The sequence below is a fragment of the Schistocerca serialis genome, chromosome 2 (assembly GCF_023864345.2).
Source record: "Schistocerca serialis cubense isolate TAMUIC-IGC-003099 chromosome 2, iqSchSeri2.2, whole genome shotgun sequence".
Taxonomy (NCBI): Eukaryota; Metazoa; Arthropoda; class Insecta; order Orthoptera; family Acrididae; genus Schistocerca; species Schistocerca serialis.
Window position 1 is genome coordinate 916,412,404 of NC_064639.1, and position 264,351 is coordinate 916,676,754.

The 264,351-nt window shown below is 41.8% G+C and overlaps 1 protein-coding gene across 1 annotated transcript; it reads left to right on the forward strand.

Moving 5' to 3' along the window:
• Nucleotides 1-76,547: 76,547 nt before the first annotated feature.
• Nucleotides 76,548-240,083, forward strand: LOC126458282 (sterol O-acyltransferase 2-like). The gene is made up of 11 exons (XM_050095213.1): nt 76,548-76,716; nt 88,019-88,071; nt 140,943-141,088; nt 151,647-151,817; nt 202,655-202,803; nt 204,974-205,113; nt 208,260-208,423; nt 214,687-214,960; nt 222,023-222,257; nt 230,968-231,107; nt 237,805-240,083. The coding sequence occupies exons 1-11, from the start codon at nt 76,650-76,652 to the stop codon at nt 237,865-237,867; spliced, it is 1,602 nt and encodes a 533-aa protein (XP_049951170.1). The 5' UTR covers nt 76,548-76,649; the 3' UTR covers nt 237,868-240,083.
• The last annotated feature ends 24,268 nt before the right edge of the window (nt 240,084-264,351 follow it).

The window sequence follows — 264,351 nt, forward strand, 5'->3', positions numbered from 1 at the left end:
CGTCAAATCCAGTCTTCACAAATTCACCGCACATATTATTAGCCCTAGTTCCTAGAACCTAGTGACATGATAGCCTCCAACTGGAGAGTAACTAGTAGAAATTCTCACAGTGTAAAATTTTACAGCATGGGAATCTGCAGACAGGAGAAGGAGTACAGTGACTGAAATTATGTTCCTAACCTCTCTGCAGTGTCCTGTGTAATTAGGGACTTAGGCACATGCGTCTGTCAAATATGTAGATTGTTTCACTGATCATTCATCCAAAACGACAAACAGGGTTAGCCTAAACAAACTTGTATCGAAGCGTCCAAATACAAACAAGTGCCTGGCTTGTTTGTGTTTTCCATGATATAAGGAAATTAAACTACTTCCCAGTACAACTCAGTATCGCCTGACCCGGCTGAAATACAAATTCTTCAATAATTATTCCATATGGGGCCCTAAATAAAGTTTCATTAACACCAAGTGTCTCCAAAAGATTCTTCCAATTTCAAATAGCACTATCTTCCACGCGAATGATGATAGCAACTTGGGCTATGTATTAAGTTATGCATAGGATTGTATAGTATATTACTGCATTCACTGCTGTTGCTGTGTAACGTCACTCCTTACCCGAAGTTATAGGCGGGGGAGGTACATATAGGAGTCTTTCACAACCCTCAACAAAAAAATGTCACACATACCGTGAACTTCAGCGATCTTGGAGACCAACGCTGCAATATGACATCCATGCGATCCTTGCGGTCGATCCATTGTTCATACAGCTAATTGTTAAGAAGTGCTGTTAAATGCAGTGACAACTGTAGGGATGGCGGTTATCGCTGAAGCAATTCGTTTTCGGTTAGTTTAACCTGAGCTTTAAAATCGCTCGAAATAACCGGTTTCTGAAATAACCGACATTCGGATTTTTAGTGCTGATATTTCCAGCAAAAAACATAGATGTCGAACAAAGTATAATAAATCCTAAGAGTTCCTTAGACTCTTGCGTTCTACATTTCAAGATATACAGAACCATAGTATAAAATAAAATAGATAAATAACCGATAAATAACCGACATTCGGATTTTTAGTGCTGGTATTTCCAGCAAAAAACATAGATGTCGAACAAAGTATAATAAATCCTAAGAGTTCCTTAGACTCTTGCGTTCTACATTTCAAGATATACAGAACCATAGTATAAAATAAAATAGATAAATAAAAGAAAGTGTAGTCCGTCCATCCTTCGCCGCTTTTTTCGAAAAGTAATGAGGGGTGGAATACTAGAAAAAAATTCACCGGTATTCTCCTATTGACTGCAAGTTTTGAAATCTCCATTGAAAAATCATGTTGTAATCGAGGATCATACCACTGTTTGGCCATTACGAATAGTCAGTGATAATGGATGAAAACTGATGTTGGAGAATTCTATTTTTCTTTTTAAGTTGTCGGTTTCGCGGACTACAAGCAGATGCAGGCATATGCTCGTAATGTATACACAGGAAGTAGAATAGCTAATTTCTCTTTTGATTGTTAAGTATTAATGAATTGGTAAGTTTATAATTTGTTGTTATTGGCATAACTTCCTAGCTCTGTTATTTTTTTCATATAAATTACAGTCAAATGGTAAGCTTTTGTGTAAAATTTGTTGTTTTCTATTTCCTTAATTATTAAAAATGAAAACTCCATTTTTTCGGCAGTTATATCTTTTCCCTTTTTAATGGGAATTTTAATGCAATTGATTTTTTACTGACAAAATCAAAACTGCTCTTTCAAAGCATTCAACTGTAGATAGTAGCAAAATATAATATATACCAGGAACAACTACACGACGATAGTTAAAATTTCAGTAATGAATTAATCTATTGGCCAATATTTATTTTGCAGTCTGTCCATAAATACTAGTTTTATACGTGTTGATTTGTAAGTTGACTTCTTTTATCAGAGACATCATCATTCAAAGACGATTGAAATCTTTCAAAAGCCACACAGCCTCCTACCAATTCATTTTTAAAAGAAAATTCTGTTTCAGAGCCAAAAATTTTTAGCACCACTACTATAGCAAATTAATACATCTGTTTAAAAAAAATGGTTCAAATGGCTCTGAGCACTATGGGACTTAACATCTGAGGTCATCAGTCCCCTAGAACGTAGAACTACTTAAACCTAACTAACCTAAGGGCATCACACACATCCACGCCCGAGGCAGGATTCGAACCTGCGACCGTAGCGGTCGCGCGGCTCCGGACTGAAGCGCCTAGAATCGCTCGGCCACAGCGGCCGGCACATCTGTTTCCTATCTGGTTATCAGTAAACAATAAAAATACCTGTTATAACTCAGAGCAAACAAATACCGAAAAATTCTGGTTATTAAAAACTAAAATACTGGCATCGCTTTTATCCCGTTGGTTTTTCTCATTGCTAGGCCATTGACGTCGTGATCCGACATGCTGAATAATGACATTTTCAGTGTGTTCTCGAAGTTGTGGAATAACCCAGACTTCCAAAATATTCAGGTAAACGAATCTTGGAACAGTTTTTTTTCCACAAAAAAGGAAAAGGCCATGCAACTTTTGTCGCTCAACGGCGCAAATAAATGTAACCTTGAATGCTACCATATGCAGCTGCTCTGTTCGCCATATTCGTATACTGTGGCGGTTCACTTCGTTACTTAATTGGAAGTTAAGCCTCATCATTGAACGCTAAACGTTGAAAGGAAATTGTAATCATCGAACTCCACGCCAGAATGAATTCACATAAATCTACTCGTTGTTGTTCATCGCAGTCATGAAACGCTTATAGCAACTGAATCCAGCATGTTTTGAAAAACTAACGTTGCCACAAAACATAGCAGACATACACATGGCAAATGGGTAATGTTTAAGGAGATATGTGAAAGGAAACATTAGAAAACTCCTTTACGTTGTACTATTCAATGCATTTGGATAATACAGATTCCCGTTATAGGCATAATTATGCGATGGTCAGTTCTGTGATTTGCTGCGTAAACAAGGGGTTTCAAAAATATGTTGTTAATTGATACTTGATTAGACAGATGAACTTGAGTGCAAAAGTTGCAGTTATGCGCGGAAAAACATAAATGGAATACAAGTATACTCTAATTACTTTTATTCGTATAAAATCATTGCTATACGCCACACCTGATTTTTTTCCAATATGGTTACTCATCTCAGAACATTGCAATGCTACATAAAGTACTTTTGCAACATTTAAGAGCTTAAGATTTTTGCACAGTAATTTCATATAAATATTGCTGATTCTATTTATTTTGTTAGGGTCCGGTTTCAAAGGAGAATATTTTTAGCTTCGAGGAAGAGTCATATTTTGTGCGCCCTATGGCACTGTACTATTGGCGTCTTGCGCAAAATCAGTGCTCAGTTTTCTAATCTCACACAGAAGTGAACACAGTAGTCTTCAACGCACAATCTAACTATGAAGTCTCTGTGTCTCTTTTTCCCCTTTAACTTTAGCAAATATTGCGCAGGGTGTGCCGTTCCTCCAACGTTTCCACGTGCTGCCTGTCATAATATTGAAATCATTCTCACTTCTTCCTTGAATATAAAATATTCCTCTTAGAAAGTATCTTACAGCGATAACCCATTCAACTTAAGCCTTTCGCCAGTATCAACACCCATCAAAAATTAATGTCATGAAATTTATGACAGAACTTTTGTGTGCCACTTGCTGCACTGTGAGCGCCTGTTTGGTTCTGTATCTGATCTATATTTGCAACAACAAATGTCCGGTAGAGAAGTTCCTCTCACACTGTTCAGCAACATTTACTGTACAGAGCAATCATTATGTCAACACAAGCCACGTAGATCAGGAGTGTCCAACCTGAGGCCCGCGGGCCGCAAGCGGCCCACAGCAATGTGGTGCAGGTAAGCTGAAAGACTGGACGCCCCTGATGTAGACGATGTTTATTATACTCTGCCACTGGAAAGTGCGTGTCATGTTTTGGACATATGATGCGTTGCTGAAAGAATATAACAAATGACAGGACACAGAGCAGACCTGTTTCCGGCATGTGATACGTTATGGAAGATATATGGTACAGAGTGGTCAGAAACAGTCTGAAAATTTTGTAAGGGTGTTGCAGAGTAGGCTGTGCTGAAAAATGGTTGTTAAGGACAAAATTCGATACGTTGCGCCGTTTCCGAGTTAATTAGCGTTGACGTTAACCAATCAGGGCGCTGCGCGCGAAAATTTCCCGCCAGAGACGGTGTCGCGAAATATGTTCCTTTGGTTTCCTAAAACCAAACAAGAGAGTGCTACGAAAATTAGACATGGGGCGGTAGTAAAGGCTGCTTGAATATGTGAGCGAAACGGCCTGATTGACTAACTTCAATGCTAATTAACTCGGAAACGGAGAAACGTATCGAATTTTATTCTTAACAATTATTTCTCAGCACAAGCTACCCTGTAACACTCTTACCAGCGTTTCAGACTGTTTCTAACCTACCTGCAAAACAGTCTCCACAGACTTTTTTAGTTTCAGCTCTGTGCCCAGAGATTAAAAACGTTATTGATTTATGCAGCTTTGACCGAAGTCAGAGATAGCATGTTCTGTTTATGCAGGAACGTTTCTCCACTATGCAGACCTCTTCAGCGCAGTGAGACAGTTTACTCGGTAAAAATAATTATTGTCCTATCTTAAAAGGAGAGGCCACGACATTTGGAATGCAGATTTACTGCTAACTTCGTACACTCGTAGTACTCCATGAGGACAACAAAATGTGTAAGCAGTAGCGCGTACTTCTCAAGCGTTATTGAGAAAATCGCAAGATATGTACCTGTGCGTCGCCGTTATTATCACAAAGCGTTATTAACACGAAGCGGCGGCAGCTGAGTGGTTGCCGGCACGGTAGCTCAGCGCGTTCGGTCAGAGAGCTGGTTGGCCTCTGTAATAAAAAAAATTGAGTGGAAGGATCAACAAACGAGCTTCAACGGATGTCATTTGACGTCCACAACGATCCAAAAAAAAAAAAAAAAGGTTAGCGTCCAAGCCCCATAATCGTAGGTAGATGGTCGCTGGGTCGAGTCCCGTTCGTTACCTTTCTTTTTTTTTTTTTTTTTTTTTTTTTTTTTACAGCACAGTCATATTCTTTACTATTTATATTACAATTGATATAACGGGAAAAATACGTGTAATCAGATGAACTTTTATTAAATTTACAATGTTATTTGGCAGTCTACAAATTTTTACTGTCACAAATAATATAACATTCATAACTACCGACTAGTAAATGACAAAACGCATAAGTAGTAGTAGCATGGTATTCTGCCTTACGGTAGGTCTTGTCATGGGTTAAGCCTCTTCCACTTTTGTCTGTCCATAGCCAGTCTTTTCATTTCTGAATATTTGTCTCCTTTGATATTGCCCAGCATTTGATATTTTCTTCTTCCTCTTCCCCTTTTTCCCTCCACCATTCCTTCTATTCCTTCCTTCAATAAACAGTCCCTCCTCAAACAATGTCCAATCCAGTTCTGTTTTCTCTTTCTGATAACTTTCAGTATGTTTCTTTCTTCTCCAACCCTTCTTAATACTTCTTCATTCCTTACTCAGTCTTCCCATTTCACTTTTTCCAGTCTTCTCCATATCCACATCTCTGGTGCCTCCAATCTTCTTTCATCTTCCTTCCTTAATGTCCAGGTCTCCGCAACATATAAACCATATAAACGGATAAAGTGATACTGAAAATGTTTGCTTGTCCGTGATTTGAGAAATCCCTTATACCTGGAAGGAGCCCGAAACTACTTGTTACCTGCAAGTTTTGACTGCCACAGACAGCTTTCGAAAGATGTAAAACTAATCGTCACTTTCAACATTACGACTACAAGCTGCAGGATGGTATTTTTCGTAAAAACATGGAAAACATAATGTTAAACAGCACCAGCTACATTGAATAAACGCTATGTTTCCACATACGCAAGGTCTGTTGAGGTTTTCCATGGAAAAACAAACCTCGCTCTCTTTCATGCGATAATTTGGAAGCAAACCATGTATAACACAGCATTTCCTTAAATATCGGCGCCGATAATTGGTCATGTAGTATCGAGTGTATTTTAATAGCGTCTTCATGAGAAGCCATTTCGCGTTCCCTTTCGATTAAATAAGAACAATTATGAAGACGCTTAATGAAATGTTTAAGTTGCCTGTAAAAATAAACATCGCACGGTTGGCTAATTGGCGTGCGTTTCGGAGGTACGACTTTAATCGTACATGTTCCAAGTCCTTCGTCATCGGTGAAAATTTCGTCGTACAAACCAGGATTCGTCTGACCCCCCCCCCCCCCCCCCCGGAATCTATTATTAATAAGAATTTTTCTTTCTTCACGTAGGGAAGCATGACGCTAGATAAAAATGAACAATATACACTCCTGGAAACTGAAATAAGAACACTGTGAATTCATTGTCCCAGGAAGGGGAAACTTTATTGACACATTCCTGGGGTCAGATACATCACATGATCACACTGACAGAACCACAGGCACATAGACACAGGCAACAGAGCATGCACAATGTCGGCACTAGTACAGTGTATATCCACCTTTCGCAGCAATGCAGGCTGCTATTCTCCCATGGAGACGATCGTAGAGATGCTGGATGTAGTCCTGTGGAACGGCTTGCCATGCCATTTCCACCTGGCGCCTCAGTTGGACCAGCGTTCGTGCTGGACGTGCAGACCGCGTGAGACGACGCTTCATCCAGTCCCAAACATGCTCAATGGGGGACAGATCCGGAGATCTTGCTGGCCAGGGTAGTTGACTTACACCTTCTAGAGCACGTTGGGTGGCACGGGTTACATGCGGACGTGCATTGTCCTGTTGGAACAGCAAGTTCCCTCGCCGGTCTAGGAATGGTAGAACGATGGGTTCGATGACGGTTTGGATGTACCGTGCACTATTCAGTGTCCCCTCGACGATCACCAGTGGTGTACGGCCAGTGTAGGAGATCGCTCCCCACACCATGATGCCGGGTGTTGGCCCTGTGTGCCTCGGTCGTATGCAGTCCTGATTGTGGCGCTCACGTGCACGGCGCCAAACACGCATACGACCATCATTGGCACCAAGGCAGAAGCGACTCTCATCGCTGAAGACGACACGTCTCCATTCGTCCCTCCATTCACGCCTGTCGCGACACCACTGGAGGCGGGCTGCACGATGTTGGGGCGTGAGCGGAAGACGGCCTAACGGTGTGCGGGACCGTAGCCCAGCTTCATGGAGACGGTTGCGAATGGTCCTCGCCGATACCCCAGGAACAACAGTGTCCCTAATTTGCTGGGAAGTGGCGGTGCGGTCCCCTACGGCACTGCGTAGGATCCTACGGTCTTGGCGTGCATCCGTGCGTCGCTGCGGTCCGGTCCCAGGTCGACGGGCACGTGCACCTTCCGCCGACCACTGGCGACAACATCGATGTACTGTGGAGACCTGACGCCCCACGTGTTGAGCAATTCGGCGGTACGTCCACCCGGCCTCCCGCATGCCCACTATACGCCCTCGCTCAAAGTCCGTCAACTGCACTTACGGTTCACGTCCACGCTGTCGCGGCGTGCTACCAGTGTTAAAGACTGCGATGGAGCTCCGTATGCCACGGCAAACTGGCTGACACTGACGGCGGCGGTGCACAAATGCTGTGCAGCTAGCGCCATTCGACGGCCAACACCGCGGTTCCTGGTGTGTCCGCTGTGCCGTGCGTGTGATCATTGCTTGTACAGCCCTCTCGCAGTGTCCGGAGCAAGTATGGTGGGTCTGACACACCGGTGTCAATGTGTTCTTTTTTCCATTTCCAGGAGTGTAATTGCGTGGTAAGTTCCTCGGATTTCGAACTCGTTACGACGACATTCGGAAGATCTTTCATTAATTTGTCAACGGTGTTCTGAACCGTTGGTCCAAAGTTCCCCGTGGCTTCTCGCAAACAAAGAAACACGTGTGGCAATATTTCGCCACACAATATTATCGCCTTTGTGCCGTGTACGAGTGCGTCATCTTATTCATGTCGCGCCTTCTGACAAACACGGTCTTCGAATTTCTTTCGGCGAGAGTTCTGTTTTATGTGGACTGGTACTGGCAAACTGTCTGGTCTGTATTGATAACAACTTTTTTTTTCGAAATTCCCTATGACTGCCCTCGTCTGCAATTGATATTTTCTCGTGGCTTCCAGCGTTTCTTCCGCAGACACACATTCCCTCAAACTCACGTACTGCGTGATCTTCCTCTGCTGAATTCTGTGCCGTAGTTTGAATTTTTTTATCCATGAAAGCGATGCTTTGAAGATGAAGTCCTCCGACTGGAATTGGCCTGCAGCAGCCAAAGCCCACTGCTGTAGGTTTCTGGTTGTTACCTAAAAAGTAAAATCAAAGTTTCATTTTATTAATATAATTATTTCTTCGAATGAGGTTGTTGAAAATATAGAAAATTAGATGTAGAGTGATAAAAATGAACACTGACTTGCTGATAATTTTGGCGAGACTCCACGAAACGGTCATAGGTCCACGAATCAATTACCGAATATTTATCGATCGTTGATCCTCCAGATTTTATGTTTTCTTCCCATCTCTTCAGTTTGTCTTTTATTCTCCAACCTCTAGACCCTTTTATCTGGAGAGTTCGAAGACTCCATTTGGGGTATTCTTTCGCCAGTTTAACAACTTTTATTTTGGTCCCCAACGGAACATAATCGCCTTTTGACGCCTTTTCTGCTGGTTCATAATTTTCATCGTCGGACGAATTTTCTTCGACTTCACGGAATTGACCTTCTTTGTCTACTTCATCAAAATAAATAAGGTCCTCTTCAATGATGAGTATTTTTTCTCCTAACATTTCCATGGTAGCCCGATACAGTTCTCCAATCACGATTGCATCGGCAGAAATCGTTGCTGATGCTTCTGCATCAATGACGTCCGCTTCTTCAATATACGATCGCATCTTTCAAACGACGTTTCGCAACTGCACTACCGATTGAATATTCATGACATTCCTCGTCCGCAGTTCTCGACGAACCGGGAGTCACTTCCATTTTTCTAGTCACGATGTATGGTTTTATACTTCACGAACAATTCGCACGTACGTTATTTCTTCCTGCTACATAAGCAAGGTATCACCGCTGTGCGAGTTAACCGTCAAATTATCCCCATTCTACCCCGGTTCGAGCCTGCCCCTCCCCTAGTTTGTCGTTTACTAGTCGGTAGTTATGAATATTATATTATTTGTGATAATAAAACTTTGTAGACTGCCAAATAACATTGTAAATGTAATAAAAGTTTATCTGATTGCACGTATTTTTCCCGTTATATGAATTGTAATATAAATAGTTTTTTTTGTTGGTCTCTTTTTTGTTCGTTGTATTTGCTCGGTGCGGACGTTGCAAGACACCCGTTTCAGTTCGTCGTTGATCCATTAACTCAGTTTTTTTTTTATTACAGAGGGCATCTAACCCTCTAACCGAACACGCTGAGTTACCGTGCCGGCTGGGCTTGGACGCTAACAACTCAGCCGCCGCCTATTCGTAATAAAAACGGCCGCCGCTTTGTGATACTAACGGCCACGCACAGGTACATATTTGACTACCGAAATTATCTTGCGATTTTCTCAATAACGCTTGAGAAGTTCGCGCTACTGCTTACACATTTTGTTGCCCTCGTGGAGTACTACGAGTGTACGAATTTTGCCTCCCCTTGTTAGTATATCATATCTTTCAAGCATTGTTAAGCATGAATCATAAATGATTTTCTTAATGAAAACTGCACTAGTAACTGTTTTTTCATTCTCAACACACCGCGTTTCCAGAATTTATTCTCATTTGGAAGTGCAGTTGAATACGTAAATTATTTTTTACATTTGCGTCTGTGAGTTTCTGTCTCTTTCGCTATGTAGTTGTCTTTTTCAGGTTATACTGCTATCGGAAAATCGGACAAAATGAATCTTGGAGTGTTTTTATATGCTAATGTTGGAGACGATTTTTGTTTGTCTACTTCCAGGTATTGTGCCTCCTCCGTTTCACAGCAGAATATCACACACAAGCAGGTGATAACTTACACTATTTGTTTTTGTAGTCAAAATCGGCCAGCTACAGAGATATTATAATACTATGGTTTCACAAAGAGTTTGCAGTCAGAGATGCTACATTTGTGTGTATTACATTTCATATACGAGGGCGGTTCAGAAAGTAACCTCCGATTGGTCACAGTGCGGGTTGTGGGGGGAGTAGCGACGCCATCTGTGCGTTCACGCACTCAACAGGTCAGTCGGCATCAAGCCGTGGTCGAGTGAACGTCGTACCTGCGCTAGTTTAGTTTTTGTGGCAGTTTGAAATGTGTGCTGCAATAGAAAACCCCGCCAAATGTGAAGTGCGTGCTGTCATAAGGTTTTTTACAGCCAAAAGATATTCTGCAGCAGCTATTTATCTTGAGCTGTGTGCCGTGTACGGACCAAGAGTTATGAGTGAAGGAGTTGTCCGTGAATGGGTACGTTTATTTAAAAGTGGACGAGAAAACGTTCATGATGAAGAGAGGAGTGGTAGACCATCATTGGTGACTGACGAACTCGTTCAGACAGTTGATGCAAAAGTTCGTGAAAATCGACGTTTCTCAATGTCGGAGTTGTCTACTGGTTTTCCACAGATTTCTAAGACTCTCTTGTACGAGATAGTGACAGCAAGATTGGGTTACCGTAAGTTCTGTGCACGATGGGTGCCCAAAATTCTTACCGACCACCACAAAACTCAAAGAATGGCCTCTGCATTAGACTTTCTGTCACGTTATGAGGACGAAGGAGAACCATTGTTAAACAGAATCGTGACCGGTGACGAAACCTGGATTAAGTACGTGAACCCTGAGACAAAAGAACAATCAAAGATGTGGGCACATTCAAATTCGCCTACCAAACCAAGAAAAGCCTCGCAAGATTTTTCTGCCAGAAAACTGATGGCAACGGTGTTTTGGGATGCCAAAGGGGTGTTGTTGGTTGAATTCATGGAACGTGGTACGATCATTAATCAAGACGTGTACTGTGAAACAATAAAAAAGTTACGACGGGCTATACAGAACAAACGCCGTGGTATGCTGACTTCCGGTATCGTTTTTTTGCACGATAACGCCCGTCCTCACTCTGCTCGCAGAACAACGGCCCTTCTTGAGTCCTTCAAGTGGGACGTTATCAACCATCCACCTTACAGCCCAGACCTGGCGCCAAGTGATTATCACCTCTTCATGCATTTGAAGAAATGGCTCGGGTCACAGCGGTTTGATGACGACGAAGAGCTCAAAGATGCGGTCACAGGCTGGCTGCAGGCACAAGCGGATGATTTTTATGCAGAAGGAATTTCAAAGCTTGTGAAGAGATACGATAAGTGCCTCAATCGCTATGGAGACTATGTAGAAAAATAGTGCAAAGATGTAGTTGTAAAATGTATATATTAAAATATTTTTATTTAACTTGGTGTATTTTTTTAAATCAACCGGAGGTTACTTTCTGAACGGCCCTCGTATATATATATATATATATATATATATATATATATATATATATATATATATATATATATATATGTATATGTATATATATAGTGTCATTATTTTTTATATGTATAATGCAATCCACAAAAAATATAATATCTCTCAATATGTACAAACTCTTGATGAGCTATGTGTGTGTGATATTCTGCGCAATGGAGGAGGCACTACATCTGTAAATAGACAAACGTAAATGCAGTTTCTAATATTAGCATATAAAAAAATGTTTCAAGAATCATTTTGTCTGAGTTTCTGATTCCAGTATAATAAGACAACTACATTGCAACAGAGCAGAAAATCACACACGTGAAACGGCAAAAGATGAAGAAATTTTCAACAAATGTAGTTGGAAATAAGGATAAACTCTCGAAAGGCGTTGGGGCGAAGCATGCAAGAAGAAGTAACTGGCGCAGTTTTTCATTACACAGATCGTGAATGACACAATTGTAGGCTGTTCTAAAATACCGAGTAAGATGAATGAAATTAAATAAATCGGAAACTTTTTCAAAAACGTAGCTGCTGTAAGGAGCTAGTGCTCACACCGGGACTATATTTCAAGGTCGTCATCCAATGATGCATGTAAATTATCGTATATATGACACTTTAATTCAGTTACCACTGCGTGCATGTTGTAGGACAGGGTGGAACAGGAATGCTTATTTATTACAACAAATACGGTTCTGGGTTCCTACCGCTCCACGAGCCAGGCACCGACAGAAATCTCTGCGGGCGGACGAAGGTCATCATTACGGGCTAGGAACAATATCACTTCGGATGCTCTATGCCGCTGAGCCGCCACCCACAGAAAGCACATGCGGACCGTCGCCACATCTGTCTAACTCAGAGATCCGGTGTGGAGTGGCTCTCGGCATCGCACATGAATAAAAACATTAAGAGCCCCACCACGCGCCAGGAGCAGGTGTTCGAGCCGTCGTGACAGCCTGAGGCAGCTGTAAGCCTACGAGAAGTGATCTGTAGGGTATGTGGTCTTCTTTTAATCCCGACTTTCCCTTTATGATCAGCAGCATCTGTTCTATGAATACTCCCTGTCTTGCGCGAAACGCATTCTATTAGTTGGCCGTAGGCTGAGGCGAATTTTCTGCTCTCTCCAAGCTTAGAAACGAAGGGCTAAACCGAATAATAAGAGGAGCGGGGCGGGAGGGGGGGGGGGGGAGGGGGTGAAATCGAAGAACAAGGAGAGAGATGGTGGAGATGACCACAGCTCTCTCTGTCTTGGCGTACATAACTTGGAGCACGTAGGTGGAACGATCTTCCCCTCCGAATTCGTGGGAAAGTGTTTCCATTGGTTGCCGGAAATTAGCGGCAGAAGTTTCGAGGTCTTTCGAGAGAGTCTGTACGTTAAAACGGGTGAACAAGGAATCCATAGCGCGCACTTGCGACGCTAGTTGGGTCTTGGTATTGCGCCCGAAAGCAAGAGCTGCGAGTGGCCGGGTGGTGCACTGAAAAGAGTGTCCTCTCGCAGGTGTAGCGGAGCGATCGTGGGAGTTGAACACGGGACGGCCGGCCGCGGTGACCGAGCGGTTCTAGGCGGCCTCGGGAATGGATGTGTGTGATGTCCTTAGGTTAGTTAGGTTTAAGTAGTTCTAATTTCTAGGGGACTGATGACCTCAGACGTTAAGTCCCATAGTGCTCAGAACCATTTGAACCATTTGAAGTCGGGACGAGCTACAGGTTGGACGCGTTGGCCATGGTTTCGGCGGGTGACACTCTGTACAGCTGTGCCACGAGGCAGTGATGGTGAGACGTAAAGTAACTGCTTACTGGCGTACTCTTAGATACGTTGTGTCGAGAGCTAGTCAGTAGTCAAATTCTTTGTACCAAATTCTTCCCGAATTTCTGAAGTCTTTGTCACGTATGCTGTAAGCTAAATTCTTTACACCGCCCTGTTATGGATTGAACAGTGTGTTCGTTCTCTTGTTTCAGTGACGATAATTAGCATCAATTTCTTTTCTCTTGTCACGCACTTGTTCTGTGAAAATCGGTTAACGAAGTTTTAAGTTTATCAGCACCGCGAATTTCTGTGAAAGGTTTGTTCTTAGTCTTTAGCGAAGCTTATCCTTGATGCAGCATGTTGGATCACGCACAAGCTTATAAAATCCTTTCCCTTGTTCCCATAAATGTTTTCATGCTGTTCACTTAGTCTGCTAAGTTATTGCCGAGTCTGTATCTCGTAAGTGACAGCAGCAAATAAGAACATTATTTGGTTCACTTCCTCCAAGGCCGGCCGAAGTGGCCGTGCGGTTCAAGGCGCTGCAGTCTGGAACCGCAAGACCGCTACGGTCGCAGGTTCGAATCCTGCCTCGGGCATGGATGTTTGTGATGTCCTTAGGTTAGTTAGGTTTAACTAGTTCTAAGTTCTAGGGGACTAATGACCTCGGCAGTTGAGTCCCATAGTGCTCAGAGCCATTTGAACCATTTGAACTTCCTCCAAGTAAAAAAAAAACGAGTAACTGTATTGAAACCACAGGTTTAAATTTAGTCTTTTATTTCAAGCCTTCCAGGTCATTTTCAGATACATCAGGCTACGGATAAAGAAGTAACTGAGGCGCGGCTAAGCATTTGGTTCAGCTCCACTAGGCCATAATGTGCTGCTTGTTTCTGTTGCGTAAGGGTAAAGCAATTGTTTTACTTGTTTTCAGAGCAGAAATTCCTCCTACTTTAATTAAGCACAGTATGGCCATTGCACCTCTGGAGTACGACACCTTCATCAGTGGCTGCGATGAAAGGAGAATAGGATTTAGTAGTTTTGAGCATTTTTGGCCATAAACACTAGTTTGCCAACAGATCACTCTGTGCTGCCACACATATAAACACAGCAGGTTCCTTTGACTTCTATACTCTGCGTGAACGTAAAGACGATTGATGTTATGTCCAGACTTTGTTCAAACACAGCACACCCAATAACAGTTGCTGCAGAAACTTAAATATTACAATCACTGGACTGCATGGCGTCCGTCTCGCCTCATGTTTTTAGGAGAGAGACAATTTTTGTTCAGTTGCAATAGCACTACAATTTCTTATTTCCGTTTTCAGGTAGGTATAGTATATAACTCCAGCCACTTGGGCAGTGCGCATGCACAGACTTCCTGCCTTAGTAACAAAGAGTGCACTGTGTGACCTACAGTAGGCATGCTCTATCTGATCAAAAATATCTGGATACCTACAAGTGGATATTAAAATCGAGAAGTGTCTAGCAGTCGAAACACACACTGTATTTAAAAAGAAAATCATGACTGGCGATAAAAAAAGTTATTTTACAAACAAACTGATTAGTTACATTTCATTCTGAAGATAGAACAAACTCTCACAGGGTAACGAACTGCAGATTAGGGTCTCTAGGAACAGCTGAGATCTGATTAAAATATCATGTGGTTAGCTTAACATAGTTTCCTTCCGTTCCATGCTTAATAAAGCGGTTATCAGGTGACGCTATTGTCAATGCGAAGTCTGTACTGAAAATCAGATGTATAACACCAGCATGCCACTTCATAGCCCGTGGTGGAGAGTACTTCTCGTACATCCAACATTTACCCCCTGACTCTGTTCCATTCATGAATGTCGCATGGAAAGAATGATTGTCGGTAAACCTCCACATTAGCTCAAACTCCTCGGATTCTCGTGCTGTGGTCATTTCGCGGGACGTATGTGGGAGTAAGAAATATGTCACCCATTTTTTTCACAAACATACTCTCTCAGATTGTCAACAGTGAACCTCTCTCTTAAAATCTCCCTTCTATCGTTTGTTTAGCATAGCCGTAATGGGCTCGCACCAACTAATGGACTGCCTGCAAGCCCCTTTGTGATGGACCTTGTCTACCTCTTTTATTAATGTGACCTGCAATAGATACGACCAACTGTCAGAGTTGAGTGGAGAGGAGCCTCGTGTAGCTGTAGATGTAGGGAACTTGCAGCAGTCCTCAGCAATTAGGAGGCCTAGGTTAGTTGCAAAGTCTAGCAGAAAGAAGGTTCTGCTGCTAGGTAGTTTCCATGGTAAGGTGTGGGACAGCAATTGCAAAAGTGTTGGGGAGTGAGTACCAGGTCGCCAGCATTGTGGAGCCTAGTGCAGGGTTGGCTCAGGTGACTGAAAGCATAGGGGAGTTATGTACGAAATTTACCAAGGAGGCTCATGTAGTGATAGTGGGTGGAGCAGGGAACAGTCTCGATAGGGCCGGGGAATATGTCAGTGGTGACTTGGTTAAGATAGGAGCTCAAACTGGTGGCACAAATGGGCATTTCGTGCAACTGTTTCAGCGTCATGATCGGCCTCACCTTAATGCGGCTGTTAGGCGCGTTAATGTGGGGCTGGGGAAGGCACGGATGGCGGAGGGCATGGATCACATCTCAGTGGTGCCAGTTGGGTCTATCAGCAGACGGGGTTTCACTAGGCATGGCCTGCACCTCAATAGATATGGGAAGGGGAGGCTGGCTAAGCTTATAGGTGACAGTGTAGTGGGTGCTGGTGGTGGTAGTGGTATCACTCATGGAAAAATTCCTGAGTAATTGGTGTTATAGCTGCACCTTTTGTAGACTGAAGTCAGGTGATAGTTATACCTGCTTAAAGGAAGTGCCTCTAAGGGCTCACCTCCAGAGGATGTAATGTTTCCAAGTAGAGAAGGAATTAGCATATTTCATCAAAATATAAGAGGTATTAGAGATAAAGTTAGTGAACTGCTAATAGATGTTAACTCTGAAATTATTGGTATATCAGAGCACCACTTAAATAATTTGATAATTCAGAGGCTTCCTTTACCAGGCTACAGATTAGCTGGCTGTTTCTCAAGGAGTTCCTTGCGGGGTGGGGGAGTGGCTCTGTACGTAAAAAACGGTATTTCATTTGAGTACATAGACGTATCACGACACAACACTGAACAGATATTTGAAAGTTGTGCAGCATTAGTTGAATTTAGTGAAACTAAACTTCTAATTGTTGTTGTTTATAGGTCCCCTAACTCCAGCTTCAGAGCATTTTTGCTTAAGCTAGAGAGGGTTCTTGATTCACTTTGTAGGAAGTACCAGAAAGTAGTTATACGTGGTGACTTCAATATTAATTTTGTATATGATTGTGCAAGAAAAAGGATGTTGGTAGATCTCCTAAATTCATATGATCTGATGCAAAGTGTGTTTTTCCAACTAAGGTGCAGGGGAACAGTAGCACAGTCAAAGACAATATTTTTATTCATTCTTCATTACTAGATGGGCATTCTGTTAGTACAAGGGTGAATGGCCTTTCAGACCATGATGCACAAATTTTAACACTAAAAGGCTTTTGTACTCAAACCAGTGTCATATTTAATTACAAACTATGTAGGAAAGTTAATCCAACAGCAATAGAGAGTTTTTTAAAACTTGTCAAGGAACAAGAATGGCAAGATGTTTATAGTGTCGATAACATAGATGATAAATACAGTGCTTTCCATAACACATTTCTCATGCTCTTTGAGAGTTGCTTTCCATTAGAAAATTCTAAACGGAGTACTAGCAGTAATGGACACCCCAGCTGGCTGACTAGTGGGATAAGGATATCATGTAGAACTAAGTGGGAATTATATCAAAATGTTAGAAGTAGTCACAATCAAGCTACAGTAGCCCATTACAAACAGTTTTGTAAGGTGCTTAAAAATCTTATTAGCAAAGCAAAGAGTATGTGGTATGCATACAGAATAGCTAATTCACAGGATAAAATTAAAGCCATATGGTCAATTGTGAAGGAAGTGTCTGGTCAGCAGCACAAGGTCGATGATATAATGTCAGTTCGCAATAATAATATTTCTGTTACTGATAAATCAGATATATATACAGTATTTAACAATCATTTTCTGTGCATTGCTGGTGAATTAAATAAAAATTTAGTTTCTACAGGAAATCATATAAATTTCTTAGCAAATGCCTTTCCGAGATTGATGTCTGAAATACTCCTCTGTGATACAGACAAGAGGGAGATTGAGTCAATAATTAAATCACTGAAGACTAAGGACTGTCATGGTTATGATGGAGTGTCTAGCAGAATATTTAAAGTACTGTGCTGCACATGTTAGCCCTGTATTTAGCCATATTTGTAATTTTTCCTTTAGGAATGGTCAGTTTCCAAAGCGATTAAGTACTCAGTAGTAAAGCCGCTTTATAAAAAGGGAGAAAGGGATTATGCAGATAATTTTAGACCTATTTCTATGCCATCAGTATTTGCAAAAGTTATCGAAAAGTCTGTGTATGTAAGGTTAATTGATCATTTAATATCCCACGATTTGCTATCAAATATACAGTTCGGCTTTAGAAGTCGTTTAACAACTGAAAAAGCTATATTCTCTTTTCTCTGTGAGGTACTGGATGGGCTAAACAAAAAGTTTCGAACGCTTGGCGTTTTTTTTTTATTATTTAACTAAGGCATTTGACTGTTTTGATCTCACAATATTGCTCCAGAAGTTGGACCATTATGGAATAAGGGGAGTAGCTCACAATTGGTTCACCTCTTACTTTAACAACAGGCAGCAAAAAGTCATTATTCACAATGTTGATAACGGCTGTGATGTGGGAACTGAGTGGGATACTGTCAAGTGGGGAGTGCCCCACAGATCAGTGTTGGGGCCACTACTGTTCCTTATTTATATAAATAATATGTCCTCTAGTATTATGGGTAACTCTAAAATATTTCTGTTTGCTGATGACACTATCTTGGTAGTAAAGGATGTTGTGTGCAACATTGACTCGGTTTCAATTAGTGCGATACATGACCTCAGTTCATGGCTTGTAGAAAATAAACTAACATTAAATCACAGTAAGACTCAGTTTTTACAGTTTCTAACACACATGGACGATAAATAGTATGGACAAGAAGAGAATAGAAGCTTTCGAAATGTGGTGCTACAGAAGAATGCTGAAGATTAGATGGGTAGATCACATAACTAATGAGAGGAGGCATTGAATAGAATTGGAGAGAAGAGGAGTTTGTTGGAGAGAAGAGGAGTTTGTGGCACAACTTGACAAGAAGAAGGGATCGGTTGGTAGGACATGTTCTGAGGCATCAAGGGATCACAAATTTAGTATTGGAGGGCAGCGTGGAGGCTAAAAATCGTATAGGGACACCCAGAGACGAATACGCTAAACAGATCCAGTAGGATGTAGGTTACAGTAAATACTGGGAGATGAAGAAGCTTGCACAGGGTAGAGTAGCATGGAGAGCTGCATCAAACCATTCTCAGGACTGAAGACCACAACAACAACAACACACAATTCAACAAAACCTGACGTTTTAATCTCACAGAACGGGCATATGATTAGTGAAACTGAACAGTTCAAATTTCTAGGTGTTCAGATAGATAGTAAGCTGTCGTGGAAAGCCCACGTTCGAGATCTTGTTCAAAGACTTAATACTGCCATTTTTACTATTTGGACGGTATCAAAAGTGTGTGATACTTCGACACGTAAATTAGTCTACTTTGCTTATTTTCATTCACTTATGTCGTATGGTATTATGTTTTGGGGTAACTCTTCCCATTCTAGAAGGATATTTTTGGCTCATAAACGGGCGATTCGGGCAATAAGTGGTGTGAGTTCACGAACTTCTTGTCGACCTCTGTTCACGAGTGTGGGTGTTTTGACATTGGCCTCTCAATATGTATACTCCTTATTGTCGTTTCTTGTTACCAATATTAGTTTATGCTCAAGAATAAGCAGGTTTCACTCGGTTAATACTCGGCAGAAATCAAACCTCCATTTGGATCGGACTTCCTTAACTTTGTGCAAAAAGGTGTGCAGTATACTGCTGCATCCATTTTCAACAAGCTGCTACTCGAATTCAAAAATCTTAGCAGTACACCACGCGCTTTCAAATCGAAACTGAAGAGTTTCCTCGTGGGTCACTCCCTCTATTCTGTCGAGGAGTTCCCTGAAAACTTAGCAGATTCTTATTGTGTTGCTGATAGCGTTTACTTAAACTTATGTACAGACTTTTTTTCAGGTTCATGAACATTTACTTTTATTTGTTATTACTTTCATGTTGTAAGTTCACGTAGTGACCCGTTCCAGGACCTTGGAGATTTGCTCCTCAATTTGGTCCTACGGAACTTGACGTGTAAATAAATGAATGAATAAATAAAGAGTCCGAGACTGATGAGCAGTATTCAAAAACTGGTCGAAGAATTGTTTTGTAAGCCTCTTCGTTCGTAACGAATTGCAATTCCCTCAGATTATTCCCACGAATATGACTCTCTCATCTGCTTTCCCTTACATTATGTTTCGTGTGATTATTCCACTTTAGGTAGCCCCAATAGCTTATCCCATCATATTTTACGAGTGTTACTCTTTCTGGTGATTTTCCATCAAGAGCGTAATCGTACAGCACAGCATATTTTGGCCTATTTACGAGTACTGCGATTCATTTACCCACATTAAGTGTCAACGCCCAATCCCGCACTAATCATGGACCCACTGCAGGCCTTCCTGTAAGAACCAAGTCTAATTACAAAGTATTACATAAAGTGTCTCTCCAATACAGGAATCATCTGGCTGAGAAAGTGTCCCCTGGATGGTGCACGTAGTACAAGACGCGTGCTGTCTGGAGTTTTGGCTCAGAGATCGGTGTCCTGGACTACGTAGCACAGTAAAAAAAGTGCACTGTATAATGTTCTTCCGTTACAAGAATCTAAGTAATCTTTATTATTTATGGGCATTGCCAGTCTGCCCCTGAAGCCATTTTTTTTGTAAAGGCGGCAATGACTCCACTTTTTAAAAAAAGAAATAGGGTAATTCTGACTTACAGGTGCTCGAACCAAGATTTTACTACCAAAATGTATGAAAATTGCAGAACTGTCAGATAGCCGGTGACAGGTGTCAGCGGAAGTACTTGGACATAATGCCGGTGCTTGTCGGTGTTTAACAGTGTTTAACACATGTAGACAGTCTTGCACAGGGTTAAAAAAAAAAAAAACACCATCCTTCCGTATTTTTACTTCCTGCAGAGTAATATTGTTAAAGCAGTTACACTAGCTCTACACAGTTCAATATCATTGCATACCTTGCACTTTAAGATAGTCAAATAGGTCAGGGGGGATAGTGCCTCAGGAGTGTTTTGCCACAGACAGAATATATCAATTAACGGACCGTATGTAATGCGACATAAAATTCATGTGGGTTCAATTGGCTCTGAGCACTATGGGACTTAACTTCTGAGGTCATTAGTCCCCTAGAACTTAGAACTACTTAAACCTAACTAACCTAAGGACATCATACACATCCATGCCCGAGACAGAATTCGAATCTGCGACCGTAGCGGTCGCGCGGTTCCAGACTGAACCGCCTAGAACCGCTCGGCCATTCCGGCCAGCAATTCATGTGGGTGTCGCAGTGGATGACTGCATAGCTACATGTGAACAAGACCACATACATTCCGAATTTTATATGCACAATAGGCAATTATTTGATAAATATTGCCATGTGCAAATGGTTGTGATGAAAGAAGAGTAACCACGTATTAATACATTTGTGTGTATGACAGTAACAAAATTAATAATTTTTAAGAAGTTGTTACATTTGTATAGTATCCAGTCATACATATTACTATATTTCCTGTACTGGTTTTATGTCTGAGATGTAACTCCACATTATTGTTACAGTATGAGAAATGTGTAAAAGTTTTCTGACTTAAAGCATGAAGCCCCGAGAATAGCTGTATTCAGTGTTAACGCCAATGTATGGTACAAAGATCAAACTAAGCTCGTCGACAAGTGCTGCTTAACATGTAAGATACATCATTAGTGCCAATATGTGACCCATGTGCATTTTTTACAGCTATAAAACAATTAAGTTACAGAAATAGTGCTACATGTGTGTTTTATCCCTAAAATATTACATATTCTCCGATAAATAAGACAAATAATTTTTATTTTTGGGTACTTAATGTTCGTGATCAGAGATGTATAACCATACTTGCGTATTACAGCAAGAATCAGGGATGTGATTTCATATGGATAGCATTAATCTAGAAACCAAAATGTCTACATAGGAAGAAAATTTAGTAGTTTTCATTTATTAAAGTACCAACCTCAGTGTCTTTATAATGCAAGATGTCACACAAAAGTGCAGAAAGAAACCAAGGTAATTCCAACCAACTGATACGTCCAAAGTACCCTAGCATGGGGGGGGGGGGCACTATAATGTATTAATGACTCTGATATTGAAGAAATTACATATTATAATGCATGAAGAAGCTGTATCATTCATCTTTAATTGTACAACCAACTTTGGTCAGAGAACATTTTCCAATACAAATTTTTGGTAGTAGCAGGCGTTGCATGTATATCGTAAAACAAATGACAAAATGTGAGGTTAATAAGTATTACTTTGTCAAGCAAAGGTAAATGCAAGCTTTAAGGAGCATGGAATAGGAGAAATCTGTGTTAAGGATATCATACGATGGTTTAATCACATCTTGGTTGCATCCTTGAGGGCCTAATATGCAGTTGATTAACAAGCAAGAATTTATTCCATCCTCAGAAGGAAATGTATGTAATGAGTTTGTTTATAACATAATTTTGTTTCTATTGACAGTCACGGTTTTTTTTAAAATATGATGGTGGTAAGTTCCTATGGGACCAAACTGCTGAGGTCATTGGTCCCGAGGCTTATGCACTACTTAATCTAACTAACCTACTAACTTACGCTAAGGACAGCACACACACACCCTTGCCCAAGGGAGGAATCGAATCGCCAATGGGGGAAGCTGCAGGAACCACGGCAAGGTGCCTAGACCATGCAGCTACCCTACACAGCTTGAAATGTGGTGTACATTTGAACAGTTGGACACAAAAAATGGCTCCGAACACTATGCGACTTAACTTCTGAGATCATCAGTCGCCTAGAACGTAGAACTAATTAAACCTAACTAATCTAAGGACATCACACACATCCATGCCTGAGGCAGGATTCGAACCTGCGACTGTAGTGGTCGCTCGGTTCTAGACTGTAGCGCCCAGAACCGCACGGCCACTCCGGCCGGCAGTTGGACACATCCCCACATTAATGTCCAGTAGTATGTCTCCAGATACCTGTGCTCGGGTAATGTATGCATAATGTAGGGTACACAGCACAGTCCAAGCACCTAACAGAATTAGCAAGTTCCTGCATGCACACCCGAAGTGTTATCTACATGCTATCCCCAGCTGAAAACCAAAATAAAAAATCTGATCTTATCACAGTTTAAAAAAATCTGTTTCTGCTCTTGTACATAAATATAAGAGATGACAGTGATGCCATGATACTTCTATTTGTAACCACTAAATTTGCACAGCAACTCATGTACACTGTACACGTTTAAACAAAGTGTAGACATAGCATCTAACCTTTATATGAGCATGTAGCTACAACAAAACAACGTCACTCATAGAACATTGCAACATGCCATACAGTGGTCAGGCTGGACACTTCCTCAAGACTGGGGTCAAGATGGCCTGAAGACACTTACCCACTCCTTGGATGGTGTGGCAACGACCGGTCTACCTAATGGAAGGCCCTAACCACACATTTCCATTTTTACTTAATGTACTTATTCACATGCACTGCCAGGAGCTGCTGTGTGGGATACCCGTGTGATCTCAGGCACCTTGTCACAGTTTGCATGGCTCCCCTTTGTCAGAGGTACGAGTCCTCTCTAGGGCATGAGTGTTGTAAGGCATATGGATTTTGATGGACCTGACATGAACTTTATCCATAACGACAGTACGATACAGTATGAGATCCTCAGAAGATAATAATTACATTATACCACCAACAGGCAATTGCAGTTAATCTCATGTACCTGAAAATTAACAAAACAATCTCTACCAATATATGGACAGTGATGGACATTGGCTGAAACAAAAAAGTTAAAGCAAAACTAATTTTGGAGACGAACAGTTGGCTAATGATGAGAGGCACCCACATGCCTTACTCATACTGTGGCATCAAGCAGTCAGGCCTGCAAGATGAATGGACTGCCAAGCGAGTGGATTCATTCTTATTTATCGAGTAACATGAACTCTAGTACTCACACTTAAGTTACAAGTTATCCTCCTATATGATTAATACGCAACGGAAACACGCATCTGACTATCAGTAATTTACAGAACTCTGACTGTACACTACGCACTGGCAATACCACATTTTCTTTTTGTCTTTTATTTAACGGCTTTTGTCAACACGTGGCCACCGCACTGAATATGAATGGCACACACATTATAAATTCGGGACATTATGACAACATACAATTCGAAGGAAAAGTCCACCAATCTTTTTCTTTTCACTATCTTATTTATTCGGATAAATTCTATAATCTAAACACACAAACTCTATAACCTACAACAATAACACATGAGAAATTCCGCCCAGTGGGCATGGCTCACACTTCGACTCTCACAATCATCATCACGAAACTTTCCTCCAGACCGAGCGGTACCGAAGGAACAAGCGTAACTCACTAATCTTTTGAAACTACCTTGCTACTCTCCCATGCAAACCACACATACCCAAATTACATGACATACATCACACTGCAATAAGAAATATAAAAAAACTAAATAGTCACAACACTATCACTTTCAGCTTTCCCACTTCAATTAATATTTATCCCAGTTTCACACGACACTGCCCCACTTCGTAATTCTACTTTCCTACTACGACCTCTGGAGATATATGTACGTCTTCCTGTGCAATGCAAGCCAAGCGGCGTTGCTGGATAGACGGCCGACTCACCTTGCTTCTCTCTCAGAGTTTGAACCTAGCGTCACACGGAATTATATCACGCAAGGTAATATTAAGAACATATTCATCACACACGCGAGTCCTCAACTGATACCATGGACGAGTACTTCTCTTTATCTTTTGTCTCATACACAGTTTGAGACTCACACAGTACTCACCACGTGGAAGTACTCATCTCTAATTTCAAGTCCTGCACACGCTATTTCTTAAATATTTCAACTTATGGTACACACGCTATTTCTTAAATATTTCAACTTATTGTACACACACTAGTATTTCAGCTTAACTTAAGCACACGGAAGTATTTCAACTTATTGCTACACGTGGTTTCATTGTGACTGTTGGTCACTTCCGAAGATTACTACAATCCCATTAATATTACCTGCCTGACATTTAATTCTCCCCACAAAAGTTCCTGAAATAGAGAAATTAATATTTCAAACTACTCTTAAATATTCCACATGCACACCATGTCTCCACTCTTTCGTCATTACGGAGCACAACTAAAACAGGTCTTAACATCACAAGATCCAGCGGCAGAGTGCTGAAACATGGCCGTTCTCCAGGTCATCTCAAATCTCTGTCGAGGTGGGGGAAGCACCTTGCTATCGTATTGGTCAGCCACATTTCAGGAGCTCAAAGCTCAGGTAAATTTCATCTCTTTGGTCCCACCAAAGGTGGCCAAAGGATCGACTCAAAGATGATCATATATTCACATTCACTATCTGCGGTTAGCAGACGACCATACATTCATTCATTTCACAGATCTCACCAAACTGGATGTAGGGATTTACTTTGTGGGAATGCACATGTGATCTATTAAATAAATAAATTGTCATTCTTTCCCACACTGGTATCTGGCTTCGCTGTATTAATTGAAATTGAGTTATTTTACAAAAAAAATGTGTTCTGACAAAAATAATGAAGTATGTTGTACCTATTTTCAATGTCGGGCGGTACTGTACCCTTTCACCACCGGCTACCCATGCAGAAAAAAATGGCACGGTACTATTCTTGCAATGCGAGGGTAGTTGCGAACATTTTTTTAAGAAAGCTGTATTAGAACAAACGTAGCAAGTCATTAAAATAACCAGGAGGAGACCTTATCCCCTGGTGACCTCAAATAGACGACCAAATGCTGTTACTTTATCAAAGTATTGACACAGTTGTTCCATTATTGTACTCTCCACAATCCGGAGTAACGTACACATACAAGTTTGCAACAATCCACATGACAAATAAAACATTACATCACACAAATAAAAAATAATGTTGAGATAAATTTTGGCTTAGCTACCGGGATCTCTGTTATTTTTAGGAGTAATCCAAACTTCAATAATTCTAAAACAAAATAAAAAAATACTAATTGTACTCATGAAATTCTAAATAGCTCACCATCCAAACACAGAACAAGTAACCTGACATTCATAAATTGCGTTGTAATAATCTTTACACGGCAATGTCTAAATACAAAACAAAATCAACAAAAGGAAAAAAAAATTGCGTACACTAGTTACACGTAGAAGTCAGGCTCCATATCAATACACGCAGTAAATAGTTTAGCAATAAGTGCTTGAATCCACCAGTAGCTCTCGTATCTTACTCTACTGCTCATTTCTCTGTTGTCACACATTTAGACGACAAGAACTTGCATTTTGACTAGCCTTCGTTACACTTTAATGTGAAATATCACCACTGTGATAATGAAAATAAGTGGCTTCAGTCAACACACCAACAAGATCATTACTGTCCACGACATCAAAATGCATCAATCAATTCCGATATTTGTTGTGCAATGCAAACTCTTGTCCCCTGTGACAACCTTACTGACCAATGCAACAAGAGCCGCTACGTTAGTATTACGCCACCGGCTAATAATTAAAGCATAATTGTACCAAATATTCTAATAAACATGCTACGTGAACTTGATAACCCAGAACAAACAAAAAACAAACACGAACTATTCTAAACACAAATTTTAATGAAATACAACTACACTTGCTGTCCCTTCAGGAATAAAACATATAAAAAAAACATTTACACAATTACAAGTACAAATACATTATTCCCTATCTTGCGAGTCACACGGAAACATTTCATTCTGTGATTTTCTTGAGGTCAAAAAGTTGCTGATAGTTTTCCTAGAAACACTGTCTCGGTGTCTAAGCTCTCCCATGATTTCCCGGACGAAAGTCTTTAAGTCACTCAAATCGGCATTTTGAACACGCACTGAACAGTAAACTGTATCTCACATTAAACACGAATGCCATAGTCACTCTCAGCGTACCATCCACACGAATCTGGTCGTCCAGAAATGGTCCTACAACTACTATTACCCACGGTTCTGTCCTTTCAGTTCATGGTGTGATTAAAAGTCGTAAGTTCCAACAAACAGCACTTATTCCCGCACCAATTCAAGAAATGTCTCCTACTACAATTGCAAATGTCAATGTCCCACTTCAGTTTCTTGCGTTCATACAATAATTAGTCACCAAACGACAACTGTCCTCTTTAAGTATACCAAGCGTCCCACATGCAATTCACAAAGCACACTTAACCAGTCACTGCCAAAGGTTTATGGATCCCACCGTTCAGTGGTCAAGACAAAACAAAACAACAAAATCTTTTCCACCACTCACAACGTGGGAACACCAGTCTTTCACTTTCCACCTTATGGAGACATACGAGCAGTCATCTTGCTTCACGGCTCCACAGTCCAATACTAGTTAATAGTTGCTGGTAACAAATGCCCGGCGGGCTCTGCCGCGCGTCGTCCATTCTGCCGTGGCGCCGCTGCGCGCCCTGTTGAGCAGAAGAAACCACCCGCTGTTGCCTCCGCGGGATACTTTCCCCAGTCGTAAGGGTGGCGGAACTTATGAATGGCCAGTGGTACGTGCGTGTCGCCCCAGGCCGTTGACCTGCTGTAGTGGGCGCGTGGATTGTACCCTGACCGGAAGTGGAGTGGGGAGTGCCGCGGCTCTGTCGCCTGTCGCCATGGCGACGTCAGCTCGGCCTGCTAGCGGTATGGGCGTTACGACACCCAATCAGTCAGACCCTTCCGTGCATCTCGCAACATTACAGAGAAAAGGATATATTTACATACTCATTGATTACATGTATGATCTATTAGATACATTGGTAATAAAAGAATCTTTGTTTTAAAAAAACATAAAATCATACCCCCTAGTTTTCTACACATACAACATCAACATTTATCCCTTTTCTATATACAGCCCACACTTGTGCTATTGATTGTACCTGTCGTCCCTCATACAAAACATGAAAGTGTAAAAAAAAAAAAAGGAGTAATAAGCAATCTATAGAGCTCATAATTACAATATCAAATAGTAGGCTACTCTTACATCCTATCACAGTGAAAATATTAGAAACTGTTTATTCTAAAACTACAATATACAGTGAACCTTTGTGCTTGTGACAGACTGAAATTAATACCCCTTGAAAGTGTTCTAACAAAAAAATAAGAAATAATCTACACAGCTCACAATTACCTACCACATGTTATTAAATATTAAACTACTTTAACATCCTAACACAATAAACATTTTAGAAACTGATGGCTCTAAATCTACAACATACAATGCACCTTTGTGCTTGTGACAGACTGAAATTAGTATCTCTTTATGTATTTTACATTTTATTCTATATAACTACCTTTCTAGGACATGTATGAACCATCCACATGGTGTCAAATCCTGACCAGCCATCGAGGTTCATCCAAATCAAACAATATACAATAATGTTTTAGTTACAGATCGGTAGCATCCACTTTACAGGAGTGTGCGCATTGATCACACTACTCTACGACTCTCACTCACCAGACATCACATTTTCCTTCTCATTCAATCCATTAATACACTAACAGAATAGGTATAGAAGTCATCTAACCTTAACACCACCACACTCACGACAACATACCATACCTTTGCTCCATTATACTCAACCACATAACACATGAAGCTGTTTCGGAGATAGCTTTCCAGTCTCCGAATTCGTCCTTTCACTCTGGCACCTCTCCCCATCGGCTTACCTCTGCATTCACTTCACCGATTATTCCTCCTGCTAAATATCACTTAGAATTGCGACATTTCATCTAAGAACAAAAAATACACCAATTATTCATCCTGCAAAATAACTGTACACATTCTTGGTACCATTTTGATTAGTTATACTGGTTCCAGGCTTCAACAACAACAACAAAATTATTTTTGCCAAATTGCATATCTTATGGTAAGAATTAGATTTTACACTTATATTACATCCTACGTCAGTATTCCACAACGTTCACCATCTGGATCTCATACTCCCTTTATGTCCTTTCACACTGTGCAATTGTCCTCATCTCTTCATTCGTATTTCGGCTCTCCGTCCGTCCATTACTCCATCATTTCCTGGTCTTCCTTCGCCATTGGCATCAATCTCTATTGCAGCATACACAGGCCTCTCTGTAACATACATCTAAGACATCTCCACATTATTAATTCTACTCACCTTTATTTACCACTGTTTCATCATGTCGAATCTCTCTTTATTATTCACACTGCTTCACGTCGCTTCTCTCCTTAAATATCACCTTTATCCACTACTATTTATCACGTCGCTTCTCTATCTACCATCTTTATCCACTCATTAATGATCACGTCGTTTCTGCTTGACCCTTATTCATATGACAAAAAATACGTACATACACCACTCTGTCGACTCCTGTTCATGACTCATTCGACCAGTCTATTCCGTCATACTTCCTGACATCCCGCCTGAAAATTCTTATGTTCGATTTGACCCTGCACAACGTTACACACCACAAATAAATACACTGACTATCTACCATAACTTGCCTACTTTCGATCGATCCTTCACTTTTCCATAATTTGATGTTAGAAATGTGATGAAGCCCACGAGATTGTTTTCCCTTGATCGTCTCAATCAGTACAGCATTTTCATGGACAATTCGCCTCACTATGAATGGTCCACTATACACAGTAAAGAATTTGCTAGTTAGGAATCTAAGCTTACACGGAAATTAAATGTGTGCAGAGAATATACAAGCTGGGAGAAATGGGCAGCCCAAGTGTTAGTAACTTTGGTGCTAGTGGTCTCTTTCACTAACACCAGATTCCGAGCAACAATACGCAGCACCTCATTATAAATGTCACCACGACAATGACATCAGATGGCATCTAATTTAAAAAAACTTCGATCACATTACAGATGTTACCTGTAACAGCAGTATAAACGTACCCTATTCCATACAGATCACAATGTTTACTTTTTACATTACGTGTTAAGTACCTGTAATAGTCAAATCGCACTAATTAAACTGGACTCATTGGCATTATTACATAACATTTTAGCAACTGGTTTCTTTGAGGAAACAGTCCTTTTACTTTACTGTTCGAAATAAAAATTTGCAAATTTTGCCCCGAGAGACGAGCCTAACAGATTCCATTACTGGTGTTTTATTCTCTGATCCGAAGTATGGTATTTGCATTCCTACATATCAGTAGAGTATGTCTGCTACATAGACAATTTTCAGTGCCAGCTGCATGTGTTTTAAGGCAAGATGCTAAGGGCTGATATGTTGGATTAGTTTCTCCTATTCTTCAATCCATTATGACAAGAATGAAATGCCAGGATTCCATGCTCTCCTGTCATTCTGATAGTTTCTGCCGTTCCTATCGTCGACACTATCTGACCTATGAGTCGTGTCTCCGTTCACGATATTGTTCTCATTACCCAATTCTTGTAACAAGTGCTGAAATGACGCAGAATCGTCTACGCCTCTGCTTGCTATCGCTATATCTCTGCGCAATTTCACTGGCAACTTCGCTATACAGACCCTTATGAATTCCCCAGGTTCGCATGGCACATCCAAATACCTATTTAGTCTCAGCATTTCCTGATAGCACGACACTGGATCTCTTATACCACCTTCGTTACAATTTGGCATCATCAATATGCTTTGCGTAACCTGGTCCTGCTTACTTTTCGACCAGAATTCATTTAATTAGCTACTACAGTCTTTAATAACTTCCTGCATTTTCGCTCTAGCCTCGTCCCTCAAATGGTTACACACAAACTTCATTTTGAGGAGCGGTCCCCACGATGAAGGTAATGAATCGTGAAATTGAGACAGCCTTGGACTATACCCAGTTGGGTTTGCCACCTGCTTTATCCGACACAACCGTTCTTCTAACTCTCTGAGTTCGTCTTCCGCTTTCTGCCTATTTTCGTTTTTTGAATTTATCTCACTCTCCCTCTGCAGTCTACCTGGTGGTGTTTCACCTTCGCTTCTGCACGCTAATTGCAACTGTGCTAGTTCTTCCCTATGTTTCCTACTTATTTCTAATTACGCCTCTTTAAGTTGTAATAGTGATTGTATCTCCCCCTGGTTGGCATAAACCTCTCGCTGCGTACTGTCAGAGCCTGTCTCGCCTCTTATACTGAGCTTTTCTACATCTGCACTAATCGTATTCATTCTGACCACTACCTCTTTGATTCGCTCATCCGGCAACACGTCCCTACGCTCAGTAGTATCACTCTCTATTGCAAATACTTGTACCTCCAAATTATTAGCTTTTTCTTTCACGGCGTCACATACTTGCTTCAACGCACCCAGATTCTTCTCCCCCTCATCTAACCGATTATTAACTGCGGGCAGACGCTCATCGATAACTGTGTGTAGCTTCCTCATTGCGTCTTTATTTCCCTTATCCAATGCCTCCATACTTTCCTTACTACCTTTATCCATCGCTTCCCATCTTTCCTTATTATCTCTATCCATCGCGTCCAATATTTCCTTAAACTCCCTATCTCTCTCCTTATTCTCCCTATCCATCGCTTCCAATCTTTCCTTATAATCTTTATCCATCTTCTGTAAAAACTGCAGTATCACATTGTCATTTGCTACTTTCGACGCGCTCACCTCGTTCTCCTGTGAAACCGTAGCTTCCCTAAGGGTAGCTGCACTTTCACTGCATACCTGACCTAGTCCCTGTTCGCCCGTGTCGTCGGGAAAAGCCCCCGATTGTGAACAAAGCCCGCCGCTCAAAGGATCACCTTGCAGCGGTCCACTGAACAATTCAACCCCTTCTGAGTGCTTGCCGTCCCCGCTCATTAAGCCATGGTCAACAGCTACTTCCTGCTGCACTGCTACGTCCACCCCAGAATCGCTATTCTCCATGGTGGCTACACTTTTCGACTGCGACCTAGTTACTACGGACATTATGCAAAAAAAATTATGCAACGATCTTCCAGCCTTATGTGATATAGCAATTAATTACATAAAAAAATAAAAGATCCTCACCAATCCAGAAAGAAATTTTACTTCTTAGCGCTATTACAATATATTCCATCAAAAAATAAAAAAATCTTAACAGCAAACCCTAACAGCAAAATATCCTGGCAGAAAATATCCTGGCAAAAATATATCCTGGCCAAATTATCCTGGCAACAAAATATCCTGGCAGGGTCGAAATTATGAGAGGCACCCATATGCCTTACTCATACCATGGCATCAAGCAGTCAGGCCTGCAAGATGAGTGGACTGCCAAGCGAGTGGATTCATTCTTATTTATCGAGTAACATGAACTCTAGTACTCACACTTAAGTTACAAGTTATCCTCCTATATGATTAATGCGCAATGGAAACACGCATCTGACTATCAGTAATTTACAGAACTCTGACTGTACACTACGCACTGGCAATACCACATTTTCTTTTTGTCTTTTATTTAACGGCTTTTGTCAACACGCGGCCACCGCACTGAATATGAATGGCACACACATTATAAATTCGGGACATTATGACAACATACAATTCGAAGGAAAAGTCCACCAATCTTTTTCTTTTCACTATCTTATTTATTCGGATAAATTCTATAACCTAAACACACAAACTCTATAACCTACAACAATAACACATGAAAAATTCCGCCCAGTGGGCATGGATTTACATTGGTGAATCTCTATATTATGGTCTCGTAATTATTTAACGCTACAGTGCACTTTCTGGATAGGATGGTGGATCTTTTATTATACCTCACAATTCGACTCTCACAATCATCATCACGAAACTTTCCTCCAGACCGAGCGGTACCGAAGGAACAAGCGTAACTCACTAATCTTTTCAAACTACCTTGCTACTCTCCCATGCAAACCACACATACCCAAATTACATGACATACATCACACTGCAATAAGAAATATAAAAAAACTAAATAGTCACAACACTATCACTTTCAGCTTTCCCACTTCAATTAATATTTATCCCAGTTTCACACGACACTGCCCCACTTCGGAATTCTACTTTCCTACTATGACCTCTGGAGATATATGCACGTCTTCCTGTGCAATGCAAGCCAAGCGGCGTTGCTGGATAGACGGCCGACTCACCTTGCTTCTCTCTCAGAGTTTGAACCTAGCGTCACACGGAATTATATCACGCAAGGTAATATTAAGAACATATTCATCACACACGTGAGTCCTCAACTGATACCATGGACGAGTACTTCTCTTTATCTTTTGCCTCATACACAGTTTGAGACTCACACAGTACTCACCACGTGGAAGTACTCATCTCTAATTTCAAGTCCTGCACACGCTATTTCTTAAATATTTCAAATTATGGTACACACGCTATTTCTTAAATATTTCAACTTATTGTACACACACTAGTATTTCAGCTTAACTTAAGCACACGGAAGTATTTCAACTTATTGCTACATGTGGTTTCATTGTGACTGTTGGTCACTTCCGAAGATTACTACAATCCCATTAATATTACCTGCCTGACATTTAATTCTCCCCACAAAAGTTCCTGAAATAGAGAAATTAATATTTCAAACTACTCTTAAATATTCCACATGCACACCATGTCTCCACTCTTTCGTCATTACGGAGCACAACTAAAACAGGTCTTAACATCACAAGATCCAGCGGCAGAGTGCTGAAACATGGCCGTTCTCCAGGTCATCTCAAATCTCTGTCGAGGTGGGGGAAGCACCTTGCTATCGTATTGGTCAGCCACATTTCAGGCGCTCAAAGCTCAGGTAAATTTCATCTCTTTGGTCCCACCAAAGGTGGCCAAAGGATCGACTCAAAGATGATCATATATTCACATTCACTATCTGCGGTTAGCAGACGACCATACATTCATTCATTTCACAGATCTCACCAAACTGGATGTAGGGATTTACTTTGTGGGAGTGCACATGTGATCTATTAAATAAATAAATTGTCATTCTTTCCCACACTGGTATCTGGCTTCGCTGTATTAATTGAAATTGAGTTATTTTACAAAAAAAATGTGTTCTTCTGACAAAAATAATGAAGTATGTTGTACCTATTTTCAATGTCGGGCGGTACTGTACCCTTTCAATGACACTGTAGAACTCCTATTAGCAAGAGAATGACGAGCTTCAGTGCATAAAGGGATAAGGCCAGGACAATAAATTACTTCCTTTAGCGAAAAGAAGGCCAGGTCTGAGGGTAGGTGGCTGCACGTCATTAACAGGGCTAGGCCACGACCCAGAAAGAAAAATAAAAATGTTTATTTAACTCTAGCGAGACGGTGATTGGCTGAAGTCACACTTGGTGACACAGACATGACACAGTGTGGAGATCCCCATTATATAAAAGTATTTTGAGACCTAAAATTGAGGCTCTCTGTCTGTCTGTCTCTCTCTCTCTCTCTCATCTCATCTCACGGTGGACCGCACAAGTATGTGGAAATAAGCGAAGGTGTTGAGAGTTTGTTTTCTGCAAAGTGGGGACGATATGCATCACGTATTGCGGCGACAGATAACAAAGCAGTAGTTAAATATTCCTGCGGGAATTTTTGTGGGCAAAGAAATTGTACACATCGCTCCAACCCCCAGAGAGTGTGCAATAGCCATTGTTTCGACTAAGGAAAGATTAACATTCTACGGAACGCAGGGAAGTTGCAACTGAGTGAAATTAGGCAAGGCCAGAGTAGAGAATTAGTGTTTAAGATCCAGCACAGAGACAATGCTGTTGCAGATGCCACTTGGTAAAGTACCACTGCACATTAGGCCACAGTAAATGTTGAGTCTAGAGATTGGTCACTCCAACCTGCATACACTATGACCATTGAATATCAAATACTAGGAAACTAACCTGCCTCACATTAAGTACAAGAGAGTTTTTCATTGGTTCAAAAAATAAATTTATTCTCCACTAACTCAGTACATTGACCAGCTACAACAACGTAGATGTAAATGAGCTGATGAGGATTCTTAATATTCATTCTTTTCTGTGACAAAATATCTTCATGTGTAGAGATAACGATTTTAATAAGCGTCATTTCAGTGTGACCAAGAATTAAATATTTTGTTATTGGTTATCAAAAGTAATTCAACATGACTGTAGTTTATTACTTGACCCCTGAAAGCAACATTTGATAAATTATATGCAGAATAAAAAAGGGAATAACTGTTTTGTCTTTGTAGAATAGACCCCAAACTTTCACTTTTATTAATTCATCACTTGACCCCTGAAAGCAACATTTCACAAATTATATGTAGAATAAAAAAGGGAATAACTGTTTTGTCTTTGTAGAATAGACCCCAAACTTTCACTTTTATTAATTCATGCATTCTAGGTACTTGACAGCAGCATTTCCAACGATTTTTGTTACAATCCATACTGATATTGGCTGCCTCACAGGGCCAGGGTAATATTTATTTAGAATGTCTGTTTGACAATCTGGGCTTGAGACAACAGTTCAGAGGTTTTGTCCACTTGCATGCTAAATAGTAAGATAAGTTTGCACACATTAGTACACTCACTGTGCAGATACAAATGTCAGATGTACAACAAAATGGCGACTCTGCCAGGATGCCTAATTACAGTATTCTGATAGATTGAGGGTTTCCTTTTGATACATACAAAACACATAATCCTCCCAAACAATAAGCTGACGCAAATTGGAGCAAAAAATATGTAAACGTAAATGTGAATCAGCTGTGTAGTAAGTGTAGATAGAATTGTATTCAGGTATTTCTTCTTTGCTGGCGCACAGGAAGAACGTCACATGGTTGTACTGGGTTGTGTTAAGTTTTGACTCAACTCCAGTAACCAAAAGGCTATATAGAAGACGAGGAAACCGGTTCAGATATTGAATATAGGACTGTGGATGATATTTTGGGGTAGAATCAAGTCTTATGATCAGATGTTAATGCGTTGTCAGGCTCGGAAAATTTGCGACACAACGCGTAGTGGAATGCTCAGAAATGACAGAAAATAATCGATTACGACAAAGAGAAGTCATGGAAGATCTTGATAAGATCGAGATGGACACGCAACAGGTAGATCAGCGTGAACAACACGAGATAGAACAAGTAGAATTACCGAATGAGACCGAAAATGCAACACATGATGTTCACCATGGTCCAAAGAATGGACGTGAGAACGGCGTGGCTAATGAATCAGACATTGAGTCTGTAGATAGTGATTTTCAGTATATTGAACCAAACGTAAGCATACTGAATCAGTGGGGCTAGCAATCACACGAAAGAATGCTTGTTAGTGCTCGTACAATATGTGAATGAAAGAGTTCACAAAAAACGAGACAGGGAATGGTTGCATCGGATGGCAACTGGCGAGAATGGTGTAGATGAAAACGCCAACTTATTTGGAACGTTTCAGCGTTTATTACAACAATCTCAGGAATCGGAAAAGCGTATAGAGGGGCGCATAACACATCAAACAGCACAGTTTCAAGAATCAGAAAAGTGTATAGAACAACGCATAACACTGGGGATGAAAGAAATTGACAAGGAAATACAAAAAACGCGCGGTAATTCAAGGCCACTTAGATCAAATGCGAATTGAAGTTAAGGAACCGCAAATCACGCTTCAAATGCTCGTTACAAGCCACAAACAATTGAGAACAGACATTGACACTGTCCAAAGAGACATGGTTACATTGCGTGAAGATACGCAACAAATTGTCAAAAAGGTTAAACAACAGGTCAAAGCTTTTGCCATCAAAGCAACGACGAAGGCGAAACATGTTATTGGTGAGACGACATCTCACAAAAGAACGACAAAAGCAACATCAAAGAAATTCGATGCTCGTATTTTAAAAATACTGGAGAAAACCGAGCACCAGTTTCAACGGCTGAGATCGGAAGTCTTATGTCCGATGCAAAATCAGCAGTTGCCGATAATACGACAGAAAGGGTACGCGAAATTACGTGTGACCTACGACTGAAAGACACATGTGAATGTCAGTCCGAAACCGCAAACCGCGAACAGGAAATTAGTCCAAACCAGCGTATGCCAGAACATCACGGTAACCGTAGGGAACAGTTTGGACTGACCACTTGTTCAAGAAAGAATAACGGGTCAATCTGGAATATAAAAGCGTGTTTTGCAGCAAGGTTCAGTACGTCAAGCACGAAGCGTAACATACGCTGGTCAAACCATAGTGACGCATTACGCAGCGCCACAACCTGTAGGACGAATACCCACGGGTTACAGTACGGCGTCTAACGAGCCAGAACTGCTTACATGTCAAGATACAGAGCCGGCAGCGGGTGTTATGCACACATATAGCGCAGTGAGACCTGCAATTGATTCTACTCCGCAAATGTCACAGAATGAACCTAGTTACACACGTTTGCGTAGATTTGACGCAAACCAAGGACAGAATTCCTGTCTTCAAAACCCAGCAGGTACATCACAGAGAGAAGTGAGAGGCTTTCATGATAACCACTTTCTTATTGTGCGGAAATAAATGTTAATTTAAAAAAGGAAAGTACTTCTCCCCAAACTCTCGATGAAGACCATCAAATGTTAATAGAAAATGACGCAACTATGGATGCCCATAAACATCCAGTTGTGACAGAACAGACACTCATACATCGGTCAAATTACGAAGTAATTGAGGACATATTAATGGAGGAAGACGAAGACGAGAGTACTTCAGAGATAAGTCAGATACTTTGTGTAACAGTCAAGGATATTGTCGTTAACGCAATAGCCGATAGTAGGAGTGAGTTAACGCCGATATCAGAGCCGTTATTCAATCGTTGCAAGTGTGAAAATGACTAATTAGTGTTAAAAACACGAAAGGTCAAAGTACACGGACCAATTATGGGATGTTCGTCGAACTGCACAAGGCAGACAAGACTTGCATTTGACTGCCAGGGTCATATAATAGAAATGAATTTTGTGATAGTACCAAAGATGTCAGTCGATATGATTATCGGAGCTGACTTCCTCACTCAACATAAAGATGTGTTGGATATGGGCAGAGGAAGTGTCACTTTAGGAGAAATCACCTTGCAATTCCAGACAAACCTGAGACATTATACACAGATACAAATGCAAGTAGATGGAGATATTGCTTGTCAGAATAATCCGCGATATCTATGGACGAACGAACCAGTGCCTATGAATATGGGAATACTTAAAGACATTTACACAGAGAGCGAAAAAAATACGAAGCCTAGAGGGGTTAACAGATCAGCAAAGGTTGGAATTAGATGGAATATTACGCTAGAATGCGATTGTATTTGAAACGAAACCTGGAGCAATTAAAGATTTACAATACAGATTCGAGGTTAAGGACCATAAGCCTTTTAGAGTAGCTTCATATAACTTCCCATTGACTTACCGACGAGCTGTATTCTTGGAGTTAAATAAGATGGAACGAGATTGAGTCACTGAACAGGTGCCATCAACTTATAACAGCCCGGTGCCCGTTACGTGTTGTGGAAAAAAAGGATGTAACGATACGTTTGGTGTTAGATTCCAGACAAATTAACACAATCCTAGTTCCAGAAACAGATCAAACTATATATATATATATATATACATATATATATAATCAAACATGTATATATATATATATATATATAAAATGATAAAACGACATCATTTAGCATAAGATAGACAAGTAACTGGACAATGATTAAATTACTTGAAACCATAATTTTACACTACAGTGAGCAATGCCTCAACCATTGATCACAGCAGCACAAAATTAATTCAGGAAGGACGGCATGTGAAGGCATCCAGATTTTGATGGACTTCACATGAACTTTATCCGTAATGACAGTATGATACAGTATGAGATCCTCAGAAGATAATAATTACATTATATCAACAAAAGATAATTGCAGTTACTCTCATATACCCAAAAATTAACAAAACAATCTCTACCAATATATGGACAATGGCATGAAATGAACAATTTAATGCAAAACGTATTTGGGAGACGAACCGAGCATGTATCTAATGATACCATAAAACTCCCATTAGCAAGAGAAAGGTGAGCGTCAGTGCGGAAAGGTATAAAGCTAGAACAATACATTATTCCTTTTAGAGTAAAAAAAGGCTGGGACCAAGGGTAAGTGGCTGCACATCATCAACAGCGCTAGGCCGCAACCCAGAAAGAAAAATAAAAATGTTTATTCCCCTCTAATGAGGCAGTTATTGGCTGAAGCCATACTTCGCGATGCAGATGTGACACTGTGGGGAGATCCTCATTATACGAGTATAAAAGCATTTTAAGACCCAAAATGCGTCTCTCTCTCTCATCTCATAGTGGACCACACAAGTGTGTGGAAATAAGCGAAGGTGTTGAGAATTTGCTTTCTGCGAAGTGAGGACGATATGCTTCACGTATCGTGGCGACAGATAGCAAAGCGGTAGTTAAATATTCCTGAGGAAATTTATGTGGGCAAAGAAATTGTGCACATCACTACAAACCATAGCGAGTGTGCAAAAGCCATTGTTTCAGCTAGGGAAAGATTAACGTTCTACGGAATGCAGGAAAGTTGCGACTGAGTGAATTCAGGCAAGGACAGAGTAAGGAATTAGCATTTCAGATCCAGCATGGAGACAATGCCGTTGCAGATGCCACTTAGTAAAGTTCCATTGTGTCTTAGGCCACAGTAAATGTTGAGTCTAGATATTCCTCACTCCAACTTGCATACACTTTGAGCATTGAATATCAAATGTTAGGATACTAACCTACCCTCACATTGAATACACAAGAGTTTTTCATTGGTTCAAAAAATAAATTTATTCTCCACCAACTCAGTGCATTGGTCAGCTATGATAATGCAGATTTAAATGAGCTAATGAGGATTTTTAATATTCATTTTTCTTGAGATAAAATATTTTCATGTGTAGAGATAATGATTTTAATGAGCATCATTTCAATACATGCAAAATTAGTTATTGATTATCAAAAGTAATTGAACATGATTGTTGTTTATCACCTGACCACAGAAAGAAACAGTTCATAAATTATATGTAGAATAAAAAATTGAATAGCTGTTTTGTCTTTGTAGAATAGACCCCAAACTTTCACTTTTATTAATTCATGCAGTCTAGGCACTTGCCAGAAATATTGACCCTTAGACCATGTGTCTAATAGTATATTTTAAATATGTCAATCTGCTATCTTGGGCACTGTATGACGTTAAAACACTTGACAATGGCAACTTAAAGCCAAAATCATGATCATGTAAATGTAACACTGCAAATAAAAAACAATCTAATGGCAGTACTGATTTTAAAAAGAGCATTTATTGTTTTCGGAGGCCACAGATTTTTGGTCTCCAGAAATGTCATAATACATGAGCATGGAACATGTTCCAAAATCCTACAACAGGGATGTAGGCCAATAGCTTTAGGCATCTGTATTCACTTACAATTTTTTTGTCATCCGCTTTTTCCAGCAACCTTTTTTTTTCTTTTGAGTCGTGAGTCTCCTGACTGGTTTGATGCGACCCACTATGAATTCCTCTCCTGTGCCAACCTCTTCATCTCAGTGTGGCACTTACAACCTACGTCCTCCATTATTGACTAGAGATATTCCAATCTCTGCCTTTCTCTGCAGTTTCTGCCCTCTACAGCTCCGTCTGTTACCCTGGAAGTAATTCCATGATGTCTTAACAGATGTCCTGTCATCCAGTCCCTTCACCTTGTCACTGTTTTCTATTTTCCTTTCCTCTCAGATCCTGTGTAGAACCTCCTCTTTCCTTACCTTATCAGTCCACCTAATTTTCAACATTCGTCTGTAGCACCAACATCTTAAATGCTTCGATTCCTTTCTGTTCCGGTTTTCCCACAGTCGATCTTTTACTGGCGTACAAAGCTGTGGTCTAAACAGACGTACTCAGAAATTTCTTCCTCAAATTAAGGCCAATGTTTGATACTAGTAGACTTCTCTTGGCTAGAAATGCCTTTTTTGTCAATGTTAGTCTGATTTTGATGTCCTCCTTGCTCCGTCCATCCTTAACTCCATCTACTTCGTGATCATCAGTCCTGATGATAAGTTTCTCACTGTTCTCAATTCTGCTACTTCTCTTTACTTTCGTCTTTCTTCTATTCACTCTCAATCCATATTCTGTACTCATGAAACTGTTCATCCCATTCAGGGGATCATGTAATCTTCCTCACTTTCACTCAGGATAGCAATGTCATCAGCGAATCATATCATTGATATCCTTTCACCTGAATTTTAATACCACTCCTGAACTTTTCTTTTATTTCGTTCATTACGTCTTCGATGTACAGATTGAACACTAGGGGCGAAAGACTACATCGCTGTCTTACACCCTTTTCAATCCGGGCACTTCGTCCTTTTTCGTCGACTCTTATTATTCCCTCTTGGCTCTTGTACGTACTGTATATTACACATCTCTCCCTATAGCTTACCCCTATGTTTCTCAAAATTTCGAAGATCTTGCACCATTTGACATTGTCGAACGCTTTTACCAGGTCGACAAATCCTATGAACATGTCTCTATTTTTATTTAGTCTTGCTTCATTATCAACCGCAACGTCAGAATTGCCTCTCTGGTACCTTTACTTTTCCTAAAACCAGACTGATCGTTATCTAACACATCCTCAGTTTTCTTTTCCATTCTTCTGTATATTATTCTTGTAAGTGAGATAATTCTCGCACTTGTCAGCTACTGCAGTCTTCGGAATTGTGTAGGTGATATTTTCCGTAAGTCAGACGGTATGTCGCCACACTAATACATTCTAGACACCACCGTGAATAGTCGTTTTGTTACGACTTTTAGAATTTCTGATGGAATGTTATGTATCCCTTCTACTTTATATGATCTTAAGTCCTCCAAAGTTCTCTTAAATTCTGATTCTAATACTGGATCCCCTGTCTCTTTTATATCGACTCCTGTTTCTTCTTCTGTCACCCCAGACACATCTTCCCTCTCACAGAGGTCTTCAATGTATTCTTTCCATCTAGCCGCTCTGCGTTTAACACTGGCATTCCCGTTTCACTCTTAATGTTTGCTTTTAATTTCACCAAAGGTTGTTTTGACATTCCTATATGCTGAGTCAGTCCTTCAGACAATAATTTCTTTTTCCACTTCTTCCCACTTTTCATGTAGCCATTTCGTCTTAGCTTCCCTGCACTTCCTATTTATTTCATTCCTCAGCGACTTGTATTTCTGTATTCCTGCATTTCCCTGAACATCTTCAACTTTTGTAGTTCCGTCGTCCTCAGTTACCTCTAGTATTACGATGTGTTGATAATTTTTATTTTTGGACCGTCTAACAACAACTGAATGAAACAATTTTTATACCATACGCGTTTTGGCTTTATTCTGTGCAAAGCATCTTCAGTGGCCTGGTATGTGTACATATTTTTTACTATTTAGTTTACTTTTTGGGACCATGTGAATATACACTCCTGGAAATGGAAAAAAGAACACATTGACACCGGTGTGTCAGACCCACCATACTTGCTCCGGACACTGCGAGAAGGCTGTACAAGCAATGATCACACGCACGGCACAGCGGACACACCAGGAACCGCGGTGTTGGCCGTCGAATGGCGCTAGCTGCGCAGCATTTGTGCACCGCCGCCGTCAGTGTAAGCCAGTTTGCCGTGGAATACGGAGCTCCATCGCAGTCTTTAACACTGGTAGCATGCCGCGACAGCGTGGACGTAAACCGAATGTGCAGTTGACGGACTTTGAGCGAGGGCGTATAGTGGGCATGCGGGAGGCCGGGTGGACGTACCGCCGTATTGCTCAACACGTGGGGCGTGAGGTCTCCACAGTACATCGATGTTGTCGCCAGTGGTCGGCGGAAGGTGCACGTGCCCGTCGACCTGGGACCGGACCGCAGCGACGCACGGATGCACGCCAAGACCGTAGGATCCTACGCAGTGCCGTAGGGGACCGCACCGCCACTTCCCAGCAAATTAGGGACACTGTTGCTCCTGGGGTATCGGCGAGAACCATTCGCAACCGTCTCCATGAAGCTGGGCTACGGTCCCGCACACCGTTAGGCCGTCTTCCGCTCACGCCCCAACATCGTGCAGCCCGCCTCCAGTGGTGTCGCGACAGGCGTGAATGGAGGGACGAATGGAGACGTGTCGTCTTCAGCGATGAGAGTCGCTTCTGCCTTGATGCCAATGATGGTCGTATGCGTGTTTGGCGCCGTGCAGGTGAGCGCCACAATCAGGACTGCATACGACCGAGGCACACAGGGCCAACACCCGGCATCATGGTGTGGGGAGCGATCTCCTACGCTGGCCGCACACCACTGGTGATCGTCGAGGGGACACTGAATAGTGCACGGTACATCCAAACCGTCATCGAACCCATCGTTCTACCATTCCTAGACCGGCAAGGGAACTTGCTGTTCCAACAGGACAATGCACGTCCGCATGTATCCCGTGCCACCCAACGTGCTCTAGAAGGTGTAAGTCAACTACCCTGGCCAGCAAGATCTCCGGATCTGTCCCCCATTGAGCATGTTTGGGACTGGATGAAGCGTCGTCTCACGCGGTCTGCACGTTCAGCACGAACGCTGGTCCAACTGAGGCGCCAGGTGGAAATGGCATGGCAAGCCGTTCCACAGGACTACATCCAGCATCTCTACGATCGTCTCCATGGGAGAATAGCAGCCTACATTGCTGCGAAAGGTGGATATACACTATACTAGTGCCGACATTGTGCATGCTCTGTTGCCTGTGTCTATGTGCCTGTGGTTCTGTCAGTGTGATCATGTGATGTCTCTGACCCCAGGAATGTGTCAATAAAGTTTCCCCTTCCTGGGACAATGAATTCACGGTGTTCTTATTTCAATTTCCAGGAGTGTAGCTTATAAACAGTTCTAGTGGTTGGCTTTTCTATGGTGTAGTAATATTTTAAATTCTAATTACAGTTTCCATCGATGAAGCTGTACATATTTTGTGTGTTTTTTTGTTTGACGTTGTTCTTCATCTTATAATTGCCATTTGGGTTTTTGTTTTCCAAACTTTGCAGCACTAGAAACTGAACTATTGTTTTGATGCTATGTTTTGATTTGCGTTGCTGACTGTCGGATGTTATTGCCAACTTTCGATTGCATGTTTTGGGATATCTGTGATCTGTATATATATATATATATATATATATATATATATATATATATATATATATATATATATATATATATATAGGGTGAGTCACCTAACGTTACCGCTGGATATATTTCGTAAACCACATCAAATACTGACGAACCGATTCCAAAGACCGAACGTGAGGAGAGGGGCTACTGTAATTGTTTAATACAAACCATACAAAAATGCACGGAATTACGTTTTTTAACACAAACCTACGTTTTTTTAAATGGAATCACGTTAGTTTTGTTAGCACATCTGAACATATAAACAAATACGTAATCAGTGCCGTTTGTTGCATTGTAAAATGTTAATTACATCCGGAGATATTGTAACCTAAAGTTGACGCTTGAAACCTCCGACGTTCAGTTGGGTGTTGTAACAAACACGGGCCACGGTCGGCGGGCAGCATCTGCAGGAACATGTTTACGATGGCGACCGTGTTTACGAGTGTGACTGTAGTGCACTGTTGTGGTTTGCTCTAGCTGTCGCAGTGTCCGCATGTAGAGCTTGCTGCTATTGTTATTCTGCATTCGTCTCCGCACGCAGACCAACTGTAGTACATCGTGTTACCAGACGTCTGTGATAGTGTAGTGTTGTAGGAACTGTGACCATGATGTATTTGAACTCTGAAAAGGCGGAGATGATACTCATCTATGGCGAGTGTCGACGAAATGCAGCTGAAGCCTGCAGGGTGTATGCAGAACGGTACCCGGACAGAGAGCATCCAACGTGCCGCACATTGCAAAACATCTACCGCCAACTGTATGCAACAGGTATGGTCGTAGCACGCAAACGGGTCCGTAACTGGCCCGTCACAGGAGAAGCGGGTGCATTTGGTATGTTAGCTGCTGTTGCCATGAACCCACACATGAGTACACGGACATTGCGAGAGCCGGTGGACTGAGTCAAAGTAGTGTCATGCGCATACTGCATCGTCACCGCTTTCACCCGTTTCATGTGTCGCTACATCAGCAATTACATGGTGATGACTTTAATCATCGAGTGCAATTCTGTCAATGGGCATTAAGAGAGAATGCGTTGCAGTTCTACCTGTTTACCGATGAAGCGGGTTTCACAAACCACGGGGCAGTGAATCTACGGAACATGCATTACTGGTCCGTGGACAATCCTCGCTGGCTCAGACAGGTAGAGCGACAGCGACTGTGGACTGTAAATGTATGGTGCGGAATCATTGGCGACCACCTCATTGGTCCTCACTTCATTGCAGGGGCCCAAACAGCTGCAACATACATCGCGTTTCTACAGAATGATCTGCCAACGTTGATCGAAAATGTCCCACTGGAAACGCGTCGACGTATGTGGTATCAGCATGATGGTGCACCTGCACATTCCGCAATTAACACTAGGCTGACCCTTGAGAGGATGTTCGACGGGCGTTTCATAGGCCGTGGAGGACGCATAAATTGGCCAGCCCGTTCTCCTGATCTTACACCTCTGGGCTTCTTTCTGTGGGGTACGTTAAAGGAGAATGTGTACCGTGATGTGCCTACAACCCCAGAGGATATCAAACAACGTATTGTGGCAGCCTGCGGCGACATTACACCAGATGTACTGCGGCGTGTACGACATTCATTACGCCAGAGATTGCAATTGTGTGCAGCAAATGATGGCCATCACATTGAACATCTATTGGCCTGACATGTCGGGACACACTCTATTCCACTCCGTAATTGAAAACGGAAACCACGTGTGTACGTGTACCTCACCCCTCATGGTAATGTACATGTGCGTCAGTGAAAAAGACCAATAAAAAGGTGTTAGCATGTGGACGTAATGTGCTGCTCCAGTCTCTTCTGTACCTAAGGTCCATCACCGTTCCCTTTGGATCCCTACGTAATTCGGTGCTCTCCGATACACACGCTCGAACAGCGAGGAGTGGTACTCAAGCGTCAACTTTAAGTTACAATATCTCCGGATGTAATTAACATTTTACAATGCAACAAACGGCACTGATTACGTATTTGTTTATACGTTCAGATGTGCTAACAAAACTAACGGGGTTCCATTGAAAAAAACGTAGGTTTGTGTTAAAAAACATACTTCCGTGCATTTTTTTATGGTTTGTATTAACCAATTACACTAGCCCCTCTCCTCACGTTCGGTCTGTGGAATCGATTCGTCAGTATTTGATGTGGTTTACGAAATATATCCAGCGATGATGTTAGGTGACTCACCCTGTATATGTGTGTGTGTGTGTGTGTGTGTGTGTGTGTGTCTGTGTGATCAGAGCGCAGGAAGAGAGAGAGAGAGAGAGAGAGAGAGAGAGAGAGAGATAGAGAGAGAGGAAGGTAGGTATTTGTTTTAATCTCGCTGCATGGGGATGAGGGATGATTTTTTTATCATTTCTTTTATTAAGTGTCATAGGGTCCTCCACTGACTTGTGTTTGATTATTTCTCATATGTTTGCTTTCAGCAATGGCTTTCTGGATGTGAAAGTTTTCTTGCATTTCTATAAGGTATTTGTCATGGAGGTTATTCTGATTACCTTCATATCTTGTTCCATGTTTGTGGGATGGTAGTTAGGGTGTTGTAACGCTCTGCAAATGTGGAATGTTTCGTTTCCTGCTTCCAACACCTAACGTGTTCTTTGTACCGTGTTTTAAAATTCCTACATGTCATGCCTGTGAATATTGCATCACAACTTTGACATTCAAGTTTTACACTATTGGCTATTAAAATTGCTACACCACGTAGATGACGTGCTACAGACGCGAAATTTAGCCCACTGTGATATGCAAATGATTAGCTTTTCAGAGCATTCACCCAAGGTTGGCGCATGTGGCGACTCCTACAACGTCCTGACATGAGGGATGATTCCAACCGATTTCTCATACACAAACAGCAGTTGACCAGCGTAGCCTGGCGAAACGTTGTTGTGATGCCTCGAGTAAGGAGGAGAAAATGGTACCGTCACGTTTCCGACTTTGATAAAGGTTTTGGTACTAAAAAGGTTCGCGAGGGCGACATTCTGTTCTGCGGAGACTATGGTCCTCATTTTTCTTCACAGTCCTCTTCAACAACCCTCTTCAACAATCAGTCAACAAATACACTACTGGCCATTAAAATTGCTGCACCAAGAAGAAATGAAGATGATAAACGGGTATTCATTGGACAAATATATTATACTAGAACTGACATGTGATTACATTTTCGCGCAATTTGGGTGCATAGATCCTGAGAAACCAGCACCCGGAATAACCACCTCTGGCCCTAATAACGGCCTTGATACGCCTGGGCAATAAGTCAAACTGAGCTTGGATGGCGTGTACATGTACAGCTGCCCATGCAGCTTCAACACGATACCACAGTTCATCAAGAGTAGTGACTGGCGTATTGTGACGAGCCAGTTGCTCAGCCACCATTGACCAGACGTTTTCAATTAGTGACAGATCTGGAGAATGTGCTGGTCATAGCAGCAATCGAACCCAGAGAGGCCCGTACAGGACCTGCAACATGCGGTCGTGCATTATCCTGCTGAAATGTAGGGTTTCGCAGGGACCGAATGAAGGGTAGAGCCACGGGTCGTAAAACATTTTAAATGTAACGTCCACTGTTCAAAGTGCTGTCAATGCGAACAAGAGGTGACCGAGACGTGTAATCAATGGCATCCCATACCATCACGCCAGGTGATACGCCAGTATGGCGATGACGAATACACGCTTCCAATGTGCGTTCACCGCGATGTCGCCAAACACGGATACGACCATCATGAAGCTGTAAACAGAACCTGGATTCATCCGAAAAAATGACGTTCTGCCATTCGTGCACCCAGGTTCGTTGTTGAGTACACCATCGCAGGCGCTCCTGTCTGTGATACAGCGTCAAGGGTAACCACAGCCATGGTCTCCGAGCTGATGGTCCGTGCTGCTGCAAACGTCGTCGAACTGTTCGTGCAGATGGTTGTTATCTTGCAAACGTCCCCATCTGTTGATTCAGGGATCGAGACGTGGCTGCACGATCCGTTGCAACCATGCGGATAGCATCTCGACTGCTAGTGATATGAGGCCTTTGGGATACAGCAAGGCGTTCAGTATTACCCTCCTGAACCTACCGATTCCATATTCTGCTAACAGTCATTGGATCTCGACCAACGCGAGCAGGAATGTCGCGATACTATAAACCGCAATAGGCTACAATCCGACCTTTATCACAGTCGTGATGGTACGCATTTCTCCTCCTTACACGAGGCATCACAACAACGTTTCACCAGGCAACGCCGGTCAATTGCTATTTGTGTATGAGAAATCGGTTGGAAACTTTCCGGATGTCAGCACGTTGTAGGTGTCGCCACCGTCGCCAACCTTGTGTGAATGTTCTGAAAAGCTAATCATTTGCATATCACAGTATCTTCTTCCTGTCGGTTAAATTTCACGTCTGTAGCATGTCATCTTCGTGTAGCAATTTGAATGGCCAGTAGCGTACATATTGAGAGGCCAATGTCAAAATACCCAGACTCGTGAACAGAGGTCGACAAGAGGTTCGTGAACTCACACCACTTATTGCCCGAACCGCCCGTTTCTGAGCCAGAAATATCCTTTTAGAATGGGAAGAGTTACCCCAAAATATAACACCATACGACATAAGCGAATGAAAATAATCAAAGTAGACTAAATTTCATGTCGAACGATCACTCACTTCTGATACCGTTCGAATAGTAGAAATGGCAGTATTTAGTCTTTGAAAAGATCCTGACGTGGGCTTTCCGCGACAGCTTACTATCTATCTGAACGCCTAGGAATGTGAACTGTTTAGTTTCGCTAACCATACGCCCGTTCTGTGAAACTAAAACGTCAGGTTTTGTTGAATTGTATGTTAAAAACTGAGTCTTACTGGGGTTTAGCGTTAGTTTATTTTCTACAAGCCATGAACTCAGGTCATGTACTGCACTATTTGAAACCTAGCTAATGCTGCACACATCCTTTACTACCAAGCTAGTGTCATCAGCCAGCAGAAATAATTTAGAATTACCCTTAATACTGGAGGGCATATCATTTATATAAGTAAGGAAGGCGTCAAAGAAGTCTGGATACCGGAGAGTGACTCACTAAACTTCCATAAACTGTTTCTCCTCATCCCCGGCTCTCACAGCTTCCGACTTCCATCTGCTTGGGCCAGTCAAGGACGCACTCCACAGGAAACTGTACGTGGATGATGGGGAGGTTACTGATGCAGCAGGACGTTGTTAGCTCCGGCGCCAACCAGTGGAGTGGTACCATGGTTGCATACAGGCACCCGCACCAAAGTGACGTAAGGCTGTCTCATCTAACGGAAATTATGATGAAAAAAGTGGGAGTAGTTTGTTGTATTGGAATCCTGAAGCAAAACTAACCTGCTTTCGGAAAAAAGGTGTTGCATTACTTACAGGACGTCCCTCGTGTGTTGCATTTTTGGTTGTTCCGTATTCTTGTCCACCTCCTGTATATAGAGTGAACTATAACAAAAAAAAAAAAAAAATGCAGGGACGGGTTCCCGACTGGAAATGGAAGAGAAAAGGTCCTATGAACACTGTGCGGAAGTGTATCGTGGCTACGGAAAACAGCACTGATGAGAGGACAGTTCGTCTGAGCACGTGCCGTGTGTTCCTTGTGTGTTGCAAGCTGTGTGATTGGCGCAGCGTACTGCAAGCAGCAGAATGATCCGTAATTCATGTAGGGAACAAGCCGAAATCGTGTTTGTGTACAGCCAAGCAGATGGAAACGGTGGAGAAGCAGCATGGCTCTATCAAAAAAAATGGCTCTGAGCACTATGGGACTTAACTTCTGAGGTCATCAGTTCCCTAGAACTTAGAACTACTTAAATCTAACTAACCTAAGGACATCACACACATCCATGCCCGAGGCAGGATTCGAACCTGCGACCGTAGCGGTCGCGCGGTTCCGGACTGTAGCGCCTAGAACCGCTCGGCCACACTGGCCGGCGCTCTACCAAAGCAAGTACTCTTGAGACACCAACCGCATCACACAATATTTCAAGCCCTTTTTCGGTGTTTGTGAGATCATGGGTCCTTTCAGACAAAACAACGTGCAGGGAGGCTGCAGACCGTGCGCGCACCAGATCTGGAGAACCGGGTGCTACAGGATATTGAGACAACCCTAGTACAAGAACCAGGCAAGTGCCCCGCCAGCATGGTGTAAGCCAAAGTATGATCATGCGTATTCTGCATGACAAACGCTACTACTCCTGTCACTTGCAATCCGATGGAGGTCACTTTGAACGTCTGTTGTCACGTGGATGCGATGCAGCTCAGCACTGTGCTCTGGGACTGTTTGTTGTCGTTGCATGCACTCCATTCATTTCTGGACACATACTCATAGGACTTTCTTTCCCTAGTTCCAGTTAGAAATCCTCCCTGCAGTTTATCTGTTTTATTAATGTTCATCCTGCATATTACGGAAGAGAAAATCCGGCAGCAATAACGGCATTTCTAGAATCGGTACTGGTGTGTTTACGTTATCAACAAGAAGCGGTATTGGGAAATGAGTTTACGAAATCAGTATCAGGATAAGAAGACAATAGAAGCTTTTGAAATGTGGTGCTACAGAAGATTGCTGAGAATTAGATAGGAAGAACACGTAAGTAATGAGGAGTTACTGAACAGAATTGGGGAGAAGAGGGATTTGTGACACGACTAAAAGAAGTGATCGGTCGATAGGACAAGTTTTGAGGTATCAAGGGATCACCAATTTAGTACTGGAGGGAAGCGTGGGGGGTAAAAATCGTACAGGGTCATCAAGAGATGAATACAGTAAGCATATTCAGAAGGGTGTAGGTTGCAATAGTTACTCGGAGATAAAGAGGCTTGCACAGGATAGAGAAGCATGGAGAGGTCCATCATACCAGTCTTTGAACTGAAGACAACAAGCCGGCCGCTGTGGCCGAGCGGTTGTAGGCGCTTCAGTCCGGAACCGCGCTGCTGCTACGGATGTCCCGAGGTTAGTTAGGTTCAAGTAGTTCTAAGTCTACGGGAGTGACAGATGTTAAGACCCATAGTGCTCAGAGCCATTTGAACCATTTTTGAAGACAGCAACAAAACAACATCGGAAGCCCTACGTAAAGCCAGTGTATGTGTGTCACAACTGCACAGTGCGAGGAAACCTCGGGACGTGGCAGCGAGCCGCACCGGAGGTCGGGACACGTGGTGATGCGTGGGGCAGCGGTGAGCCGCGGCGTTCTCCGTAAAGCCGGCAGCGTGCGCGTGACGCAACAACAGGCAAGCGCTGAGTCAACGCAGCGAGAGCCAGCGTGGCACAACCGCCGCTATCGGGAAGCCGGTGTGCACGGAGGGAGTGCCCCGACCACAACGCGCCGGTGCAGACGCACTGAGCTGGGGGCGGCGCCTGCCGGGGCAGAAGGCGGCCAGCCGGTGCGTGCGCACCCAGGAAAGCCGCCGAGGACGCGTCCTTGCCGTCACGGGTGTCGTGAGGAGAGCGCGCCACGCCGTTGCGGGATTGCCAGATAAAGCTCCAGGAAAACGAGTCATTCAGCGTCCAAGACGAAAGGGTCCGTGGTACCATCTACTCGCCGTGGCACTAACTCTAGCACCCACTAATAATGTAAAACGAGCACGTAAACACTACTCACAGATTAGACCCTACGCCTCTTCAGACGGAGCTACTGCTACCTACAAGGCAGTACGAGTTGTGATCTACGACAGTGATGTTGAAAGTGGCTTATTTGTTTTTGTTGTATGGTAATCTGTAGGTATATTTACTGGTATTTTGTCTGTGTGGTAATGTGAAGTTGAACTCATGATTAGACGAACAGTTAAGTTCGTATTTAAGTCCGCAAGTAATCTCGCAATTAACGAGTTTGTTTGCGTGGCCATCCTCCACTTCAAGCACAGAAATATTTCTTTTGTAAATAAAAAATCGATGTATGCGTCCTCTCTCTCTCTCTCTCTCTCTCTCTCTCACACACACACACACACACACACACACACACACACATACACAGATACATTGAAGAACCAAAGAAACTGATACACCTAGCTAATATCTTGTAGGGCTCCCTCGAGCACGCAGAAGTGCCGCAAAATGATGTGGCATGGAATCAGCTAATATCTGAAGGAGTGGTGGAACGAACTGACACCATAAATCCTGTTCATAAATCCGTAAGAGTAGGGAGAGAGAGAGAGAGAAAGAGAGAGAGAGAGAGAGAGAAAGAGAGAGAGAGAGAGAGGAAGAGAGAGACAGAGACAGATGTTCTGAACAGCACGTTCCAAGGCATTCCAGATATACTCAATAATGTTCACGTCTTGGGAATTTGGTGGTCAGCGTGTTCCTGTGGGGTGTCGCATTGTCCAGCTGGAATTGACCAAGTCCGGCGGAATGCACAGTGGATCTGAAAGGATCCAGGTGATCAGACATGATAGTTACGTACGTGTCACCTGTCAAAATCGTTCCTAGACGTATCGGGGGTCCCATATCATCCAAATGCACACGCTTCACACCATTATAGAGCTTCAAAATGGTTCAAATGGCTCTGAGTACTACGGGACTTAACATCTGAGGTCATTAGTCCCCTAGAACTTAGAACTACTTAAACCTAAGTAACCTAAGGACGTCACACACATCGATGCCCGAGGCAGGATTCGAACCTGCGACCGTAGCAGTCACGCGGTTCCGGACAAGTTCCTAGAACCGCTCGGTCACAGCGGCCGGCCCATTATAGAGCCTCCACTAGCTAGAACAGTCTCCTGCCGACATGCAGGGTCCATGGATTCATGAGGTTGTCTCCATACCCATACACTTCCATCCGCTTAATACAATCTGAAACGAGACTAATCCGATCAGGCAATATGTTTCCAGTCATCGACAATCCAATGTCGGTATTGACGGCCCCAGGCGAGGCATAAAGCTTTGTGTCGTGCACTCATTAAGGGTACATGAGTGGGCCTTCGGCTCCGAAAGCCCATATCAAGGAAGTTTCGTTGAATGGTTCGCACACTGACACTTCTCGATGGCCCAGCATTGGAATCTGCAGTAATTTGCGGAAGGGTTGCACTTCTGTCACTTTGAACGATTCTCTTCAGTCGTCGTTAGTCTTGTTCTTGTAGGACTTTTTCCGGCCGCAACGATGTCAGAGATTTAATGGTTCACCAGATTGCTGATATGCACGGTACACTCGTGAAATGGTCGTGCGGTAAAATCTTCACTTCATTGCTACCTCGGAGATGCCGTGTCCCATCGCTCGTGCGCCGACTATAACACCACATGCCGGCCGGATTGACCGTGCGGTTCTAGGCGCTTCAGTCTGGAACCGCGTGGCCGCTACGGTCGCAGGTTCGAATCCTGCCTCGGGCATGGATGTGTGTGATGTCTTTAGGTTAGTTAGGTTTAAGTAGTTCTAAGTTCTAGGGGACTGATGACCACAGAAGTTCAGTCCCATAGTGCTCAGAGCCATTTTTTTACAACACCACATTCATACTCACTTAAATCCTGATGAACTGCCATTGTAGCAGTACTAACCGATCTAACAACTGCGCCAGAAACTTGTTGTCTTAGATAGGCGTTGCCGATCGCAGCGCCGTATTCTGCCTCTTTACATATCTCTGTATTAGAATACGCATGCGTATACCAGTTTCTTTGGCGCTTCAGTGTGTAAACATAACAGAAGTGAATAGACGTTAGCTTTCAGCAATACTTCGTTAGGTTGGCAACATGTATGTATATGTAAACAAGGTGAGATACTCGAAGTAGGTATGTCGATATTAGTATTATGTCTATAGCAGTGAACAGTTTCTCTGACCACTGTCGTGTCTCGCTTATGTTCAAAATGGCTCTGAGCACTATGGGACTCAACTGTTGAGGTCATTAGTCCCCTAGAACTTAGAACTAGTTAAACCTAACTAACCTAAGGACATCACAAACATCCATGCCCGAGGCAGGATTCGAACCTGCGACCGTAGCGGTCTGGCGGTTCCAGACTGCAGCGCCTTTAACCGCACGGCCACTTCGGCCGGCTCTCGCTTATGTGTTACAAGCTGCGTGATTGACGCAGCGTGCGTACCGTAAGCAGCAGAATGAGCCGACATTCATGTTGGGAACAAGCCGAGATGGTGTCTGTGTACGGCCATGCACATGTCAAACAAAATGAAAAGAGGGAAGAAAAAAGTTCGAAATAGAAAAACATGGCTAATCTTCGTAAATACAGCGGTAGTGCGACCTCCACGTGACCAGATGAGAGGGAACACCGATGCCAACTAAAAACATCAAGATCTGTAAGTAATCACTTATTTACATAAAACGCCAGAAGTGAACTATTTTGCAATTCACAAATAATACATATTAGAACAAAAGTGTATCATAACTGTATCATTATAGAGCCCACTGATGATGCCTTAAAGTGAAAAAAAGCGAAACGAGTCTGAGAAAAATAAAACACTTTGCAGCAAGAGAGGGCGTTTTTAATTTACATAACAAATAAATCTCATAAGTCTTGAAGAGTGATCAGCAATGCAAAAGTTAATCAGAAATGCAACATTAAACTGTGTACTGCAGCGCCTAGACCGCTCGGCTAATCCCGCACGGCATGCTGGTTAAAAAATAAAATTTCAAACTACTAGCAACGTGATGTGCAATGCGCGCTTTAAACTGCAGAGACATCTAAAAACTTTTGTGTCAATAAATCTCGTAACTGTTAGTCTGAACATTGTCAATAGAAGTTCTATTACTGACAAACACGGGGAAGCAAAATTATATATGTGAAATTTGAAATATAGAGACAAATGATGATTGACAGGAAAACAATAAAGTAAGTGTATTAACAAAACTTTACACCACTAACACAAAATATTTTAACACTTCAAATATTAAAAATTCACTTTACATTAATACTGGGAAAACCTGAACAAATTCTCTATACTTTCTTACAAACACGTATGCTACCCATCTTTGAAGATAAATCAGTAGATCACACATTGTTATCATAAAAATCTCCAATTCTATCCCTGACCAAATTAATTACTACACTTGAATGTCTCGGAAAATGTGCTGTTACAGTACGTTTTGAAGTCTTCTGAATGAATTTAAAAAATAATGTAAGAAAATTATTGCCAGCACATAGCACAGCCTAAACACATCTTTCTCCATTACAAGATGCAACTCGACACCTCTCTCTCAAGATGCAACTCGACACCTCTCTCAGACTCATTCCACCCCCAAACAAAGATTCCAACATTGTCTCCCAGCAACCTCTTTTGTATAAAACAAAACCCTTACAATGTGACCAGCACGTCACCAACCTCTCTCGCCATCAGAACGAATTCCAACTCCACAGCTCCAGAGGATATACTTATCTTTCACACGTAAGTTTGATGTGTAGCTTTGTAAATAATAAATAGAAACATCGAGCAAATTCTGCGTGTTATTGTTCTGTTCATAAGTGGACTTACCCCATGTTGCCTGCACCGAAACCGAGTTTATTGTGTGATGTCCGTCTTTGTCATTCTAGGAAAGAGAATCGGTGCACTTAAAGATTAGTGCCAGTCCCTTTACTAGATCTCTTTCTTTCTTTCACTGGTTCCTTCTCCCGCAGTTGCGCAGGGTTGGCACGGTTAGGAACGGATTTGGCAAGGTTAGTGATAAGGGGTGGCCGGACCGCTACGGTCGCAGGTTCGAATCCTGCCTCGGGCATGGATGTGTGTGATGTCCTTAGGTTAGTTAGGTTTAAGTAGTTCTAAGTTCTAGGGGACTGATGAACTCAGATGTTAAGTCCCACAGTGCTCAGAGCCATTTTGAAGTACTCCAAAAGAGGACGGACAAGAGTAGTGTAGGTGGTCTCTTTAGTAGATCTGTTGCAGTTCCTCTGTGTTCTACCTGTAAAACAGAGTCTTTGGTTTGTTTTTCTCTCATCTTCTGTTTTCTTTCCAATTTTACTTGTTCGTAATTGTACTTCGTAGGTATTTATTTCAATTTAGAGCCTTTAGATTTGGCTGATTCGGCGTGTAATCGAAGTTTAATGTATTCCTGTTAGCTCTCACGTGGATGACCTCATATTTTAAATAGAAACATAGAAAGGAGAACTGATCCATCAGATTGGAAGCAGAAGTTCAGGAAATGTAGGTGGAACAGTGGAAACCTTATATTTCTACGGCTGGTAAAGACAAGTTTAAATAAATTGCATCACAAGCGGTACGTGCAAGAACGTTGTATATAATTATAACGCAAAAAATCGTACCCTAGAATAATTTGTTTGGTCTGGCGGTTGGTTTTGGCACAACAACAACGGGACAATGATACTCTTTTACAACAGTACAGCGTAAGTTTATTATTTCGGGGCCTTGAGACCATATTTTTGCGTCAATCGGGAATAAAAGAAGAGTAATGGCTGCCATGGTTACCTATGAATGGAAGTGTGTAATGTCTGAAGTCTCCATTATAAAGGAAGTGAGGTAGAATGAGATTGTTGCTGTCAGTGTTCTTGAAAGAGTTGTGAAGCCTGACAAACTCAAACATTCCTCGTTGCATAGCGGAACATCAGCGCAGATGATACAAACAGACTACATCTTAACTTAGTCATGATGTCAGTCAACCCTGGGTACGTCATTCCCTACTAAAAACTGAAAATAAAAGAGAAACGTTCCTATACCTGTTTTAAGGTTTCCTTGGTTGTACAAACAGCTTCTTCCACTATCGGCAGAGAAAATGAGAAACTTGTTGGATATTCATAAATATCTTGCTGTACAATACGTGTGAGTGAAATTTCGCTTTATTTTTCCTCTGTTTAATTTTTTCTTCCCTATCTTTTTTGTCCTATATAGAATTAGTTGTTTTGAGTTTGGAGGTTAATTAAATACATTTTTCTCAGATAATATGCACTGTGGGTAACTCCCACTATTTTTGCCATTTTAACAGAAACTAATTCTTGGCCGCACAAGCAGTCTTGTTCAAGAAACTGGTTGCGAGGGGCTACCCCCTACCTCCGAGTGTAGCTGCTTTACTTCAATGTTTCGATAGACGTAAGTGTTATTTGCTCGCGAACTATTTAAAATATGCCGCTCTCCACCATTGACTTATAGGTTGTGTAGATCTTGTCTTCCCATGGCATCAGACCGGTTCGAAAACTGGGACGTTTATTTGTGTTTTACTTTGTATTAAGAACTTATCTTCGTAAGCGACGCCATTGTAGTTAGAAGTCCGGTAGAAGAGATGAGTTTCACAGTATCGAAGATGCTCTGAGGGTATGAGTTTTAATGTTCATTTTTGCTATACGTATTTTCTTGTTTTGATCCATATTATCACCTATGACAGTTGCCTGCCTTAGCATCTTAGCAACAACAGTACCAGTACATGTGTTCCGCTGTCAGAGATATCACAACGATTTTCGGTTATAACTTTCGACTCGGTCGTTTCCGCATCGCGGTCTCTGCTCTCAGATTGATACTTTTACTCTCCTCCATCATCCCTGAAAGTTTGTAAAGTCGTCACGGAACAATCCTGTGTATTGCTAATTTTACTGTCCCCTGGTACACTTTTTACGAATGGGTAAAGCTGGTTTCATCGTGTCAGATGACGTATCACATGAATTTATTGCCTTTATAGTTAAATACTTCGATAGTCAGAAAATGTTAGAAAACCAGCCGTCCAGCTGCCCCAATCAGGGTGACTCGGGTGTGTCTCAGAAGAGTTCAATCTCGTGCAATTACCTCCCCGTATCACGTAGGCAGCACTTACTGTTATCATGCTCTAAGCCCATCGTGTGCAGATATTCCCTGAAGCTCCCATGGCCAGTCATTACATCTACCTTAAGTTTAATCTGTCTCCAGTTCAAGTCCAGGATAGCCAAACTTCTCTTAAAATATGGCTTCGGTACAACGAGCGTGGCAACAACATGAGATCGTTATACTGAACTGCAGACGTATCTTACTGTGTCAGTTACTGCCTCAGTGTTAGCGACTTCACCCTATGCAAATACAGTACCTACGCACGTATGTCGTGATCTAAAACGCCTATCAAGAATCTCACCTAAACAGCCGTCTCAGAAGTGCCGCTGCAAAACAGACACCCCTTCAGCCGAGGCTGCTGGTTTTCTTCCACTGGCTAGTGACGTCATTCCCATGATCTGAATTACGACGTGTCTTACGACACAAATTAAGAATCATGAAAATTTTAGATTACGTTTCCAGAATGATAATGATGATGGCTACTAATACACATAGCCCAGTGCATCCAAAAGAGACTGGGAATCCATCACAAATTGGCGCTTCTGGTTACATGCAAATTGAGATCACAATGTTTTGATTCAACCGGGCTCGAAATCGTCATTGAGGACTACGATCATACAAAAACTGAAATCACTAAAAAATGAGAAAATACAAATGTAACAGAATGTTGTCGTGATGCACATCAAACGAATCTGTTTTATCACAGTATTACAAAACTGTAATTAGAATTACAAAAGTTCTGATATGTCTTTACCAATGCCTCAGTAACTAAACATCGTCTTTTAAGTGATGCTAGTTGCCAAAAGCGAGGTATTTTGGCCTCCTGCCTCGATTAAAATACGTAAGTTGATGGAAATGGCTTTTCTAAAGAAATGTCAAAACTACGATGAGCAGTGTTCTCATATTAGGCTATGCGGGATTAGTTGATAGAAGATCGCCCACAAAATGCATCACGACGCTGCGAGTAAAAGACGGTTCTGACTTCTAAAACAAGTTACCCCACGTCGGCGGACAATTAGGGATAACTCTTTGTTGTACATTGCTTTAAAATAAAATAAAATTTAAATACGGTTCTCGGGCGAGTAGATGTCTGTCAATTGCGCCGACGAAATATTGTGGAGTTTTCATAACGACATCAGACGTCTCACCCGAGAACCGTATCTACAACTAGTCCGTCGGGAAAGCCTCAAACTACACATAAAATAAAATGCATCACAACAAAAGATTGAATTCTGAAATTTCGTGTTTTTCCTTTAATTGTGCATGTTTAGTTATTTGATAGTGCATGAATGTATGCGTATTTTAAGATTTAATTGTGCATGGAATTGATTCAGCTATTATAGTGTTACAAGAGCATAAACAGATTTTGGACGGAATGAGGAGGGAGACACGCAGGGTGCCATCGGTCCGGACGAATTCAAGCAACCTTCTGAAAAAATCTTTTAGAAAAGAACGAATTATAGAATATGCTGTCATCACATATCCCTTCCGCTATCCACAAACCCCTCCTCCCTATCGTTTCGTATCAGAAATACTTCTTATAATTGACTATCGCCTGTGTGAGCAGACTGGTTGATGTTTTGCCATATGGACTACTAATGATAGAAAGGTGAGCAAATTTTTTACAGAAATGCAACCACCGCCATTTGGGCGATTTTTTGTTAATCAACGCTATTTTTGGGCGACACAAAGAAATTCATGTATATTTTAATGCACTGATTTTAATTTCATCTTATTTGTTATAATATTTACCGCTCTGCTGCCTCGTGAAATACTGAAATATTGCAACCCCAAAGTTCTACCAGCCGCCAAATAACAACTCCAGTGCTAACTTTCAGCTGCTACAGACAGGTAATCAGGCTATTATAGTAATGTGTACATATTTTTAACTTACCATAACGCTAGCGGACGAATGAAAAACGGATTTCCTCTTCTTTCTTGTAACAAACTTTTCCATAATTACGAACTATCACAGCAAAAAGCAGCACAAAAACAATAAACTGTAGCAATTCCGTTAAATTCAATTGAAAGTATGAACTAAACTGATTTCCGAAGCAACAAATGAGCTCAAGCAAAGCCGTCCACAGGTGTTGCCTAAAACAGGGGTGGGCAATATCCGATATTGCTGTGGATGTATAGATAGTTTAAATTTATAGTTGGCCTTGCTGACTATCGATAGTGCATATGAAGACATGCGCGGAGAAACGTGGTAACCCTCAAAGTAAAAGCTTAGAGATACGTGTTGCCATCTGCAGCTGGGTACGGGAACTATAAAAATTAACATTGGTCTTACCCCTAAGTGATATTTAGAGGTCAGACCCTTTTTCGTCCTGTCACTGAAAATCAAAAATATTTCAGTTACAGCCTGGGAACTAGGCTGTGTGTAATTTTAGATGATAGGCGGGGTCCGGACAACTAAACACACACAGCGTTTTGTGGTATTTGAATTCTTATTCGTTATACGCCCTACAGCAATCATAGCTGGTCTTACAGAACGCATATGCAGTTATGCAATACAGACACAAGAATCAGACAACAATAATATACTGTCACTGATAGTGTATCTGGCCGCTGTTACTCATTGTGGTATGTGACGTCAGAGTGTGTCAATTTTTGTTCACCCTGGGTATTTCTACACGACAAAGTTCTGTCGCTTCTCGTTCAGCTATGCCCGTTGACCTAAAATTTTATTAGAGGAAGCAGCAAAGGACACAAATGAAAAATTTGGAAAGGGAAATAAAGTTCAGAGCGAAGGAATAAAAATTTTGATATTAGCCGCTCACATTGTAATTATGACAGATATAAGAAAGGACTTGAAAGATTAATTCAACAGAATGAGGTGTCTTGGAAAGAGATTATAAGATGATTACCAAAAAAATTACACGGATAATGGAATCCAATCAGGCGTTGCTAAGAGAATTAGATTAAGAAATGAGACGGAGAAAGGTATAAATTGGTTGTTCTCGCAGGAAAATTGCTGACGATGGACGAAGTTGAGAGGATCTAAAATCCAGAGTGGCTGTAGCAAGAAAAGTGCTTCCACGAAAGACAAATCTGCTAACACTGAACGCAAATATCAAGCGTAAGGAAATTAATTCTGAAGGTATTTCTCTGGAGTGTTTCCTTCCACTGAAATGAAATATTTCACACAAAAAGGGAATAGAAGCTATCGAAACACGGTCCTAGAGAAGAATACTGTATAGTAGGTAAGTGTTATGAACAGCTAATAAAATACAGAATCAAACTAGGAAGAAAATAAATTTATGGCACAACTTGGCTGAAGGAAGGTATTGGTTGATAGCACACATGCTGAACCATCCAGTGCTGTTCACTCAGCTAGTGAAGGGAAGTTTAGGAACGAAAATTGCAGAGGCAGATCAAACTTGACTATACTCAGCAGGTTGAGATAGAAATAGGTTGCAGTTGTCAAGTACCGATGCAGAGACGAAGAGCTTCCACGTTATATAATAGCGTGGAGAGTAGCATCAAATCAGTCTTCGGAATGAAGACGATAACAACCACATAAAAATGGTGAAATATAGTCTGCTTGCGACTAATCCGAGCCGGCCGCGGTGGTCTCGCGGTTCTAGGCGCGCAGTCCGACTGCTACGGTCGCAGGTTCGAATCCTGCCTCGGGCATGAATGTGTGTGCTGTCGTTAGGTTAGTTAGGTTTAAGTAGTTCTAAGTTCTAGGGGACTGATGACCACAGCAGTTGAATCCCATAGTGCTCAGAGCCATTTGGACCATTTTTTGGACTAATCCGAAGTGTCCTTTAGAAGTCATCACCTGCAAGCCGCAAATTCGGACTGGTCAAGCACTGCCTCGCAAACATATTTGTCGTACATCTCTCTTTCTATGACTGAACTGCTTGACTTAGAAGTCTCGCTTTGCTCAGTGTGTCTTAGTCATGTTTTGATTGTAAGGCAGTGGTATTTGTCCTGTCCATTCATTTCGTCACTAGTTCAGTACGACATACCTTTTACACCTTTTCGATATCTGATGAATTATACTGCTAGTGTAGCACCAAGAATTTCACTTGACCTGAACCTTGGACTGAACTTCACTGCTTCTGTACGTGGCCTGAGTTCCGAGTACATTAGTACCCGGGTGCAAACGCACCGCAGTGTGTACAGGGCTGACTGTTGAACTGAAGCAAGGCGCGTTATCTGGAACTGCGAACGCTGATAAGGCACTCACCCGGAAACGTAGGGCGCTCTAGGGCATCCTACTTTCCGCTGCTGTATCCTTGACCCCAGACTGATGGTGGAATACAATTGGCCAGCTAAAAGTTAAGCTTCAACACATTCGCCCATTAGCAACAGAAATGTAAACTGGTATAAAATTAGAAGTACTAATGTTAATCCTGAAAGCCAATTTTTATTCGGATATGTATTACGTTTAATTATAGAGGAAGCTACATTTTATTTACGTTTTAGTTGCAGGCCTCAGCAGTAAGCCAGGTTTTGAATTGAGTATTTACGGTCCGCTGTAAGTAGTTGAGTGGATTAGATTCTTGAGCAAGTCGTATATTATACCCATTGTAATGGAACTGTTGATAGCGGACTGGTATGGAATAATGATGTATTTGGTTGTACTTACACCAGTTTACTTAAAGAAGATTCCACTACGTTGAGTAGTATCTAAACGTATTTTGTATGGTTTTTACTACTTGTTACTTTCATTCCTTATACAATTTTACGTTTCCCTAGTGACCGCTTGTAAATACAAGATGCGCGTTGTTTCAGTAGCGTTTGAAAAAGATTTAGGAACAATGTAAAAAGATATTTAAAAATTCGTATCAGCAGAAATCGACAGGGTGACGTATAATCCTTGTAAAAATGTTAGTGCTAACTTTGGAACTGGATTTATACGTAAGCTATCAGCACGAAAAAGGCATTGGCAAATTAACAAATCTTTATGAAATACATTTCGATATTTACAAAAGTTGTGCTTTCGAACATTAAGATTGTAATTAGGTCACGTAAAAGCACTGTGCAAAATTTGTAACACTAGATTCAGTTGTATTTTCATGTGTTAACAAAGCTGTATGGTTTCATACTATTAGAAGCTTTATACATAGCCCACACGCATTTAATGTTGGCGGAGTGCTTTGTCGGTATCAGCGCAGTGTTCCTTTGTGTAGTTCAGTGGCTGCTGCTATGAAGACCAGTTGTAATAAAAGTTTGAAATCGTAAGAAGCAGATACGTTTTCGTTTGCATCTTTTTTCATGCACCAATATCGCAAGACGGAACAATCATCCACTAACTGAGCTAAGGTAAGGACACAGCAGTTGCTTTGTGTTTATAATATGCCACTCTGCAAATAATTGTACGGAACTGCTCTAGCAGCAAAACGTGCTGAGATTTTAAAATTATTATTCTACAATATGCGCTTAGGGCAACATTATACCTTGCAGCCGCAAACGTTCCTTTTTTTCTTTTAACATCACTTTATTAGGTCAATTCCTAACGTGTCTGTCTATCTGTTCAGTACAATATTAAATGTAGCTCAGAACTGGATGAAAATGCAATATTAGCTTGTTTCCTTGTCATTCTATTTGGTGGGGTGGTGGTAGTGGTGGTGGTGGTGGTGGTGGTGGGGTGTGGGGGGGGGGGGGGGCAGTGAAAGATGTTGGTAATGCCTGACATCTCAGCTGGCCTGGAGGACTGGAATGTTGTGTGGGTAGTATTCAGTTGCATTCTAAGTGGTATGCCAGTGGATGGGTACAGCTGAGCAGATAGAGGTGGGAAGAGAAGATGGACAGGGAGAGGGGAAGGAGGAAATGTGTGGAATATATGTGACATATGCATACATGAGCGAATCTCAGGTAAAAAGCCAATATATATACAAATAATTACTCAAATAAAAAATATAATCTTATGAAAATTTTTAAAATCCATTGAGAAATTTCACAGACGCAGGACTAAAAAGCAGAAAGTAATTATTTAAATAAATTATTAATTTATCACATTTGCAGCAAGATTAAAAACCATTAAATACTTACATATTACTAACCCCATACAGGTAGTTCCGAAAATTTGTGCTTTTCAATAGTTATGACAATGCTCATAAGATCTACAAAACAAGACGTGGGGCTCATGCAACAGAAAATAGTTAAGAGGTGAACTATTCATGCATCAATGATATATTGCATGTGCTCCACGTTTCTCGTTATAAATATTACAGTATTGTCGGTACAACATACAGCAGCCTTAAGAAGGAAGCAATGGATCGCAGAAAATGGAGAGGCAAAGGACCTGCTAATATAGCAGATAACTGATGGTGATGATGATTGTCATAGATCTCAAAAGTTCGTGAACACAAATTTTCAGGACTATCTGCATGCCGTGAGGAATCTGTATGGGTCGAAAAGAAATTATTCAATACTTTTCACCGACTGAAAAACTCGTTTTATTAAAAAATTATTTGCATTTAAATAACTATATATAATTCAGGGTGTATCGCAATTTTCGGTGTAAGTGAACATTGTCTAATTGATTTCACTCACACTGGTGACGTTTATGACAGTTCAAAGAAAACGAGGATGCATCTGGGGGCCACCGTTTCCACTGTCGAACCTATTTTCTTAAATTACTTCATCACTCTGTTTACGGCGGTTTACTGATTAAAACAGTTGGACCAGTTTGAAACTGCCTTTGTGTTACAGTGCCCTTATTTCTTCAATACAGTCATACCAATCAGTTGTATAGAGCTCCACGATCACTAACACTATGTACAAGACCCTGGTTCACGAATAGGTGTGTTTTAAGAATTACTCACATGAAGGTTAACCATGGTTGTTCGGGACACGTACAAAACTGATAGAAAAGACAACCCCTGTTGTGAATGCGAAGACGTGGAGGTCATTAATCATGACACTCTGTCTTCTGTTCGTTAGAAACTCTTCAATCCAGTAACGCAGTTGCTCTGATATTCCATACGCTCCAATTTTTTCATTAAGCCTCGGTTCGGAACTATATCGAATGCCTTTCGGAAGTCAAGAAACACGGTATCTACCCGGGCGCCTGTATGTACTCCAGTCAACTTGTGTTCAAAACCTGTTCCATCGTGAAGTGCGTACTATTTTTACCAGTGTTCGTTTGGATGTTGGTGTCCCAGGCAATGTTTCTTGGGTACTACGAAGTCCAGATGAAGGGTCTTGAGCTATGGGAGGTCCAGGCAAAGCGTCAGTAACTGTGAATATCTTCTGTGGACAGTGAATTGTTGCTGTTCTTCAACTGAAAAAATTGTAATTGAATGATTAATTTTACGTTAGAGAAAAAATTATTAGTAAAGATGCACAATGCTGAAAAATATTATTTGAATAATACCTTTTGTCGCTTATGGCGCTTCAGATGTGGTAGTGCAAGGGCCTGTCCAGGCGATCTTCAAATGGCTCTAAGCACTATGGGACTTAACATCTGAGGTCTTCAGTCCCCTAGAACTTAGAACTACTTAAACCTAACTAAGGACATCAAACACATCCATGTCCGAGGCAGGATTCGAACCTGCGACCGTAGCAGTCGCGCGGTCCCGGACTGAAGCGCCTAGACCCGCTCGGACACCGTGGCCGGCAAGCGATCTTCGTTTTCTGTATCAAACTGTGACGTTGGATGATAAAAGTGCGACAGCAGTGTTCGATGGGTACTCGGACTGGCAGAAGACTGCGAAGTCCAAGGAGTGCTTGAAAAGGCAGACCAAACACAGTCCATAGACTTACAATTTAGCAGCAGCAACATAACGCTAACAGTTTCATAAGCAAATTTCCTATCTGATGCGAAAATGGTAAAATGAAATGAAAGTGGAATCGCCGCCTAGTAGGCAGCTGATGATGCAGACACACTGATAGTGCGGATGACAGAATCTCAGAGTTTCCCTCACAAGTTTGTCGCAAATGTGCGGGAATATGCTGTTGTTCTGGTTATAATGACTGCTTTCCAAAATCCCTCTTATGTATATTTTCTCAAGCCAGGCATAGGTACAGCCCCTCATCTCCTCTACTATCCGCAAAGGTCAGTGTAGAAGAGTTCTGCCAACCACTTGCTCTTCGTCCACGCAAGGAGTGGTTGGACTCTACGTCGGCGTCATTCAACCAACGTAAGGTTAAATTTCTCAACACCCTCTCCAAAAATCAGGATCTCAAATCATCCATTATTAAATTCACTGATTCTTGAGCCCATACAAAGGAAATAACACCTGCTGGTGAGGAATTACTGATTGACCTTTATGTTGGTAACCATCCAACCATGAGATATAAGCCGTACTTTACATCAGAACAAGGCTTTAGCAAACACGGCTTCCATACCTCTTATAAGCTGCAGCGCCACAATACACCTGCACAGTTTTCCATCAGATGCAGCAGGGGATCGGAAACTATTTTTATCCAGAGCAGTGGAGGTGGAAGTTGACAAAAAATGGTTTGTCTCCCATTACCTCATTGAAACCCCTCGCTTCAATGGAATTCTTTAACTTATTCCTTGGAAAACAAAGACAGATTGCCAAAGTCGGTGTGGATACGGATGAGCAGCACTGTTCTGCACGAAACTGTGCCAGAAATGTAAAGGGCCGCGCACCAACATCGATGACAATTTCGATATAGAAGACGAAGACGACCGTACAAGCCCCATCCAATACCACTTACGACACAGCTGAAGTGATAGAAGACATTATTCATGCAAAATTTTGCAGCATTATGCATCTTTACAATCAATTTTTCTCTACCATAACACTAATCATTCAACTGAATTTTTTTCAGTTGAAGAACAGTAACAAGTCCACTGGTCACAGTATATATTCCACAGCCACTGATCCTTTGCCTGGACCTTCCATAGCCCAAGACCCTTCACATGGACCTTCTAGTGCCCAAGAAACATTTCCCAGGCCTCCATTATCCAACATGACATTGGTACAGGTTCTGCTTGATACATTTATAATTCGCTAAACGAATTATCTGTCAATGTATCCATATTATATTACTAAATGCCTTCTTTATTTTCCAGATGGAGAATCACTTCGCAGTGATGACCCAGTCCTGGGCTCGACATTGACTCATTTCATTGTACGTGTACATTACTACATATAGATTTCATATTCATCTTTCTGTTCAGAGCTGAACTGTATATGTTGTGAACAAGATTTTTTTAATATTTTAATCAAACATGCTTTCCCACCAATTGTTTCAAAACTACATGTTATAAATAATCTTATAAGCGTAATACACCGAATGTATGCGTGGATGGGAGATAGACAGCAGAGGGGGGGGGGGGGGGAGGTAATCGTTTTGCTGTAGGGCATAGAAGGCAATTTTCGTAATTTTCGTTCTGCTTATGGGAGAATTGAATGTTACAGTCGTATCTTTTAGGAAACGTAATATATTGTCAGGTAGTGTTGGAGTCTTGTTGATAACACATATATTTTGAGTTGTAGCAGGAGGGGGTGAGTGTTTTTTACGTTTCTGCAAAACTGACAAAAAATCGCTGCATTTCACCATGCTCTAACACCGATACTGCTCGTCAGAAAATAAAAACTGCCAGGCGATTTTTGTGGGAAATTTTTCTCTATTTTAACTTTGTATAGAGTGGTTATCTTCGGAAACCGCATAGTTTTCGCGGTATAACCGAATAGTTTTCGAGGTGTAAGCGAAAAGCTGAAAAAAGTGTGAAAATTTAGAATTTCTTTGCGTGTTTTCATTGTGTAGCCGACCTCCTACAAGGCAGCAAACTTGAAATTTGGAGTCAACATGCCAAAAACCATATCAAACCGTTGAGAAAAGACTTCCACAATTTAGTTGCGGGATAACCACTGATGGGGTTAATGGACGAACAGACGAGCTGGGTTTCACACGGTCGTTGTTTTCGGAACCTATTTTGATTCCTACAGACGAGATTTTCGGCCTCTAGAAATGTCATCCTGCCGAATTGAAAATATCTGTTTTATACACGTAAACGACTTCTAACTGCAGAATAATACCATGTTATTCTCCGCTCTTATTCACAGGTGAAGTGTGGAAAGCGAAACTGCCTGTAACTTGGGGCATGAATATTCATTATTGTAATCCTATTGATCGCTGGATCTATCGGTGAGAGAAATTCAGCCAGGATGGGATGTTCGTATATTTCTAATTGGCAACTTCCTCTATAAATTTCTAAAAGATAAACTACAGAATTTCCCCATGTAGTTACAGTGTGCAGAATCAGTTTAATGGCGGGTCGCCACACAGCGTCTTCAGCTGGCAGAGACCGCAGTCAGATGCTGCTGTGCGAATGGACATTACTTGTAAGTGGAGGACAAAGTGCGCCTGGTTGCGGCAACTCTGCGCCTGCTTCTGAAAGGTCCGACCTTGAGTGCCGCTCTTGGCTATTGAGGAACTGAGACACTGGTGTGGAACGCTACGCGTTACCTCCAAGGAAGTGTGTAAGTGAAACTCCCATTTAAAACGTTATGGGCGATCGTAACTCCAGTTTCTCAAACCTGAGCAAGAAAACATCTCATAGAATGTCCGCACTCTCACTCGCACGCCTCTTCCCGCGAACGACGGGACCAGTAACATTATTTCTCTTTTATGCTCCAGTATCAAGTGCACTAGGCGAAAAACGTATGTCTTCCTACTCACCTGTCTTTCACACCGCTACTTCTAGACTTTAAGTGGAGAACTGTTGTAAACAACTGTAGTGCTTCACAGCCTAACTCGACTGGACTTATCTGAAAGTACGACAGTCATTTTTCTCGCGAAGAATATCGTCCTACTTTCAGCTTATTGCATAATAGGCCCTGATTACATATAATTTGTTGCCAGACTCGCAGTTTGGCCTCAAGAAAGGATTATCCGTAGAAAATGCTTTTTATTATTTTACACAAGGCACTAGCAGGGTTAAACAGTAGGCTGACGACAGTAGACATTTTCTTTGACTTAACAAAAGCAGTTTGTTGTGTGGATCGTACAATACTTTTATTTAAGCTGGAATACTATGGGATAAAAACCTCAGCTGCGGTACATTTCATATCTGGAAACTAGAAAGCAGAATGTTGTCCTCAAGCATCAATAAACAGCGAAGTGGTTTGAGTCTGATTGGGGGTTATGTAAAGTGAGGATGTGCCACAAGCTTCTGTTCTGGGTCCACTGCTGTTCTCGATGTATGCCAATGAGCTGCCACCAAACACTACAGATGTTTCAAAATTTTTCCCTTTGCAGATGAAACAAGTGTTACTGTGAAAGACGTGGAACGTAATATAAATGATGTAGCTAATAGGCTTGTCTGTGACATCAGCACGTCGATTTCAGAGAACAGATTAATGCTCAATGCATGCAGTATCTGACACAGAACTCTTGGTAAAACGAAATTTTGCTGTCCTTAGGTGATCAAACAGCCAGGGGAAAGATAGATGCTGCCTATAGGGAAAATAAAGAGCCATTTGGAGAAAAAAGAGAAGCAGTTGTGGCAAAGAGAGGAAACCCTAAAGATGGAAGGAATGTGTAGGAAACGGTTACAGAAACGCAATAGGAAGTAAATGAAGATGATACGGGACATACGATACTGCATACGAATCAGACTGAGCACTGAAAGACCTACGTCGAATCAGCGCCCTTGCAGTAGACTACAGGCCCTCAGAATTATCTACACTCGTGCTCATAAATTAGGGATAATGCTGATACACGGTGAAACAACACTCTGGTGGGCGGTTTGCGGGTTTAAATCACATCGGGGTATGACCATGCGGTGCATTTGACCTGCGGTCGTCGCACGGTGGCGCTGGCAGCAGTCCACGCAGAGGAGTGTTGGTGCATGTCAGAGTACAGTGCAGCGAGTAAGTGTGCAGACGTTTTCAGACGTGCTAATGGTCATTGTGTGTTGAAAATGCCTCAAAGAACACATATTGATGATGTTATGAGGGGTAGAATTCTAGGGCGACTGGAGGCTGGTCAAACACAGCATATCGTAGCACGGGCCCTCCGTGGTCCACAAAGTGTGATCTCAAGATTATGGCAACGATTACAGCAGATAGGAAACGTGTCCAGGCGCTACAGTGCGGGACGTCCACAGTGCACAACATCACAAGAAGACCGATATCTCACCATCAGTGCCCGCAGACGGCCACGGAATACTGCAGGTAGCCTTTCTCGGGACCTTACCGCAGCCACTGGAACAGTTGCCTCCAGACACACAGTCTACAGACGACTGAACAGATATGGTTTATTCGCCCGGAGACCTGCAAAGTGCATTCCACTGACCCTTGGTCACAGGAGAGCCCGTAAAGCCTGGTGTCAATAACACAGTACATGGTCATTGGAACAGTGGTCTCAGGTTATGTTCACGGACGAGTCCAGGTACAGTCTGAACAGTGATTCTGGCCGGGTTTTCATCTGGCGTGAACCAGGAACCAGGTACCGAACCCTTAATGTCCTTGAAAGGGACCTGTATGGAGGTCGTGGATTGAGGGTGTGGGATGGGATTATGATTAGTGCACGTACACCCCTACATGTCTTTGACAGAGGAACTGTAGCAGGTCAGGTGTACCGGGACGTCATTTTGTACTAGTATTTCCACCTTTTCAGGGGTTCAGTGGGTTCCACCTTTCTCCTGATGGATGATAACGCACCGCCCCACCGAGCTGCCATCGTGGAGGAATACCTTGAAACAGAAGATATCAGGCGAATGGAGTGACGTGCCTGTTCTCCAGACCTAAACCCCATCGAGCAAGTCTGGGATGCTCTCGGTCGACGTATCGCTGCACGTCTTCAAACACTTCAGGAGCTCCGACAGGCACTGGTGCAACAATGGGAGGCTATACCCCAGCACCTGCTCGACCATCTGATCCAGAGTATGCCAACCCGTTGTGTGGCCTAAGTACGTGTGAATTGTGATCATATCCCATATTGATGTCGGGGTACATGCGCAGGAAACAGTGGCGTTTTGTAGCACATGCGTTTGAGGACGGTTTTCTAAACTTATCACCGATACCGTGGACTTAAAGATCTGTGTCGTGTGTGTTCCCTATGTACCTATGCTATTACCGCAGTTTTGTGTAGTGCCACGATGTGTTTAAGAAATTATTGTTGTCGCTGTCTGCAGCATATTTTCTGTGCTTTTTCTGTTGCCTTTTTTCTCGGCATACATCATGTCATCTGAAACTGTGTGAGCGGCTGTTAGTAAACAAGTACTAAAACGTGAACTTACGTACGTCAGAGTTATACAATTGGGATTGTGATAGTGTTATGGATACAGTTTTGGTGTGTACTATGCTGTTACTTAGTTTGCCGTGTACTCACGTTCGCTGGACAGCTTGCAGCTAATTTTATACACAGAAAAGCAAAACTTTCGTACTTTGTTTAAGATCCAAAACATTACGCCAGGTTCACGTTTTAGTATTTGTTTACTAACAGCCGCTCAAACAGTTTCAGATGACATGTTGTATGCCGAGAAAAACGGCAACAGAAAAAGCACAGAAAATATGCCGCAAACAGCGACAACAATTCTTAGAAATATGCTATAGCTTACAATAAATAAGGTAGTATGAAAGTATCCACAGAAAACTATATTCAAACAGCAGACAGCACAAATGTAATAAATTGTTACAGTGTTTGTATAACTATGCTATTTTCTGCTTGTTTTAGATTTGAAGAACCCACTGATGACTGCGATATTTGTCGCTGAAAATAGTTTCGGGAATATGTAAAGGCATAAATAACAAAAAGTGTTCTGAATTGAGGCGGACTCACAATTCCCATATTGTTGTTTCTCTATGCAAACACGGACCAAATGGAAGAGTTCGAAGATAAAGTTACTAATTTAAATAGTTGTTGGATTGCCATTTCCCACCAGTGATTTTAGAAATTCCAAATGACTGTTATCAACGCTTTTAGTCTGATCTGATCGCGAGTGTTTCAGAGCTGTGTTAAACTCTAACACTAATACTGGACGCCCAATTTCTTCCTCATCGACTCACATTTCTTCTTCCGCTACGTCATCAGACCATTTCCTCCCCTCGAAGACGTCTCTGTGTATTGTTTTCACACATCCGCTCCGACATGTGCATTTTACAGTGGGATTGCCATTGCACTTCTAACGTTGACCCCTTTGCTTTTTCGTCGAAGGTTGCGTAGACTTTCTTATATACTGACTCAGTCCAGCCGACGACCATTTCTTTTTCCATTTCCTTCCTTTTGATATTTTTCCTAAGTGATTGATATTGCTGTTTTCCTGTTTTTCTCTGAATATTGTTGTGCTTCCCTCTTTCGTCGATCGATTGAAGTATTGCTGTTAGCCAAGGTTTCTTCACAGCTACCTTTGTTTTATCTATGTTTGTCCAGCTCGTATCATCCCCCTTTTTACATATGTCCATTCGACATCAACGTATGTGGTATTAATCATCGCAGTATCTACAGCGTTAGAGATGTTCAAACGCACCTAATCTTCCTTAGTGCTTCAGTATCCCACTTTTTTCCACATTGATTCTACTGGGCGTTTCTCTTGAGCTACAGTCTGCTCTTCACCATTACCCAGTTGTAATCGGGGTCTATATCTGATTTTGAGTACGCCTGACAGTCCCATATCTGATGTTCCTAGTAGTTCGAGAGTAATTTACTCGAACAAAAATTATTCCAAAACGCCACCTTTCATATCCTATGCCTTGTTATCGTACGCGATTTGTATGTGCACACATTTCCCAACTCGTGATGACTGGGTGTTGTGTGATGTCCTTAGGTTAGTTAGGTTTAAGTAGTTCTAAGTTCTAGGGGACTGATGACCATAGATGTTAAGTCCCATAGTGCTCAGAGCCATTTGAACCATTTGAACATTTCCCAACTAATCTGTCATCATTCATGCAAAGATGTACCCAAGAGAGGGCAGATGCCCTCCCTCTAGAAACGCCATCCCGACTTAATGCGTACTGGTATCCATCCGTCCGTGCAGATAGGAATACGTAGTTAACGATTTTTGTGCTTTCGCTGTAATCGTGTCTGTTTTAAGAATAGAAATGCGTTTATTTTTAGAATGATTAATATACAGGATGTCCCGGGAGGAATGCTCAATATTCAGGGATATGATAGGGAATATCATTCGAAGCAAAAAGTCTAGTGACATGAGCTCTAAAATGCGTAGCTTATGAGCTATGAGCACTTCCTCATCTTCGATACTGTGAAGCAAGCCTCTTTTCTACTTCAAGCTCTCTGTTTTCCGTGTTTTGAGAGATAGTGGCATGGATCAAAACAAGTAAAAGATGTTCAGTTAACATCGACTCTCAAGTGCATAACTTCAGTGTTAGTACCATTTGCTCGTTACAGTAAAACACATGTCTTCTGCTGAACAGGTGTTCATGGCTCTTAAGGCAACCTTTTAAGAGAACATCTTCACCAGACAATTTTTCTTGTTTTGAACCACACTGCCTCCTCATAAAAGCTGGAAAGCAAAGAACTTGCAGTAGAAGAGTTTTGTTTCACAATATTAAAGGTGAAGGAGATATACACTACTGTCCATTAAAATTGCTACACCAAGAAGAAATGCAGATGATAATCGGGTATTCATTGGACAAATATATTGTACTAGAACTGACATGTGATTACATTTTTACGCAATATGGGTGCATAGATCCTAAGAAATCAGTACCCAGAACAACCACCTCTGGCCGTAATAACGGCCCTGATACGCCTGGGCATTGAGTCAAACAGAGCTTGGATGGCGTGTACAGGTATGGCGTATTTTGACGAGCCAGTTGCTCGTCCACCATTGACCAGACGTTTTCAATTCGTGAGAGATCTGGAGAATGTGCTGGCCAGGGCAGCAGTCGAACATTTTCTGTATCCAGAAAGGCCTGCACAGGACCTGCAACATGCGGTCGTGCATTATCCTGCTGAAATGTAGGGTTTCGCGGGGATCGAATTAAGGGTAGAGCCACGGGTCGTAACACATCTGAAATGTAACGTCCACTGTTCAAAGTGCCGTCAATGCGAACAAGAGGTGGCCGAGACGTGTAACTAATGGCACCCCACACCATCACGCTGGGTGATACGCCAGTACGGCGATGACGAATACACGCTTCCAATGTGCGCGCGATGTCGCCAAACACGGATGCGACCATCATGATGCTGTAAACAGAACCTGGATTCATCCAAAAAAATGACGTTTTGCCATTCGTGCACCCAGGTTCTTCGTCGAGTACACCATCGCAGGCGCTCCTGTCTCTGATGCAGCGTCAAAGGTAACCGCAGCGATGGTCTCCGAGCTGATAGTCCATGCTGCTGCAAACGTCGAACTGTTTGTGCAGATGGTTGTTGTCTTGCAAACGTCCCCATCTGTTGACTCAAGGATCGAGACGTGGCTGCACGATCCGTTACAGCCATGCGGATAAGATGGCTGTCATCTCGACTGCTAGTGATACGAGGCCGTTGGGATGCAGCACGGCGTTCCTTATTACCCTCCTGAACCCACCGATTCCATATTCTGCTAACAGTCATTGGATCTCGACCAACGCGAGCAGCAATGTCGCGATACGTTAAACCGCAATTGCGATAGGGTACAATCCGACCTTTATCAAAGTCGGAAACGTGATTTTAAGCATTTCTCCTCCTTACATGAGGCATCAAAACAACGCTTCACTGGGCAACGCCGGTCAACTGCTGTTTGTGTATGAGAAATCGGTTGGAAACTTTCCTAATGTCAGCACGCTGTAGGTGTCGCCACCGGCGCCAACCTTGTGTGAATGCTCTGGAAATCTATTCATTTGCGTATCACAGCATCTGCTTCCTGTCGGTTAAATTTCGCGTCTGTAGCACGTCATCTCGACTGCTAGTGATACGAGGCCGTTGGGATGCAGCACGGCGTTCCTTATTACCCTCCTGAACCCACCGATTCCATATTCTGCTAACAGTCATTGGATCTCGACCAACGCGAGCAGCAATGTCGCGATACGTTAAACCGCAATTGCGATAGGGTACAATCCGACCTTTATCAAAGTCGGAAACGTGATTTTAAGCATTTCTCCTCCTTACATGAGGCATCAAAACAACGCTTCACTGGGCAACGCCGGTCAACTGCTGTTTGTGTATGAGAAACCTACGTTTCTAGCATTTGTAGACTTAGAGAAAGCTTTTGACAATGTTGACTGGAATACTCTCTTTCAAATTCTAAAGGTGGCAGGGGTAAAATACAGAGAGCGAAAGGCTATTTACAATTTGTACAGAAACCAGATGGCAGTTATAAGAGTCGAGGGACATGAAAGGGAAGCAGTGGTTGGGAAGGGAGTAAGACAGGGTTGTAGCCTCTCCCCGATGTTGTTCAATCTGTATATTGAGCAAGCAGTAAAGGAAACAAAAGAAAAATTCGGAGTAGGTATTAAAATTCATGGAGAAGAAATAAAAACTTTGAGGTTCGCCGATGACATTGTAATTCTGTCAGAGACAGCAAAGGACTTGGAAGAGCAGTTGAATGGAATGGACAGTGTCTTGAAAGGAGGATATAAGATGAACATCAACAAAAGCAAAACAAGGATAATGGAGTGTAGTCTAATTAAGTCGGGTGATGCTGACGGAATTAGATTAGGAAATGAGGCACTTAAAGTAGTAAAGGAGTTTTGCTATTTGGGGAGCAAAATAACTGATGATGGTCGAAGTAGAGAGGATATAAAATGTAGGCTGGCAATGGCAAGGAAAGCGTTTCTGAAGAAGAGAAATTTGTTAACATCCAGTATTGATTTAAGTGTCAGGAAGTCATTTCTGAAAGTATTCGTATGGAGTGTGGCCATGTATGGAAGTGAAACATGGACGATAAATAGTTTGGACAAGAAGAGAATAGAAGCTTTCGAAATGTGGTGCTACAGAAGAATGCTGAAGATTAGATGGGTAGATCACATAACTAATGAGGAAGTATTGAATAGGATTGGGGAGAAGAGAAGTTTGTGGCACAACTTGACCAGAAGAAGGGATCGGTTGGTAGGACATGTTCTGAGGCATCAAGGGATCACCAATTTAGTATTGGAGGGCAGCGTGGAGGGTAAAAATCGTAGGGGGAGACCAAGAGATGAATACACTAAGCAGATTCAGAAGGATGTAGGTTGCAGTAGGTACTGGGAGATGAAAAAGCTTGCACAGGATAGAGTAGCATGGAGAGCTGCATCAAACCAGTCTCAGGACTGAAGACCACAACAACAACAACAGCACGTCATCTTCGTGGTGTAGCAATTTTAATGGCCAGTAGTGTAGGTGTTCGTTCTTTTCGCGCCCTATACGAGATTGGAATAATAGAGAATCGTGAACGTGGTTCGATGACCCATCTGCCGGGCACTTAAATGTGATATGCAGAGCATCCATGTAGATGAAGATGTAGATGTAGAAGTTACTAGACTTTTTGTTTCAAATCATCGTCCCTGCCATATCCCTGAATACTGTCCATTCCTCCTGGGACATTCTGTATGACAGATTGTTGTAGATGGATAAATTACAATAAAAGCTTAAGAAGATGGCGGCATTTTATACTTAACTGTGTACTTTTACCCGAAGTAAATATTTAATATATTAATGTAATTACATTCTCTAAAGTTATTCTGTTCATATGCCAACAATGTTAAGCTGACTCTAGGTATTAAGACTCTGAAACTGGAGATAAAATGAGAAATTTGTGTTGACTATAAAAAAAAAGAAAATATCTGGCAGAGTTACTGTTGATCAACATTCCTCAGAGTGGAGACACATGAAATAAAGAAAAATTTCGTTTGGACAACTGTCACAATTTTGACATACAACACATTTTGTGTATACCCTTCAAATTTAATGTTGGGGTCACGAAACTTCTTCAGAACCACTGATACATTAACAATAATGAAGGGAGTCTTAGAAACTTGCCGCCTCTTGAATAAATTTCTGCAGACACTCTTGCTGAGTCATAGCTCGTTCGATGTTTACCTCCGCCAGCAGCGAGTGGAAGTCACAATATTGCACCACTTCCTCGCAAAGAGGAACGGAAGTTCGAAGAGACGGCGACGTCAGCTACCGCCGGTGCAGTTCGTCACAATCACGGGAGCCGCCAACGCTGGCGTTCGTGTGACATATTATTGGGCGGCGCGAAGCGGCGACGCGTCACGAGCTACCTCGCAGCGGCGCGAGAGGCGCTGTCGGCGGTGATAAGCGGTGTGGCAGAGGTCGCGCCGGCGGGTCGGACGGGCTTCATTGACCAGTCGGCTCGCAGATAGGGCCAGGGACGCTACGTCAAGGGGGAGTGTGCGCAGCGGAGCTGTACTGTCCGGTGTTGGCGTGTAGCCGCGAGTGATCGGTCCAGCCGGTAGCTGACCATGGAGGCTGAAGCGTCTCAGACCAGTGTTAGGGAAGTGACCGGCGATACCGTGTCAACGCCTCCAGGTAAGTCTGAAACACCGCTCCATCAACTGTCAATTATTTCCATCCCCACTGCACCCCCTTTCAGTGTTATTGTCATCCACATTGGCGTTACCTCTACCTTGTAAACTCGGTGCGTGTAGCTGGCAAGAAGTAAACAGCTGACGTCTGATTGTTGCTCTGCTTTGCATAAGAACTGTTTGCCAATACAACACTGGTATTCCTCTGATTGTCGCTGTTATGTGTTGCATCTTCTACATTCTATTTTTTCGTCCATATCTATTACTAACATTCCATTTGATGTTACTTCCAGATTCTAATCTCTTTTCGTCGCTGTCTTTACTGTCATTGAGAAACAACTACGATTTGGAAGTGTGGAACTTAATAAATAATAAATGTGGAACTTAATAAATAATAAATATGGAACTTAATAAATAACCATGTTCAGTCAGCTTTGATCATCCTGCCATTTCCGATTTTGGCACAGAACTATCTGTTTGTATAGTTTTGGATCCGTTCATTAACAACTACAACGCACTCCGCAAGCCACCTAATGATGTGTGGCGGAGGGTACTTTCGGTACTATTATCTGATCCCTCCAACCCTGTTGTACTCGCGCATGGTGCCTGGGAAGAATGCTTGTCGGTAAGCCCCTGTATTGGCTCTAATGTCTCGAATTTTCTCGTCATGGTCAGTACGCTAGATGTATGTCAGGGGGAGGGGGGGGGGGGGAAGTAATATGTTGTCCGACTTCTCCTGAAAAGGGCTGTCCCGAAATTTCAATAGTAAAACTCTCCGTGATGCACAACGCCTATCTTGTAACGTCTGCCAGGGGAGTTTGTTTACCATCTTCGTAACGCTAAACGTGACGAAACGCGCCGCTCTTCGTTGGATCTTCCCTATCTCCTCTGTTAGTCCTACCTGATAGGGATTCCAGATAGATTAACAGTACTCGAGAATCGGGCGAACAAGCGCCGGGTAAGCTATTTCTTTCGTGGATAAGTTACATTTCCTTAAGATTCTTCCGATGAATCTGGTATCTGCTTTTCCCACTATCTGTTTTATGTGGTCATTCCGCTTAACGTCGCTCTGGATAGTTACGCCTGGATATTTTACGGCAGACGCTGTCTCCAGTTGTTTGTCATCAATAGTGCAGCTGTACAGTAATAGATATCTTTTTCTATACATGCGCAATATGTTACATTTATTTACGTTCAGGGTCAGCTGCCAGAGAATGCACCATTCATCAATTCTCTGCAGGTCGTTCTGCAAATTCTTACTATCTTCTGTCATTGCTACTTTGGTATAGACAACTGCCTCATCTGGGAATAGCCTTAAAGAGCATCCGACGCTTTCTAGTAGATCATTTATGTGTATTGTAAAGAGCAACGGTCCTATCACAGTTTCCTGTGGTACTCCGGATATTGCCTTTACATCTGTCGAATTTGTCCCGTTAAGAGCGATGTGTTGAGTTCTGTCTGAAGGAGAGTCTTGAATGCAATCGCAAATCTGCTACGATACTCCGTAATCTGACGGTGTCAAATGCGCTACTGAAATCAAGGAACACACCATCAACATGAGTGCGTCTATGGCCCTTAAGTTCTGAGTAGACATTCTGTAGCCAAACTCGTGTGGTAAGAAAGATGTATAATGTCTACGATCATCTTACAGGGTCTGGACGAAAATATGGAAACACCGCAAGAAACGCACGCTTTAACCTAAATGCAGATACCAGCAGGTTGTGCTGTTGTATTTGACCACGAACGGCACCTGCGCAGTGTGCCCAATGCGTTGCAACTGTCAGTCGCGGTCAGAACAGTGTTCTGTGTAGTTGCGAGTCCGCTATGTGGGAGCTAAGTGAATGCGAACCTGGGGAAGTCTTTGGCGTTCCTGTGGTGGGTGCTGCCGTAACCAAGATAGCGGAAGTGTTTGGTGTTTTAAGAGGCACCGTATCGAAAATTTACACTGCATACAGGAAAAGTGGAGCAACAGCTTCCGTTAACTCACAACTCAGACTAAAGTGTGTGTGTTCACTGATCGTGACAGTCTGTCGTCTAAGAGGATAGTGACGAAAAATAATTGGATAAAGGCTGCAAAAGTTACTGCGCGACTGGATGTCACCCTCCCGAACCACATCAGCACGAAAACAATACGAAGGGAGCTCCATAAGAAGTGTATTGCAGGGTGAGCTGGACTTCTAAAACCACTGAACAGTGATGCAAATGCAGATAATAGAAAAGAGTGGCGCCGAAGCCATAAAACTCGGACAACGGAGCACTGTAAAAAAAAAAAAAAAAAAAAAAAAGTTGGATGAGTGTTGTTGCACACTGTTTCCAACTTGTGGCCGAGTTTACGGCCCAAGAGTGATACATGGAGGGGGTTCGGTGATTTGGGGAGCTACATTGGTATCCCATCGGCCCCATGACCACTTTGCAAGATCGCGTAACTGCCAAGTATTACTCAATCATTTTGGCTGATCGACCATTCAGTGGTACAATGTTTCTTCCCGAGTGGTGATACGGTGTTCTAAAACGACAGGGCCCCTATTGACACAGATCACAACGCCCAGTACTGTTTTTTTAATTTGTTTTAATAGGCCTTTAGCAGTATAACACTATTTAGCTGTGGACAGGTGCAAGAACTATGATACAAGACTATCTTCTGCACAGCAATTTAGTCAACACACACTTTCGAAAATACGCTTCACTTGTTATCAGTTCTATAGGAGAAATGGTAATAACACTGTTTTTATATATTGTTGGTCAAATTTTCATTCGATTCCTTAAAAATGAATCTTGCGAGACATCGAAACATTACACGGTTTGCTTTTTAGTAGGCTAACAATACATACAACAAAAAAAGTTTTACATCACCTCGGTTCCGAGAGTTCCGGAACCTGTACAAAAAATTGGATCAGAGATCAACATAAACATCATTTCGCCCCTTTTTATTGCTCATGAAAACCACACATTGCATGTTGCACCACCATACAGCGAGACCTTCAGAGGTAGTGGTCCAGATTGCTTTACACACCGGTACATCTAATACCCAGTAGCACGTCCTGTTGCATTGATCCGTGTCTGTATTCGTCGCAGCATACTATCCACAGGTTCGTGAAGGCAATGTTGGTCCAGATTGTCCCAGTCCTCAATGGCGATTCGGCGTAGATCCCTCAGAGTGGTTCCATGTCTGGAGAACATGCTGGTCACTGTAGTCGAGCGATGTCGTTATCCTGAAGGAAGACATTCACAAGATGTGCACGATTGGGGCGCGAATTGTCGTCCATGAAGACGAATGTCTCGGCAATATGCTGCCGATATGGTTAAAATATCGATTGGAGGAAAGCATTCACGTATCGTACAGTCGTTACGGCGCCATCCATGACCACCAGCGCCGTAAGTCGGCCCCACATATGCCATCCCAAAACAGCTGCACTCGCTGGACAGTGTGTCTAAGGCGTTCAGCCTGACCGGGTTGCCTCCAATCACGTGTCCGGCGGTTGTCTGGTTGAAGGCATACGCGACACTCATCGGTGAAGAGAACGTGATGCCAATCCTGAGCGGTCCATTCGGCATGTTGTTGGGCCCATCTGCACCGTGCTGCATGGTGTCGTGGTTGCAAACACGGACCTCGCCATGGACGTCGGGAGTGAAGTTTCGCATCATACAGCCCATTGCGCACAGTTTTAGTCCTAACAGGACGTCCTGTGGCTGCACGAAAAGCATTATTCAACATGATGGCGTTGCTGTCAGGGTTCCTCGGAGCCATAATCCGTAGGTAGCGGTCATCCACTGCGGTAGTAGCCCTTGGGCGGCCTGAGCGAGGGATGTCACCGACAGTTCCTGTCTCTCTGTATCTCCTCCATGTCCGAAAACATCGCTTTGGTTCACTCAGAGACGTCCGGACACTTCCCTTGTTGAGAGACCTTCCTGGCACGAAGTAACAGTACGGACGCACTCGAACCGCGGTATTGACCGTCTAGGCATGGTTGAACGACAGACGACACGAGCCGTGTACGTCTTTCCTGGTGGAATGACTGGAACTGATCGGCTGTCGGACCCCGTCCGTCTAATAGGCGCTGCTCATGCATAGTTGTTTACATCTTTGGGCGGGTTTAGTGACATCTCTCAACAGTCAGAGGAACTGTGTCTGTGATACAATATCCACAGACATCTATCTTCAGGAGTTCTGGGAACCGGGCTGATGAAAAACTTCTTTTGATGTGTGTATTTAAAGGGAGTGGAACCCTAAAATGCCCCAGCTACAGAGAGGAATGTTTCTCTATGTTGGTCATCAGATGGTTGACGTCCCCATATCTGAGTCCTTGTCCGAAGTCGTAAGACGAAGGCGAAATAAATGAGCAGGAAAGCTTCCATGATTGAATCTCATTCTTGTAATTGTAGAGATGGCTCTTCTGTGTACAGGCATATTGTGAACCCAAGGAAATCTTGGTAAGTGTGGTTGTTTCCATTTATAATATTTGCCTTCATGTGCAGGTGCTTGCCATTCCTCTTCACACTCGATTCAGATCCACATTTTTATGTGATGCAGTAGGTCTGAATAAGGTAACGGAATAATTAAGAAGGTTCCAGAGATTTCAGCTTCCTTGGCCAGCTGTTCCACAGATTCACTGTATAAAATACCTTTACGAGCTTTCATCTGCAGGAGAAAAATGTACTTGTTACGTCGAGAGCATACCGTTATTTCTCGGGCTATGTCTATGACCAGTTTACTTCTGTGCTTGTCCCAATTTTCCGTTCTCTGTGGCACCAAGAATGCTCTTTGCGTCCGAGATAATTAGCCCCCTTTTGCAATTCTGGGTTACCGGAACTTAATGGCCTCCTTGATTACTACCGCTTCCGCTGTATAAGAAACTGACGGGGAAGCTTGTCAGGACTGGTTTCCTGAGCACGAGGTTGAATTATCGCATCTCCCCTGGTCACCACAGTCGGCAGATCTGAATATTATTGAGTATTTGTGGTCTAATTTCGAGAGAATTGTGCGTGATCTCGTTCAACAATCTTCATCGTTACCTGAACTTGCCACTGTCTTGCAGGAAGAGTGGTGTAGGTTTCCCTTCAAAACCATACAAGACCAGTATTTATCTGTTCCGAGACGACTGCAAATTGTCTCGAAGTCCAACGGTTTCCTTCACCGTATTAGGCATGATAATGTGTTGTGGTTTTGACGGTTCCATATTTTGTTCGCCCCCTCTGACACCTTCCTTCGTGCCCGATAACGTACGCGTATGTGGTGCCGCTCAACTTGGGGGGTAAGGGGGTTCGAATCCTGATGGGTCAGAATTTTTCCCACCAGTATTTGGCCGACAAGGGAAAGAGAGTTGATGGCGTAAAGGTCATGACCATCAGTCTTTGCTCGATTGTCCTTCATTAAACTCCAAACTTCTGAGCAGTGTAGCATGAAGTGAGAGCATGTGATGCACTTCTCCACGGGATGGAGAAGTTAAGCCCGTCTGCCCCCTTGGTGCTATTCGCGAGGAGTATACTGTGTGTTGGCACCGGATTTCACCCTCTCCCTTCTCTCTCATTCATAACATAAACCCAACACTACAATGTACAAGCACTCACCAGTCATCCAAAGGACACACACACCTGGCGCTTCAGAACAGGTCTCAAGATAAAAAAGCTCAGAAATGTTTAGACTGTTACCAAATGCACAAATTAATTTTCGATGTGGATGTAAAATAACGCGTGCAACATCATTACGATCTATCGTGCAAAATTATACATGGAACATAAAACTAACCAATCACCTGCCCTAGGAGCTTGCCTAGAACGATGAAGTAGCATCCTGCATCTGCACTCCTATGCTTATTCCCTTAGGATGGGACTACTTTGACTTTGAAAATCATCTTAAAAGCGCTTTTTAAACAGTAGACAAACTATCTGCAACTTCGTAACACACTTATTGTCCGAAATTATCTTACGAGTAACAAATCCAACTTTAAAAATATAGTAATGTCCATAAATTCAATCTTAGCTGTCATGAACACAATCGTTAGCTATTAAAGATATTTGAAACCAGTTTTTGCAACTACTAAAAACAATTCGTAGGTTATGTATTATACTATAAACATTGTGCTCTGTTCGTTTAAAATATCGTCAGTTTTAGCATATTTGAATGATTTCAGCTTCCATCCAGAAGTGTCTTCTTGCGCACTTTTCAGGTTTTCCTGAGTTTGGTGTTGATGTTTTTATCCTGCTTTCACGTGTGTGCATGGGACTAGATATTTCTTGACGTAAAATTCTAGTGGTGAAATATTTTTGCGTTTTTTACCTCAAGTGATGTGAAATTAGGATAAAAATATTAGTGCTAAGCTCAGGAAAATCTAGAAAATGGGCAAGCAGACGACACTTCCCCATGTAAGCGGAAAATGGACGAAAATTGATAAGATTCGAAGATCCGAATGACCAGTTTCGGAGACTATTGCTCCATTATCAGGAAGGATCTACATATAATACGATTTTCCTTTGTCTGGCAGTTCCGGCACATCTTAATGTCACATATACGAGAGCTGTGCGTAATGCCTGTCTCACGCCAATGGCTTTATGACGTGAGGCACCCGATGATGGAGCACTAGTCTTCGAAACCAGTCGAGCTAATAAAATATCATTTACAACTGAAGCTGATTTCTAGATCTTATCAATGTGATCCTTAGTTGCTTCTGAACACCAAATAAGACTTCGTGGCTCAGATAAAAATGTTAACTCTGACAATGTTTTAAATGGATAAAACGAAACATTTATGGCAAAATAAACACGCATATGGTAAACTACTTACGTATGTGTAGTAACTGCAAATAAGTGTAAAGTAACTACTGACACAGTGGCCACATAAACCGCCGCCAGTCTTCACGAAAACTAACTTAAGGTTCAAAACGCTCTTTTTTCTTTTTCTTTTTTTTTTTTTTTTCTTTTGCACGGTCGCTCTTGGTCGCTTACCCATGAAATAGTGGTACTAACTTGCTGCAAGGATATCATCCTTTTATTTACTAATTTAAAAGCAGTCGTAGGTTGCAGAACGTTCCTTATTGACTTAAGAATGACGCGTTTCGCCCGGATAGGGCATCATCAGGTCATGTTAAAAATGTTAAAATATCAGAAATTTTCTGCCAAAAAACATCCGTCAAGTAGGCGTGATATCGCATAAAACGTACTAAAAGGCAACCTCACGGAGGCGGCGGCAGGCGTACCAGCACAGAACAGGACCACGCGCGAAAAGTGTGAACAAAAGTCACAATTCGTGCTAATAGACGGAAAGTCATAGAGTAAAACGGATGTGATTTCTGGCTTTCCCGAAGGTAATGTTATAAGCCCTTTGCTGTTCCTTATGCATGTAAACGATTTAGGGCACAAACTGAGCAGCAGTCTTAGGTTGTTAGCAGATGATACTGTCGTTTATGGTCTAGTAAAGTCAACAGAAGATAAAGATATCTCTATGGTGCAAAAATTGTCAATTGACCATGAATAACGAAAACTGGAGGTCATCCACATCAGTATTAAAAAGAAGCCGTTAAACGTCGGTTACACGATAAAGACATCAAATGTAAAGGCCGTAAATTCTACTAAATACCTAGGAATTACAATTACCAACAACTTAAACTGGAAGGAACACATAAAATATGTTGTGGGGAAGGCTAACGAAACACTGCGTTTTATTACCACCACACTTAGAAAATGTAACAGATCTACTAAAGAGACCGCCTACACTACGCTTGTCAATCCTCTTCTAGAATACTACTGCGCGGTGGAGGTTCCTTACCAGATAGGATTGACGGAGTACATTGAGAAAGTTAAAAGAAGGGCAGCACATTTTGTATTATCACGAAATAGGGGAGAGTGTGACACTGAAATGATACAGGACATCATTAAAACAAAGCCGTTTTTTGTTGCGGCAGAATCTTCTCCTGAAATTTCGATCACGAACTTCCTACGAATGCGAAAATATTTTGCTGTCACAAACTTACGTGGGAAGAAACGATCATCATAATAAAATAAGGGAATTCAGAGCTCGTACGGAAATATATAGGCGTTCGTTTTTCCACGCGCTGTTCGAGATTGGAATCATCTACATCTACGTGATTACTCTGCCATTCTCAATAAAGTGTCTGGCAGAGACCACCTTCAAGCTGTCTCTCTACCGTTCCACTCTCGAACGGCGGGCATGAAAAACGAGCCCTGATTTCTCTTATTTTATCGTGATGATCATTTCTCACTATGTAGGTGGGTGCCAACAGAATGTTTTCGCAATCGGAGAAGAAAACTGGTGATTGAAATTTCATGAGAAGATCCCGTCGCAACGAAAAACGCCTTTGTTTTAATTATTGCCACTCCTATTCACGTACCATATCTGTGGCACTATCTACTCTACTTCGCGATAATACAAAACGAGCCGCCCTTCTGTGTACTTTTTCGATGTCATCCGTCAGTCCCATCTGATGCGGGATTCCACACCGCACAGCAATACTCCAGAATAGGGCGGACAAGCGTGGTGTAAGCAGTCTCTTTAGTAGACCTGTTGCACTCTAAGTGTTCTGCCAATGAATCCCAGTCTTTGGCTGGCTCTACACACAACATTATCTATGTGATCGTTCCAATTTAGTATATTTGTAATTGTAATCCCTAAGTATTTAGTCGAATTTGCAGCCTTCAGATTTGTGTGACTTATCGCGTAATCGAAATTTAGCAGATTTCTTTTAGTACTCCTGTAAATAACTTCACACTTTTCTTTATTCAGGGTCAATTGCCACTTCTCACACCATACAGATATCTTATCTAAATCATTTTGCAGTTCGTTTTGGTCATCTGATGACTTAACAAGACGGTAAATGACAGCAACATGTGCAAACAATCTAAGACGGTTACTGATTTTGTCTCCTATGTCGTTATTACAGATAAGGAACGACAGAGAGCCTATAACATTTCCTTGGGGAACGCCGGATATTATTCCTGTTTTAGTCGATGACTTTCCGTCTATTACTACGAACTGTGACCTTTCTGACAGGAAATCACGAATCCAGCCGCACAACTGAGGCGATACTCCGTAGGCACGCAGTTTGGTTAGAAGACGCTTGTGAGGAACGGTGTCTAAAGCCTTCTGGAAATCTAAAAATACGGAATCAATTTGACATCCCCTGTCGATAGCAGTCATTACTTCGTGAGTATAAAGAGCTAGTTGTGTTCCGGAAACACGATATTTGCTGAATCCGTGCTGACTACGTGTCAATAAATCGTCTTCTTCGAGGTACTTCATAATGTTCGAATACAGTATATGTTCCAAAAACCTACTGCAAATCGACGTTAGTGATATGGGCCTCCTACTTCCATTTTTGGATATTGGTGTGACTTGAGCGATTTTCCAGTCTTTAGGTACGGATCTTTCTGTGAGCGAGCGGTTGTATATAATTGCTAAATATGGAGCTATTTTATCAGCATACTCTGAGAGGAACCTGGCTGGTATACAATCTGGACCGGAAGCCTTGCCTTTATTAAGTGATTTAAGCTGCTTTGCGACACCGAGGATATCTTTTTCTATGTTTCTCAAATTTTATATGGTTCAAATGGCCCTGAGCACTATGAGACTTAACTTCTGAGGTCATCAGTCCCCTAGAACTTAGAACTACTTAAACCTAACTAACCTAAGAACATCACACACATCCATGCCCGAAGCAGGATTCGAACCTGCGACCGTAGCGGTCGCGCGGTTCGAGACTGAAGCGCCTAGAACCGCTCGGCCACTCCGGCCGGCTATGTTTCTCATCTTGGCAGTTGTTCTTGAATGGAATTCAGGAATATTTCCTTCGTCTTCTTTGGTGAAGGAGTTTCGGAAAATCGTATTTAACAACTCTGTTTTAGTGGCATTTTCATCAATGATTTCACCGTTGTTATCGCCCAGTGAAGGTATTGATTGCGTCTTGCCACTGGCGTGCTTTATGTATAACCAGAATATCTTAGGTTTTTCTGCCATATTTCAAGACTGAGTTTCCTTGTGGAAATTATTGAATGCGTCTCGCTTGAAGTACGTGCTATATTTCGAATTTCTGCAAAACATTGCCAGTCTAGGGGATTTTGCGTTCTTTTAAATTTGGCATGCTTTTTCCGCTGTTTCTGCAACAGCGATCTGACCCGTTTTGTGTACCACGGGGGATCAGTACCATCACTTATTAATTTATGTGGTATATATCTCTCAACTGCTGTCGAGACTATTTCTTCGAAATCATTTCACAACTTTTCTACGCTTACATGATCAGATCGGAAGCAGTGCTGAATGTCTCTTAAAAAGGCGTTAAGAGCATTTTTATCAGCTTTTTTTTTAAATAGATATGCTTTGCGTTTCTTTTTGATGGTTGTAGGAGTTATGGTATTCAGCCTATCAGCTACTGCCTTGTGGTCGCTAATCCCTGTATTCGTCACGATACTGACTATTTGTCCAGGATTATTTGTTGCTAAGAGGTCAGCCATTTACGCTTTGAGTAGGCTCATGAACTAATTGTTCAAAATAATTTTCTGAAAAAGCATTCAGTACTATTTCGGATGACGATTTATGCCTGCCGCCGGCTTTAAACGTATAATTTTTCCAACATATCGAGGTTAGATTGAAGTCACGACTTACTACAATTGTATGAGCGAGGTACCTCTTTGAAGTGAGACTCAAGTTTTCTTTGAACTGTTCAGCAGCTATGTCTTCTGAGTCGGGGTCGGTAAAACGATCCAATTAATAGTTTAGTCTGATTGTCAAGTATAACCTCTACAAATACTATTTCGCAGGAACTACCTACTTCAATTTCACTACAAGGCAAACTACTACTGACATCAATAAATACTCTACCACCAGTTATATTTAATCTGTCATTTCTGAACACTGTTAGATCGTTAGAAAATATTTCTGCTGAGCTAATTTCCAGCTTTAGCCAGCTTTCTGTACATATAACTATTTGAGCTTCAGTGCTTTCTATTAGGGATTGGAGGTCTGGTTCTTTCCCAGCACAGCTACGACAATTTACAACTACAATACCGATCGTTTCTACAACTAACTTACTGTGTTTTACTTGTCCCGTTTTAGACGGACGCCCTTTCTGTGGTTCCCTGAGGCCGTCTAACCTAAAAAGAATTACTGTGAAGGTGGTTCGATGAGCACTCTGCCAGACACTTAAATGTGATTTGCAGAGTATCCCTGTAGATTTAGATGAAGCCGTACTCCACAAAGGTCCCAGAGGCCCGTCCGTATTCATATAGGAGGATACGTATGAATAAAATGTATTGTTTGAATGTCTGCCTGTTCGTGATGGTTTTCCTTTCTTTTCCAGATGAGAAGAAAAAGCCGCGACCTAATGTGCTCGAACTGAAGGAGCGAATACAGGTAAGGCACTGCTTATTTTCATTTTCCTCTTACACTACTACTTTCAACGTCTTTTAGCTGGCGTGTTAGCTATAGGAACAACGTTATTTACCCCATAAAGGGCTGTTGTAACCTTAAATTATCAGTTTCTTTATAAACGATCACATCGTGTGTGACAAATAATCTGAACAGTTGTTTCTCACATTTAGATACATGCGATGTGTTTCGAATAACATAGACGTCGCTGTCAGAAATTCTCTGGTGATAGTTTACGAATAACTATCGTTAGTGATGGTGTGCTGTACACTACTTAGGATAAATGACAGAAATGAACATCTTACAAACTTAGCAAGAGGTACTTTGTTTAGAAAGTAGTTGGTGACTGTAAAGGTGGATGCTACTTAACAGTTCCATGTGTACTGCCGCCTGCTTAACACTTGCATGAGTAAATTGATAACTGACAGACAATAAGTTCTTTACCTAATGTAAAGATGGAAGTTATTAATAAGGAACATAGTTACATGTAATGTTAAAATTGGAGATCTCCAGTAACTGAATAGGAATACTTAGGTACTTCATGGAAAACGTGGGTAATAATTAATGCTTCGTAGTGAATTTTAATTAGCTTAATTTGTCTGTAGGCGCTTTAAAAGGATTTTTTTACTGAAAAGTGGAACTCCACCCTGAGTGCTAAACAAGGATACTAAACCTAATCTGAAATTCTTTCTGTACTTGAATACATTTCACCAACAGCCGAATTTTGTTGTTAGTAACAAATGCCGCGAGAGAGTAAGTACAGAGCGAAATACAAAAGAAAATCGTGGGTCATTACGGAGACACACGAAGGATTACATACCTTATTTGATGCAGTACTCACATCATAAACATTTTCAAGATAAATGTTCATTGATTTAGGATGTATTGCAGCAACAGGTAATACCATAAGGCGCATTTACGTGTAAGTGTGTAGTATTTCTGCCAGTTCACAACAAAATGTCTCTGGCCCCGATCACGTCCCGACGTGATTATGGTTGCCAAGTTTACGGCTAAGCAGCACGATCAGCTCTGAAACTGTTAGAACCAGTCCATCACTGTGAAGTAAGACTAGATACTACACCTTACAGACAAGTCCTATAGACAGTCTCCTCCACCATCCGACAATTTCCTAATTGTTCAAGTTAACAAATTACGTCTGCAGGGGAGATCGACTCCCTGATACTTGCCCTCGGTTGGGATTACCAGTTGGAATTGCCTGAAGACCCATCTTGTGTCCCGGCAGAGGTCCTGTCACCGGCTTAGAACGAAGGTGTGACCTGGACAGCGCAATCATGACGTGAACGACGATGTGGACTGAGGTCTGTCAAGTTACCTTTAACGGTGTGTGAGGGACAAAGTTTTCCAGGATGCTTACCACAGGTGATTCTGGAATGGATAGGAGAAATTATTAGCTTCGTGCGAAGCGAATAAGATTGTAAGAACTTCAGGATTCAATTTAGGAGCAATGTATGTATTTCCTGATAGTTCAACTTTATTCGAAAAGGTGCCTTAAAGTGGCTTGATATCTTTGCACATCAACGATTACACCCTATCATTCTATATGTTAGCCCTTTCCAGCAACTTCCGATTCCGGTATTCTACCTTTTGTTTCGAAGACAAGTGCAAACTCATTACGATAGTACAAAGTCAGATATTTTAACGAAGATTGGAGACAAGCTCCGGACAGTACTTGTTTCTTCCTACATTCTGACACCCAGAAAGTATAGAATTACTTGTCGCGACTATAAGCAATCACTCACGATGGGAAACAAGTGCAAGACAATGCTGTAAATGTGAAAGCCTGCGTGGCTCCTTCCTCAGCAACCCACATTCTTCACCCTACTAGCAGCCGCTGTGGGAAGTGACGTCAAACTGACGTGTCAGTCGATGCGACAGACGCCATATTGATTTAATCTCGTTTTGCTATTTTGTATTATCACTTGCAGTATGCCGATTCAAGGCAACGGTCCATTGAAGATTTATCACAAACATGGCACCCTCTGTGCGAAATATTATAGTTAAATGTCAATTAATGACCCATTTGGAGTAAAAGTTTCAAGAGATCGTAAGATCAATAATGAGTCGGTTATTGCGTGGATTCATCTTGGCCGAGTGGTTAGAACCCGAAGGAAGTATGTTTAAATCCAGCTGTATGCTACTATTTTTTTGTTTTTCCTCTTCGCCTTTTGTAACAGATTCTTGGATAAACAATTACATTTCAATTCGTCCAGTGTGAAACTAACATGCCGTATATGTTTGTTTCCGTATTTACACCAGCTTATTACGAAAATACGCAGTTTTAGTGATACACTGCATTAAAGATCTCTCCAAACTGCATCATTTTTACTGAGGTTTGTTCTGCTAAAGTGTTCAGAAATGTATGTAAATCTGAAACGTGTGGAGTTAGTGCACTTAGCACTAAATTGCAGTTCCAGCTTAGCACTGATCATACGTAGGTTGACATTATTTGCTGGTTGTCATTGCAACTGAGGAGGAAATTTAAAACCAGAACATGAATTAGTGACGACCAACATATCCTGAAGAACGACTAGCACTAACACTCTTATTAATTATTGGTTTAACTGGAGACTTTTCCATTCGTGATGATTTTGGATTTCATTAGTTACTATACATACAAGGCAATCCCTGATGTCTGCCATAACATATGTGAAGCACTTCAAGGATTTCATTAAAATACATGTAAGGAAGATGTCAATAAAATATGATTAACCTTCAGGGTTTCACTTCAAAATGACACATATGATACCTGTACAATGTTTGGTTCTTATTGCACAAGAACCAAACAATCTACAGATATCATACATATGTCATTTTGAAGAGGAATATTGAAAGTTTTTTTTTTCATGTATACCGTCACAGCATAGTTTGTTAACTTGCGAATAGTCAGCGCTAGTAGCAAATATGGCGAGTTCAGGTGCGGAGCGAGCTTTCTGTGTGTTAGAGTTCGACAAACACAAGTGTGCTATAGCTGTTCAACGGGTGTTTAGAGCCAAGTACAGTAAGAAGCCACCAACAAGGAAGGCCACTTACCACTGGCACAACAAATTCGTTACGATGGGTTGCTTGTGACTGGCAAAGAGAAGCACACGTCCCAGCGTGAATGAAGTGAATGTGGAGCGCGTACGAAAGACATTCATAAAGGAGTCCAAAGAAATCGGTGCGTCGTGCATCCCATAACTCGAAATGGCTGCAGTGACAGTGTGGAAAGTCCTGCGACAGAAGCTGTGTACGAAACCATTCAAATTGGAGCTAGTGCAGAAGCTCAATGACGACGACAAAATATGCGTTTTGAGTTTTGTTGCAACAATTGAATGAGGAGTAATTTTTAGTGACGAGGCCACTTTTTACACTTATGGGAAAGCGAACAGGCATAATTGTCCAATCTGGCGTACAAAGCATCCACAGTAATGCACTGAATTTGATCATGATTCCCCAAAGATAAATGTTTTTTTGTGCCTTGTCACGTCGAAAATTGTACGGGCCATTCTTCTTCGCCGGGAGCATTGTCACTGGATATTCCTACTTGGACATGCTGCAGCAATGGCTGATGCCTCAAATGAAATCACTCTCCGTTCATGTCTCAGCAGGATGGGGCTCCACCCCATTTTCATCGTGACATTCATGGGTACCTGAACACGGAGCTGCCACATAGATGGATCGGCCGTGCTACAGAAGGGGACAGCTGTTTCATGAAAAGGCCTCCCCGATCACCAGATCTCACTCCGTGTGACTTTTTTGTGGGGATACATTAAAGATCTGGTGTATGCACCGCCTCTACCACATGATGTAACAGAGCTCCGGGAGAGAATACGGAAAGCAATTGCCACATCGACGATACCATACTGGGACAGGTATGGCAAGAATTCGATTCCTGTACTAACGTCTTCTGGGTCACTCATAGTTCGCATATCGAATATCTGAAAAAAAAAAACACCTTTAACAGTTTCTCTTCGAAATGCAATATGTATGACATCTGTACAATGTTTAGTCCTTCTGCAATAAATAATTGAAATTGTTCCCGGAGTGTATATACACCCTGTATATACACAACCTGTCACACATATCACTTGATAAAATCTGCTATATACTTTATTAGAGGGCAGATAGTGTGATCCTAGGAAACCCATTTTTATTTATCATTAAAAATCTCTAACATCAGCGATGTAATTACGGATTGCACGAACATAAGCGTCGAGAATGATAGGGGCTTTCGTATAATTTTAATCATCAGCTTAATAGGTATATAATCGTACTTGTTTACATTCTCAGAAACTTATCGTGCATTTCAAATGGTTCAAATGGCTCTGAGCGCTATGGGACTTAACATCTGAAGTCATAAGTCCCCTAGAACGTAGAACTACTTAAACCTAGCTAACCTAAGGACATCACACATATCCATGCCCGAGGCAGGATTCGAGCCTGCGACCATAGCGGTCGCGCGGTTCCAGACTGAAGCGCCTAGAACGGCTCGGCCTCTCCGGCCGGCTTCATCGTGCATTTCCTGTGTCATGTAAGCATGTGCTTTTATACTCCGTTTCCACGGTGCAAGTTTCTATAATGAAATTTTTTCGTCTTTCTCACGTCCCCAATTGGACCAAATTTCTGCGAGTGAAATAGTTAGTACTCAGTTTCAGAGGTACCTCTCACTCACGGGGCATAGTGGTGTCAGTATCACGCTCAGTTTACTTGAAATGTACTGCTGGACACGCACACGTCATTTTGACGTAAGTTCCGAGTCTACTCTCCAGAACTGCGCGGGCTTTAAGCTCATGTAGACGATATTTGTTCCCCTTTATATTAAAAACACACAGAAAATGCTAACTATTAACGGTTGCTAGTGCTAGGACAGACTCTACAGAGCTTGTTCCGCTTTAACAAGCAGGAAACTCGAGGGAAGAGCTGTCCCTTGAGACTTACCGAAAATTCAATTGTCCTTCGGATTTGCGTAGATCCAGCAGCATCAAACTTCTCCCAGCTGCTTCCTGGTAATCACTATCTTGAGAACTAGCCGTTTATACACAGGTTTTTTAGAGACTTCCGTGCAAGTTTTTCCCATAGAGGTGTTTTTCAAACCAAGGTTTTCCTAAAGATGCTTCAAGAACCTTTCTGAAGGTTGTCGAACATACTGGCCGTATATCAGCGTCTGCTGGTCCCATTAGTGCCAGAGGGTGTTGTCCTCGCCTAGGCATTACAGCACCGCCGCTTCCTCAGCAGGTTTTTAACAAATCTGACTTCATACGGAACGCTGGCCCACATTCTGATGTCCGCCCGTGACACCAAGCTTTGTGCATCGTTTACGCTGAAGTGATAGTCAAGGGACAGCGATATGCACGAATACAGGCACCAGCAGTATTCATGTACACAAGGTATAAAATGGCAGTACGTTGCCGGAGCTATCATTTGTACTCAGGTGAGTCATGTGACAAGATTTCTGATTAAAGCCGCATGATGGGGATTAAGACTTTGAATGCGGAATGGTAGTTGGAGCTAGATGCATGGGACATTCCATTTCGGAACTTGTTACGGAATTCAGTATTCCGAGAGCCATAATGTCAAGAGTGTGCCGAGAATGCCAAACTTCAGACATTACCTCTCACAACGGACAACGCAGTAGCCGACGGCCTTCACTTAACGGCAGAGAGCAGTGGTAGTTGCGTAGAGTTGCCAGTGCTAACAGACAAGCAACACTGCGTAAAGTAACGGCAGAAATCAATGTGGGACGTACGACGAACGTATCCATTAGGACAGTGCTGCGAATTTAGCATTAATCGGCTATGGCACCGGGCGACCGAAGCGAGTGCCTTTGCTAAGGTCACGAAGTTGCCTGCAACGCCTCTCCTGGGCATGTGGCCATATTGTTTGGAACATAGACGACAGAAAATCCGTGGCCCGGTCAGACGAGTCCAGATTTCAGTTGGTAAGAGCTGATGGTAGGGTTAGTGTGGTGCAGGCCCCAAGAAGCCATGGACCCAATCTGCCAACAAGGCATTGTTCAAGCTGATGGTGGCTCCACAGTGGTGTGGGCTGTGTTTACAAGTAATGAATTGGGTCTTCTCATCCAACTGAACCGATCTTTGACTGGGAATGACTACGTTCGGCTACTCTGAAGCCGTTTGCAGCCCTTCATGTACTTTGTTTTCAAACAGTGATGGAATTTTTGTGCATGACAGTGTACCATGTCAGTGGGCCACAATTGTTAGCGAATGGTTTGAAAAACGTTCTGGACAACTCAAGCGAATGATTTGGCCTTCCAGGTCGAACATCGAACATTTATGGGAGATAATCGAGAGGTCAGTTCGTTCACAAAATCCTGCACCGGCAACAGTTTCGCACTTATGGATGGCTTTAGAGGTGGCGTGGCTCAGTATTTCTGCATGGGACTTCGAAAGACTTTGAGTCCATGCCACATAAGGTTGCTGCACTAAACCGGCAAGAAGCTGGTCTGACACCCTATTACGAGATATCCCATGACTTTTGACACCTCTGTGTAATGTGTTACTCTATATAGTTTCTAATTTCCTGGCAGTCATGCCGCTTCCTACACCTAAGGTTTCAGACACACCCATGAATTTTTGGCGACTGTTCCTATCGGTTTTTCAGGAGTCTGTGCGCTAACATCATATTCATTGATGGCACTAAAATCATGGATACGACCGGATATGTAACTCTGCAGGCTTTTGGTGGCCGATGTCAATAAAGGTAAAATCCTCTAGTTTAAGCCGCAACTGTTTTAGCTTCTACACGATCGGCGTTTCAACCCCTCGACTGGTATCGTCTTCAGGATCTACTGCAGAGTGGCAAGGACCCGTGTGCGACTACTTATAAAAGGGTGTTTTTCTCTTTATGCTGAATTAGTGTGGTTATTTGGTAATATTCCTCGCGGGTGCTGTAGGTGAGCTACCGTGATTTGATACAAACCGAAGCAGGCAGAGCAGGAGACGGGAGGAGTTTATCACAATAATAGGTAGGTGCATAAGTTTGTGACGTTTTGTTTTGCGTGTTGGTATACCGGTCTCCGTGGGTTTATTTATCGATTGCCTTTTTTTCTTTGTAATTCACTTTTGCTGTTTGTGTTTACATAATGTCATTTTGTCATTTGGAGATAGTGAGTGGAGGTATGGACGCTAGAAAACGGAGTGTCAAGTGGAGAAATCGGAACATTTCCGACTTACTTTTCTGTTTGAGTTCAATAGAACGGTTACAGCAGCAGAAGTAGCCAGAAAGATTTGGGCCCTGTGTAGGGATAATGCCATTGGATAGAGAACGGCAAAAAAATAATTTTCTCGTTTTAAGGAGGATCGTTTCGACATTACTGACTCTCCACGTTTAGGAAGAAATTCGGGGTTTGATGGAGACCGTTTAAATACATTAATCCACCATGATCCACGTCAGTGTACCAGAGAACTTCGTTTTGTCCACCACCACGCGACGTTTGTATGCAATGGGGAAGGTTCAAAAATCGGGTGAATGGGTATTGCATGTTCCAAGTCAAAATCAGCGGGTGGAATCTCTCAACTGACGACGAGAAACGGTGTCTTCATGCTAACATAGAACAGCAACTCCCTGTACAAAGACCTGCACGCATCCACAAAATATAATGTTATGCATCTGGTGCGTACTACGAATTGCTTCCCCTAGGGGTAGCCATCACTGCTGACATTATTGTCAGTAACTGAAAAGTGCTGCATAGGCAGTGCAAGAACGAAGACCAGCAAGACTGCGTGAAGCGATGCTATTCCACGATAACGCCCGCCCGCGTTCTACTAGACTGACAGAAGACTGTACTGGAGTTGGTTTGGGGAGTCATTCCGAAACCACTTTATTCACCTGATCTAGCGCCCGCAGACTTTCACCTTTCCCGTTCTCTGTCGAAAAGCCTTCGGGGAACTCTCATTCCGGATGATAACGCACTCCGAACATGGCTTGACGAGTTCTTCGCCTCAAAACCGCGTGATTTCTACAGTCGCAGAATCGAAAAGTTACACTGGCGTTAGCAGATTGTTGTAAATAACGAAGCAGATTATATTGATGCTGACGAAGTCTCTGTTATGGGTATCTGCCTCGTTTAATCAACTCACGGAAAAACGCTACGAACTTAGGCATCAACGCAATACTGTGTGTCGTGGTCGTTGTTTGTATTCCTCCAGCACAGTGGCTACCTATTTACTTCCGTGAAGGCGTGGAAGCCACGAAGGTCGCAGCCTATATCAGTATTATCTATTGAAGTTAAGTTTGTTCTTGGAAATCTCAATCACTTCCCTGACTTTCCTACTGTATATATTGGTTTCCTTGGTCAGCACACGTGCGTTGTTGAAATCACTGTGTTTGCTGCAGTTCTTCTGATGTTCCGCTACGGCAGATTTCATACTTTGTTTTAATCGCGTGTGACGTTGTTTTACCATCCTTCGCACTCCGCCTACATTCACGCTGTCACCGCCACACGTCACTTCATAGACTTCCGCAGTGTGGATGTAATCAGGTGCGACCGTTTTGTGTCGGTAATGGTCTTTTAGTTTGTTCTAATTGAAAAATGTGGTTTTTATACCATTTCTCCTTAGAATTCTGACGTGGTCAGTAACTCAAGAAACTAATGGTAATTTAACAGAGTGAGAAGGCACTTCCTCGTCCCTATCATTAGGATAATCATTACTATTTCGTCTGAACGCCATGGCTATGGCCTTCATTGTCTTCTTTAAGAAACCCAACTCAGATTTCCAGCTGTTATTGCCATTTGTGCGGAAGGCACGTGAAGACAATGTTGAGCACTACTTGCTTTCGGTGTGTGTGGTGGTGCGAGGTGGCACCTAAGTACATCTACATCTACACTTATACTCCGCAAGCCACCCAACGGTGTGTAGCGGAGGGCACTTTACGTGCCACTGTTACTGCCTCCCTTCCCTGTTTCAGTCGCGTATGGTTGTCGGGAAGAATGACTGCCGGAAAGCCTCCGTGCTCGCTCGAATGTCTCTAATTTTACATTCGTGATCTTCTCGGGAGGTATAAGTAGGGGGAAGCAATAGATTCGATATCTCATCCAGAAACGCACCCTCTCGAAACCTGGACAGCAAGCTACACCGCGATGCAGAGCGCCTCTCTTGCAGAGTCTGCCACTTGATTTTGATAAACATCTCCGTAACGCTACCACGCTTACCAAATAACCCTGTGACGAAACGCGCCGCTCTTCTTTGGATCTCTGTCAACCCGACCTGGTATGGATCCCACACTGATGAGGAATACTCAAGTAGAGGTCGAACGAGTGTTTTGTAAGCCACCTCCTTTGTTGATGGACTACATTTTCTAAGGACTCTCCCAATGAATCTCAACCTGGTACCCGCCTTACCAACAATTAATGTTATATGATCATTCCCCTTCAAATCGTTCCGTACGCATATTCCCAGATATTTTACAGAAGTAACTGCTACCAGTGTTTGTTCCGCTATCATATAATCATACAATAAAGGATCCTTCTTTCTATGTATTCGCAATATAATACATTTATCTATGTTAAGGGTCAGCTGCCACTCCATGCACCAAGTGCCTATCCGCTGCAGATCTTCCTGCATTTCGCTGCTATTTTCTAATACTGCAACTTCTCTGTATACTACAGCATCATCCGCGAAAATCCGCATGGAACTTCCGACACTATCTACTAGGTCATTTATATATATTGTGAAAAGCAATGGTCCCATAACACTGCCCTGTGGCACGCCAGAGGTTACTTTAACGTCTGTAGACGTCTCTCCACTGAGAACAACATGCTGTGTTGTGTTTGCTGAAAACTCTTCAATCCAGCCACACAGCTGGTCCGATATTACGTACGCTCTTACTTTATCAGGCGACAGTGTGGAACTGTATCGAACGCCTTCCGGAAGTCAAGGAAAATAGCATCTACCTGGAAGATGCCACATGACGAGCAAGTCATGGACTTTATGCATCGAGTTTGACTGGTATAAGCACAAACGAAACGGACGACTAGAGGAGAATGAAAGAAGCAAATAATCATATTAAACATAGATCAGGAAGCTAATGATTTTCCCGATACAACTTATTACATTAACGCCTTACAACATTTTCTGAGGATCCACTCTGCAGATACGCACTTGAGGACACACACATTACAAAAAAATGCTCCACACGGGCACCGTTCGCCTGAACGCAGACTCCAGCACGTCTCCTCATAGAGCCACACAAGTTCAAAAATCCCAGGCGTTTTCCGAATGCGTTGGAAACCATCCACAATGGGTTCCCAGAGTTATACTCTATCGACAGGGTTGCAATGCAGTAACGCTTTTAAATATCCACACAAAAAAATTCCAACTGGTTGAAGTCGGGGACCTGGGAGGCATGGTGCTGGCGAACAACCGATAGAGTTGTTGTCGATGAGTGGTGCTACAACCACATGAAAGTGTACCAGTCCACTATCACTCATGTACCACGTACGAATTCTTTCACCATAATGGAATCTCATCCGGAACGTAGTCTGACATTAACATGTTGTAACACTCGCATGATTGCACTTTCGCATACATCGCGTCAGTCGTTGGAGGCGACCTGAAAGTTTATATTATTCTTGAAGAATCAAGTGCTCCAAGACCGCTGCTAGTAATTTCTTTTATTACTGTTATCGGTTTCGACAGATCTATGTTGCCATTATAAGATATTGTAACATTATTATATGTATAAGCTTTTTACAACACAAAAAGTCACGTAGCGATGTGTCAAATTGTAATAAAACGTGGCGAGGAACATCAGCATGTCACAAGTAAAAAACCATACAATTAAAACAAACAACATGTTGAGCTGCTGTCCCAGCATACACTAATCACTAAGTAAAACTACTACGGAAACTGAATCTGTAATAACAATAAGCAAGGCTCAAGGTCAGACGGAGCGTGAGTAAGAGGTGGAAATAGGGAGGGGGCAGGAGGATACATATTTAGCAACTGAAAATCATTGCCAGGTTTGCTAGTAATATATATTTTGCATCTTTCTGTAGAGTTTTAGTATTTTTCTGAAAAATCCTAACATTTTGCATCATTTACAACGTCGAGTGCTTTTGCAAGGGCAACAAATCCTATGAGCATGTTTTGACTTTTCTTGTCCTGCTTCCATTATCAATCGCAACGTCAGAACTGTCTCTCTGACGCCTTTAACTTTACCGAAAAGTTCCCAGTTTTCTTTTCTACCTTCTGTACGTTACGAAAAAAAAAATGTTAACGTCACTACCATAGTTGAAATACTTCACATATCGCTTCATGGACTCAGCAGCACGCCACCTTTCCTCGACTACAACCAACCGTGATTTACACTTGCTTGGGGGAGGGGTGAGTGAGCATCACAGAACCACAGTCAATTTAGTCGACATGCTAGCTGTACAAATTAAAACGTAGCACGAAAGACCGATACTTTTTACTTGTATACAGGGTTAATCAGAATGATCTAAACACTTTAACATGATTACCTGTATGGAAACAGCACCTCAAGTTTTTTTGTGCGATGCTCGCAAACCCTCAGTGTGTGAATCGTTAGTCACACGGCACACGTCCAGTCTGTGGTCAAATCGGCCCATACTCGTTCTAAGGTGCCCGCATCGATCTCAGCCACAACTACCCTGATGTGTACTCGTAAGTCAGCGATGTTGTGAGGAGGTGGTGTGAAAAAGTGCTTTAATGTAACCTACCGGTAAAAATCACTCGGTGTCAGATCTGGGGAAATAACGGGCAAGTGGGGAGGGGAGGGAGGGTAGGCTGGAGATTTCCAGTTGACGGACAACCGATCCATCGTCGTAGCAACTCAGGATCCAGAACTCGCGAACGTCGTTGCGAAAGTGCAGTGGAGCACAAGTCTGTTGACACCATCCTCTTGCAGTCGTAACGTGAACTATGCAAAATGCCTTCTCCGTCGGTCTGGCAGTCATTTAGCTTGCTATCAGAGTATCAGAAGAAAACTTCTTGAGTTACTGTTTCCATACATATAGGATGAGTTAAGAAGGGCTTTACAACTTTGGAACCATAATAACAATTTGAGATAAGTTACAGAATCGGTAGATATAGCAAACAACCTTAAGTCTGAGTCAAGTCGTACATTAGTACTCCAGTGTGACACCAGTAGCGTCAGCGTAGTGCAAAGATAAAATGGCTGCTTCCACTGGTACGGAGCGTGCGTGTTGTGTTTTGGTTTCATGAAACGAACTCTGTAACAACTGTTCGTATGTTCCTCCCCTGCCAAACAATTTAACCGACCTGAAAAATAGAATCTTTGCTGCCTGATTTGCTGCAACGAGCGTGGGAGAAATTGATTACCAGTGGGATGTTTGCCGCATCACAAATGGTAGTCACATCGAAGACACTTGACACTTTTATGTGCACCTTGAGGTTGGTTGCTACGAAATGACACACATACCAATTTCGTAAGTTACCTCAATAAATTTCTATAGCATTCCAAAGTTGAAAAGTCCTTTTTGATTCATCCTATATAATACCTTACAACGAAACAAACATGTTTTATAAGCACTTGAAAGTGTATAGATCATTCTGAATAACTCTGTTATTATGACAGTATTTTCGTTCTGGCTTGGGTAAACCATGACATACTTTTTATACGAACATCAACATGTACACACTATAAGCCTCCGTACGGTTCGTGGCGGAGGGTGCTTGCTACCAATCTTGGCGAATTTCCGGCCAAAATGATTCGCGTGTTGCGCGAGGGAAAAATGGCTCTCTATAATCCATAGTACAGGCCATATCTCTCTCTTTTTACTCTCATTATCTCTACTGCACTTACACAAGACACAACTGGGCCATTTGTCCATCGAATGCTGGTTCTCTAAATTTACCCAACAGGGTTTCTCGAATTCAAATCTTTTTTCTTCAAAAAATTGCCTCTTAAACTCCCTGAGCATATGTTACACTTCCGTATCGGCTATATCGACCTGCTCATACTGCCAACGGGTCTCAGAGTTCGATCGACGTCCGCTGTCACGTTTACTTGATAAGGGCTGCAAACCCTGTAGCAGTACTCACACTGGCGTATTCTGTTAGATTTACTTCGCAGATGCATATTACTTTCCCAGGGCCCTTCCAGCAAGTCCACAAGTTCTATTCAAACTCCTTACGACACACTGTGCGTGTTGGATCTCATATGGTTTCCTAGTGTTACTGCGAAGAAACTTTCGATAACTGAAGAAATACTTTATTTCATCGACGAAAGTACTAGTACAAAACTGTTCCCGGAAATTCAGGAGTAAAGGAATATTTCACTTAGAAATGCAATAAATAGGAACTGGAGGGAAGCTAAGGTGAAATGGCCACAGGAAAAATGCGAAGAAATCGAAAAAGAAATGGTCGTCTGAAGTGCTGACTTAGCGCTCAGAAAAGTCGAAGCAACTGTTAGGTAAATTTAAAGTAGGGGCGTCAGCATTGAGTGCAATTGGAATTCTACTGTAAAGGGCAGAGGAAAGAGCTGACACGTGGAAAGAGTACATCGAAGGCCTCTACGAGGTGGAGGACTTCTCTGGTGACCTGAAAATGGTAGTCGGTATAGAAGATGTAGGGGATTCAGTAACAGAGTTTAATAGAGCTTTGGAAGACTTGTGGTCGAATAAGGCAGAGCCGATAGATAGTATTACTTCATAATTTCTGATATTATTGGGGAACGTGGCAACGAACCTACTATTAAAGTTGATGGGTAGGATCTGTGTATCTCGAAACGTACAATTAGATTTTCGATTGTCATCCACGTAATTCTGAAGATAACGCCAAGTAATTGTGAGAGCTATCGCACAATCAGCTTAACAGCTTCCTGTACGTCCAAACTGCTCAGAAGAATAATAGACAGAACAATGGATATGAAATTTGACCATCTCCTAGATGACAATCAGTTCGGCTTTCAGCAAGATAAAGGCATCAGGGAGGCATTTCTGACTTGAGATTGATAACGGGAGCAAGACGCAAGAAAATTATTATTAATCGTGTGGCAGTTAGACGTAACTTTAAACAAACTAGTTCATTGATCCCTAGACAGACGTGATGTCGTAGCACAACACATCAATATGGCTCGCGCGCGTGTGTGCTAGTGCGTGCATGTGTGTTTAGGGCATTAAATAGGTTTCCAATTCATGAAGCATACACCCAGTTAGTTGCTGATTTTTATTAATTTTTTAAATTTGAGCCAGATTTCAGTGCAGCTAAGAACATACTCTTCTGAAGAACGAGGAGTTACCTCCAAGAACCTTGCTCCAAATTATCGATTTAAAATTATTTCAATTTCTAAATGGAAAATAAAACTATTATTTGTATTACGTTGTGTAAAACATGTTACATCGATCACGAGCTTTGGTGTTAGTCTCATACAGACATGATGGAAATCCATTAAATCTCAGATTAATAACAGGTACGGCTATCGATCAGACGAACGCCAAACTAAGCACGTAGCGATTGGCTGCAGCGATTGTGTAGTCTAGCATAGAGCGCACCACATGTACCGGCTGATCCTGTAATTTACACTCAGCGACATACCGCCGTAACATACAAAATAGTAATCTAAATTGCTACCAAAATCAGTGCAACAATGGAATGAAATCAGATAAAAGTAACAAGAGTAAAATCCATAATCTCAAATTGGACAATCTCCCGCACATTTTCACAGTATAAAACAAGAAGGAAAAACTGTATAACATGAAGGCACAAGTAGCCTATTTCTCTAGTGAAAAATATACAAATTTTTAAGCTTTCAAAATGGCGTTACAGAAAGTAATTCCCTGTCCACTTGTGATAAAGTAGCTCATCAAAGACGCAAGGCCATCTCGTGAAAATAAAAGAAAGTAATAAGAGACGTACGTGAGGAAAACAGTTCCGAAGAGAAAATGATGTTCATAAACAAAGTACCTCGACAAATGGTCGAGAGCAGCGGCTTGAGACAGTTAAGAAAAGCATCTATTTCTCGATTGCAGCCGTTCAAGAGGATGCCATCATCCTTACCACGTGTCTAAAAATCTCTCATTGTTAGAATATATCCAGCTATCACCCTTCCTTCGTGTGGAATCTCGATTTCCTCTAGTCCTTCCGGATTATGACCTCACGTTAAAGAGTATTCGGTGAACGTAGAATTCTGGATATTGATACATTTAGTACCAAACAGGTGTTCTTCATATCTAACACTGAAAGCCCTCCCCGTTTGTCGGATATAAAGTATTGAACATACTTCTCATGTAATTAGTAGACAACTGAACTTCATAAGGAACCGTTCGTGGTTTTAATATCATGGATTAAGTTTATCTGTAGACAGTCGTTAGTAGAGAATGCTACTTTGCAGGCATTTTTTTAACCAGCAAACGTCTAATTCTGTATGACATATCGTCTATGAACGGTACTAAAATATACCTTTCAATTTCTTCCGTTTTTACAGTAGCCTAAAGTCATAAATTTATTTCTTGATTTTTTCTCAAAGATTTTTTGTTCTGTAGATGGCCGTATCCATTATTGCAAGTCGCAGTTTTAAATATATTTATCTCCTTAATTTTTTTCCGGAAATAAAGATATCTCGACTTCAGGCTCAGTGAAAGACGTCTTGTGGTATAATTTGATCCGTACTAAATGGTTTGTGAAAAATATCGAAACCAATTCTGTCACCAGTTAGCGCGGTTGAGATCTAAAAAATTTAGTTCGCGATTTTCATTTTGCAACTCACAAGCGAATTTAATTTTTTCATGAAGGTACTGAACATTCCAAAGAGCTGATCAGTTTCATCTTCCGCCCCAATATATGCCATTAAAATACAATCACCATAGCTCGAATAACCCTTGATCTCCCAGTAAGTTACGAAACAGCGCACACACTGCTGCGGAGTGCAAGATTCGTTCCGGACAAGGTTATTTTGCTAAATGGGGACAAACGGGAGGAAACTATGCCTGACAGGACAAGGAGCTCAAATGGTTCAAATGGCTCTGAGCACTATGGGACTTAACATCTGAGGTCATCAGTCCCCTAGAACTTAGAACCACTTAAACCTAACTAACCTAAGGACATCACACACATCCATGCCCGAGGCAGGATTCGAACCTGCGCCCGTAGCGGTCGCGCGGTTCCAGACTGAAGCGCTCAGAACCGCTCGGCCACACTGGCCGGCGAACAAGGAGCAAAACAGGTCGTATAGACATATGCCGGAAGTGCATGATGTCTGTGCTATAGGATATTTAAATCGTTCAAGTCCCCGACCCCCCAGGCCCCTCCTCCAATCCCACCACGCCCTGCAGTTTACGCTATTGTGAGAGATCGGTCGAATTCTTCTTCAGTACTTCCGAACTGTCACCAATTCCTTTCCCACCTTTTGGTATTTAGCTAGTTGTTATGATTCTCTCTGCTGTAAAATTCTGTAACATCCTTATACGAAAGGTAAGTGGGGAACATTCAGTGAGATACGAAGTATGAGTGGGATAATGTGATCGGGTACATGGATTTTCAAGACGGATGGAGGGAGGCGGGGAGGGAGGGAGGGACGGACGGACTGATCGATTTAAACGCTCGTCGATGACGAGATCATTAGAGACGGAGTGCATCTTTGATTGGTGAAAGAAATCAGCCGTGCCATTTCAAAGAAATCATACCTGTAATGTCCACAGTGGTTTAAGGGAAATGCAAGAAAATTCAGATGGCCGGATGTGGATTTGAACCGCACTTCGCTTGAATGAAAGTCTAGTGCCTTACAACTACACCACGTTGCTCGGTAGCAACAGTGGACACATAGCCGCGAACATCAGCATTATGATGCACGTGTACTTAATTGGTGTTCGTGCGACAGCATGTGTACCTAATATGTTCCAAAATGTCGGGCATAATAACGAGATTTTCTGGTTCTATTGACGATAAAATGGTAGGGTCAAGTGTTTTGGATAGCCCTTGGGCTAGAGACCATTTGTGTAACCAACAGCAGTTTCATCTTAGTGTCACTATCCTAAAGTACACGGTCAAAGTATGTTACACTCTTTCTCCTGCTTAGGCAAATGGAGAAAATCGATTGATCGTTCTCCATTTGTCGTGGTGTACAATGAGCTTGATGAGACTTATGGAGGCATAATTAGTTCGTAGAAAGTTCATCGGAAATTACAAAGAAAGGGTTTTTTTACTGTATTTTTACTGTCATCAGCGGACCAGACCAGCCGAGGATTTAGACGGCTATGCACAGCAAATGGCTGAAATTTTTACGACGTATTTCTAAGATCACATTCTCGATCAGCTTTGAAAATTATCTTCATATCATTATCCGTTTCCGAGATACAGAGGTTCACGTAAAATACGCACGTAATATCTGGTGGAGGGTGGAAACGTAGTTAATGAAGTGGCATAGCACGGATAAATGTGCTGTAAAGTGTATCTGTCATCATATGGGAACCCCATGTCGTAGCACTGAAACACATTCAAAACGTTTTTGGCCGTAAAATCCGGCCTGAAGTGTAAACTTAGTTTTGCGTTATTTCAATTTCACGTAAGTATCTAAACTGTACTGGCCAATACATTTCTTTTCATGTGACTTACATGTTATGACGCAGCAGGGAAACCAAGGGAACCAGTGGAAAAAATGCAGATATTTTGATATTTATTCAAAAGGCCATGAAAAGTGGGATACCAGCTGCCACTGTTCCAGCTTCTCAGCACCTTTAAGAATTTGCCAAAAATTTACGCATGCGAATATATATTCTCTTTTTTATGCTGAGACTGGATAATACAATGGCAGTGGCAAAGAGACAGAAAGTAGTGCGTAATGGCAGTGTTTGTGTTGTAGAAAGAGCAAGGGAGGCAATGGCAGTGCGAGAGAGAGGGACACAGTGGAACATAGTTGACAGTGACGGAACAGTGCTAGGAAAAGAGTGAAGGAGTCAGTGCCAGGGAAGGGGATAAAGAGAAAGTGGAAGTGGGTGACAGCCAGCATTAACGAGACAGAGTATACTCAATGACAACAAAGAACACAGAGATAGTGTCAGTTAGAAGAGACAGTAGCAGCGACAGCAGCAGCAGCAGCAGCAGCAGCAATAGGAAGGAAGGAAGAAAGGAAAGAAGGAATGAGATTACCAGTAAGAGAGAGTGACAGGACACTGTAGTAGTGGGACAGAACGAAGGTGACTGTGGCAGTCACACAGGAGACAGTGACAGAGAATCACAAAAAGATGACAATGAGTTGGACTGAAGGAGTGAGTGAGAAAAGAGCAACTGGAAGTGGAGGTAGTGGAACAAAGCAGGAGCAGCCCCACTCTCTATTGTTGCCAACTTTATTCAAGATGGCGGCGATGACATAATCCAAGATGGCGACATGTAGACTTGGCAACTGTGCATGGTGTCCTTCAAGATGGTGGCCGTGACGTCAGCTGATGACGCAAGTACCATTATCCAAGATGACGACTTTTGGCGGGAAAGTGCCGCCCCCCTGGCAGGAAGTTTGAATTTTGTCGGGAAATTGAACCATGTGCTTCTATGGGTCATCCGGCAGTCCCCACCCCCCTTTCTGACTTTTTGCATGATGGCACGTCATTCTCTTGGAAGATGGGTGGGAAAATTTGAATTTTGGAAGGAATTTTGCTCTAAGATCTTACTCCTGCAGCTGAGGGAAGTTATTATGGTGTTCCCCCCACTAGAGACTGCTCATGAAGTCATTCAGTTCGAATATAATTTGTTTAAATTTGTATACATTTGTTTTATATTTGTATAAATTTGTTTAAATTTGTTATCTACCTACAGCAGTAGCAGCTTTGAGTGGTGTTACCAACATGAGAGGTTGAGATATCAGTGCTTGGTGAGCTGTTGGTGTGGAAGGAGCATGTATTCAATTAGCGAGATGTTGGTGCCAGGAGGACTTTTAATAGTTATATTACATGCACTCATTCAGCTGAGGAGTGCATCCACAGCTTACTACATGAAGAATGGAAGCGAACATTAATGCCTAAACATATGAAGAGGAAGAATACTGACCTGCAAATAAATGCTTTGCATCGAGATGCATTAAAGATGCATTACACAATGCATAGAAGCATCTGTCTGCTGGAACTGTGTTTCGTTTCTAAAATCTACATATAAGTTCCCACTCCACAAGAGACAACTGCCTCCGATCCAGCAGGCCAAAGAACTGAGATAGTTCGTCATTCCACCACCGGAGGGCGCCGCGATAGGTCGCGTGATCGTGCAGTTCAGTCAATAGGAGAGGAGCATAGCATCATGATGGCAACAAGGGTTTTTCTCAGCTGCATGTGTGCCCCAGCCTCCTCATCTCCCCCAGGGGTCTGTAGGGGAAAAATGGCGGGAAAAGGACTCAGCCTCTTCTGTGCTGTTGGAGAGAGGAAGGAGTGTACTTTATTTATTTTTGGAACATTTTATTTAGGGACAGATTTCTTGTAGTTTATTTATTACACTGATACAAAACACTCACCCTGACATGCTTGGGGTCACAAAATACAGTTTACAGACCTGTAAACTACTCTTAAATAATGCCGTATACTGATGTGCAGAAACGCAAACAACTAGTAAATTACGGAAATAATCCAGTACACAGCATACAGACGTGCAAACTAATCGTAGATCACCGAAATAATGCATGTGTAACACTATCCAAACACACTCACAACGCTTAAACACCCGAAAATAATGCAGAGCACAAACACTCAGTGCATGTAAAAAACGCAATGTATCAGCGACTCAAAGCCTGATTCTACTGGATGGAAAGCCTGAGTGCACCCCCTAACCAATGGAAACTGTCCAGATGTGGGAGAGGAAGGTTGGGTTAGTGTACTTTATTCATTTTGGTCCGGAAACCGACGCAAATATCGATCCTAATTACTTAATTAATCACAAAGATCGGCCTAATTACACAACTATATGCATAGCGCTGCACAAGGAAGGCACAAAATCGCAATATAGTGCAAAAACTGACGATACCATACAACTGGTGTAATCCTGCTGGGAAAAAATGCGTGCGTTCACCTCCATGTACAATCACAAACTGCCGAAAATCGAGGGCCTCTCTCCACCTACGGGATGGAAGGACTGAGGGAGCTATTCCACCAGCAGCCTCGCGAAATGTGCTGGCCACTGTCCGTCTTGATATACTGGTCCTTCGCCAACACAGAAGCAAGTATAGTTAACTGTACAATAGGAGATAAAAGGACGGCTTTCCCAAATGCATCTTGGTCGTCCAAAGTATGGTGATGCAGCCGTTCCTAATGGTTAGGGGGCGCAGCTGTGGCGACGAGCTGTCAGACTAGACAGGTCCTTAACGCCTCCAATAGGCCTCTCGTTCTGGGATGGAAAACACTTTCGTTTAATGTCACATAGGACGCTCCAGCTGGGACCCGCGGTCTCGTAGAGAAGTCGCCCACCGTTCTGCGCCGGATTATTTAACATCAACTCGACTCCTATAATAAAGCAACTATTAAAAAAAAACGAAAAAAACATTTGCGACGATAGTAAATGTCCTATTTCCACGAAAATAGACCAAGTCCATTTTCATTTAGTTTTATGAGCAAAATCGGTATAGCTTTTTATGTTCGACTGCACATTTTATGAGCAAAATCGGTATAGCTTTTTATGTTCGACTGCACTCGCATCTCGTTATTTTGTGGCGTCCAGCGAAGTGTACCACCACCGATCACAAATGATCAGCAAAGACATACCCACCCTGCGTAAAATCAGGAAAAAAACAATCGACTATTTTGATGCGAAAACTACCGATCACCACAGAATGTCCTCGTTATTCCGAAATTAAATTGATCAAGAGAGTCATTTTGCATGGCGAGTAACCTTTGTTTATTCTGTAGTCGGATTACATTCACCAGGTGGGTCAAATGGGAATCCATGGAGGGAACTCGATGTTCCTTTCGAGGAATACTATTGAGAAATGACATCTAAAGCTGACCACAGAGGGATTCTACAGCCCACAAGATACATTTTGCTCAAGAACCATGCTATTAAAAACACGATCGTCGCAACTACATTACCGTCATAATGCATAAAAAGTGGTCATGAGTCTACAGGTACACACATGAGCCGCTGATAGTGTTACACTTACTGGTAGAAAGAATTTGGAATCAAGTCTATCCATTCAACCGCTTACTTGCATTGGATTAATGATTACAGCCACTGGTGAATCATATTCGTGGCACTCTTATACTAAAAATGAGTCACATGTTTTGAACCTATCTCCTAAGGATCGCATACGACAGAAACTCCGGCGCTGTTTTTTTAGACAGCCCCTCTGCATCTTGTAACTGCTCTTAAGTCTCTGCCCACGACCGCAGGTCAAATGCACCACATGGTCATACCCCGAGGTGATTTAAACCCGCAGACCGCCCACCAGAGCGTTGTTTCACCATGTATCTGCATTATCCTTAATTCACGAGCTTGAGTGTATATTAACGGCATAGGAGACAATCTGAGTAGCACTCTTAGATTATTTGCAGATGATGATTTCATTTACCATCTTCTAAAGTCATCAGATAACCAAAACAAATTGGAAAATGATTTAGATAAGACATCTGTGTGGTGCGAAAAGTGGCAATTGACCCTTAATAAAGAAAAGTGTGAAGTTATTCACATGAGTACAAAAGAAATCCGCTGAATTTCGATTACGCGATAAGTCACACAAATCTGAACGCTGTAAATTCAACTCAATACTAAGGGATTACAATTACAAATAACCTAAATTGGAACGATCACATAATTAATGTTGTGTGTAGAGAAAACCAAAGACTGCGATTCATTGGCAGAACACTTAGAAAGTGCAACAGATCTACTAAAGAGACTGCTTACACTACACTTGTCCGCCATATTCTGGAGTATTGCTGTGCGGTGTGGGATCCGCATCAGGTGGGACTGACGGATGATACTGAAAAAGTTCAAAGGAGGGTGCTCGTTTTGTACTATCGCGAAGTAGGGCAGATAGTGCCACAGACATGATACGTGAAGTGAAGTGGCAATCATTAAAACAGAAGCGTTTTTCGTTGCGACGGGACCTTCTCATGAAATTTCAATCACCAGTTTTCTCCTCCGATTGTGAAAACATTCTGTTGGCACCCACCTACATAGGGAGAAATGATCATCACGATAAAAAAAGCAGTTTAGGGCGGGTCATGGCCCATCGAACATAGGCCAGTGTGAGGTGGAGCGTACACTATTAAGTTAAGTAGTGGTTTTGACTTTGTACATATGTACTGTTTGTGTTTTCCTTTTTCGTTTATAAATGTATAGCTATGGTGTTCTTTTAATCATTGACAAAGGTCTTCTTAGGCACTTGTGGGTTTTATTGTTCTGAAGAAGGTGTAGTTATCTACGCCGAAACCTGGGTTAACGCTAAGTGCTTTTTTCGCAATCGAGGCGGGTTTTTAGTTTTTTAATATGTTAACCAACGATTGCTGACGCGCTGCGATGTTGAAGGTTCTCAACGAGTAGTCATTGAATTCTTGACGGCAGGAGGAGTCACCCCAAAGGAGATTCATCAGAGAATGAAAGCAGTTTATGGTGATTGTGTTGATGTGGGTACTGTGCGTCTCGTAAAGCGAGAGGAGTTCCTGGCAAATTTCAAGTCTGTGCGCTTTCATTTCAGTAGTCAGCATTCAGGGTACCCATGGTACACAGATCTTCTGATAGCCAAGCAAAGCATTAATGTGACCCACACGTTCTTGTGAAATGCCAATTGTGCTTGCAATTTCTCTCTCAGTGATACGACGATCGCCCTGAATCAGTCAACATTTTGCTTGTGAAACTCGGTGGTTGCTGTCACAGGACGTCCAACCCTTTGTTTGTCACACAGGTCAGATGTTCCCACCTCAACATCTTTAAACTTAATCGCCCAACGACGCACAGGACTCACATCAACACAATCACCATAAACTGCTTTCATGCTTGGATGAATCTCCTTTGGGGTGACACATTCTGCTGTCAAGAATTCAGTGACTGCACGTTGCTTAAATTGCGTTGACCGACCGTCTGCGCAGGGTTCCATATTAAACAAAGGTGAAATCACGAGTGGGCGAAATATGTTGGACGTCCAGGCGCTATGAGAAAAAGATAATTACATAAGGCAACAAAATAAAAACTATATGAGATATAGTGAAGACAGAGACAGGTGGGGACAAAAAGGAAGAGGAACAGATAGCTCTAAAAATAAATGAGGCTTTGGTAATAAGTGCATGCAGTGTTGCAAACCTCTGAAACAAGTACTTCATTTCTGTTACTCACAGCTTGGGGTTATGAGGTTTAGTGAACAGTGCAACGGAGTATCTGAGACCAGTCTTTAAAAATAACTTTAGTAAAATGGAAATGATACTCACATCTCCCAAAGAAGTAGCACCAATTATAAAATCCTTAAAATCTAAGTATTCTACTGGGTATGATAACATGTCAACGAAGTTAATCAAAGAGTGCTCATGCGAGGTGAGTTCTATCTTAAGTTATTTATGTAATCAATCTCTTATCAGCGGAACATTTCCAGACTGGCTAAAATGTGCTGAAGTTAAGCCTCTTTACAAGAAGAGGGATAAAGAGATACCATCAAACTATCGAGCAATTTCACTTTTGCCAGCTTTCTCAAAAATATTTGAAAAGGTTGTGTTCAAGCGTCTCCTTAAGCTTCTGACGGCAAATAATATATTGTCCAAGTCACAATTTGGATTTCTTAATGGTTCTGATACAGAGGAAGCTATTTACACTTACAGTGAGAATGTACTTAATTCATTAGATAATAAACTAGAGGCTACTGGCATTTTCTGTGACCTGTCAAAAGCCTTTGACTGTGTGAACCACAGCATTCTCTAAAGTAAATTAGAATATTATGGCGTCACTGGCAATGCTGCGAAATGGTGAGAGTCTTATCTAACAGGAAACAAAGGGTGTCGTTGCGAAATACCTGTGCAGTAAGCAGTCAGTCTTCATCTGACTGGGAATTAATTACAAGTGGTGTTCCTTACGGTTCTATCTTGCGTCCATTGTTTTTTCTTGTGTACATTAATGACCTCTCATCTGTTACATTGCCAGATGTCAAGTTTGTTTTGTTTGCTAATGATACAAACATTGCAATAAGTAGTAAGTCAAGTACAGATTTAGAAATAGCTGCTACTTAAGTTTTCACTGACATTAATAAGTGGTTTAAAGCTAATTCGCTGTCATTAAACGCCGGCTGCTGTGACCGAGCGCTTCTAGGCGCTTCAGTCGGGAACCGCGCTGCTGCTACGGTCACAGGTTCGAATCCTGCATCGGGCATGGCTGTGTGTGATGTCCTTAGGTTAGTTAGGTTTAAGTAGTTCTAGGTCTAGGGGTCTGATGACCTCAGATGTTGAGTCCCATAGTGCTTAGAGCCATTTGGACAATTTTTTTGTCATCAAACTTTGAGAAGACCCGCTATAAGCGGTTCAGAAACTGTAAGAGATTTCCTTCCAGCATGTGCATAACATATGAAGACTTGCAGATCGAAGAGGTTGACAGTGTTAAATTTTTTGTTGTTGTGGTCTTCAGTCCTGAGACTGGTTTGATGCAGCTCTCCATGCTGCATGGGATTACAATTCGATAGTAAATTCAGTTGGGAAGGGCATACCACAGAATTGCTTAAGTGCCTAAACAAGTCTGTATTTGCAGTGAGAATGTCAGATGTAGGAGATATAAATATAAAAAAAACTTGCATACTTTGCTTACTTTCATTTTGTCATATGGGATTATATTCTGGGGCATCTCATCAAACCGAGCAAAAGTTTTTATGGTGCAAAAGCGTGTGATAAGAATCATTTGTGCTGTAAATTCAAGAACATCAAGTAGAAACCTGTTCAAGGAACTTTGTATTCTAACCACTGCTTCTCAATATATTTATTCCTTAATGAAATCTGTTGCAAGTAATACCTCTCTAATTTCAACCAATAGCTCAATACACAGTATCAATACTAGGAATAAGAACGATCTACATAAAGACCTAAAATCACTTACCTTGGTCCAGAAAGGGGTCCAATATATTCAGGAACACATATTTTCAACAAATTGCCAGCAACCATTAAATACTTGGTTTCAGATCAAACACAGTTTCAACAGAGTTTGAAAGACTTTTTGATAGGCAACTCCTTCTACTCTATAGATGAGTATCTTAACAGAGACGTTTAAGCCAGCTTAAGTGAAAATGTCTGTTAGATTTCAGTTTTGTCAGCACTTGGTCACAACAGTAAAGATTAGGTATTTTGTGTATGACAATTAATTAATAGTGCATGACAAAGTTTCATCCTAACAGCGCGTTAATTCTGTAAATATTAGCTGTTCCAATTTACCGCGTTGTACTCACCTATTTCGTCAATCTCCTGAAAAATGATCAGGGGAGTACGTATTATATTCAAATGTTTCTTGTTACTTAAGGTCGATGGCCGTTTCCAGATACAGTGTCGTCTAGGCGAACGGCTGCTCATAAAATGAGCCACGCCACGGACACCAACCGGTAGAGGCAGTTTTATGCTATAGGGGTTATTCACAAGGGCTTCCATAGCACCTGTGATGATCAAATTAGATTGGGAACACACATCGTGCCCCCTCCCGCCGGAGTTTCGAGTCCTTCCTCGGGCATGGGTGTGAGTATTGTCCTTAGCGTTAAGTTAGTTTAAGTAGTGTGTAAGTCTACGGGCCGATGACCTCAGCAGTTTGGTCCCTTAGGAATTCACACAAATCTGAACATTTGCACACATCGTGCCTGATGTCTTCCCCGACGCCGATGACGTCTTCCAGCAGGATAACTGGCGTGTAGACATGTGGTGCCACATACCTGAGAAACCCAGCAAGGACTTCTCGAAACCCTGTCACGCGAAACTACTGTCGTATTGTGTTCCTGAAGTAGATCAACAAACGACTAAGCAGGCCGTCGTAACGTTTTGTTTCGTCAGTTTATAGCCGACGACGTTCCATGGGTAACCACCTGTCGCCAGACGTTCACAATTCACATTGTCATCTCTAGTAATTACTTCAGCTGGACTCCTCGATATCATTTTTTTTCCTTACTTCAACCCAAATTTCTCCTTTTAAGATACACTACTGGCCATCAAAATTGCTACAACCCGAAGATGACGTGCTACAGACGCGAAATTCAAGCGATAGGAAGACGATGCTGTGCTAGGCGTTTCCAACCGATTTCTCATACACAAACAGCAGCTGACCGGCGTTGCCCGGTGAAACGTTGTTGTTATGTCTCGTGTAAGGAGGACAAATGCGTACCGTCACGTTTCCCACTTTGATAAAGGTCGGATTATAGCCTATCGCGATTGCGGTTTATCGTATCGCGACATTGCTCCTCGCGTTGGTCGAGAGCCAATGACTGTTAGCAGAATATGGAATCGGTGGGTTCAGGAGGGTAATACGGAACGCCGTGCTTGATCCCAACGGTCTCGTATCACTAGCAGTCGAGATGACAAGCATCTTATCGGCATGGTTGTAACGGATCGTGCAACGACGTCTCGATCCCTGAGTCAACAGATGGGGACGTTTGCAAGGCAATAGCCATCTGCACGAACAGTTCGACGACGTTTCCAGCAGCATGGGCTATCAACTCGAAGATCATGGCTGACGTTACCCTTGACGCTGCATCACAGACTGGAGCGCCTGCGATGATGTGCTCAACGACGAACCTGGGTGCACGAATGGCAAAACGTAATTTTTTCGGATGAATCCAGGTTCTGTTTACAGCATCATGATGATCGCATCCGTGTTTGGCGACATCGCGGTGAACGCACATTGGAAAAGTGTATCCGTCATCGCATACTGGTGTATCACCTGGCGTGATGGTATGGGGTGCCATTGGTTACACGTCTCGGTCACCTCTTGTTCGCGTTGACGGCACTTTGAACAGTGGACGTTACTTTTCAGATGAGTTACGACCCGTGGCTCTACCCTTAATTCGATCCCTGCGAAACCCTACATTTCAGTAGGATAATGCACGACCGCATGTTGCAGATCCTGCACAGGCCTTTCTGGATACAGAAAATGTTCGACTGCTGCCCTGGCCAGCACATTCTCCACATCTCTCACCAATTGAAGACGTATGGTCAATGGTGGCCGAGCAACCGGCTCGTCACAATACGCCAGTCACTACTCTCGATGAACTGTGGTACCGTGTTGAAGCTGGATGGGCAGCTGCACCCGTACACGCCATCCAAGCTCTGTTTGACTCAATGCCCAGGCGTATCAAGGCCGTTATTACGGCCAGAGGTGGATGTTCTGGGTACTGATTTCTCAGGATCTATGCACCCAAACTGCGTGAAAATGTAATCACAAGTCAGTTCTAGTATAATATATTTGTCCAATGAATACCCGTTTATCTTCTGCATTTCTTCTTGGTGTAGCAATTTTAATGGTCAGTAGAGTATTACAGTACAGCAGAGAGGTGTTATGTGAAATCGCACAGAATATTGTCTCGGCCGCACACACATGAATAATTAGGATTTTAACTTCCGCTTATGTCCATATAGAAGCAATTGATAATTTCTCATAATTTCCTAAGTCCATGTTATATTCCTTGATAACAGCTGGCGTCGTGGTTGCGTATTATTAGTAAATAGCCACGTCAAGAAACGTCATCTCATTTTTAAAAGCGTTGACAAAAGTTCATGGTCAGTACAGATTTTCCTTCACCTTTGACCATGACGTTCCGTTATCAGCCAGACAAGGCGTGCTTAACTGCATCGACCGTGGGACATTGACGTAATCAAAACAGTTGCTCCAGCTGTAAAGAAGTCTTCTTTTTCTTCTGATGCGGCCAGATGCATCTGCGAAACGTTTCCGTCTAGAGGCGAAGTTAAACGTTACAATAAGAAATTCTGAAATTTGTCGTCTAACGCTGGATTGAAAGGGAAATGAATAGGACATCAAACAGAAGCGTTTTTGTGTTCGTAGTAGATCATACTAGATAGATCGTAAACACGTAACTTTTGTTACACCAGTACCATACAGAGAAAGTAAGGTTGTGAGATGCCATCCGTTATGAAAAAAGCCGGAATATGTTTTAGAAATCTCCCCCTGCGCTTTTGGGGGTTAGAATAGATACGTAAGCCCTTCCCTGCCTGTCGTGAGGCGACTAATAGGAGTCTCCTAATTGGGTCAACCTTTTTTACCTTTGCCTTGACTGTTAACGGCGGGATGGATAAGTCTCTCACTATCCATTAAACAATCATTCCACCTACCTGGATAAGCTTCAGGTTGTCTGCCACTTCACCCTGCGATGGTAGATACTGGTTTAGCTGACAACAGCAACGTTGACAAAAATTCGACTAAATACCTACCACACAAGGCCACAAAACGCCAGTCCAGGGGCAGTAGCTGAATGTTAGTTAAACTATCGAGTGTTCGGGATTCTAGCACCATTCGTCTGATAAAACTGTCAAAAATTTCCTTTAAGTTGGTTTATTGTCTTTAAAACAAGGAAGACGGCTATAAATCACAAATCCCCGTATTACAGAACTACTTTCTCACACTTACATTTACATACTTTTAATAAAATATCACATTCTAGTTTTACGCATGTCCCCCATTCACACTCTCTTTCCAAAACACTCACACAAGCAAAACATAGTGAAATAATAATTTTCCAATATACTATTAATTACGTCAGAAATCTGTGGGAATGAAACTAATGAAAAATCCAGAAAATTAGATTTTATGAACCTATCGTCTTGGTTCTAGTTTATATTGATACTAGAGAGGAATACTGTACAGTCCCAAATTCGGTTACACAATGCCAGCACGGTTATTGCGTGTTTTAGGAAAAAATTCGTATCTCCGAAAGTAGTGAAGTTGCTGATTTGAAATTTCAGCAGTGTGGTGGTGGTATGCATAGAATTTGGTACTCTAAGTACGAAAAAGATCGATTAACACTTAACAGTACCTCTTCAGATTCATACAGAGTATGTTGTAATGTATTGCATGCAGCGTTAAGCAAGGACAAATGCTCGCTCGGCACAGCACCCGGAATCAGTTGTGCGAGCGTGAGAACCAATATCCATTCTCCTGCCGGCTCCGCAGCAAGCTAAGTTCTCAATGAAAGGGGACAACTCCTAATAATTTGCTACGTTACATGTTCTTCGGACTTTTGAAGGTTTTCGCTCTTTTCACTTTTTAACGTATTTTGGCCTCCCAATTCTAGTCCCCTTTTCGGGTTTGACCTCCACTTTCCAAATTTTACCGAACTGCGGGCCGTTAGGGGAAGGGCGCCTTACTGTCGTGCACTACCTCTCCACAGTGCAGTGTTACTTTCGCATCTTCCAATCAAGTGGATCTACCTCTGCACCCGAAGTCCAGTGCGGTAGTCAGCCTGTCATGATGGGGTTGTCATGTACCCTCTCTTTGGTAGCACCCTGACAGTAGAGATCCCACTGCCGATGCCTGAGCTATAACTTCCCCATGTCAGCTATGGAGTAGGTGCCTGTCCACTTCGGGGTAACGGGACTCCGGGCAACGGCTACTGTGCCAGGTGGGCTTTGCCTTGGTGGGTTGGCGGTCATGGGGAGAGCCTCTGATCGGAGAGGCATCGGGACTAATGATCCGCAGTGAAAAGGATCAAAATTAATGGTGGTTGTCTCACCAGTCAGGAACTGTGGTTTTAATCCTACGGAATTTCCATCATTGACCGTGCCTCAAGGCGAGAGCCAGGCAAGAAGAAATGGAAGTGGACAGTTTGCCGAGTTCTTGGTTTGTTCCTGCATTGGCGGCTGCTCTTTCGCTACAACGAAGCCAATGTTTTTCGTTGAAAATGTTGCTCGATTTGGGAAGGTTGCGCCGATAGAGGAGATATGAAATGGATCTTTGCCAATCAAAACATTGCACGCCAGCCAAACACAGGCACTTCAGATCTGTGTAAAGATACGAGATATACCAGTCACCATTTCTTCTAGTAACAAGCTCAACAGAATTCAAGGTGTTACCTTCCATCATGACCTAACGCTACAAACTGATGAGGAGCTGCGTACTTATCTGGCGTGGCGTGGAGTCCATTTTGTTTGCCATGTCCAGAAGCGACCCAAGGATAACAGTGGACACTGGAGCTTTTATCCTAGCCTTCGACAGCAACATTTTGCCTGAGAAGAACCGAGCGAGGTGGCGCAGTGGTTAGCACACTGGACTCGCGTTTGGGAGGACGATTGTTCACACCATGTCCGACCTCGCTGTTTGGTCCTCTCCCCCAAATCAACAAACAAACAAACCAGCCAACCAACCAACCAATCAACCAACCTAAGAAGGTTGAGATCATGGCTTATAGGTGCGATGCCAGGCCTTACTTTACTCCTCCGATAAGATGTTTCAAGTGCCAAAGGTTTGGACGCATATCCTCCTGCTGTTCTAATTGGCTTCTGCAGAAGATGCGGACAGGCTTCCAGCGATAGCAGCCCTCATGACCAGCCCCCCCCCCCCCCTCCCCACCAAATATGTCAAATGTCTAGATCCGCACCCTCCTCGTTCACAGCAATGCTCAGCGTTCAAAAGGGAGAAGAAAATTCAACAGTATAAGACGCTTGATCGCCTGTCTTATCAAGATGCAAGGAAAAAAGTTTCAAAGCCTTCATTGGACTAACATGATCTCCAATTTAGCGACTGCCATGCCACAGTCCTCACCTCATACAATGACAGTCTTGCACAACGGCCTGTCCTTCATTAGGGGGGCGTGGGGGAGAGCGTCAGCTCCTTTATCCCCTACGCCTATAGCACCGGTGGTCCCACACCATCGGTACAGCCAGAGATCCCTAGTCATCCTCTGGCATCAGGGATGAGGACACTTGTCAAGCCCACCCACCATCCCCCCACCACTCCCTCTCAAGATGAGGACCAGCAGCCAATGGCTGTGGGCTGAAGAAAAGTATGGGCCTCTTTGCTCCCAGAAAATAGGGAAATCTTAACAAAAATCTAAGCCTCAAAAGGATAAGGATAAGCAGAAAAGTAAACTGCTTTCTGAGGCTTCGGACTTTCTGCTCCCCGGCCCTGCAGCAGTCGAGCCTATGCACACTGACAATGATCACGCAATCAGGTAGACCATGACCTCCAATGTGGCCCAAAGACCGCTTTCCGCTGTTGATCCCGCAGTTTTCAGCCCGAGCATCTTACCCTGATTTAGTGGCGCGTCCATAGCGAACTTTGTGACGGCGGCCATTTTCCTGTTGTTTCTCCCTCTCCAGTGACAGACATCTAGTACATGCTCCATGTTGGTCGCTTCAGAAAGCTGATTGGCAGGTTTTCTCCTCTACATCCGCTTTTGCGGCCTGTCGTGTGACATATCGACAAACTAGTATAGGACACTATTGATGCTGTTACTCTTGGTGCAGCAACGACGATACTCTACTCCGCCGGCTCATTCGATGACCGCCGGTGCCATGGTGATCTGATGATACAGCCACAGCAATCGGGGAGCGCTGCAGGGCACTTCAACGGTACAAGCTCCATTCCTCTGTGCATAATTTAGTAGCATTCAAGAGATTCCGGGTGAAAGCGCAGGTCTTAATAACAAAAGGAAACAGGAGTATTGGGAGTAATATGTCTCAACTGTGCGATCTTACACCCCATCGTCCCGAGTATGGAGTAAATTCCACCTCATTCGCCGCCATCCACTATCCACCGCGTCTCCTGACATACTTGTTATTGCTAACATCTGCACTGATCTCATGGTACCTGCCGACTGTTTTGCGGCACACGTCGCTGAAGTGTCCGCTTGCAGTAATTCTCATTTCCTGACCCGGAAACACCTTACTGAGCGCCGCCCGCTATCTTTCCATAGACGGCTATCACAGAATGTCCCATTTAATGAATGGGACCTTCGCAGCGTGTCGAGATACGGCTCCTGGACCTGACAAAATCCACAAGCAAATGCTCAAACATATTCGTCTCGGCAGCATAAAATATATCCTCGGGCTTTTTAATCACATTTGGCGGGAGGGAGTATTTTCCTCCCAGTGGCGGGAAGGTGGTATTATTCCTATCCTGAAACTGGGACAGGACCCACATATTTTAACTAACTACCTGCCAACCTGTCTGACGAATGGGCTGTGTAAGCTAGTCGAACGAATGGTCGAGCACCACCTTTCTTAGTGCCTTGAAGCCGGAGGGCATATATCACGATTTCATAGCTGCTTTCAGGCTTTCCAGTCCACCATAGATCGCCAGCATCCGTTTGCTGTGATCTTTGACCTACAGAAGGCGTACGACACAACCTGGCGACATCACATCCTATTTATACTGCATGAGTCGGGTTTCCGGAGCAGTTTCCCCTTTTTTATCCAGGATTTCCTATCTCTCGGACTTTTCGCGTCTGGATACGCTCGACTCTCAGCAACCGGTATGTACAGGAAACTGGAGCACTTCGGGGATCGGATGAGAGCGTAACGCTGTTTGCTATAACCATCAATGGTATCGTAAATGTAGTGGGTCCCACAGTGTCAGCGTATGTGGACGACCCTTGCCTGTACTGTGCCTCTGCAATACTGCACACCGCTGTGCACCAGCTTCAGAAGGCTGTCTGAAGAGTCCATGACTGGGCTCTGAACCACAACTATCAATTTCCCCCTGCAAAATCACGGGTTGTGTATTTTTATCGACTCCGGCCTGTGAACCCACACCCAGAAATTTGTCTTGGTGGTTAATTATTTAATGTCGTTCAAACTTTTCAATTCTTAGGTATTTTGACAACAAGCTGCTGCATGTCTGCCAGTTCAAGGCATCTTGCATGAAGAAGCTGAATGCTCTCCGTTTTCTTAGTCACTTCTCGTGGGGTGTGGATCACACAGTTCTCAGATTTTACAAAGTGCTGATTTTATCCCACATGGACTGTGGAAGTTTTGCCCATGGGTCGGCAACACCGTCCTTACTGTGTTTGCTGGACCCTGTTCACCACACTGGCGTGTGGTTGGCAACAGGGGACTACCGTACGAGCATGTTGACTGCTTCCAGTGGAAGATGGTGTGCCACAGACGACAGCAGCTTCTGGCGCGTTACGCAGTCACAGTCTGTCAGATACCTACCCACCCATGTCACACAACTCTGTTCCCAACGAGCAGTTCAGGCTGATTCCGCATTTCCCAAAACTGGGAAGACTAGCTGGGAAGGACCTCCAACAGCCTCTGTTAGTCTGTGTTCCTAGAGCTCCCCCTAGACATCCCCCATGCTCTGTACCCTGTCCTGTGATATGGATGGACTTCTTTCTTGGGCCCAAGGAGGATACTGATCCTACACTCCTGTTTCGTTAGGTCCTCCACGATTATTCTAGTTCGGTATGCATCTACAGAGACGGATGGAAAGTCAATGATAGGGTCGGTTACTTTGCCGCACGCAAGGGGACACGAGAAACACACTCTGCCGAGTGCTTGCAGTGTATACACCGTAGAGTTGGTTGCCATATCTCAGTCTCTGCAGTACATCAAATCCCAGGCCATGGAGAACTTTCATCTGTAGCTATTCCATGAATTGTTTAAAAGACATCGCCCTGTGCTATCCCCTTGCTTTTGGTCGCCAACATCCAGGACCTATTAGTTGACCTCTACAGCTCTGGAAAGACAGTGATCTCATCTGGACTACGAGCCACATAGTCATTCCAGGAAATGCGCTCGCCCTTCTGTCTAGCTGAAGACGCGAATACAGGAGATCAACTTGACGCCAGGTCCAGACTTAAAATTACAACTTTGACACAGTATTTTGAGCCTCTGGGAATTGGAACGGCAGAGCGATTCAAGGGTCCATTATAGAGTAGAATACATCTTCCTAGGCCTCTCGAAAAGATGCCAATGTGTTGTGCCGACTACACATCGACCGCACGAGACTCACCCACGAACTCCTTCTGCGTCTGTAGGATCCCCCTCACTGCAGTTGCGGCAGTCTACTGATGATAGCGCATGTTCCTGTTGAGTGCGCCCTGCTGGCCGATCTGCAGAACGCTCTCAGCTTGCCTGCCTCACTACCTCTGGTGCTTGCAGATGACGCGACAGCCACTACCGAAGTGTTGGATTTCCCGAGGGAGAGCGGATTTTACGCTTAAGTACAGGGTGATTCAAAAAGAATACCACAACTTTAGGAATTTAAAACTCTGCAACGACAAAAGGCAGAGCTAAGCACTATCTGTCGGCGAATTAAGGGAGCTATAAAGTTTCATTTAGTTGTACATTTGTTCGCTTGAGGCGCTGTTGACTAGGCGTCAGCGTCAGTTGATGCTAAGATGGCGACCGCTCAAGAGAAAGCTTTTTGTGTTATTGAGTACGGCAGAAGTGAATCGACGACAGTTGGTCAGCGTGCATTTCGAACGAAGTATGGTGCTAAACCTCCTGATAGGTGGCACTTATCTGTCCGTAACTACCTGAACGTCAACTACCCGAGGCGATGGATCGGCCGCCAGGCAGCCCGTGACAGAGCACTTCATCACTGGCCTCCAAGAAGCCCTGATCTTACCCCCTGCGATTTTTTCTTATGGGGGTATGTTAAGGATATGGCGTTTCGGCCACCTCTCCCAGCCACCATTGATGATTTGAAACGAGAAATAACAGCAGCTATCCAAACTGTTACGCCTGATATGCTACAGAGAGTGTGGAACGAGTTGGAGTATCGGGTTGATATTGCTCGTGTGTCTGAAGGGGGCCATATTGAATATCTCTGAACTTGTTTTTGAGTGAAAAAAAACCTTTTTAAATACTCTTTGTAATGATGTATAACAGAAGGTTATATTATATTTCTTTCATTAAATACACATTTTTAAAGTTGTGGTACTCTTTTTGAATCACCCTGTATAATACTCCTCCACTTCCAGTGTAAGGGATGATTGTGGGAGGGGGGGCAAAGGGGGGGGGAGGTGGGCTGGGCGGCAGGGCCTTCCTCCGCAGCGAGTACCTCCCTATGTGACCGCAGGTTACTTTCTTTCCCGCTCATCTTGTTGTGCGTTTAGACCCTCTTGTGCAAGGTGCCTGGGTTCTCTATTTTCTTTTGCCTAACATGTTAAAACTAGTGTCACGCCTTTTTAAACTGACTCATACAGTTCGGCCAGCCAAGTCTCCCTTTTTACCTTTTTACGTGTTTCTCTCATAAGGAGAGACTGATGACCCAGTAGTTTAGTTTTCATAATTGAGGAACTAGCTGTTATACAAAGTGACTCGGTTGCCCCTACCATTGTGATTTTATGCAACCCACATTTTTATACCTCGCCTTCAAAATCCATGACAGAGATTCTCGCTCGCTACATGCAGTCTATTAGTCCTACAGAAATACTGAACAGGACCTTTTTGTAGGGAATGTAATTTAGTTAAATGTTTTGCTGGAGGACACGGTTCGGGCTATTCAAGAAAAATGTACAAAAGCAGCCTTCAAATGCATATCCACCCCCCACACTCATTCCTCACCAGTCATGATATCTAGTATGTTGCTCTTGGCACACTGTTCTACTGTACAAAAATTTCCGATTACACAAACCATTCCTAATACTCGCTCTCTATACATTGGGTTGTTACGCCACTAGCATAACTGGTTACGTCGTTAAAATAATTAAGTGCCAATTAGGGTAATGAAAAAAAAGCATTTCGTAAATATTATACTAAAACTTACTACGTTGACAGTTCGACCCAAATTGAACCCTTACAAACATACTTCTGTAGATGTAATTGTTTATTTGATGCTGATAAAATTCTCAAAATTGTTAGGTGAAATGCACACAAACGTCAATTTTACAGTTTATAACTGGTTGACTGAACTGGTGGCATAATAAGATCAGTCAATGAATACAAAAAAAGGCGAATATGGGAAGTAATTCGTGCAGTCGTAAAGTTTTTACAGTATTAGGAAAGAGTGCCACAAACATACTAGAAATTGAGAAGTGGGGGCTGGGTGTGGGAGTGCGTTTGAAGGACGCTTTTGTACGTTTTCCCTGAACAACTTGAAAACTGCGGCCTCCAGCGAATACGTATCCCAGTACAAAATGTAACTAAATTAAATTTCAAGCGAAAAAGTCTTGTTCATTTTTTTTCTGTAGGACCATCAGTTTTGCGCGCAGCTTGCGGGACAATACGAAAAATCTCGCGCATGGTTTTTGAAGGCCAGAGACAACATTGCGGGTTGCACAAAACGACTTCGGTAGGGCAGCTGAATCGCCCTGTAGAATCTATCACTGGTGAAATTAAAATTCCTTACGATTGCTCTTGACTAAATTCTGTGATTGGCTAGTTCTATGTTCTACAGATCATTTGTACAGTTAATAAAATGTAAATGTCTTGTGGATTATGTGCTGGGAAACTCTAAGGGTGGCTTCTACAGGCATGTCGGAAAGGGCGTACTTCCTGTGCATATAGTGGCCCCTTTCGTTGCGGGTATGCGAGAGTTCTCGTATGTGCTCCTGTAGAGTGTAGTTGACTGCAATGGGTGCGTGTACAGTGTGGTGCTATGTTTGTCTTGTACATGATGAGAAAAGGGAGAATGTAGAGTTCAGTTCCGTAACGTAACCTACTCCTCTCTCATAGCACAAAGGAGTCTTCGAACTCAACATCCCCATCCGAAGGACAGACAGTGTCACACGCCCTTACTTCATGACAGTGCGAAATTTAATCCCGGACATTGGCGCAGAGGTTGGTCATCAGGAGCCTTAGACCACCACCTTCCCTCCTCTTGTAGGCCAAAGTACTGGCAATGAAAATTTCATCCACCACCAGGATTCGCACCGGCTCACCTCTGAGGCGAGCACCACCGCACAGAAGTGCGTTAGCGACCTCAGCTATAGAGGGGACGGAGCTACATGCTAGGTGGGACAGAAAAGTAACGAGACTGATTTTTCATCTAACAAAGATTTCATTTTTTTCAAACATTGTTGTCCCTTCAAACTAGTTGCCTTCGGCAGCTATACGCCGGCGGAGTCGTCTTCCGTTTTGTCAGCAGCGATGAAAGGCTTCAACTAGTAGGTCCTTTAACATGTCGGCGACATCCTTTTGAATGCTCTTTAGAGTTTCGGGAAAAGAAAAAGCTCACAAGGACTCAGCTCAGGTGAATACGGGACCTATGGAACAAAGGAATGCCTTGTGAGGTGAAAAATTCCTTGACGGAAGTGACCATCTGATATGGGGCGCTGTCATGACGCAGCCTACACTTGTCTTCAATGTTCGGTCTGCTCAATTCACCTTCTCCCTGAGCCTTTCAAGAACACCTTTGTAAAACACATGATTGACAGTCCTGGAAGAACGAGTTCTTTATCCAGGCATGCATTCGATATTTTCTTTGGTCTTTGAAGATCTCCCTGAGTGGGGTTCATCTTCAATATGTTCTCGACCTTCCAAAACTGATTTGTGCTATCAAGAAAGTTGTGTTCTTGGCAAGGAATGTTCTCCGTAGGCCTTATGAACTTTCTGATGGTCACACTCACGGATTAACACACAACTTGATTGCTGTATATTCCGTTGTTCCATTTTCGTGACAAATACCTACAAAAACACAACTTCACTGATGGCGCTCTCAAAAGTCACATGATGGCTGCACGGAGCTGAAACTTGGACTGAACATCTGGGAGGGAAGAACACACCGGTTTACCCAAGTAGAGCAACAAAGTGTTTCCAGATCGTTCGCAGGGTTGTCAGTCTCATCATTTTTCTCACACACCTCGTAAATGGAAATTCTTTTATGAATACAGTGAGGTGCCAAGCAGAAATATTCTCAGTTGTTTTCAGATTTAACTTTGCTCTGGTATTTTATACCATCTGGTAAGTAATTAAATATTTTGGTGGAGTCATTGTGTACACGCTTGTGCTAAAGTGTAATGAAACAGGGAGATAGTGGGGCTGGACTGAGCTGTGATTGAATATTGTTCTTAGAAGTATTTCATTCCACACACAAATTCCATTTATCAAAAAAGGAACAGCAATGACTTTATGATTTTGTATTGAACTTTTATACGCGATAAATCTTTTAAACTATGATTTAATGTGTATCTCCACACCAATTTAAATAAACATTTCTAATCCCATGTCATTAGTTGACTGATATTTAATAAAACAGGATAGCGCTGTATTAATTTGACAAATCAGTGAGAACATGACTTGGAGTCAACAACAATGAAAATTACAGTTGTACAATAATGTAATCAATAAAGTTGTTACTCACTTACTCAAATAGGACTCCACCAGCCACAGTTTTAACACACAAATTAAAATATCATTGGAGAGACAAGTTAAAACGTTGCCAAAACTACAAATTAGAATGACAAAAATCGTAATCGAATAAAGTAATTGCATGCAACGATCTTTGGGTTAACCAACAGAGTTCATTTTTATTGGGTCGTTTATGAAAAACACAGACCATATAAGGCATCCAGATAATAGTGTAATCCGAAGAAACAAGTGATCAGCCCCGTTTAGGCCATCGTCACGTGTGTCCTTTGAACTATCGTCCTCATACAGGTGCAGCTTGACAATCCATCCAACAACTAGGCGCGGATCCAAAGAGCTCGTTTCCAGAGCACAACCCCCAGAGGCGCCGCCATGCGATGAAACTTAGCGACGTACTTTACTGTTGCCGGCTGCACGTCGCATTGGCATGGCAGCCCTTGCAGCACCGCTTCTCTTTCTGTACTGCTTGTCTCCTCTTCTCCTGTCCTCTTCTCCTCTCTTGGGGATATGTCTCTTGCCTCCATGGGCTCTTGAAGCTCATTTGCGTTGATTTGCTTGTAGGAATGATCTCTCTTGTACTGCCCTCTCCTTGTACTGCTTTTTCCCTATACTGCTCTTTCCTCGTTCTGCTCTTTCCTCGTTCTGCTGTTTCCTTGTTCTGCTCTTTCCTTGTTGTGCTCTTTTTTCCTCTGCTGTGGCATTTGAGGCCTTTCTTTCTATCTTCCTTTCATTTTTATTTTTTCTTCTCCTCCCTGTGTGTGCCTAACGGCCACCCACCCGTTTGACACGTAGGAGTCTGGGTAACGGGAAATTTCCAGCCCTGGGTTGGCATGTAGGGCCTGCACATACCACCTGGTACAGGCCAGACCCAGGAAGGGGTGATTACCTGATCTGTTACCTTCCTCCTCTGCCGATTGGTCCCTCCATCTGTCGTTCGGGAGGTGTTGACCTAAGGTGAGGACAATCACCGAATGTGGGGGGGGGGGGCTCCCCTTTTGAAGGCGCCTGGCTGGAAGGAGCACGCCATCGGAGACACTGGCAATCATGGGGGACTTCGTCTCAATGACTGATTTTCCCTCTATTTCTCCGAGTGTTTCACATAAAAGAAAGTGGAATGAGGCTCCTGCCTCAATGTCTTTTCCTGTTGCGCCTCGATATCTAGTAGTCTCACGCTTAGACGACAATCAGACTTTTGATACTGTTGACCCCTTTGTTATACAGAAAGGCATGGATGGCATTGCCGGCCCCGTGAAGTCATGCTCTCGTCTCCGCGATGGAACTCTGCTTTTGGGAATTGATAGTGCTCTCCAGGCCCAGAAACTACTCAAGGCCCAAATCTTCCACGAATATCCTATAAAAGTGGAGGCTCACAGGACACTTAATTCACCCACGGTGTTATCTACACCCGGTTGTTGGATGGTTTGATGGAGGGCGAAATAACTAATTATCTATCGGATCAGGGCTTTACTGCTGTTCATGGAGTTATGAAGAGGAGGCTGCCAATTTGGTGCCCACTTGCACGTTGTTCCTGACCTTCGATCGGTTAACGCTTCCTACCAAGATAAAAGTAGGCTATGAAGTCATGTCCATGTGCCCTAACATTCCCAATCCGTTGAGGTGTTATAAATGCCACCAGCTCAATCATACCAGCACGTCATGTATAAACGCAGCCAAATGTGTCACCTCCTTCTCCCCTCTGCGCCAATTGTAATGTAGAACATGCTGCTTCTTCTCGTTCTTGTCCCGTCTATCAGGACGAGCGGGCTGTTCAGGGGATAAGGTTGAAGGAAAAGGTACCTTTTCCTGTTGCCCGGAAACTGTTGGCGAGCTGTAAAGCAAATGTCCCTTCATCTGGAAGCTACAGCACCATGTTAGCCTCTCCCTATCCCACAAAAAACATGGCTACAAGAACTTGTGACTTACAGTTCAGTTCGATGGTGGCAAAGTCGCCTCACCTAAAGCTGACACTCCGTCTCCCGCTCCCCAGGCTGTAGATTCTGCTACCTGCTCTTCGCCCTAACCAGCGAAGACGGTTGCAACGCAGCCAGTGAACCGTCAATTCAAAAAGGATTATTCCCGGGAAGCTTTCTTGCATACCTCGAGTTTGCAGCTGCCTGGCTGGCTCTCTGACTCGTCGACCCTCTTCGACTCGTCGGTCCTTTTCAACTGACCAACACCGAGGAAGCTCCGTTGCTCCCACTGAGTTGATGGACGAAGATCCTCCACCTGTGGATTACAGTGGCCATCCCCCCCTCGACAGTTCGCCCTACGCAGCTGTCGAGGTGAGTGTTTCTTCTACGTTCTCCAGTGTTCCTAAGTGTTATGGCCCTTAAACAATGGAATATCCATGGCCTTTGGTCTAACAGGATGGACCTCCAGGTGCTCCTGCGATCGCAATGTCTCTTGTAGTCTGTCTCCAAGAAACCAAGCTACGTCCTCAAGACCATTTTGCTCTTTCTCATTTTACTTCGCTATGTATGGACCTTCCCCTTACGGTGGGGATTCCTGCTCATGGTGGGGTCATGCTGCTTCTATGAGATGATGATTGTCATCGTCCTATCCCCTTGCACACCCATATGAAAGCAGTTGATGCCCATGTTTTCCTTCCCGAATTTACCTTTTCCATATGCACCATTTATATCAGTTCGTCTTTTGCTGTCACCTGATGCAGCTTGTTGCTCAGCTTCCTCCACCCTTTCTGCTCCTCTGTGTCACCAATGCCCATCATCCTCTTTGGGGCTCGCCTATCGCCTGCCTGAGAGGTTCTCTTTTGGTGGATCTTCTGAATCACCTTAATCTTGTGTGCGTTAACACCAGCGAACACACGTTTCTCTATGATTCCACACACACTTATTCCCTCATAGACCTCTCGATCTGCTCTGCCCAGCTCGCTCGACGTCTCGAGTGGAGTGCTCTTTCCGATACTTACCTGAGTGACCACTTCCCTTGTGTGACACGCTTGTACAGTCATACCCCGCCCCGCAGCCCACTCATTGGAAATTCTCTCTTACTGACTGGAGACTCTATTGCTCCTTGGTAGTCTTTAACAAATGGCCGTTTCCCAGCTGTGATGATCAGGTCGAGCACCTCGTGGACGTTATTCTCTCGGCTGCCGAATCCTCTATCCCTCGTACTACTACTTCTCCCCGTCGGGTCCCGGTCCCTTGGTGGACTGTCGAGTGCGGCAAGGCAATTCGTGCCCGACGACATGCGCTTTGTGTCTTTCATTGTCATCCTACATTAACGAACTACATCCACTACAAGCAACTACGTGTGCAATGCCGTCGCGCTATCAAGGAAAGCAAGAAATCATGCTGGGTTTCCTTCACCAGCTCGTTCAACAGTTTTACTCCGTGGGGTGGCCTGCGCCAGCTTTCCTGGACTACCGCCCACTCCCCGATCCCTGGTCTGACTATGGCGGGAAACGTCATAGTCGATCCTGTAGATGTTTCCAACGCTTTGGGCCGGTACTTTGCGGAGGTTTCAAGCTTCACCCACTACTATCCTGCCTTCCTTCCTCGGAAACAGGCAGAGGAGGCTCGTGCAATCTCTTCCTGATACAATCCACGCCCTCATGCTGCAGAATCTTCCTCCTGCGGGAAAACGCTTTCTCCTCGATACCTACAACCGTATTTGGACTGACGGTGTATTTCCCACGCTTTGGCGTGAAGCTACTGTTGTTCCCCTACCTAAGCCTGGTAAAGATAAATTTCTTCCTTCCAGCTATCGCCAAATTTCCCTTACCAGCAGCGTTTGTGAGGTGATGGAATGCATGATCAGTGGGCGATTAGTGTGGTGGTTGGAGTCACATCTTCTCACTAATGCTCAGTGTGGGTTCCGAAATCGCCGCTCAGCAGTTAATTATTTCGTCACCGTGTCACGTTCATCATGAATAATTTTCTGCAGAAGCGTCAAACAGTGACCGTTTTCTTTGATTTGGAGAACGCCTATGATTCCTGTTGGTGGACAGACATTCTACGTACTATGCACACATGGGGTCTTCGCGGTCGTCTTCCCACTTTGATCCAGGAATTTTTAACAGACCGACTTTTCCAGGTACGTGTGGGTTCCTCCTTATCCCACACCTTTTCACAGGAGAATGGGGTGCCTCAGGGCTCCGTACTGAGTGTCATCCTCTTCGCCATAACCATCAACCCAATTATGGACTGCCTTCCAGCTGGCACTTCCAGCTCTCTTTTCGTTGACGACTTTGCTATTTATTGCAGCTCCCAGCGGACGTGTCTCCAGTAATGCTGTCTTCAACGTTGTCTGGACCGTCTCTATTCGTGGAGTGTCACAAATGGTTTCCGCTTTTCTGCTACCAAATCCGTTTGCGTCAACTTTTGGCAGTACAAGGCGTTTCTTCCGCCGTCCTTACGACTGGACCAAAATGCTATCCCGTTCGTGGATACAACGAAGTTCTTAGGGCTTACGTTCGATAGTAAACTCAAATGGTCTCCCCACGTGTCCCACCTGGCTGCACGCTGCACCCGGTCCCTCACCGTCCTTCGTGTATTGAGTGGTACCTCTTGGGGAGCTGACCAGACTGTCCTCCTCCACCTCTATCGATCTCTTGTGTGCTCCAAGTTGGATTATGGATGCATTGTCTACTCCTCTGCACAGCCGTCTATCTTATGCCATCTAAATACAGTACACAATTTGGGGATCCGTCTAACTACTGGTGCCTTCCGTACTCCCCAGTTGAGAGTCTGTACGCGGAAGCTGGTGAACTACCACTGTCATACCGGCGCGACATCCTACTCAGTAGGTATGCGTGTCGGCTTTCTTCCATGCCAGGCCACCAACCATTGACCCCTTTTTTATGACATTCTTGACCGCCAATACGAGATGTACGTTTCTTCTCTGCGGTCTCCTAGGGTCTGCCTTCACCACCTTGGCTTCAGGCACAGGTTTGTGTTCATTTTGACCTCAGCTCGCTCCCAAAGGATTCAACTCCAGAGCTGACCAATCACTGAAAATTTTTCGAACTTTGCTGACAACTTGCCTATAGCATATTTTTGTACACCGATGGTTCCAAGTCAGTCCACAGTGTTGGCTGTGCTTTTGTCGTCGGAGATAAGTTTCAATACCGCCTTCTCGACCAGTGAAGATGTAATGTTAGCTCGTTTGCAAATAGGGCACTGCCTCTATAGTCACAGCCACTTGTTGAGTGGCGACCCTGCACCCTGCTGTCCTTTATGTAGCCAGCCATTAACAGTCCGACATTTCCTGATCCTCTGCCCCAATTTTCGCCACTTACGTCTCAGGGTCGGGATGCCGCCCGCGTTGCCGGACGTTTTAGCGGATGACGTGCGAACTGTGGCTCGCGTTTTAAGTTTTTTATAAAGCAGTAATATGACAAAAGGGATTTGATTTCTACCTGGTGACTCCGCTGTCTTGTTGACGTCTTTTAGATACTCTTCCGTAACGTCTTGACATTCTAGGTTTGTTTTTTCTTCCTTTCTGTATTCCGGTGTCTTGTCGACATCTTTTAGATACTCTTCCGTAACGTCTTGACGTTTTAGGTTTGTTTTTTCTTCCTTTCTGTATTGGACCTCGAAACGATTTTTACCCTCGCGGTCCTAGCATTCTATGGTTCTATACTGGGCGCTTATTACCTTAGATGTTTTGCGCCCTAACTCTAATCTACGTTGAACTAAATCCTTGATGCTGAACTGCTTCAGGAGAAAGAGCTTATACCTTGCCTGCTCTAATTTCTCGTGATTGCTGTGGACAGCCACTTGTCCAGTTGTTAATGGTTGTCTCCTAAATGCGTATGTCAGCTTTGCTAAAACTAAGTAGTGATCAGACCCACCGTTGGCTCCCGGCATGACTCTACACTCTTGAACTACCATTTTTGGCCGTTTCTTGGTAATAATGTAATCAATTATTTCTGCCGTAATGATGGTCCCTCCCATATACATCTGTGGATATCTTTATGTGAATAGCGTGTGTTCAGATTTTTCAAGTCACTGGTTACAGAATTCTATAAGATTTTTTCTAGAACTATTGATGAAATTTTCTCCGTATCTTCCTACTACTGCATCATTTATTTGTGAGCCAAACCTCGCATTAAAATCTCCTGCTACTATTACTTCTTGGTGCTTTTTGACTTAGTAGAGTAGAGGGTCTATTTTCCGGTAGAAATGGCCTTTGGTTTGTTGTGCCGCATCGTCGTTTGGTGGATACACCCCTATGAAATGGTTCAAATGGCTCTGAGCACTATGGGACTTAACATCTATGGTCATCAGTCCCCTAGAACTTAAAACTACTTAAACCTAACTAACCTAAGGACAGCACACAACACCCAGCTATCACGAGGCAGAGAAAATCCCTGACCCCGCCGGGAATCGAACCCTGGAACCCGGGCGTGGGAAGCGAGAACGCTACCACACGACCACGAGATGCGGGCACACCCCTATGATAACTGTTTTAGTGTCATATAACTTGATAGTAATAGTGACAATTCTTTTCCATATAAATGCATAGTCTTGATGTAAGAGCTCAGAGCTTTGTGAATTAGAATGGAAAGACCTGCTTTTGCTCGTTTATGGTTATCAACTCCAGATCAAAAATGGATGAAATTACCAAATTTCTCATTCCCTTGTCCCTTCCTTTTTGTTTCTAACAGAATAATTATGTCCACCTTCAGTCGACTAATTTCATTCTTTATTTCGGTGTGTTTATTTGTCATGCTTTGAACGTTCCATGTACCAACTCTGAATGTCCTTTTCCTTGCCAATAATTGTCGTAAAGATTTTATAGCCGATTTCCGAGGCTCCTCTCTCAATTCTCGAGCTTGTAGAAGTTTTAGGGTTTACTCCCCTGGGGGGGGTTGGCTTCACCACGCCTATAGAGACTCCCCTTCCCTAGGTGGGACACATTTCGTCTGGCTCCTCCGTTGAGGCTACCGCGGGCATAACCTTCAACTTCGCTGGAGCACGCAAACCCTCCCGCCCGGCACTGACGGTACCTTCGATAAGGCAGTGTCCCCTGGGAGGGATTCAAATATTAATGGTAATATTAAAATAGTGATACATGTCACACAAAATATTCGTTTTGCTTAAACAAAAATTCCCTTCAAAACATCATTATCCAGGTCATGCTATTTACTGTTCCGACTGTACTGTAATAATTACACTCCTGGAAATGGAAAAAAGAACACATTGACACCGGTGTGTCAGACCCACCATACTTGCTCCGGACACTGCGAGAGGGCTGTACAAGCAATGATCACACGCACGGCACAGCGGACACACCAGGAACCGCGGTGTTGGCCGTCGAATGGCGCTGCGCAGCATTTGTGCACCGCCGCCGTCAGTGTCAGCCAGTTTGCCGTGGCATACGGAGCTCCATCGCAGTCTTCAACACTGGTAGCATGCCGCGACAGCGTGGACGTGAACCGTATGTGCAGTTGACGGACTTTGAGCGATGGCGTATAGTGGGCATGCGGGAGGCCGGGTGGACGTACCGCCGAATTGCTCAACACGTGAGGTCTCCACAGTACATCGATGTTGTCGCCAATGGTCGGTGGAAGGTGCACGTGCCCGTCGACCTGGGACCGGACCGCAGCGACGCACGGATGCACGCCAAGACCGTAGGATCCTACGCAGTGCCGTAGGGGACCGCACCGCCACTTCCCAGCAAATTAGGGACACTGTTGCTCCTGGGGTATCGGCGAGGACCATTCGCAACCGTCTCCATGAAGCTGGGCTACGGTCCCGCACACCGTTAGGCCGTCTTCCGCTCACGCCCCAACATCGTGCAGCCCGCCTCCAGTGGTGTCGCGACAGGCGTGAATGGAGGGACGAATGGAGACGTGTCCTCTTCAGCGATGAGAGTCGCTTCTGCCTTGGTGCCAATGATGGTCGTATGCGTGTTTGGCGCCATGCAGGTGAGCGCCACAATCAGGACTGCATACGACCGAGGCACACAGGGCCAACACCCGGCATCATGGTGTGGGGATCGATCTCCTACACAGGCCGTACACCACTGGTGATCGTCGAGGGGACACTGAATAGTGCACGGTATATCCAAACCGTCATCGAACCCATCGTTCTACCATTCCTAGACCGGCAAGGGAACTTGCTGTTACAACAGGACAATGCACGTCTGCATGTATCCCGTGCCACCCAACGTGCTCTAGAAGGTGTAAGTCAACTACCCTGGCCAGCAAGATCTCCGGATCTGTCCCCCATTGAGCATGTTTGGGACTGGATGAAGCGTCGTCTCACGCGGTCTGCACGTTCAGCACGAACGCTGGTCCAACTGAGGCGCCAGGTGGAAATGGCATGGCAAGCCGTTCCACAGGACTACATCCAGCATCTCTACGATCGTCTCCATGGGAGAATAGCAGCCTACATTGCTGCGAAAGGTGGATATACACTATACTAGTGCCGACATTGTGCATGCTCTGTTGCCTGTGTCTATGTGCCTGTGGTTCTGTCAGTGTGATCATGTGATGTATCTGACCCCAGGAATGTGTCAATAAAGTTTCCCCTTCCTGGGACAATGAATTCACGGTGTTCTTATTTCAATTTCCAGGAGTGTAGTTTCACTAGAAATGCAGTAATTCAAAAGTTAGTGTGATTATAAAATTTTGTACAGCCAGCTAGCCATAAAAACACTGAGCTAGTGTGTTAACTCTAAAGGAAGACCCCTATTAACTATAGAAATTAATTTATCGTGATTTCAGTGCTGTAATTATATTTTCCAAAACTTAGTTTATCAGAAAAGTTAAAGATTTCAACTAGCCCAAACTTTCGGAACGGATTATGACCGAAGTACTGTAATATTCCAGCATTTAGTCACATACTTTCGTTAACCTGAAGTTTCTACATCCAGTGATACCCGTATTATGTCAGAACCGTCACTAATCAAGAATTACGTAACTTTCGATAGCTAAATTTCATCATTCAGTATGGATAGCACACTTATACATAATTCAGTGAATGCTAATGCCAATGCGTATGCGTAATTTGGTTCTGTACATTTTAATAGCTACTGCTCATACCCCGCATCAGTTAAATCGAATTTGATAGTAGTTTCAACTACCAGTTATGACGAACATTTTAACTTAAGGGATTTTCAGATTATAACATAATAACAAAAACTACTTAATATTCTAGCGCGAGTGTTCATAAGGTGGACGATCGCGCCATTTCAGTTATTCTACGTTCAGTCTTAGCTCTGACTTCACTTCGATCAGTATGTGTTGAGACTCAGCTATGCTATCATAATTCTTAGCATTGCATCGATCGGGTCATTGGATTATGTTTGTTATTCTTTCGGCAATGTATCTCGTACTTGTGTTTACGTCTGCCTCGGAAAGCTTTGTATTGCAATATAATGTTGCATAAACAGTTCCGTGCGAACTCGTCTGCATGTTGTGAGCAGTATCAGTTAGAATGCGAATAGAGGTCTTTGAATATATGTACAGTTATTGCTACTGTATGTTATGAGGAGATTATTAACATTTCGTGTACCTATAATACAATTAAGAGACCGATGACTGTAGCAGTCTGGTCCCTTCAATCCCCAAACCAATACAATTAAGAACTACTTAGATCATTATTAATGAACCGCTATTGCCACTATTAGTAAGGATGTTTTATAGTTAATTGCGTAAAGACTAGCAGAGAACATGACATTCAACGTTATTTTGCGTGATTCGAAAATGTTCGTTTCCCTTACGTGTTAGAAACATATATACTGTGGGAGACCTGGTCATCATCTATAGGAAATCAGTATCATAATTACAAACAGGAGAAATTTTCTATGTGGAACTATATAGCAACTGTTTAACTTTTCATTTAGTTCGACATAGAATTCCATCAGATGTTTTCAGATGGTGAACGAACGTGCGTGCCCAGCTACCGATTGGAGACACTTCTACAGGTTGATGACAAAACGAGACAGCGAGACTGTAACTAAGCAGAAACATCATTAACGAGTCAGTTCTCAGTCCTCGGGTAACCGCCGTAATTGTCGTTCTTCATAATTACAGTGAAGACAATTTTGTGCTGGTATAGCAACCATGGCTTATTACACATGGTCGTGTAAACATTATACGACTGACGGTTCTAAATTCATCCAGTGGAAAGTTCAAATGCATATCCAATAATACACGATTTTTTTTCTTTCTTTGAAGCTGGTTGCTGCGGCCGGAATATAATAATCATAAATTTGTACAGATGGAGGCAAACTCGCATTTCTTCGAGTACCTGACGGCTGTATCGAGTCACTTCACTGCACTGCGTTACCAGAGAGCACAGGTCACTTACATCAAAACACTCAAAGTATACCTGAATGACCTCGACAATTTTGTCAGTGGAGTTTCGGTTCCATCACGTATACGTGCCAGGAAGAGGCAAAATGTGGTCAACTCAGCGGAAAAATTGATGATCAGTGAAACCTTGGCAACGGTGAAATCAATAGCGTATCACTGATGGCCTTACCTATCACTGTTCATCAAAAAGAAAAATGCACTACGCTGCGGCGAGTGTGTCGTTGTCGAACTTTCTGGCAAATTAAAACTGTGCGCCACAGTAAGAGTCTAGCTCGGACTTGGTCCCTTGAGGAGTGCTAAGAAAAGAGCGTTTGGTGGCTAGAAAATTTCTCTCGATTGTTTTCCAGTTCTAATCGCATAAGGTTGTAATCTAAAAGGACGTTCTTTTACTTTTCCAAAAACACGAGTAGTTCATAAAATGACAGCTGAATGCGAGACCTCTTTAGGCTTTTCTGAACTATGAGCAACTAAATACTTAAGTCGTTATTGAGAGAATTTTCTTTTTTCTCAGTCAATCCACCACAGTCCAATTACCGAATTCATAAACGCAGACGAAATTTTGATCATTTGAGGAGTATCGCGAGGAATTACATTCGAAAGAGCATCTTCATTAATAGATGGGCCCACATCCTTCAAGTAAAATTTTATTTATTGCAACAGCAATTTTGAGCATTACTGCTCATTTTTCAGGCAGATGTCTCAAATACAAGCATCCACACAGGGATAAATACAGCCGGCAGTCCAAATAGCGAGTTCGAATATTACAAAGCCCTAGACACACGAAAAATCACAAAACCCAATAAATACTATTAGTCACACTTGTCTTATCTTTGTACATGCCAGGCTGACAGTTCGTTAAGAAGTTTGTCGGTAAATTAGGCACGACAAGACAACGAACGAATTTAGAGGGACGCTACTAGGATCGTTAATGATCGGCATAGTCCACAATAAGGAGTAATAAATTTGGTAAGGGAACTTGAATGGGGTACTTGGATGGGGGACTTGGAAAATGGTTCAAATGGTTCTGAGCACTATGGGACTTAACATCTGAGGTCATCAGTCCCCTAGAACTTAGAACTACTTAAACCTAACTAACCTAAGGACATCACACACATCTATGCCCGGGGCAGGATTCTAACCTGCGACCGTAGCGGTTGCGCAGTTCCAGACTGAAGCGCCTAGAACCGCTCGGCCACACCGGCGATGCATTCGGTTCAGGTCGCCACTCTGGGCACACCAGTCCATTTCAGGAAGGTAATCTCCACAAAGCATTGGCTCACAGCGTATGGTTTATGAAAGGGTGCGTTTTCATGCTGATGCAAGCAACCATCATCACAGAACTGTTCCTCTACTGCACGCAGTACACAATACTGTGAAATTTGTTCATAACCCTCTGCATTTAACGGTTTCTTAGGCACAACAAGGGGACCACACTCTAACCACCAATAACGCCCCAATACTCTGATACCACGTCCTCCGTTCTTCACTATTGTCACTAGATACGACGGCAGAGAACGTTCTCCAGGCATTCGCCAAACATAAACCCCTTTCTCGGATACCATAGGGTATGCCATGATACATCACTCCAAATCACTCGTTTCCAGTCATCCACTGTCCAGTGCTGTTTACGCCATCTCAAGCATCGCTTAGCATTGACTGCAGAAATGTGTGGCTAATGATGAGATGCTCGACCTTGTACCCAATTCCGTTTACCTCCGTGCACACATTCATTGTGTTAGCTCGAAGGATGGTAGCACTCTGGAACTCAAGAGTCATTCCTCCCGCTAATTTCACGCTATTATTCTACAGCCACCCTCTGCAATGCTGGATGGTCGTTGTCCGTCAGTACGTGAGGTATACCTGGTCTTCCTTTAGCTGTATTTGTTCCTTAAAGTTCGATTCAAAGTATCAACACCAACAGTCGACTTGGGCAGCCTTAAAAAGAGTTGAAATGTCCCTGGTATAATCACTAGTCCAGGTTCTAAGTCAGAGGTCTCCTGAACAACCCATTATGCTCTTACTGCTTCCCTACTGACAATACCTTCCGCCTCCTTCTACATTGATGTGTTGCAGTACTCCCGTTACGGAAGGTGACTACACAATACCTTTCTTGTATTCTCATATGTTTGTCCAATTTCTGTTGGTGGCCTTTTAAGAGACGTCGAAACCTCTTCAACTGAACTGCCGAGTGTGACATTCACTATCGCAGTTGTCCCGTGTTCGATTCCCGCCGGTTGGGGGTTTTTCTGTCCGGGGACTGCGTGTTTGTGTTTTCCTCATCGTTTCATCATTCGTGATAGTCGCTAGATTCGACTGCGTAAAAAATTGGAGTGACAAAATTGGGACTTCGTACGGGCGCTGATGAGCGTGCAGTTGAGCGCCCCACAAACCGATCCTCATCGTCATCACTATCACAGTTCTTCATGATTTCTCATTACTTCACCGTCGCCGGCCGCGGTGGCCGAGCGGTTCTAGGCGCTTCAAACCGGAACCGCGCGACTGTTACGGTCGCAGGTTCGAATCCTACCTCGGGTATGGATGTGTGTGATGTCCTTAGGTTAGTTATGTTGCAGTAGTTCTAAGTTCTAGGGGACTGATGACCTCAGAAGTTAAGTCCCATAGTGCTCAGAGCCATTTGAACCATTTGAACTTCACCGGCCCCCTTCTTTCCACTTTGATTCTTCCCGGCGGTTCTCTTAAACTTCAGACTCTTATTGCTATGTTACGATCAGTGTATATTGGCTTCACAATTTGTCTTACTATACAATACCTGATCTCGGAATCTCTGTCGAACAGCGAAGTAATTCTGTAGATATCTTATCGTCTCTTCAGGCTTTTTCCAAGTGTACCTCTATCTCTCATGACATCTAGCGGTCAATTATGAATTCGAACAGCGTATTCACAAGTACTAGTTGAAATTCATTATGGAGCTCATTTGGTCTTTCTCTTCTCTCATTCCTTCTACAAAGCACATATTACACTACTGGCCATTAAAATTGCTACACCACGAAGATGACGTGCTACAGACGCGAAATTTAACCGACAGGAAGAACATGCTGTGATATGCAAGTGATTAGCTTTTCAGAGCATTCACACAAGGTTGGCGCCGGTGGTGACATCTATAACGTGCTGACATGAGGAAAGTTGCCAACCAATTTCTCACATAAACAGCAGTTGACCGCCGTTGCCTGGTGAAACGTTGTTGTGATGCCTCGTGTAAGGAGGAGAAATGCGTACCATCACATTGATAAAGGTCGGATTGTAGCCGATGGCGATTGCGGTTTATCGTATCGCGACATTGCTGCTCGCGTTGGTCGAGACCCAATGACTGTTAGCAGAATATGGGATCGTTGGGTTCAGGAGGGTAATACGGAACGCCGTGCTGGATCCCAACGGCCTCGTATCACTAGCAGTCGAGATGACAGGCATCTTATCCGCATGGCTGTAACGGATCGTGCAGCCACGTCTCCCTGAGTCAACAAATGGGGACGTTTGCAAGACAACAACCATCTGCACGAACAGTTCGACGTCGTTTGCAGCAGCATGGACTATCAGCTCGGAGACCATGGCAGCGGTTACCCTTGACGCTGCATCACAGACAGGAGCGCCTGCGATGGTGTACTCAACGACGAACCTGGGTGCACGAATGGCAAAACGTCATTTTTTCGGATGAATCCAGGTTCTGTTTATACCATCATGAACGGTCGCATCCGCGTTTGGCGACATCGCGGTGAACGCACATTGGAAGCGTGTATTCGTCATCGCCATACTGGCGTATCACCGGGCGTGATGGTATGGGATGCCATTGGTTACACGTCTCGGTCACCTCTTGTTAGCGTTGACGGCACTTTGGACAGTGGACGTTACATTTCAGATGTGTTACGGCCCGTGGCTCTACCCTTCATTCGATAACGGCGAAACCCTACATTTCAGCAGGATAATGCACGACCGTATGTTGCAGGTCCTGTACGGGCCTTTCTGGATACAGAAAATGTTCGACTGCTGCCCTGCCCAGCACATTCTCCAGATCTCTCACCAACTGAAAACGTCTGGTCAATGGTGGCCGAGCAACTGGCTCGCCACAATACGCCAGTCATTACTGTTGATGAACTGTGGTATCGTGTTGAAGCTGCATGGACAGCTGCACCTGTACACGCCATCCAAGCTCTGTTTGACTCAATGCCCAGGGGTATCAAGGCGGTTATTACGCCCAGAGGTTGTTGTTCTGGGTACTGATTTCTCAAGAACTATGCACCCAAATTGCTTGAAAATGTAATCACATGTCAGTTCTAGTATAATATATTTGTCCAATGAATACCCGTTTATCATCTGCATTTCTTCTTGGTGTAGCAATTTTAATGGCCAGTAGTGTAGTATTTACTGTAGTTTGTGTCGTAGTTTTGTAGTTGAGAGAGTAAGCCTTTGCTCGTGTTTGTGTTTCGGGAAGCGCAGCAGCTGCAGACGGAGGCGGTGGAGCAGCTGGAGCAGAAGCTGCAGCAGCTGGTGGAGGAGGCGCTGCGAGTGGCAGAGGCGCCGGCCACGCCGCCCTCGCCGTCCCACCACCTGCTCTACGACGACGCCAAGTATCGCAACAGGACGTGAGTGCAGACGGCGGCGCCGCTGCCCCCGCTACTCTTCATTTATGGATTGCTCTAAGTAAAGTTATCCGCAACCTCAAAGTTGCTCTGAACACGAGAGTGTTTTACTGAGAATGGTTATTTGCTTGTGGTATGTCTTGACTCCCTCCGACCTTCGAATAAACGTGCCCAGTCGACTGTAGGGAGAAATTGAGATATATCTGGCCTTCCTTTCTGGCCCTATCAGTTGTTTGTCAAACCCTCAACTCCCATGAATATAATTACAGGAGTTGGATAAAAATATGACACCGCGAGAAATGCATGCCTGACATAAAATGCAGTCTCTAGCCAAGCTTGCAGGTTGCGGTTCTGTATTTAACCATGAACGACCACCTGTGGAATGTCCTCAATACGTTTAAAGTGTCAGTGGTGATTAGAACACTGTTCTGTCTTGTTGCCACTGCGTATGTCGGGGATAAGTAAATTCTAACGTAGGAAAATTGATGGTGCCCGTATGGTGGGAGCTTCCGTAGCAAAGAGAGCCGAATTGTCTAGTGTTTCTTAATGGGCACCATATCGAAGATTTACTCCGCATACAGGGAAAGCGGATAAACGTGGTCCACCGTGGCACAATCGGACCGAAAGTGTGTGTTTAGCGAGAGTTAAAACGGTAATCGAGGAGGACAGAGAGTAAAAATAAGACGACGACAACTGCAAGAGTCGCTGCAGAGCTGAATGTCGCACTCTGGTAACCTGTCTGGACCAAACCAACACGAAGGGTGCTCCATAAACAGGGAACTGGAGGGCCAGCTGAAATTGCAAAATCGGCACATCAGTGATGCAAATGCGGTTAACAAGAGAACGTGCTGCCGAAGTCATAAAATCTGGACATGGAGCAAAGGAAGACACTCATATGATCGAATAAGTCTTGTTTCACACCGTTTCCACCTTCCGCTTCAGTCCGCATGCCAAGAGTGAAACACGGCGGGGGTTCGGTGATGTTCAAGGAAGTCAAATCGTGGTATTCCATGGTTACTCTGCCAGGTCTCATTATTGTCAAGGATTATGTTTCTAATTTGGCTGATCATATCCATCCCATGCTACTATGTTTGTTCAAAATGGTTCAAATGGCTCTGAGCACTATGGGACTTAACTTCTGAGGTCATCAGTCACCTAGAACTTAGAACTACTTAAACCTAACTAACCTAAGGACATTACACACATCCATGCCCGAGGCAGGATTTGAACCTGCGACCGTAGCGGTCGCACGGTTCCAGACTGTAGCGCCTAGAACCGCTCGGCCACTCCGGCCGGCTACTATGTTTGTTCCCCAATGGCGATCATGTGTATAAACACGACGCGACGTCCGTCCCCGGTAGCTGAATGTCAGCGTGACGGATTGCCAATTCTCTGGGCCCGGGTTCGATCTCCGGCTGGGTCGGGGAATTATCCCCGCCCATGGACTGGGTGTTGTGCTGTCATCATCATTCTATCATCCTCATCGATTGCAGGTCGCCGAAGTGGCGTCAAATTGAAAGACCAGCACCCGGTGAACGGTCTGCCCGACGGGAAGCCCTACCCAATCGATAAATAAAATAAACACGACACGGCCCTCTTTTACACAGCTCGCATCGCCACGATTGGTGTTGTGAGCGTGAGGATGAAGTGCCGTATCTCCCATGGCACCACCAGTCACCACATATCAGTAACATTGAGCCTTAGTGATCTGGTTTGGAGAGAAGGGTGCGTGACCCCTATACACTTCCACCTTCGTTACCTGAACGTGGCAGTACTTGGCGGGAAAGGTAGTATAAGAGTCCCTTGAAAACCATATAGAATCTGTATTTATCCATTCCGAGATGACTGGAACTGTTTTGAATGCTAACCTTTTTCCTGCAACTATTAGGCATGGTAAAGAGTTGTTTTTGATGTTTACGTATTTTTGACGATTACTGTATGTTAGTGTCGTAGTTTTGTCCAGTGTTTTAGGTCAGAACCCTCATCACGTGATGGCCAGAAAGGATTAAAAATAAGAGAATGGTAAGCATGTTGTGCTGATAGATGTGCAGCAGACCCAGTTTTCGAAATCCATTAGTATATACATACTGATGGTACCCCACTGTTCAGGTTAGTCCTTGCTCTATATATGATACCAAAGTTAGTGGACTCGTAGGTCAGAGCGGAAGGGAGGCGACAACGGTAGCGGCAGTGATTCACCTGTGAAAGCCCACCCCAATGTGAGGCAGGTGAAGACTACACAAAAACGCATACTTCACATAACTTGCATGGTACAGCTAGCAAGTCTGCAAATCGTCGCATCAACAGATTTGGTGAGAAGCAATAATTCGACAAATATAGACTTTCATAGTTTAACACTAGAGTAGCCTACCGAAAACAAATTGTCGTGTAAACAAAGGATCAAGCAAGCCGAGAGAGTCCCAACCACGTGCTGCCAGAAGAAAATCACATAAAACAAAAATGGTGTAAATATAGCGTAGCAGACAAGGTCTCTTACTGTGATGCTGACAATGTAAAACACATGTCGCGTGAAAATTGTGTGTTAGTCACTAGATAATCTGTTCACCAATCCCAAATTTTTTTTTCTCCTTCCCCAGGCATATGCTGAAGTAGTGAGGCGTCGAGAAGTAATGGTAGCTACTTATTTCATCTCCTCGTTTACTACTCGTATTGTGCGATAAGAAAAAACGGAGGAGTTCCTACAAACCCCTCAATCATACATTTTATCGAGATTTTTGCTTCGTTGGCCTCTTCCGACATACATTTAATATCACTGCACGCGACCACAGATTGCACATAGACTGCATTGTAATGCTTTGGAGTAAAGGCGCAGCAATAGATTGCAAAGAGGGAGCTGTGATTGCTAAGGTGCCACGCCACAAAAAACGTATTTCGTCTAGAAAAGATAAACCGATTTTAGTCACAGTTGTGCAAACTGTTGTAACTATTTTTTTTTACGCCAATCCAAGAAAACAGCAATAAACATTTGGTACTTCAAATTTGAGCAATGTTAATTACTGTGTCCGAATTATGACCCTATGTAGAGCTTGACCTCAGGTGTTCCGTCTCAAAATAAATTCAGTAAAGTACATTGCGAATTCAGGTGCTAATAGAACACAGACAAAAATTTCAACTAACGAAAGTTCTAAAATATTTGACTGGTAGTGTTTTCAGTTAGGAATAGTACTTGGCACCCAGTGAGTTTTAATTTGTTAAGACATGGTAAAAGCCTTTGAGACGTCTCTGGCTATAATTATACTCAATAAACGTGTGGGAGCAAATACAAATTTTTGTATAAACTGTCGCTGGTACGGACAATAACCCACCGTTCTCATCATTTTTGAATAAATAACAATAAAATGAGAAATTATTGAATATTAACGTCCTTATTTATGAAAACCTTCATCGTGAACTGTGAAATTTAGAGGTTGGAATGCCAATAGTTAGTGCACTTTAATGTATTGTCAGAATGGAATGTTAAAAACAGTAAACTAGTCAGTAATTAATACTGTTTCTACAATTGAATGTTATATCTCTCATACTTAGTCGTTTTCAAGCTTGGTAGGCCTACTAGCTTTTAGATTACCCAAGCACTGATGCCTACCAAATGAACTGTGAAATTTAGAGGTTGAAATGCCAATAGTTAGTGCACTTTAATATATTGTCAGAATGGAATGTTACAAACAAAAAAATGGCTCTGAGCACTATGGGACTCCACTGCTGAGGTCATTAGTCCCCTAGAACTTAGAACTAGTTAAACCTAACTAATCTAAGGACATCACAAATATCCATGCCCGAGGCAGGATTCGAACCTGCGACCGTAGCGGTCTTGCGGCTCCAGACTGCAGCGCCTTTAACCGCACGGCCACTTCGGCCGGCAATGTTACAAACAGTAAACTAGTCGGTAATTACTACTGTTTCTACAACTGAATGTTATATCTCTCATACTTAGTCGTTTTCAAGCTTGGTAGGCCTACTAGCTTTTAGATTACGCAAGCACTGATGCCTACCAAATGTAGGATATTATAAAAAAGTATGAACAGGCTATCTTCTTGCTCCAGCTTTCACTGAGAACTCTTTGGTCACCTGAACATCATCTGCTTCATACTTATTTTCATTGTAACATGTCACAATGTCGAGCTTTGACTTTGTGTCATTTCCAATTTGTGAGGAACTGTGAATTATTACGTTCTTTCTAAGCTTTACTTGACACTCTGAGGATCGTATCGCCATTTTTGAAAACTTAAGTCTTGTATAGGTCGTCGCGAGGTTCTTTCATGCAGTTAGGCACTTCCTTTCTAATTTTGTTTTTTGTATCAAGCAAGCTTGTTCGGTTTGTTTTCAAATGTCGTGCTAGTGAAAGTGAGGTGAAGAATCTGTCACACGTAACATTCCTTCCGTTATCTACGTCTAACATACAACTTTTTTCACTACAGTCACTAACACGTTCACATCTAGGATGAGTTTATATTTTTCGAATCTTTATCGACAGCCATTAATTATTTCTGCCCATATTTGTCAGATTTAGAAGCCACGAATTAACTGAACCGACATCTAGCACTAGACAGGCTCAACTACTCATCGACACAAATATATGGACTAAGAATATAAATGATTTGACAGTTTGCTATGAATCCATCCCATGCGTCCGACAAGAGAGCAAACTTGCCACCTTCTTAGTCGCTCCGATAGTGTTGAATTTTCAGCTGAACAAATTCATGGTTTACTCTTTACGTGATATCCATAACTGTTAAATTGTTTCATGATGAATCCATCAGTTGTACTTGACAAAATCTTTATTTGGATAAAATTGTACACACATCTTAGGTTTTGATTATGTAAATCCCGTCTTCAGGCGCTTAAAAAAAAAACACTAAGGGATTCATTATAAAATTAATAAACATTAAAAGGGCCCATACAAATGTGGACATAAGGTCATCCATTGATTGTGTACGAGAAAGTCGTACCAGTCTTCTAAAAAATTCAGCAAATTTATCTAATAGCGCGCGAGATGCTGTGCAGGTGAGACGTGAAAAGTTTCTGAGCCAACCAGTACCACACCAGGTAAAAGGGGCCTAACCAAAAAATCTTGACTGTAACAGAAAATAAGCACATATTGTACCTAAATGCGAACGAGCAGTCATGTGGCATGGGCTTAATAAATTAAAATGAAGGCATGAAAGCGGTAAAATGCCAATTTGTGAACCTGAAAAGTAGCTTATCATGTAAGTCACCAGCCGACTGCACGTACCGGTACGTCAGTGTGTGGCCGCCACCGAAGGAATCATAGCGAAAAAGCCGTTTCCTCCCAAACGTCAGCCGCCACTAATAGCACTAAAAACTCCTTATTTATGCGTGGCATTAGTTACACTGTCCGTCCCCGGTAGCTGAGTGTTCAGCGCGACAGAATGTCAATCCTAAGGGCCCAGGTTCGATTCCTGGCTGGGTCGGAGATTTTCTCCGCTCAGGGACTGGGTGTTGTGTTGTCCTTATCATCATCACATCCCCATCAACGCGCAAGTCGCCGAAGTGGCATCAAATTGAAAGACTTGCACCCGCTGAACGATCTACCCGACGGGAGGCCCTAGTCACATGACATTTTTATTAGCTACGATAAGCCTGCTGTATAGCAAACAACAAAAGCAAGCCAGGCAACATACAACGCAATTGTCAAGAAATAAAATTAGTAAAACCATAGCACAAATATAAAATAAATAAAACCACAACATAGAATGTAAAAGGGGCCAAACCGACAGACCACAAATTAAATACAATAGTGGAAGATATTTTAATATACAGAGGACGTCATATTAAGAATGCAAGGCTAAGAATGCAGATAGCGCAATACAACATATAGGGTAACCTACATAACAATGGCGCGTAAAATCTTCAGTAACGGAGAAGCCAGCGTGACTAGTAAACTTCAAAAAATACTAAAGGTTTTAACTTAGGAACAATATAGACTACCGGCCATTAAAATTGCTACACCACGAAGATGACGTGCTACAGACGCGAAATTTAACCGACAGGAAGAACATGCTGTGATATGCAAATGATTAGCTTTTCAGAGCATTCACACAAAGTTGGCGCCAGTGGCGACACCTACAACGTGGTGACATGAGGAAAGTTTCCAACCGATTTCTCATACACAAACAGCAGTTGACCGGCGCTGCCTGGTGAAACGTTGTTGTGATGCCTCGTGTAAGGAGGAGAAATGCGTACCATCACGTTTCCGACTTTGATAAAGGTCGGATTGTAGCCTATCGCGATTGCGGTTTATCGTATCGCGACATCCATGACTGTTAGCAGAATATGGAGTCGGTGGGTTCAGGAGGGTAATACGGAACGCCGTGCTGGATCCCAACGGCCTCGTATCACTAGCAGTAGAGATGACGGGCATCTTATCCGCATGGCTGTAACGGATCGTGCAGCCATCACTGAGTCAACAGATGGGGACGTTTGCAAGACAACAACCATCTACCAACTGAAAACGTCTGGTCAATGGTGATCGAGCAACTGGCTAGTCAGAATACGCCAGTCACTACTCTTGATGAACTGTGGTATCGTGTTGAGGCTGCATGGGCAGCTGTACCTGTACACCCCATCCAAGCTCTGTTTGACTCAATGCCCAGGCGTATCAAGGCCGTTATTACGGCCAGAGGTGGTTGTTCTGGGTACTGATTTCTCAGGATCTATGCACCCAAATTGCGTGAAAACGTAATCACATGTCAGTTCTAGTATAATATATTTGTCCAATGAATACCCGTTTATCATCTGCATTTCTTCTTGGTGCAGCAATTTTAATGGCCGGTAGTGTATTACGTAAACCCAGTAAAAGAAAAACTGAACTAGTTATGAAAAGATTACACGGCACCTCACAGTTGACATGACACGCAGCCTCTAAGATCATGGGACGAGACGTTACTGACACAACTTACGCGAAGATGAGCAAATACGACTACCTGTTGTAATGGAGACCGCTGTAGACACTACAAACATTGCAAATAGTTGCTGAGCATCCCTTTATGTTTCAGGTGTTTGAGATCTGTACTTATTGTCCGTACAGTAAAGATGGTATTTACGGTGTGAAATGCCCACAGTGTGATTGTACATCTATCGGGCAGGCGCGGAGAAGTTTTCAAACTAGGTTTAGAGAACATGCTGCCACTCGTAATCTCAAGTCAGGTTTAGCGTGGTATTAACCATGCAATATTTACAGCTTGCATCAACGATCTGGTCCGTAACATTTTGGAACAGTTATAAGTCATGAAGTATACCGGGTGCAAGTCTTTCGACTTGACGACTCTTCGGCGACTTGTGCGTCTATGGGGAGGAAATGATGATGATTAGGACAACATAACAGCCAGTCCCTGAGCGGAGAACATCTCCGACCCGGGAATCGAACTCTTACCCTTAGGATTGACATCCTGTCGCGCTGACCACTCAGCTACCGAAGGCGGACAGGGCCACGTTTGCGTAGTGGGAGAGTGATTGACTCAGAGACCCTTTTCGTGCCTTAACTGCACGACATCTCGCATGCTGTTTGATAAATTTGCTGGATTTTTTACCGACTTGGTACTACTTACTCACATGCAATCAAGGTATCATCTGATTTTCACATTTGTACGGACCCTTTGAATGTTAATTAATTTTATGAAGGATCTCTCTTAGTTTCCCTTGTTTCTTGTAACGCCTGAAGATGTCATTTACATCCTGAAGCCCAGGTTGTGTGTACTATTTGTACTTTACGTGTTTGTTGGCAAGCTAATCGGCTACATAGAACTGGCACAAGAGGAGCTGAATTTGTTGCATGTCTGAACGCTAGCACGCTCAGGTCTCAGGGCTACTAATAGGTTGTAGTTTCCCCTCGCTTTCAGTCGTTCGCAGTAGTACCAGAGCAAGGCCATGTTGCCCTATATTACAAAGCTACAAAGTCATCCAGACTGTTGCCCCAGCAACTACTGAAAGGCCTGCTGGCTCTTTCCAGGAACCACACGTTTGTCTGGCTTCACAACTGACACCCCTCCGTTGTCGCTGGCCTACGGAACGGCTATCTGTATCGTCGCGGAACGCAAGCATCCCCACCAACGCCAAAGTCCATGGTTCATGGTGGGGTAGTAAGGCCTTCTAATATCATAGTGCTGGTTATCTAGTAGTTCTTATTGTTGCAGTATATGCAATCGTAGTCGTAATTGTAATAGCGCTAATAATTAATACAAGGTGATAGAGATAATAGTCAAATAATAAGAGACTGAACAGAACGAAAACCTGTGAGAGCAAAAAAAAAAACCCGATGTAGGGTGAAAAGACATTCCAGAGGAAAACTGCATGGTACAGGGTGACAATTACTGAATTATATGAAAAAATATAAATTAGTTTTAAACTATGGGGTGTACACTTTTGTTCACCACGTAAACGACACTACAGATATTCGGATTTAGGTTATGACATGTTCGATGTATCTGCCATCATTGGCGGTGATCTGACGCAGACGAATAGTGAAATTCTGCATGACCCGCTGAAGTGTCGGAATATCGATGCTGTTGACGACCTCCTGAATGGCTTTTTTTCAGCTGAGCGATGGTTTTGAATTACTGCTGTATACCTTGTCTTTAATGTAGCCTTACAAAAAGGAGTCGCATGTGCTCAGGTCCGGAGAACATGGCGGCCAATCGAGGCCCATGGCAGTGGCCTCTGGATACCCCAGAGCCAGAATGCGGTCCCCAAAGTGCTCTTCCAGGACATCAAACACGCTCCTGCTTCGATGGGGTAGAGCCCCGTCTTTCATGAACATGTTCTTGACGAAATCAGGGTCATTTTGAACAACAGGGATGGGATCATGAAATCATGCACCGTTAAATAGTCACCGTGACATCAAGGACTATTGCATGACTGGACATTGCACACCACACACTCACCCGTTGGGGATGAAGGAGAATTCTCGATCGTGAAATGCAGAGTCCCAGTCGCCCAAATGCGCCAGTTTTGCTTATTGACGAACCCATCCAAATGAAAGTGGGCCTCGTCGCTAAACTAAGCCATACACCGTACTCTAATTCCCATCATGTCCCACGGCCAACCGTGGAGTTTGGACGTCCTAACGCAAACCGTCAGAAGTTGTGACGATTTTATTTCATGTAGTTCAATAATTGTCACCCTGTAGATTGACCTACAGGTAGTGATAATAATAGCAGAAATAAAGTCACAAAGAAATCGTAATATGATACTGTTAACTTAGTTCAAGATTCAGTACAGTGAAAGAAAGAATCTGCAGCGATTATCACGGTTTTTATATAAAAGTATCCAGAATGTTCACCCTGTAGCAGAGTCCACACTGAATTGAAACTTGCTGGCAGTTTAAAACCGTGTACCATTTCGGGACTCGAACCCCGGACCTTTGCCTTTAGCAGGTAAGTGCTCCACTGACTGAGCTTTCCAAGTGCGACTCACAGGTCTACGAGGTTTGTTCAGAAAGTAAGTTCCGATTGGTCTCGAAATGGAAACCACAGCGGAAATCACAAATGTTTCTTCCGCGAGAGTCAGCTTTACCTTCCAGCTGCTTCTCTGCAAGGACGCTGTCCGACCTAGACCTCTGTCGTATCGTTGTACTAATTTTCCAATACCCTTGTCATAGAAGGCAACCACATGAGTTTTTTGCCAATTCTCTAAGCTGGTCTGCAGCTCATTGTTTGTGTCAAAATGTCGTCTTCATAGCCAGCGGTTCATGTGGGCAGACATAAAAATCAGAGGGAGCAAAATGGCTCTGAGCACTATAGGACTTAACATCTGAGGTCATCAGTCCCCTAGAACTTAGAACTACTTAAACCTAACTAACCTAAGGACATCACACGCATCCATGCCCGAGGCAGGATTCGAACCTGCGACCGTGGCAGTCGCACGGTTCCGGACTGTAGCGCCTAGAACCGCTCGGCCACCGCGGCCGGTTCAGAGGGAGCCAAGTCCAGGCTATATGGTGGATGATCAAGCACTTCCCATCGGAAACTCTGCAGTAGCGTCTTCATCGCCCCAGCATTATGCTGCCACGTATTGCCATGAATAAGTAAATGCATGGCAGGTACGTTATGTGGGGTTGCGGGAAACAGTTTTCTAGGCATCTTTACGTACTCACTGTACGCTCACAATTGCAAAGAGCAACTTGACGCGATCGACGGGCATACGAGAGCCACTGTCCAACGCATCTGTGCAAAGCTTCATCGGATTTTCGCTGTGATTTCCATTTCGCGATAGATTGGAAATTATTTTCTGCATACCCCTCGTGTTTCTCTCTCCTCCCTTTCAAACTAGTGGAAGTGAAGCTGTGAGGGCCAGGGAAGGGGAGAAATGAGTAGCCCATGGATAGCTCAGAAAGTAAGAGCATTGCCCGCGAAACAAAAGGTCCCGGGCTCGAGTACCGGCCCAGTAAACATTTTTAATCTACTTACGAGTTTTATATTACATAATTTTACCTGTATGGTCCATTGCAGTTAGCATGATAGTGGATTAGGATGAATGAACCAATGAGTCCTTGGACAGGGTTTTGAAGTGCTGAATTTTTTCGCAGACACCAGCCCAGCTCGGGAGCCCTGCCGGAGAAGCAGTTCCTGGCGAGGGAGTCGCTGTTGACGGACCTGATGAAGATCAAGCACTTCCACACCGTCTACAACATCTTCGTGGCCATGTTGCTCATCCTGTTCCTGCACACCGCCGTCTACGACCTAGTCGCTGATGGCCAGTAAGTTGCGTATTGTTACTGCATCAGTAATAACAATGATAGCATGACGACGACGAATCGAATTAAAAACAGTAAATGCTGCAGTTCTCGATACACAACAAAATATATTCTTCTGAATATGTCATTAACATCAGATATAACTACACGCAAGTAGTTCGCTGCTATACACATATGTTCTTTTTTTTCGAAACGCTCGTTATTCCCCATGTAAAAAGGATTTTGAGAGACAGGGGAGTGAGACAGGGTTGTAGCCTATCCCCAATGTTATTCAATCTGTATATTGAGCAAGCAGTAAAGCACACAAAAGAAAACTTAGGAGGAGGAATTAAAATTCATGGTGAAGAAATAAAAACTTTGAGGTTTGTCGATGACGTAATTCTGTCAGAGACAGCAAGGGACCTGGAAGAGCAGTTGAACGGAATGGGCAGTGTCTTGAAGGGAGGATATAATATGAACACCAACAAAAGCAAAACGAGGATAATGGGATGTAGTCGAATTAAGTCGGGTGATGATGAGGGAATTAGATAAGGAAATGAGACAGTAGTAGTTTTGCTGTTTGGGGAACAAAATAACTGATAATGGTCGCAGTAGAGAGGATGTCAAATGTAGACTGGCAATGGCAAGGAAAGCGTTTCTGAAGAAGATAAATTTGTTAACATAGAGTATAGATCTTTCTTACTATTCCACTACCAATGTACAGTTTTGTTACATCACCGAGAGTGTTGTTGCTAAACTCCATGTTTTACTTGGCTCACATTTAAGTAGCTTACATTATTGACCAGTTTCATTCGTCACTTTATAGCGGTGGGTCTCTGGCAGATTTAACGTTTCCTTTTTACTCTGTGGATTTACAATCTGCATACACAGCTACTTCATAGTTTAGAGTGTTACGTGGAATGTCATTCACATAAATCAGAAACAGAAGAGGGCCCAATACCGAATCCCGTGGCACACCGTATTTAGTATTCGTAATTTTATGCTTGTGAACACCAATCGCAGTTCTAAGCAGTACATACTGCTTTCGGTTCCTCAGGTAGAAATTCAGTAGCTCGTAAGCAATACCTCTTATGGTTATGTTACATGTACTGTACTATGTAATAGGTGAGTGACAATCAATGTGGACACTGCTTCACTGTTTAAAACAGTTAGAAATACCTAAATAAAATTTCCGAAAAGGATTTCTACTGAAACGGAATATTATTTTTCTATATAGTTATCACTAGCAACCATTCTCCACCGTGAGACTGAAATAACCTCTCTAGGCTACAACTGAACAAAGCTCCGGGGCCCGATGAAATCCCCTATCAGATTATATACCTAATTTGCTGTTGCGTTATCCTCTCTTTTAAACTTAATCAACCGTAGATACCTCAAGCAAAAAAACTATGCTAAATAGTTGGAAGGAATCACAGGCCACACCCATCTACAAGAAGGGTGGTAGAAGTGATCATCAGAACTCCATCCAGTATCCTACACTTCCATTTGTTATTGAATCTTAGTACACCTTTTGAGTTCAAGGGTAATGAGGTATCTCGAAAATAACAACTCAATTCCAGTCAGTATGGATTCCGAAAAAATCGATCATGTGAAACACATGTCATATTTTCCTCATATGACAGCCTGAGAACCATGGATCAAGGCAATCAAGTACTTGATTCAGTACCACACCTATATCTCCAATCAAAAGTAAGTACGGTCGTATAGGGTATCAGCGGAATTAGTTAATGGGTTGAGGGTTACTTGGTAGGGAGGACGAAGCAATGTTATTTTGGACGGAGAGTCGCTGACGTAATTAATTCCAAGTGTACTCTAGGCAAGTGTTAATCACCTTGCAGACAATATTAATAGTAATCTTAGAATTTTCGTAGATGATGTAGCGATATATAATAAAGTACCATCTGAAAACAGCTAAACAGATATTCAGTCGGATCTTCATAAGATTTGGAAATGGTATAAAGATTGGCAACTTGATTTAAGTATTCAGAAATGTAAAATTGTGCACTTCACAGAACGAGGAAACATAGTATCCTAAGATGACAGTATCAGTGAGTCACAACTGGGTTCTTCCAACTCATACAAATACCTCGGTGTAAGACTTCGTAGCGACGTAAAATGAAACGACCACATAGGGTCAGTCGTAGATGAAGTAGGTGGCGGACTGCATTACATTGACACAACAGTTAGGAAATACAATGAGTATACAAAGGTGATTGCTTACAAATTAGCTGTGCAATCCATCGTAGAATATTGCTCAAGTGAGTGAGATATGGACTAAATTGCACTAACAATGGATATTGAACGTATACAGAGACGGGCAGCAGAAATGGTCACAGGTTTGACCCGTGAGAGAATAGCGGTGTTGCTAAAGCAACTGAACTAGCACACTCTTGAAGATAGCTTGCGTTTCTCTCTAGAAAGCCTGCTTACGAAGTTTCAAGAACCATCTGTAAAAGGCGAATATAGGAGTATACTAAATGTGCTTATGTATCGCTCCCTTAAAATAGTGAGGGCAATATTAGATTCATTACTGCACAGGAGGAGGTATTTAATCCATCTCTCTTCCCGCTCTCCAAATGTGAATGGAAGGGGAAGAAGCCTTGTAATTTGTACAATGGGACGTACCTTCTTCCGTGCAATTCAGTGGTTGGAAATGGATGAAGACGTAGACGTAGATGTAGATTTCTGAAGGGAAAGACATACTTCATTTATAAACATTTTAGTTGAGTATCTCTTACAGGTTAGGATTATTTCTTTCAGTAATACGTCCATCTGCAGCAACGGTATTTTGTTAACCTGTATTAGTCCAACTCAAAACAAGGCTGCAGCTCGGAAACAGGTTAATAAAATGTTGTGATTGACAATGGTGTATAACCAACAAAAATATTCCGAAGGTGCACTTTCTTTTAACGGCATTAAAGTGCTCTTGAAAGATAAGAACAACAGAATAATGCTTGTATGGGTTTGTAGTTAAATCTCCCACACAAGTACACTAAATATGAGACCTAAGCCTGCCGACAGACAACATTTACAACACAGCTGAGTGAAGTTTGCATTGCGATGAAAGTGGAAATGCACTTTGGTATTTTTTTTTTAACTTTAACTACATCGCTCGCTCAAATCTTTCTTCCAGACATAAGACTTTACATATACATACTTACATACGTACTCTCCCTTTTATATTTAAGGCCGTTAAAAAAGTTCTTTTTGCTGGTAAATAGAACAGAAGTTTGCTGCCTGCATGGGAGCGTAAACGGCAGTTTTGGTTACGTCAACTTGTCGGCTGAGTGGGTTGAACTTTAATGGTTCTTGTAGACATTTCAGAGCATGTTTACGGAGAGGATACCGATGAGAGTTTAGTAATATCTTTCGGAGGCTGATTGTACAGACCATCTCTAACAGATGTCTGAGAATCGATTGCATTGTAAACTGAACAATATAAAAAAAGAATTTTTATGAAACAATATATACTGCAATAGTCCCTTGTCAATAATATTTTAACCACAGAACGCGTTTCGGCAGCATGCTGCCATAATCAGGTGCATTTACAATTACTTTTACTGTGTAATTAGTACGAAGTGACGTTTGTTTCCTATGATTTGTGTGCAAGTGAGGTTGTGTGTCGAAGAAGACGCCTGTTATACTGTGTTAATTCAGTGATAGGTATGATTAACTCATTTTGTTAATACTTTTACTTAAATTTTTGTTGATTATTTCGTTGTCTGGCACACACAGACAGTAAAAAGTACACCACAACTTAACACATTCACAATCATTTGTTTACATCAGTCCAAAGAGTCGTCAAAGCTACGATAAACTCGTTTATATTGCTAAAACTTTAATATACTGTGAAGAGCAAACATTTACATCTAGATGTATTTACGTCATGGAAAATATTAGGTGAGGGGTTTGTAAAAACAATTTTTTCAATGAAATAGGCATTCGACATTTGAGAAGTTTTTTAAAGAACTTAATATTTATTTTCAAGTTTATAATTCAGTAACATGTCTCCATGTACTATGCCATTAATGAATATTTCCAATTCTTCCTATAAGTCCTTTTGGTGTCCCTTCTCCATTTCACTAATACAGCCTTCACAACACAGCAACAGACACAAGGACACAATGTTAACACACACACAGATAAACACTCACAGTAAGGCATTTATAAAGTAGTATGTAGTACCTGCAAAGCCCTATATGTATGCCAAACTGGGCGAGACTTGAAAAAAGATAGAATGAATATAGAAATGCCTACTACACTAACAACTACAAAAAACCAGCAATAGTCTCCCACATACAAAGTACAGACCATTTATTCCATGAGTTTGGACATGATTTTCATATGACATGAAACGGACAAGGGACGCCAAGTGACATCAGCAATTGGAAATCTCACTCATGGCGCAGTAAATGGAGATGTCACTAAACGATAAAGTTGAAAGTAATATTTCTAAGTTCTTTAAAAACTTCTCCAATGATGAATTCTTATTTCATTGAAAAAATTGTGTTTACAAACAGTAACCTAATATTTGCCATGAGATAAATACATCTAGATATAAATGTTTGCTCTTCACAGTATATTACACTTTTAGCAACAGGAACTAGAGTATCTCACCTTCTAAGACTCTTTGGATTGATGTAAGGAAATTATTATGAAAGTGTTAAGTTTCTTACTTGAATGAAATTTTTCACTCTACAGCGGAGTGTGCGCTGATATGAAACTTCTTGGCAGATTAAAACTGTGTGCCGGACCGAGAATCGAACTCAGGACCTTTGCCTTTCGCGGGCAAGTGCTCTCCCACTGAGCTACCCAAGCACGACTCACGCCCCGTCCTCACAGCTTTAATTCCGCCAATACCTCGTTTGCTACCTTCCAAACTTCACATAAGCTCTCCTGCGAACCTTGCAGAACTAGCACTCCTGGAAGAAAGGATTTGCGCAGACATGGCTTAGCCACAGCCTGGGGGATGTTTCTAGAATGAAATTTTTCACTCTACAGAGGCGTGTGCGCTGATATGAAGCTAGAAACATCCCCAGGTTGTGGCTAAGCCATGTCTCCGCAATATCCTTTCTTCCAGGAGTGTTAGTTCTGCAATGTTCGCAGGAGAGCTTCTGCGAAGTTTGGAAGATAGGAGACGAGGTAATGGCGGAATTAAAGCTGTGAGGACGGGGCGCGAGTCGTGTAGATTAGATTAGATTAATACTAGTTCCATGGATCATGAATACGATATTTCGTAATGATGTGGAACGAGTCGAATTTTCCAATACATGACATAATTAGGTTAATTTAACAACATACTTAAGTTAATATAACAACTTTATTTTTTTTGTTTTTCTTTATTTTTATTTTTATTTTTTTATTTTTTTAATATTTTTGTTTGGGTTTTTTTTTCTTTTTTTTCTTAATTTATATCTAAAAATTCCTCTATGGAGTAGAAGGAGTTGTCATTCAGAAATTTTTTTAATTTCTTCTTAAATACTTGTTGGTTATCTGTCAGACTTTTGATACTATTTGGTAAGTGACCAAAGACTTTAGTGCCATTATAATTCACCCCTTTCTGTGCCAAAGTTAGATTTAATCTTGAATAGTGAAGATCGTCCTTTCTCCTAGTATTGTAGTTATGCACACTGCTATTACTTTTGAATTGGGTTTGGTTGTTAATAACAAATTTCATAAGAGAGTATATATACTGAGAAGCTACTGTGAATATCCCTAGATCCTTAAATAAATGTCTGCAGGATGATCTTGGGTGGACTCCAGCTATTATTCTGATTACACGCTTTTGTGCAATAAATACTTTATTCCTCAGTGATGAATTACCCCAAAATATGATGCCATATGAAAGCAATGAGTGAAAATAGGCGTAGTAAGCTAATTTACTAAGATGTTTATCACCAAAATTTGCAATGACCCTTATTGCACAAGTAGCTGAACTCAAACGTTTCAGCAGATCATCAATGTGTTTCTTCCAATTTAATCTCTCATCAATGGACATACCTAAAAATTTGGAATATTCTACCTTAGCTATATGCTTCTGATTAAGGTCTATATTTATTAATGGCATCATTCCATTCACTGTATGGAACTGTATGTACTGTGTCTTATCAAAATTCAGTGAGAGTCCGTTTACAAGGAACCACTTAGTAATTTTCTGAAAGACAGTATTGACAATTTCATCAGTTAATTCTTGTTTCTCAGGTGTGATTACTATACTTGTATCATCAGCAAAGAGAACTAACTTTGCCTCTTCATAAATATAGAATGGCAAGTCATTAATATATAATAAGAACAACAAAGGACCCAAGACTGACCCTTGTGGAACCCCATTCTTGATAGTTCCCAGTTTGAGGAATGTGCTGATCTTTGCATGTTACGAGAACTACTTATTTCAACTTTCTGCGCTCTTCCAGTTAGGTACGAATTAAACCATTTGTGCACTGTCCCACTCATGCCACAATACTTGAGCTTGTCTAGCAGAATTTCATGATTTACACAATCAAAAGCCTTTGAGAGATCACAAAAAATCCCAATGGGTGGTGTTCGGTTATTCAGATCATTCAAAATTTGACTGGTGAAAGCATATATGGCATTTTCTGTTGAAAAACCTTTCTGGAAACCAAACTGACATTTTGTTAGTACTTCATTTTTACAGATATGTGAAGCTACTCTTGAATACATTACTTTCTCAAAAATTTTGGATAAAGCTGTTAGAAGGGAGATTGGACAGTAATTGTTGACATCAGATCTATCCCCCTTTTTATGCAAAGGTATAACAATAGCATATTTCAGTCTATCAGGGAAAATGCCCTGTTCCAGAGAGTTATTACACAGGTGGCTGAGAATCTTACTTATCTGTTGAGAACAAGCTTTTAGTATTTTGCTGGAAATGCCATCAATTCCATGTGTGTTTTTGCTATTAAGCAAGTTCATTATTTTCCTAATTTCAGAGGGAGAAGTGTGTGAGATTTCAATTGTATCAAATTGCATAGGTATGGCCTCTTCCATTAACAGCCTAGCATCTTCTAATGAACACCTGGATCCTACTATATCCACATTTAGAAAATGATTATTAAAAATATTTTCAACTCCTGTTTGGGTAGCTCAGTTGGTAGAGCACTTGCCCGCGAAAGGCAAAGGTCCCGAGTTCGAGTCTCGGTCCGGCACACAGGTTTAATCTGCCAGGAAGTTTCATGTGGCTTGCTTGTTACTGTGCTCAGTATGCCAGACAACGATATTACCAACAAAGATGTAAGAAATGCACTAACGAAATGATCTAACCATGCATTTCACTTAATGCACACACTATAACATATGTCTCTCTGAACAGGCGTCGTTTTGGACACAACCTCGCTGGCACAAAAAGCAAAGGAATTTAACGTCACTTCATGTTAAATACAATGTAAAAGTAACTATAAAAACACCAGACGATGGCAGCATGCAGTCAAACGCGTCTTGCTAATAAAATATTAGTGACTGTTACACTATGTATTACTTCATAAAAATGTCACAATATAGTCGCAGCCCTCAAATACCAATCATAAAAAGTGGATAAATTTAAGTAACAAAGAATATAGCTGAAAGAAAAGTCTAATTGAAACAGGGAGATCAGCTTCACCTAGTAAGATCCTAGCGTTGCAGACAGAAAAGTAAAGGTCCAAAGGACCGTTGATGCTGATCGACCGCCGTGTCATCCTTTGCCAGACGGCGTCATATGGATGCGTTATAGAAGATGCGCAGTGTCATGTATTTTAGAAATGGTTCAAGATATTAAAGGTGATTTGCTGTAATACACTCCTGGAAATTGAAATAAGAACACCGTGAATTCATTGTCCCAGGAAGGGGAAACTTTATTGACACATTCCTGGGGTCAGATACATCACATGATCACACTGACAGAACCACAGGCACATAGGCACGGGCAACAGAGCATGCACAATGTCGTCACTAGTACAGTGTATATCCAACTTTCGCAGCAATGCAGGCTGCTATTCTCCCATGGAGACGATCGTAGAGATGCTGGATGTAGTCCTGTGGAACGGCTTGCCATGCCATTTCCACCTGGCGCCTCAGTTGGACCAGCGTTCGTGCTGGACGTGCAGACCGCGTGAGACGACGCTTCATCCAGTCCCAAACATGCTCAATGGGGGACAGATCCGGAGATCTTGCTGGCCAGGGTAGTTGACTTACACCTTCTAGAGCACGTTGGGTGGCACGGGATACATGCGGACGTGCATTGTCCTGTTGGAACAGCAAGTTCCCTTGCCGGTCTAGGAATGCTAGAACGATGGGTTCGATGACGGTTTGGATGTACCGTGCACTATTCAGTGTCCCCTCGACGATCACCAGTGGTGTACGGCCAGTGTAGGAGATCGCTCCCCACACCATGATGCCGGGTGTTGGCCCTGTGTGCCTCGGTCGTATGCAGTCCTGATTGTGGCGCTCACCTGCACGGCGCCAAACACGCATACGACCATCATTGGCACCAAGGCAGAAGCGACTCTCATCGCTGAAGACGACACGTCTCCATTCGTCCCTCCATTCACGCCTGTCGCGACACCACTGGAGGTGGGCTGCACGATGTTGGGGCGTGAGCGGAAGACGGCCTAACGGTGTGCGGGACCGTAGCCCAGCTTCATGGAGACGGTTGCGAATGGTCCTCGCCGATACCCCAGGAGCAACAGTGTCCCTAATTTGCTGGGAAGTGGCAGTGCGGTCCCCTACGGCACTGCGTAGGATCCTACGGTCTTGGCGTGCATCCGTGCGTCGCTGCGGTCCGGTCCCAGGTCGACGGGCACGTGCACCTTCCGCCGACCACTGGCGACAACATCGATGTACTGTGGAGACCTCACGCCCCACGTGTTGAGCAATTCGGCGGTACGTCCACCCGGCCTCCCGCATGCCCACTATACGCCCTCGCTCAAAGTCCGTCAACTGCACATACGGTTCACGTCCACGCTGTCGCGGCATGCTACCAGTGTTAAAGACTGCGATGGAGCTCCGTATGCCACGGCAAACTGGCTGACACTGACGGTGGCGGTGCACAAATGCTGCGCAGCTAGCGCCATTCGACGGCCAACACCGCGGTTCCTGGTGTGTCCGCTGTGCCGTGCGTGTGATCATTGCTTGTGCAGCCCTCTCGCAGTGTCCGGAGCAAGTATGGTGGGTCTGACACACCGGTGTCAAGGTGTTCTTTTTTCCATTTCCAGGAGTGTATATAGGGCGAACCAGAACTCCACCACCAATCCTTTCAGCTGCAATAGTAAGAACCAAAACAAGAAAAAAGTCTAACTTTGTCTCTAAAATACATTAGGAATTACGAGCAATTCAGATACTCACAGGTACTTGTAGAATTTCTACAGAGACCTGGCAGTGAACAAAAGCACGGTGAGTCGTTGGGCGAAGTGTCTGTCATCGCAACAAGGTCGCGCAATCCTGTCCGACCTTTTTCCACGTCACTATTTTCAGCTGTCTTCTCTTCCGTCGATTGGGACTGACTTGTAGTCGTTTTTAACTCCCCTCTTTGTCTTCGTATTTTACAGTTTTGACACCGGCTCGTACGACAGTAGTTGTTTTTGCGCCCTAAAACAAAAAACAACAAATAAAATCATGTTATATCTCCCGCATGCCAGCCGACTGCACACGGCTGTGACTACTGGAACATGCGGACACACTGTTTCGAGTGACCGACGGATCACACACGCACACACACACACACACACACACACACACACACACACACACACACACACACACACACACCTCGCTGCCCAACAGGTAAGTGCCCGCTGGGTTTTTCGTCACGTAACGGAAGACCAGAAACACCATGGTGCGGAATTGCTTGCGCGTTACGAGGCTGATCCGACAATATTTTGTCTGACATCGTTACGGGCAATGAAACTCGGACTCATCATTTCGAACAAGACAGAAAACAGCAATCCATGGACTGCGTCACACTATCTCTCCTGCGAAGAAAAAGTTCACAGCTGTACAGTCAGCCGGTAAAGTCATGGCGACGTCCTCCTTCATGGTGGAACGATCTACTCTGAAGCGTATTTTGCTACCCTAAGGAAATTGAAGAAACAATTTCAGCGTGTTCGTCACCAAAAAAAATGCAAACGAACTTCTCCATGAGGACGCAAGGCCTCACATGAGTCTGCCGATCAAAGAGGACCTCACAAAACTTCGTTGGAATCTTCCTCATCCACCCGGCAGCCCGGATCTCGCACTCTCCTCAGTTTGGCCCAATGAAACACGCATTGCGCGAGAAGCAGTACATGGATGATGGGGAGGCGACTGGCTCAGCAAAACGTGGTCTCCGACAGTGGAGTGGTACATGCGGGCATATAGACTCTCCCAGTAATCTGATTTAAGTTCGTCGCACGAAAAGGAGGTTCTGTTGAAAAATTGCTTTGTATCCAATCGAATGGAGAATAATATGGTGTGCTGGAATCATGAATAAAACCAATCTGCCTTCAGGAAAAAATGTGTTGCATTACTTACTGAACGCCCTTCATTCATTCATGTAGAAGACGTACTCTTGTAAAACCAGATGACTGTCTACGCAACACATCTTATTATGGGTATTTAGCGTAGAGAGGGAACTCATAAAAGTGCACTGGTAGACATAACTTACGGCAATGAAAAAACTACTCCATGATGTGTCACTGACAATTAAAATATGCTCCACGAAACTTGGACCATATATAGAAAGGACTCCTACAGTGTAAAACGAGAGGTATGTGAATGAGATACCCACACTGAGACAGAAATGACACTTCAATTCGAAGACAATAAGTACACCAAAGTCATTTATGATGGTCCCCTGGACATTACAAAAAGCATGTTAGAGTCCAGCGTGCTCCATTCCTGGGCACAAGGCTGATAAAGAGTTCTTGTGGAAGGTGGGTGACAAGTGCTGTACGGTCGTTGGTGGTTGCAGACGTGCTGCAATGTCATCTCTACGCATCTCACACGTGTTCGGTGGGATTTAAGTCAGGGGAACGGGCAGGGCAGTTTATTCACCGTATGTCTTCTCGCTTCAAGAGTGCTGTACGATACGGTTGCCCATTTCCGTACATAGGAGTGAAGTCAGGGTTGAATACACCCCTGAAAAGACGCACATGGGGAAGGTGTACAGTGCCACCATAGCATTGAGCGGTGAGAGTACAGTGTGCAAAGATTTGGGGGTCAGTACTCCCATGAAAGATCAAGCCCCTCACACCATAATACCTGCATCACCAAAACGATGACGTTGGACAGTGTTCCTCAGCGCAGTACCGGTTCCAATCTCTCGACATATGACGATACGTAAGGCATCCCTGGAACATTTTAGAACATGGTGATCCAGGTGTTGCTGTGTCAGGCATAATTTTGCATGGGCGTACTCACTTTCAAATCTTTGAACACTTTACACTCACCGCTCAACGCTACTGTGACAATGTACTGCCGGCCGCGGTGGTCTAGCGGTTCTGGCGCTGCAGTCCGGAACCGCGGGACTGCTACGGTCGCAGGTTCGAATCCTGCCTCGGGCATGGGTGTGTGTGCTGTCCTTAGGTTAGTTAGGTTTAAGTAGTTCTAAGTTCTAGGGGACTTATGACCTAAGATGTTCAGTCCCATAGTGCTCAGAGCCATTTGAGCCATTTGACAATGTACTTCTTCACCATGTGCATCCTTTCAGGGCTGAATACAGCCCTGACTTCATTTTTATGGATGAGTATGGGCGACTGCATCAAATAGCGCTGTTGGAGCAGCTCTTGGAACGAGAGGATAATCGGCGAATGGACGGATCTGTCCATTACTCCAACTGAAATCCTATCCAAGACGTGCGAGTTGCGTTGGAGAGACGTATTACAGCATGTTCAACTGCACCAATGACCATCCAGCAGTTGCAAACTCGCTGACAGAGGAATGGAATTCGCTATCCCTAGAACTCCTTACTCAAATTGCGGCCAGCACGGAACCACCTTGCAGAGCATGCACTGCCGTCTGTGGGGATAACACAATCTATTTAGAAGCATGTTGCGCCATTTGTAATATCTAGGAGACCATCGTGAATCGCGGAAACTTCATGTTTTTATGGCCATTGGAACAAAAGTATCTTTTTTGTTCGTTCCACAGCGTATTTATTAAGTTACCTTCTATGCTACATTGCACCAGTTCTTTCTGTCTATGGTCAGTTTCAGCTACGTTACTTGGCAGTGACTAATCATGTGAAAGTTACTTCCAACATTGTATGTCGCGCACCAGTGTATGTCGCGCACCAGTGTATGTCGCGCACCAGTGTATGTCGCGCACCAGTGTATCTACATCTACATTTATTCTCCGCAAGCCACCCAACGGTGTGTGGCGGAGGGCACTTTACGTGCCACTGTCATTACCTCCCTTTCCTGTTTCAGTTGCGTATGGTTCGCGGGAAGAACGACTGTCTGAAAGCCTCCGTGCGCGCTCGAATCTCTCTAATTTTACATTCGTGATCTCCTCGGGAGGGGGAAGCAATATATTCGATACCTCATCCAGAAACGCACCCTCTCGAAACCTGGCGAGCAAGCTACACCGCGATGCAGAGCGCCTCTCTTGTAGAGTCTGCCAATTGAGTTTGTTAAACATCTCCGTAACGCTATCACGGTTACCAAATAACCCTGCGACGAAACGCGCCGCTCTTCTTTGGATCTTCTCTATCTCCTCCGTTAACCCGATCTGGTACGGATCCCACACTGATGAGCAATACTCAAGTATAGGTCGAACGAGTGTTTTGCAAGCCACCTCCTTTGTTGATGGACTACATTTTCTAAGGACTCTCCCAATGAATCTCAACCTGGTACCCGCCTTACCAACAATTAATTTTATATGATCATTCCACTTCAAATCGTTCCGCACGCATAGTCCCAGATATTTTACAGAAGTAACTGCTACCAGTGTTTGTTCCGCTATCATATAATCGTACAATAAAGGATCCTTCTTTCTATGTATTCGCAATACATTACATTTGTCTATGTTAAGGGTCAGTTGCCACTCCCTGCACCAAGTGCCTATCCGCTGCAGATCTTCCTGCATTTCGCTACAATTTTCTAATACTGCAACTTCTCTGTATACTACAGCATCATCCGCGAAAAGCCGCATGGGACTTCCAACACTATCTACTAGGTCATTTATATATATTGTGAAAAGCAATGGTCCCATAACACTCCCCTGTGGCACGCCAGAGGTTACTTTAACGTCTGTAGACGTCTCTCCATTGATAACAACATGCTGTGTTCTGTTTGCTAAAAACACTTCAATCCAGCCACACAGCTGGTCTGATATTCCGTAGGCTCTTACTTTGTTTATCAGGCGACAGTGCGGAACTGTATCGAACGCCTTCCGGAAGTCAAGAAAAATAGCATCTACCTGGGAGCCTGTATCTAATATTTTCTGGGTCTCATGAACAAATAAAGCGAGTTGGGTCTCACACGATTGCTGTTTTCGGAATCCATGTTGATTCCTACATAGTAGATTCCTACATGATACTCGAGCAAAAAACATGTTCTAAAATTCTACAACAGATGTTGCGCACCAGTGTATGTCGCGCACCAGCGTATGTCGCGCACCAGCGCATCACTCAACATTAGTTCAGCCATAGTGGTTTCTGTCTAGCATTCCAAATATTAAGGGATTTCGGTAAATAATAATTTTTTTCTGAAAGCAGTCTGGGTTTATTCAAGATTCCAATACACTGTTATTCCCTATTCGTTGAACTACGAAAGCCTTTTTTAAACAACCTTCGCTCAATGTGATGGCCTTACGCCCCCTCACTATGAGGGCTTGTATGCCCGCATGGTACCACTCCATTGTCCACGTCGGAGACAGTCTTGCTGCCTCAACAACCTGCTCATCATCCGCGCAATGCTTCGCGAGGAGTGCATCCTTCCATGGAGCAAGTAGATGTAAGCCGGAAGGTGCGACATCCGGGCCGTGGGATGCATGAGGAAGAACAGTCCAATGAAGTTTTGTGAGCTGCTCTCTGGTGCGCAGACTTACTTGTGGCCTTGCGTTGTAATGAAGTGCGTTTGCATTTTTGTTGTGACGAAAACATTGAAATTGTTTCTTCAGTTTCGTGAGGATAGCACAATGCAGTTGAGTTCACCGTTACACCATGAAGGATGGCATCAAACAGAACAACAGCTTCAGCGTCCCAGAAGACCCTCGTCATGGCCTTAGCAGCTGAGGTTGCGGCTTTGAACTTTTTCTTCGGAGGAACGGTGGTGTGGCTCCACTCCATGGATTGCCGTTTTGTTTCCGGTTTGAAGTGATGAACTCGTTCTTTATCGCTAGTGATGATGCTCTACAAAAAATTGTTACGATCAATCTCCTAACGCGCAAGCATCTCCGCACAGGTGACCCGTGATTGCTCTTTATGGTATTCTGTTAGGTGGCGAGGAACCCGGTGGTTCAAAATGGTTCAAATGGCTCTGAGCACTATGGGACTTAACATCTGAGGTCATCGGGCCCCTAGAACTTAGAACTACTTAAACCTAACTAACCTAAGGACATCACACACATCCATGCCCGAGGCAGGATTCGAACCTGCGACCGTAGCAGTCGCGCGGTTCCGGACTGAAGCGCCGAGAACCGCTCGGCCACCGCGGCGGGTGAACCTGGTGGTCACACACCTTTTGAGTACCAAAACTGGTAGAAAAGTGTGTCAACACTACGAACAGAGACGTTCAGTTGTGCAACGAGGTGTTTGTTTGTGAACCGTCGATCACGTTGAGTGAGTGTCCTCAAGTTCCAACATTGCAGGAGTCAGAGCTTTGTGCGGCCGGCCGGCATATGAAAGACTGGACAGGTTTGCCAGACCTTGTTGCGACGTGACAAATGCTCCGCCCAACGACTGACCGTGCTTTCGTTCGCTGCTAGCTCTCCGTAGAGATTCTGCAAGCACCTATAAATATCTTCAATGCTCTGGTTTTCAGCCAAAAGGAACTCAATGAAGGGTCTCTGCTTTCAAGTCATCTCCGCTAGAGCTGCCATTTTGAAGGATAAGTATAATGCCGCCACCAAACGGAACCTCATGAAACTGTACGGGCTGAAGCAGGACTATTCCTCGATGTCTCACAACAAAATCCGCATTTTTGTCTTTATTTTTTGTCATCAGTCTTCTTACTGGTTTGATGCGGCCCTCCACGAATTCCTTTCCTGTGCTGACATCTTCATCTCAGAATAGCACTTGCGACTTACGTCCTCAATTATTTGCTGGATGTATTCCAATCTCTGTCTTCCTCTACAGTTTTTGCCCTCTACAGCTCCCACTAGTACAATGTACGTCATTCCCTCATGTCTGAAGAAATGTTCTATCATCCTGTCCCTCCTCCTTATCAATGTTTTGAACATACTCCTTTCCTCTCCGATTCTTCGCAGAACCTCCTCATGCCTTACCTTATCAGTCCACCTAATTTTCAACATTTAAATGCTTCGATTCTCTTCTGTTCCGGTTTTCCCACAGTCCATGTTTCACAACCATACAATGCTGTGCTCCAAACGTATATTCTCAGAAATGTCTTCCTCAAATTAAGACCTGTGTTTGCGACTAGTAGACTTCTCCTGCCCTTCTTACCATTGCTAGTCTGCTTTTGATGTCCTCCTTGCTCCGTCCGTCATTGGGTATTTTACTATCTAGATAGCAGAATGCCTTAACCTCATCTACGAGGTGCATTCAAGTTCTAAGGCCTCCGATTTTTTTTCTAATTAACTACTAACCCGAAATCGATGAAACTGGCGTTACTTCTCGACGTAATTGCCCTGTAGACGTACACATTTTTCACAACGCTGACGTCATGATTCCATGGCAGCGGCGAAGGCTTCTTTAGGAGTCTGTTTTGACCACTGGAAAATCGCTGAGGCAATAGCAGCACGGCTGGTGAATGTGCGGCCACGGAGAGTGTCTTTCATTGTTGGAAAAAGCCAAAAGTCACTAGGAGCCAGGTCAGGTGAGTAGGGAGCATGAGGAATCACTTCAAAGTTGTTATCACGAAGAAACTGTTGCGTAACGTTAGCTCGATGTGCGGGTGCGTTGTCTTGGTGAAACAGCACACGCGCAGCCTTTCCCCGACGTTTTTGTTGCAGTGCAGGAAGGAATTTGTTCTTCAAAACATTTTCGTAGGATGCACCTGTTACCGTAGTGCCCTTCGGAACGCAATGGGTAAGGATTACGCCCCCGCTGTCCCAGAACATGGACACCATCATTTTTTCAGCACTGGCGGTTACCGAAATTTTTTTGGTGGCGGTGAATCTGTGTGCTTCCATTGAGCTGACTGGCGCTTTGTTTCTGGATTGAAAAATGGCATCCACGTCTCATCCATTATCACAACCGACGAAAAGAAAGTCCCATTCATGCTGTCGTGCGCGTCAACATTGCTTGGCTACATGCCACACGGGCAGCCATGTGGTCGTCCGTCAGCATTCGTGGCACCCACCTGGATGACAATTTTCGCATTTTCAGGTCGTCATGCAGGATTGTGTGCACAGAACCCACAGAAATGCCAACTGTGGAGGCGATCTGTTCAACAGTCATTCGGCGATGCCCCAAAACAATTCTCTCCACTTTCTCGATCATGTCGTCAGACCGGCTTGTGCGAGCCCGAGGTTGTTTCGGTTTGTTGTCACAAGATGTTCTGCCTTCATTAAACTGTCGCACCCACGAATGCACTTTCGACACATCCATAACTCCATCACCACATGTCTCCTTCAACTGTCGATGAGTTTCAATTGGTTTCACACCACGCAAATTCAGAAAACGAATGATTGCACGCTGTTCAAGTAAGGAAAACGTCGCCATTTTAAGTATTTAAAACAGTTCTCATTCTCGCTGCTGGCGGTAAAATTCCATCTGAAGTACGGTGCTGCCATCTCTGGGACGTATTGACAATGAACGCGGCCTCATTTTAAAACAATGCACATGTTTCTATCTCTTTCCAGTCCAGAGAAAAAAAAATCGGAGGCCTTAGAACTTGAATGCACCTCGTACTTCGTGACCATCAATCCTGATGTTAAGTTTCGCTCTGTTCTCATTTCTACTACTTCTCATTACCTTCGTCTTTCTTCGATTTTATCAACCGAAATTGGCCGAGAAAAATGTGTTGCACTACTTATCAAACGCCCCCAATAAATCATTTTCTCCAGCTGGATTATTGCCACTGTATGTGTTATAGTGCCTTCAGATTGAGTGCCAACTTCATCAGGTAATCGATCGCTAACATCATTGTCCGTAGGAGAAGAAACGGTGATAATTTCGTCACCTGGTATCACGATTTTTGAAGCAAAACTCCTCCTTGGTTTTTCTTCCTCTATGATCCGTACGAGTCCAGAAGCATTTATTTTTCCAGCAATTCTCGTTTATGTATTCTATGTACTGTATCTAACTTCTTGCCTATAAACATACCACATTTGATGTTATTTTCCAATCGCAATAAACCGAGGAATACAATACTGTAAAACTCAATCTTAATTTGTCAAATGACACTGCCAAGAGCTATGTATGACGATTGGATGAATTTAAATTTAATGATAGTCGTCGTAGACTGTTACGACTATTACTTCCGGAGTGTCATCTACTGTACAGTTACTGCACGTGAAAAGGAGATCCATAATAATGAGGCACGGATACGGGAAGTTCCACTGCACAGTCAAACTGAAAAGCCGGGTCAGTAAACTATCACTCACCGGTATCCGAGGGTATTACCGAATTCGTGTTGCGAGAAAGTACATTAAACAGATTTGTGAAAGAGATTTTGCTCCCGAATGTGTCATCCGCCTGCACTGTAAATTCTGAAGGTCGTTCAGCAGACACGGACTTATCAACTCGATATTTCACAGGAAAGAGGGGGAACCAATCAAGGACTGCATTTGTAACGAGTTGCCGACGTTCTGTGCAAGATGTACTAGCGTTCAGTATGAATAACGTTGACTCAGTGTTCGAGCAAACGGGTGTGCCACAACTCACAGCGTCTAGTGTCATTGTGAAGGCCGTAAGCCGCTAGTCACAAAGTAACATATCGTACGCCACTGCTGTGTTCCAGAATGCGGCTTAACTTCCGAATGGGAAGCGCTAGAGGAATATAGACGAGGTGGTCTAGTAGCGGGCACTGGCAGACGCTCAATACCTGTTGCTGACAGGTATGCACCTCAACTGCAGCGAACTCGGCAGGCACAAGCATGGTACAGTAGGCCGCAGTACAATTCTCGCATCGTGTACGTAGACCCACAATATACACTACCGGCCATTAAAATCGCTACACCACGAAGATGACGTGCTACTGACGCGAAATTTAACCGACAGGAAGAAGATGCTTTGATATGCAAATGATTAGCTTTTCAGAGCATTCGCACAAGGTTGGCCCGGTGGTGACACCTACAACGTGCTGACATGAGGAAAGTTTCCAACCGATTTCTCATACACAAACAGCAGTTGACCGGCGTTGCCTGGTGAAACGTTGTTGTGATACCTCGTGTAAGGAGGAGAAATGCATACCATCACGTTTCCGACTTTGATGAAGGTCGGATTGCGGTTGCGATTGCGGATTATCGTATCGCGACATTGCAGCTCGCGTTGGTTGAGATCCAATGACTGTTTGCAGAATATGGGTTCAGGAGGGTAACACGGAACGCCGTGCTGGATCCCAACGGCCTCGTATCACTAGCAGTCGAGATGACAGGCATCTTATCCGCACGGCTGTAACGGATCGTGCAGCCACGTCTCGATCCCTGAGTCAACAGATGGGGACGTTTGAAAGACAACAACCATCTGCACGACCAGTTCGACGACGTTTGCAGCAGCATGGACTATCAGCTCGGAGACCGTGGCTGCGGTTAGCCTTCACGCTGCATCACAGACAGGAGCGCCTGCGATGGTGACTCAACGACGAACCTGAGTGCACGAATGGCAAAACGTCATTTTTTCGGATGAATCCAAGTTCTGTTGACAGCATCATGATGGTCGCATGCATGTTTGGCGACATCGCGGTGAACGCACATTGGAAGCGTGTATTCGTCATCGCCATACTGGCGTATCATCCGGCGTGATGGTATGGGGTGCCGTTGGTTACACGTCTCGATCACCTCTTGTTTGCATTTACGGCACTTTGAACAGTGGACGTTACATTTCCGATGTGTTACGACCCGTGGCTCTATCCTTCCTTCGATCCCTGCGAAACCCTACATTTCAGCAGGATAATACACTACCGAATGTTGCAGATCCTGTACGTGCCTTTCTGGATAGAGAAAATGTTCGACTGCTGCCCTGGCCAGCACATTCTCCAGATCTCTCACCAACTGAAAACGTCTGGTCAATGGCGGCCGAGCAACGAGCTCGTCAGAATACACCAGTCACTACTGTTGATGAACTGTGGTATCGTGTTGAAGCTGCATGGGTAGCTGCACCTGTACACGCCATCCAAGCTCTGTTAGACTCGATGCCCAGGCGTATCAAGGCCGTTATTACGGCCAGAGGTGGTTGTTCTGGGTACTGATTTCTCAGGATCTATGCACCCAAATTGCGTGAAAATGTAATAACGCGTCAGTTCTAGTATAATATGTTTGTCCAATGAATACCAGTTTATCATCTGCATTTCTTGTTGGTGTAACAATTTTAATGGCCAGTAGTGTAATACAACTTTTTCTCGGTCAATTTCGGTTGAAAAAAGAAAAGAATTTGTTGTGGGATATCGTAGAATGTTCCCGCTTCAGCCTCTAGTTTTAGGAAGTTCCGATAGATAACGGCGCTACACTTACCCTTCAAAATGCATATGTAATGCAGGTGCGTTCCAATTAGAGAGCAGTGGTCGAGTTTCTTTCGGAGGAAAACCAGATCATCCCAGATACCCATAGGCACTTGCAGAATGGCTGCGGTGACCTAGCAGCGAACAAAAACACGATGAGTCGTTGGGCGAGACGCCTATCATCATCACAACAAGGTCGCACTTACCTGTCCGACCTCCCGCACACAGCTCTCTCCTGCAATGTTGGAACGTGCGGACACTCTCATTCGAGGCGATCGACGAAACACACACACACACACACCTCGCGGCACAGCTGGACTTCTAAGTTGGCAGCTCTCGTCCAGCAGTTGGAGTACTCAAAGGTTTGTACCCGTTGGGTTCCTCGCCTCCTAACAGACGAACGTAAAGAGCAACGAAGAGCTGTCTGTGTGGCATTGCTTGCGAGTTACGATGTTGTTCGTGGCGACTTTTCGTCGGACATCGTCGCAGACGATGAAACACGGGTTCATCACTTCGAACTGGAAAGTAAAAGGCAATCGATGGAATGGAGCTATATCACCTCTCCCGTGAAGAAAGCATTCAAAGCCGCACGCGCAGCCAGTAAAGTCATGCAAGGGTCTTCGGGGACTCTGAAGTGGTTATGTCGTTTGATGTCCTCTCTTGGTGCAACGATCAGCTCTGAAATATATTGCGCTACCCTCAGGAAACTGAAGAAACGACTTCAGCCTGTTGGTCGCCACAACAAAGCAAACGAACTTCTCCATGACAACTCAAGTCCTTACACAAGTCCCCGCACTCGCGAGAAGCTAAGAAAACTTCGTTGAACTGTTCTTCCTGATCCACCCTACAGCCCGGATCTCACATCTCACAACTTCCATCTGTTTGACCCAATGAAGGATGCGCTCCGAGGGAAGCAGTATGTGTAAGACGGAGGTTATTTGTACAGCAAGACGTTGGTTCTAACGTAGACCAGTAGATTGGTACTATGGGGGCATATAAGCCATCCCAGTAAGGCGGTGTAATGTCGTCGCATTGAAGATCATGTCGAAAAATAGCATTCTGTAGCCAAAAATGGGAAATAAAATGGTGTATTGGAATCCTTAATAATAATACATTTGTTTCAGAAAAAGTATTGCATTGCTTATTGAACGCCCCTCGTACTTTGTTGACCATCCTGACCCACGACTTAATCTGAGTCGTCATTCTTCCCTGTTTTTGATTTCTATTGCCTTTCTAGTCATTTTCGTATTGTGGCCATGGGTACATCCAAACAAGATAGCTTCTCTCTGACGTTATGTCACGTCGAGCCGTCCTACTGAGCTGATTCCAAACAAGCGATTGGCACATACACACCACGCCACTTCACTGCCATGACTTGGACCAGGGCGGCTGAGGGTCACATGACTGCCTCTTGTATAAGGCGAGCTTATCTGCACAACGAGATCACGTGCTGACAGCCCGAATAAAATTACTTGATAGTTGACGCATCACGCGCCGGAGCTGGTTTCCTCCAACTAGAGTGCTCAAAGTTACGCTCCAGCCGTTCTCCGTTGCAAAACTGCTTCACCAATTGGTCAGTTCACTTACAATTCCCTGCCTGGCATTCTTTCTTCATGTGTTCGGATCCTGAACCATGGGTCTGGCGCGCGCGCGCACACACACACACACACACACACACACACACACACACACACACACACACACACACAAACTATGCTAATAAAATACGCACGTTTCATACACAGGACTTACCAAAACGCCTGACAAGCTTGAAGAGTCACACTACTCGATACTTCTGCACAAGACGCGATTCAGCGTCACGTGTACAGTTACTATCAACAGTTATAGGCTTACATTAGATCAGCTTCGCCGATGTTGCGTGAAGCCGAATATTCCAAGACTGCAATACATCATCCCGACTGGGTCACCAAAATCATAAATATAATTACCTAACACAGTGCTCTGGCGTAGCGCAATACTTAGCGAACAGATGCGGTGTGTAAAAGTTCGTGGGTTTGAATCTTGTCAAGTTTAGAGATTTACTTCTAAACATAATGTAGAGTGTATTATTTTTAATCAATTAACTGGATTAAATGTAATTATTTTATTTCTTATTTTTTGCCACGTCATTTTCATCATTGTATTAACTTTATTTGCTCTTATTTTTTCTCCTTGTTATTCTTGTTTCGCTCGTAATTGTCCTGTGTCGCCTGTAATCGGACCTAGAAACGACGGAGAGGCTTCGTCCCGCCATAGCCCTCACTGGTTCACAACCCCACAACGGGCCACAGCAGTTCACCCACCCCACCGTCGACCCACACCGAACCCAGGGTTATTGTGCGGTTCGGCCCTCAGTGGACACCCCCCACCCCCGCGAACGTCTCATGCCAGACGAGTGTAACTCCAAATCTTTGCGTACGTGGAGACAGTGTTTGTGCAGCAATCGCCGACACATTGTAACTGAGGCGGAATAAGGGGAACTAGTCCGCATTCGCCGAGGCAGATGGAAAACCGGCTTAAAAACCATCCACAGGCTGGCCGGCACACCGGATCTCGACGTTAATCCGCCGGGCGGATTCGTGCCGGGAACCGGCGCGCCGTCCCGCTCGGGAAGCAGCGCATTAGACAGCGCGACTAGCCGGGAGGGCAATTGCAGTTTGCTTTCAGTACTGAAAGCGAATTTTTTCTGTCTCGAGTTTCTCGTAATGGTTAGTTTTAATCGCCTTGAACAAAGCGATCGTGATGTTAGTTTGCCGCAGACTTTTGACCGCCGTTTTCTAGGATAAATTTTACATCGTGTGGTTGTGGTTAGCTTAGAACAGGAATTTAATTTCAGGGCTACAACGCGTGTCGTCTGCCGCAGTTCGGTCCTTAGTTACTTAAAATCAGCTCTAGACAGAGCATCTAGCATTTCCGACACACCTCGTGGCGGCCACTTCCAACAATGCACCGCGTTGCACATTAACAGCTTTTGTGTTAAGTGTACCGCAGTGTTTATCACCTATAATCGAGTCGGTAGCTAGGAGTGGCAAGTTAGACGTCTACTATAAAATAATTTTAGTCGGACTGCAGTGCGTGTGCGTGGTTGGATTCCTATTTATGTGTTTAACAGAGTAAAACTGATGACTTGGTTGGGTAATTAGCGTACTCTACATACTTTTACTCGGAACTTCGTCCTACGTCATGATCTTCAGCAGTAATGCCACTACAGTCAAAAGACTGTTTATTTGATCGAAATGTAAAGTCGATAAGCAGACATATTGCAGAAAACTTTTCAGAGCCTTGCGTTTAATAACAAGAGTGAACAAAAATAAACAGCAATGGCGGCCGAAGACCGCCGGCATAAGAAGTCATCCTCATTCTGCTAACAGTCTTGTCAGAGGGAGGAGGAGTGGACGGAGGGTCAGGATACTTTCTAGCCCTTGGGGTGGAAATTGCCTCTAAAAGACGGAAGCATCACCAATGATCAATGAGGATGCAGAAGGCAATGGAAACCACTGCATTAAAGCCACATGATGATGACAGTGATGATGTGGATGGTATTTTGTTCGTGGGGCGCTCAACTGTGATGTAATCAGTGCTCGTATAATTTCCCAGTCTTGCCATTTTCCCGAATGATCGTGAAATGATGAGGGCAATACAAACTCGCAGTCCCCGGGCAGAGGAAATCGCCGACCCTGCCGGGATTCGAACACGGGGCCCCGTGCTCCATCGCAACGCTACCCGCGTATCCACATGACGTTTGGCCTGTAATTGAAAAAAAGTGTCAGGATGGTGTCTCCATTGACAAAAGATTCCGGTGTAGTCTCCCATTCTGTTCTCCGGAAGGGGATTCACAATGGACAGGTGACAACGAGAAAAAGATTGAATAACCAGAATCAGACTGCGGGATGTCGGAAGTTTGAACTTGATAGGGAAGCTAGAAAATCTGAAAACGGAAATTCTAAGGCTTCATCTAGATATAGTGAAATGGAAAAAAGGCACCGATTTCTAGTTATACGAGTGTAGGGTAATATCAACAGCAGCTGAAAAAACGGGAGTAGAAGTTGTTATGAACAGAAAGATATGACAGAATGAGCGTAACTGTTATCAATTCAGTGATAGGGTTGCTCTCATCAGAATCGACAGTAGACAAACACCGACAACGATAGCCAAAGTATACCTGCCGATGTCGTAAGTGGAAGACGAAGAGCTAAAGTATATGAGGATACTGAACGGGTAATTCAGCATGTAAAAGGAGATGGAAATACTAATAGTACTGGGAGACGTGCATGCGTTTATAGAGGAAGGGATAGAACAAAAGGTTATGGAAAATATGAGCATGATACTAAGAATGAGAGAAGAGAAAGACTAATTAAGTTCTGCAATGAATTCCAACTAGAAACAGCGAATACTCTGCTCAAGAATCACAAGAAGAGGTGGCATATTTGTAAAATGCCTGGAATACGGTTAAATTACGTAATGGTCAAGAAACACGCAAACCAGATGCGGGAGACGTACCTAGGAGCAGACACAGACTAAGTTTACGACCTAATGCTAATGAAGAGCAGGCTGAAGTTTGAGACTGGTCGGGAAGAATCAGTTCGTGAAGAAGTCGGGTACTGAAGTACTCGCCGGCCGGAGTGGCCGTGAGGTTCTAGGTGCTACAGTCTGGAGCCGAGCGACCGCTACGGTCGCAGGTTCGAATCCTGCCTCAGGCATGGATGTGTGTGATGTCCTTAGGTTAGTTAGGTTTAATTAGTTCTAAGTTCTAGGCGACTGCTGACCTTAGAAGTTAAGTCGCATAGTGCTCAGAGCCATTTGAATTTTACTGAAGTACTAAGGAATGAAGAAATAAGCTTGAAGCTCTCTCGAAGCTATAGATAATGTGCTAAGGAATAGCTCAGAGGTAGTTCAATTCAAGAGGGATGGACAACTCTAAAAAGGGCAGACACAGAAGATCAAAAGAAAAACACAGGACCAAAGAAGGTAACAATGGCGAAGCCCTGGGTAACAGAAGAAATACTTCAGTTCATCCATGAAAGAAGGAAGTACAAAGATGCTTAGGGAAACTCATGAATATATAAGCCAATTAGGAATGAAATAAATAGGAAATGCAGGGAAGATAGGGTGAAACGGTTGCAGGAAAAATGAGAATAAATAGAAAAAGAAATTATTGTCCAGAGGATTAACTCAATACAGAGAAAAGTCAAAGCAGCCTACGGTGAAATTAAAAGCAAGGACGGTAACATCAGGAGTGCAGTGGGAATTCCAATGTTAAATGCGGATGAGAGAGCGGATGGGTGGAAAGATTACATTGAAGGCCGCTAAGAGGGAGATGACTTGCCTGATGACGTGGAAGAAGAAGAAGAAATAGGTGTCGGTAGGGAAGGGATAGGGGATTGATAGGGAAGAGATACGGAATCGAGTATTAGAATCAGAATGTAAAAGAGCTTTGGTGGACTTAAGATCGGATGAGGCAGAAGACATAGATAACATTCCATCGGAATTTCTGAAGTCATTGAAAGAAACGGAAACAAAATTACTATTGACGTTGGTGTGTTGAATGTATGAGACTGGCGATATATCATCAGCCTTTCGGAAAACTATCATCCACACAATTTCGAAGATTGCAAGAACCGACAAGTGCAATAATTTCCGCACAGTCAGTTAAACAGCTCACGCATCAAAGTTGCTGACGAGAATAATATACAGAAGACTGGAAAGAAAATTGAGGATCTGTTAGACGACGATCAGTTTCGCTTTAGGGAAGGTAAAGGCACCTGAGGGATTGTTTCGGCGTTGCGGTTGATAGTGGAAGCAAGACTAAAGAAAAGGGACCGATGGCCTTTGTCGTCTGGTCCCTTCAACCCCCACAAACCAACCAACCAAAGAAAAATCAATACAGTTCATAGGATTTGTCGAACTGGCATAAGCGTTCGACAACGTGAAACGGCGCAAGATGTCCAAAATGTTCAGAACATTAGGGCTGAGGTATAGGGAAAGACGTGTAGTAAACAGTATGAACAAGACCCTTGAGGGAACAATGAGTGGAAGAACAAGAACGAAGTGCAAGGATTAAAAAGAGGGTAAGACAGGGATATAGTCTTTCGCACCTACTTTTCAATCTATACGTCGAAGAAGCAATGACGGAAATTAGAGAAGAACTGAAGAGAGGGGCTAAAATTCAGAATGAAAGAATATCAGCGATAAGATTCGCTGAAGACATTGCTATCCTCAGTGAAAGCGCAGAAGAATTACCGGATCTGTTGAAAGGAATGAATAATCGAGTGGGTACAGGACATGGATTGAGAGTAAAATAAAGAAAGACGAAAGTAATGAGAAGTAGTAGAAATGAGAACAGCGAGAAACTTAACAGAAAAATTGGTGATAACGAAGTACACGAAGTTAACGTATTCTGCTATCTAGGCAGCAAAGTAATCTATGACGAACGGAGCAAGGACGACATGCAAAGCAGACTAGCAATGGCAAAAAGGGCATTTCTGGCGAAGAGAAGTCGACTAATATCAAACCTAGGTCTTAATTTGAGGAAGAAATTTCTGAGAATCTATGTTTGGATCACAGCATTGTATGGTAGTGACACACTGGCTGTGGGCAAACCGGAACAGAAGAGAATCGAAGCATTTGAGATGTGGTGCTACAGACTAATGTTGAAAATTAGTAGGATTGATAAGTTAAGGAATGTGGAGGTTCTCCAAAGAATCGGGGAGGAAAGGAATATGTGGGGAAACACTGACAAGGAGAAGGGGCAATATAATACGACATGTTAAGAGATCAGGGAATAACTTCCATGGTATTAGAGGAAGCTTTAGAAATAATTCCCATATAGATGATTCGCCAGTGGAATTTTATGTTCCGGTGCAAAAGAGTCTTACAGGTTGTCAGCAAACATCAGTCAGCAAATTGGAAAGCACCAGATATTAAAAAATAAAGACTATAGTATTAGCTACTCCTCTTGCTATATGAACGTTTGGACACAGTGTGCAAATGCCGTTACTGTTTCGAGTGGTCTTCTTAGGACAAAAAGCACATGCCGCAAGTGGTTTCCGTTGCATTGTCAACAATCAACTGCCTGATCGAAAGCTGGAACGGCACTGTGAAATGCGCATGTGGTTAGCGAACAAATATAAAAAGAAAAGAAAATATACACGTGAGAGCACTCTCTCGAAATCAATAAAGTAACATACCAAACCGTGATCGAGAATCTTAACCTCTTCTTCCGACGGACTGGATGTTAATAGCTCTCCGGAAATCTGCGGCAACTAAAAATCCTCGATAAAATTGAAGTAATAACGTAATGGTACTTGAATAAAAGCAACTGCGTTAGTCAACATAATTCACTAAGATGAGTTTTTTTGCTGTCTCTCTTGGACTGCGCAATAAATGAATCATTTTTACAATTCGATTCTACAATCTAGTTTTCTATACTGCCATGTATCTTTCGCTTCTACGTACATGCTCTTTCACAGCCAGAACATAGTTAAATCGTTTCTTGAAACTTCCAGGCAGATTAAAACTGTGTGCCGGACCGAGACTCGAACTCGGGACCTTTGTCTTTCGCGGGCAAGTACTCAACCATCTGAGCTACCCAAGCGCGACTCACAGCTGCCAGTACCTCGTTTCCTACTTTCCAAACTTTACAGAACCTCTCCTGCGAACCTTGCAGAACTAGCACTCCTGAAAGAAAGGATATTGCGGAGACATGGCTTAGCCACAGCCTGGGCCCCTAGGGGATGTTTCCAGAATGAGATTTTCACTCTGCAGCGGAGTGTGCGCTGATATGAAACTTCTTGGCAGATTAAAACTGTGTGCCGGACCGAGACCCGAACTCGGGACCTTTGCCTTTCGCGGGCTAGTTTGGAAGGTAGGAGACGAGGTACTGGCAGAAGTGAAGCTGTGAGGACGGGGCGTGAGTCGGGCATGGGTAGCTCAGATGGTTGAGTACTTGACCGCGAAAGGCAAAGGTCTCGATTTCGAGTCTCGGTCCGGCACACAGTTTTAATCTACCAGGAAGTTTCATATCAGCGCCCTCTCCCCTGCAGAGTGAAAATCTCATTCTGAAATCGTTTCTTGTTTGTCAATTTTTTCCTGACAGAAAATAATTCATGATCTCTGAAACGAGGCGACTATACGGATAAAATTCAATATATCTGCCTAGCCGATCGAAACAGCGCGAACAGCAGAAAAGTGCGGTTGTATTACAGCCTAACGCGAATCTTAACTCATGGCCCTAATGTCCCAACCTTCTCCCCCCACCTCCACCCCACCCTCATCCCCCACACCCGACCACCTTCCCGGTCGTGGGATCACAATGCTTAGGTTGACGTAAAAACGTAAATTCCGTCCACAAGACATTTCGAGCCCATCATTACCGACCGATCGCTGCGTCACCCTTATTGGATGCGGTATGGAGGGGCAGAGATTAGTACACCTCTCCCACGGACGTTGTCAGTTTTCGTGATTTGGACACGGTCAAGGTGGTTAGCCGCACTTAGAATGAAGCAGCAGATTAATTTTTCAGGGTAACGGCCTGTCTACTACGACAATATCCCAAGTTATAATGCATTAAAAGTAGATTGAGAAGTAATTCCCGTGATGTAACAATGCGATTAGAGTACCACTACTTGTCAATGGTTGTTAGTAAAGTTAACAGAAGCACGTTGCATCGGCTTCTGCTGCTTGTCAGTGCATAACTTGAACTATTAGACACCCTCGAAGATTGTCCTTTACAGGGATTTATAAATGAATGCATCCCACATTTCGCACCCTGCCAAGAAAAATGATAAAACTCAGAAGTGCAGTACTTGAGAAAACTCGAAGAATTAATTCTATAAAACTAACACTGAAATAGTACAGTACAAGCTTCTTTTAAATTTCAAGTAGGTATTGTTGGCAGTAAATTCCGTTACATTTTTCCTGCACGCCGGGGCACCTATTTTTCCGAGGCGTGAACTAGGACTGCCATTTTTCGACTTGTCACTTTTCTTCCCGGTGTGCGGTATGATGATCCGTTGAACTGCTCACGTGAGTGCCTCTGTCCATGTTAAACGCCAGAGGTCTTTCCTGTGACTGCCCGTCTATTTTCGTTGATTGGTGCTTGATAGACTGCTGAACGACGAATATTGATGCACTTCGTAACGTTGGCCTGACGTGGATGTGCTCTCATTTTTCCAACAGTTGAGTCGTCGTGGCATACTCGTATATTACTTCAGTCATTTAGGCTGGATTCATTGGTCAAATCGTCGTGCACAGCTAATCAATAGCCCTGCAAAGAACAAATATGTTGTCTGTAACAGTGATATACAAGTTGCAGTTCTTATATGCTGACCTTGTTTATAAATTGTTATTCTGCACCCATCGTTTTCTTTCCTCTTATTAATTTCTAATTTATTTTTATGGCATAGCACTCCACAGTCTCGCTCGCTGTTTCTCAGGCTCCTCAGTTGAGGTTCTACTTCTACACACATGTATTCCGAATAACTTCGATATCTTCTTAAAACAGCAGCAAATGCAAGCAGTCTTTTTTTCTTTTTACGTTGGCCGATTGTCTAGGTCAGTGGTTCCCTACAGGTGGTCCGCGGACCCCCAGGGGTCAGCGAGCTATGCCAAAGGGGTCCGCAAGATGCTATTAGAATAAAAAATATATTAAATACATTTCGTATGATAACAGATTTTTTGTTTTGGTCGCTTCCTGCATGAGCAGAGCTTTAGCGAACGCTAACTTCTGAGTCTAGCGTCCCCCTAGAGCCAACTGACACTAGCACACTCTAGCGCAAAACTAGGATCAGATAGAGGCAAATAGTTCAGCTGTATGACGTTAGACTGCGCGCGCTGCCTCTTTGCAGCTGAAAACTGACTGTCACTTTACACAGAAACTCGCATTTCAGATGACAATCGGCCATTGTTAATTAATTACCAGTGCTTTCACAGACCGCGTTGTTTACATTTTCAATATTCTGTATTAAAACAGTAGTGTTTGTTAAGTGTTGTTTTTCGCGGAAGCGACAGTTCGCGTAGTTAATAATGGACCGTTGGTTAAAAAGTGGTTCGTTAAAACGAGAAAAGCCTACAGAAATAATGGACTCAAAGGTCAGATTGAACTCGTCTCATTAAGAACTGAAAATTAAAACTAACTGTATACTGATGGAGTACTCTGTTGTAACTGTATTTTTTCAAATAAATAATACTTGTATGAAATTAGTGTTTTCTTATTTTTCACACGTCTACTCAACGCTATCTCAAGTGTAGTACACTTGGAAGACCAATACACTCAGTTTTAATTTTTTCCTGTTATTTTCAGTTCATACTCAATTTTTAATTTTTTAAGGGGATTGTTATACTAAACACCCAGATTTGAAGACAAAGATTTTGAGCAATAATCAAAAATTTAACAATGACAATGATGGCTAATTTGAAAAAGTTTTAAGCTCAATATTTTTTCAATAACGAATATGTCAATTTTTTTCTACGTACCAAAAATAGAAAACGTATAAAAAAACTCTTAATGTGGCTCTTTTAGGTACTTGATACTGTGATATAACAAAGTACCAATCACGCTCGATGAGGGGGTCATCGAGAAAATTTTGTTGGAAACCTCTGGTCTAGATGTACTTGCCTTGCTTTCGCTGTCTTTTGTCGTCCAAGCTGGCGCAGTAGGATTGCAATCCTCCTCCGTTCATAATAATTTACACATGTGACATAAGTCATAAGATACTTCCTAACATCGTGTCGGACGTACTTTTGCCCGACGTAGTACAGTAACCCGATGCGGAATGGACTAAACAAGTCTGTGGGAGTCCCCTGTCGAAATATTGAGTCATAACTGCGAAAGTGTTCCCAGTGCAGGATTTTGTGCACGAACTGACCTCGATTATGTCCCAGGAATGGCAGGTGGGATTCATGTCGGGTTATCGCTGTAACCAAATAATTCCCTCAAATCGTGAAGAATATTTTTCAAACCAATCGTGAACGATTGTGGCCTGGTACCACGGTGCATTCTCATCCAAAAAAAAGAAAAAAATCCATCGTTTTTTAGGAACATGTAAGTCCATTAATTTCAGCAGATGGTCGAGCATAACCATTTCCAGACGATAATCAGTTCAGTTTGACAAGAGGAAGCAGTCCATTCGATGCAAACACAGCTTACACTATTATGGAGCCACTGCCAGCTTGCACAGTGCCTTGTTGACAACCTGGTTCCATAGTTTCGTGAGATCGGCGCGGCACTCGAAACCTATCATCCGCTCTTACCAACTGGAATCGGACTCATCTGACGAGGCCATGGTTTTCCAGTAGTCTAGGGTTCAATCGATACAGTACGAGCCCAGGAGAGACGCTGCAGGCGATGTTAGCAAAAGCACTGGCTTCGATCGTGTACTGCCATAGCCAATTAACCTCAAAGTTCGCCGCACTGTGCCAGCGGATACGTTCGTCGTATGTCCTACATTGATTTCTGCGGTTATTTCAAGCTTGTTGGTTGTCTTCTAGCACTCCACGCAAATGCTGCTGCTCTGAGTTGTTCCACACCCATGAGAATCATCTCATTTTTGGGTCTATGGCATGAAAACTAAATCTAATCTCCGAGGTTAAGTAAAGGTCGTCGGCCACTGCCGTTGTCCGTGGTGAGAGGTAATGCCTGAAATTTGGTATTCTCGGCACATTCTTCACATTATGGAATTCGGAATATTGAATTCTCAGCCGGCCGCGGTGGCCGTGCGGTTCTGGCGCTGCAGTCTGGAACCGCGGGACTGCTACGGTCACAGGTTCGAATCCTGCCTCGGGCGTGGGTGTGTGTGATGTCCTTAGGTTAGTTAGGTTTAAGTAGTTCTAAGTTCTAGGAGACTTATGACCTAAGATGTTGAGTCCCATAGTGCTCAGAGCCATTTTTGAATTCTCAAACGATTTCCGAAATTGAATGTCCCATACGTCTAGCTTCAACAAGCTCCAATTTCACGCACAAGGTTCTGTTAACCCCCGTCGTGCGGCCACAATCACGTCAGATACCTATCCACGTGAATCACCTGAGTACAAATGACGGCTTCGCCATCGCGCTGCTCTCTTGTACTTCGTGTACGCGATATTACTGCCAACTGTATATGCGCATCTCGCTATCCCGTGACTTCTGTCCCCTCAGTGTGGGTTTCCTGTATTTTCTCCACTGGACTTGAGCCGAATATCGGTGTGGTCCTTAAACAAGATCACAGTCTGTTTCTTGTCCAGTTTTCGTAACGTTTTATCTTTAACTATCTCGCCGTAAACGAGACATTTACGTTACGATTCGCTAACGTGTAAGATTTTGGTTCCTAAATGAAGTACAGCAGTGTTTTGAGCCTTTCATCTCCCTAATTTTGAGGGCACTGATTTGCAGCGAATAATTATTGGTTTTCGTAATACGACTAGATTCCACGTACGGTGTGTGGCGGCCTGCACCACTGTCATCCGACCCCCCCCCCCCTTTTTTTCATGTTCCAACCGCAAAAGGTGCGTGGAAGAAAGGACTGTCGGTAATCTTCGTATATGATCTAATATCTCTGACTTTCCCATTCTGTGCGAGAAGTATGTGGGGAAGAAGTGATACGTTGCCTGGGACGTAAACAGACCCGTATGCAGTCCTCCTGCCTTCCTGGCAGAACTTTCAAACGGCCCCCCCCCTCCCCCTCACTCCTGATCACATGACGCAATACAACGCTCATTTTAGGATCTCTATTTTCCATCTTAATCCACAGTACTGGTGGGCAATACAATCGGTGTTGTACATTCACGCTTAGTTTCTGGGTTCGTCAATCTTTAAATTTTTAGCTGCCATGTTGTACTAGTTTGTCTTTTATGTTTTTACCAGTGACAGCTAGAAGAGGCTGCTGCGTTGTAACGTAACTGTTGCTTTAAAGTTTGACATTGTTTTTTTTTTTTAAAGAATGGCAACTCATAAATTAGCGGAGTAGTTAGTCTTGTCAGAGGTATGTATGTCTGAAGAAATTGCGTTTAACGTCCCGTTGACTGTGAGGTCAGTAGGGGTAAAAGAGAAGCTTGGATTGACAAAGAATGGGAAAGGAAATTGGCCCTGCACTTTTCCTAAAAACTGTCTCAGCATTTGCCAGAAGCGAACTGCTGAAACCTAAATGTGGATAGCTCAACAGAGATCTGAATCATCATCCTCCCAAATACAACAAAGCTAGTACTGTACCATTGCGCTATGTCGCTTGGTTCTTCAGTCGAGGCGATAGTTTTACACGTAGTAAGGATGTCTAGTGGCGCCTCATTATAAGGCAATCACAGGGTGCATCATTATTGCCGTAGTCTGTACGATTCCTTAAGAAAATTAAAGCAGTGGCGGATTTAAAAATTTTGCGCCGCTAGGCGCCCATATTATATGTCCCCCCCCTCCCTCCCCCAAAGAAATGTTTTAAATAATAACTATTACCCGATCACTTCACAACTGCCGTTTTGGGTGGAAGCGCTGTGAGCTGTTTTCGTACTCCGTTATTCGTTCTTCTGAAGGACGCGTCAGCAGTCTAGTCGCGCTCAATCAAAATGTAATATGGTTCGTGACCTATACTTGGTGTACGGCAGTGGATAAAAGAAACTTGAAACTGCATTGTGTCAACACATTCTTCTGTCGAAAGACAACAGAAATGAACACAAGGAAAATAACTTATCTTTTATGGCACAAAAATTCAGCAGATCGTGTAGGAGACAACGGATTTTTGTTATACATTCACTTTTAATATGTTATTTTACACGAAACCGTTGAAAATGAAAATAAAAAAGTTGTTTTACGGTCTAAAAATTGAAGCAAACGTGTCTTATATTGGAAATTAATACGCAGTTTTACAGAGATGCTTCCAAAATGATAATTAAATCGTTGTTTTACAATCTAATAACTTGAATGTGTAGGAGATAAAAAAAATAATACGTGAATCTATAGGAAAGCGTAAGAAATGAAAATGAAATATAGATTTTAGTGCACGAACTAATAACTAAATACGGCCGAACAAACAAAGAACTGGATTTGCTATTGCAGGCTAGTGTGGAAAAATCAAATTTGTTTTATAATCTAATAGTTAACGTGTAAAGCATTAGGGTCTGTGTAGCTAGAGGCAGCATAATAAGTGCACACAATACCTTTAATCAATCTGAACAGTTTTGTACGGCTACCGCTCTCACCATAGCTCTTTCTAACGGTATTAGCAAAGCTTTTACGTATTTATCAACAGAACTGAACTACGTTATTTATTAACACTTTTTCATCTGAGTGTACTCTCCAATAACGTATATTTCTGCGGTAACTATACATTTCAGCAGACGCCCAAGAATACGCATCAGTTGTAATATACTACAGTATCAGTATGACTTGACTGTACAGCGCCGAGCGGCCTGGGTCATTTAGGTATTGTTTGGTATTGCCGGGTGCCTTCGGTCACGTCTGCATGTAAACGACGTTTAGTTCCGCGTCCTGCCATCGGCAATTGTAAAATAAACAGGTAATACGTAGTTCTTAAATCCAATTAATGTGCTCTAAGCTATAATAAAAATCACATTATAATCTTCAATTTTTAAAACTAATATGAATAAACAAACTTACCAGTCAGCAAAGATTGCGCCTGGCTTTGACGGCAGAAAACTCGTTGATCATATCTTCATAGTTCAGACGGTTATCAGTTACGAGGTCGGCTTCGATGTGAAGAATGGACAAAATGGAAAAGGCGTACAATCTCTCCTCAGACAGCATAGAACGTACGTACGATTTCAGTTTTTTAAGAGCCGAAAACGAGCGTTCTGTTGAACAATTTGTCATACATAGAAATATTCTAAAAGCAATGTCAACATTCGGAAACACGGACTGTAACCTCTCTTTTGTAAAAATTTACTCATTTCGACTGGTATATCACTAATCGCACAAGATTTCAAAAGTTCCGCGAAATGTACGCATTCACTAGGGAAGGAAGGCTCTAAATCTGTAATATGACGCTTGGAGTTTTGCCCTATGTTCAGCAGTACCGTCACGTGAACTGTTCTCAAGGTTACTGAAAACTGTGGAGGAGTCAAACAGTGTTCTATAGCTTTCCTTCCTCCTCACTAATCGGGCGTACAAGTTGTTGAGTACTGGGAGAAATGTTTCGACTTTAAATTGTTCCCTTCCAGTCAGAAAAACTTCTTCAGAGTCCGCTTCTTCGTCATCATGAAGTTTGCGTTTTCGTGATCTTTTATAGGTGCGTTCATAGTCTACATCAGTCACAATCTCCATGGCTTTATTTTCATAATAGTGGAACATGCCAAGAGTAGATGCAATAATCCTACAAGTGATTCATATGATTCATGCACTGTTTTAGTATCAATATTTACACTTTGCAATTTCAGATTTACGCTATTAAATCTATGGAGTATGTCCTTCCAAAATGTCATCATGAATACTGTTTCTAGTCTGCTGAGTTGATTCAATAAAGCTGAAGCCCCATTTCGCACAAGTGGTGTTTCAACAATGTTATTGCCAATATGTGTGAAGGCATTGATAACGCCCTTCCAGTTTTCACATAGACTTCATACACTTTCTCTCTTGCTGACCGACGTATTTTTGAAAAACTTTTTACCATTTTCATTCCTGGTTTCCTGAAAGAAAGAAGTTTATCCCAGTGTTGTGTGGAAACAGAGAAAAAATTATATAAGGTTTTGCACTACACTGAAAAATGAACATGCTTTCCGACAACAGCCTGCAGCACTAGTGCCGACTATATTCAAAGAATGTGCTTTCAGATTTCGTTCTTTAATGCGTGCCTGCAAATCAGTATAGGTTCTTGACATATTGCTTGTCATATGACTGGTCTCTACAATCAGTAATATCAATGGAATTTGTAGACAAGACTTTTAGCCTCAGCTAAGTTTTCAGACTTGTGTCCCAGGATCGGTAAAAACAGAAGGAAACTTTCAACAGGTTCACCATTCTCGTTCACGTAGCTTAATATGAAAGATAATTGATCAATATGTGAAATTTCCGCATGAAAATTTACTATTCTAGAGAAATATTTGGCTTGTTTTATTTCACTTATGATAATTCTTTTTATTCTTTCAGAAAGAAGCTCTATTATTTCATCACAGAATGTTAAAGAAAGATAACTTGTATGTCCCTGCACTGGATTTCCATATCGTTCAATGTGCTCTGCGAGAAAAGAATCAAACTTGGCTAAAAGTCAAAAGACATCATAAATTGACCATTATGTAATGAGTGGAATCTTTCAACGTGTCCACGTAGGTGATATCCACGACTTGTTAGCTTCTTGACTACTGCAAACACCCTTTTTAACACACTGCGCCAGTACATTTTTTATGTCTCAACATATGATTCGAAATGGCTATGTATTGTTCCAAGTGACTTGTTTCTTGTTAAGAATGATAACTCAGAATTTTTATGTTCAAGTGAATTCTCATGATGAGAGAAAATATTAGAAATATTTTTCCAGCCTGCATTAGTAGCAATCTCTGCCTTACCTCCGAACAATTTACATGGTGCACAAAAAACAGCACCGGTGCTACAGGAGTATACTAGAAAATCGTGCAAAGTTGATTCACCATTTAAAAGTTTACAGTAAAATACATTTTTGTTCAAATATTTGGTTTTATCGCTTATTGATCTTCTTGAATTAGAAATATCACCGCTACAATTTTGATTAATGTCACGTTGTAAGAGAATGTCGATTGTTGATTCACTGACACACCATTCTGCAGGATCATCACTAACGAAGTTATTTCTTTTTGTAATGTCTGACTCGACACTTACATTTTCGTGAAACTCGAAATCAAGAACAATTTGCTTTTCTTCATTTTTAACTTTTGTTTCGTCTGTATTTACTTCTTTTACAACAGCTGCAGTGCCAGAAATATCCGTACTACTTGAACTCGAAGTCGAACCAGCAACATTTTTTGCGAAAGATTTATCTACTCCGCCAAGCGTTTTTAGAACATTGGCTTCTCGTTCTCACTTTTCCTTAGATAATTTCCGATATGCCTCCATTAATTTTGCACGTTTGATTTTTTTCACTGTTATTCATGTTAAGGAACTTACAAAATTGCCAACCAACAGTCAAAACAAAAGAAAAGAATTTGTAAAAGGAAAGAAAGAACGACTGTATCCAGTTCCAATCGTACTACACCGCACACGAGCACAAAGCTTTTTACTTTAAGCACGGCACACGAGCACAAAGATTTTTCCTTTAAACACGGAGCGATGAAGTGACCAACTCGGATTACTTGACGTAACTGTGCTATGAAAGAACGACAATGCAGAATAATTTAATTTCATTGTCCCCTGTTTCTCTGTTGCCAGTGAACAGTAGAAGCACACCTACCGGCCGGAATTCGTCTTGTAACGGGACAGTTCTGTTTTTGGCTTCTATTTCCCTCGTCGCCGGAATTTTAGCTAGGACGCAAATATGTTCTGAATATTCTTGACACTGTGTTTCTAATTTAAAAAGCAAATAATCTTTACAATTTCTTGCAGTGAGGTATACTGGATCGACTCTTATCCCACTAAATCTTATAACATTTTAGCCGTTTCTGTGGGCAGAGAAGATAGACTACAAAGTTTAAGTAGTCTTGGCAGTTGATGTGGTGCGTTGTCATTTGTGTGAACATTGCTGTTATGTCTACACGCAAATGCACCTTTTGCTCCAACACAAAATAAAAATAACCTTTCCTCGAAGAAAAAAAGCTTAGTTAAGAAGTTTAATATAAATTTTGCAATGTCACGTACTCTTCTATTGCACAGAGTGGGAACTCTGATATCGTGCAGGCTGCAGCACAATAAATCAGACGAACGAAAGTTGGTTTCTTCTTCTTTTTTCGCCAAAAAAAGTAACTAAGTAAATAAATAAATAAAATTTTTAAACTGTTGTGAAGTGTATTTCACACATTATTAGATATTTTGCTTATGTCCTTTTCTTATAAACATGTTAAAAAATATAAAACATTTCCAGTATCAACATATTTTGCTAAACGGGTGTCATTAAATCAAAGCTCAGATACTGAAGACCACAGAGCTTTTACATTAATTACAGCAATGGAGGGTTGACTTAATACGTCACCGTAATTTCTATAAGAAATTTAAGTATAGTCGGGTTTTACGTACTGAGGCCCACACATGTTATTGTATTTAAGAAACTGCTGATTAGTTTATCACAGCTTTTCAGGGTTCCCGGTATTTTCGCGGGGATAATATGGTATGGTCAAGTAGAAGCCGACAACATTCTCAGAATAATAACGTTTCCAACATTGTATTGTAGATTGCCTTCCTGACAGCTTACGTCAAAATATTTCGAACAATCATGAAGATGATACCAGACTGAAACCCAGTGCTAAATTTCTATTCAGCTACCAAGTAAACTATGTATATTTCCAAGCTTGTATTGTCAAATTTCGTTAAGGCTTATTTAAACTAGCCAGTTGTTTAACAATATTAAAATTTTTTGTCGTTTTTAAGCGCAGTTATTTTAAAACTTAAAAGGTTGAAGTGGAGTACACAGCAAAAAATACCGCCCCCTTAAGCTATCGCCCCTAGCCCGTGCCTACTGGTCCTACATATAAATCCGCCACTGAATTACAGCCAACTTGCAAGGTCAACAATCAAGGAATTTGCTCCCACGTAACAACACATTTCCTCTAAATTGACAGTTGCAGTGATCGACGCGATACGAAAGTGGATTTATATGTGCATTAGAATGCAGTAAAAAACACTTCTGTGTAAAAGTAAAAATATCTTTTTTAGACTTCCGTACGTCGGTCGGTAAAACGGAACTCTTACAACATCGTTGTGTTGTCGTGTCTGCCTGTCCGATTGTTAAAAACCGTTTTTCTCAGGAACGGGTGGACGTATCAAGTTTAGATCAACGTCTCGTACCGAGGCCTACGCTTCCTTGGCGGTGTACAAAGTTCAAACTCCTAAGTCAATGCACTCAAAAGGTACGGCCATTTATGTAACATTTTGATACTCGCAAATTCATTCATCAAAAGCCATATAGAGTACTTCCTGTAAACCTGAAGTCATGAAATTTGGCAAGGGGGGAGACTTCAGAGTATAAGTAAAGGGGGAAAAAAGTCAGAAAATTGTTAACTTGTAGATAAATTTGCCACGTACATCCGACGTCCAAACGACATTAAAACAATTGGTAGTTCTGCATTCAGGCTGACGGTTTTGATGGTAAAAGTCAAGCATCGGGCAAGGAATGACTTTACTGCTCATATAATTACCTCAAGTTACTGTTTTAAAAATGAGATTGTTCCATGGATTTTAGAATGCGTAACATCATGTATATGATTTTGTTGGGTGGCCACACATTTCATGTGTGTGCACTGTTTATTTTCCACTTTCACCAAATTTGTCACTAAAGATCTGTATTTAGGATTCTTTTTGTTTCGTTTTAGTACTACTTGGTGAGTTACCCGAAAAAATGAGAATTGTGCACTGTTGAGCATAATATTCATCTGTTTAAAATGTAAAGAATTTATGGTGCTCACAATCTATGTATAATGTCATTCTCTTCATATCACTGAACTGAGTAAGGTAGTTCAGTGGTAAAGGCACTTACCTTTTACTGCAGATGTGTTCAAATTTTTGTCTGGCCATTTTGATGTAGGTTTTCCATTTTTACCCTAAATCAAGGAAGAAGAATTCTTCCGTCCTTCGAAAAGGATGCAGTTAATTTCCTTACTTATCCTTCTCCTAAATAAGCTTGCAATCCATCTCTAACAACATTATTATGGATGGGATCTATACTTTAATCTTCCTTCTTTTGTATCTGCTATAAACCTGTACATCATACTGTGAGCGTGGTGCACTTAATTTAAATACTATGGCATCAGCATCTGCAAGGGTCAGCCTCCAGATGCCACCTGCGACTTGTGCATAATTTTGCCATCTACTGGAGCTCTTCCCAACTCTCATCTCTCCCATAAGTGCTGATGTAGTTTTCCTTATCAGAGAGCCATAGCTACACAAGAGATCTAAGCTCGCAGAGCACAACTGTGAGATCTAGTCCCATTTTTGGACATCACCAGTGAGCTGACTCTCGACACTGTTTACACAAGATGTTTCTGGGTGCACGGAGAAAGAAAGCAGGCTACCTGCACAGGGGGACACAGTGCAAAGCGGCTTGATCCAGTGTGGAAAATTTTCCCTTGTTCTCTACTGAGACAGAACACAGTGGCAGCTAGGCTGTGGTGCCGACTGGTGCAGGCCTGCACCTACCAGAGAGCCAGAATAATGAGACATTCTTTGTCTGCTTTAGGTGCCCCAGTTGGTGACATGCTGTGCAGCTAGAATAGAGGCGTATGCCCTCCAAGCTTTCCCAAACGATTTCATAGAAACTCGTCAAAAAAAATTTTGACATTGCTTATAGCTTTCTGTCAGCTTTCATGGTGAAGTGCCCAAAATTTCGGATTAGTCTTAGTTGGTTAGTCGATTTGGGGGAAGGGACTAAACAGTGATGAGGTCATCGGTCCCATCTGACTAGGGAAGGATGGGGAAGGAAGTCTGCTGTACCCTTTTAATGGAACCATCCACGCATTTGCGTGAAGCATTTAGGGAAACTACAGAAAACCTAAATCGGGATTGCCAGACATGGGCTTGAACTGTTGTCCTCCCAAATGTGAGTCCAATGTGCTAACCTTACTGTCACCTCACTCGGATATAATATTAGTTAATGTGATATTTGCATTTAAGTATGAGACTCCATGAAATTTGAAAAGTTTGCAATGAAAAGTGGAGGTTGCTACAATTTTGCATTTGGTGCATATTACGTCGTACGTTGCTGTGAATGAAATTTAGCTAACATATGAAAGTTTTCTTCAGACTTACGAGTGGGTCTCTGTCTCGAATCTCAAGAAAATGGAATTTATGTAGCACATTTGCTTCAGTCCACAGGCACACCAGAATGATAGATTTGTAACCTCCCTCATATACCCTAAACCATTAGAGATATCAGTATGAGAGTATGGCAACTGATAGCACACAGTGATGAGAATATTTCGTTCTGTGGTTAACAATACAGAACTTCCTTATCTACAGCTATATTTAGCAAAAGGTCTGGTTTTTATTGTATGTTTTCCATCCAGTGTTGTAAATTAAGAGCCTTTGACAGCTATTGAAAAGAGAATTTGTTAGTATGAAAATTAACAAGACATTTCTTCTCTTATTTTACTGCAGACATAAACAGTGAGGTTTTTCTTAAGCTATTGACGTCTGTGCTTGTCAATTGCTTGTCTAATATGACACTGTTTCAGAATTATTTTGCAATAGTTACTGCAAGGCTAGTTTGCCCAAATTATACTGCTTGGTAAAAGAAGCAAAATTAAACCTGTCAGCAACAGAAATATAAGTGTTACTTGCAACTAGTGCTTCTTCAAATGAAAAAATATTAAGACTTCAGATTCAAATAATTTGCCAATTCTGTTGCAGTTTTGGTGTAATCACATAACCCATCATTTTTTTAATAGTGAAACTTGCCAAAAGATTTTCTCCCTGTACATCTCAGAAATCTGAAAATAATTTAAGTAAATAGTGTTCTAGGATTTTGTTCTTATCACCATTCAGAGTGAACTGGTGATCTTCTTCGGCTTAATTGTCTTTTGATGTGTTAACCTTAATGAGTAATCTCAACTGGTTCATAGAGTAGGCTGATGATTGTCATATTTTTGTAACCATGTTATCCACAGATTAATAGGCACCAAATTTATTTATAATAGAATAATGCTGCATTTTTGCCCCAGAGCAGAAATGATATATCAAAACTCCGAAGCTGTCAACACAATGACAACTTGCAGAACCTTGCCAACTACTCATCAAAGTCAATATCACTGATGAATTAAAAGAGTTGTTGCAAGAAGATTCACTCTCTCACTCTGTAGAGGGATAAAACAGAATGATGGTGCACTGTTTGTTGTACTTCCTCAAAACTCAAAATAACTGTGGTGTTGAAAGAAAATTCAGTCCCAGATGTTCATGATTAAAGGTACAGTGGACTACAGGAATTCCGTGGAATTATAACATAATTGACTTTTATTTTCATTGGTTTGTTAAATTTTTTTTGTTCAGAGAAGTGCCATCAGTGACAAGTTTTGAGTAATGCATGCATTTACCTAACTGACACATTAATTTTTTCCTTTCTGTCAAAATGCAGTATAAATTGCACAAACTCATCTTTCAGTAGCTATTACAACAGATTTTTGAAACAGGGTGTGTTATTAAAAAAAGCAAGAGACGACCAGAGAGATCCATACCTTACAAAAAAAACCTCAGTATGTCGATTTGCTATAATTTAAGAGAAGAAATTTGTTTATTCTCATACTAAAAAATTCTCTTTGCACTAGCTATCAATGAATTTTAAAAATTACAATACCAGGTTGAGAAAAAAGTTAAATAAAAACTGTAGCTTCGGCCATTACGAGGCAGATAAAAAAGTTCCCATGTTAAATGTGTCCTCATTGTCTGCTATCTTTTGCCAAAATTTTATACTGACATGTTGAACGTTTAGAAGATGTGAGGTATGTTACGAATATTTCACTCTCGTGCGTGTGATGTTGGAATTGAATGTGCTACGTAAATTAAATTTTCTTGAGATTGGAGACAGACCTACCTCCTCCCAAGTCTAAAGAAAAATTGAATAACTTGACTAAATTTCATTTGCCACAACATGTGGTGCAATATTCACCAAACTCAAAATTATAATAACCTCTGTTTTCCATCGCAAAGTTTTTGAATTTCGCACAGTGTCTTACTTAAAAGCAAATATCGTGTAAAGTATCACTATTATTGAAATTTTGGGGCTTCACGATGAAGCTAACATACAAAACTACACGTAATGTAAAAATCAGATATTTTGATGAATAGTTTCTGCAAAATTGTGACAGATAGGCTATAGAGCCAACAGAATATGTGTGGTGCTCTACCCATAATGGCCCTGCAGCAAGGCTAACACATTCTGTATGCACCTGTAAGTGCGTATAGCTGAGCTGGAGAGTGCAGAGAGACTTCTGCCTTTCCTTCTGTTCTTACACTTACTTACAGATGCTCTGTGAGAGTGAAAAACTCTCACGTGTATACCTAGGTGTGGCTGGCACTCGTCCTCAGATGTGTTCTACCATTGATTATACCGTTTCTATGCTTATATATACTTAAATGTGAATATGTATTAATACTCTTGTTCTTTGTTGCCACACTGTTAGTTGTCTTACATTAAGACACAGTTGATGACAAGTGTGGTGTTCACTTCCATATGCTCCATTTCTTTTGTTGTTCCCTTGGTTCTCATGTCTTTGTAGGCAGTGCTCATGTCTCTCCTTGAGTGAGCAGAAGCAACCTCTTACAGATCCCATTACAAATTTATCAACCACACTAACTATGCAAGCTTCTATGCCATTGGTGTACCTGCCGCCCTTCCTCCCCTCTTACTGTGATTTGCCCTCAGAAGCAGCTTTGGCAACACTTTCTCACTTTTTGTGTCACTGATGTTAAAATATGTAAGGCTTTCTTTCTTGGATCTCCCCTCGGATTTACCAACCATTGTGCCATTTAGCCCTGCTCAGTGGACCAGTGTCGCCTTCATTCAACAAAATGTGTAAGCTATTGTCATTATCACCTTAAATGCACGCATGTTATTGCAGCGCATGTTGAGTTCTATCATTGTCATAAACAGCCGCAGCAGTCCTACTGGGGTGTGGTGGCTGAACTCCACGGCCTCAGTAGCATTTGTAAATTCATTACCATTGTCCATCGGATTCCTATGCTGAATCTATGGTCCGTGACACAATCATTCGGTTGGTTGGTGAGTCGACATGCTCTCCAGTGCTAAAATTCTTCTTTGGCTGTAGTGTTTATCTCTCAAACTTTCGAGGTGTCTCATGCTGCTGGCAATCAGATTGAGGCTAGGTGTGAAGTAGCCCCACTGGCTCCTATTCCTGGTCATCAGGTGTCAATTCTAGGGGGAAGGATGAAGTGACGGTTGAACAAATGCTGCCTCCATGCCATGCTGGACAGTAATGTGGGGTTGAACCAGCGACCTAGCTGCACTTGAATGAATCTTGTTAGAAACCCACACCTATTTATACATGACAGTGTGTCTCTGTTTTGCCATATGCGCTGCTTTGCGTCACGTATTCATAACATGCTAGGTTGGCCTGTGTGCCCCTTCTGCCCGTGATTTGCAGCATGCAAACCTGGTACTCTTTCAGCAATTTTATGGCCCTGTGGCCTCTATTCTACTTCGTAACTGTTGGTATGCGTAACTCACTGTAGTCTGGCCTGCACATGGCTGTAACTTGTGCTCAGAATATTGCACGAAACTAACTTTCCCAATCCTAAACGGTGGTGCCGCTACATTATTCCCCTCTTCGGAAACACCCGGTCCCCGGGGCGACCCTTAACTAGCTCTTAACGTGTTTGGGTCGACAAGTATGGCATATTTCCTTACTATTATAAGACTTAAATGTGGTCTAGTGCCCCTTAAAACCATGACATGAGACAAAACGTAAAAATTCCTTACTGGACAACGACTGCTCAATTAACCCCTTACCTACTCATATCACGCCCTCGGTATCCAATCCACTGAGACTTGGACTACCCTTGGTTCCTTCTTGGAATTAGCTCTCCGCCTGATCAGAAAGATAACAACACATAACAAAGTTAAGGCTGCGATGACACTTGACACAGAGGTGCTCAAAATGATCATTATTTGATATTTCCTTTCCCTATACTGAGTGACATGTTGCACAAGCTGTTCGGCTGATATGCGACCCTCTTGTTCTCAAATGAAATGGTTTACGGATCTCAACAGACCTGGCTCCAGAGATAGATTTAACAAGGTCAGATCCTGCCTTGGCAAAAACTCTAAAATGGTTTCTCACCAATACAGCTGTGGCTGCGTAACATTCAATTTCATGCCTCCTGAAATTGATGCTGACAGGTGGAAGGGTGGTCCTACTATGTTACACTTAGTTCCATTGATTAAAATTCTGCTCCCCTCGAGCTCTGTACGTTTCGCTTCTGCAAATACTCCCCGATCAAAACAACTTACTACTACCAACAAATTTTCGTAGGTGGAGAAGATCCAATGCATCCCGACTTGTTGCAAGCTCAATTTTGGCTCGACAATGTCCCCTTGGACAGTCTATTCCTTTCCCCCTGGCTAACAATAACTGCACCATGCATGTATCCGGATTGGTACTTACCACCTTGGCAGCTTCGTAATTCCTCCCTTGTCACCTCGGCATACCGGTTTCTAGTTGGCAAGATCAGGAATACCTCTTTAGTTTTCACTTCCACATACATGCTCAATGCTCCCCACTTCCCTGGCCTGAGCACAGGGATCACCTATCACCCTTCCTCTCTCTTCAAAGGACTGCTGTCAGCAGCAGGCTATATCGAAAATACATACAACATATGAAAATACAATGTCTAATTACTCTACGCAAATCCAATTATAAATGATGTGAAAACAAAAAAACTACAAATACTTTACTACTTCCTGCCTCGCAAAGCATAGTGTACTGCATGCTGTACTCTATCTTCCTTGTTTTCTCTGTGCTTAGCATCTCTCTTCACTCTCTCTTTCTTCCTCTTTCCCTCCTGTGACACGCCTGGACTCACACCCGGGCAACCTTTAAATGGCTGTAACCGCACAATGTGTACTATCATTGTTCTAGTTGGCAGCTGAAACTTAACATTAATGGGGGAAATGGTTTCAACAGCTTGGTATGGCCCTTGATACCTCTTGAGGAACTTCTTTGTTTTCCCTTTTTGCATATAGGGCTGGGCCGCATTACCGATTGCCTCACTCTATACTGCAATAAACTTCCTTCCTGCCTTTCCAAAGCCTTCGTATTTGCCTTTTACCCATCTCAAAACATCCCGAATTGTTCTCGCGAATTGATGTCCTTCCTTTCTGTAGCTTCACCAAATTAAACGGTGACGGCATTTTTCGCCCGTACACTACCTCATTTGAAGGCAAACCGGTATTGGTATGGACTTTTGCCTTGTACGTGCGTACAATATGCTTCAAATGCTCGTCCCACTGACGGTGTGAGAATCCAAATAAAAACTCAGCATCTTGCCGATTGTTCTGTGTACCCGTTCTGTCCTTCCGTTGGCCTGTGGATGCAATGCACTCATCCTCAACTTCCTTACGTTGAACAGTTTACACAGTTCCTTCATTAAATCCGACATGAAGTTGGTCCCTTGGTCAGTAATTATTGTCTCTGGTACAACAAACTTCAAAATCCAGTTGTTTACTAATGCTTGTGTGACCATTGCTGCCTGTTGAATTGGCATAGCCACCATCTCCACATACCTCTAAAATTGACCAAACATTGTCATAACGAATCTGTTCCCCGATGGTGTTCGCCTGAAAGGTCCTAAGACATCAAACCCCAACAAAGAAAATGGACATGTCGCTTCCGGTAATCGTTGTAGCTGTATCTGTCTCTGACTCTGACTCAAATCTTTCTCTGCGCACATGGTATACAATTCTTGACATACTGATCCACATCTCCTTTCCTACCTCTCCACCATTACCTCTGCGCCACTCTCCTATTCATCGATGTACACACTCCATGACCAGATAACACGTGATCATGTGCTTCCTTTAAAGCCTCATACCTCAACTTCGCTGGCACTACTACCCGTGACCCTAACTTCGTTTCCCTGCACAGAAGTCCATCGTACATATTGCATTGTGGCTGTGTCCGATACAATTTACAATCATTGTCCGAGTCCTGTAATTCTTGTCATACTACTCGGTCATAACCTATGGCTTCTACTTTTGCCACCTTCCTACTTAACTGCATCCGCACTAAAATGCTTCTTCCCAGGCTTGTGCAGCACCTTGTTGTCGAATTCACTAAGCCTCATAGCCCACATAGCAAGTCTAGTGGACGGATCCTTCAACCCCAACAACCACTTCAACGCAGCATGATCTGTCACTACCCGAAATCTTCTCCCATATAAATAACATTTAAAATATGTGATTCCATATATTACGCTAAGCATCTCCCTCTCAGTTGTTGAGTAATTCCTCTCTGCTGCATTCAACTGCCTAGACACATAGGCTAGAGGATGTTCTTTCCCATCAATTTTGTGACTAAGAACACTCCCTTATGCTTGATTTGATGCATCGTATGCTAGTATAAACTCCTTTTCGAAATCTGGAAACACAAGAACAAGTCTTGATGTTAACACTTCTTTCAGTTTGTCAAACGCTTTCTGACACTCTTCTGTCCACTCAAATTTGACACCCTTTTATAACAATTGTGTCAACGGCTGTGCTAAATCTGCAAAACCCTTCATGAACTTTCGATAGAAATTCCAAATTCCGATGAATGACTGCACTTCCTTAACTGTTTTCTGTTCCCCTTACAGCCTGTACGAGCCTCGGATCTGTTCACACTCCGTCCTTACTGATAATATGTCCCAAATATTTTACTTCTTCTAACACAAAATGACACTTCTCCATGCTCAACGACAAACGATCTGCTCTTAACCTCACAAAGACTCCCCTTAACCGCTGTCTATGTTGCTCCATACTACTTGAAAATCCTATAATGTCATCCAAATAGACCAGACATTGCCGTGGTTTCAAACCCCTCAAGACACTGTCTAGCAACCTTTGAAACGTTGCCGGAGCGTTTTTCAAACCGAACGGCATTCTAATGTACTGGTAATGGCCTCCAGGAGTAGAGAAAGCAGTTTTTGGACGACCCTCTGGAGCCACCTCTAACTGATGATAACCACTTGTCAAATCCATCGTAGAACAGTACTGGCACTATCCTAAGTGATCCAAAGTCTCCCATATATTTGGAATGGGGTATGCATCCATTACTGTCTTATTATTGAGGTATCTGTAGTTACAACAGAACCTGTATTTCTTAGTTCCATCCATAGATTTTTTAGGCACAACAAAAATACCGTCTGCAAGCTGCTGATCAATGAAATCCTCCACTATCGGCTGCAAATACCTTGGTATTCTGTATGGTTTATGTATGTTGAACTAATGGAGTTGCTGGTAATGGCCCTTGTGGAAAAAACAAATCCTTAAATTCCCACAGTAATTCTTCCATATGCTCTCTTTCTCTGCCTTTCAAATGCTTAATTTTGTCACGCAATGCAGTTCTATCAGCAGTTGTTGGTTGATCGCTTCGCTTACCTCTCGAACATCAGTCTTCATCATCTGGCACATCCAAATTTGCTACTAAAACTCCTTTCCTCAAATTTGCATCTGCAGCTCTAAAATTATCCGTGTTCCCCTCCTGTACGTGTACAACACTACGTTTCACAGAACAACCCAATGGACCCAAAACTTCATTATCCTCCAATGGATCAATAACACATCCTGTACCCACAGGTAGATTTGACTCCACACTTACCCAAAGTGACTTTCCAGTGCCACTAGACACACACTCAATCGAATTAAGCCTTAATTCTAATGTACACTGTTCAATTGGTTTGTTCACTACTTTGAACGCCCCTCACGACACCTCTGGCATTGACAACAGTTTCCCCTAGCTGAATGGCTGAATATAAATCTCTTGGAGTCCCTTCACGCACTTTCCGTGACATATGTGCCAGTAACCCTCTCAAAAATACAAGTTACCTTTGTTCGGCCTCTTGCAACAGAACAATATTCACTTCGTCGCTCTGACCCAATTCATAAGTATACTCATTAATTTCACTTATCCTGTCCACAAAGTTCATCATCATCTCCCCTTGTCTGTTTGACATTGTACTTAAACTCTTTTTTAAAGTATCGCACACTATTGTTTTTTGTACCTTTGTAAAAGCCCTTCCTTTAACTGCTTAAACTGTCCTGCCTTCCTTAAGGCCTCAGAACACCTTACATATGTTTTCACTTCACCCGTTAATCTAATCTTGGCCAAATGTAACAACTGCTCATCAGACAAACCATTCATCACCGCTGAAGTCTCCAAGTCCTCCACAAATGATCGCATATCCTCAGATACCTTCCCAGAAAATTGAATAATCAAACTTGCGGCAGCTGGATCAATCTCCTGCACCCTAGGCAACAACAACTGATCAGATGCGGTTTCCTGTTCACCTACAGATGTTAAGTCATTTCTCAACTGCATATTGTCTGCTGTCAATTATGCTACTTTTTCCAACAATATCCGTAACACTTCTGGTTCCACACACCTCGCGTCCCTGACTCTGCCATTGTGTTGCTTTCGTTCCCAGTTAGTCCTGAAACAAAACATTAAAGTACAAGAACAACCCGACTCCCTACACCTCAGTATCATCATACTCGGTAACATCATACACAAACCAATACAAAAGTAATTAAATGCCATGAAAGAAAATAATAAATCTTACTGCCACAAATACACTAACACTTATTCTGACAAAAAAATAATATGCCTATGCAAAACATCTAAAATGGCCTGCCATGAGTCATACTCAAAAACACAAAAAGGAAAGAAAACATTCAATACTCAAAAGAAAACTGGTCAAAACCCACCAAATCTTGTGAAAGAAATGCGGGCGGTGGGCTCAAACATCATACTGGAGAGACGACGTCCACTATTCTGACACCAAATGTATCAGGATGACCAAATATAGCGGGAAGAGGTAGAAGGCACCGTATTAAGACTCATCCAAGCTTTCCAAGTGATTTATTGTTTCCAAATACAGTGCCGTTTTCCCCTCGGTCTGCTTCACTGGGTCCCACAATGCTGAGGACACCACTATGCTGTCTGCAAAACAACTTGGCACAGAATGGCTTCCTCAGCAACCCATGCACACACCATGTGTCGGCCTTGTATGCCAGCGGAGTTGCGTCATCATCAGAATGCTGGCAGTCAACTCAGCGGACTGCGTCCCTGCTGACTCAGTGATGCTTGGTGTGAGCTGCAGGTGGCCAGCTACCTGCTTCTTGCTGGCATGTTTGAGATTGAGGCGACAACAAGCACCCGTGATCCAGAAACTGAATATGCGGCCATAGCCTCAGGATGCCTCCGGCATGTGTTGGAAGCCAGGATGCCTGCCCGTGGTAGCGAGCCATGGAGTGGTCCACAGCTGGCTGGCTATGGACCCTGCGTCTTTCTCAGAGAGGCAAACCAGCGACCCGCCATGGACTGGAACACTGGCGCCCCATCTGCTACTGTGTGTATCTGGTGGTATGACACACCCCGACATCCAGGAGAACTGCCACACTTGAATGAATCTTTTTAGAAACCCGCAACTATTTATTTGCGGTTGTGCACTTCTGTTTTTCCATTTGTGCCACTTCACGTCACATACTCATAATACGCCAGTGGGCCCCTTCTGCCTGTGATTTGTGACATGCAAAACTGCTATGTATACTCTTTCAGGAATTTGACCGCCCTGTGGCCTCTATTCTGCTTCACAGCTGTTGGTATGCGTAACTCACTGCAATCCAGCCTGCATCTGGCTGTAACATGTGCTAAGAATATTGCACAAAACTAGCTTTCCCTATTCTAAACAGTGGTGCTGCTAAAATGCTATGTTGGATGACTCAAGACACTATCTACAAGCAAGTTAATTCTTGCAAGTTTGACAGCACTCTACATCCTCAGTCAGCAAGACCTTCCTAACTTAAGGAATCGTATAGAACCAGAAAGCATTTTCTTGGTCCAAATTCCTAGTAATAACTTAATGTATTCACATTCAGACAACATTTATGTTCATATTGCAAATACTAGCATTCATGTGGACCTATGTATATTTAACAGTTACTGGATAAAAATAAATCTGAACAGTGTAATAGAAAAAAGGAAATCTCTTCTATTTATAAGAACAGATACATAACAGCAAGAACGTATGGCCACTGCGACAAGTCCAAGTATTAATCCACACTCGGAATGAGTATATATGTTTTAATCATCTAACTCACAGTCATTAAATCATACTCCATAGTGGTAATGCAGCTTTAACATCAGTTGTATGTATGCACAGGTAAAATTAAAGTTGATCAAGTAGGTGTTGAAGACCTAATCTATAACTAGGATTGCTATGTTACTGTATCAGTTCCTAAAAAAATTGAAAGGTATAATGATTAAAAATGTTAAATTATTATACAGGTTGAAGCTGGGCTTCTCAACTATATTTTGGAATTTTGATGGGCTGCACATTGTAATGGCAACCTGGGTCTCCATGCAACTTGCAGTATTTGTGCTGTTCATTGCATTCTGTCACTGGGCATCATTTCGTGTTTCATTGTCTATTTCTGGTAAGTTGTCAAAATTTAAAATGAAACCAAAGATAAAATGAAATTCTTAAAAATAATATATTTCTAGACTTGCAAGAAGTTACTGTATTTACATTCACTACATGTTCATTTACAAACAAAATAAGCCTATGAGACACAGTAGATAAGTTAGGAGATGCTGCCAAATAATGCAATTCAATATTTGTGGCCAACCAGCTTGTAAATTATTTTCTGTTTTAAATATTGGTTTCTTAGAATATTAAAGAAAAAAAATATTCAGTGGGCAAGAAATCTGCTGCATTTTCTTATAAGCTCGCTAACATTATTCTAAATATAAAACTGTCTGAATTTTCAATCAGTGATCTTCATTAGCTAATATTCCTTTCTTCTGTACCCATTCTAATTCTTGTTACTCATTTCTCCCACTACAACACTGATTTTTAATACTCTCTCATCCTCTGATTGTGAAGATAGGAGGAAAAAACCTTAACAGTGTAGTAAAAAATGCTTCTCCTATAGCAAACACAAATGAAATGCAGATTTGAAATTTAAATATTTCTCTCTACTCTTTTCTGAAAAAATGTTAGTATTTCTTGCACATTTTGTGATAACTTAACCTATGTCATAAATATCACTTTTTAGATCATCATACCTACATACCCTGAGACTCACAGAATAATTCAGCTCTGCAGCTGTTTGGTGAGTTTACTCCTCCCTTTATTTGTATCCACTATGAATTCCCTTTACAATACTCACGTAACTTGCATAAGAAGGATAGTGCCTCATGCTTCCTGCAGCCATTGTTCCTGACTTAGTTTGAGTATTATTTATAGTTAAAACAATATCCTTCTGTCAATTACAGGGCTGTTTATTACTCATTTAATAAAACATGTATCAAATAATACAGTTTTTATTCCAAGGATGAAATAACATTCTATCTTTAATGACCATCTATCGATATTTAAAGTACTAACAAAAAGTAGTGATAAAGTACACAAAGGAATTTTACTAATAGAGAAAAACCTCAGAAATTTTAATTATACCAGAAAAAGGATACAGGGTTCATGTATACTGTTCTATGATCATAACTATATAACAAATCAAAGGGGAAAACAAAACCACATCTGTAGCTATGTTCCAAATAGTTTCAATTGATCACAATAGCAAAAGGAAACATGGCCAGCTTGTTTCAATGTACATGAAAATTATCATATGCATGGGAATATAAATGATAATTGTAACAGTTAAGACCAGTAGAGGGTGATGGAAGCTTTTGCCAATGATTGCAGGTTGAACTTCAGAACAATTTATTCATGGCACAAGTTCACAAAAAGTTGGTTTGGCTAGCAACGGAAAGGTTGCTCAAGATCACTTAAAAGTAACAGGAGAAAAGTCCACTGGTATAATAACAATTCTGTTGGGAAGCCTCTTCCCTAGTGCCTGTAGGAACAGTGTCTGTAGGGTCACTCTGTATGGCATACCATGATGCAATGTGGAGATGGTGTGGTTAAGAATGGAGGGTCTGGGCTGGTCTCAGCATGTTCAGATTGATGGGTTACGAACTGCAGCTGGCTCCTGACCTGGAAATGAGTGAGCAATTGCATGCTGTTGCTGGAGGTTGCACTCCATCTTAAATATCTAGCAGGTGGGAGCACATCCATGACAGTAATAAGCAGACAAAATGTGTTTTCTTGATAGCAGTGACATAGATTTCCTGAAGCATGCATTGCTTGTAAGTGTGGCTCATGGTGCCTGTGACAATAGCAGTATCAACAGAGTCTTTGTAAATGGTATCATGTCCACAACAGACCAAATGATATCTGTAAAAAGTCTGGTGGAGAGAGACCTGTGGGCCAAGGGTAAGCAAACCGGCAGGATGAAGACACTGTACCAGAAGTGTAATATAATTAGTCTAGAGCTGATATTCGACAGTAACAGTATTGATTCCTCTAATATACATCTTGAGGTATTACATACCAGAAATTTATATCTCTTGCATTCTGTAAGTGTAAATTTGAGTCTTAATCCTCATTTTTCAATCCACAATCTCTCTTTCTGTGGTGTCATAAACATTATTAGATGTGAATTACAAAATAAAACTACATGGAGAATGTTATGTATAGGAACTTTGCTACTGATATAATAGAAAGTTGAATTCTATGCATGTGCTTATTCATCAGTTTCCTTACAGGATATCAGAGAAAACTTCTGGACAACAGTGCTCTGATTGTTCTAATTGCCTACAAAATTGGTTTTCTGGTGCTGCCAGTATGTGTTATACAATACAATCAGTTACCTCCTATCTCAGCCATGATAATTCTTTGTGAGCAAGTAAGTACTGCAGTATGTGAATTTGTGACATTTCTGTATGTAGTGCATACATAATTATTAATGAAGTAGTAGTAAAGTTCAAATCATACTTCATGTGAACTTCTTCAGATGAGATTAGAGATTAAATGAGATGTATTTCTCATTCCAATAGATCCATAGTGAGAAGATCCTCCAGGGTCAATCACTTCCAAAGATACATGTAACTTTATCTTCATAAAAGGAAACACAATGTTACACAAACAATATTGTCAACAGGGATTTAAGAAAAAGTAAGCTTATAGTGAAAGAATTACAGATAAAGCACAATTCAAGGCTTAGTACATAGTACTTATCTGATTGTGATCTTCCAAAGACTTTTAAAGATAATTTTTTAATTGCTGTTTGACAGTGACAGCAGCATGTTGGTCAAGATCTCAAAGCAAACTGTACAAGTAATCTAAAAGTTAGAAAGTGTCATAAAATGTTTGTAGCACAGTTTCATTCTCAATCTGAGAGTAGGCCCTCTATTCAGTTTCAAACCAGTAACAACAGGCTACATATTTCAGAAATAGACATTAAAAATCACACTAACTGAAACTCTGTGTAATTGTTTTGGGACCATATGGAAAACAAATGGCAGGGGAATGACTTTACTCACAAGTTAGCCAAAAAAACTGGATGCAGATGAATTTTTGCACTTGAAAGAATCTCTTTTGCCGGCTGCTGTGGCCAAGTGGTTCTAGGCGCTTCAGTCTGGAACTGCACGACCGCTACGGTTGCAGGTTCAAATCCTGCCTCGGGCATGGATGTGTGTGATGTTAGGTTGATTAGATTTAAGTAGTTCTAAGTTCTAGGGGACTGATGACCTTAGATATTAAGTCCCATAGTGTTCAGACCCATCTGAACCATTTTTGAATCTCTCTTGCTGTGAACAGGAAACAAGTACAATAAGGTATTAGGTCTGCAAAACAGTAGGTGTAAATTACTGTGCAAAGTAGGTTATGCAACACCAACCAGACACTGGTAATCATTTAGAAAGGAGAAAGATTAAGGTTTAATGGCATGATGAGATAATTAAAGACAATGCGCAAGCTCAGATTAAGTAAGGAGTGGGGGGGGGGGGGGGGGGCAGTAATGCCGTTTCAAAGGAGCCATTTTTGCATTTAACTTAAGCAATTTAAGAAATCACAGGAAAACTAAATCTGGATTGCCAAACATCAATTTCAACTATTGCACTGCTGAATTCCCACTCATAATCTTGGATTCTGTCACTTGCACACCACTATACATACTCGTTAATGCTTAAAATGAAAGTATACTTTACATGAAGTGTGATGTACAGAACTAATACACAACAGAAATTTCATGCAGGCCAAAAGCAACAAAGGAATTTCCTTTCATTACTTGGCACTACCCAAGCGTGTAACAACTGAGCCATGTTATCCACCACGGGTTTGATAGCTCCTTGCCCTGCCCTCAAATGAAGAACATTTTCCCCAATTCTTAGCACAGTGGTACCTGCCTACCTAACTAACTTCTACAAAATCCTCTTCCTATCCTGTGCATACTCTTCTGGTCCCCTTTACTTGCCCTAGAGGTCTTCTCTCTATGAAAGATACAGTTGCATGATCTGCACGAAGCAACTCCTTCTCCAGGCCTATTACTGGCTTTGCTTACCTCATCTGGGACAGGGCACACACAAAAAATTCCATATCATCTACTGAATTTACTTCAGCACCCATTTTATTTGGGTATGAACATGAACAAACCACCCACTTGGATAATATAACATTCCTCTTGTCATGAAAATGAATTAAATAAAAAATTACAATTTTAGTTTGATGTGCCTCAGGTACTGACTGAGGTGTATTGAAAATCATACAATTCTTAGAACAGGAATTTATACATTTGAGGTCCACACTTAGCTAATAGAATTGGTTATTGAAATACATTGTTGCCCATATGCGTACACTTCATAAAATCATGTGTTATTCAGTAACAGTAATTTAGGAAATTTATGGTACCTAATTTGTAATGGCAGAGGGTAACTTCTTGAAATAAAAAGTCCAAAACCAAGTAACAGACAGTTTGTTCATTTATTCAACTCACTTTCTGAACTATACTTTAACAGGACTTGAACTAATTCACACACTGCCTTGAACTCCATTTCATAATGTTTGTAACTGCTGCTGTCCATTCTGTAACATTAACTACTGCCAACTTCTACTGCCATACAGCCACAGCTGCCATTTTTTAAATAAGATTTAGATGACGCTTGGTGCTCACAGTATTGTTACAATCAATAATTTGTATAATTTACAGTAGAGAAAAAACTGTAAAAAACCATTTAAGTGTGATATTTGCTCTACATAAATCATAAATGTGTTCTTCATAATTAGTTTCATAAAATATGGAGGCTTTGTGTGTTGGATATTACATAATGGGTATTTATGACAGTATGAAAACATACAGATTTTGAAAAGAATTAAATTAATAATTTGCCTGCCTACAATAATGGGAATTCCATTTATCTATCCTAATTTTTCTATACAAAATACACTATCCCATGCTGTATTTAAGACCAGTAATTAATGCATGTTTACTTCATGAGCAGTTGTCATTTTATAAGGCTTCAACAAAAATTTTATTGAGGCATTTTCTATATTGTCTCAAATGGTATTAAATAATAATTCGTGTAAGTTGAAACTCAAGATGTGACTATTAATATGCAACCATGTAATAAAATTAGTGTATTGTTATGTTTTGTAATTGGATGTATCATATAATTCAGTGGCTGAATCCCTGTTCATAACATCACTATGGACACAGCCAGTCTCAGGCCATGTGATAACTGGATTACACAGTTTGAAGCATGTGAAATAGCAGCAATAGTCATTGGCACCAACCATGGTATTATTCAACTATATAAATTAAACTAATCATCACAACATCCACATTAACTGACTTCTATACACACACAAACCAAACTTGCTCTTTCCTTCTGTTCAGTTGTGTGGTGGATCTTTTCATGTGCTTGTACACTGGTCATACGTTCTTTACATAGTATGGCTTTCTCTTAGTAATACTTATGTTCCATCTAGAATTTTTCATTATCATATTATTTTGCATTTATTTAATATTTGTTAATCTTACATTTTGTATTGCAGGTGCGAATGATAATGAAGAGCTATGCATTTTTAAGAAGTAAAGTGCCAAAAGTTAAAATGTTCAAGCCTCATACTGAAGCCACAGATGTGCTACTTCCAGACTTCAATCATTTTGTGTATTTCATGTTCGTTCCAACCCTTGTTTATAGAGACTCATATCCAAGGTAAGTTCAACATTTGTTTTTCTTTTCCTTTCTTTATAGCAATTTTTCTCCTATAGAGCTGAAATCATAGAAATGAGTATGTCAAAGTACCTTTGAAAATGTTTAAGAGTATTTTTTTCTTTCCAATGCCATTACATAAGATAATCACAACAAATTTCTTGATAAAATCAGTGACTTTGTACCTTGCCTAATGTTTTTGACTACAGTGAATTAACTCTTCATGAGGAAGTTTTGATTTGCTATTCATACATATTTTATATAGTGTCCCCAGGAGTTCTAAATTATGTCAGAAAGAATAATAATAATAATAATAATAATATCTGATTATGACAATTGTGTGCACTGTGTTTACACTTTGTAGCAACTAGCTAAACCTCAAAAACTAAACAACACTTGTTGCAGTTTACTAAAAAACATATTTCAGAGTTAAGAATAATTTGTCCATCTGTTATTATAGGTTATCTGTCATGAGCTGACTGCAATGTAATTAAAAAGAATTACACCAGACACGTATCGATTTTATTTATAAGCATCTTCTGTGGCATTCTGTAAATTGGATACATACATTTGTACATTTATTTTTTTATTCTTTTAGGTTAAAAACGGCCTTTTCTTTATGAAGTTAGTCTGTAAGCTACTTACAGTGTTTCTTTACATAGTCTGCACCTTCTCCTCTTGCTATCATGGTTGGTGTCATCAGGCTTCATTTCACATCTGCAGTTTTTGGCATTTTGCGTTATTTCCTGCGCTGCACTATTTATAATTGACTTTCTTAACTCTTTTTCATTCATCACTGCTACAGTGTTTATGCCTATTCATTTGTTTTCGTTCATGTTGTGACATGATGAACTCACAAAGGACTACGTTGTTATGAATGAAGCCTCATGAAAATGTGTGTGTGGGCAGCATAGGGGTGTGGATGTTCAAAATATGTGAATGAACCCACTTGGCTGACATGGGTAGATCCTCCTGTGAAGGGAGAGTAGTGTCTTCAGTGAACTCAGCTAGTAAGAAAAGTGGCTCACTGTACAGGATTTCAACCAGAGAAGCATACATATCATCTTTGTGTGGACCATGCAAATATTGAGTGGAACCCAAGGTAAAGCTTTTGATGATGATTCATTAGGGTGGCTTTAATGGTCCAATTCCATTGTTAAATGAATCCGTTACTCAGATTCCATACAACCACATGTCACCCACTGTCTGTGTTGCATAATGTTCACAACTTGGAGTGACTGGAACTGTCACCCCTGGTCTTTAGCAAGGGGATGAGTTTCTAAAGTTATGCATCAATCCAAGGAGTATTTTTTGTAGAATACAGGCTATTTCAAGGCATATAGCATCCTTTAAGGCTCCAAGGGTCCTTGGTTGGTGTTTATAAACTTCAGCTTTGAGATAACCTCAAAGAAAGAAGACACACAGACTTAAATCAGGTCAGTGTACAGGACATGGAATGTCGCCATATCATGAGATCAGATGACTGGAAAAGATTTCGCTCAAAATATTCATCAAATGTTGAGCATTGTGGGCTGTCATACTATCCTGTTGAAACTAAATGAGTCTCATGTACATTTGTTGAAGTTCTGGATCATGTTCACATACCATCCACTATTGATGGTAACAGCATGGTTGTTCTCAAAAAAATAAAGCCCAGTGACTTCCTCAGCACTGATTGCACCTCAAACTGTGACCTTATCACTGTGGAGAAGTGTCTCATGAATTTCCCCAGGATTCAGATAACTCATATTCTGTTTTTTAATACATCCAGAAATTTGGAAGTGTGCATCCCATCACTGAATAAAATGTGCGCGTCTTGAAAAATGTTTTCAATCAACTCTTCACAGGCTTGTCTTCAATTTTGCCAGTCCTGTTGTGACAGTTCTTGAGTGATCACTATTTTATATGGATCAAACTGAAAGTCTTTATGGAGAATCCAACATATAGTATGGCTAGACAGTGCAAGTGATGATGAATGCTTACACACTCAATATTTTCAGGTGTTCTATTGGTCCTCTGTGCTCCAACTATCTTTTCCATAACACTGCCACATCGACAAAAGTTCTCTACCTGCAACAGAATCAATTTATGGTTGGGAACACTGTTTGGAGGGAGGATTTGATACTGAGTAGGCATAACATGCTGTACTGCAACTATAGACTGATTATCAGAACAATAGGTTTCAACAGCAAAAGCATGTGCTCATTTGATGACTATGTTCACAACTAACAATGGTACCAACATAAACATCCACTGCCACTGTGACCTTGGAGCCCACTCCCACTCTTCCATTTTCGTCCCCCTCCCCCCCCCCCCCCCCCCCCATTTCTTTGCAGTACCATCTTGAAATGGGGATAGTTTCCTGCTCCACCCTGTCTTCTTACAATTGAGGTCATTGAACACTTGGTCTCTGTTAAGTAGTTGGGTGAAGTCCTGGATGTGTGAAATAGGGTAATTGTCAATAATAGGGTGGGTGTTAAGCTGGCAGTAGACCCCACACAAATCGAATGAACTGTCCTTGAGTGTGAGATGGATAGGTGACAACCAGTGTCTGAGGGTCATACAATCACAAAGGATAGCAGTTCATGGACAATCACCTTTCCATGGTATAACTTATGCAGATTGAGGTGGCAAGCTTTGTGAAGCATGGGAGGGCCCCTATTTTGGTAATCTGGTGACAAGTATGGTTTGCGATCACGCTTAATGCGCATCAGAGACATGCGTGGTAGAAACACAGCTGTTATTGCATGGAACTGCAGGGCAGTCAGACGAGACAATGAGACAAGGACTGTCACTAACCATCATGCTGAGGTTCTGCAGAGGTTGTGTTGGCTTCTGTAGGTGTGATGGAGTTGTGCAGTGGAAGTGTACTGCTCAGGTTGCAGAGTGTGTGATGAGCATTTGATAGGTTCTCCAATGCAGTGCAATGTTGAGCTCATTGTTGTGATCATGTAGGATGTTGATCTTGAAGCACTTGACTGTGAACTTAAGTAGGGAAGCCAAATGAGAATTCAATGAAGAGCAGTTGGATAGAGTAGAAAAAACTGGGAGGACAAAATGACAGTTTCACTGGGAGTGTGTACGGGGAGACATGGTTGGTTGGGATGACGCTGGAATCTGCCCTGATGTTGATGATAAAATAAAGATGAGATGTGAGGTCCTTCATGAACAGTCACCCACTGGATGATGTGGATGTGCTCTTCTGGCACCACTGTAAGGAGTCATCGCAAGCCATGTTCCATAGACAATCTCACATGGAGTGTTTGGGTAGGTGCCAGATGAATGACAATTTCATACTGTCTTTGAATGTGGCACAAAACTGGCATAATGGGTAGGTCAGGTGGAGAGAGCAGAGTGTAGTGGCTGTGCTGTGCATCTCCCTCTGCCTGGAGGTAGTAGTGGATTCAGAAGTTGGCTTGTGCAGAGTCAGCATAAGTCAGGATTCTGGTGTGGGAAACACAACCTGTCGACCACCAGATAGCAGCACATTGTTCTGTTATGCAGCTGACCACTTGCAGCCCCTGCCACTGGAGTGAGATGATGGTATGGGAGCTTGTGCACTGTTACCAATCCAGTTTCTGCATCTGGAGTAACAGCTGGTAGTAGCTGCCTGTGGCAGATGATTCTGTGAGCATGGTTGGCCAGGTGAAGTTTGGTCTCCATAGGGACTGATGCATTGGGATGTAGGTGTAGGTGTAGGTGTAGGTCATGGAGGAGTTTGAGCCAAAGGATTCCCAGGGTGATGTCAGGCATAACTTCCACATCCCTGATAGTTTGTAGGTGGCCCAAGAGCTCAGAAGGGTTCCTGGACCCCAGATTCCCATCATGGAAGGCTTTGGCTGGAGGGCACAATAGGCACTCAATAATAATCAGATTCACCATATTGTACTTGTGGTGTAATGGTGATGATGTCACCAATGAGATCTATGAAGTTGTATAAGTGGCTGACCTCTTACATAAAATGAGCATTACCATCCAGGATGCTGAAGATGGTCAGTTAGTTGTTGACAAAGGCAAAAGCATATTTTTGGCTTGTACTTTTGTAATGAAGGTTAGAGCCACAGAAGAAACATGATGGTTGACATAACCTTGTATGTGAGCCAATGCTGGTGTTAGCATTTCCCATCATGGCAGTATCGTAGAGGTTCGGCAAGCCAATGGGGGCTCAGATCTAGTTGAAAATGTGATACTATTTCTGTCCATTTGATGTGTTGATACCGTTGCTTCACAGTTGTACCCAGCATAAAACTAGGTAACACTGGTGCCGTATCACTCCACTAATGGCAAGTTGTTGTCTTCAGGAACCATCGTGGAGGAATATATGAAACAAATAGCAAGGGCCGGCCACTGTAGCCGAGTGGTTCTAGGTGCTTCAATCTGGAACCGCACTGCTACTGTGGTCGCAGGTTCGAATCCTGCCTCGGGCATGGATGTGTGTGATGTCCTTAGGTTAGTTAGGTTTAAGTAGTTCTAAGTCTAGGGGACTGATGATGTCAGATGTTAAGTCCCATAGTGCTTAGAGCCATTTGAACAATATGAATAGCAAGGAAAACAAAACAACTCAGGGTCACCAATGTGGGCAGACATTACTGTGATCGATCATGGTAGAGCAGTAAACTCAACTTTCATATGAAGATAAGTTATGCACAGTGGAACAAAAATGCTCATCAACAACAGGCTAGAGCTGAACTGTCAAAGTTCTCTGATCTCCGAGATATTGTTACTGTTTTTGCTTCAAAAGTTGATAGCCACCACAAACTTTTTATGTTGGAGATCAAAATGTACAGAACAGCTTCTAACACTTTCTGTTTTTTCTAAATTATTTGAATTCCCTTGCTGTATTATTATTTATTTTTGCATATATCTGTTTATCCTTTTGCAATTATATTTTTAGACACTGTAGTTTTTAATATGTATTCTGGCTTGGTCTACGTACTATAATGTACAGGGTCTGGCTGAGCAACCTCCCGTATTTGGAGAGGTTGCTGTCTGAGCTGCTGTTGGGGATGGTAATATGGAGGGAGTATCGATCAATAGTGGTATACCTGGCATTTTCAGTAGATCCAGTGGCTTGAGTAGGTCTCAATCATGCATTTGTTGTGGAGGAGTATATTTGTAATGGTGGTTCTGTGATTACTACTCGGCAAGCGTTTCATATTCACTTTGTACTTGACTGACATGATTCTGTTTCTGACAGAAAAAAAATTTGAGTTTGATACCCAAAATTCAGTCGACATCAGACTGTAATGACAGAAAACATGGCATGTATGAGAGTGTCCATCCAGTGATCTTCATTTGAAGCATTCAGCTGCCCTCTGATGGTGTGTTAGGAGTGTCAGAAGAATCCTGCATAGAGAGCTTCACATGCCACCATACAAAATGATGATTACCCAAGCATTAAGTGAGAGGGATTTTGAAACTCAAAGAGCTGTGTATGTGGAATTTGTTCAAAACATTCCCCCCTAGCTCTATTTTGATTGCTAATGATGAGGCCTATTTCCACTTGTCAGGTACCACAAACAAACAATTTCCGCTACTGAGCAGCTGAAAACACCAATTAATACTTTGTCATGTGACAGTTTGGTGTGCTGTAGCAAAGTTTGGTGTTTTGGTCCATATTTTTTCAAAGAATAAGCCATAATGGGAATGGTTAATTCAAATGACTACTGTTACATGGTAGACACCTTCCTTCAGCCTAAGTCGAACCAGTTAGTTGAGGACCATGAATAAGGAGAAGACAGCTTTTGACAAGATGGAGACACAGCTCACACTACTCGATATTCTCTAGAAATGTTGAGAAGGTTATTTCCTAGATGTCTCCTACCTTCATGAGGAGACGTCACCTGGTTCCCAAAGTCACCTGATTTGTCAGCTTGCAATTTTTTTCTTGGATGGTTAAAGGCTCAAATATACAAACATCATCTCACAGTCCTGCAGGCACTTAAGGAGACAATAACTCCAAAAGTGGCTGCAACCTGTGAGCAAGGATTCATCAATATGTCAGTAATGGAGGATGATAGTTATCGTACATAATTTTTAAAACCAGTTCATGTGAAATGGCATACTGTTTGTTGGTCCCAAATAAAAGTATTTTCTCTGTATCTTTGTTTGCTTGTACCTGCTCTTAGAAACATGGAATTTGTTTTTGCCAGTCCCTATACTATTCTTTTATACTTGAAATGAACTAATAGAGCATATTTATGTAAGAGCAAGTGTTTCATATTATTGTTAAATGCTGTTTCATTCTGTTTTATACTGACTTTCAGGACTAAGGAAATCCGCTGGAAGGTGGTGGTGTGGCATCTGACAGAGGTGTTTGGAGTAATATTCTTCATTAGCTTTGTGTTTGAACGGAGCTTGGTACCTATGTTCAGAAACTTTGGGAAGCAACAGCTGTCTCCTAAGGCAATGGTTGTTGCCATTTTTGGTAGCATGGTTCCTTCAATTACTGTGTTTCTTTGTGGTTTCTATTGCATTCTTCATGCTTGGATGAATGCATTTGCTGAAATAACAAGGTTTGCAGACCGCATGTTCTACAAGGTATGTTCTCCACAGTTTTTAAACTAACTGATTAAACAATTTATTAATTTCGTTAGATTGCTGTATGATCTTATAAAAGAAAAACCTTACTTTTTAAGCACGTTGTGTGCATATTTTTATTGATCCAGGCAAGGTACATATTCATAAATGAGGATGTTTATTAGAAATTACTGGTACTTTGTAAATGAACATGCTTAACAGTTATAAATAAAACAAGAATGATATTGTAAAGGCAAAACTTCCATGTGATTTAATTATGATAACGGGAAGTCATGGGTGGAATACAAATAATGGACAAAGTAAACATAGCCACATATTACAGAGGGTGTAACAAAAAGGTATAGCCAGACTTTCAGGAAATATTCCTTGCAGATTGTAGAAGAAAATATGTTACATGGGTGTGGGTCTGGAAATGTTTTATTTCCATGTCAGAGTTCAGTTTCTACACCACAACACATTCATAATCTGCTTTGACATTAACCTTCATCCATTAACAGCACATTTGCAGTAAAGTGTGGGTTGGCACATTCTTGAATTTACAGAAGTGTAACCATGCAGAAAAATCATCTACTGACAGTGTCTGCACATGCTGTAAATGATATGGACACTGCAGTTTCTCATGTAATACACTTCAGACATTCCAGGAGGGGGCCAAAAAGATACATGTACATGTGCTGAAATAGAGCACATGGTATGTCAAAGCTGCTGATTGGAGGTGGCACATGGCAATTTAACCTTGCTGTCTTCATACGCTAGGTAAGCCTGCAACCTGGTGTGCCAATCTCATTTGACATTCTACCAAATGAATCATTCAGCTACAAGCCTGACCTTAGGTTGGACACCTGGGTGAGCCAGGCTGTGGAGGTGATTTAGGATTGTGCAACACATCATTTGGTGGATGAGCAGTCATATTATGTTCTGAGAGACGTTGCAGAGAATGTGAGCATTGGTACCATGAATCGTTAGTAATTTGATGCACAAACTGGAGGTGGCACTGTGTAGAAAGTTGGTGATGGATGGATCGCAGTCTTGTTCATCTGCTAGCTTGGTATAGTCAAAGTGGAGTGAAATTCTGTTCATATGTGAGAGGTAGTTACAAACTGCATTGCTGGCAATGTGTAAGTGATGTCCATTTTGTATTACGTGACGAGTTAAAGGTGACAAAAGTGGTGAGGGTTTACATCATATGACAGGTGCTGTATCATATCAGCCAGTGGTTGGTAATCCGTATAGATGTTGAAGGTCCATGAGCACTGGAGATTGGTGTTGAGATGTACGACATGACAAACTGTTCCATGCACAGAAACTTGGTAATTGTTGGCAGCTCAGAGCTGTTTCCTAGTCGTATCAGTGAGTTGTGCAAACATCAATTTCAGAATGTGCTCACATTTGTATGAACTTGTATTTCAGAATTGTGATGTCTTATCCTGTATCTAAGAGGAAATATGCACATAAATTGAGGTCAAGCACATAGTCTTATGTCTCTCAAGTTGGCTGATGTGAAAGATGTGCAAAGCTGACTTCAGATCTTAGCATGGACTGAAGTGCTTATGTCGGCCCACATCTGAAGTTCGGAACACAGAAGGAGAATGCCAGTTGTGCATGGCATTGTGAAACTGGGCATGGTACCAGCAGGTCTGTACCGTTGAAGCAGCAGGGCACTCAGCACAGTGTTGTTGGCTGTGGGAGTAGTGCCATGTGCAGTATAGTGGTCGGTGGCCAGGCTGGAGGCAGCTAGGGAGTAGTTCTGTTTCAGGTGCAGGCTCTTGAAGCAATGTACAGTGTGAATGTGGTGGTACTACAGACATACAAAACACTGAAATGGAAAAGTGTCATGAAGCACTTGAAACACTGCTGTAGATCCCACATCATCATCTGAGGAGTACAGAGTCTGGTAGCGTGCATCATGCATACGACTCATGTCAAACAGAGGTTGAAGTGTGGTTGACGCGTGTGTTCCAGTTGCCACAGGGTCATACGTAATGTGTGAGAGCCAGGCACAGGGATCCAAAATCAAAGTAGATGCATCTGGATCTTACAGCACATCCAGTAGTAGGTTAGTGAATGGTAGCCATTGTTATGGCATGTACAGAGATTGCGTTATGTGAACAGGTATGTGTAATAGTACATGGTGCAGATTTTAGCACTGTTTGTTGGTTAAGGCACATGTAACTCTGATGATGCACATCACTTGATGGAATCCATAAGGTGAAACTGCATGGGACACTTGCTGCAACAGGCATAGTGTAAGAAGGCTGCATTATAAGTGCATACTAATCTGGAACAGAACAAAAAGTTCTGTCAGTGCAGTAATCACAGGTAACCAGTGTGACAGGTTTCGCCAATTAATGTAGGAAGAAGTACAAAGAATGTAGATGAGGTGAAAACACTTCATGTCGACAAAGTGCAATACAGAACATACTTATCATATGAGTTCCAAGATCAAAGACAGAACTGTCTTTGCCATGCCTCTCGCAGACACTCCACTCTGCCAAAGAGTGTCTCTGGTCGGCACTGTCACTTATGCTGATGTCCCCACGTACTTCATGTTCTGAAAATTAGCTGGGTCAGATTTTGCTGTTTTGTATGGACTCTAAGACTTTACTAATATCTGGTTTATGAAAGTGGTTAGTTAATTATAAAAGTGTACTGGACATCATAACGCTCCCATTGTAAGAAATCCCATACTTACGAGTATGGCAGCCATATTGAAAATCATCTTTCATTATTGTAAATGATTCAAACTCTTGATCAGTGTCTCATTGATTGAGAGGCACCATCTGATTCAGAATAAATAACAACAACAAAAGGACAGTGTTAATGTTAAGAATCTTGTAAATATTAAGGCAAAACAAGTAATTGAAATTATGAGGTTCTGAGCTTTCAATGTCAGTTATCTCTTGAGTTAGTTTAAAGTAATTTACAGTATGTTGTCAGAAAGAGCAAAACATCAGATTTTAAATAAATGGTAACAGTACTTCGTGTTCTGTTAGCTCAAACTGTTCCTCCATTACTTACTACTGTCAAAATTTCAGTTGGCCATAACTTTCAATAAACTAAGCTTTTAGTGAAACTGCTTGTATCATTGGGATCAGGAAGATAAATGTAACCAGCTAAACTATAAATTTAAACACAGCTTTGCCTAAATAATATCCTGGACAATTCATATATAAATTACAAATTGTGTGTGCAGCTGTGCTAAAAACAGAAGGAAAAGAATTAAATACTCCAGGTTGGAATGTCAACACTGTGAGAAAAGATAGTTACTGCTTACCATAAAAATGACATCTTAAATTGCGGACAGGCACATTGAGATAAATACACAGTAGCTTTTGGCCAGGGCCTTAGTCAGAAATAGAAAAAGGAACAGAAAGAGATATACTCACACCATTCATTCACACAAGCAAGCACACCTCATGCACACATGACTGCCAACTCCAGCAGCTCAGTCCAGAATGCCTGGCCTGAGCTGCCAGAGTTGGCAGTCATGTATAGGAAAGGCGTGCTTTCTTGTGTGAATGAATGGCGTGTCTCTCTCTGTTCCTCTTTCTTTTTCTGACGATGGCTGTGACTGAAAGCTAAAATGTAAGTGTCTTTTAATTTTGTCTGTCAGCCACTTGACATGTCATCTTTACAGTAAGTGGTAATATATCCTTCCTTACATTAAGGAATAAAATTAATTATCCATGTGAGTAGGAAATGAACCAGATAGTTTCCTATTCCTATGATCCAGTGTAAATTGAGTTAGGAACTTTAATTTAGGAGAAATGGTTCTGTTATTCAGTGAATGGTCTTTCCTCCTCTTAAATTACTTATATTCTGCTAAAACTTTCCTTACTAGATTTGAGAACTTGTGCATTCAGGATTTTAACTGGAATGAATAAATTAGCTTGGTACTCAGTTTCATTCATATCCCTTGTGAAACACTTGCTGATTCTGATAAATATTTAAATATTGTAATTCATGTTTTTTCCCTCCTTAGTTTTAAAGTAACTGCACAATTGTAGTCTTGCTTCATGGGCCCCTTGAAATACACACAGTGTGATAATACCTCAGCATATCAAAGCCCCATCTTATTGACCATATAGTTACAGCAGTAATGAATAACAAGGTTCAGTGTGTTCTGTCTGTTGATGCACCATCTATTTTCTGTTACTTACTTTATCCACTTAACCTGTCTGGATTACTGTATAATTGCAGTTTTTTATAGCAATGATGACAATGAAGCAGTATAGTAGCTGGTAAAACAAATACATGTTACTGGTTTAGAGATAAAATCCAACCGCTTCAATATTTTGAGAATAGGCTACATTTCTTGCTGTGGAGTACAGTATCACTGTTTATAATTAGAGTAAGGTTTTATAGTTATTTAGATATTATAAGAGTACACTCATTCTGAATTCTCACTAGTACTAATTTATGCTGTAATTATCTTACGTTGACAGAAATACTGAAAGGAGACCTCTCACTCAAAAGCAGTAGCATTGAGTTGCTGACAGGCACACAAAAAAGGAAAAAAAGTTAGCTTTCAGAATGAAACCTTTCTCAAAATAGAGAACACAAGAATTTGTCCCAAAAGCTAGCAAGTTTTCTTTCTTTCTTTTTTTTTGTGTCTGCCTGTCAATGACTCATTGCTTCTCCTTTTTCAGTGGGTGGCTGCTTTCCAGTTCTTGCTAAATGGAGAAACAGTTACTTTCTAAAGTTCCCCAACATATCAGATTCAAAACTCAATGTCTTTAAGGATTCCAAATCTCCATCATAAGATATTAAACATCTGTGTAACAATGTCACATTAAATAAACAAACCTATAATGCAGTACACCCTTGGTAGTGGTGATACTGAAATGAATGACAAAAACCATACAACAAATATTGTTTTTGGAAGTATGAAACCTTGTTACAAATGCTTTTGTACTTCAGACTAAATGATAGGAATCATTTATGTTAATTAGGCTAAAAACTGTGTTAGACATTCATCCATTAGCCAGCACCAACAGTCTTCACATCAACTATGTGGTCAATATAACTGAAATGATTTCAGTACAGGACAGGCATCACTGACAATATTGTGCTCATGGTCCTTCATTGCTCTTCATGGTCTTCTGTTAGGCTATGAGGAACCCAACAGGCACACACCTTTGAATACGCCAACAGTGGACAAGTGTGTCAGCACTACGAACCGTTATGTCCAGTTGGGCAGCAAGGCATTTGACCATGACTCACTTTGATAGTGAGTGTCCATATGTTCCAACATTTCAGCCAGTGGCTGGCTGGCTTGTGTAAGATTGGACAGGTTTGCACAACCCGGTTGTTATGACAGACCTCTGGCTCAACAACTAACTGTGCTTCTCTTCACTGCTATGTCTATTCACTGCCATGACATTGCACACTTGCCTATGAATATCTGTGTTGTTCTGGTTTTCTGCCACAAGAAACTTGATAACAGCTCCCTGCTTGAAGTGCACCTCCTTTACAGATGGCATTTTGAAGGTTAAAGTGCCATAATTTATCTGAACTTAATGATACTATAGACGCTGAAGTGGGAATGTTTCACAAATCCCACAACAAATTCCACATGTTTTCAACCGAAACTGGCTGAGAAAAGAAAGGTGCTGCATTACTTAGTGAACATCCCTTTTTTTCACTCCAGGTTGCCTTATGGAATTATCTTCTAGGGCAGTGCTTTTGATGTAAATAAAATGTTTATTGAGTATCAGTAAACAGGATGAATACTGGGGATAACAGTTTTCACACATTTTGCAGAGGTCTTACGAAGGATCTTGCAGTTCTTATATACATCTGTAAAGGCTTTTCCATTGAAAAAGTAACATCTAGTCTCAAAAACTCAGTTGTGGCAGAACTAAACAAGAAAAATTACATGTTGGCATTTTCTGTGGTCCTTCAAAGAGCCTCTGATTGTGGAGATAATAAAAAAAAACTACTAGGGAAACAGAAATGGCATAGCTTTATAGGCTTCATCCTGGGATGGATGGGGGTGACTTAGCCTAATGATGGAAAACAGATGGTCACATTAAAAAATGATATGGCAGCAATCAGATCAAATTAAAAGGTTAACATAAAAATGAGAACCTTCAAGGCTCATTGCTTGGACTGACACTGTTCTTGGCCACATAAGCAATTCATCTGGGTTGCTGAAAGACTCTTCAAAAATTGTAATGGCACTTGATGACGCAAGTATATTGACAAAAGGCCCCGAACATGTCTTCACTAGCTGCAGCTAGAACAGTAATGGAATAGGTTTACAACTGGTTCAGAGGCAATAGCTTTATCTTAAATCCTACAAAAACTCAAGACATTCCAAATAAGTCAAAATGACTTAAAAGTATAACTAGAGATCAATTAGCACACTTCCTGAGACTTTATGTGTAAAGTTCCTTAGCATCCAGATGAATAATAAACCAAGGTAGCAACAACATGTGAATAAATTAATAAAAAACACAGCTCACCGTATTTTGCACTTGCAAACCTTTCTCGCATTTTGATCTGCATACTTCATAGACTTTTCTTCAATACTTAACTACACCATGATTTTCTGGAGCAGTACAGCTAAGTCAAAAAGTATTTATTCTATGTAAACTTACAATAAACAATATTATGTAAATTGCATAACTGAACATCTTGCAATAGCCTTTTCATGGCTGTGGTAATTCTTAACTTGCAAGATGACACATTCATTCCCTTATAGTATTTGTGGTTAATAATTTAATGTTAACTTAGGATGAATTCTGCAATTAAGTAACTAAATACTAAAAGTACAAACAAATTTCCATATCCATTTCCATATCAAACTATCCAGAATAGAGTTTCACAACTCAGGTGTGAAAATCTAATACAGGACATCAGTAGACATCCCCAGATATTCAAAACAAAGTGACAAGAGATACGTGTGGGTTTTAATGGCAGTGATAAGTAACTGAAGGGGCAGAAAAGGAACAAGAATTAGAATGCCAATTATATTGTGACCTTACGTGTGCTTTAAAAGAAATAAGCAAATAATTGTGCTACATTGAGTAAAAAAAAAAATCTTGTATTTCTTTTCAGGACTGGTGGAATGCCAATTCCTATGCAGCCTACTATCGGAATTGGAATGTTGTTATCCATGACTGGCTGTATACGTATGTGTACAAAGATCTGAGTGAGCTGCTAGGTGCCAAAAGACGTACTCTTCCTATACTTGCAGTCTTCTTCCTGTCTGCAATTGTCCACGAGTACATGCTTACATTCATTGTTGGTTTCTGTTACCCAATGCTCTTCATGGCATTTGGAGTATTTTCAGGTGACTAACCTCTCTGTGATTATACATTATCAGCAAGGTCTGATTGACAGTTTACTTTGTGAAACGTTTAAACAAAAAATGCATCCTTACTTATATACTGGTTAGCAAAGCTTAAGGATAAAAGCAACTTTCACATGATGTGTCACTTCCATGTAATAGAACTCAGTAAAACTTGCTCCACATATAGAAAGAACTGCTACAGTATACTAAAGCAACTAACAGAAAGAAATATGCAATAAGACGAACAAAAATGACACTTTTATTCAAAGACATTATTTACACTGAAGTTACCACAGTCTGACAGTCTCTTGGACATTACAAAATGCAAGTCTCTTGGAGATTACAAAATGCAGGACATGGTTTGTTATAGGGTGTGTGATTGTCACGGGCAGTAATGCATGCTCTGCAGTGTGACCCCACACTGGCCACAAGGTTGGTAAGGAGTGCTTATGGTAGGGCATTCCATTCCTCCACCAGCACAGTTGACAACAGGTGGATTGTTGTTGGTGCATGTGGACGTGCTGCAATACGCCCCCCCCCCCCCCCCCCCCCCTGCATCCTATATGTGTTTGATGGGATTTAAGTCATGGAATGGGCGGGTCAGTTCATCACTGAATATCCTTTTGTTCCAAGAGCTGCTCCACCTGTGCTATTTGATGCAGTCGCACATTGTATCCATAAAAATGAAGTCTGGACGAAATGCATTTCGGAAAAAAATGCACATTGGGAAGGAGACAGTGTCACAATAACTGGTGAGTGTACCATGTTCAAAGGTTAGCAGATCAGTAAGCCCATGCAACATTATGCTTCCCTACAGTATAACACCTGGATCACCAAAACAGTCATGTTCAACAATGCTGGATGTTCCCCCACATGGTCAGAGTTGGGAACATGTAATATGCCAAGGGAGAGTGTTGAATGTGGTCGTTTTGGTGGTCCACTTGTTACTGTGTGGGGAGGCACATACATCTGTATGGACATACTGTCCTCCAAATCATCGAATATGGTATACTCCCTGGTCAGTGTTGTTGTGACCCTATTTCTTCCATGTGTGAAAGTTTTCAGGGCTACATTCAACCCTGACACCATATTTACATATGAAAACGGGTGACTGCATCAAACAGCACAAGAGGAGGAGCTCTTGGAACGAGAGGATATTTGACAAAGGGACTAGCCAGTCTGTTCCCTGACTTAAATCCCATTAAACACATGGGGATGTATTGGGGAGATGCATTGCAGCATGTCACCATCCAGCAGTTGTCAGCCATACTGGTGGAGAAATGGAATACGCTACCAACCTTGTGGCCAGCATGGGAGCACATTACAGAATGTATAGTGCTGCCCATGGTAATTACACGCTCCATCAAGAACTGTGTCTCACCTTCTGCAATGTCCAGGGGACCATCACACATCATGATGACTTCAATGTAAAAGTGTCATTTCTGTTCATCTCACTGTGTATTTCTTTGAGTTACCTTCTATACTTCACTGTAACAGTTCTTTCTGCAAATGATCGAACTTCCTTAGAGCTGTGTTACTTGACAGTGACTCCTTATGCAAAATTTACTTTCATCCTTAAGTTTAGCACTCCAGTGGTTGAAAGTCAAATTTAATTAGTGTAACTTTCTGTGTACAGAAAAAGTACCTTATGATATGGAAGTTAGCATTTTTATTATGTGTTTCTCTGTTTTATAAAAGATTACCTTTCCTTGTCACTAATTTTGCTCGACTATCATTAAAGCAAGGCCTCTCTATTGCATTGTGAAGTGATAACAGTGAGACCAGAAATGTTACTATTTCATTACAGAACTTCCTTTGCATGCTGCACGTTTGTCAGAAATAGTTTCTCTTGATAATTTTGGTGTGTATCTGCAGTCTTATCCTATTCTTCAAAATAATATGTTACAACTGATCCCCAAATTAAATTAGTAGCTATCACATATTGTAACAAAAAAAATTCGTTAAATGACTGTTAAAATTTGTAGTATCATTCACTAAAATATACAGAAAACTAATTTTTCAAGAGCTGAGGCAAATCATCAGTTGGCTCAAATTTAAAGTAATCTGTTTCAGATGTGATTTATGCAGCATGCAGATAAGAGTGCCAAAAGTTAAAAACTTGCAGATTTTACTGGATTCAATATTTTTCCATAGTTTGCTATATCTACAATATATGAGCATTTCTGATCTTATGCCTTATCATATAGATAAGAATGATTCAGTCTTTTGCAACTCAGTTTTATTTGCACATATATATACTGGTATGCACAAATAAAACTTTCAGTTGAAAGCGATGAAATTTTTCTTATCTAATGATAAAACATAATTTAAATAGCAATTGAGGCAAAAGGCTGCAAATATTAAACTATTCTTTTGATCACTTGTACATGACTTTTCTCTAATTACAAATTACTTCACGTCTGATTACTATGGTTCACATATGCTGAACAGTGTTTATAAGCAAAGACACAGTAAAGTTAATAGGTTATAAATTTCCACATTGCATTTTATCTTGAACTATTGTACATCTATTTGTAAACACAGCAAAAGACAACCAGTGCAACACAATATTATTATTATTATTATTATTATTATTATTATTATTATTTTACATGGGCATTTGCTTGCAGTGGAGCAGAAACCATCAGAAATTAAAACTGTAGAGCAGATACAAGTTGAATGTCACTTTTTCTTTAGTTAACATGTTTCACATGGTCAATGCGAGCATCTTCATTACTGTGGGTATATATTGCATTACAGCTTACAATGTGTTAACTTATGTTAAGTAGCAAAGGGTCACACATTAAAAATTTTGGGCTGCATAGTGCCACCATCCTACCTAAAATTGAGTAAATTGGTTGTGTATAGTTAACATAAACTCTCTGGTCATGTACTGTCTAAGATCAAATGGCAAGACATATCATTTCTTGTTGAGCATGTCAAACCCCATCAATATATGTGTCAGCTGAAACCACCTCATGGAGCCAAGTGTGAAACACCATAATAGGAAAAACATTAATACAACTTAACTATGACAAACATGCACCACTTTTTTTGATTTTCACACATAAGTCTAAAATACCATACCTGCTTGTTAAAATAATTTTGAAAAGACGTAGCAAAATTACAAATTAAAATTATAATTTAAATTTCTACAGGCATTAATACATATCATGTATATATGGTATATATGTAACATTAATGCAATTAAAATTAACCTATAGTAGTGTAGATTAAATGTACCCTTCAGACACAGTGATAAGATTCCTCCTAAATCTGCAGCTGTTAGAGTGCAGTATATACATACCCCTACACCTACAGAACATTTACATCTGCATGGATACTCTGCAAATCACACTCAGGTGTCTGACAGAGGGTTCATTGAACCATCTTCACGAAAATTCTTTATTGTTCCATTCTCAAACAGCGTGCAGAAAAAATGAACAGCTATCTCTTTCTTTGCAAGCTCAGATTTCCCATATTTTATTATGGTGATCATTTCTCCCTATGTCAGAGACAATAGAATATCTTCCCATTTGGAGGAGAAAGTTGGTGATTGAAATTTTGTGAGATCATCTTGGTGGAAAGAGAAACGCTTTTGTTTTAATAATGTCCACCCCAAATCCTGTATCATGTCTGTTTCTCTCTCTCTCTCTCTCCTATTTCTCAATAATACAAAATGTGCTGCTCTTCTTAGAACTTTCTTGATGTACTCCATTAATCCTATCTGGTAAGTACCACACAATACACAGCAGTACTACAAAGGACGGACGGATGGACAATGGTAGTGTAGGCAATCTCTTCAGTAGAACTGTGGCATCTTCTAGGTACTCTGCCAATAAATTGCAGTCTTTGGTTCACCTTCCCCACAATATTTTCTGTGTGTTCTTTCCAATTTAAGTTGTTCTTAACTGTAATTTCTACATGTTTAGTTGAATTTACTGCCTTTACATTTGATCGATTTATCATGTAACCTAAGTTTAACAGATTCGTTTTAAAACTCATGTTGATGATGTCACAATTTTCGTTATTTAGGATCAATTGACAATTTTCACACCATACAGATCTCTTTTCTAAATCATTTTGTAATTGGTTTAGATCCTCTGATGGCTTTACTAGACGATAAATGACAGCATCATCTGCAAACAAGCTAAGATTGTCTCTTAAATTATTTATATAGATAAGGAACAGCAGGGGGCCTGCAACACTACCTTCTGGAATGCCAGAAATCACTTCTGTTTCACTCAATGACTTTCCATCAATTACTAAGTACTGTGACCTTGGACAAGAAATTCTGAATGCAGTCACATAACTGAGATGGTATTCCATAAACACGCAGTTTGATTACAAGCCACTTGTGAGCTGCAGTGTCAAAAGCCTTCTGGAAATCCAGAAACACAGAAATACAGAATCAGTTGGAAATCCCTTGTCAGTAGCACTCAACACTTCATGTGAGTAAAGTGCTGATGGTGTTTCACAACAAAGATGTTTTCTTTATCTGTGTTGACTCTGTGACAATAGACAATTCTCTTCTAGGTGATTCATATTGTTTGAAGGAAATATGATCCAAAATCCTGCTGCATATTGATGTTAATGATGTGGGCCAGTAATTAAGTGGACTACTCCTGTTGCCTTTCTTGAATATTGGTATGCCCTGTGCAACTTTTTGGTCTTTGGGTATTGATCTTTCATAGAGCGACCAGTTGTATGTGTTGGTTAAGTATGGGGCTATTGCATCAGCATACTCTGAAAGGAACCTAATTGGTATAAAGTCTGTACTGGAAGACTTGATTTTATTAAGTGATTTATGTTGCTTCACTACACTGAGGATAAGTACATCTAATTTACTCAAGTTGGCAGCTGTTCTTGAATCAAATTCTGGTATATTTACTTCATCTTCTTTGGTGAAGGAATTTTGGAAGGCTGTGTTTAATAACTCTGTTTTAGCAGCACCCCCATTGATAGTATTTCCATTGATATTGTACAGAGAAGATATTGTGTCTTGCTGCTAGCGTACATTATATGTGACCAGAATCTCTTTGGATTTTCTGCCAGGTTTTGAGGCAAAGTTTTCTCATGAGAACTATTATAAGCATCTTGCATTTAAGACTGTGCAAAATTTCGAGCTTCTGTAAAAGGTTGCCAGCCTTGGAGCTTTTGTGTTCATTTTAATTTCACATGCTTTTTCGTTGTTTTTGCAACAGTGTTCTAACATGTTTTGTGTGCTAAGGGGGATCAGCTGTGTTGTATATTAATTTATTTGGTGTAAATCTCTCACTTGCTGTCAATAATATTTCTTTGAATTCATGTCACATCTGGTCTACACTTGCATTGTTAATGTGGAAGAAGTGGAGATTGTCTCTCAGGAAGGCATCAAGAGAAATTTTATCTGCTTTTTGAGTAGGTATATTTTTCGCTTATTTTGGGAGAATTTCGTAGTTATAGTATTTAGTCTCACTACAGCCAGCCTGTGCTCACTTACCCCTTTATCCATATTAATGCTTGTTATTAGCTCAGGATTATTTGTTGCTACGAGGTCAAGTGTGTTCTCACAACATGTTACTATTAGAGTGGGCTCAAGAACTAACTGCTCAAAATAATTTTCAGAGAAGACATTTAGCATACTTTTGGATGATTATTTATGCATATCTCCAGATTTAAACATGTATTTTCACCAACATGTAGAAGGTAAATTGTAATCACCACCAGTAGGCTTAAGTTTTCCTTTAAACTTCCAGCAGTTGTATCATCTGACTTGGGAGGTTGGTAAAAGGATCCGATTATTATTTTATCACGGTTGTCAAGAATGACCTCTACCCATACTAACTCATGGAACTACCTATTTCAATTATGCAAAGAGATAAACTACTTCCAACAACAAACATGCCACCACCAACTGTGTCCTTTCTGAACACTGTTAGGTTCTTCACAAAACTTTCAGCTAAACTTATCTCAGGCTTTAGCCAGCTTTCAGTGCCCATAATGATTTGAGCATCAGCACTTTCTTCTAACACTTGTAGCTCTAGTACTTCCCCAACACAGCTATGACAATATACAACTATTATACCAATGGTTTCTATATCTATGTTCTTCCTGTATTTCACTTGCACCCTCTCAGAGGAAAACCCTTTTTGTGTTTCCCCAATGCTCTCTAACCAAAACAACTGCCCAGTCCATGCCACAAAGCCCCAGCTACCCATGTAACCAACTCCTGTATGTAATGGACTCCTGACACATTTAGAGGAATTGGCAGCCTACATGGTCACAGAACCATCTGAGCCTCCGATTTAGACCCTCCTCTGTGTCAGAGGTCCAATATCAGTCCAGTCAACTATGCTGCAAACAGTAAGCCCTGTTTTCATTTTACAAGCAAGACTGGCAGCCTTTACGACTTCTGATAGCTGCTCAAAACCAGAGAGAATCTCTTCCAAACCAAAGTGACATATGTCATTGGTACCACCTGCAGTTAGCTGCATCCTGTGATCTTAGTGGCATCTGGAAGGACCCATTCTGCATCTGAAATGACTCCACTTGATAGGCACAAAGACTCCACATTGGCTTTCTTCATCTCCTTGGCAAGGGGCTCCACTGGGCAGCCATGTCGCCAAGGGGCTCCACTGGAGCTCCCAACTACCAATAATCCCATCCTCTGTGCTTGCCCGAATCTTTCAGGCTGAAATGTTTCCTCTGATACAGGACAAGCAATTGCATCTGGCAGAAGCACAGGGTCAGCCAAAGACAGCACCTGGAACCTGTTTTCCAGCCTTACTTTTGGCCTCCGAGGCAACGTCCCACTTGACCACGGTTGTGCGGTCAGCCTCAGTACAAGCAATAACTGGGCTGGCCACAAGTGCAGACTGATCAGCGGACTCAAGGGTCATGTGGATGTCCACTGGACCCCCACAACTGGCCCACAACAGGGATGCCCATCCACTACAGCCTCATGCTGTGTAACCAAAGTCATCACAGCCTGGAGCTGATAGTAAAGTATCACGAACTTGGCGTGCATCTACACATAGCAATCACAGCCCCTAGGCATACAAATGACCATGGAAAACTACACTACTCTACACAGACAAACAAAGGATATCAAATTGTGCTATGGGACTCTACTACTGTAGACACTGATGAAGACACCAGAAATGTGTCCAATAAATTGGATTAATGCACAAGGATGGAAAAACTAAACTGTCAAAGCACTCAAGTGAGACTAAATAATGCTCTCCTGATCAGGAACTTCTAATATGTCACAAAATCATTTTACTTTCTGACACAGATATGAGAACTGTGTCATAAATATTAAATTAACATCCAGAAATTCAAGAAATTAAGATATCGAAGCACACAGATGAAGCTACATAATTTGCTCCCAGTTAGATGCAAATATGTATTTGTGTGTACTCATGATAAGAAATTTCAAACTGCATGGAACTTGCATATTAAACCCGGATGGCCATTAGAAAGGCTATTCATGTTTGGTCTGCTGATATCATAAAGATGAGAGATGCTGCTTTATGTTTGATTATTTATTTATTCATTCTGCAATACACACACTAAACTGCATATGCTTCCTAATAATTTTAGTGAGCTTCTACAAATAAAATGTACACAAATTAGTGTCTGAAGAAATAAAGCCAGTTCTAATTTTTTATCCTAAATAAGTAAATAAAAATAAAAATTTAAAACTTATTTACAACCAACTGTGAATCTTAGAAATGTGTTAATTTCCATAAATGTGGCAAATCATAATTATTTTCATATCAGCAGAGCCAATGTGGATGGCCTTCCTAATTGCCATTTGGTGTAAATACAAAGCACTCACTCCGTCTTCAGGCCACAAGTGGCCCATCGGGACCATCCGACCACCGTGTCATCCTCGGTTGAGGATGCGGATAGGAGGGGCATGTGGTCAGCACACCACTCTCCCGGTCGTTATGATGGTTTTCTTTGACCGGAGCCGCTACTGTTCGGTCGAGTAGCTCCTCATTTGGCATCACGAGGCTGAGTGCACCCCAAGAAATGGCAACAGCGCATGGTGGCTGAATGGTCACCCATCCAAGTGCCGGCCACGCCTGACAGCGCTTAACTTCGGTGATCTCACGGGAACTGGTGTATCCAATGCGGCACGGCCGTTGCCCGTAAATACAAAAGTTCTATGCAATTGAAATTTGTCATATTCATGAGTATATGCAAATATGTATATGTAACAAATATGTACCTCGTAAACAAATATGTGTGTTTTAAATGTCTTCTACTCCATATACTGTATTCTAACCTTTAGACATAAGAGGAATCAAGTCACCATGTCTCAATGGTACGTTTAATCTGTGCCAATATATGTTACTTTTGGTGGCATTAATAACATGTTACATACATGAGGTATATGTGTTAATGACCATAAAAGTGGCAGTTATAATTTTAATTTGTAATTTTACTAGGTCTTTTAAAAATTATTTTAATAACCAGGTGTGGTGTTTTAGACTTCTATGTGTGACACTGTGGCCCTTCACTACTTCATGTAAGTTAGCATGTTGTACGTCAAATTTGTGATGTTACCTTATTGTATGGTTGTGTAACACATTGTGTTCTAGAGTTTTGAAGATGCTTGTATTGGATGAGTGAAACATTTAAAAAAAAACTAATTTTAACAGTATTACTTGCTTATTATTATTATGATTATTATTATTATTATTATTATTATTATTTACAGTGGGCCTAGTGTTTGTAACACATGATCGGCTGCCAGGTGGCAACCTATTAATGTGGTTGCTCATCACAACAGGAACAGGTCTCCTTACCAGTCTCTACATGATGGAGTGGTTTGCTCGACGCCACTGCCCTCGGTTTATTGTGAGTATGGTGCACCCAGCTACAGGTTTAAACTAAAATTGTAAACTAATGAATTTATTTTAGTTAAAGATTAGAGTTCACTATCTCTGTACTCTCCTTCTTAGGACATTTATGAGGAGCATAAACACCTTGCTAGAATGTCCTCTGCCATAACATTCTGCTCAAAAAATTAGAAAGACAGGGAGGAAGAAGAGTAGGACATAGGTAGACAAGTCTGAACCTAAAAAATGCCACAGGCAGAAGGTATCACTTCAGTATGAATTCATAACTAAGAATGAAACAGGATACAACAACTTCCTTTCTTGTGAATTAGCAATAAAATATGGTGTACTGCAATCCTAGGTCCTCTATTCTTCTTGATTCATGTGAACAACTTCCTGAATATATGAGTCCCCAAAAAACTATTCTATTTTTCAATGACACTAGCATATTGTTTATTGGATCCAACCTAGAAACCTTGCTGTCAACAGTAGAAAGTTGTATGAAAAGACTTCCTGAGTGGTATACCAGAAACAAACTCATTACAAGTACTGAGAAAAAATGTGTGTCAACTTTCATTTGTTTCCTCCATCTAATCAAACATCTGTTCAAACATGATTAAAAAATTATCCTCTAGAAAATGTCAAAAAATTTTTGGGTATGTGGATTTAACAAGATTTAAAGTGGGACACACACAAATAATTTGTATAGGAAAATCTCATCCTTGTGCTGTGGTCTAAGAATATTAAAGTCAACAACAAGAAAAACAACAGTACTGCAGGCATACTATATGCAGTTCCACTCACTGCTTCGATATTTTATCATTTTCTGGGGACACTCAACTCACAATGTAAAAGTTTTTAGAATTCAAGCAAGAGCTCTAAGCATAATTTGTGGCCTTGGAAAGATAGTCCTGTAAATCTCATTTCATTTTACTGAAATTTGTGTTACGAATGTTTTAGTTTATTCATTTGTGAAACTATCGTCTTCGATAGATTACCTTTTACAAGCAGGCAGACTACTACAAACAAAACTCTACATGACTATTGTACCAGAGGGAAATCAAATGTACGTCAAAAATGTCACAGAACAATATTTAAAATTAAACTAAAGTCATTTATAATGAAGCACTGTTTCTATTCCATAAAAGAATTTCTGTATATGTAAAAATTATTTAATTGGATACATAAAAAGTCTACTCACCAAGCAGTCGCAGGACACACATAAAAGAGGTTGTAATTGGCAAGTTTTCTGAGCCAGTGGCTCCTTCTTCAGGCAGAAGGGTTGAAGGGGAATGAAGAGGGGTGAAGAAAAGGACTGGAGAGGTCTAGAAAAAGGGGTAGATTTTGGAAAAGTCACCCAGAACTGCAGGTCAGGGGAGACTTACCAAATGGGGTGAGAAGGAAAGACGGATGTCGGGGACTGCATCAGATGAGATTTGAAAACCTGAAAGCTTGAAGGTGGAAGACAGGGTAATACGCAGACAGAGATTACTGCTTCAACATCATGCATCAGTTAATAAGAATGAAAAGCTAAGTGCATTGTAAGTAACAGAGGTGGCAGGCGGCAGTGAAAAACAGACTGGGAAAGACAATGAAAGATGTAGAAAACTAAAACAGAGTGAAGCAAAGAGTAGGTACAGTGAAGAAATGCTTAGATGGAGCAAATTAATGTAAATTAAGGCCAGGTGGGTGGTGAGAACCAGTGACATGTTGTAGTGCTAGATCCCACCTGCGGAGTTATGAGAAACTGGTGCCTTGGGGAAGAATCCAGATGGCACGTGTGGTGAAACAGGTGCCGAGGTCATGAATGTCACATCGTAGAGCATGTTCTGCAAAAGGATATTGTGAGTTGCCAGTATACACCCTCTGCCAATGCCCATTCATCACAATTGATAATTTGTTGATAGTCATGCCGATGTAGAAGGCCAAACAGTGTTTACATAACAGCTGGTATATGATGTGTTGTTTCGCAGGTGGCTGTCCCTTTGATAAAATACATTTTGCCAGTTACAGGGCTGTTATAGGTGGCGGTAGGAGGGTGCAGATGGCAAGTTTTGCACTGGGGTTGGTCACAGGGGTAGGAGCCATAGGGTAGGAAGATGGGTGCAGAAGGAGCATAGTGTCTGACAAGAATATTGCGGAGATTGGGAGGGTATGGAAAGCTATTCTAGGTGAGGTGGGCAAAATTTCAGACAGAATGGATTTTAGGAAGTAATGGCCCTGTCGAAGTAGCTGATTAACACTTTACAGACCAGGATAATACTTAATCACCAATGATGAGCTTCAAAGTTGTTTTTTGGAGGGATCAGTAGTACCGGCATTGGATGTGATAGCCCAGGAAATCTTTTTAATCAGGCTGGTGGGATAATTAAGTGGAGTGAAGGCTGAGGTGAGAATGGTGGCAAATTGCTGTAAAGAGTCTGCAACCGAACAAATACTTCCGTCAACATTAAATCTACCAACAAACAGCGGTACTTACATTTTGACAGTTGCCATCCTTTCCATGTCAAACATTCCCTCCCATTCAGCCTTTGCATCCGAGGCAAACATATTTGTTCAGATGCAGACTCTTTATAGCAATATAATTAAACAAACCTTTCATTCTTAACACAACCAAAACTGTTTTTGGAGAAGGTAGTCAGTGAAAAATTGTCAGGAGACCTCTTTCAAACAACAGTGTGTAATTTAGGATGAAAGAAATGTCTCTGCATGTAAAAGAACAGCTAGTTAAGACTGAAAATGTCTCCATTTTTGTCTTATAGTGTAGAGATTCTACTGATACAGCTCAGCATCGTCACTTAACAGTATATGATTGTTTTGTGGATGAGGCAGAGATGAAACAATTGCTGTTTTCTAAAAACATCATCAAATTTTTCTGATGTATTTCCTGCTGGAAAAAAATACTAATCTTATTGGCTCTCACTGTAGGATTTACAGACAGTTGCTCTCTTCTAAAGCCAAAACACCTAGAAACTGATCATTGCACTGAAAGTGGCTATCAGTGCAAGTAATAAAATTAAGTGCTATGAATCTTTTTCTTTGTTCTATGTAATGACCTTAATGCTGAACACCAGTCTTTAATCTTTCATCTACAAGTCTGATGACTTTCAAAGGACAATATGCTTAGCAGGGTGCACAAATTGAAATCAGATGTAGAACTATTTATATTCAGTCAAAGGAAAGCTGAGCATCATTCAATCACTGATGACAGCTTCACATTTTCAGTAGTATACCTTGCAGACTTTTTTGAAATCCTGAATAATCTGCATTTGCATCTACGAGGTAGAAATACCACAATAATGGATTCCAGTGATGCCGTAAGGGCATTCTTGGAAAAGAGAGAACTATGGAAGTGTCACCTGAATGCTCCCATTGCTAACTTTTTGCCATTCCCTCGATTCAGTGATCTTTCAGATAGGCAAGAGTGCAATGTCCATGAGTGGAGGGTCACCATCAGTAAATCCTCGGAATGGCTTTGAGAAGAGTTCATACTTTATTTTCCTTGTCTGTCTTCAGAAGACTGGCAGTGCAAATTAGCAAGATTACCCTTCACAACTGACATGCAAGCCCTTCCTGATGCAATACACAAGGATCCAATTAAACTGAAATGAAATGTGATTAGAGTGCTGAAGAACAATTTCAATAAACTAGGTTGTTAGAATTTTTGATCAATTTCCCTGCATCCAGAGGTGGCAAAGGAAGCCTTAAAAGTCCTCATACAGTCTTCAGTTATCATATACATATCTATTAGAGACTGGAATCTCACCTCTAGCCATTGTGGGGAAAAAAAAAATTGCCTGAACATGTATAAGGACCTTAGATGTGCTTTAACTAGTTTGAAACCACACATTCAGGAACTGGTTAATGAAAGCAATTTCAACTGTTTCGCTGATGTTCCGAATTTCTCTTTCTCTCTCTCTCTCTCTCTCTCTCTCTCTCTTTTTTAAGTTACATGTGAAAATCACTGCCCAAGCAAGAAAAATATCATTAGATATTTAAGTAAGACAGATGTTTCTACTTTGGCTGTCAGGTTCTTTGAAACATAAGTATTGTATTACTAAGAGAATACAGATTAATGCCAAATAAAGTTTTTTGGAAGAATAAAACAAAAGTTAATAAAATAAACAAACATAGGGGCATCAGATATTCAGCAGTTGCAAAGGTGGCAACAGGTATAACAAACAGGTTTAGAACCACTGGACTAAACAGTGTTGATACCATCAAACTTCTGTGCAGAATTTCAGCTTTCTATGTATCTGGTAGGATTCCTACACCACAGCTTACATGTTTTTTTGTGCCATATTTATCATAGATGACCTTTGCTGAAAAACTTAACATTCCAGTGCTTCCCACAGATAGAATTTAGGATGATTTAGGTTTGTAAAACGCAATAGGTATTCAACAATACCTCTCCACCCTACCCATCAATCAATTAGAGGGTCATATAAGTATGCCCTAACATCTCAGTGGCAGTGAGATAAAGTGTAATTTTGTTGTAGGTAACAATCTGTCATCTTCATAGACCTCTTCTATATCAGGAAGTTATGGAAGTTTGAAATATATCAGAAACACCTGTTGAGTTAAAATACTTTAAAGGAAGAATAGACTATCCCAACTACATGATGACTAACCACACATCAGTTCTTCACAGATCCACCTCTGGCTTGAAAAAATGGATTCACAGAAGCTACAAACAACTGAGACTAAGGCAGCTTTTTAGTTTTATTGCACTTCATATGACCAGAGAAACTCCTTATTCTTGAAACAGGCCTATATGCTTTCAAACAACTCACTACTGAAGCCTTTTGTTTATGTTATACTCACTCATAGCATCTGGTTACCTTGAAATAAATACTTCCATTTTGCGGCCTTCAGAGCCTCCTATAGACTTAATTTACTTACCTCACTTTAATGTGTATCACTGACTCCCAAATATTTTCAATGTTCTTGTGAAGTTTTACATCACCATAGAACAGGGCTATCAATTTTTACTGTATATGGTTACCAAGATCTTTACAATGTGCAAAAATGAACAGTACCATGTATTCAAAGTACCACAAATATGAGAAGTTTTAAAATTTTTTTGTCATTGCTCTTGCATTTCTTTAATATAAAAACACTTGCAGTATAACTTCAATATAGTTTTGCACCAACTGAAGGGAAATCTCATCTCAGCCATCCTTGTTTTTGTTGCACTGTGTAGTGGAAAATAAAATAGAAAAAGAGAAGAAAAGAAAAGGAAAGATTGGAAATGTGGGAAGAAATGGTGAATAAAAAGGGGGTTTTAAAATCGTAAATGACCGTGAAAAAAAGGAAAGAATGTAACACAAATCGGACTTTTTGTTACAGAAAAGCTATCGGACTTCGTGATTCGGAAAAGCTATTGTTGGGGTGGTCCTTGTGGCGTTTTTGAGCAAAAGTTAAACCAATTTCCACTACAAAACTTAATGAAAAGAAACAGAGAATAACAAAACGTAACTGACAGGGGTAAGTGGCGTAGATAAATCATCCTTTACCAGGTTAACTTGTCTTCTTTCGTGCGGTGTCCAGGTCTTCAAAAATCTCCTTCATTTCTGCTTGAAAAGTTGGCTCCGAAATCTTGCAATAAGTTTCATTGTCCAGGAATTTCTAATGTACACAAAAACCGTCTTGATATTAAATGCAATTTATTTTAGTTGCTTCTCTCCATCCTCCGAATTTCATAACAACTTCCACAATGTCTACGCATTAATAAGTTTTTTCGTCTTAATCAGATCGCGTCTGCCTTAAGCTTCGGCTATCAAGAGACAATTGAAACGGATAGAAAACAAAAAAAGAGTTACAATTTTAGTAGTTTCTCTGCCGTCGAGTGCTCGTACCGCTGCGACGGGATATTTTTTATCTGAGGGAATGAGTGTAGCGCGGCGAAATTCAAAGTCCCGCTACAACTGTCTTCTGTTTGTACCATGCATACTGATTATGTGTTCTTGGCATTAGCTGGGACAATAATACACTAAACTGCTGCATACAAATCTTAAATATGTTTAATTTTATTCCAAGTTATAGACTATAGAAGAGTGAGTATGTTTGTTTGGATTCTCTCATCTAATACTTGAGTTGGGACAGCTGTCACTGTTGTACGATGGAATGTAACAATATTACAAAAAGAATACTTGTTGCTCATCATATAGCAGAGACACTGAGTCACAGTTAGACACAACAAAAACTGTCAGAAAGTGAGCTTTTGGCCAACAAGGCCTTTATTGGAAATACACACACACTCTCATTGTCACTCTCACTCTCTCTCACTCTCACTCTCACTCATACTCATACTTGTACTCATAGTCAAACTTATAAGACCACAGTCTCTGGCTGCAGGACCTCAGCCGCCTGAGACTGTAGTCATGTGCATGGGAGTTGCATTTGCACGAGTGCATTTGTATATGTCGTCTATTTACAACAAAGGGCTTGTTGGCTGAAGGCTCGCTTTCTGACAGTCTTCTTTTTGTGCCTATCTGTGACTCACCATCTCTGCTATATGGTGAATAGCAACTATCCTTCTCATAATATCATTACATGCGTGATGACAAACATCATTAGCAGGAGATCTCAGCATCATGCACACCCAGAATCATTCTCTTACACAGTATTTCAGTTTACAGAAATGGTCACCTAGTGCTAACCACAAAACTATAGCATCCAAACTTACATTGTTTTAATGGATTTTGTTTTTCCAGGATTCTACATGGGACTTCTTTGTGCCAAGATCATGGTTCTGTTCTCCACTCACATCTGAGTAACAATAGTTCGTGTACCGTAAGTTAAGCAGGACTTCATTTTGAAGATAGCTTTCAAAAGTGCATCAGTCCTTTCTTGTAATTGTGAATACTCAAAAGAACATAACTTTTAACATGAGATTATATCAGTGGACTGGAATAAAGTATTTTTGTAGTGTATATATACAGATATTTTAATTGAATTGTAGTAAGTCCATTTTGTTACAATGTTCGTAGTTTGCTGCAATGTGAACTCCGTGATAAATGTGACTGTGAAAGTTGTACATATTGTATGTGATGTACTTTTACACTTTAGTGGTGTGAAATGTTTTTATGTGTATGACATTTGTAATGTTCTTATTTTGGTATTTTTACTTATTAGTGATGTAGTATCAATTAGCATGACTTTCTGTGCTGTCCTTGTACTATACTTTACCATTTTTTCCCTAAGCCCTTTGCATTGATTTTAATGAACAAAGACTGAAGGTACTGTGTTAAGACAAATACTGATGACCATGACAGTACAGAAAATTCTGTTAATACATTTATGTACATAAGTAAATGATAGAATTTTGTCTATAGTTATAAATGTGCAAATTTGTTTGACATTTAGAGAAGTAAGTAAATATAACACAGATATATATTTGCTACCAAATGTACATTATCATAGGTCATAAACGACTCCACACCACATTATAGCTTCCTTTTTAAAAAATGTAGGAACTGCTATCACCTAACTGTTGCATTACATGGCTGTATTACAGGAGGACATCTGAATTAGCATCTTGTTGATGTTCTCTTAAAAACTAACAGTCAGTGCATAGGGGGCACAATCATGGTACTTCATTCTTAATCAAGACTTCTATATCAGTTGATTCATTTAACTTAAGATCAACAAAGCTGTCACATCCTGTGGATTTTCGTTTGATGGCCTGGTGTCTAGCTCCTGCCTACATAGTTTTGGCAAAAGCAGCTGCCTTCTCCTGCCTGAGCATTTGGTGGTTCTCATGCTAGAGTAAGACTCATGGTTAGTGCCACACAGTCACACCACCACCTACATACTTCCACAGCCAACATCATTTCCACCATCAGAGCGCAGCTGGCTCCAAAGTTCCTTTGCTTTGAGGTTTCTGCACTCCTATCCTCTTTCTTAACAAATGTAGCTCCTCAGCAACTTGGATCCATGAAGCTCTGTGTAATACACATTTCCCAGATACAATATTACCCAACTGCTTCTTGTATGCTACAGGTGAGATGCACTGCAGAGGGATCAAAGACAATCCGACAGCTGACACAAGGCCACTCAGGTCCATGGCCATTTTGACTTATCAACTACTGTCATTCATGTTGAACAGCATTATTTTGGACAGTTGTTTCACGTTGTCTAATCTGTGGGTACATAATGTCAACCAGTCACTTTGAAGGCTCCATATTATGTGTTATACTTGACTTTATCACAGAAGAAAATTTTGTTAGTTCTTCACATTCCCAGTGGAAAAGACTTTCAGATAAACTGATAATATTGTCATGGTGTAGCATTTCAATCCCAGTAACATCAGTATCATTTAGTTTAGTTGGCAATCCCTTAGTAAACACTTGATGTGATACTATTTGTACTGAAGTTTTGTTTTGTCATCACTGAATGTCACAGTTGTGTTAAAGTTTTGAGTACTGTAATACTTTCAAGTAATCTGACAAAAGCTTGAAGTGTTATGATTAAGCAACATTTGAGATCCTACCTGTCTTGCATTCTGTTTTCCAACTTAACAAATTGCTTTTGCAGCAAATGAAACATTTTATAAAATGAAATTTTAACCAAATGGTGGGGCATAGGAAGTTTTTTATTTTTTATTTAATGAACATTATTTCATATCAGGGCTTCATAACTTCTCATCTTTCACTCAATGTAAGAAGAAACAGGATCAAAAATTGATAGTATTGTTTTATGCAGGCAACTGAATGCACATAATCCAGATCAAGATTTGTCTTAATCAGTCATTACATGCATTTTTTCTGCACTTTAAGAGCTGATTTTGTTTCTTATTTAAGAAAGTTTTCCAAATCCAATCATGATTGTAAGTTAGTATCAGCTTGACAGTGGTGTTGCACTACAGAGCCTGCAAAGTTTTTTCAACCCAAGAAAACTGTTCCACTGTAGTTTGGGCCTAATCAGTTTACGTTATTATAATAAAGACAGCTCAGGTTACATATATAATTACTTTTGAATGCATTACGGGAACAGCAGTGATCAATGTCTTGTAAATAATTACTATTAAAAACAGTCTTGATCACGATTTATTTAACAAGGTGACTGGTTTCGACCAGTGGTCATCTTCAGACCATTGAGTAGGAACCCCTTTCTGTTGGAGAATCACAACTCATTGTGATTCTCCAACAGAAAGGGGTTCCTACTCAATGGTCTGAAGATGACCACAGTAGTGGTCGAAACCGGTCACCTTGTTAAATAAATCGTGATCAAGACTGTTTTTAATAGTAATTATTTACATATATAAGCAGATAACATGACAGTTTCTTTGAGTTTAACAATATAGCCCTTCAGACAATTCACTAATAGTAGTACCTACTTCTGTTGCCCAAGATCTGATTTGACTGTCGAAGCATACTTGACTGTGAGACCTGAGTTTCTCCTGGCATATGTAATGTTCAAATAAATTAAGAGTGCTTGTTGATGATTTCATCCAGTTGCATCCCCGTAAGTTATTTGAACATCTTGGCTCTCACTAACAATTGGACCTAACTATTAATATATCCTGCAGTGTCTCTATTGTTCTTTCCCCCCTTATTCATTCCTTTAATCTTTTTCTATGTCTTTTTTATACCTTTCTGCACTTCATTTTAATTCTGTTTGCCTGTTGCTGTAGTTACTTGTCTATCTACTTCATTTTGTCTAAATAAATTTTGTTACTCCCTTTTCTTTCTTCTCTTATTTTCTTGTTCAGCTTCAAACATTACTTTTCATTAAACAATTTTTCATACATGCTCAATACTTTCCTGCTTCTGCTGTAATTCAGTTCACAGCTAGTAATTTTGTATTTGCTGTTAGTCCCTGCAGCTGCTGATTCTTAAAATAAAGTTACGTGGTTCCCTTCTGCTGATACTACGACAGAATTTTCGTACCATATTTGTGACTCATATTCATGTTCGACTACTAGATCTTGTATGAAGCAATGTTAAACTCTACGAGCTCAGTCTTACATTGCTATAAATACTTTGCAAACTCCATTTGTTTTATGAAAATTTCAGGAGTCTTTGCATATTTTATGGCTTTCAGATTTCATACTGATATCACAACTGGCAAGAGCTGTTCAAATCCGTTTTTGGTACATTAATTAAAATTTTCCATTGTTCCACTGAATTGCTATAGATAGTTATAAATTTGTTTGCATATGGATCCACTGCCTCAACATATTTTTCAAAAGAAAACATTGTCTGTTATGGGATGCACAATTTTCAGATTATTTGCCACTGGTCAGGTTTGACTTTGTCATTACTAAGCAACATTTAGATAACCTCTGTGCAATATGTTACAGTGGATGTAATATACTAATAAACCCACCAGCCCACATGTGGAACTACTAATAAACATTAATATGACATGTACCAAACAGAAACAGAATGTTTGTGATACATGTGGGAGAACTATGTATAATACGATTTAAGAACATATTTAAGATAAAACCACTGGGAATAGCAATCATTTTACACTTTAACATCAGCTTATTCTTTTGAAATGCCCAAATGTAGGGTTCATATACTGATGGCATGATTCCTTTTATGAGACCACATCAGTCTCAACGTAATTCAGTTCTGAATCTGTCTTGCTCTTACACATGACAAAATGCAGAGAAACAACTTTATTTAGTTCTGATAACTGACCTGCAATTTCTAATTTTTGTATGGGATTATTCAAGTTAGTGACTCTTTTTCAGTTAATTAAAAATAGTAATAGCAAAGTAGAAAATTCCATCCATTTGCAGTAAATTATTCCTGTAATTGTCATGTGCTCATATAACTAAAGTGCAAAACTAGATTTTTAAGAAAACTGGATAGTACGGTCCAGTAGCTCACACAGTTCAGAACGTCACCTCTATTAATGGGCTCACTGTGCCCAAACAGAGAGCACACATAAAGTTTTATTTCAAAAAATTTGAAGCAACTGAAATTAAGTCTCCCTCAGAGTGTTTCCCTGTGTGTGTGTGTGTGTGTGTGTGTGTGTGTGTGTGTGTGTGTGGTCCCGGCAGAGGTTCGAGTCCTCCCTCGGGCATGGGTGTGTGTGTTTGTCCTTAGGATAATTTAGGTTAAGTAGTGTGTAAGCTTAGGGACTGATGACCTTAGCAGTTAAGTCCCATAAGATTTCACACACATTTGAACATTTTGTGTGTGTGTGTGTGTGTGTGTGTGTGTTTCCTTAGTAGATGTTATACCTCATATATTCATTCATTGTGTCATTTCTAGATTTTTTCACAACATAATGAAGAGATGTTGATTACCAACATTATTTGCTCCACCCCGACCACTACCAAAAAAATACTACAAAATTCCATGTTCCTTTGAACTTAAACTGGAAAATATTTTAGTTAAAATGTTAGTAAGGTCTCTGCCAAAATGAATTTTCTTTTCATGTTTGGCAAAATCAATTTTATACACACAAATAATTTTCTAAGGTACTATGCTAATTGTGTGTGACAAATAAATATTTTATGGTTACATTCTTGTTGCTGGTGTAGTCTTGTTGGAACCATTAACGGATTGAATGAAAAACAGTTACAACATATTTTAAAGAGATCAGCCACATAGAAGAGCACTTAAACTTGTTATATTTTAGTGATGGGTTCCACTTAAACATGTGAAGAGTGATGTTATTGACAACTATAACCATCCAGCTGAAACAACCATTAATGAAATGTAAATTTTATATACTCTACTGGCAAGTTTTGTTACACTGTGCAATAAAATTTCTCTGCAGATTTAGTACATAATACATCCAACAAGGTATGGAAACTTAGTTTTTGACAATGGTATCAAATACTGTAAATATTTTAGATAGCAATCCTGATCTTGTTGTTTTTATAGAAAACCCTTCATATTTTATAACAAACCTTGAAGATGTACAAAAGAATTATAAAATATACTGTGTGTTACGCTGATGTTTTTATGACATAAACATTACACTGTGATATGATTTGTAGAGTGAATTTTGTAATTTAATAAATGCTGAAATACTACACACTATTTTCAATTTGTTTCTCATAAGAAAACACATTTTTAGCTGTTTACCCGGTTCACATTTACTCTGTTTAGTAAACCGTCCTTTTTAGTAAAAAATGTTTGGGGACAAAAAAGTTACTTTCAACAATGAATACTGATATATTGAAGAGAATAATGCAATAAGTTGATATTGTATGGAGTGGATATTGTGACTTCCTCAACAAAGAATTTTATTACACTTTTAACATAATATTTTTATAAAACTCTGCAATGTGAAAGCAATATTTGCTGAGAGGAGTACAAGGAGGTTTTGGGCACAAACCAGCCTTTCAGAAGAAGCAAGAATAGAAGACATTGTGAAAACGCGGCACCTGCAACTGAAAAGTTCTACAGACTAAAGTATGTCTCATTGAAATAAAAAATCAGAAATCTTGTGGTGTTGAAAAAGGTCCCAGAAAAAATACATAAAATGCTTTTCTTGCACATCTATAAGGCACAATCAAAAAGTTTCTGTTTGAAGGCCATACTGTACAGAATTAGTATGCCAGTAGAGCAAAATCACCATGAGCATTGAGGCAATCAATGCACGGGGTTGAAGATATTCATTTGGTAAAAGACCATGGCCTGCTGTATGAAGTATTCCACAACTGCATGCTGTACATCCTCATCCAGCAGGAACTGTTGGCCCTTCAAGGGCTTTAAGAGACCAAAGGCATGATAATCTAATGTGTTGGTGGCTGGTAGTAGGATTATTCTGCAGTCAGTCACAAATGCTGGTTCTCTAAACTTTCTCCATTGTGTTTCATTGAAAGAACTACTTCCCACCAGTGATTCTGAGGACATTACTTGGCACAACATTACACAATGGTGATTTTCGACAGATATACAGCCCCATACACATGTTACTCTACAGTTGATGTGCACCAGTGTTTTTCCTTTGACAGCCAAGAAACAAATAACAGCATGTATGTCATATTTGGATGCATCTGATTATATCATCATAGTCAAAATTTCCAGGTTAAACGCTTACACATCAGAAAGGCATGAATGACACACTAATCCCTTGCCTATATGTTCGTGCTTACATGCCCACATTGGAGTCACACTATGGTGCACATATGCTGCAGTAAGGCCATCAACAGAAACTGTTTGATCGCCCCCTACAGTATATCAGCAATTTGGTGCAATGCACTGCAAAAACTCAAACAAGAGTTCAGGAATCTCAGAAAGGATGACTAGAAATATTCATAACCTCTGTTACTGGCACCCATGGCTTAGTTCATATTCTATAAGTTTTGAGATGATTACTGCTTAAGTCATCTTCCCCACATATTGATATGATGTGTGTACCTAGTCCTGCATGTTGTGGAAGAAGCCTTGGTAGCTCAGCAGTTTTGATGGACCACCTGAAAGTGCTGCTGTAGGACTTATCCTTAAAATAAAGAGTCAGATGTTTCTATTTTAAGTTCAAAATCAGAAGTTTACCAATCTTTAATCATGTCTTTAAGGTCCACTCAGTGATGGCCAAATCTCTTAGTCTGTAATGTTTACAAACAGATAGTCAGTACAGACATATGCAAAGCTTAATAGTTCTGATCTGGATAGAAAGTAAGAGCATACTGAACAGATGAACTGTTCAAAAGTTGCTTCACACAATTCAGTAAATGCAGCACACAATGGTTATTGCAACCACCAACATACCTCAGCTAAATCAAAACCACACATTTTATTGGATACAGCTCTTGTCTATAAAGTATATCCACTAAGTCTTGATTTAAAACAATCAAAATTTTAGCACTAATATGTGCTGAGCCTAAACTTAAAAAGACAGACAAGATTAGAACTGTATGCAGCTGGTAACAAACCTGAGAAAAAAATGAAAGTAAGACTGATTAAAATGGCGTGAGCTTCAACCTTAGAAAGACTTGCTCCATGATATTACCTAACTTCATTAATTTATAATAGTTTACAAATTCTGTAGGTCAGAAATTTCATCTTTTATTGGCTAATGAAATTTTTGTCCTATTTTGTGGAATAACATTTATCATGAGCAGAATTTATTGAAATATGCTTTACTAATTTATTCTTACAGTGCTTGGAATCACTGGTTTCTGGCCATGTGGTCCATATTTTCATTAAAATTTAGTTATTGAAAATTTATTATTTTTTAATTAAGGAACACTGCCGTTAATGTGGGTATCAATAAATTAAGAAAAATCATGCTATCAAAAGCGTACCAACAGACCCAGGAAATTTACAGTAGTTTGGTTATAACTGTCACTGAAAATTTTCACCAGGTGAAATCTAATTAAAAATCTCTAAATCAATCAATGGAAAATCCAGGATGGAATGTAACAGTACCAGAGAAGGAAAGTCGCTACTCACCATAAAGCGGTGATGCTGAGTTGCGATAGACACAACAAAAAGATTTGCACAATTATAGCTTTCGGCCATTAAGGCCTTTGTCAGCAGTACACACACACACACACACACACACACACACACACACACACACACACACATGCAAATGCAACTTGCACACATGTCTGCAGTCTCAGTTCCTAAATAATTCATGATTCTCAGCAAGAACTTACTGTATAAGAAATAGTATGATACAGAGTGTCAAAAGCTTGACTCATATCCAGGAAAGTGTCTGTTACCATATCTTATTTATCCAACTTGTTTAATGTATAAAAGATGCTTCTGTAGTTTTTGAAATCTTGTTGTAAATTGTTGAACAGATTATGTTTGATGACATATGCCTCAATTTTATCTTACTTTTTCTAGCAATTTGCCAAGTTCTGAAGTTAATGATATTGGCCTGTAGTTCTTTTTTTTTTTGTGTATGTCAGTTTTTATTTCCTTCTTACACACTGGTAGGATTTCAGTGATTTTCAACAGGTCAGGGATTTCTCCAACACAGAGAGAGAGATTTGTCAGGTGTGCCAGAGGCTTCACTAACTCTCATCTGCATTCCTTTAGCTGCTTTGGTGAAATATCAGTTGCAAAACATTTTAGATTAAAATTTCGTAACAACTGCTAGGAGGTCCATTTTAGTAATACCATGGGTGAGATAAGATTGGCGGGTGTTTCTAGCATTAAAATTGGGTGCCCAGTACTGTACTTCATTTCTGCAAATTGTACTGAACTTTTGTATGAATTCCTCACACACTTCTTTTGGATCATTTGTTGTTATTTATTTTCTATTTGCATTCTTTTGTTGTATTCATGATACTGATGTTCACAAAAGTCTTTATACTTTATTTTCGACAATTAGTTCTCCTTTGGAGGCATTACCTACAGATAAACATGGGCTATGGCTATGGGTGCAAGAATGGCACCATCCTATACCAACCTATTCATGAGTCATCTAGAGGAAAACTTCCTAAACACCCAGTATCCCAAACCCCACACCTGGTTCAGATTCAATGTGATGACATCTTTGTGATCTGGATTGAGAGTAATGGCAACCTATTCACATGTCTCCAGATTCTCAACACCTTCTTCCCCATTTGCTTCACCTGGTCCTACTCAACCCAACAAGCCACCTTCCTCGATGTTGACCTTCACCTCAAAGATGGCTACATCAGATCCTCTGTCCATGTCAAACCTACCAACCACCAGAAATACTTCCTCTTCGACAGCTGCCACCCATTCTATACCAATAAGTCCCTTCCATATAGCCTAATATCTGCAGTGATGAACAGTCCCTCTCACAATATACCGAGGGTCTCACTGAGGCCTTCACAGACCGTACTTACCCTTCCAACCTTGTACAAAAACAGAGCTTCCAAGCCTTATCTCTCCAGTCACCAATCACCTCCCGGAGTCTGACTATTCCCCTCATCACTCATCCAGAACTGCAGCTACTGAATCTGAGGAATGATCTACCCACTATCCTTCCCAACCTCCCTGCCCCCCTCCCCTTCCCATCATGCTAATCCCACCCCATGCCACATGGCTCATATCCCTGTAATAGACCAAGATGCAAGACCTATCTCATACATCCTCCCACAATCACCTGCTACAGTCTGGTCACAAGAATTACCTATCCCATCAAAGGCAATTCCACCTGTGAAACAACTCACATGATCAACAAGCTAAGCTGAAACCACTATGCCTCATTCAACATGGGCTTGACAACCAACAGGCTGTCTGTCTGCATGAATGGTAACTGTTAAACTGTGGCCAGGAAACAGCTGGACCAACCTGTTGCTGAGCATGCTGCCCAACATGGTGTTCTTTATTTCAAGGACTGTGCCATCTGGTTTCTTCTCACCAACACCAACTTTTCTGAACTCTGCAGATGGGAACTCTCCCTGCAATATATCCTACATTCCCATAAACCTCGTGGCTCCAAACTTAATTAGTAATTGTCCTTATCCGTCTATCCCCATCACTGTTTCCATTACAGCACTGCACAACCCACAATCTTTTTATTTCATTCCTTTTTCACATCCCCCCCCCCCCCTCCCCCTACCCTCCATCTAACATTCTAACCTACACCCAGCTGCCCTACCCTCTCTCCACCTTGCCCTGTATGATCCCACAAGAAGCACTTTACAGTCTCCTACCCCTATCCTGCTATCCCTCCCCCTATCACCCCAGCCTCCTTACCCCCACCGCCCAGCTGCTTCTCCCATTATGTGCTGCTGCTCGCTGTCTGGCTTCAGTAGCCAGAGACTGTGGTCATTGGTAAGAGTTGCATTTGTGTCAGTGTGTGTGTGTGAATGTTGTCTATTTCTGATGAAGACCTTGCTGGCTGAAAGCTCACTTTCTGACAGTCTTCTTGTTGTGGCTATCTGCGACTCAGTATCTACACTAAAGGGTGAGTAGCAACTATCCTTTTCATAGTATTGTTACATTCCATCCTGGATTTTCCATTGTTTTATTTTCTGGGCTGTTTTACTGCCAAAACAATTGAGGAAATCTACCTCTTGATGCAACAGCCAACAACCTTACAGAAGCTGAAGAGCAAAAGAACCCAATGGGAGAGCCATGTCGCCCATATGCCAGGAGAAATACAAGTGAAGAAGGCGGTTGAGGGCAAAGCAGATGCAAGATGCCCCACAGGATGGCTCCTATGTCTACTCCAGTAAGTCCTCTGCACAAAATATTCTTCAATGCAGCTACCCCGTGATCTGAGCAGATCTGTAGTTTGGGATTACAGTACGGTAGGTGGACCAGTGTGGGGTGGGGGGTTGTGTCAGGTAGGGTGGACAGAGGGAGAGAGACACAGGAGGCAAGAATAGGGGTTGGGGGTGGGTAGCTAGTGGCTCAGAGGGAGGCAGCTGGCTAGCTGGCTAGAAATGTGGGAGGAAGGGGTGGCAAGTGCACAGGCTAAGCTAGTGATGACAGGTGTCCAAGCCAGCAAGGAGCAGCACACAATGAAGATGATGTGGAGAAATGAATGCAAAGAGGGTGATAGGACAGAGGAAGTAGACACTGTTGGGTGAATGTTGAGGAGTTAGGCATCAATGGAGACTGTGGCCAGGAGGGTTACAGGAGCAAAAGTTGTGTTGGAAGGATAACTCCCGTCCACATAGTTTTGGAAAGTTAGTGTTGGAGGAAAATATCCAAATGGGCTGGATTGTGAAGCAGCCATTGAAATCAAGAATGTTGGGCTTGGCTGCATTTTGTGCCACTGGATGGTCATCTTTGTCCTTGGCCACAGAATGATGGTGGCCATTCATTCTGGTGGACAGCTAGTTGGTTGCAATACCAACATAAAAAGCTGTGCAGTGATTACAGAGTTGGTATATGATATGCCTGCTTTCATAGGTGGCCCTGGCTCTGCTGGGGTGTGAAAAGCCTGTGACAGGACTGGAGTAGTAAGTACTCGGTGGGTGGACTGGGCAGGTCTTGCACCTAAGTCTTCCACAGTGATATGATCCCTGTGACAAAGGGTGGGGAGTGGCACACAGAAGGGTTAGGATGTTGTGTAGGTTGGATGAGTGATAGAATACCATTTTATAAGGGGTGAGAGGGGTCTTGGATTGGGTGCTCCCATTGCAGCGCATGATGATAGGTAATCAAAGCCCTGATGAAGGATAAAGTTCAGTCGTTCTAGTCCAGGGTGGTACTGGATGAGAAGAGGAGGTAGGGCTCCTTTGTAGGCAATTACTGGGGGAGCTGGTAGGATTACGAGTGTGTGAGCTTATGAGGATATGGCACAGGAAATCTGTTTGTGGACCAGGTTTGATAATCTGGGATCCCCTGTGAGACCTCTACTGGACAGGGAAGTTCTTGTAACTGCAAATATGCCATCCATGGGTGGCCAACCTGTATGAGAGAGATTTTATGGTGTGGAAGGGATAACAGCTGTTGAAATGCGGATACTGTTTGCTGGCAATGGTTTTAACATGGACAGAGATGTGCATTGAGCGATCAGAGAGGTGGAGGATATGGTTCAGTTGTTCAAGTCCAAGGCGATACTAGGTGATGTGTACAAGAATATGACATAGGAAAACATCAAACCACTTGTCTGGCCAATACCCAGGAAGATAGGCAATTCAGTTGAGGAGGACCAGGTGAAGTAGATGTAAGAGAAGGCATTGAGGTTGTGGAGGAATGAGGATAGGGTGTCTTGGCCCTGAGTCCAGATCATAAGATATCATCAGCATACCTGAACCAGACAAGTGGTTTGTGTTTTCCTATGCCATATTATTGTACACTCTTAACCCTCCCACCATCCCTAAGAAAAAGCTACAAAGGAGAACCCCCTCATCACTAGAGCACCCCTCCATCACCTAGTATCGCCTTGGACTTGAACAACTGAACCATATCCTTTGCCAGGGATTTGAATATCCACCATCATGTCCTGAAATGAGGTACATCTTAGCCAAGACCTTTCCCACCCTTCCTAAAGTAGTATTCCATCACACACCCAACTTCCATAACATCCTAGCCATTCCCTGTGCAACTCCCAATCCCTTGCCACAGGGATCATATCCCTGTGGAAGACCCAGGTGAAAACCTACTTGGTCCACCCATCCAGCACTTCCTACTCCAGACCTCTCACAGGTTTAAGCCACTCCACCAGAAACAGGACCATCTGCGAAAGCAGACATGTCATATACCAACTCTGCGGCAGTCACTGCACGACTTCCTTTGATGTTGATATTACAACCAACCAGCTGTCCACCAGAATGAATTGCCACCACCAAATTGTGCTAAGTCAAAGTTGACCAACCAATGGCACAACATGCAGCTGAGCACAGCATGCTCAGTTTTAATAGATGATCACATCCTGAACCATCTGGATCATTCTCTCCACCACCACCTTTTCTGAACTGCACATATGGGAGTTATCCTTGCAATGCATCTTTCGTTCCTATAATCCTCCTGGCCTGAAGCTCCATTAACCCACTGTGCCCACAGCCTCCTCCATGTCACATTCATTGTGTGCTCCTCTCCACCAGCTCCAGCTACCATGCATCATATGTTAGCCCATGCACCTGTAACCCCTCCCTCCTGCAGCTAACCAGCTGCTTCACTCCAACCCACTAGCTACCCACCCCCAACCCATCTTTCTGCCTCCTGTCTCATTCCTCTATCCACCATATCCTAATCCACTTGCCACACTGCAGTTCCATCATTGTGCTTCCAGCACTGTGCAGGAGCAGAGCACTGTGCAGGAGCAGAGGTGTGTGTGAAATTTCTAATTTAAAATGTTACATGTTTCTATGTGTGTTTTATGGCTCTCAGGGAATTCAAATAGAGCGCAGAAATTTGGCAAGAACGTAACATAAACTGGCATAAAAATCTTTCTTTGGTTCATTCTTCTTTGTCTATATCGTAGAATGAGTTATTCCAGAAAAAATGCAGACTTTTTGTAAGATTTATACGGACTAAGTATCTTTCGGTCTGCACTTACAATTTTGTTAAGTTAATAGCACAGAAGCATTCACATTGCATTTTTAATAATACTTTTAGTTTTGTCTTGCTCTTGCAAGATAGGTTGATTTAGTTACAGGGATTCACCCAGGAAAAGATATCCTTTTGATAGCAAGTTCTTTGTTACTACAAAACTCCAAATGGATGGGTAATGATGAGTTTTAATGCTTAAGAGGGATATGATCCCTCTTGAGGAGAAACTCCCTTAAAGTAGTGCTGTCCATGCAGGTGAGAGGGCTTGTGCTGTGGCAGCCTTGAACAGCAGCACAGCAATTGCAGATGACCCAATCAATGGGCCGACATTCTTCCACATGTGCCCTCGTGCAAAAATACCCATTAGGCCAAAGCACAGCAATGATGCAGGACTGATGGGTGCACAAGACACAAAGAGACACACCAGTGTGACATAGCCACTGTTACATGAAGCACATTTGCATCGTCCTGTGATATCGCCAGTTGCAGTCCACATAGGTTGAGCACAAGATACACTCCCTACCATTCTGTACGCAAATCATATAGCTGCCAGTCGTTCAATACATTTCTCATGCCTGCAAATTAAAGAGCATCCACAAGACAACACCACTTTCACACACTTGGGCGGACACGCATCCATTGTCTTCCGCAGCAGCCAAGAGTCTGCACTGTGCACTCAATCACTGAGGAGTGTATACCCTTCAGGATCAATGATCTAGCTCTTCACCATGGCCAGACGGTCACCAACATGGACAGTTACATTGTAATTATTATAACTTTTCAGTGTATATTGTTGTGAATAAATGTGTTGAGCATAACCATGTGTATTTAATTGCCATCGCCCATGCCTACAGCTTGGAATTAGTGTGTGGGCATGGCAGTAAGCTGACCCGTAGTATGACAGGTTTGAAAGCAGCAAAGGTCAACATGTTGCCTGCTTCAGTGTGTTTCAGTGAAACAGAGGGCTATACCAGCAGAAATGTGGCTACTGCCAGGGTCTCCCATATTAGACATCTCTCTTGCAGAGAAATGAGACAAAGAGTGACAACATCCAAACTTTTCCCCTATCTGATCCTGAGCTTTAATTTCTTGACACTATAGCATAGGGTGGAGTGGGGGGAACTCAGCCATAGCGAAAGGAGCCTCTGTGGAGAAGTCAATCCTGAAAAAGAATCCCAGTCCTACAGTTTGCTATGTTCCTCAAACAAAACAAAAAAGCAGAATCGATCTAAAGGCACCAACCCTGGTTATGAACAAGGACTCTGATTTGTGGAACATGAAGTGTACAGTGGTTAGCTGAAAAAAACAGAAAGTATAATTAAAAAAATCGAAGTACTGAAAGTGGATATCCAAGTAATGATAGTAATGAAAGAGAAAGGATGTGAACAAGAAGTAATCTGAGACTATATTCTTTTTTGGAGTGGGGTGTAAAAAACTGAAATAGCAAACTCCAGAGGAGAAGCTCTTGTCAGAAGAAAACTGAAACACGAAATAATTAATTGGAAGGAAGAGAATGCAAGGATAATCAATGTAACAATGGAAATTCAAGGAATAAAACTGGATTTAATTGGCATGTACAGCCCCTATTAAAGATGCACCTGACAAGAAGGGGAGCTTCTCTGATGACTTACAGAAAGGAGTTGATGAATGTCTAGAGGGACATGAATTATTAATAATGCAGGACGTAAATGTACATATTGGAAAAAGATTAAATGATGATGTTGTAGGACCATACGGAGAGGATGCAGAAAATGATAATGGAAGGATTTTGATTAACTTCTATAAAGTTCAGAACTGTACTGTTATGAATGGCTAATATACTGGCTGAAAAATGGGGGGGGGGGGGGGGGGGGAGTTCAACACTGACTACTGTCAAGATCCCAGCTTGCTTCATCACAAGTCCATCAAGGAACCTAAAATCAGTTATAGACTACGTAATAGTGTGTAGGTAGTGGGGAATTAAGGAGCAAAATGTAAGGATAAAAGGACGAACAGAGTGTGTCTGCGACCATTTTATAGTTACTTCAAAAATTGCTTTTCTGATCAAGACCAAGATAAAACTGGTAGAGAAGAGGAGGATGCTGGAAGCAGAACTACATAGGATCCAAGATTAAATCTATGACTGGATGCAGTAGAGGAGGACTTTATTTATTTTTATTTATTTATGTCCTGAATCTTTGTGGTACATATACCATACCTTAGATGTTGGACAAAATGATATTACAGTAATATACTGTTACATTGGTGTACACATTACATTTATAAATTTTTACATTTTTATATTGCTATATTGCTACATTACATTTTTATATTGTTACAACCAACTTATTTTTCAAGATACTGTGCTACTGAGTAAAAACAGTTTTCCAAGAGATATGATGTTACAGATTTTTTAAAGCTATGGATTTTGTTTATGGCCTTTAGGTTACTTGGCAGCTTATTAAACAAATGTGAACCTGAGTGATATACACCTTTCTTGCACAGTGTGGTATAACAATGATGTCTGTGTATGTCACTATTTGCCCTTGTATGGTGTTCATGTACAGATTTATTTTGAATAAATACATTTCCATTTTTTAGCATGCTTTTTTTAGGAACATTACAACTTCTAGTATATAGATACATGGTAGGGGTAGAATCCCCAGTTCTTTAAAGAATGGTTTGCATGATTTTCGGCTGTTGGCATTTTTCATTACCCTCACAATCTTTTTTTGTTTCCGGAATGTGGTTATGCAATGAGGAGAATTTCCCCAGAATATGATGCCATATCTTAATAGGGAGTGTATGCAAGCGTAATACACTGCTCTAACTGTTTCAGGACTTGTGTTGTTCCATATAATCCTCATCGCATAAGTCATTTTGGATAGTTTAGAATTTAATGAAGTGATGTGGGAATTCCATTTAAGATTGTCTTGTAAGTAGATGCCAAGGAATTTTGCTTCAGTGACACTGTTAATTCTTTGGTTTTCCATTGACATGTTTGGTTTTAATGGGTTTTTATTTTGTTGTGTATGGAAGTGTAAGACAACTGTTTTTTGAGGGTTTATCAGTAATTTATTCCTCATAACCCACTCTGAGACATTTTCACTTGTGACTTTAGCATTTAAACTTAGAGCCATTTCATTTTCACCTTCAATTAATATGCTTGTGTCATCTGCAAATAGCACTGGTTCGGAGTGTTGAACGTGTAGGGGGAAGTCAAATATGAAAATTAGGAAGAGAAAGGGACCTAAAATTGAGCCTTGTGGTACACCGTGGGTTAATGTGGAAGGTTTAGATTGATAAGCTTGGAGTTCGTTTTTTCCCATGTGTTTTACCTCTGTTATCTGAGAGTGATTTTCTAGGTAGGATTTCAGCCACTCGTGTGGCAGGCCTCTTACACCATACCACTCTAACTTTCTTAGGAGAATTTCATAGTCTATTAGATCAAATGCTTTTGTTAAATCCAGGAAAATCCCCGAAACATTTTTGTGATTATCCACTGAATTTAAAATACGATTTATGAGGCTAAAAGTGGCTGTTTCAGTACTGCACTGAGGCCTGAAGCCATGCTGACATCCTGAAATCATATTTTTTTTGTTAAAGAAATCAGTTAGTTGTAGCAGAACTAGTTTTTCAATGATTTTTGAAAAACTTGATAGGAGTGACACAGGCCTATAGTTGACCATCTGCTGCCGATCGCCCTTTTTGTAAAGGGGTACAACTTTTGCAGTTTTTAACTGTTGTGGGAAAATACCACTTGATAGTGAAGAATTACATATATCTAGCAGTGGGGCGAGTATCTGCTCAGCTGATACTTTTATAATATAGTCTGGCACATCGTCGACTCCGGCTGAATATTTATTTTTTAATGACTTTATACTGTTTAACAGTTCTTCCCTACTTATTGGACGGAGGAACATGGATGTATTTGTTACACTATTTCCAGAAATTTCCTGTAATATTTTGTTTGATGTTTTTCCCATTTGTTCCTTCGCTAACTCACGAGCAATATTGGTGTAGTAAGAATTGAAGTGGTTAGCAATTAATTTTGGATCAGTGATCTTGCTGCCCGCCTGTGACAATACAATATTTTTGTGTGTTTCCACCTTTCCAGCAAGTCTCTGTACCGTATTCCACATTGTCTTAGCTTTGTTTGATGATTCCATAATAAGTTTGTCATTTTCCCTTAATTTTGCTTCCCTTATTACACGACTCAGAGTTAACTTGTATTTTTTGAAGTGGTGAGCAAATTCAGAGCTGCTATCTGTTTTTGATAGTGCAAAAAGTTCCCTTTTTCTTCTACATGATACTTTGATCCCTGATGTAATCCAAGTTTTGGGTTTGCTGGGGCCTTTACATATTATTTTCTTTTTTGGAAATGCAATTTCGAAACAATGTCTGTAAATTTCCATGAAATTATCCAGCTTTTCATCTGTGTTGTAACTGTTGTAGATTTTATTCCACGAGTGGGTACTTAGCATATGTTTGAAGTGCTCAATATTCTGCATGCTGAATTTTCTCTTGTAGATAACACTTCCATTCCTAGACAAATCAACACTTCCGCATACGGCATGTAGCTGTGCATTGTGGTCACTGTAGCCGGTATTAAAGTTTTCTGAGGTGTGCATGTCAGTGTTTACAAAGATCGGATCAATAAGTGTAGCACTAGTTTTTGTTACGTGTGTAGGGGAGATTATTTTAGTGCACAGGTTATATTCTTGAATAATATTAAGGAATTTTTCTCTTTGGTGGCTGTGTGTTAAGAGGTCAATATTAAAATCGCCACACAGAACTATAGTTTTGCAAGTATTTTTAAGTTTCCCTAGTGAAAGGTCAAGTTTTTTAAAGAATATGTTTACGTTGCTGTTGGGTGATCTGTAAACACACATTATTAAAGTTTTTCCTGATGTTATTTCAATAGCTGAGGCTTCAAAGTGTTTTTCGCTTCCTAAGTGATGTACACAGTCTATTATCTTATAGTCTATGTTTTCTTTTACATAAATGCAGCTTCCTCCAAGCTTTGATATTGATCTGCAAAAGTAGTTTGCCAGAGTGAAACCGGTTATATTTGAATACTGTAAATGGTCCTTCTCTAGCCAGTGCTCACAAAAACATAAAACTGATACCTCCTTCCATTCATTCCTAATAAGTACATTTATTTCATCAAGTTTGTTTGGTAGAGACTGTACATTTTGGTGAACGACTTTTAAAGTGTATGTATGAGTTTGTTCTGTAACACATTCCCATGTGGCACCATCAGCTACTCTAAAAAACCTCTACTTGTCCCTTGGAGTGTGTTTCTTCCCAACCATTTATATAATGTGTTTTGGCCCATTTTTGTGTTATTTGTTCTTTCCTTGGGTTTCATCCTTCCTTGTGAGTCAATTTGGACCCCTTTAACATGTTCTGCTTTGTTTTTTGAGCTTTCATTGCCTGTTATGAGCCAATTATCCAACGTGCTGGTAAGTTTTCTAGTGTAATGCTTTACAAAATTATATATTTTCTCTGTTAGGTATTGTTTACCAGCATAATTTAGATGAAGTCCGTGTCTGGTGTGCATGGATTTTTCAAGAGTGCTTACATCTATTACATTTGCATGCTCAAATTTTCCACAAACATCCTTTATGTCAGAGTTTATCTTAATCACTAATTGATTCACACATGACCAGGAAGGTAGGTCATGCCTCTGTGGTTGGTTAATAACTAACACATTCGTGTGGATTGTCTGCTTCAGTACACATTTAAGAGCTATTTTTATTTCGTTGGCTTGATCCCTTGCAACATCGTTCGCACCTCCAAAAATTACCACGTAGTCTGATGGTCCAAGGTTTTTACAAGAGTTTTCAATTGGTTTTGTTACTTCCGAAAACCAAGCTCCTGGTTTCACGAAACCCATGACATTGTAGCTTGGTGAAAGGCTAGACACTCTTTCTGCAATTTGACGACCATGACTGTCGGCGAGTATAAGGACCTGTCGATCTTTTTTGCACAGTCTCAGCTGGTCGATATTGTTTTGTTCTGTGTTGTTTATCACAGCGGTACCCGAAATGCATGTTTCTGTATATTTTTTATTGTTTGAAACAGATGGGCCTTTTTGGGTGATGCTATTTATTGACATACCGCGATCTGGACAGTTTTCACTACACAACACTGACTGTTCTTTATTGCTTGAACAAAGTGAACGTTTTTTAGTTATAATATTTGCGGTCTTAGCTTGGGAAATGTAGTTTTGTGCAAGACTTACGTGCAGGTTAGATTTTGAACTCGTTTTCCCTATGTGGACTCTGTTCTTCTGATCGTTGTTTACGTTGCAGTTGGCAGGTTGTTTCAGGTTATGGTCTTCACATGTCCCATGGATGACTTCTTTCTCTCGCAGTTGACTTCTTAAGGCGGCGACTAACTTTTGTAGTTCGTTGATTTCACTGTTTTTCACCGTTAACATGCGGCGATAATCGACACATTGGTCGCAAGGATGAAATACTCGCGTGTTTGCGTCTGTGACTGTTTTGCTTTTCGATTTTGACATAGTTACGATTTCGTTGGCGTTTTTAACTTTCAAATAACAACGGCGGCACATTCCAGGATTCTCTAAACTAACTGTTACACATTCTTCACATGGAACATTTTCGTTATCGGCATAATTTACAGAGCGAAAATTTCGCGAACCTTTTATTTCCGCCATATTGGTCATTAATCCTCCGTCAACATTGTCTGCAAGGTTATTAATATTCAACAAGAACAGCAAGTGTCCCAAAACACTTCCCTGGGGGCGGCCGATTACTCTGCTGCGTCCTCCCTACCAAAAAGTCCTCAGTCCAGTCACAAATTTCACTTATTACCTCATATAATCGCACTTTTCACATGATCGGGGTGCAAATGAGCTATATGGTTTCCTGAAACAGGCAATTAAGGAAGCAGTGGAGGAGGCTTTACGAAGGGAAAGGGAGAGAGTAGTAAGAACTGAATGGATGATCACAGAGTTGTTAGAAGTGGTTGAGGAAAAGAAGAAACTATATCACATGCACTTAAGCTCTGGGTGTGAAGAGGACTGGAAAAGGTACAAGGTACTTAAAAAGAGGACTAAGAAATTAATCAGAAAGCACAAGGAAGAAGCATGGAAAAGAGTATGTTGGCGAACAGAACATGCACTTGGATGTAGGAGATCAGCAGAACTATGGAGGATAATAAGAAAGATGAAAATAACCAGAAAACCCTGCACCCACTGTACCACTTACTGTATATCCATTGGACAGTAGAAAAAGCAGTTTGAAGAACTATTGGTAGAAAAAAAGAACAGGTCAATTGATAGAAATCTACAATAAAAACAGTACATTATGTAGAGGAAGAAGTGAAAGAGATACTGAAAATGGTAAGAAATGGAAAGGCTAATGGACTGGGAGGAGTTGTGATGGAACTGTGGAAATTTGGGCCCCTCTTAAATGGAGGAACTTATATGTCACATTGTGAAGGGAGAGGAAATACCAAGAGAGCAATGTGTATCATATGTATCTGTGGTCTGTATAGAAGGAAACAAGAAGCACCCAAATAATTATAGGGGCAGTAGTGCTGTGGAATCAATCAGCAGACTTTTTAGTGCTATGCCAAAAAATAGGTTGGAGAATGAGATTGGGGGAAAGATTTGAGACAACCAGACAGGTTTTATGGTTGGACAATCTTGTATGGATCATATTTTTAGCCTTAGACACATAAGTTAGAAGTTCACTCAATGTTTCTGTATTGGGAAAAGCATATGATTCTATACCCATCAATGCACTATGGGAAACAATGGAATATATAGGTACAGAAGCATAATAAATATCGTTAATTCAGAGAATACACGATCAATCATACACAATAGTTCAAGCAGGGTGAAAGTTGAGTGATACATTGCAAACATCGAAAGGATTTAGATATGCCTACAATATGTTGGTGATACTGTTTAAAATATATCTACAGTGTGTATTGGAATGGTATAATCAGTCATGTAGAGGTGTGGGCATTCTTTTCCAGCGTGGTACTATATACTCATTATTATTTGCCGATGATGAAGTATTGAATGCACACAGTAGAGAGGATGTCGAATTCACGATAAAGAACTTAAGTTCGCTTGATAGTGAATCTGCTTCAAGAATTCGAATTTTTTTCCCTCTTAAATCAATATTTAGTTTTGTGAACAAAATGGTAGTTAAATGAATCGATCTAGAGATCAGGACCATCTTTAAAAACAAGAGATTATATTAGTACTTGTTCCATAGATCATGAATACAACACTTCGTAATGATGTGGAACGTGTCAAGTTAATAAAAGGTGTCTATACAAGATATTACATTGGACAAAATATTACATGACACTCAATATTTTTAATTTTAATTTTTTTATTTTTATTTCTTTTTTTTTTTGTGGGGTTGGGAAATTACCCACTTACTATATCCAAAAATTCATCTAATGAGTAGAAGGAGTTGCCATTAAGAAATTCTTTTAATTTCCTTTTAAATGCTATATGGCTATCTGTCAGACTTTTGATGCTATTAGGTAAGTGACCAAAGACTTTTGTGGCAGCATAATTTACCCCCTTCTGAGCCAAAGTTAGATTTAACCTTGAGTAGTGAAGATCATCCTTTCTCCTAGTGTTGTAGCCATGTACACTGCTATTACTTTTGAATTCTTTCGGATTGTTAATAACAAATTTCATAAGTGAATACATATATTGTGAGGCTACAGTGAAGATTTCTAGCTGTTTAAATAAGTGTCTGCAGGATGATCTTGGATGAGCTCCAGCAATTATTCTGATTACACGCTTTTGTGCAATGAACACTTTTACTCAATGATGAGTTACCCCATAATATGATGCCATACGATAGCAGAGAATGAAAATAGGTGTGGTAAGCTAATTTCCTTAGATGTATATCGCCAAAATTTGCAATGACCCTAATAGCATAAGTATCTGAACTCAAACGTTTCAGCAGATCCTCAGTGTGTTTTTTCCAGTTCAACCCCTCATCAATGCATACACCTAGAAATTTTGAATATTCTACCTTAGCTATCGATTTCTGATCAAAGTCTATATTTATTAATGGGGTCATTCCATTTACTGTGTGGAACTGTATATACTGTGTTTTGACAAAGTTTAATGAGAGCCCATCTGCAGAGAACTACTTAAAGATTTTCTGAAAAACATCGTTTACAATTTCACAAGTTACTTCTTGTCTGTTGGGTGTGATAGCTATACCTGTATCATCGGCAAAAAGTACCAGCTTTGCATCTTCATGAATATAGAATGGCAAGTCATTAATATATATTAAGAACAGCAGAGGACCCAAGACAGAACCTTGCGGCACCCCATTCTTGATTGTTCCCCAGTTTGAGAAATCACCAGTTTTTTGCATATTATGTGAACTGTTTATTTCAACTTTCTGCAATCTTCCAGTTAGGTATGATTTAAACCATTTGAGCACTGCCCCATTCATACCACAGCACTTGAGCTTATCTAGAAGAAATTTAAATATATGTCGGTATGCGGCAACGACCGTGTTTCCACTGCGGTCAGATGTCAAATGGTGTCATTATTATTTTTGCCACTTCGAAAAGATACATTGTGTAACCGTTTTTTGAGTTGGCAGCCCTGTTAGCACACACAATTTCTGATGATGTTTTGTTTTCTTTTGTATATTTACAGTTTTAGAGAGTTGTTTGCCTTCAAACTTCTGTACGTTGTTGAGTTGTTGGTGCTGTGTCATTCACGGAAGTAGTTATGCCTCCAAAAGAGTGTTTTGGAATGGGAAAATGTAAGTTTTATGGTAATCAGTTTACTTCATTGGAAAGTAGAGATTGTGTAATTGCATCCACAAACCAACTGGACGTTATGTCGACTCTGCCAAGTGCCTCAAGACAGAAGCTAAAATATTTGAGTACCCAGAGTGATATTTCTATAAAATATGATCAAAACACTGTAACAGAATGCGTTTCCATAATTGCTGAATAGAGTGCTTTATGTTCACTTCTAAAGAATGCTGCTGTGTGTGTGCTTTGTGGAAAAGGTGGTATTAAAATCGTTGAAGGGAGGAAAGGTGTTTTCTGATTTCTGCGGGGTAACTAAAACTGGGTATTCTTCTGGATTGTACAAAGGAAGAGTTTATACCACAAATATCAGACTTTCATATGGAATGGGATGTATTGGGATGGGTAGAAAGGCAGCTCAAACATTTTGTACTATCATGAATTTGCCCCCACCTACAAGATTTAAGAAATACACACAGTTACTTCTTAGAAGTCTTGGTCAAGTGAGTGCTGTGTCAATGAAGAAAACAGCAGAAGAAACTGTGTTATGCAATGAAGGTGACACTGATATAGCTGCAGCCTTTGATGGGGTATGGCAGAAGTGCGGTCACCTATCATTGAACAGTGTTGTCACTGCAACATCCCTAGAAAATGGAAAGGTGGCTTGGCTAACATAGAATGTATGACAAAGCACTGCCATGGTTGCAAAGGAAATAACAAGAATCATGTTTGTGTTCAGAATTTTTCTGGGTACAGTGGTGGAATGGAATCAGAGGGAATTCTCAGAATATTTAAAAGTCAGAAGAGAATTATGGTGTACAGTATGCGAAGTACATTGGAGATGGAGACTCCAAAGGGTTTCCAAATGTGTTAGAAAAATGCCTTATGGAAGAACTGTAAAAATTGAAAAGCTAGAGTGTGTTGATCATGTCCAAAAGAGGATAGGCACATGGTTACGTAAGCTAATAAAAGATATGAAGGGTAAAAAAGCTCAGTGATGGCAAACCAACTGGTGTTTGGCGTCGTTCTACTAAGGAAGAGATGGACAAACTGCAGCTCTATTATGGTTTAGCCATAAGAAGGAATCGAGACAATATTGAGGCCATGAAGAAAACAGTATGGGCTACCTTTTTCCATAAAGCTTCCACGGATGACCATCCACAGCATGCTCTCTGTGACATTGGTGTAGACATGTGGTGCGGATACAAAAAAGCTGTGACGCACATGTGGAACACAGGATCCAGCAGGCAAGAGGAGCAATAAAAATGCTAAATGGAGTTCTTTGGAGCCAGGCAATAATGAAACAAAGAAGACGATTCTGCAAACAGTAATGAAAAGAGTACAAACATATGATGCAGGAGGATGGACCCTGGGGGAGTGGCACAGAAGTAGAACACAGGCAGTAGAGATCAATGTAATAAGGAGGGCAGCCATGATATCCAGAACAGAGAGGAGGAGAAATGAGGAAATTAGGGAGGTAATTGATATAGTACAACCACTCATGCAAAGAACTGAGAACAGAGTTATTCAGTGGTATGGCCATGTATGGAGAATGGAGCAAGGACGATGGCCAGAGGCAGTCCTGGAATGATCACTGCTGGGAAGGAGGATACATGGATGGTCAAGAACAACATGAAGAGTGAAAGTAATTGGAGTGATGATGAAGAGAGATCTGAAATAGGAAGACTGTTGTGATCCCGAAAGATGCCAAATATATCTAGATGGCAACTGCTGAACAGTGGAGAAGTCCTTAAAAGTAACATTAATAAGAGGGATATGATTACTACATGCAGCCGCAGTCAAAAGTGTGAACCATATGTGGTGCTATGTAGAGTGGGAAGCAGATGTTAGGTCATATCTGGACAATTAGAAAGATGCAAACCTCACTAAGTGGGAGTTAGGTAAAATAACATTTTGTTCATTATCATCATCTTTGAATTCAGTTTCCATTTAATTCTTACAATTTCCATCCTGTGTCCTGATAGCATCACCACACTATGCACAGGACATTCCCCACAGCTACACATACCAGCTGATGGTCATTCGCTAACAGTTCTCACACAGCACTACATACACTGAAGTGATAAAAATCATGGGATACCTTATAATATCAAGTCAGGCCCCCTTTGTCTGGCATAGAGCAGCAACTTGACATGGCTTGAACTCAACAAGTTGTTGGAAGCCCTTGCAGAAATACTGAGCCATGTTGTCTCCATAGCGATCCATATTTGTTAGAGCGTTGCCAGTGCAGGATTTTGTGCATGAACTGACCTCTTGATTATGTCCCATAAATGTTCCATGGGATTCATGTCAGGCAGTCTGTGCAGCCAAATCATTCGCTTGAATCATTCCGAGCATTCTTCAAACCAATCCTGAACAACTGTAGCCTTGTGACATGGCACACAGTCATCCACAAAAATTCCATCATTGTTCAGGAACAAGTGGCCGAAGACAACCATTATCAGTCAAGGACCATATGACCCAGTCCATTCCATGTAAACATAGCCCACACCATTATGGAGCCACCACCAGCTTTCATAGCACTTTGTTAACAGCTTAGATCCATGGCTTTGTGGAGTCTGCACCACATTTGAACCCTACCATCAGCTCTTATGAACTGAAATCTGGGCGCATCTGACCAGGCCACAGTTTTCCAGTCATTTAGAGTCCAACCAATATGATCACGAGCCCAGGAGAGGCACTGCAGATGATGTGCTGTTACCAAAGACACTTGCGTTGGTAGTCTGCTCCCACAGCCCATTAACATCAAATTTTGCACTTTACCTGAAATTTGGTATCCTCAACACATTCTTGGTACTGCGGATTTTGTAATACTGAAATTTTTTGTGATATTTCAGGCTACCTTTGGAGAAAAGTAGACTTACAGACACCAGCTTACTGTCACCATGAGGAAAAATTTACCCTTATTAAATATAAAAAATTATCTTAATTTTGATTGTCCAATTTATGTATTTATAGCATAAAACTAATTGATTGAAATCATTTGATTGTTGTCTACTTTTTAGATAACAATGTCATAAATGTTTGCACAAAGTTTGTATTGTCCCCACAGAAAATATCCTCTACCACGCACCAATTAATCATTTTCAGTCAAACCATTCACATTCATTCACTTTGGAAAAGTTATCTGATCTGATTTTCTCGTAATATATGTGGTGACTGCTCGACGACGCCAAAGTATTTTCTAGTGCGTTTATTCTTTGAAATAACAGAGATGCATATATGCATTCTCCATGGTTGTTAGAGTGGTAACTAGGACAGCTTCTGGAGTATCTGTTGAGGGATTGACGTGTTTCTGAGAGATACATATTCTGCTTTTCTTCTCGCTAAAGCGAGCCAATTAACATTTGTGCCACTAGCGGTTTGTTTGAAGAGAAAGAGACTGTAAAAGGAAAATAATTAAGGCATGGAATCACCAGAGATCTGGATATGTAATGGAGATGGATTTAATACACGATTTCCTCCATAAATAAGGTTTGTGACATTTTTGTACTGGAGTGAATGAACGAATGATTTTTTTCTGAATCAGTTGATGATCATGTTGGCCCTGTAATTAGTGGGGAAGTTTCAGCTGTGTCGAAGAGAGCCTGCAATCACTGAGTCTGTGTTAAATCGTCCAAAAAGGCTTCG

What these genes read in the sequence shown, in the direction of transcription:
- LOC126458282 (XM_050095213.1), top strand. Translation starts at nt 76,650, where the DNA reads ATGGAGGCTGAAGCGTCTCAGACCAGTGTTAGGGAAGTGACCGGCGAT. An exon ending in AACTGAAGGAGCGAATACAG is followed by an intron (nt 88,072 to 140,942) that starts GTAAGGCACTGC and finishes CGGGAAGCGCAG; the next exon opens with CAGCTGCAGACGGAGGCGGT. An exon ending in GACCTAGTCGCTGATGGCCA is followed by an intron (nt 151,818 to 202,654) that starts GTAAGTTGCGTA and finishes ATTATTATACAG; the next exon opens with GTTGAAGCTGGGCTTCTCAA.